We start from the raw sequence: 250,037 nt of genomic DNA on the forward strand, positions 1-250,037 counted from the left end.
AGATATGTATCAGTAACTTCCCTTTTTCCTCTTGAAATATTTTTCAATTTTATTGGTGACAATATTGATATATAAAATTATAAGATAACAAGAGTATAATTCCACATTGTTCCCTGAGTCCTGTGTCTCAATCTCTCCATTGGAATCAACAGCAGTTCTCACAAGGTTAAGGTTGAGGATATGATTAATTATTATTCTTAAACTAACTACTGTCTATATTTGTCCTTATTTTTTCCCCCTCATGGTCCAATTTTATTTTCCATTCCACAAAAAAAATTTTTTTTCTTTATTTTTTTATTCATGAGAAGATAGGAGGAGAAAGAACCAGACATCACTCTGGTACATGTGTTCCCGGGGATTGAACTCAGGATCTCACACTTGAGAGTCCAATGCTTTATATCCACCATACCACCTCATGGACCACTCTTATTTTTTTCTTTCCCCTCCAGTGCACTGCTTAGCTATGGCTTATTGTTTGGCCAGGGATTGAACCTGGGACCTCTAGTGCCTCAGGCGGGAAGGTCTTTTCCATAACCATTATGCTATCTCCCCAGCCCTTCTCTTCCTCTCCAAGCAACACCTACGACTATATCCAAATGCTCTTCCTTTCTTGCTTTTCTCTCTGTGGGTCCTGATGGAGTTGGACTCCAGAGCCCTCTGGTCATCTTCCCTCTATCATGGGCCTCTAGGAGAATGGGCCAAAGTTCTTTTTGGGATGCAGAAGCTGGGATCAATAACTTCTCTCTCTCTCTTTTTAAATATTTATTTATTCTCCTTTGTTGCCCTTGCTGTTTTATTGTTGTAGTTATTATTGATATTGTTGCTGTTGGATAGGACAGAGAGAAATGGAAAGAGGAGGGGAAGACAGAGAGAGGGAGAGAAAGAGACACCTGCAGACCTGCTTCACTGCTAGGGAAGCGACTCCTCTGCAGGTGGGGAGTCAGGGGCTCAAACCAGGATCTTTATGCCAATCCTTCTCTTGTACCACCTGTGCTTAACCTGCTGCACTACCACTGGACTCCCTCTCTTTTTTTTTTTCTTTCCCTCCAGGGTTATTGCTGGGCTCGGTGCCTACACCATGAATCCACCACTCCTGGAGGCCACTTTTTCCCCCTTTTGTTGCCCTTGTTGTTGTAGCCTCGTTGTGGTTATTATTATTGCCCTTGTTGACGCTATTCGTTGTTGGATAGGACAGAGAGAAATGGAGAGAGGAGGGGAAGACAGAGTGGGGGAGAGAAAGATAGACACCTGCAGACCTGCTTCACCGCCTGTGAAGCGACCCCCCTGCAGGTGGGGAGCCGGGGGCTCGAACTGGGATCCCTACGCCGGTCCTTGCGCTTTGCGCCACATGCGCTTAACCCACTGCGCCACTGCCCGACCCCCTCCCTCTCTTTTTTAATGGTTAGGTGCTAGGATACAAAACAGTGTGGTCAAACATATCCTGAGCAGTGCAAAAGACTTTTAAGTTCTCATCAAAAACAGGATGTGGGGCCAGGCTGTGGCACACCTGGTTAAGCACTCAAATTACAGTGCTCAAGGATCTGGGTTCAAGACCCTCCTCCCCACCAGCAGGGTGAATTGTGAATCTGGGCTTCAGGTTTCTCTTTGTCTCTCTTCCTCTCTATCTCCTCCTCTCCCAATTTCTATATATATCAAAAAATAAGGAAAAATATTTTAAAAAACAGAATGCTAATATGAGCCCTAGTCAGGGGGATGGGGTTTACAGTTAGTGGTATTTATATACTTTCCCAAATTTGAGAGCTAATCTCTGCTCTAATCCAGCTTTCTAGTTCTTTTCTCAACTCTGACACCATCGTCCCTGACTATGTTTTTAGTCCAGTTGCATGTTAGCAGTCTGGCTTTTCAGGTAAAAATTACTCAAGTCATAGGCCCCTCAGAACATACTAAAATAGACTCCCTAGCTTCTTCCCACATGAAGACCCCTAATTTCATCTGCACCATTTTTTTTTCCCCTCCAGGGTTATTGCTGGGCTCGGTGCCAGCACCATGAATCCACCACTCCTGGAGGCCATTTCCCCCCCCCCCTTTTGTTGCTCTTGTTGTAGCCTCCTTGTGGTTATTATTATTTCCATTGTTGATGTTGTTCGTTGTTGGATGGGACAGAGAGAAATGAGAAAGGAGGGGAAGACAGAGAGGGGGACCTGCTTCACCACCTGTGAAGCGACTCCCCTGCAGGTGGGGAGCCGGGGGGCTCGAACCGGGATCCTTACACAGGTCCCTACGCTTTGCGTCACATGCGCTTAACCCACTGCGCCACCGCCTGACCCCCTCATCTGCTCTATTTCTACTTTTGGATCCTGTTTATTAAACAAATTGTACTGCTTTATATGTTAGCACCTTTCAGTCACCATGTTGCTATGCAGATGCTACCATGATGCTCTCCCGACTTCCCTGGGCAGACGACCTCACCAATGTGTCCCAAAGTCTAGCTCCCCAGAGCCCTACCCCACTTCAGAAAGACAGAAACAGGCTGGGGGTGTGGAGCCACCTGCCAACACCCATGTCCAGTGGAGAAGCAATTACAGGAGACAAATTTTCCACCTTCTGCACTCCATAAAGATCTTTGGTCCATACTCTCAGAGGGATAAAGAATAGGGAAGCTTCCAACGAAGAACTTTGGTGATGGGAACTGTGTTTGCACATTACAGTGCACAAAGACCTGGGCTCAAGCCCCCAGTCCCCACCTGCAGGGAGAAAGCTTCAGGAGTGGTGAAGCAGGGCTGCAGGTGACTCTGTCGCTCCCTTGCTATGTCCCCATTCTCTCTCGATCTCTGGCTGTCTCTATCCAATAAATAAATAAAAATAATAAAAAAAAATTTGAGGGAATGTAGAAATAACCACTGTGGTTTTTGCTCCATACCGCCCACTAGAGCTTCTCTGTAAGCATTGTTTACAGGCACTGAGCATATACAGGGTGTCTGTCACCCAGCTTGTCAATCAGGCACATCATTTCCACCTCCAGCAGAGATGCAGACTGTTTCCCTCTCTATATATTGATTTAAAAAGTTGAAATACTTTCTAACTCGAGAGCCACTCTACAGAAATCCCCCAGAGTGTATGTCTGCTTTCTAATACTGTATGAAAATTTCTTTGCTTCAAACTCCTGTGCTTCACTCTTCAGTTCTTTGCTGATTGTCCCAAGAACCAAAGAAACTGGGGCTCTTCAATTGTTCTATCCCTTGACAGGGCCAGGGCTGGCCAGAAGCTGGCTGCACACGTTGCAAGGCATTTCACTCAGTGAACCAACTCCAGATCTGGCTACAACATTCCTTTTTGAATTTTTTAATATTTATTTATTCACTTTTTGTTGGCCTTCTTGATTGTTGTAGTTATTATTGTTGTTATTGATATTGTCGATGTTGGATAGGACAGAGAGAAATGGAGAGGAGGGGAAGATGGACAGGAGGAAAGATAGACACCTGCAGACCTGCTTCATTGCTTGTGAAGAAACCCCCCTGCAGGTGAGGAGCCGGGGACTCCAACCATTATCCTTATGGAGGTCCCTGGGCTTTATGCCACCTGCACTAAACCCACTGTGCTACAGCCCGACTCCTAACAATCCTATTCTTTTTCATTTTTCTTTATCTTTTTGTTTTCTGATCTTGTTTAGATGATGCAAAACCTTACCCTGTATTAAAAAATGTTTTCATTAGGGGCTGGGTGGTGGGGCTTTAGTGCAGTGCACATGCTACCATGCAAATGGAACCAGGTTCAACCCCTGTTCCCCACCTGCAAGAGGGAAAACTTCATGAGTGATGAAGCAAGGCTGAAGGTTTTTCTCTCTCTATCTCTCACCTCATTAGTTTTTTATTTATTTGTTGAGTTTATTTATTATTTATTTCCCCTTTTGTTGCCCTTATTTTCCATTTTTGTTAATAGGTAATGCCATTATTGTTAGAGAGGACAGAGAGAAATGGAGAGAGGAAGAAAGAGAGGGGGAGAGAAAGACAGACACCTGCAGACATGTTTCATAAGTGAAGCGCCTCCACTGCAGGTTAGGAGCCATGAGCTCAACCTGGGATCCTAATGCTGTCCTTGCACTTTGCACCACCTGCGCTGATCCTGCTTTACTACCACCTGATTCAATTCCTCTCGCTTTATTTAAAAATACTCTTTTTTCAACCCACAACGACCCTGGATCCATACTCCCAGAGAAACAGAGAATGGGAAGGCTATCAGGGGAGAGGGTGAGATGTGGAGATCAGGATATGGGAATTCTGTGGAATCGTACCCCTCTTATTCTATGGTATTGTTAATGTCTTCTTTCTTAAATAAATAAAAAAATACTCTTTTATCTTTATTAGTGGACACAGACAGGGAGAAATTGAAGGTAGAGGAGCTAGAGAGTGAGAGAGACAGAGATACCTGCAGCTCTGCTTTACCCCTTATGAATCTTTACCCCTGCAGGGCTTGAACCTAGATCCTTGTACACTGTTGACGGGATAGCCTGAGGGTGCTTCTTCCCGAGCAAGTGCTCTCTGGGTTGGAGAGAACTCAACTGGAGCCAACCTAGGCTGCTGCTTGGGAGAGGGATCAGGAACTTGGCTAGTATTACAGGAGAGACTCTAGGACTATTGGAGCCGGATGGTATTCCAATGTATTTAATCTGAACAGAAGATCCTTTTATACATCCCAAGAAGGAAGTGCTAGGTTGTGACTAGGAGAGTGGGCGAAGCAAAAAGAGAGTGCAAACCAGTGGGGATTAAATGGTGGAAAACAGGGTGTGACTAGGACAGGGGGCGGAGAAAAAGAGTGTTAACCAGTGGGATTAAACCTGTGCCCTGCAGGCATGGCAGGTCTCAGGTAAAACAGTGATTATGTAAATAGACCACAGCATTAAGCATTAAGGGGGGAACTGGCATACTGCCCAACACACTGTAATGTGTATACTTAATAAGGCATGCCACTAACTACCTGGTCCCCGGCTCCTTCTGCCCTCTCAATTTCTGTCTGTCGTATTAAATGAAATAGAAAAAAAAATGGAAAAAATGGCCACCAGGAGCAGTGGATTCACAGTGCTGGAATTGAGCCCAGCCACAACCTTGGTGACAATAAAATAGACACTCCAGGTGGCCCAATGCGCAAGGACTGGCTTAAGGATCGGGGCTCAAGCCCCCAGCCCCTCACCTATGGGGCAGCGCTTCACAAGCAGTGACGCAGGTCTAGAAATTTCTATCTTTCTCTCCCCCTCTCTCCATCCTATAGAACAACTATGACAACAATAATAAAACAAGGGGAATGAAAGAGAATAAATACATATAAAAATCTTTTTAAAAATTAGACCATAAAAATACACACTCCCAGAGGATAAACAATATGGAAGCTTCCAGTGGAGGGTACTCTGGTGGACATGGAACTCTGGTGGTGGGAATCAACGATCTTGTTCATCATTATTAAACCACTAATTTAAAATGAGTAAATAAGTAAATGAATGACAAAACAAAAAATCATTTAATCAAGGGAGTGTTGATATACAAAACTGTTGTATGCCGAGGGTAGGTAGCACAGGGGCAGGCAGTGGCACACCTGGTTAAGTGCACATACCTCAATGTAAGGGCCCAGGTTCTAGTCCCTGGTCCCCTCCTGCAGGGGGAAGCTTCACTAGTGGTGAAGTAGGGCTGCAGGTGTCTCTGTTTCTCTCCCTCTACTCTCAATTTCTCTCTGTCTCTAATAATAAATAAAATTAGAAAAAGAAAAAAAGGGTAGGTAGCATAATGGTTCTGCAGAGTTTCTGTGGCTCCGGAGCCACAGGTTAGTGTCAGCACCCCTTAGTCTCCAGCCACACTGTGTCCTCACTTTCCGACCATCCAAACTGCCCCCTTTGAGTCCCTGGAGCAGCTGTGATAGACCACAGCAAATTAAAGTCTCACCTGTGTTCCATTTATCGCTCCTTTTCCTTTTTTCAATCCCCCCATTTTTTTGTTGTTGTTCTTTTGTTATGCACAGAGATCGGATCCCATTCTCACAGAGTGGAGGCCAGAATCACATGTAAAAGCAAAGACTCTTTATTGAAGCAAGCTTAAGCCTGGGCTACATGCATTTCCCAATAGTGGCATGTGAGCCCCGAAAAGAGGCAGGTTAGTTTTATGCACATCAGGAGGGGGGAAATTGGGGGGGGTCACCTAAAGTTCAGAATTGCTTGTAAGGAGTTCTTTGACCACAGTCCTTGACTACAGTCCAGCAGTCTTGTCTGTTAAGCAAACTTTGGGTTTTGGGGTTGCAATGACCTTTGTTTACAGAACTACTGCTGAACTGTAAGTAAGCACATCGAGACTGGTTTCTCAAGGATAAGGTGCAGCTGCTCTGCAGCTGTAACTTGTTGGGTTATAGTATGGAGGAACTTCAAGGACTATCTAAAGTAACAGTGGCCCTCACATTTGTTGTCATTATTATGGTTGTTGCCATTGCTCTCGTTAAATAGGACAGAGAAGGAAAGGAAAGAAATACAGATACCAGCTTCACTACCTGTGAAGCAACCCCCTGCAGGTGGGGAGCCTGGGACACGAACCTTGATCCTTGCTCTTCCTGCCACGTGCGCTGAAACTGCTGCGCTACTGCCTGACCCCCTTTTTAACATTTATTATTAGGATAGAGTAACATAAATTGTAGGGAAAGACATACCTGCAGCCTGCTCCACCACTACTAAACTTTCACTCCTGCATGTGGGGGCTGGATGCTGGAACCTGTGTCCTCTCACTAAGGAACTTGTGACCTTTATGGTTGTTCCTACACATGACCACAGAATGTGAGCTCAGGTCACATAGGCTCCTCAGCTGAAAAGCGTATGTACCTTTACCAGGCCACAGACCCGACCAGATCTCCAGGTGGTACAGAAAGAGGAGAGTAGAGGTGAGAGGAGGGACGACCTCCCACATGCAAAGTTTGAGCCCTCTCCAAAGCACCAGAATCTGCCTTAGGGCTTAGAACCCTAGTGAGGTCCAGGGGCCTTAACCTTAGAAGCTTCCTGGTGAGCTCCCAGGGGCTGCAGGCAGCACCACCTTCATTTCCCTTCAAGCATGTGCAATCTTTATAATCTCAGATGGGTCACTTTGTTTGTAATTAAAAAAATATATAGATATCTATTTATTTATTGGATAGACAGCCAGAAATTGAGAGGGAAGAGGAAGGACGAGAGGGAGCGAGACAGAGAGACACCTGCAGCCAGGTTTCACCACTCACAGCATTTTTCTCTTGCAGGTGGAGACCAGGAAATTGAACCTGGGTCCTTGTGCATTTTAACATGTGCCCTCAAGCAGGTGTGCCACCAGCTGATGGCAAATTGGTTATTTTATACCATTTCACATTCCAGTGGTTTCCCGGCTCCCCCTCAACTCTCTTCATTCCCAGCTTCTCAGTTCACACAGACTAGTGACTCATGAGGCAGGTAGTCCAAAACCAAATAGTGTTATTAGGATGAATGATGACAGTTCCTGGTGACACAAACTTTTGCTCTTCTTTATTTTTGAGACAGATGCAGAGAGACAGACACAGAAACACCAGTGCACTGCACGGCTCTGGCTTATTGTAGTGTAGGGGATTGAACCTGGGACTTTAGAGCCTCAGGTATGAGACTCTCTTTGCATAACCATTATGCTATCTACCCCCCTAACATTTGCTCTTCTAAAGCTCTCAGATGTGCCCACCTGATTTTTCCAGTCCTTTCCTTGGGAGGTACAGTGACAATCACACTGTCTTTCCTCCTCCCCAATGGCTTGGTGTGCTATGACACGCTCCTTCAAGCCTTAACCTTAGTGGCTGAGACTTAGACTCTTCTTTCATTTTCTCCTTGCTGTGGGACTTTATAGCTTCAGGACATTTTCTAAGAGAGAGAAACAGAAATATCTATTCCGCTCAGAGGATAGATTCCAAGTTCCATCCCCTGGTCCCTACCTGCAGGAGTAAAGCTTCACAAGTGGTGAAGCGGGTTTGTATGTGTCTCTTGTCATTGAGTTTGGCAAGCTCTTTATGTATTTTGATTACTAAACTCTTGTCTGATATATGGCATGTAAATATCTTCAGCCATTCTGTGAGGGGTCTCTTGGTTTGGGTAGTGGTATCTTTTGCAGTGCAAAAGTTTCTTTTATAATGCAGAGCATTGCAATGTGAGCACTTAACCAGGTGTCCCACCACCTAGCCCAGGAGATATAATTTAAAAAAAAATCAAGTAAGTAGAGGTCTAGTCATTCCTCTTCCCACAATTCAACCAGTTTGAAGCCAGGATCCATCATCACCTCCTTTATCCAGCCCATGGACACCTGGTGACTCTGAGGCCTGGTAGCCATACAGGTCACCAATAATCCAGAGGCCACCTCCTGGACGAAAAATCTAAGTCCTTTTATATGGCAATGTGAACATCCTATCAGTTGTACTCCCACACAGCCCTAAGGTTTTATCATTTGCTAATTACAAAACTACAGAAGGGTGATAGTGAGAATAGGTATATCTCACTGTCACATGAGATGCCAGGGATTGTACTCAGAGCCTCGTGAAAGAATATCCAGTATTCTAACCAATGTACCAACTTCTAGACAATGATTCAGAGGTATTTGATTCTCAAGTCACCAAAGACATGTTTGCAGATGAGAGAATCATTCACAAAGTACAGGCTTCCTAAAGTAGAGGCTGAATGGCTAATCTGCTGTCACTCACATTTTCTCACATGAACACATTGCACATATTTTAGGGCTCAGTGACCTATGAAGCTGTAGCTGTGATATTCACTCAAGAGGAGTGGGCACTATTGAATCCTTCAGAGAAGAAACTCTACAGAGATGTGATGTGTGAAAGCTTCACAAACTTTGTTTCACTAGCTAACTATAATCGCCTTAATTTTTGAACCAGAAGACAAATCACTTTTTGTTCAGCAATGTAAAAATGGAGACACTGATAAGCGAGCAAGGATTGACCATGAGTCATGATGGATCAAAAAGTAATCTATGTGTATAACTTCTAATGCTTTTATATTTTGTAATTTTAGAAAAGATAAGAGATACATTTACAATGAAGCATGATGTACCACCTAAAAAGCTGTTTTCTAAAATTTTGTTTCTGTGTAATTTACTGATATCTGGTGCCTGCATGGTTTCCTGTATAAGTAGACGCATGGGTTCTTAATTGTGTGCTCTCACTGAATAACTGCATAGAACACCTTTTAATGCAACTTATTAAGAAAATGAAATGTATCATCACTACAATAAATAGATTTTTAAATAAGCTCATCAAAAATACTTCATGAATAGGTTATAGGAATAGTTGGACAAGTGACTCAAATAAGATGTATGTGATCTGTGACTAAACTTTTCATTTGGGTCACTGGCAACAAAAATACCATGATGTTTTACCCTTTGTCTTTTATCCACTTCATAGGAAAATCTTTCTCACATGTAACAAGTAAATTGAAATTTTAAAAAGGAGGCAAAGATGCTTAGTATTTATAAAACAGTACACTTGGAAAAAATAAGAGTATCTTGAAGGTATGCATATATGTACTTTTATGATACTTAGAGGTAGTCCATGTAGAAAATATCAGTATTTTCAGTAAAAATCTCAACACATACCGAAACCTTACTATTAAAAATAGTAACTCAAGTCACACATACAAAATACCTGTAAAGATATCATTAGTTTTAGCATAATATATTTATTTTTTTTAATATTTATTTTATTTATTTATTCCCTTTTGTTGCCCTTGTTGTTTTATTGTTGTAGCTATTATTGTTGTTGTCACTGTTGGATAGGACAGAGAGAAATGGAGAGAGGAGGGGAAGACAGAGAGGAGAGAAAGATAGACACCTGCAGACCTGCTTCACCGCCTGTGAAGCGACTCCCCTGCAGTTGGGGAGCCGGGGTTCGAACCGGGATCCTTATGCCGGTCCTTGTGCTTTGCGCCTCCTGCGCTTAACCCGCTGCGCTACAGCCCGACTCCCAGCATAATATATTTATATGAAAGTATTTAGATTTCACCAATTAAAATTTTTTCCCTTTTGTTTTTCTTGTTGATTTCACCAATTTATCTTATTTATTTATTGGATAGAGATATCCAGAAATCAAGAGGAAGGGGGAGATAGGGAAAAACACAGACTCCAGCATTCCTACTTCACCTCTTGCAGGTGAGGACCAGGGTCTCAAACTCGGGTCCTTGCGAATTCTAGCATGTGCCCCAGCCAGTTGTGCCACTGCCCAGCCCTTTTTACCAATTTTTAATAAATTTGTATTAAGAAAGAAGACATTGACAAAACCGTAGGCTAGGAGGGGTATAACTCCACACAATACCCACCACCCTATCTCCACAGCCCATCCTCTCCCCTGATAGCTTTCCCATTCTATACCTCTCTGGGAGTATGGTCACAGGGTTGTTGTGGGTTACAGATGGCGGAAGATCTGGCTTTTGTAATTGCTTCCCCACTGAATATGGGTGTTAACTGGTCGATCCATACTCCCAGTCTGCCTCTCTCTATCCCTAGTAGGGTGGGTCTATGGGGAAGCAGAGCTCCAGGACACACTAGTGGGGACGTTAGTCCAGGGAAGCCTGGTCAGCATCATGCTGGCATCTGGAACCTCGTGGCTGAAGAGAGTTAACATACAAAGCCAAATAAATTGAACAATTATGGACCTAAAGGATGGAATAGTGCAGATGAAGTGTTGGGAGGTACTCACTGCAGACTATCTTTCTGAAAATGGGTATTACTGGACTCTTGTGAACTTCTGCTTTACACAATATCTGTAAAGCTATTTTGCCTTAAATATGCTTGCTTTCTCAAATTCCTATGGAAAAAAATGAGAAACTGGAGCTTCTTGGTCCTACTTTTACTCTCTTTCCTTCTTTTTTTGTCATTGGTGGTCTGCTCAGCTCTAGCATATGTTCATGCTGGGAATCTAACCTGGGACTTCAGGGTCTCAAGTATGAAAATCTAGTTCACAAATCACCCTATCTTCGAAAACCCTGTTATCTTTCTAGCATGACTTCAACTACACCTGTTTTAATGCAATCTCTTTTAGGTGAGAGAACACACAATATCCCTGGATAATGCCTCACCACAGCAGCCTGAACGCTTTGCCCCACCAGGATTTTCTCTTAGAATCTCCTGTACACACACCTGCTTCCCAAACCAGGGCAAGTGGAATCAGAGTTCATAATGATAAGTCATATCTGCTCAGAGAGATTTTACATGACCACATTCTCCATAAAAACAGCCTTTTCGTGAAGGGTAGATAGCATAATGGGTATGCAAACAGATTCTCATGCCTGAGGCTTCAAAGTCCCAGGATCCATCCCCCGCACCACCACAAGTCAGAGCTGAACAGTGCTCTGGTTTAAGACATCCTTTCAGGGGCTGGGTGGTAGCACAACTGGTCCAATGTACATACTACAATGCAGGAGGAGCTCGATTCAAGTCCCTGGTTCCCTACAGCAGGGTGAAACCTTCAGGTGATAAAGCAGTGCTGCAGGTGTCTCTCCCTCTCTATGGTCCCCTTCTCTCTCAATTTTTCTGTCTGTATTAAATAAAATGTATATTTTTAAAACAGCCTTTTCATCATCATCCAAGTGGCTTAGGTTTGCCTGACACAAATGAAGATACTCAGGTTCAATAGTTCACTCATGAGGTACTTCATGATGGCCTTTAACACACAGGGGTTGGGGAGGGCACCATAATCTTAATTTCTCTATTTCAAAAGTGAAAGATTGAAAAGCACACGCAGGGTCAAGCTGGGAAGCAGGTTCCCCAAGGCAGACATACAACCTCAGAGTCCAGACTGGTGTTCAGGCCTGGCTCCGCACCTCAGCAGATTCCACATGCTGAGAAGGACCAGGCCAGTGTGAGCAGACATTTATCAATTTCAATTATTTATTTAATATTTATATACACATATTGTAGCATCCACTATTATTCCACTGTTTTACATTCACTTGTCACTCCAGGACAAGTTCTTTTCTAGGTCTGTAAACTCACTCCACAATGTCTACACTGATAATTGTTTTCCTAATGACAGTCATTTTATATGTGCAAAAACTGTTATCGATTTGAATACATCTAAGCATTGTTGATATCTAAGTTCCCAGTTTTTCACTGTTTATTTTCACTAAGTTTCTCTCTACTGTGAGATCATTCATGTATCCAAAGAAAACTGGCTTAAATGTTTGACTACATTGTTTACATTCAAGGTTTCTTTCCACTGTGAGTTCTATCATGTAACTAAATAGAACTACATCCCAGGAATGCTTGGTTTACATTCATAAGGTTTCTCTGCACTGAGTTCTTTCATGTGTCCGAAGATTTGCACATTGCCTGAATGTCTACTACATAGGTTACATTCATAACGTTTCTCTCCACTGTGAATTCCTTCATGTGTCCAAAGAGTTGTGTATTGACTGTATGTTTTACTTTACATTTATATGGTTTCTCTCCACTGTGAGTTCATTCATGTTGCCATAGAATACAGGATTGTCGAAATGTTTTACTACATTGTTTACATTTAAAGGGTTTCCCTCCTGTGTGAATTCTTTCATGTGAGCGAAGACTACTGGAACAAATGAATGTTTTACTACATTGTTTACATTCATAGGGTTTCTCTCCGCTGTGAGTTCTTTCATGTTTCTTAAGACTACTGTAACAACTGAATGTTTTACTATATTGTTTACATTCATAGGATTTCTCTCCACTGTGAGTTCTTTCATGTGTCCGAAGACTACTGGAACAAATGAATGTTTTACTACACTGTTTCCATTTATAGAGTTTCTCGCCACTGTGAATTCTTTCATGTGCCCGAAGATGACTGGAACTGAATGTTTTACTACATGGTTTACATTCATAGACTTTCTCTCCACTGTGAGTTTTCATGTTTCTTAAGACTACTGGAACAACTGAATGTTTTACTACGTTGTTTACATTCATAGGGTTACTCTCCACTGTGAGTTCTTTCATGTGTTCGAAGACTACTGGAAAAACTAAATGTTTTACTACATTGTTCACATTCATAGGGCTTCTCTCCACTGTGAGTTCTTTCATGTATCTTAAGACTACTGGAATAACTGAATGTTTTACTACATTGTTTACATTCATAGGGTTTCTCTCCACTGTGAGTTCTTTCATGTTTCTTAAGACTACTGGAACAGCTGAATGTTTTACAACATTGTTTACATTCATAGGGTTTCTCTCCACTGTGAGTTCTTTCATGTGAGCGAAGACTACTGGAACAACTGAATGCTTTACTACATTGTTTACATTCATAGGGTTTCTCTCCAGTGTGAATTCTTTCATGTAGCTTAAGACTACTGGAAAAACTGAATGTTTTACTACATTGTTTACATTCATAGGGTTTCTCTCCACTGTGAATTCTTTCATGTTTCTGAAGACTACTGGAACAACTGAATGTTTTACTACATTGTGTACATTCATAGGGTTTCTCTCCACTGTGAGTTCTTTCATGGTTCTTAAGTATACTGGAACAACTGAATGTTTTACTACATTGTGTACATTCATAGGGTTTCTCTCCACTGTGAGTTCTTTCATGGTTCTTAAGTATACTGGAACAACTGAATGTTTTACTACATTGTGTACATTCATAGGGTTTCTCTCCACTGTGACTTCTTTCATGTTTCTTTAGACTACTGGAATAACTGAATGTTTTACAACATTGTTTACATTCATAGGGTTTCTCTCCACTGTGAGTTCTTTCATGTAGCTTAACATTACTGGAAGAACTGAATGTTTTACTACATTGTTTACATTCATAGGGTTTCTCTCCACTGTGAGTTCTTTCATGTATCTTAAGTTTACTGGAACAATGGAATGTTTTACTACATTGTTTACATTCATAGGGTTTCTCTCCACTGTGAGTTCTTTCATGTAGCTTAAGACTACTGGAACAACTGAATGTTTTACTACATTGTTTACATTCATAGGGTTTCTCTCCAGTGTGAGTTCTTTCATGTACCCGAAGATAACTGGGACATCTGAATGTTTTACTACACTGTTTACATCCAGAGGGTTTCTTTCCACTGTGAATTCTTTCATATTTTTGAAGATGAATAGAACCAGTGAGTAATTTGTTGTATACTTCACATTCTTGAGATTTTCTACCACTCTGACTTTTTGTGCCCTCAGAGACTTTCACTGCTGTATTACTGTAAAATAATGAACAATTAATTAATTAATGACATTTCAATGAATATAACTGATTCTATTATCAAGATGCAGAACATAATTTTATATAATAACATCAGATATTAACAATAGGTTTTACTAGAACCATATACTGAAAAAAATCACAAATATTCAAAATTAGAAAAAGATCTTCAGGGAGTTGGGTGGTACCACAGTGGGTTTAGCAGGTGCAGTGCAAATAGCTAGAACCAGTTAGGATCCCAGTTCAAGTCCCCGGGTCTCCACCTGCTGGGGAGTTACTTCACAGGTAGTGACGCTCATCAGAAGGTGTCTCTATTCCTCCCTATCTCCCCGTTTTCTCTTTATGTCTCTATCCAATAAAAATAATTTTTTAAAACTCTCGTATTAAAAGTAAAGTTAAAAAATTGGTTAAAAAGGGCTGAATCGGGAGTCAGGAGGTAGCACAGCATTCTAAACACACATGGTGTGAAAGGTAAAGAGAGTTTGAGGAATTCCAGTTTGATCCCATGGCTTCCCACCTGCAGGGGAGTCACTTCACAGGTGGTAAAGCAGGTGTTTAGGTGTCTATCTTTCTCTGCCCTTCTCTCCAATTTTCTCTCCTGTCCAGAATCAATGACAGCAACAACAATAAAACAAGAGCAACAAAAGGGAATATTTCAAAAAACACTAAAAAAGGAGGGGGATGGGCAGTGGTGTAGCTGACTGAGCACACATGCTACAATGAACAAGACCTGGGTTGAGCCCCAGTACCCACCTGCAGGGGGAAAGCTTTGCAAGTGCTGAAGGACTGTAGGTCCCCTTTCTCTCTCCCTATCTCTCCCTTCATTTAGATTTCTGGCTGTCTCTATCCAATAAATAAATAAGATAAAAACTGGTAAAAACTACATACTTTCATTTAAGTATATTATGCCACAACTAATGATATCTTTACAGGCATTTTGTATATATTAATTGAACCACTATTTGTTAACAGCCAGGTTTGGCATTGTGTTGAAATTTTTCACTGAAAATATTGATCTTTTCTAGGACTACATCTACGTATCATAAAAATATAGGTATTCATACATTATAGATACTCGTACTGTTTCCAAGTGTACTATTTTATAAAATACTAAGCATCTTTGACCCCTTTTTAAGACTTCCATTTCCTTGTTACATGTGAGAAAGATTTTCCTATGACGTGAAGAATAGACAGATAATGTAGAACATCATTATGGTCGTTTTGTTGCCAGTGAGTCAGATGGGAACTTCAGTCATGTATGTCACATACATTGTATTTGAGTCACTTGTCCAAATGTTCTATAACCTAGTCATGAAGTATCTTTGATGAGATTATATAAAAATTAATCTATTTGTGGCAGTCAAGTGGTAGCATAGCAGGTTAACTGTATGTTCCCAATAGAACAAGGACAAGTCTTAAGAATCTGGGTTCGAGAACCCGGCCTATTACAGGTAAATTATGCAGGCACCAGAACTAGGTAAATAACACAGAGACAAAATATTTGAAAACACAATAGCTTTCTGGGTGGTACATCACATATTATTGTAAGTTTAACTCTCACCTTTGTTGACTCCTGTGCAAGTAATGCTGCTCTTTGGTGGAAAGTTCTTGTATTTTTTCTAAAATTACAAAATATATAAAGGATTAGAACTTATACAAACAGTGGTCTGGGAGGTGGCACAGTGGGTAAGGCACTAAACTCTCAATCATGAGGTCCCGAGTTCAATCCATGGCAGCACATGTACCAGAGTTATGGCTGATTGTTTTTCTCCTATCTTTTGCATGAATAAATAAATAATTAAAAAGAAAGAAATTATACAAATAGATTGAATTTATTTTTATTCATTTATTTTTACCAGAGCACTGCTCAGCTCTGGTTTATGATGTTGCAGGGGATTGAACCTGGGACTGGACAGAGTCTCAGGCCTGAGAGTCTGTATAACCATGGTGCTACCTACCCCCACCCTGAAAACTTTTTAAAGAATTTATTTTTGGGGGAGTCGTGTGGTTGCATAGCCAGTTAAGCACACATGGCGCAAAGCACAAGGAAAGGCCTCAGCATCCTGGTTTGAGATCCCGGCTTCCCACCTGCAGGGTAGTCGCATCACAATGGTGAAATGGTCTGCAGGTGAAATGGTCTTTGTCTACCACACTCTAACTTCCCATTCTCTCTCCATTTCTTTCTGTCTTATCCAACAATAACAACATCAATAACAACAATAAAACAAGGGCAACAATAGGGAATAAATAAATAATTATTTCTTAATTCATAAGAAAGGTAGTCTGAGAGAAAGAATCAGACATCAATCTAGTATGTGTGTAGCCAAAGACCAACCTCAAGACCTCATGGTCAAGAATCCAGTATTTTATCCACTGCACCATCTGTCGGACAAGACTGAATTTGTGATCCATTATGAGTCACAGTCAAACTCTGCTCACATAACACTGTCTCCATTTCTACATTGGTGAAGAAAAAGTGACTTGAATTCTAGTTGAAAAATTAAGGCGATTAGAGTTACCTATGGAAAGAAAGTTCCTCAAGTTTTCACACATGACATCTCTGTAGAGTTTCTTCTCTGAAGGATTCAATAGTGCCCACTCCTCTTGAGTGAATATCACGGCTACATCTTCATAGGCCACTGAGCCCTAAAATATGTGCAATGTGTTCATGTGAGAAAATGTGAGCGGCAGCAGGTTAGCATATTAACTACTCAGTCTCTTTCTCATAAATAAAATCTTAAAAAAAAATATGAAACATCTCTAGCCACACATAGTTCTTTATAAAATCAACAACATTGGGAGTCGGGTGGTAGCGCAGCGGGTTAAGCGCAGGTGGCGCAAAGCAAAAGGACTGGCGGAAGGATCCCGTTTCGAGCCCCCGGCTCCCCACCTGCAGGGGAGTCACTTCACAGGCAGTGAAGAAGGTCTGAAGGTGTCTCTCTCTCCCCCTTTCTTCCCCTCCTCTCTCCATTTCTCTCTGTCCTATCCAACAATGATGACATCAATGACAACAACAATAAAAAACAAGGGCAACAAAAGGGAATAAATTAATTAAAATTTTAAAAAAATCAACAACATTATGGAAGCATGGAAATTATACTATTTAGAGTCATCATAACACATTAGGCATCTCTGCAGTGTCAGTGTGCAATAAAGGGTTAAAATGCAAGAATGTTATACAAATAAAATAAGTATTATCAGGTTCAGGGCAATGGTGCACCTGGTTAAGTGTACATTTCACCATGACACAGGACCTAGGTTTGAGGCCTGCTTCTGTCCTGAATAGGGCCACTTCATGAGCAGTGAGACAGGCCTTCAGGTGTCTCCTATCAAATAAAATGGAAATAAAAACGGGCTTTCTGCAGCAGTGGATTCAAACTTTGCACAATGAGCTCAAGAAATAACCCTGGTAGCAGAAGAAAGATCAGAGGACAAGAAGAATTGCTCCACAGTAAGCTACATCCTCCTCAATTTCTCTCTCTATCATAGGAAGTAAAACATAATTTATAAATACAAAAAGATTCTATGAGGAGGGAGCCATTGTGGAAAGTATGGCAGTGAAAGGTCTTATGTTCCTTAAGATGAACTTGGATGTTACAACAGTAACCAAAAAAGCCTATAGAAGTCATCCTCAGTACAGTACATAATATCCAATTTGGAAATGTCTTCAGAAACCTGAGCTCAACATTAAAGAAAAATAAATGGAGAAATGAACCACTGAGAATACACGAAAATGAATATATTTGGCATAATGACAAGACCAAAGATAATATCACCAAGACAAAGAGATGAAGTAAAAAAAAAAATTAAAGAAACATATTTACATGCTCTACATCAAAGCACTAATGAGCAATATATGTACTCACACAACTCAGTACAGTAACATAAACAACCACAGTAAATGCACAGAAAGACATTTATAATCTCTTTAACCAAGATGTTTAGTCACAGTGCAATTAAAAATCGCTCACAATCCCTGAGTGTCAGATACCTGTATGTTCTAACAATAAAGTTTCATTTTTTAAAAAAAGAGTAATTCTGGTTTATTACCCTTTTGTAGAGTCACTGAATCTTATACTATCTTAGAGGTTGTGAAAAGCACACATGGAAACTAAGCAGAATTGTGTTAGGTCTGTGATATCCCAGGAGAGATATTTCAGTAGGAATACTGAATTAATGTCATTACCTTTATCTGCAAAAATTAAGACATTTACAACGGTTCTGCAGATATCAGTCTTTCTCTCCCTTGTCTTCCCCTCCTCTCTTCATTTGTCCTATCCAACAATAAAGACATCAACATCAATTAACAACAACAATAAAATGTACAACAATAAAACAAGAAGGCCAACAAAAAGGAATAAATAAATATTAAAAAACTCTTTGAAAAGAATGTTGGGTAGAGAGAAAAAGAAGGTGGGAGTCAGGCAGTAGCACAGCAGGTAAAGCGCATGTAGCGAAAAGCACAAGGATCGGAATAAGGATCCCAGTTTGAACCCCTGGCTCCTCACCTGCAGGAAAGTCGCTTCACAAGTAGTGAAGTAGGTCTGCAGGTGTCTCTCTCTCCCCCTCTGTCTTGCCCTCCTCTCTCCACTTCTCTGTCCTAACACTGATGACATCAATAAGACCAATAATAATAATAAAAAAAAGGCCAGGGGGTCAAGTGGTGGCACACTTCATTAAGTGTTCACTTTATAGTGTTCAAAGAACCAGTTCAAGCCCCTTGGCCCCACCTACAGCAGGTAAGCTTCATGAAATGTGAAGCAGGGCTGCAGGTTTCTATGTCTCTCCCTTTCTCTCTCCCCTGCTCCATCCATTTCTCTTGGGCTCAATCCTTTATTAAATAAATAAACAAATATTGTTTTAAAAATCTACTTTAAAAGAGAGAAAATTCCTTTTAGCTCCATCCAAGATAGGCTCACTGTTCTTAATAGCTGTGTAGTATTCAATTGTGTATATATAACCACAGCTTTCTCAGCCAATCATATGTTGTTGGGCACCTGGGTTGCTTCCAGGTTTTCGCTATTACGAATTGTGCTGCTATGAACATAGGTGTACACATATCTCTTTAGTTGGGTGTTATGGTGTCCTTGGGATATATCCCTAGGAGAGGAATTACTAGGTCATACGTAAGGTACATGTCTAGCCTTGTGAGAGTTCTCCAGACAGATTTCCACAGAGGCTGGACCAATTTACATTCCCACCAGCAGTGCAGAAGGGTTCCTCTGTCCCTTCAGCCTCTCCAGCACTTGTTGCTGCTGTCCTTTTTGATGTTTGACATTCTCACAGGGGAGAGGTGTTATCTCAATGCTGTCTTTATTTGCATTTCTTTGGCAATCAGTGACCTGGAACAATTTTTCATGTGTTTATTAGCCTTTTGGATCTTCTATTGTGAATATTCTGTTCCTATCCTCTGCCCATTTTTGGATGGGGAAAGCTATTAGGGGAGGGGATGGGATAGGGAGTTCTAGTGGTGGGAATTGTGTGTAGTTGAACCCCTCTTAACCTATGGCTTTTTTTTCAGTGTTTCCTTTTCAGAAGTAAAAAATAAAATTAAAAAGAGACAGAAAATGAAGACCCTGAATATTAGGATGTATTCTAATGAACCTCATTTGTGCCTGATTCCATTATTCTTGGTGGATTTTATTTATTTATTTTCTCTAGATAGAAGATTAGACCAAAAAAAGGGAAGACTCCACAGTAATACCTATGAAGTTCCCCTTTTCATGTCTATCTGTGTTGTCAGGGCTTGAAACTCAATATCTGGGTATGACAAAGTAGCACTTTACAACATGAGTTATGTCTTGGTATTCAAAAATTATTTCACAGGTGCTTTCTGGTGGCATACCAAGTGATACCACAAATCATTGTGGCATACCACAAATGAACACCTATGAGAACTCAGATGGGTTCAAGAATCATCTCTCCAACAGCTATAGAGGGAAGTCTCATAACTGTACTTCTTCACAGCACCCCCTATTTCTTAAATCTATTCATGTCTGTATATATGTAACATGACACTAAAGAATGGTAACACTGAGTCCCAGTGATAATACTAATTGGAAAATTAGTTTTAAGAGAAAATGGCTGCGGAGATACCAGTGTTTATGAAAAATATTTCCATATTTGAGGCTTTCAATCCCCAGCATCAACATAAGCCAGAGTTGAGCAGTACTCTGATCCATCTCTATCTCTCTCATTGAAATAAATAACAAAAAAAATAAACTAGGGGAGTCCTGCTTCCCCACAACTCTGCCCCACTAGGAAAAGCTTGAGACAAGCTGGGAGTATGGATTGACCTGTCAGTGCCCATGTTCAGTGGAGAAGCAATTACAGAAGCCAGACCTTCCATGATCTGGACCCCATAATGACCCTGGGTCCATAGTTCCAGAGGATACAGAATAGGAAAGCTATCAGGGGAGGGGAGGGTAGATATGGCATTCTGCTGGTGGGAACTGCATGGAATTGTGACTCTATTCTCCTATGGGTTTGTGTTTCCATTTTATAAATAAATAATTAAATAATAAAAAAAGAGTAAGTGAAAAGAGAAATACAAGGGTGGGGGAGGTGACATAAAGTTTCTGCCTGCGGCTCTCATGTTCCAGGTTGTATTCCTTGACCCAAAGTTAGCCAGAGATGAGCAGTGCCTTGGCAGAAAGAGAGAGAAAGAGACAGAAACAGTAAATTAAACATGTATCAATTAAAATACAACTTATTCAAGAGGAAAAAGATACAGAATCTGATGTGGGGCAATTCAATTTACCCAAGAATCTGCCATCTCTTCCTCTTTCCCTGAATGTCTTTCAGGCCAGAAAATGGAAGATCAATCACATCAATAGCTTCAGACTCTGTTTAAATCTAGCAGCACAAACTCTTCAATGGACAGTATGGGCCCTAGATGGAAGATACTGTAGTGAATAAAAGGTACAATACCCTAGCTGTGCAATGTGAAGAGGTTATGGAAACATTTAGCGAGTTATCCTGCCTATGAAGACTACAAAGCCCACAAATTCTACTGACATCTCTTTCAACCTCTTAATTTTTCTTCAACAAAAGCATTCACAATAATCTAGTAAAACGGGAGTCAGGAAGTAGCATAGTAGTGTGTTAAGCGCATGTGGCCCACAGCTCAGGGACCAGCCTAAGGATCAGGTTTGAGCCCTTGGCTCCCCACCTGCAGGGGAGTCGCTTCACAGGTGGTGAAGCAGGTCTACAGGTGGCTATCTTTCTCTCCCCCACTGTCTTCCACTCCTCTCTCCATTCTAACAACAATGACATCAAAAACTACAACTACAATTTTAAAAAGGACAACAAACAGGGAAAAGAAATAAAACTAAAAAAGGTAAAAAAAATCTAGTAAAATGTCTATTACTTTTCTTATTTAATTCAAGCCTCACCTAAATACTGCTCAGACATCTGTATTAAAACAGTGACATGGGGAGGGGGGTGCAGTGGATGGAGCCAAGATGGCAGCTGAAGACACACCTGGCATGAGCTCTGCAAGGAGGCTGCTTTCATCCTGGGAAATGCAGGTGAGGGTACGACTTCCAGGCCAGTGGCAGAGGCAGAATGTAGAAGAGCTCTAAGGAGCCTAGGAAGAGTCCTATAACCCACCCTTAAGCTGGCAAACCGAGGCTGAAAGAGACAAAGCAAACATGGGGTTGGCCCACTGGCTCTAAGTCTGACTCTTTCATACTGTACCCTAAGAACAACCCTCACACCAGAGTAAAGGAACCAGCTACAGACAGATCACTAAAAATAATTTATCTACTTCACAAGCGGTGAAGCAGGTCTGTAGGTGTCTGTCTTTCCCTCTCTATTTTCCCATCCTCTCTCCATTTCTCTCTGTCCTATACAACAAACACATCAATAATAACTACAACAAAAATACAACATGGGCAACATAAGGGAATAAATAAAAAAAATTTTTTAATGGTAACTTCATTATCAAGATACCTAGAGCCATCCAGAAGAGGGGGGTTCTTTTCCCAAGCAAATGTTTTTTATTTTATTTTATTTTATTTATTTATTTACTTTTACTCAATCTGAGTGGCTGAATACCTGACCAACCTCTGTCTCTGCTGGGGCCTGTAAGATTAATGTCCTTTGGTATTGCTTAGGTTAATTTATCTATTTTTCTTTCTCCATTATACCTATTGAGTATAATGATAGTAATATCGAATAATTGATAGTTGCTTCTTGTGATTGTGTATTTTTGCTTTGTTTAGGAAGTGGGGGGGTTGTGTAGCCAATCTGGAATAGTTTAATCTAAAAATTGATTGTTAGGGTTTCATTAATCTGGATTTTTATTTTTGCAGGTTTTCTTCCTTGTATTTTTTTTATTAACTTTATAGAACACAGGACCTCATGGTTGAGAATCCAATGCTTGCTCCACTGCACCACCTCCCAGACCACTGTTTTTTTCCCTTTGTTTTACTTTTGTCTGTTTTTCCTTTTCTCTAGGTTGACCAAAAATAGTTATTTTGCTTTTTCTATTGATTGGTGATTGGGTGTACTTTCCATTGAGGAGTTTGCTTTTCTTTTCTTTTCTCTTTCATTCCTCCTTTCTTATTGGAAATATCTTTTTCTTTTTGCTCCTGTTTTTCTGTAATCACTTATGCATCTTTGTGAATTATCCTGTGAAAGAAGTTAGACTCAGAGTGGATTCTCTCTTTTGTGTTTTATAGCTGATTACTGTAATTGTTTATTTTTGCTGTGTCTATATAGTTTGGATTTGTTTTTGTTCTTGTTTTGTTTTTGGAGTGGAGGTGTTGCTTGGCTAATTGGTTTGAGTGGAACTGCATTAATCTTTGCTTCTGTGGATAGTATTGTCTTTTCTGAGGCTTGTGATTTCATCTGTGAAAGGACTTTGATTTGGTGTGCCTTGTACTCACAAAACACAACAACTGAATGACAACAGACAAGATAGAAAAACATAAACCCCACCACGTTAAAAACATGGTCAAATCTACAACAATTAAAGCAGCTACTGAATGAATTATGCATATCCCTTTGAATCAGTGTTGTTCTATCATTTGGGTCTATGCCTAGTAGTGGTATTGCTGGATAATATGTATTTGTTTTTCCATTTGTATTTGTTTAAGGATTCACCATAATGGCTGACAGTACTTAGCTTTCAGTATTTTAAAAAATATTTTTAATATTCATTTATTAATTTTCCCTTTTGTTGCCATTTTTTAATGTTGTAGTTATTGTTGTTATTGATGTTGTCGTTAGATAGGACAGAGAGACATGGAGAGAGGAGGGAAAGACGAAGGAGAGAAAGACAGACACCTGTAGACATGCTACACCACCAGTGAATTGACTCTGCTGCACTGGGAGCTGGAACAGGGGTGCTTAAGTTGGTCCTTGTGCTTTGCGCCCCATGCACTTAACCCCCTGCACTACTGTCTGACTCACCCCCCCCTTTTTTTTTTAGCAGAGTACTGTCCAGCTTGGCTTCTGGTGGGAGGATTGAACCTGGGGCTTTGGAGCTTCCGGCATGAGAGTCTCTGCATTACCATTATGCTATCTATCCTCTGCCCTATCCTTTTTATATATATTTTTTTTCCTCCAGGGTTATTGCTGGGCTCAGTGCCTGCACCGTGAATCCACCGCTCCTGGAGGCCATTTTTCCCCTTTTGTTGCCCTAGTTGTTGCAGCCTCGTTGCGATTATTATTGCCATTGTTGACGTTGCTTTGTTGTTGGATAGGACAGAGAGAAATGGAGAGAGGAGGAGAAGACAGAGAGAGGGGGAGAGAAAGATAGACACCTGCATACCTGCTTCACCATCTGTGAAGCGATTCCCCTGCAGGTGGGGAGCCGGGGGCTCGAACCGGGATCCTTACGCTGGCCCCTGCACATTGCGCCACGTGTGCTTAACCCACTGCGCCACCGCCTGACCCCCCCTTTTAATATTTTAAGTATGATTTCAACTTTTGAGTATGCTTCTCAATACTGGGGAAGACTCTGGGAGAGAAATGTGTGACAAGAATGGCAATAGAGGGGTTTTAGCTTCATAGGTTTTATCACCAAGTGTTACAAATGAGACACTAAGTGGTGCATGTAGAGTCAGGAATGTAGACAAAGGGAAGTCTAGTAGTAGCCAGGGGAGAGCTTGAGAAGCCCAGATAAAGTAGCCAACAGAGCTTAGGAGGCCCATCCAGGATTGAAGAAGACCCAAAACGACTCTGAGGTTCCAAAGTCCAGGTTCAACCCTCCACATCACCATAAGCACAACCATTAGCCACAGCCGAACAGTGCTCAGGTTAAAAAGGAAAGAATAAAAATGAACCAAACAGCAGCAAAACCAAAAGCCTCCTGCAAATTGATGAAATCACCACTAAGGTGCAGGCTTGACCCATCGATGAGCTGAGTTCCAAGGATGTAAGCCAGGCCCAAAGGCTTCTGGAACATTTTTGGGTTTTATTTCAGTCTCTCCCTCTCCCTTTACATATATATTTCCAGAGATAGAAACAGACACAGACCTGCTTCACTGCTTGCAAAACTTTTCTACTGCAGGTGGGGACAGGGGGCTAAAACTTGGGTTCTTGTGCACTGTAACATGTGGACCACACCCAGCCCCACAAATGTGCATTTGCACACACCCCCTACCTCCAACTCCCAAGATATGTATCAGTAACTTCCCTCTCTTTTTCCTCTTGAAGTATTTTTTCAATTTTTTTGGTGACTTAATATTGATTTATAAAATTATAAGATAACAAGACTATAATTCCACACTGTTCCCTGAGTCCTGTGTCTCAATCTCTCCACTGGAATCAACAGCAGATCTCACAAGGTTGAGGATATGGTTAATTATTATACCTAACTGCCTATATTTGTCCTTTTTTTCCCTGCCTCATGGTCCAATTTTATTTTCCATTCCACCAAACAGAACTCTGCTGTCTCTTTGCGGCGGCACAAGCACTCCCTCTTACTCTCGAACTCAAGAACTCTCCAACTCTGGAACTCTGGAACTCTCTTACTGGGGAACCCTCTGAAACTCTCTTTCTAACTCTGGAACTCTTGAACTCTCGTACTCGGGAACCCTCTGAAACTCTGGCACTCTCGAACTCAGGAACCCTCTCTCAGGGTTCCTTGGGGCAGGGCCAAGCGGGCCCGCAAAATTAACTGGACTGATCCAATTCTCTTGGCGGGGGAGGGCTAGAACAAACCAATGTAGCCGCAAAGAGACAGCAGAGTTCTGTTTGGTGATTAGTTTGTCTTAGTTTATGAATCGTTGTTCGTGAATAAAGAAATACAGCTTCCCTGCCCAGCCGTTGTCTCCGCGTCTCTGTTACCCGCCGTGAAGCTAGCCAGGCCAGCTGGAGCCATCCGGAATTTTAACAACAAATATCTAGGAGTAAATCTAACCAAGGAAGTGAAAGACTTGTATACTGAAAATTATGAGTCACTACTCAAAGAAATTGAAAAAGACACAAAGAAATGGAAAGATATTCCATGTTCATGGGTTGGAAGAATTAACATCATCAAAATGAATATATTACCCAGAGCCATCTACAAATTTAATGCTATCCCCATCAAGATCCCAACCACATTTTTTAGGAGAATAGAACAAATGCTACAAATGTTTATGTGGAACCAGAAAAGACCTAGAATTGCCAAATCAATCTTGAGAAAAAAGAACAGAACTGGAGGCATCACACTCCCAGATTTCAAACTGTATTATAGGGCCATTGTCAATCAAAACTGCTTGGTACTAGAACATGAATAGACACACTGACCAGTGGAATAGAATTGAGAGCCCAGAAATGAGGCCCTAAACCTATGGATATCTAATCTTTGACAAAGGGGCCCAGACTATTACATGGGGAAAGCAGAGTCTCTTCAACAAATGGTGTTGGAAACAATGGGTTGAAACATGCAGAAGAATGAAACTGAATCACTGTATTTCACCAAATACAAAAGTGAATTTCAAGTGGATCAAGGACTTGGATATTAGACCACAAACTATCGAATACTTAGAGGAAAATATTGGCAGAACTCTTTTCCCCATAAATTTTAAAGACATTTTCAATGAAACAAATCCAATTACAAAGAAGACTAAGGCAAGTATAAACCTATGGGACTGTATCAAATTAAAAAGCTTCTTCAATGCAAAAGAAACCACTACCCAAACCAAGAGACCCCTCACAGAATGGGAGAAGATCTTTACATGCCATACATCAGATATGAGTTTAATAACCAACATATATAAAGAGCTTGCCAAACTCAACAACAAGACAACACATAACCCCATCCAAAAATGGGGGGAGGACTTGGACAGAATATTCACCACAGAAGAGATCCAAAAGGCCAAGAAACACATGAAAAAATGCTCCAAGTCTCTAATTGTCAGAGAAATGCAAATCAAGACAACAATGAGATATCACTTCACTCCTGTGAGAATGTCATACATCAACAAAGGTAACAGCAGAAAATGCTGGAGAGGGTGTGGGGTCAAAGAACCCTCGTGTACTGCTGGTGGGAATGTAAATTGGTCCAAGCTCTGTGGAGAACAGTCTGGAGAACTCTCAGAAGGCTAGAAATGGACCTACCCTATGACCCTGCAATTCCCCTCCTGGGGATATATCCTAAGGAACCCAACACATCCATCCAAAAAGATCTGTGTACACATATGTTCTTGGCAGCACAATTTGTAATAGCCAAAACCTGGAAGCAACCCAGGTGTCCAACAATAGATGAGTGGCTGAGCAAGTTGTGGTCTATATACACAATGGAATACTACTCAGCTGTAAAAAATGGTGACTTCACCGTTTTCAGCTGATCTGGGATGGATCTTGAAAAAATCATGTTGAGTGAAATAAGTCAGAAACAGAAGGATGAATATGGGATGATCTCACTCTCAGGCAGAAGTTGAAAAACAAGATCAGAAAAGAAAACACAAGTAGAACCTGAAATGGAATTGGCATATTGCACCCAAGTAAAAGACTCTGGGGTGGGTGGGTGGGGAGAAAGAAGTCCATGAAGAATGATAAATGACATAGTGGAAGTTGTATTGTTAAATGGGAAACTGGAGAGTGTTATGCATGTACAAACTATTGTATTTACTGTTGAATGTAAAACAATTCCCTGATAAATAAAAAAATAAAAAAAAACAAGGACAACAAAAGTGAATAAATAAATATTTAAAAACAAATTAACATCATTATGGAAGCAAGGAAATTATACTATTTAGAATGATCATATCACATTAGGCTTCTCTGTAGTGTCATTGTCCAAAAAAACAAAAAAAAACAGTTAAAAATGCAATAATGTTACACAAATTGAGTATTATCAAGTGAAGGGCAGTGGTGCACCTGGTTAAGTGTACACATCACCATGACACAGGACCTAGGTTTGAGCTTTGATACTCTCCTGAGAGTGGGGAATACTTCATGAGCAGTGAACAGGCCTGCAGGTGTCTCTCTACCTCTATCAACTCTCCATTTCTTTCTGTCCTACCAAATAGAATGGAAAGAACGTATGGCTTTCTGGAGCAGTGGATTCAAATTCTGACACTGAGCTCAGGAAATAACCCTGGTGGCAGAAAAAAGAAGAGGAGGATGAAAAGAAAAACTGTTATTCAGTAATGTACACCCTCCTCCGTTTCTCTCTGTAATAGGAAGTAAAATATTATTTACCTGCAGGGGAGTCACTTCACAGGCCGTGAAGCAGGTCTGCAGGTGTCTGTCTCTCCCCGTCTTACCCTCCTCTATCCATTTCTCTCTGTCCTATCTAACAATGACGACATCACTAACAATAATAACTACAACAATGAAAAATCAAGGGCAACAAATGTGAGAAAATACATAAGTAAAAAATGTTTACTAAAAGACAGTTTAGAGAGAATATGTACTTTTATCTAGACAGATACAACTTATGCAAGAAAATATAGATTCACATATTGTAGCATCCATTGTGATCCCACTGTTTTACATTCACTGGGCTCTCCAGTACAAGTTACTTAGTAGGTCTGCAATGTCATTCTACAGTATCTATACTGATAAGAATTGTTTATCTTTTTCTGTTTTTTTTTTAAGATTTTATTTTTTAATAAGAAAGGCAGGAGGAGAAAGAGCCAGACATCACTCTGGTACATGTGCTGCTGGGGCTTAAACTCAGGACCTCATGCTTGAGAGTCCAGTTCCTTAGCCACTACACCACCTCCCGGACTTTTATTTTTTTTATAAAGGTTTGTCTTTATAAAAATTTTTTATTGGGGGCCGGACAGAGCACAGTGGGTTAACGCACGTGGTGCAAAGCACAAGGACGACCTTAAGATCCATGTTCGAGTCCCGGCTCCCAACCTGCAGGGGAGTCACTTCACACGTGGTGAAGTAGGTCTGCAGGTGTCTGTATTTCTCTCCCCTTCTCTGTCTTCCCCTCCTACTGCATTTCTCTCTGTCATATCAACAATGACATCAGTAACAATAACAATAATAACTACAACAATTTCCAGCTGTCTCTATTCAAATAAAGACAATTAAAAAATTTTAAAATCAAGTTAAAAGAATAATAAAATAAATTTCAAAAGTGCAAAATAAATGAATCCTGCTTCCTAAAAGCTCTGCCCCACTAGGGAAAGATAGAGACTGGTTGGGAGTGTGGACTGACATGTCAACGTCCATGTTCAGTGGGGAAGCAATTACAGACGCAAGACCTTCCACCTTCTGAACCCCATAAATGACACTGGGTCGATACTCCGAGAGGGATAAAGAAGAAGAGAGCTATCAGGATAGAGGATTAAATATGGAGTTTTAGTGGTGGGAAGTGTGTGGAATAGTAGCCCTCTTATCCTATAGTTTTGTGTTTCAATTATATAAATGATAAATAATAGGGAGTCGGGTTAAGCACACGTGGCACCAAGCACAAGTACGTACATAAGGATGCCGGTTCATGCCTCCGGCTCCCCACCTGCAGGGGAGTCGCAGCACAGGCTGTGAAGCAGGTCTGCAGGTGTCTTTCTTTCCCCCTATGTCTTCCCCCCCCCCATTTCTCTCTGACCTATCTAACAATGATGACAACAAAAACAACAACAACAATAAAAAACAACAAGGGCAACAAAAGGGAAAATAAATAGTTTTAAAAAATCAAGAGATTTTTAAAAAATTAAATAAAAGAAAAAAGGACTAAGTGAAAAGAGCACTACAAGGGAGGATAAGATAACAAAGTTTCTGCCTGAGGCTCTCAGGTTCTATGTTGTATTCTATGACCATAAGCCAGGCATATACGCCAGGGATGAGTAGTACCCTGGCAGAAAAACAGAGATATGATGGGCAAAACAGAAACAGTAAATTAAATATGTATCAATTAAAATACAACTTATTCAAGAGGAAAAAGAAACAGAATCTGATGTGGGGCAAGTGACTTACCCAAGAAAATGCCATCTCTTCTGCTTTCCCTGAATGTCTTTCAGGCCAGAAAATGGAAGATCAATCACAGCAATAGCTTGAGACTCTTTAAATCTAGCAGCACAGCCTCTTCACTGGACAGTATGGCCCCTAGATGGAAGATACTGTAGTGAATACAAGGTACAATTCCCTAGCTGTGCAATGGAAACGGAAGAGGTTCTGGAAACATGTAGTGAGTTATCCTGCCTATTAAGACCATGCAAAGCCCAAAAATTCTACTGACATCTCTTTCAACTTCATAATTTTTCTTCAGCAAAAGTATCCACAAAAATTGAGTAAAACGGGAGTCAGGCAGTAGTATAGCATGTTAAGCTCACATGGCGCAAAGCTCAGCACCAGCTCAAGGAGAGATTAAGGCACCCATAGTATATTTAGTAGTTAAGAGTCATAGAAGCAATTTAGAGTTAGCATGTTGTAATGCACCAGAAAATATTTTAAGTATAGGAGAAATATCTAAGATATTCCCTAAGTTTTTATATATGAAGAGAATTGCTAAAGCAATTCCATGTGGCCTAAACACTGTAAATATACTTGATATTAAGTGACCCGCACAGAACCTAGCTTCACCAATCAGTACACAGTTAAGGAATAAATGGAAGAGATTAGTGAAACAATTCAGATCATGCTAAAGGAAGGAATCATAGAACCTACTCAGAGTTTTAACTGTAACAGCCCAATATGGCCAGTTCAGAAGCCCAATGGTAAATGGAGGATGACAGTGGACTATAGAAGAGTTCATGAAAGAACAGGAAAGATGCCAGGACAATTACCAGATGTAGAAGATGTATTTCTTTTTTTTTTATTTTTTTTAAATTTTATTTATTTAATTTAATTTTATTTATTTTCCCTTTTGTTGCCCTTGTATCTTTTTATTGTTGTTGTAGTTATTATTGTTGTTGTTGTTGATGTCATCCTTGTTGGACAGGAGAAATGGAGAGAGGAAGGGAAGACAGAGAGGAGGAGAAAAAGACAGACACCTGCAGACCTGCTTCACGGCCTGTGAAGTGACTCCCCTGCAGGTGGGGAGTCGGGGGCTCGAACCGGGATCCTAACGCCGGTCCTTGTGCTTTATGCCGGTCCTTGTGCTTTACGCCACCTGCACCCAAGCTGCTGTGCCACCGCTCCCATAAGATGTAATTTTAAGAATTAGGAAGGCTTCACCTAAATGGCTAGCCACCATAGACTTAACTGACATGTTCTATGCCATATCTTTAGCACCAGAATCTAGAGAGATTACAACTTTCTCATGGCAGGGAAAGCAGTATCAGTTTACTCGAGTCCCACAAGGGTACAGAAATAGTCCTATCATTGCACATAATACCCTCAGATGGAGCTTAGAAGCATTACAGCTACAAAAGGGATGTGAAAGTTTTTCTTATGTAGATCATCTTTTAATTATAGGGTAGAATAAGGACACCACGACACAGGCTCTTAATGTCTCTGTTAAACAATTGAGACATCAGGGATGGACTATCAATCAGGATAAGGTCCAAGGCCCTGCTGAAAGTGTAAAGTTCTTCTTTCTTACTTTCTTTTTTATTTTCCCTTTTGTTGCCCTTGTTGTTCTTTATTGCTATAGTTATTATTGTTGTTAGATAAGACAGAGAGAAATGTAGAGAGGAGGGGAAGGCAGAGAGGAGGGGAGAAACACAGACACCTACAGACCTGCTTCACTGCTTGTGATGCAACTCCCCTGCAGGTGGGGAGCCAGGAGCTCGAACCCGGATACTTATGCTGGTCCTTGCACTTCGCACCATGTGCGCTACCCACTGTGCCACCGACCGACTCCCAAATGTGTAAAGTTCTTAGGTGTACATTAGTCAACCATGGGTACCTAAAATTCCTGAGGCTACAAAAGACATAATTAAGGCCCTACCAACACCACAGAATAAGTCTCAAACCCAGCAAGCTATCGTAGGTACATTCATGTATTTGAGGAATCATATACCATACTTACACATGGCGCTTAAACCTTTATATGACAGGGAGTCGGGCTGTAGCGCAGCGGGTTAAGCGCAGGTGGCGCAAAGCACAAGGACCGGCATAAGGATCCCGGTTCGAACCCCGGCTCCCCAACTGCAGGGGAGTCGCTTCACAGGCGGTGAAGCAGGTCTGCAGGTGTCTATCTTTCTCTCCTCCTCTCTGTCTTCCCCTCCTCTCTCCATTTCTCTCTGTCCTATCCAACAACGACAACAACAATAATAACTACAACAATAAAACAACAAGGGCAACAAAAGGGAATAAATATAATAAATAAATAAATAACAAATTTAAAAAAACCTTTATATGACAAAACTAAGAATGCTGAAGATTCTGAATGGGGAAAACCACAAGAAGAGGCCTTCGGTATAGTGAAGAAGTGGATTATAGAATATAAGGAGCTCACTTACATTAAGGAAGGTCAAACAGTAGTCATTGATGTACTCTATAAACCCAGCTGGGGAAACTGGAATATATTTGTGAGGGAACAGAGCAGACTAACTCCTGTAGGATTTTACTGTAAAAGATTCCCATGGTCAGAGAACAAATTTTCCTTGTTTGAAAAATATGTATGGACAGTCTGAAGCTTTGAGAACGTGCCACTCTATTTTGAGGAATAATCCAGTAGTCCTCTGAACTACCGTGCCCATATTAGATTGGGTAAAGGCACCGGGAGAGGCATGGGCTGGCCTACCCATGGAAGCAAAGGTACTTCAATGGAAATAGTATCTCTCGGAGTTTCTTCGTGGGGTACGCCTGCTAGCAAAGGGGATGGTACCAATGGTGTCGGAGCAATTGTTACAAGCTCCGGGGGACGGGTATATTCCCCCCCCCCACCTCCCCTTCACAGAAACAGGTACCCACTGGACAATGGGGACCAGCACAATACTCCCCCTCTCTGGTTAATGCCTGGTTCACTAATGGTTCCTCTACCACCCAAAATAACATGGTAAGATGGAAAGCTGAGTCGTTGTGGCCATCCGATAACATAATCATGACAGCAACCTGGGCAGCAGGATTGTGAGCCTGTTACATGGATAAAGGATCATATACTCAGTATTCCTGTTTTTATTACATGTTAATTGGGCAACCAGAGGGCACATTCACATCCCTGGAAGGAGACTGTTTCTCTAGATACCCCCCAGCAGACAAGGCCTATCAGCCCAAAAGCTTAGAACTGTATGCAGCCCGTGTTATCTAAAAACCTCTTTTCGAGGAATGTAATCACCAATACATAGCTCAGAGTTATTGGAGGGAATTTAAAACACTGCACCTCAGGCAAGTGCAGGCACTGTGAGCTGGTATATGGGATGGCTCAGTTTTCTCTCAAACTCCTTCTAGACCATTGGACCTATTGGGCCTTCTAGGCCCTTGGGACCAAGGGGATGGAATGTGACAAACAATAATATTCAAGCATTCAGTTAAGTGTCCCTTACATATATCAGATGAAGAAAACACGACCCCTTCAACACAAGGGTGGAGACCTCAGATTCCTGAACAAATATGTCAAAGGAACTCTCTTACACTGCTGGTGGGAATGTCAATTTGTCCAACCTCTGTGGAGAACAGTCTGGAGAACTCTCAGAAGGCTAGAAATGGACCTACCCTATGATCCTGTAACTCCTCTCCTGGGGATATATCCTAAGGAACCCAACACATCCATCCAAAAAGATCTGTGTACACATATATTCTTAGCAGCACAATTTTTCATAGCCAAAACCTGGAAGTAACCAAGGTGTCCAACAACAGATGAGTGGCTGAGCAAGTTGTGGTATATAAACACAATGGAATACTACTCAGCAGTAAAAAATGGTGACTTCACCGTTTTTAGTCGATCTGGGATGGACCTTGAAAAAATCATGTTGAGTGAAATAAGTCAGAAACAAAAGGATGAATATGGGATGATCTCACTCTCAGGCCGAAGTTGAAAAACAAGATCAGAAAAGAAAACACAAGTAGAACCTGAAATGGAATTGGCCTATCGCAACAAAGTAAGACTCTCGAAAAATACAGGTCCAAGAAGGATTCAGAGGACCTAGTGGGGGTTGTATTGTTATATGGGAAACTGGGGAATGTTATGCACGTATAAACCAATGTACTTACTGTTGAATGTAAAACATTAATTCCCCAATAAAAATAAAAAAAAAGAAAAAATATTTCCCGAACCAGACCCAGGAAAGAACTCGCACCAGTTAACTGGACCAGCACAGAACAAGATCAGGATAAGAACCAGGACCAGAACCGGAACAGATCTGGACCAGGACCAGAACCAGGGCCCATCCGAACAAGGACTCTGCCTAGACCAGCTTCCTCAATCTGAGGACATCATTTGTCATGACCTTACCAATGCACCTCCCTGTCTTATACTCGGGAGTTATTTGGGATACATAACTGTAATTATAAGAATTTAACATCAGGATATTAAGATTTTTAAATTGCATTTCAATAACTTATTTTAATGTAAGAGTGTGATGTTAAGAGTGCAACGTGGTGTTAAAGCGCCATCTGGTGTCCATAAACGAGTAATACAGCACATATAAAATAACAGCCTAGGTCTCCATTGGCAGATTCTTTACCCTACTCAATTCATTAATATCAGGGTCATTTTTTAGTCTATGCTCACGACAGTTTCCAAAGCTGTGCACACCTCCCACATTTACTACTAGTATTAAACAAGAGTAAAATGTCTTAGAAATATTTCTAATTCTTTCTGCCTGTTTTCAATGCAGCTTGTAAAAATTCATAGAAAGTTGCACAGAAGGGTGGGAGTAGATAGCACAATGGTTAGGCAAAGAGACTCTCATGCCTGAGGTTCTGAAGTCCCAGGTGCAATCCCTACACCACCATAAGCCAGAGCTGAGCAGTGCTCTGCTTAAAAAAAGGGGGTGAGTCGGACAGTAGTGCAGGGGGTTAAGCCGCACCGCAGCACGTGAGGCGGCCGCAGAGTCGCTGCACAGGATCCTGCAGCGGGACCAGCTCCAGCAGGCCAGTCCCGCCCCGCCTCAGACACGCAGCTGGCGGCCACCTGTAGCCGCACAACCGCGCAGGCGCCGCGCGCACTCGGGAACCGCAGCCCCGCGCCTGCGCAGACGCGCCGGTCCGCCCGCGGCCAAGGCCAGAGGCCGCCGCGCTCAGCGCCGCTCCCCGCCGCGGGTCCGCGCCCCCGGTCGCCCGCCGGAGCCCGGCCGGAGCCTGCCCGGGACACCCTGCGCCCGCCCCAGCGGCTCACGCCGCGCCCCCGCGGGCCCCGCACCTCCCCGCAGCTCCGCGGGCCCCAAAGCGGGGCGAGGGGAAGCGGGACCCAGACAAGCAGGGAGGCGGCGCAGAATGGCCAGAGGCGAGGCTGGCGCACCTCCCCGACACACGCAGAGCCCCAGGTCTTTAAGGCCGGTCACGCCGAGGCCTCGCCCGGCTCCCGCAGCCACCCGACACCCAACAGCTGCCACTGACCTGACGCAACCGTGCAACCGACTCTGGATGGCCGACTCACAGCTACCGCAACGCGAACCTGCCGCCCAGCAGCGTGTGCAGGACCCCGCTGGCGCCGCTTGGCCTGAGGGGAGTTGTAGTCCGCCCCTCGCCGTCAGCCGCGGGAGAAGAGCCGTGCGAACTACAAGTCCCAGCAGCCCGTGCGGCTGGCCTAAGCTGACGCTCCCGGAAACAGAGATGTCGCTGACCTGGAGCCCAGTGCTGCCTCTCTAGCCTGGTGGTTCAGGGTTGGCTTCTTGTGGTTTTTAAGGAGCAGGAAGCTCTGGGTAATGAATGAGTGAGCTGCTCTGCCTCAATGGTGATTTAATGAGAACAATCTAAGCTGTTTGCTTTTTTTATTGATTTGTATTCATTTTGGACCAAGAAAGAGAATTGAGAGTAGGGGCCGGGTGATGGTGCACCTGGCTGAGCGAACATTACAGGCATGAGACTGAAATTATCTTCACTTATTTATTGAACAGAGACAGCAGAAACTAAGAGGAGAGGGGACTTAGGAAGTGAAAGAGGCAGAGACACGTGCAGCCCTGCTTCTCCACTTGCAAAGCTTTCTCCCTGCAGGTGGGGCCCAGGAGCTCGAACCTGGGTCCTTGCGCTGTGACCTGTGCGCTCAGCTAGGGGCACCACCACACAGCACCGCTTTTTTTTTTATTCTAACCAGAGCACTGATCATCTCTAATTAAGATGGTGCAAAGGACTAAACCTGAGATTTGGAGACTAAGTCACTAGAGTTTCTTTGCGTAAATAACCATTATGGTCTCTTCCCTGCCCATTGTATATATTTATACATTTCCTTTTTTTATTTAAGAAAGGAGACATTAACAAAATCATAGGATGGTGGGGTACAACTCCACACACTTCCCGGCACCCGATCTCCATATCCCATCCCCTCCCCAATAGCTTTCCATTCTCTATCCCTCTGGGAGCATGGACACAGGGTCATTGTGGGTTGCAGAAGGTGGAAGGTCTGGCTTCAGTAATTGCTTCCCCGCTGAACATGGGCGTTGACAGGTGGATCCATACTCCCAGTCTGCCTCTCTCTTTCCCTAGTAGGGTGGGTCTCTAGGGAAGCAGAGCTCCAGGACATATTGGTGGTGTTGTCAGTCCAGGGAAGCCTGGCCGACATCCTGATGCCATCTGGAACCTGGTGGCTAAAAAGAAAGTTAACATACAAAGCCAAACAAATTGTTGAAGAATCATGGACCCAAAGGATGGAATAGTGGAGAGGAAGTGTTGAGTGGTACTCACTGCAAACTCTAGTGTACTACTGCTTTCAGGTATATATCTGCCCTAGTTTATGGATCCGTGTGAACATATGCTCTATCTCAGGGGACCTGGTCTATATCTAGGTTTTGGGACTTTGTTAGGAAGTGAATCACCTGGGATGGGATTATAGAATACTATGAAAGGAAAGGTCTCACCCATGTAATGAAGCTGAAGGGTTGTTCCACACCTGAAGTCTCTGGACACAGTCTGAGCTGAAGCATGTTGAGGTGGCACTCCTTGTGTTGATTATGTTGCGATCGGTGGATGCAATATTATTTGATAAGAATTTGGAGAAGCATGTGGGAAAGTGGGCCTTACCCTAGGTTCCCAGGACTGGGGGAAGTTTAGGCTCTATAGTGGAAATGTGAGGTTCCTGCTGTCTTAGGGTTCAAGAAGACAATGGATAAGTATTGCTATCATCACATTATTTGGTAATTGGGTTAACTTTCAAAAGTCCATTTGTTAGACATACAATCAATTTTCTCCCTCTCATATTAATTAAATACTGATCTATATCACAACAATTTAATAGTGTACATAAACACTATTCCTACCACCAAAAGATTGTGTCCCATCCCACCCACCCCACCCCCCGCCGGCCCAGGAAGCCGCATGTCCACCCTCCCCCTCACCACAGGGTTTTTACTTTGGTGCCCAATATTTATAAATTTCTTTGTCTAACTAGAACACTGCTCAACTTTGGCTTCTGGTGGTACAGGGGATTGAACCTGGCACTTTGGAACCTCAGCCATGAGAGTCTCTTAGAGTAACCGTTATGCTATCTGTCTACACACACACACACACACACACACACACACACACACACTAATGGCTGTCTTGTTAAATGCAAGGCTGGTGCATGGAAGTAACACATTTGTTAGAGAAAAAAAGGTTTAACCCTGAGACATCACAGTTTGAGGGGCAATTACTGACACCATTGGAAATGAAAGACAATAAGTGCTCAGCCCTGGGGCCTGGATAAGAAGATGCCACTTGTCCTTGGGGAGCTGACTATGCTGGAATGCAGCAGAGGACAGTCTGTGAAATGCATCCACAGAAAAGAGCCTTGTCCAGTTGCTGCAGAGTGAGGGGAACTCCAATCGGGCCCACTGTGACATTTTTCACACAGGGAAGCACTGGAAGAGAGGGTTCAGGGAAGGGGGCAGCAGATTACACAAGACCACTGAGCTCCTGGGCAGACTGTAAACAGAACCACAGGAAAGTCTGTGCAGACTAATGGACCCCTTAAACAGAGACAGAAAACTTTCTCTGCCCAAAGTTAACACAAAAGACTGTTAAAGCAAAGAGCACTGCTCTTCTGTCAGAAGACACCTATCCTAATTAGAGACGTTCCTTCCCTAAAATCCTCCTAATTTTGAGAGCTTTTCACCTGCTTGAAGGACATCAGATTGCATACCTGCCCTTGAGTGGTGTGCCCCTCGTGATTCTTGAGCAGGACAAGGAAGTTGACAGGCTGCTGAACCTGGGTCTCCCTTCCCCCATGAAGATGTTCACCCCACTGTGGGAATCTGATAGGTTCCAGTGTCCTTCAATCATTCTGTCAACCCTGGGTGTTGAATTGCCACCTATTTGCTATGACTGAACTATTGAAACTTGACACTTTGTGGTTTGTGTGTGTCTAACTTTGTATTAATAAAGCAGTTCTTGAGGCAAAAAAAAGAAAAAGAGGGAGCTACAAGCAGCAGATCGCTTTCTCTCCTCTCCTCTCCCGGATCAACTAGGAATACCAAAGGAGACCACCCGGACCGAAACAAGACAGCACTAGAATGACCACAGAAACCCAGTAAATCACCCGTGAGTACAAACACGCGTGGCTGGTGACAGAGAGGAGAGAGGGGCCTAAGGAGAGATTAAGTGACTGCTAACAGTTCGACAGTTTGTCAGTGGAGACACCACCTCCAGTCTGCTCCACCAACAAGGGGACAGCTGAAGGGAGGAAAGGACTCCCCAGAGACTCACCAAGTGCAACTCTGAGTTTCCATTGCTACTACCCTCAGAATCTGGAGCAGCAACAGGGAGGGACACCAGGGTACAGAGATCTAACTGGGAAACTCAGAAGACCTATACCTTGGTGGCATAGCTGAGGGGCTGTGAAAGTCTCTTTGCATAACCACTGGATTATCTCTGCCACACCCTGCTTTATCTCTTGGTCAGGAGTCAGTGATTAAGCTAAGAAGCCTATTGATAGTTTAAAAGCCCTCAGGCTCCCATAGCCTACAGGAGAAAAAAAAAAGGCTTTTACACCACTGGACTCCAACTCAGGGATTGAAAAGACTGTTAACTTATATAAAATGGTTAAAACAACAAGAAAAAATATTGGAGACTCGAACCAGGACAAGAGTCCAGCTGAAAGTTCTCCAGAGGGTGAAGCACAAAACAACGAGTTCAACATCCAAACATTAGCTAAGGAAATAATAACAGGAGTGAGTAAAGAATTTGAAAAAATTGTAATCAGAAATGCAGGAACAACAAATGAAAATATGGAAGAAAATTCTAATTATCTCATGGTTATTAGAGAGCTGAAAGCTGAAATCGCTGAGCGAAGAAGGCAACTAGCTGAACAAGCTAAAAAGTATCAGAGCAGGACAACAAAATAGATGAACTCTAGAAAGCAGTAGAAGGCAGAGAGAATAGAATCAATGAGGCTGAGGACAGAATTAGCAAGATTGAGGATGAATTAGAGACAACTAAAAAAGAAGTAAGAGATCTCAAAAAGAGATTAAGAGATGCTGAAAACAACAATAGAGTCCTATGGGATGACTTCAAAAGAAACAATATACGCATTATTGGCTTACCAGAGGAAGAAAGAGAAGGGGAGGAAGAAAGTGTTCTCCAGGCCATAACAGCTGAAAATTTCTCTAGTCTAGACAACACCAAAGACATAAAGATTCAAGAAGCCCAGAGGGTCCCAAACAGAATTAACCCAGACCTAAAGACACCAATACATGTCATACTTAGATTGGAAAGGAATAAGGATAAAGAAAGGATCCTCAAGGCTGCAAGAGAAAAACGAAGAGTCACCTACAAAGGAAAACCCATAAGATTAGCAGCAGACTTCTCCATACAAACACTACAGGCCAGAAGAGAATGGCAAGATATCTATCGAGTGCTCAATGAGAAAGGCTTTCAGCCAAGAATACTATATCCTGCTAGACTGTCATTCAGACTAGATGGAAGCATCAAAACCTTCTCAGACAAGCAACAGTTGAAGGAAGCAACCATCACCAAGCCTGCCCTGAATTAAGTTCTGAAAGGTCTCCTATGAACAACCAGACCACCACAAATAGGACATATATCAAAACACTCTAAAACTCTACAAGAATGGCGTTAAAATATCTTCAATCTTTGATATCAATAAATATCAATGGCCTGAATTCACCTATTAAAAGACACAGAGTAGGAAGATGGATCAGAAAACACAACCCAACAATATGTTGTCTACAGGAAACTCACCTAACGCAACAAGACAAACACAGACTTAAAGTGAAAGGATGGAAAACTATCATTCAAGCCAATGGCCCACAAAAAAAGGGCAGGAACAGCTATTCTCATATCTGACATGATAGACTTTAAAATAGATAAGATTAAAAAAGATAGGAATGGACACTACTTAATGCTCAGAGGATCAGTCAATCAAGAGGACTTAACAATTATTAATATCTATGCACCCAATGAGAAGCCATCTAAATACGTCAAACTTCTACTGAAAGAGCTACAGCAATATATTAACAGTAACACAATCATAGTAGGGGACTTCAACACCCCACTATCTCAACTTGACAGATCATCCAGGCAGAAAATCAATAAAGACATAAGGAAGCTAAATGAAGGGATAGATAAACTAGAACTATTGGACATTTTCAGAGTCATTCATCCCAAGAAACTGGAATACACATTTTACTCAAATCCACATGGATCATTCTCAAGGATAGACCATATGTTAGGCCACAAAGACAGCATCAGCCTATTCAAGAGCACTGAAATCATCCCAAGCATCTTCTCAGACCACAGTGGAATTAAACTAACACTTAACAATCAACAAAAGATTAGTAACAGTGCCAAATAGTGGAAGCTCAACAGTACACTTCTTAACAACTTCTGGGTCAAAGAGGAAATCAAGGAAGAAATCAAAATGTTTCGAGAGATCAGTGAAAATGAAGACACAAGCTATCAAAATATTTGGGACACAGCTAAAGCAGTCCTAAGAGGGAAGTTCATAGCTATACAAGCACACATTAGGAAACAAGAAAAGGCACAAATAAACAGCCTGATTGCACATCTTAAAGACCTAGAAGAAGAACAACAAAGGAACCCTAAAGCAACCAGAAGGACAGAAATTACTAAAGTTAGGGCAGAAATAAATAACATTGAGAATAGGAAAACCATACAAAAGATCAATGAAAGTAAATGTTGGTTCTTCGAAAGAGTAAACAAAATCGACAAACCTTTAGCCAGACTCACAAAACAAAAAAGGGAGAAGACCCAAATAAATCGGATAGTAAATGAAAGAGGAGAAATCACAACAGACACTGCAGAAATTCAACATATCATGCGAGGCTTCTATGAACAACTATATGCCACCAAGCTAGAGAACCTGGAAGAAATGAATGATTTCCTAGATACCTACCAACTTCCAAAACTAAGTAAAGAGGAAGTGGATAACATGAACAGGCCCATCACAGCTAATGAAATTGAAACAGTTATCAAAAATCTTCCCAAAAATAAAAGTCCTGGACCAGATGGTTTTACAAATGAATTCTACAAAACTTTCAAAGAAGAACTAATACCTCTACTTTTAAAAGTCTTCCAGAAGATTGAAGACACTGGAATACTCCCTGCCAGCTTCTGTGAAGCCAACATCACCCTGATACCAAAAGCAGACAGGGACACAACCAAAAAAGAAAACTACAGACCAATATCTCTGATGAACATAGATGCGAAAATATTGAACAAAATTCTAGCCAACCGGATACAGCAGTATATCAAAAAAATTGTTCATCATGACCAAGTGGGGTTTATCCAAGGCATGCAAGGTTGGTTTAATATACGTAAATCAATCAATGTGATCCACCACATCAACAAAAGCAAGACCAAAAACCACATGGTCATATCAATAGATGCAGAGAAAGCCTTTGACAAAATACAACATCCCTTTATGATCAAAACACTACAAAAAATAGGAATAGATGGAAAATTCCTGAAGATAGTGGAGTCTATATATAGCAAACCTACAGCCAACATCATACTCAATGGTGAAAAACTGGAAGCATTTCCACTCAGATCAGGTACTAGACAGGGCTGCCCACTATCACCATTACTATTCAACATAGTGTTGGAAGTTCTTGCCATAGCAATCAGGCAGGATCAAGGAATTAAAGGCATACAGATTGGAAGAGAAGAAGTCAAACTCTCCTTATTTGCAGATAACATGATAGTATACATGGAAAAACCTAAGGAATCCAGCAAGAAGCTTTTGGAAATCATCAGGCAATACAGTAATGTGTCAGGATATAAAATTAACATTCAAAAGTCAGTGGCATTCCTCTATGCAAACACTAAGTTAGAAGAAATTGAAATCCAGAAATCAGTTCCTTTTTCTATAGCAACAAAAACAATAAAATATCTAGGAATAAACCTAACCAAAGAAGTGAAAGACTTGTATACTGAAAATTATGAATCACTACTCAAAGAAATTGAAAAAGACACAAAGAAGTGGAAAGATATTCCATGTTCATGGGTTGGAAGAATTAACATCATCAAAATGAATCTATTACCCAGAGCCATCTACAAATTTAATGCTATCCCCATCAAGATCCCAAGCACATTTTTTAGGAGAATAGAAAAAATGCTACAAATGTTTATCTGGAACCAGAAAAGACCTAGAATGGCCCAAAAAATCTTGAGAAAAAAGAACAGAACTGGAGGCATCACACTGCCAGATCTCAAACTGTATTATAGGGCCATTGTCATCAAAACTGCTTGGTACTGGAACATGAATAGACACACTGACCAGTGGAATAGAATTGAGAGCCCAGAAATGAGGCCCCACATGTATGGAAATCTAATCTTTGACAAAGGTGCCCAGACTATTATATGGGGGAAGCAGTGTCTCTTCAACAAATGGTGTTGGAAACAATGGGTTGAAACATGCAGAAGAATGAAACTGAATCACTGTATTTCACCAAATACAAAAGTAAATTCCAAGTGGATCAAGGACTTGGATGTTAGACCAGAAACTATCAGATACTTAGAGGAAAATATTGGCAGAACTTTTTTCCGCATAAATTTTAAAGACATTTTCAATGAAACTAATCCAATTACAAGGAAGACTAAGGCAAGTATAAACCTATGGGACTACATCAAATTAAAAAGCTTCTTCACTGCAAAAGAAACCCCTACCCAAATCAAGAGACCCCTCACAGAATGGGAGAAGATCTTTACATGCCATACATCAGATAAGAGTTTAATAACCAACATATATAAAGAGCTTGCCAGACTCAACAAGACAACAAATAACCCCATCCAAAAATGGGGGGAGGACTTGGACAGAATATTCACCACAGAAGAGATACAAAAGGCCGAGAAACACATGAAAAAATGCTCCAAGTCTCTGATTGTCAGAGAAATGCAAATCAAGACAACAATGAGATATCACTTCACTCCTGTGAGAATGTCACACATCAGAAAAGGTAACAGCAACAAATGCTGGAGAGGGTGTGGGGTCAAAGGAACCCTCCTGCACTGCTGGTGGGAATGTCAATTGGTCCAAGCTCTGTGGAGAACAGTCTGGAGAACTCTCAGAAGGCTAGAAATGGACCTACCCTATGACCCTGCAATTCCCCTCCTGGGGATATATCCTAAGGAACCCAACACATCCATCCAAAAAGATCTGTGTACACATATGTTCTTGGCAGCACAATTTGTAATAGCCAAAACCTGGAAGCAACCCAGGTGTCCAACAACAGATGAGTGGCTGAGCAAGTTGTGGTATATATACACAATGGAACACTATTCAGCTGTCAAAAATGGTGACGGGATGATCTCACTCTCAGGCAGAAGTTGAAAAACAAGATTAGAAAAGAAAACACAAGTCGAACCTGAAATGGAATTGGAGTATTACACCAAAGTAAAAGACTCTGGGGTGGGTGGGTGGGTGGGTGGGGAGAATATAGGTCCATGAAAAATGATGAATGAAATAGTGGGGGTTGTATTGTTAAATGGGAATCTGGGGAATGTTATGCATGTAAAAAAAAAAAAAGAAGTAGAAATGCAAAGCAGAAATTGACTGAGTTTGGAGTATGGCACCAAAGTGAGAAAGCAGAAGTACAATAGAGTTTGCAGTGAGTACCTCCCTAATACTTCATCTCCACTTTTCCAAGCTTTGGGTCCATGATTGCTCAACAATTTGTTTGGCTTTGTATGTTAACTCTCTTTTCAGTCACCAGGTTCCAGGTGTCATCAGGATGCCGGCCAGACTTACCTGGATTGAAGACCCCACCAATGTGTCCTGGAGCTCAGCTTCCCCAGAGACCCACCCTACTAGGGAAAAAGAGAGGCAGACTGGGAGTATGGACCAACCAGTCAACGCCCATGTTCAGCGGGGAAGCGATGACAGAAGCCAGACCTTCCACCTTCTGCAACCCACAATGACCCTGTGTCCATGCTCCCAGAGGGATAGAGAATGGGAAAGCTATCGGGGGAGGGGGTGGGATATGGAGATTGGGTGGTGGGAATTGTGTGGAGTTGTACCCCTCCTACCCTATGGTTTTGTTAATTAATCCTTTCTTAAATAAAAAATAATTTTTAAAAAAAGCAGTTCTTTAACAGAAAGAAGAAAAAGAGAGAGAGACAGGCTGGGAATATGGATCGACCTGTCAATGCCCATGTTGAGCAGGGAATCAATTACAGAGCCAAACCTTAAACCTTCAGCTCCACATAATGGCCATGGGTCTATACTCCCAGAGGGATAAGTAGGAAAGCTATCAGGGGAGGGGATGAGACCTGGAATTCTGGTGGTGGGAATTGTGTGGAGTCATCTTATACTATGGTTTTTTCAGTGTCTCCTTTTTAAAAAAAAATACTTATTCCTTTTTGTTGCCCTTGTTGTTATATTTTACTTCCTATGACAGAGAGAAATTGAGAAGGATGTAGATTACTGAATAACAGTTCTTTTTGGCCCTCACTTTTTTTCTGTCACCGGGTTATTTCTCCCCCCCTTTTGTTGCAGCCTTGTTGTGGTTATTGTTATTGTTGATGTCGCCTGTTGCTTGATAGGACAGAGAGAAATGGAGAGAGAAGGGGAAGTTAGAAAGGGGTAGAGAATGATAGACAACTGTAGACCTACGTCACCACCTGTGAAGTGACTCCCCTGCAGGTGGGGAGCCAGGGGCTAAAACTGGGATGCTTATGCCAGTCCTTGTCCTTTACGCCACCTGGGCTTAACACGCTGCACTATCGCCCGACTCCCTAGTGTTTCCTTTATATAAAAATTTTTAAATTCAGGGCACAGGAGGTTGAATAGTCGGTAGGGTTTGGATAAAACCACTTCCTGGACCTCTCAGTAGCTTCTTCTGTTTCTGTCTCATCTAAAGCATGACAATCTCACATTGTTGGTTTTATTTACCTTCCCTGATAAACAGTGGTTTTGAGAATATTTTCAGATGTCTATTGTCCCTGTGGATCTCTTGAGAATATTCCGGCTATATATTCCTATTTTCAAAGAGATTTTTTATCTTTTTTTTTTTTTAAATATTTTGTTTATTTTTGAGAGATGCAGAGAGAGAAACACCATAGCAATGCCCAGCTCCAGCTGATGATGGTTTGCGGGGTTGAACCTTGGACTTTAGAGCCTCAAGCATGACAGTCTCTTTGCATAACCATTGTGCTATCTACCCCCCCTGCACAATGGATTAATTTTTTAATTGATGGAATTCTTTATGTATTTTGCCTATCAATACTCTCTGATGTTGGACAAAACTTTTTCTCACAGTCTGTGTGAAGTACCTGTTATGGTAGACTCCCTTTGCTGCATATAACTGTTTCAATTTGATGTCACAGTTTTCATTTATTTTTGCTTTTGGTTTCTGTGGAATTAAGTTTGTAGTGATGAACATGTTGACAAACTCATATAGAGGAGACTTCTGCATATGTTTTTATCTAAATATTTGATGATTTTTAGCCTATCAAATCATTTATCAGTCTGGAGCAAAATTTTAAGTCTTTATTTTCTTTAATAGGATACAGAAAAATCAACAGAGAAGTGAGTAGAGAGGGTAAGACATCTGCAGCACTTTTTCACAACTTGCAGCTTGATAATCAAAATTAGATCCCATGAACTAGGACATGGGTGAAAGCCCCCAGTGTCCACATGCAGGGCACAAGCTTTCACAGGCTGGGAGGCAGTGCTGAAGGTGGCTCTCTTTCCCTTACTACCGTCTCCCAGTCAATTTCTCTCGGGCTTACCAAATAAAATAAAAGTATTTTAAGTAAAAAGTATAAAAAGAGAAATTTAGAGAGAATATGTATTTTTGAACTAGACAGATACAATATATGCAGAAAGAAAATAAAGATTCACATATTATAGAATTCACATATTATAGCATCCATTGTTATTCCACTGTTTTACATTCACTGGTCTCTCCAGTACAAGTTCCTTACTAGGTTTGTAAATTCAGTCTAGTGTGTCTACACTGATAAGAACTGTTTTTATTTATTTCTTTAAAAAAGATTTTATGGGAGTCGGGCGGTAGGTAGCACAGCGGGTTAAGCGCAGGTGGCACTAAGCACAAGGACCAGCGGAAGGATCCCGGTTCGAGCCCCTGGCTCCCCACCTGCAGGGGTGTCACTTCACAGGCGGTGAAGCAGGTCTGCAGGTGTCTGTCTTTCTCTCCCCCTCTCAGTCTTCCCCTCCTCTCTCCATTTCTCTCTGTCCTATCCAACAACAATGACATCAGTAATAACTACAACAACAAAACAACAAGGGCAACAAAATGAATAAATAAATAAATTTTTTAAAAAATTAAAAATATATATTTTATATATTTATTAATGAGAAACATAGGAGGAGAAAGAGCCAGACATCACTCTGGTACATGTGCTGCCGGGGATTGAACTCAGGACCTCATGCTTGAGAGTCTGATGCTTTATCCACTGCACCACCTCCCAGACCACAAGAACTGTTTTTCTAATGCCAGTGATTTCATATGTAAAAATGTGTTAGCGATCTGAATACATCTAAGCATTGTTGCCATCAGAAAGTTCTCAGTACCAAGTGGATTTTTTCATATATTAGAATTTATGATAAAGAATCAAAGTATTTACTCATATTCCTTACATTTATAGAATATTCAGAGGTATGTGTTCACTTGTATCATGAACTGTGATCCCTACAATTATCTACCTATATTTACTTACATATATCCATTGCAAATATTTTCTTTCTTTATTTATTTTTATTTATTGGGGAATTAATGTTTTACATTCAACAGTATGCAAATATTTTCATGTGCTTGAAAATTAGTGGAACATCTGAAAGGTTTATGACTTTCTTGGGGTTTTGATTCACTGTGAATCCTTTCATGTCCACAGAAAGGAACAGAATAACAGAATGGTTTCAGCACTGCTTACATTTTATCAAATGTCTCTCTAATGTGAGTTATTTCATTTTGACAAAGATGAATGGCTTCAATCAATGTTTTGCTGTTTACTTTCACTGGGTTTCTCTCCACTGTGAGATCTTTTATGTATCCAAAGAACATTGACTTAAATGGATGTTTGACTACATTGTTTACATTCATGAGGTTTCTTTCTCTCCACTGTGAGTCCTATCATGTAACTGAAGAGAAAGACTCCATGAATGCTTTCCTTCATAGTTTACATTCAGAGGGTTTCCCTCAACTGTGAATTCTTTCATGTCTCTAAAGACTACAGGATGTCCTTAATGTTTTATCATACTTTACATTCAGAGTGTCTCTCCACTGTGAATTCTTTCATGTGTCTGAAGATTAGAGTATTTCCTGAATGTTTTACTACATTGTTTAAATTCATAGGGTCTCCACTGTGAATTCTTTCATGTGCCTGAAGATGACTGGAACAACTGAGTATTTTACCACATTGTTTACATTCATAGGGCTTCTCTCCACTGTGAGTTCATTTTTTTTTTTTTTTAGTTATTCAATTCACTCACAAAACACAACTGGGCAGTCATAGCATAAGATATTCAGAGAAGGGGGAAGAGGGCTCTGTGAATGACTTTTCAGATTCCGTCATGTCATATCATGTGTCCTGCAGCCAGTCCTTTGCAGTGTTTCTTGTTCCTCAGGGATAGCAGTGCCATCATGCAGGTATTGGTGGACAGGAAACCAGACAGGTTTTGAGTAATTCTGTGGAAATACGTATGCAAAACGCCTCCCAGTTCAAGCCCCCGGCTTCACACCTGTAGGGTAGTCGCTTGACAGGTGGTTAAGCAGGTCTGCAGGTGTCTCTTTTTCTCTCCCCCTCTGTGTTTCTCTCTGATATCTCCTTTTCTGTCTGTCCTATCCAACAACACAAAGTCAACATTAATTAATAACAAGAATAATAAGTATAACAATAAAACAGTGGCCAAAAGAAAAGAATAAATATCTTTTAAAAACTCTTTAAAAGAATGCTGGGTAGAAAGAAAAAGAAGGCTAGGGAGTCAAGTGGTGTCACACATCTTTAAGTGTTCAGTTTGTAGTGTTCAAAGAACCAGTTCAAGTCCCTTGACCCCACCTAGAGGAGGCAATCTTCATGTAATGTGAAGCAGTGCTGCAGGTTTCTCTGTCTCTCCCTATCTCCCCTGCCCCATCCATTGTTGTCTCAATCCTTTATTAAATAAATAAATAATATTTTTAAAAAATATTAATTTTATTTATTCCCTTTTGTTGCCCTTGTTGTTTTATTGTTGTAGTTATTATTGTTGTTGTCATTGTTGGATAGGACAGAGAGAAATGGAGAGAGGAGGGGAAGACAGAGAGGAGGAGAGAAAGATAGACACCTGCAGACCTGCTTCACTGCCTCTGAAGCGACTCCCCAGCAGGTGGGGAGCCGGGGTTTGAACCGGGATCCTTATGCCGGTCCTTGTGCTTTGCGCCACCTGCGCTTAACCCACTGTGCTACAGCCCGACTCCCAATAAATAATATTTTTTAAATCTGCTTTAAAAAAAAAGAAAATTCCTTTTAGCTCCATCCAAGTTGGGTCAGAGAAGGTGGGTTCACTGTTCTTAATAGCTGTATAGTATTCAATTGTGTATATATACCACACCTTTCTCAGCCACTCATCTGTTGTTGGGCCCCTGGGTTGCTTCCAGGTTTATGCTATTATGAATTGTGCTGCTATGAACATCGGTGCACACATATCTTTTTAATTGGGTCTTATGGTGTTCTTGGGGTATATCTCCAAGACAGGAATTACTGGGTCCATGTCTAGCCTTGTGAGAGTTCTCCAGACTGCTCTCCAGAGAGGTTGGACCAATTTGCATTCCCACCAGCAGTGCAGAAGGGTTCCTCTGTCCCCAGAGCCTCTCCAGCATTTGTTGCTGCTGTCCTTTTTGATGTTTGTCATTCTCACAGGGGTGAGGTGCTATCTCAGAATTGTCTTTATTTGCATTTCTTTGACAATCAGTGACCTGGAGCAATTTTTCTTTTTTTTTATTTAAATATTTATTTATTCCCTTTTGTTGCCCTTGCTGTTTTATTGTTGTAGTTATTATTGTTGTTGTTGTTGGATAGGACAGAGAGAAATGGAGAGAGGAGGGGAAGACAGAGAGGAGGAGAGAAAGATAGACACCTGCAGACCTGCTTCACCGCCTGTGAAGCGACTCCCCTGCAGGTGGGGAGCCAGGGTTCGAATCGGAATCCTTATGCCGGTCCTTGTGCTTTGCGCCACCTGCGCTTAACCCGCTGTGCTACAGCCCAACTCCCCTGGAGCAATTTTTCATGTACTTGTTAGCTTTTTGGATTTCTTCTGTTGTGAATATTCTGTTCCTATCCTCTGCCCATTTTTGATGGGGAAAGCTATCAGGGGAGTGGATGGATATGGATTTCTATTGGTGGGAATTGTGTGGAGTTGAACCCCTCTTATCCTATGGTTTTTTTTTTTTAGTGTTTCCTTTTCATAACTAAAAAATAAAATTAAAAAGAGACAGAAAACGAAGACTGAATATTAGAAAGTATGTATTCCAATGAACCTCATTTGTGCATGATTCCATTATTCCTGGTGGAACGATTTTATTTACTTATTTTCTGAAGAGAGGTTAGACCAAACACAAATGGAAAGACTCCAGAGTAACACCCATAAAGTTCTATATGTGTTGTCAGGACTTGAAACTCAGAATCTGGGTATGACAAAGTTGCGCTTTACAACACAAGTTATGTCTATGTATTCAAAGATTATTTCACAGGGTCTTTCTGGTGCCATACCAAGTGGAAACCACAAATGATCACCTGTGTGAACTCAGATAGATTCAAGAATCATCTTTCCGATAGCTGTAGAGGAAAGTCTCACAATTATATGTGCTTCACCACCACCACCCCCATTTCTTGTATCTGTTTGTATCTGTAACTATATATATATGTGTGTGTGTGTGTGTGTATATATATATATATATATATATATATATATATATATATATATATATACAACATGTCATTTGAGAATGTTGACACTGAGTCCCAGTGATAATACTAATTGGAAAATTAGTTTTAAGTATAAGTGGCTGTGGAGATAGCATAGTGGTTATGCAAAATACTTCCATACTTGAGGCTTTCAATCCCCAGCATCAAGATAAGCCACAATTGAGCAGTACTCGGATCAGTCTCTATCTCTCATTAAAATAAATAATAAAAAAATTAACGGGAGTCGGACGGTAGCACAGTAGGTGGCATGAAGGTCAAGGACCAGAGTAAGGAACCCAGTTGAGCCCCGGGCTCCCCACCTGGAGGGGAGTCGCTTCACAGATGGTGAAGCAGGTCTGCAGGTGTCTATCTTCTCTCCCCCCCCTTCTGTCTTCCCCGCCTCTCTCCATTTCTCTCTGTCCTATTCAACAATGACAACAACAACAACTACAACAAGAAAACAAGGGCAACAAACGGGAATAAGTAAACATAAAACATTAAAAAAATTAACTAAGAGAGTCCTGCTTCCCCAGAGCTCTGCCCCACTAGCAAAAGAGTGAGACAGGCTGGGAGTATGGATTGAACTGTCAATGTCCATGTTCAGTGGGGAAGTAGTTACTGAAGCCAGACCTTCCAGCTTCTGGACCCCATAATGACCGTGGGTCCATACTCCCAGAGGATATATAATATAGGAAAGCTATCAGGGGAGGGGAGGGATATGGCATTCTGGTGGTGGGAACTGTATGGAATTGTTACCCTCTTCTCCTATGGTTTTGTCAGTGTTTCCATTTTATAAATAAAAATTAAATAATAAAAAAGAGTAAGTGAAAAGAGAAATACAAGAGTGAGGTAGATAACATAAACTTTCTTCCTGAGGCTCTCTGGTTCCAGGTTCTATTCCCAGATCCAACATTAGCCAGGGATGAGCAGTGCCCTGACAGAAAGAAAGAGATAGAGATAAGGAAAGAAATATGATGGGCAAAACAGAAACAGTAAATTAAACATGTATTAATTAAAATACAACTTATTCAAGAGGAATAAAAACCACAATTTGATGTGGGGCAAGTCAACTTACCCAAGAAACTGCCATCTTTCCCTGAATGTGTTTCAGGCCAGAAAATGAAAGATAAATCACAGCAATAGCTTGAGAGTCTGTTTAAATCTAGCAGCACAGCCTCTTCATTGGACCCCTAGAAGGAAGATACTGTAGTGAATACAAGGTACAATACCCTAGCTGTGCAATGGAAACAGAAGAGGTTCTGGAAACAGTAGTGAGTTGTCCTGCCTATTAGGACCATGACAAAGCCCACAAATTTTACTGACATCTCTTTCCAACATTTTGATTTTTCCTCATCAAAAGCATTCACAATCATCTAGGAAAACGGGAGTCGTTAAGCACATGTGGCAAGAAGCTCAGGGACCAGCCTAAGGATCCAGGTTTGAGCCCTTGCCTTCCCACCTGCAGGGGGGTCTCTGCACAGGTGGTTAAGCAGGTCTGCAGGTGTCTATCTTTCTCTTCCCCACAGGCTTCCCCTCCTCTCTCCATTTCTCTCTGTTCTATCTAACAATGATGACAGCAATAACTACAATTACAATTTAAAAAACAAGGACAACAAAAAAGGAAAACAAAATATATTTAAAATAGGTTAAGCAAATCTAGTAGAACATCTATTATTTTTCTTATTTAATTCAAACCTCACCTAAGTACTGCTCAGAGATCTGTATTAAAACAGTGGCATGGGGTGAGGAAGGGGTGTATGGAGCCAAGTTGGCAGCTTGAAGACTAACCTGGAGTAATTTCTCCAAGGAGGCTGCTTTAAACCTGGGAATTTCAAGTGGGGGTAGATTTTCCAGGCCAGTGGCAGAGGAAGAATGTAGGACAGCTCTAAGGAGCCAAGGAAGTGTCCTGAGACTGGAAAGGACAAAGGAAACAAGGGGTTGGTGCATGGGCTGTAAGTCTGACTCTCCCAGTTCACCCCAAGACCAACCAGAGGAGTAAGGGAATCAGCTACAGACAAGAAATCACTAAAGATAATTTCTTTATCTACTTCTACCTATATATTATAACAATAAATTTTCATTAAAAAAAAGAGTAATTTGGGTTTAATACCCATTTCTAGATTTACTGAATTTTATAATATCTTAGCTTAGAAAAAGCACACTAGTAAACTAAGCAGAATTTTATTAGGTCTCTGATATCCTGGGACAGACATCTTTCTCAGTAGGACTACTGGATTAATGCCATTACTATTATCTGCAAAAACTAAAACATTTTCAACAGTTCTATGCTACTAATCAACATAAGAATTGTTTATCCCCTATAAAATGCTGGGAGAAGGTTAGGGGGTCAAGTAGTGGCACACTTGGTTAAGTGTTCACTTTATAGTGTTCAGAGAACCAGTTCAAGCCTCCTGTCCACACCTACAGAAGGAAAGCTTCATGAATTGTGAAGCAGGGCTGCAGGTTTCTCTGTCTCTCCCTTTCTATCTCCCCTGACCCATCCACTTCTCTCTGTCTCAATCCTTTATTAAACAAACAAACATTTAAAAAATCTACTTTAAAAAAAAGAAAGAAAATTCCTTTGAGCTCCATCCAAGATGAGTCAAGAAGGTGGGTTCGCATTTCTTAATAGCTGCGTAGTACTCCATTGTGCATATATACCATAGCTTTCTCAGCCACTCATCTGTTGTTGGGCCCTTGGGTTGCTCCCAGGTTTTCATAATCAGGAATTGTGCTGCTATGAACAAATTGTGATGCTATGCACATAGGTGCACACATATCTTTTTAGTTGGGTCTTATGGTGTCCCTGGGGTATATCTCCAAGAGAGGAATTACTGGGTCAGATGGAAGGTCCATGTCTAGCCTTGTGAGAGTTCTCTAGACTGCTCTCCAGAGAGGCTGAACCAATTTACATTCCCACCAGCAGTGCAGAAGGGTTCCTCTGTCCCCACAGCCTCTCCAGCATTTGTTGCTGCTGTCCTTTTTGATGTTTGCCATTCTCACAGGGGTGAGGTGCTATCTCAAAATTGTCTTTATTTGCATTTCTTTGACAATCAGTGACCTGGAGCAATTTTTCATGTGCTTGTTAGCCTTTTGGATTTCTTCTCTTCTAAATATTCTGTTCCTATTCTCTGCCCAGTTTTGGATGGGGACATTTGCTTTTTTGTTGCTAAGTTTGCTGAGCTCTTTGTATATTTTGGTTATTAGTCTCTTGTGTGATGGATGGCATGTAAAGATCCTCTCCCATTCTGTGAGGGTTCTGTTTGTTTGTGTGATAGTTTCTTTGGCTGTGCAGCTTTTCAATTTGATGTAGTCCCACTGATTTGTTATTATTATCTCTTTTTTTATAAAAATATTTATTTATTTATTTATTTATTGTCAAGGGACAGCCAGCAATTGAGAGGGGGGGTATAGAGGAAGAGAAACAGGGAGGTGCCTGCAGCTCTGCTTCCCCACTTGTGAAGCTTTCCCCCTGCAGGTGGGGAATGGGGACTCAAACCTGGTTCCTTGCACACTGTAACATGTGCACTCAACCAGGTGTGCCACCAACCAGCCCCTATCACCTTCTATTTCTTTGAATACTGACTCAGTTTCCAGTTTCAGTTTCCAGGTCTTTCACCTCTTTATTCCTAGGTTTAGTCAGGTTTATTGCTAGGTATTTTATTAATATTGCTGCAACATGGAATAGGTGTGAATTCTGGATATCCTCTTCTTTAGGTTGATAGAGATGGAGAGAGACAGAGAGACACCGAAAGCTCTGTATCGCCACTTGTGAAGCTCTCCCCTTGCAGGTGGGGACCGGGGGCTTGAACCTGGATCCTTGCACATTGTAACATTTGCACTCAACCAGGTGTGCCACCACCCGGCTCCTTTTTATGTTTTTCTATGCAGACAATCATATCAACTACAAATAGTGAGAGCTTGACTTCTTTCCTTCCAATCTGTATTCCTTTGATTCCTTTCTCTCATCTTATTGCTATGGTGAGAACTTCCGATACCCCTCATCTTTCTCAGAAACAAAATAGACCCCTTTGTGAGCCCCCATAGTACCTTGCCCTCAACTTGGTTCATCAATGGTAGAGAATGCTCCATCTTCCAAAGGGAGGCTGGACAACATACTCTATCTACCACCTGAGGAATATGGGTCCCGATATTAAGCTAGATTGGAACCTTGCTATTCATGACCACAGAATGTTAGCTCAGATCTACAGGGATGTAGAGGTCACATAGGCTCCTAAGCTGAATATGGGCCCCAGATCACGTCAAATTGATGGGGTTTACAGTCAACAAAACTTATACACCTTTCCCAAGTTTGGGAGCCACTGTCTGTCCTTTCTCCAGCCATGACGTCTTTTCCCTAGAGAATAACTTGGATCCAGCTGCATACCAGATTTCAGGCTCAGGGGGACAAAAAGTATAGCCACAGACCCTATGAAATATAACTAAAATAAACAACTTCACCAATGTGTCCTATAGCACTAATTCCACAGAATCCCAACCCATTAGGGAAAGAGAGAGGCAGGGTGGGAGTATGGATCAACCTGTCAACACCCATGTTCAGTGGGTATTTCAAAAGGCAGACCTTCCACCTTCTGCATCTCACAATGACCTTGCATGGGAATTGTGTGGAGTTCTATCCGTTTTATCCTATGGTTTTGTCACTGTTTCCTTTTTGTAAATAAAATAACATTTTAAATTTCAAAAAGAGAGAAAAACGAAGCCTCTCAACATTAGGAAGTATGTATTCTATTGAAGCTTATTTGTGCATGATTCCACTATTCCTGGTGGAACAATGTTATTTATTTATTTTATCTAGTGAGAAGACTAGACAAAAAAAAAGGAAAGACACCAGAGTAACACCCAGGAAGTTTCCCTTTTCATGTCTATCTGTGTTGTCAGGGCTTGAAACGCAACATCCCGGTATGGCAAAGTTTCACTTTACAAAATGAGTTATGTTATGTCTTGGTATTTAAAAATTATTTCACAGGGTCTTTCTGGTGGCATACCAAGTTGAGACCATAAATGACCACCTTTGAGAACTCAGATGGGTTCAAGACCCATCTCTCCAACAGTTGTACAGGGAAGTCTCACAATTATATGTGCTTTACCCACCATTTCTTTTCTCTATTTATCTGTACCTATATATAATGTGACATTCAAGAATGATGATGCTAAGTCCCAGTGGTAATACTAAATAGAAATTCAATAGTTTTAAGAGTAAGTGGCTGGGGAGATAGCATAGTGGTTATGCAAAATACTTCCATACTTGAGGCTTTCAATCACAAGCATCAAGATAAGCCAGAGCTGAGCATTATGCTGGTCTCTCTCATTAAAATAATTTTAAAAATTAAAATAAGAGAGTCCTGCTTCCCCAGAGCTCTGACCAAATACAAAAAGAGGTAGACAGGTTGGGAGTATGGCCTGGCCTGTTAGTACCCATGTTCACTGGGGAAGCCAGACCTTCCACCTTTTGGACCTCATAATGACCCTGGGTCCATACTCCTAGAGGCATAAAGAATATAGGAAAGCTATCAGGGGAGGGTATGGGATATGGCATTCTGGTGTTGGAAACTGTATGGAATTGTACCCTTCATATCCTATGGTCTGGTCAGTATTTCCATTTTTTTTTAAAGATTTTTGTTTATTTTATTAATGAGAAAGTTAGGAGAGATAGAGCCAGACATCACTCTGGTACATGTGCTGCCAGGGATTGAACCCAGGACTTCATGCTTGATAGTCTAGTTCCTTAACCACTGTGCCACCTCCCAGACCACAGCAACATTATTTCATAAATAAAAATTAAATAATAAAGAAATGTGAAAATAAATACAAGGGTGGGGAGATAATGTAAAGTTTCTGCCTAATCTCTCAGGTTCCAGGTTCTATTCCCTGACCCAACATTAGCCAGAGATGAGCAGTGCCCTGGCAGAAAGAGAGAGACAGACAGAAACAGTAAATTAAACATGTATCAATTAAAATACAAACCCACTGTCCTTTTGTCTTCCTTTTTTCTCAGACACTCTCTGCCCCAGTGACCTATCTCTTTGCAATATGCACATTGATCTTTAAGGAGCTTCTTTTCTCCCTCCCCAAATGGGCCTCTGCTCTTTTCAAATCCTCAGGGAGGATGGCCCTCTTGGCCTTTCTATTGAGGGAGTGCTGTGGTAGCTGTCAACAATACCTTAGTGATGTTGTGAGTCTGTTGCTTGCTAGCTGCTGTCATTGTTCATAACTGGAGTTCTTTAGGGGTCTCTTGGTTGTTAAAGACTTTCTCCACTGCTGCCAGTAGTTCCTGTAAAGACTTATCTGCTAATCTATCTATTTTTTGGAGTTTTTTTCTGGTTATCAGGGTCAGCCTGGTTTACAAAGGACATAATTACTGCTGACTTATTCTCTGGAGCTTCTAGATATAGGGGAGTGAACATTTGATATGCCTCCATAATTCTTTTTAAGAAGGCATCTGGGGTTTCTGTCTTTTCCCGTTGCACACTACTAACCTTGGCCAAATTGGTGGGTTGGCATGCAGCCACCCAGAGACCTCCCATTAGAGTCTGGCAATAGACTTAGAACTTCTCCTTACCTTCAGGTGAGTTAAAATACCAGGTGATTTTTTTAATATTTATTTTTATTTATTTATTCCCTTTTGTTGCCCTTGTTTTATTGTTGTAGTTATTATTGTTGTTGTCATTGTTGGATAGGACAGAGAGAAATGGAGAGAGGAGGGGAAGACAGAGAGGAGGAGAGAAAGATAGACACCTGCAGACCTGCTTCACCGCCTCTGAAGGGATGCCCCTGCAGGTGGGGAGCCGGGATTCAAACCGGGATCCTTATGCTGGTCCTTGTGCTTTGCGCCACCTGCGCTTAACCCACTGTGCTATAGCCCGACTCCCACCAGGTGATTCTTATCAGAGGGAAACTGGCATCTATCAGGGCTGATTTACGGTGGGGTTCTCATCTAACCTGGGCATGAGTTTTCGGGCTTACAAGATGATCCTTTCTCTTTCTTCCATGGTAAAAAGAATCTGTAAAAGCTGCTGGCAGTCGTCCCAGGTTGGCTGATGGGTAAACACAACAGAATCTAACAGGTCAATGAGTGCTGCTGGTTTTTCTGAAAACTTACAGTTCTGCATTTTCCAATTATAAAGGTCACTAGTGAAAAATGGCCAGTACTGCATCAATTGTTCGCCATTCTCATTCAGGGGTTCTATGGCTTGGAGGGGCAGGGCCACTGAATTGGGGGGTTCTCTGGGATGTACGGGCTCTCAAATGAGTAGGGCTCTATAAGTCCTGGCCTGCTGCCGGGGTTTCCTGTGGGACTGGGGGAGGTTGAGGTTGGTAGGGAGGAGAGTACTCTAGGAGGTTTTCTTCTATTTCTGTACTCTTGTGGGACTCAACTAAACTGATATTGCTTCCCCTGCCATGAGAAAGTTGTAATCTCTCTAGAGTCTGGTGCTAAAGGTATGGCAAATAACATGTCAGGTAAGTCTATGGTGGCTAGTCATTTAGGTGAAGCCTTCCTAATTCTTAGAAATATAACTTCTACATCTGGTGATTGTCCTGGCATCTTTCCTGTTCTTTCACGAACTCTTCTATAGTCCACTGTCATCCTCCATTGCCGCAGACCACTCAGTGGACAAGCAGCAGGAGGGTCAGGGGTCTTGAAGGCAACTTCCCAGGTGGGTCAGGAGTCGGTTTGGGAGAACAGATAGACACCACACTCTATTGGAGGGTGAATCTGGACTCGTTTTAATAGTGAAACTGCATTAGCTTTTATACTTTTTTCAGGTTATATTCAGGTTGTCTAAGCAACCAGCTCATAAAGAAGTAACAATAGTCTTGTGGCTTTGGCAGGCTACATGTTATTCCCCCATAACTGTAAAGAATGGGTACAATACTTTGTATCGTTCTGTTCTCAGGGGAGGTCATACCCAGAATTGTTTTAGACTTTTGCTGAGGGCTATCTCTACCATTAATCTTCTATGGGGGCGTACAGATCTTTGCCTAGTCGTGGACCACTGGTCATCTAGGTCTGGTACAGTTTAACTATTAATCTTTCTTTGTTTCAATATGTCAACTTGTACCTGGGAGGCTTCAATCTCTGTATTGTTTCTATGAGGGGCAAGTCATAACATGACTTGTTTTGTCCGTCTATGCTGACCCACCTTCTCCACTTTCATAATGTAACTTTCAAATTTGCTCCTGTGTAAGGGAGAGGGGGTGCTTCTGACTCTCCATTCCCACCAGGCACTGCCAAAGCATTATTAATCAATTGTGACAGTATAATTGTTTGTAGCAATAATGGGGGGAGAATGCGTCGACCCATTCCCGTCCTTCTGCCCAGCTTCTTTGAAGTCTGAATGCAAGTCCAGAGGAGATGACTTTGTCAGTCCCTCTGGTGGTCGTGACGGGGCGGCGCACTCCATTTCCCATTGGGCTTCTGAACTGGCCATATTGGGCTGTTATAGTTAAAGCTCTGAGTAGGTTCTGTAACTCCTTCCTTTAGCATGATCTGAATCGTTTCACTAATCTCTTCCACTCCTCCCTTAATTGGGTACTGATTTCTGAAGCTAGGTTCTGTGCGTGGTCACTTAATATCAAGTATATTTACAGTGGCTAGGCCACATGGAATTGCTTTAGCAATTCTCTTCATACATAAAAACTCCAGGAATATCTTACGTATTTCTCCTATACCTAAAATAGTTTCTGGTGCATTACAACATGCAAATCTAACTCTAAATTGCTTCTCATAACTCTCAACTACTGAATATACTGTGGGTGCCTTAATCTCTCCTTAGGCTGGTCTATGAGCTTTGTGCCATGTGTGCTTAACATGCTGCACTACCACCCAACTCCTGTTATAGTAGATTTTTGTGAATGCTTTTGTTGAAGAAAAATTAAAATGTTGGAAAGAGATGTCAGTCGTGTTTGTGGGCTTTGTCATGGTCCTAATAGGCAGGATAACTCACTAAATGTTCCCATAACCTCTTCTGTTTACATTGCACAGCTAGTATATTCTATCTTGTATTCACTACTGTGTCTCCCATCTAGGTCCCATACTGTCCAGTGAAGAGGCTGTGCTGATAGATTTAAACAGAGTCTCAAGCTATTGCTGTGATTGATCTTCCATTTTCTGGCCTGAAAGACATTCAGGGAAAGCAGAAGAGATGGCAGTTTCTTGGGTAAGTGACTTGCCCCACATCAGTCTTTCTTTTTCCTCTTGAAAAATTTGTCCTTTAATTGATACATGTTTAATTTACTGTTTCTGTTTTTCCCATCATATTTCTTTTTTTTTAATAATTTTTTTAGATTTTATTTATTTATGAGAAAGATAGGGGGAGAGAGAAAGAACCAGACATCATTCTGGTACATGGGATTGAACTGCCAGGGATTGAACTCAGGACCTCATGCTTGAGAGTCTAGTGCCTTAGCCACTGCTCATGCCCATCATATTTCTGTATCTCTGTTTCTTTCTCTCTTTTTCTGCCAGGGCACTGCTCATCCCTGGCTTATGGTCAGTGATTAGAACCTAGAACCTGAGAGCCTCTGGCAGACACTTTATGTTATCTTCCCCTCCCTTGTATTGCTCTTTTCACTTAATCTTTTCTTCTTTTATTCTTTAAAAATCTTTTATTCTTTAAAAATCTCTTTAGATTTCTATAAATATTTATTTTCCCTTTTATTGCCTTTGTTTTTTATTATTGTTGTAGTTATTATTGTTGTTGTTGTCATTGTTAGATAGGTCAGAGAGAAGTGGAGAGAGGAGGGGAAGACAGAGAAGGGGAGAGAAAGACAGTCACCTGCAAACCTGCTTCACTGCATGTGAAGTGACTACCTTGCAGGTTGGGAGCCGGAGGCTTGAACCAGGATCCTTATGCCTGTCGTTGCTCTTTGCACCATGTGCACTTAATGCACTGTGCTACCGCCCAACTCCCTATTATTTCATTATTATTTATATAACGGAAGCACAAATCTATAGGATAACAGGGGAACAACTCCCCACACTTCCAACCACCAGATCTCCATATTCCATCCCCTACCCTTATGTCGTTCCTTGTGCTTGCACCACGTGCACTTAACCTACTGTGCTACCACCTGACTCCCTTCATCCCCTACCCTGATAGCTCTCCTATTTTTTATCCCTCTGGGAGTATGGACCCAGTATCATTTGTGGGGTCTTGAAGGTGGAAGTTCTGGCTTCTGTAATTGCTTCCACACTGAACATGGGTGTTGACAGGTAAGTCCATACTCCCAACCTGTCTCAATATTTACCTAATTGGACTGTGCTTTGGGGAAGTAGGACTCATTTATTTTACATTTTTTAATGTATTTTATTTTATTTTTACTTTTTTAAACTTGATTTTAAAATTTTTTAATTGTATTTATCTATTTATTTGGATAGAGACAGCTAGAAATGGAGAGTGAAGGGTGGGATAGAGAGTAAGAGACACAGACAGACACCTGAAGCACTGCTTCACCACTCGTGAAGTTTTCCCCTGCAGGTGGGGACCGGGGACTTGAACCTAGGTCCATGAGCACTGTAATATGTGCGCTAAACCAGGTGCACCACAACCCAGCACCTTTACATTTATTTATTTATTTATTTATTTATTTTTCAATATTTATGTATTTATTCGCTCTTGTTGCCCTTGTTTTTTCTTTAAATTTATTTTAATGAAGGAGTGAGAGGAAGAGAGATTGACCAGAGTACTGCTCAACTCTGGCTTATAGTGATGCTGGGGAATGAAAGCCTCAAGTATGGAAGTACTGTGCTTGATCACTATGCTCTCTGCCCAGCCACTTACTCTTCAAACTCTTACTTTCCAATTAGGATTATCACTGGGACTCTGTGTCAACATTCTTGAATGTCATGTTAGATATAGATACAGAGATAACTAGATACAAGAAATGGGGGCGGGGTGAAGCACATTCAATTGAGACTTCCCTCTACAGCTGTTGGAGAGATGGGTCTTGAACCCATCTGGGATCTCTCAGGTGATCATTTGTGGTCTCTACTTGGTATGCCCCCAGAAAGCGCCTGTGAAATAATATTTGAATACCAAAATATAACTCGTGTTGTAAAGTGCAACTTTGTCATACCGAGATATTGAGTTTCAAGCCCTGACAACACAGATAAACATGAAAGGGGGGGGGAAACTTCATGAGTCTTCCTCTGATGTCTTTTTTCTCTCTAATCTTCTAAGAAAGACAAGACACCTGCAGACCTTTTTCACCACTTGTGAAGCAACTCTCCTACAGCTGGGGAGTCAGAGGGGGGATCAGACTCGGTTCCTTACACTGGACCTTCTGCTTTGCACCACCTGCACTTAACCCACTGCACTACCGCCCAACTCCCAAGAGCTATTTTTAATTGCCCTGTGACTAAACATCTTCTTGGTTAAAGAGACTATAAATTTCTTTCTGCACATTTGCTGTGGTTACTTATGTTACCCTACTGAGTTGTGTGAGAACATATATTGTTCTTTAGGCCTTTGACATATAGCATGTAAATATGTTTTCTTAATTTTTTTTACTGTATCCCTTTTGTTGTCCTTGTTTTATTGTTGTTGTAGTTGTTGCTGTCATTGATTTTGGACAGGAGAGAAAAATGGAGAGAAGGGGAGAGAAAGATAGACACCTAAACACCTGCTTTACCACCTATGATGTGACTCCCCTGCAGGTAGAAAGCCAGGGGCTCAAACTGGAATCATTCAACCTGTCCTTACACTTTGCGCCATGTGTGCTTAACCTGCTGTGCTACTTCCCGACTCCCAAACCCAGCCCCTTATTACCAACTTTTAAACTTTACTTTTGATTCAAGATTTAAGTAAAAAAAAAATTGTTATTGGATAGAGACAGAGATAAATAGAGAGAAAGGGGCAGATAGGGAGGAAGAGAGACACCTTCAGACCTATTTCACTGCCTGTGAAGCGACTTCCCTACAGGTGGAGAGCTGGCGTCTTGAACTGGGATCCTAACCAGTTCTTGCACTTTGCAATGTGAGCTTAACCCACTGCACTACGGTCTGACTCCCTGGAGATCATTTATAATTTTGAATATTTGTGATTTTTTTCAGTCTGCATTTTTAGTGAATCTATTGATAATATCTGATTTTGTGGCTTATTAAGTAAAATAATCTCCTGCATCTTGATCATAGAATCAATTACAGTTTTATGCATTAAAATGTCATTAATTAATTGTTCATTATTTTACAGTAATACAGCAGTGAAAATCTCTGAGGGCAAAAAAATCAGAATGGTAGAAAATCTCAAGAATGTGAAGCATACAACAAATTATTCACTTATTATAGTAATCTTCAAAAACATGAAAGAATTTACAGTGGAGAGAAACCCTATGAATGTAAACTATGTAGTAAAACATTCAGTTGTTCCAGTAGTCTTTGGGCACATAAAAGAATTCACAGTGGAGAGAAACCCTATGAATGTAAAAATGTAGTAAAACATTCAGGCAATACAGTAGTCTTAAGGAACATGAAAGAACTCACAGTGGAGAGAAACCCTATAAATGTAAACAATGTAGTAAAACATTCAGTTGTTCATGTCATTTTCGGGCAATGAAAGAATTCCTAGTGGAGAGAAACCCTATGAGTGTAGTAAAACATAAAGTTCTTCCAATAATCTTCAGACACATGAAAGAATTTACTGTGGAGGGAAACCCTATGAATGTAAATTTGTAGTAAAACATTCAGGCAATCCAGTAATCTTTGGTCACATGAAAGAACTCACAGTGCATAGAAACTCTGTGAATGTAAACTGTGTAGTAAAACATTCACTTTCTCCAGTAATCTTCGGACACATGAAATAATTCATAATAAAAACCCTATGAATGTAAACAATGTAGTAAAACATTTGGGCATTTCAGTAGTCTTCAGGAACATGAACAAACTCACAGTGGAAAGAAACTTTATGGATGTATACAGTGTAGTAAAACAGTCAGGATATACAGAAGTCTTCAGACACATGAAAGAACTCACAGTGGAGAGAAACCCTATGAATGTAAACTGTAGAAAAACATTCAGTTATTCCAGTAGTCTTCAGACACATGAAAGAATTCACAGTGGAGAGAAACTTTTTTTTCTCTTTTTTATTTAAGAAAGGATTAATTAACAAAACCATAGGGTAGGAGGGGTACAACCCCACACAATTCCCACCGCCCAATCTCCATATCCCACCCCCTCCCCCGATATCTTTCCCATTCTCTATCCCTCTGGGAGTATGGACCCAGCGTCATTGTGGGTTGCAGAAGGTAGAAGGTCTGGCTTCTGTAATTGCTTCCCCGCTGAACATGGGCGTTGACTGGTCGGTCCATACTCCCAGTCTGCCTCTCTCTTTCCCTAGTAGGGTGGGTCTCTGGGGAAGCTGAGCTAGTGGAGAGAAACTTGATGAATGTAAACAGTGTCGTAAAACATTCAGTTGTTCCAGTAGTCTTCAGACACATGAAAGAATTCATAGTACAGAGAAACCTTATGAATGTAAACAATGAAGTAAAGCATTCATGGGATCTAGTTCTCTTCAGTTAAATGATAGAACTCACAGTGGAGAGGAGGAAACCTCATGAATGTAAACAATGTAGTCAAACATTCATTTAAGTGAGTGTTCTTTGGAGACATAAAAGATCTCACAGAGGAGAGAAACCCAGTGAAAGTAAATAGCAAAACATGGATTCAAGCCAGTCATCTTTGTCAAAATGAAATAACTCACAATGGAGAGAAATTTGGTCAATGCAAGCAGTGTTGAAAACATTCTGTCATTCTGGTCCTCTCTTTGGACATGAAAGGATTCACAGTGAAACCAAACCACAAGAAAGTCATAAAGCTTTCAGATTTCCACTAATTTTCAAGCACATGAAAATATTCACAATGGAAATCAATCTTTTGAGTATAAACTCTACTAAAGATTAGAGAGAGAGATGCAACCTGAGACATGATGCAGAGAATTGTGCTTCAATATAATAGTGTAAGCCTCTGCACTACATGGGCTAGAGATATGTTCTGTTTTTATTGTCTCTCTATCTCTTCTTCTTGTGTTAATATATAAGTAAATATATCTAAATAATTGTAGGGAGTCAGAGGGCCATGTGAACCTATACCTCTGAATATTCTATAAATATACAGAATATGAGTAAGTACTTTGATTCTTTATCATAAATTCTAATATATGAAAAAATCTACTTGGTACTGAGAACTTCCTGATGTCAACAATGCTTAGATGTATTCAAATCAATAACACATTTTTGCACATATAAAATCCCTGGCATTATAAAAACAATTCTTATTGTGTAGACATTGTAGAATTACTTTACAGACCTAGTAAGGTACTTGTACTAGTGAGACCAGTGAATGTAAAACAGTGGAATAACAATGGATGCTACAATATGTGAATCTTTATTTTCTTTTTGCATAAATTGTAACTGTCTAGTTCAAAAGTATATATTTGTTGTAAATTAACTTAAAAAGCGAGTATGGGAGTTGGGCTGCTTGTGGCGCGTATAGAAGAATTCACAGCGGGAGCTGGGAACTGGTTTAATCAATACACGGTTTACTAGGGTGAAACAGGTAAAAGTCAAAATAAGCAATTATCATCAAGGGTATGTGTACACTAGGTCTATAAAGTCTGAATATGGTTATCAAATTTTAGTCCCATAAGATAAACAATTATAAACTCTGGTAAAGGTTGCTCATGGCTGTAGAGGGGTCTAAAAGTTTGCCGGCTTGCAGAGTCACACGTGCTCAGTTCCCTGGAGAAGTAGATATGGTGGATGGATGCTTGGAGCACCTCCACTGAGAGGCATCTGACCAGGAGAAGAAGCCGCAGGCAAAGAGACCCCAGAGTTCCGGCTGCTGACCTTTTAAGTCTATTCAGCCTACCCACAATGCTTTGCACACCACCAGTCTGGATTCACCTACAGTCCACCAGGTGCCTGTGTAGATCACTGCACACTCTGTCAGGCTTCTGTCGCCAAAGCTGATGTCACCACTGTGTCAGGGCATATAGTGTCACCACACATATTCTCTCTAAATTTCTCTTTGTATACTTTGTATTTAAAATACTTTTATTTTATTTGGTAAGCCAGAGGGACAATATTTTTAATTCACCTTCATATTAGCTATTGGGATCAAGCAAAAACTACTAAAGTCATGGACCTCTAGGAACCTGAAATAGACTCCTAGCTTCTTCGCCCCCCCCCCCCCCCGAAAGACCCCAGTTTCATCTGAGGGCAGTTCCTGGGTTCAGGTTCCCTCTAGGCTTGAATGTTATGTCTGATTCTTTAATAAATTCTCCTAAATTCCTAGCTTGTCCGTCTATAAACACCTGAGTCATTTTTTTCAATCCTCAGTTCACCAAAATCACTGACAAAATACCACAGCGCATACCACAGAAAAGTGTATGTGCCTTTCCCGGGCCACAGACCCGACCAGACCTCCAGGTGGTACAGAAAGAGGAGAGTGGAGGTGAGAGGAGGCACGGCCTCCCACATGCAAAGTTTGAGCCCTCTCCAAAGCTCCGGAATCTCCCTTAGGGCTTAGACCCCTCCTGAGGTCCAGGGGCCTTAACCTTAGAAGCTTCCCGGTGAGCTCCCAGGGGCTGCAGGCAGCATCACCTTCATTTCCCTTCAAGCAAGTACAATCTTTATAATCTCAGATTGGTCACTTTGTTTGTAATTAAAAATATATTTATATAGATCTCTATTTATTTATTGGATAGAGACAGCCAGAAAATGAGAGAGAAGGGGAAGGTAGAGAGGAGAGAGACAGAGAGACACCTGCAGCCAGGTTTCACCACTCAGAGCATTTTTCTCCTGCAGGTGGTGACCAGGAAATTGAACCTGGGTCCTTGTGCATTTTAACATGTGCCCTCAACCAGGTGTGCCACCAGCCGACCACAAATTGGTCACTTTATACCATTTCACATTCCAGTGGTTTCCCAGATCCCCCTCAACTCTCTTCCTTCCCAAATTCTCAGTTCACACAGACTAATGACTCATTGAGGCAGGTAGTCCAAAAAATGGTGTTATTAGGATGAATGATGACAGTTCCTGGTGACACAAACATTTGCTCTTCTTTATTTTTGAGACAGATGCAGAGAGAGACAGACACAGAAACACCAGAGCACTGCACAGCTCTGGCTTATTGTGGTGTAGGGGATTGAACCTGGGACTTTGGAGCCTCAGGCATGAGACTCTCTCTGCATAACCATTATGCTATCTTGTTGTTGCGGCGATCTGGTGTCGGGCTGCACCGCGGAGAAGAGAGCGGACATCCAGAGCAAAGGGGTACACAAATCTTTATAATATGATGGGGGGGAGGTTTGGTTCAGACCACGTGGAGCCAGCCGGCAATGGCCGACCACGGGGGGAGAGCAGGGAGCGAGACCTCAGAGAGGGAGAGCCGAGAGCCCAGAGAGAGAGAGGGGAGGGGTGAGGGGGCTTTTTATTGGGCGACAACCAGGGGTGACGTGTAGGGCCAGGATTGGTTGAAAGGGGGCACTCTAGGATTTAGCGGGGCATAGAAAAACCTGGGGGCGGAGCCAGCATCAGAATAAGTCCTCAGCAACACTATCTAACCCGGATGCTGAGGACTTATTCTGATGCAGTCTCTGCCCCAGGTTTTACCATGCCCCACGAAATCCTAGCAGTACCCCCTTCAACCAATCCTGTCCCCACGTCACCCCTGGTTGTTGCCCAATAAAAGCTCTCCCACTTCCCCCCCATCTGGGCTCTCTCTCTCGGCACCCCCCCCTCCCTCTTGCTCTTGACCAGTGGTGAGGTCATGGGGATGGCCATTGTCAGCTGACTCCATGTGGCCTGAGCCACCCCCTCCTGATCCAAAAATAAAGATTTGTGTACCCCACTTGCTCTGGACCGCCTCTCTTCTCTGCAGCGAAGCCCAACACCTGGTGCCCAACGTGTCCCGCACTCAGTCCCCACTGGGTGGCATTGCCTGAGGTCCCCAGAATTCGCTCAGGAACAGGTAAGTGGACCCGCATTTCCCCCTCAATGGGACTTTTTCCATTTTATGAGGAGGTGTCCCAGACATTATATCCTTCTCTCCTCAGACAGGTTGTCAATCTCAGAGACGCTTTAATTTTTGCTACACCGTGGGTTCTCATGGCTATATTTGCTACTTACAAGATATGTACAAGGTGTTCTGCCACGAGGTTAAGCGACCTTGAGGCTGAGATACAAGAGTTAAAGCATATGTGCACAAAACTTAAATGCCCTAAATGATCAGCAGTTAGCCCCGAAACTTCTGTCCCCACAGACACGTACATGTGTTCAGCCGCTCCTCCTTTGACCCTGCCCCCAGCTGACCCCATTGCCATGGTTTCGGCTTCCCCTGAGGCTTCCGCTTCTATGACTCCTCCCCCAGTTTCGGCTTCCCCTGAGGTTTCTGCTTCTTCGACTCCTCCCCCTGCTGATACCTCATCATTAAGAGACCTTGTGGCTGAGATACAGCAGTTAAAGGATATGTTTTCAGCGTTTAGAGACCTTAAACCTTTTGCAGTCTGTCCCAAGAGCTCCGTCCCTGTAGATACGCGCTCAGTTTCCCCTGTAGCCACTACAGCAGCTTCCACTTCTGTAACTAATTCCCCTGCGTCATCAGACCAAGCCCACACCTTCCCAGTAAATGTGGCCCCAATAGACAAAACCCTCAGGTGTGGCACCCATACTCCTCCAAAGAGGAGGAATTAACGCTCCATGGACCAAGTCCATTTTAAGGAGTTTTTACCAGCACCTAAACACCCCCAGGACTGAAAAGACCTGGCTTGTTCTGCACTACCAGACCCCCTCTATCTACAATGGAAGGCATGCTTCCATGACGAATGCTCTAGACAATCGCAGGAAAATAGTCACAAACAGCTAGAATGGAATTTTGATGCATTGTTTGGAACAGGAGAGTTTGAAACTGGAACTCAGCAGGCATAAGCTAAGTTTCCAACTGGTTATTTTGAACAGGTATGCATCTGTGCAACACAAGCTTGGGAAAGGGTAACCCCAACCACAGTGGAGTCATCAGTCCCCATTAACTCTCTTCACCAAGTCACTGATGAATCCTTAGCAAATTTCATCTCACGGGGGGGGGGGCAACCTTAGAGAGAAAGATTTATAATCCTGAAGTCCGCTTTCTCCTCCTGCATTCTATTGTTTGGGATAGCATAGTTCCACAATTCCATCAGGCATGCCTTAGTCTTAAACACCTACACCCAGATAATTGGATTTTAGTGACACAGGAACTTACATCAGGCTCTTAGGGGGCACCCACTACAACACAGGTTTATGCAGTTACCCCATGTAATCAAAATGGGGCCTGCTTTCAGTGTGGTCACCAAGGGCATTGGCGTAACCAATGTCCAGATAAGCTGCGACCACGCCTCCAGTCAGGACAACCCCGCCTCCAGTCAGGGAGCCAGAAGCCACGGACAATTTGTCCCAGATGTCATAGAGGGTTTTATTGGAAGAGAGATTGTTGGTCCAAATTTCATAAAGATGGCACGCCCCTGAATGGTACAAATTCGGGGCCTGAGATTTTGTAGACCACTCCTGTTTTAGAATGCAGTCATCCTACTATGACAGTAAGGATTGGCAATATTCCTTTTAAATTTTTGATAGACATGGGGACAGAAAAGATGATTTTAAGGCAAGAAGAGGTTCCCCAAGATTGGGAACTCCTCCCTGGACCCAATATACATGGAGTAGGAGGGGTGACCCAATCATTTCTCACACGAGATTCACTCATGTGGGAAGACCCAGAAGGTTCTACCGGACACTTCCACCCTTTGGTAGCTGATATTAGCACCAACCTACTGGGCAGGGATCTTCTGGAATGTCTTGATGTTAGGATATCCACAGATGCTTCTGCAGAGCGTAATACTCGTTCCCGAGAGACCAAGTCTAATCAGCACCCCCAATACTAAATGTCACTGTTCGTAGCTAAACACCCCGCTTAAGCTGGCTTTCTAATGAGCCTAATAATCTGGGTGGAACAGTGGCCTTTGCCTAGGGATAAGCTAGAAATTTTAAAAGAGCTCGTCCGAGAGCAGTTGTCCTTGGGACACATTCTTCATTCTCGAAGCCCATGGAATACTCCTGTCTTTGTGATTAAAAAGCGCTCGGGAAAATGGCACCTCCTCCAAGATCTCCGTGTGGTTAATAAAACCATGCAGGTCTGGGGCTCCCTCCAAAGGGGTTTGCCTCTTGCTTCTGCAATTCCCACGGGGATTCCAATCATAGCTATTGATATACAAGATTGTTTTTTCTCTATTCCCTTGCATCCACAAGATTGTAAATGTTTTGCCTTCTCTGTTCCTTCTGTTAATAACGCCAGCCCTGCTGACAGATTTGAATGGGCAGTGCTGCCCCAGGGTATGGCCAATAGTCCTACAATTTGTCAGGAGGCTGTTAAATCTGCTCTTATCCCATATATCAATAAGGGCATTAATGTTTTTCATTATACAGATGATATTTTAATATGGGGAAAATCAGATACAGATCTCTGTGCCTTACATGATTTTCTCATTCCTGCATTAAAGAAAAGTGGCCTTAATGTAGCTCCTGAGAAGATACAGCTAATTCCTCCAATATCTTTCTTAGGTTCAGAGATTTCTTTAACGCAAATTCGCCCCTTGAAATCTAATGTCACCTTTCCTTCTAGCCTTACTCTTGCTTCTTTACAAAGTTTTCTAGGAAATTTAAATTGGCTTAGGCAGTATCTCTATCTGCCTACAAGCTGCCTCCAACCACTGTTTGACCTGTTAAAAGAAAACAAACAGCCCTCCTCAAAATGTAAGTTAACTCCCAAGGCCTCCTCGGCACTGGAAAGGGTTAACCAGGCCCTCCAGCACATGCAGCTTGTTCGATTCTCTCTCTCCTCTCTGGTAAACCTTCTAATCTTCAACTCCACCCCCACAGTAGTAGGGGCATTGTGGCAGATCCATGGGGTTCTTCAGTGGCTTCACATGCCAGTAGGAGGAACTCCAAGACTCCTCACTGAGATAGACACGTTAGCATTCATGGTTCGCCAAGGGAGAAATAGGTCTGTGCAGGTCTTAGGGAAAGAACTGGATTTAATTATTCTGCCCTTTTCTCTCACAGATACAGAGTGGCTCATACGCCATCATTCCCGCTTTGCCATAAACTTCATGGGGTTTCCAGGACAAATAGATAACCATTTTCCTTCCAATAAATTGATAGCTTCTTTACCTCTTTTGCCTCTACTAGCACCTAAACTTTTCTCTCGAGATTCCATTCCTTCTGCTCCTACAGTCTTCACTGATGGTGGAAAAAAGGGAGATGCTGCCCTTATATATTACCCAGACAAACAATCTCCTAAACCTCTCTTTACTGAGCTTCCTGAGAATTCCCCTCAGTACAAAGAACTTTATGCTGTTTTCCTTGCATTAAAAGCTGTACCAGAATCCTTCAACCTTTTTTCTGACAGTGTGTATACTGTTAACTTACTTCCATGACTTGCTCGTTCCTATGTGAAAATTGATGACAACCCACTTTCCCCTCTTTTGATTCAAATCGCCTCTATGCTCTCTTCTCGAACCTAACCACTATATATTCAGCACCTTCGTTCCCACAGCCCTCTTCCTGGTGCCCTGTCCGAAGGGAATGCTGCAGCTGACCGCCTTGCCTCCACAGGAGCTCTTCTAGTCTTTGTCTCTGATCCTGCTGACTTTCATTCCCTAACCCATGTTAATCTTAAAGGCCTTTGAGCTCGATTTCCTGATGTTCCATTACCACAATTAAAACATATCCTAGCTACATGCTCTTCCTGTGCAAGTCTCATAAAAACACCTGCTATTCAGACTCTTGGTGTTAACCCCCTAGGCTTAAAAGCTAATGCTATTTGGCAAATTGATGTCACCCACATACCAAACTTTGGCAAACAAAAATATGTGTTTGTCTCAATTGATACCTCTTCTAAATTTATGTGGGCAACAGCTCAGACAGGAGAAAGCTCTAAAAAGTTTATAAGCCATATGCTCTCCTGTTTTGCTGTGATGGGCTTACCTCTTCAAGTGAAAAGTGACCGTGGACCAGTGTTTACCAGCAAACAATTTAAAGATTTTTGTTCCCTCTGGAATATTTCTCATACCACAGGCATTCCCTATAATCCACAGGGACAAGCCATTGTTGAGAGGGCCCATCAAACCCTTAAGGCTCAATTAAATAAAGATAAAAGGAGGAATGTACCCCCCCAATATCCAGCTAGCAAAAGCCTTAACTATGTTAAATCTCTTTAATATTTACAATAACTCGGACTTACCTCCTATTATTCTTCACTGGCAAACACCATCTACTCTCCCATCTATTAAGGTCAAATGGAAAGTCCCACTTGATAAAATTTGGACAGGGCCTGACCCTCTATTGACCATGGGAAGAGGTTTTACATGCATTTTCCCACATAATTACTCAAACCTGTCTGGGTTCCTGCCCGCCATGTCCGACAATACCCTCATGATGGCACTGTTATCCCTGAAGAACTAGAAATAATACAAGAGGACTAGATGCAGGCTACATCCCAGGATCCATAATATGACATGGCAGAACCTACAAAAGTTGACTCACAGAGCCCTCTCTCCTACACCTTCTCTGAATGTCTTATGTTTTGACTGGCCAGTTGTGTTTTGTGAGTGAGTGTGTTGAATGACCAAAAATTTTTGTATGACCCATCTGCTCAGAGTACTCTAAATGTTAAAACCATTGTCACTAACATGCGTTAACTCTCTAAGTAACCTGAGTCTGCTTATAGTCCAAAGTCAATTATAGTAAACCTCTAACTTGTTACAAGTTTTATTGTTTTTCACAAGTAAGTAATTACAACTATCAAGCCTTCATATGAGGAATCATCTGTTCATATGGTAAGGTATTAAACTGTAAGAAGTTCCTCTATATCCAACTTATGTGAATTAACAACATTCACATATTCTTGTACACTTAACTGTTGTATCTTGTCTTGCCACCATAAGCCATGCCTTTGTCAGCCAACAATTTAAAGATGTTTCCCTTTATAACATCACCCATGCCACAGACATCCTTTACTACCCCCAAAGACAAATGGCTGTTCCCCTGGACATCACATCCACTGACTGCTTCCCTTAGACTTAAGATATGATCCTACCTCTTCATACCAATGGATACATTCCCCCTTCCTTACCTGTCTACCCTTAGTTGTGGGACCCTAGTTTGTTTTACTTCTTCTGCTCACAATAGGTTCTATAATTCTTTTTTTCAACATTTTAATTTATTTATAAATGAGAAAGAGAGGAGGAAAGAGAAAGAACCAGATATCTTTCTGGTACATGTGCTGCCAGGGATCGAACTTGGGACCTCACACTTGAGAGTCTAACGCCTTATCCACTGCGACACCTCCCAGACCATGGTCCTATAATTCTTAACAAGCTCATGGCCTTTTGCGGCAACATATTGATGCCATAAAGATGCAACCTATACAAACTCACTATCATAGGCTGGACATGGCAGAATATTGAGTTGCTGTGGAGGATTTGCCCCCCTCCATCAGAACGTCCACCATGTAGAGAGCTGGCTAGCCAATGACGGGTAAGAGGAAACTAGCGCTATCCAGTCAACCTAAGACAGGGCACCTGGTACTACTGGGCAAAAATGACCAGGTGTTCAAATGACGGGTAAGACGGAAGGTTGATCCCCAGCCTAAGACAGGCACAGTCCACCCTGCCACAAAACAAAGTCTGACAAACATCAAAACATGATATAAGACAGGGGACATGTGGGGAGCCACATGTGCCCTCAAGGTTGCTATTGGCATGGCCATAGAGTTTATGCTAAAAGATAGTTCCTGGGAATCAGGCGGTGGCACAGCGCGTTTAGCGCAGGTGGCGCTAAGTGCAAGAACTGGCTTGAGGATCCCAGTTTGAGCCCCCGGCTCCTCACCTGCAGGGGAATCACTTCACGGGCGGTGAAGTAGGTCTACAGGTGTCTTTCTCTCCCCCTGTTTTCCCCTCCTTTCTCCATTTCTCTCTGTTCTATCCAACGACCACAATATCAGTAATAACAACAATATAATTACAACAATAAAACAACTAGTGCAACAAAAGGCAAGATACAAAGAAAAGGGATAAGATAGTTCCGACTTCCCTACACCTTAGAGTCTTTGTTAAAAGATAAGTTCTTTTTCCCCATGAATCACCCAGGACCTTCCAGATAACAGCTGACTACCATGACAAATAATATAAAATATAATCATAAATGAATAGGAAAGATACATCCCCCAATACTCAGTTGGTCAAGGCACCAAACCTCTTTTTCTATAAAGCATTCAAATCAGATGCCCTGCTAACCACGAGAAGCAGATTGCTTGTGTTTCTTCGACAGGAATCCCAGAAAAAAACATCTGGACCCCTGCACACCCTGACATCACCCACTAGATGGCACGACTACAGTGGCACCCCCCCCCCAAAACCCTAGATGTCACCTGACGCGATCTGAAGAACCTGATTCACAGACTCCAAGGACAGAACCTTTTTACTGCCTGTATGCCTTTCCTGCTTTTGCTTTGACCTGTCACGTTTTGGCAGTTTGAGCTCACTTTCTACAGAAAAGCAGAATTCCAGAGGCTGACCTTCCTCATGCAGCATTTCATCCCCTGCCATTTCTCCCCCTAGTCACCTACTTTGGACTGAGACTTTTATCGGACTTGCTGGTATACCCTTTGGACACTTTAGACAATTTTACAGCAGCTTTCTTCCCTTCATGATGCTGGTTTTTCATAGACTTTATACACTGACTAGTTCACAGTAGTTCACAGACTTTATACACTGTTGCCCTGGGCATTAGATAAAAGGAAAGGGGGAGATGCTGGGGAATTGTGCAGATGCATTCACATCTGCCATGTTTTCCCCTCAGGCTACTAGTTCCCATGAGAGTTGGGACATTCTGGGAGTGCCTGTTCCACCATGTTATGCACTCAGGGCATTGTCTATATCCCCGCGATATTTGGAGTGCTTTGGTTACTCCTCCCTCCTCCCATTCTCACGAGAGTTATCATCCCATCCTGGAGTGCTATGGTTACTCCTCCCCCTTCCCATTCTTGTGAAAGCTACTCCTATATAAGCCCTTCGTTTTCTGCATCTCTCTCTCTTGCCAGCGCTCCACTCCGGTGTTCAGACGCAGGAAAGGTTACTATGTGAGGTGGCCATTTTCGCTGTCTCCATGTGGCCCAACCTGCTTCTCTAGCACCCAACTCTGAGGTGCCAGTGCAAATAAAGATTTGTGTTTCCTCTTTGCTCCGGAACCCTCCTCTCTCTCTTCTCCATGGCCTGCGCTCAACAACAACCCAGGTTTTCATAGATGGACAAGCTAGAAATTTAGGTGAATTTATTAAAGAATCAGACACAATATTCAAGCCTAGAAGGAACCTGAACCTAGGAACTGCCCTCAGATGAAACTGGGGTCTTTGGAGTTGGGGGGAAGTAGCCAGGAGTCTATTTCAGGTTTCTAGAGGTCCATGACTTTAGTAGTTTTTGCTTGATCCCAATAGCTAATATGAAGGTGAATTAAAAATATTGTCTGGGAAGATGGTGTCAGATCTGAGAATAGGAATAGAAAGCTAGATTAGGGCAGACAGTAGCTTCCAAATATGAGGAAAATATATAAATACCATTAACTGGAAACCCTATTGATCTGACCCATGTCTTTTCATATTTAGCACAGGAGCCTGTGTGACCTCTGTTTCCTAATTTCATCTGCTCTACTTCTACCTTTGGGTTCCTGTTTATTAATCATTTCTGTCCTGCTTTATATCTTATCACCTTTAGCACCAAGTTACAGATGCGACCATGAGGCCATCCTGACTTCCCTGGGCAGGTGACCTCACCAAATGTGTCCCAGAACCTCACTTTCCAAGATCCCTGCCCCACCACAGAAAGACAGAAAGAGGCTAGGGGTGTGGCTCCACCTGTTAACACCCATGTCCAGTGGAGAAGCAATTGCATAAGCGAGAACACCCACCTTCTGAACCCATAAAGATCTTTGGTCCATACTCCCAAAGGGATAAAAAAAAAATAGGAAAGCGGGAGTCAGGGTGCCAGCACAGTGGGTTAAGTGCACGTGGCGCAAAGTGCAATGACAGGCAAAAGGATCCCAGTTCGAGCCCCCGGCTCCCCCCTTGCCGGGGAATTGCTTCATAGGCAGTGAAGCAGGTCTGCATGTGTCTATCTTTCTCTCCCTCTCTCTGTCTTCCCCTCCTCCCTCCATCTCTGTCTGTCCTATCCAACAATGATGACATCAATAACAACAACAATAACTACAATGGCAATAAAAAGACAACAAAGGCAACAAAAGGGAAAAATAAATAAATACAAATAGGAAAGATTCCAATGGAGGGGATGCGACAGGGAACTCTAGTGGTGGGAACTGTCTGGAATTGTACCCCTATGATTTTACAATCTTTTTCATCATTATTTAATTATTAGAAACAAACAACAGTCCTCATAATGTTCTGAGAGAACTGCTCGAGTCCTGGGTCCTGGTGGAGAGATTTTATACACTGTATGTGGGAGGGGGATCTACAGTGAATATTTTAAACAGTCTACAAAGTGAAGTAAGACAAACATAACATGCCACCTAACTAGCTGTTATCTATAATTGAGGAAACCCAACATCTCTCTTCTCTCTCATCCTTTTTTCCTTCCCCCTTCTTTTTTTCTTTCCTTCCTTTTCTTCCTCCCCCTCTCTTTATCTTTCTATCATTTCTTCCTTCCCTCCCCTCCCTATATTTATCCCTTCCTTTCTTTTTTCCCCTACTTTCTTTGCTCCCTCACTCCTTTCCTTCCTTCCTTGCCACCAGGGTCATTTCTGAGGCTTGGTACCTACATGATTAATCCCCACTCCTGGTAATCATTTTTTCATTTTCCTTTTTTATTATTTTTCTGAGACCCCTCCGCCATGGGCAATCTTTATCTACCCTGCCAGCTATTAAGGTCAAATGGAAAGACCCGCTCTATAAAATTTGGAAAGGGCCTGACCCCCTATTGACCATGGGGAGGGGTTTTGCATGTGTGTTTCCACAGAATTACTCAAAACCTGTCTGGCTTCCTGTCCACCAATACCTGCATGATGGCACTGCTATCCCTGAGGAACAAGAAACACTGCAAAAGGACTGGCTGCAGGACGCACCTCAGGACCCATAATACGACATGGCGGAATCTGAAAAGTCTGGTTCACAGAGCCCTCTCCCCCCTTCTCTGAATATCTTATGCTATGACTGCCCAGTTGTGTTTTGTGAGTGAGTTGAATAACTAAAAAAAAATTTTTGAGTGACTTGAAGGACCAAAAATTTTTGTATGACCCATTTTGCTCAGAGTACTCTGAAACTTAAATGAATTTATATAAAAATGCTGGATGCAATGCTCCCAGAGGGAGAGAGAATGGAAAAGCTATTGGGAAAGGGGGTGGGATATGGAGATTGGGTGGTGGGAATTGTGTGGAGTTGTACCCCTCCTACCCTATGGTTTTGTTAATTAATCCTTTCTTAAATAAAAAAAATTTTTTTAAAAAATGCTGGATGCAGACATGGTTTCTGGAGCCATCCAGAAATAGTCCAAAAAATTGTTTTTTCCTCTTTTGATTTTTTGGCTACTTAAAACAATTATAATTGAGTTATCAATTATAGTTAACTTCTAACTCATTAAAAGTTTTTTTGTCTTCACAAGTAATTGACTACAACTTTGTCAAAGCCTTCACATGAAGAAGCATCTGCTCATATGGTAAGATATTAAACTATATAAGAAGTTCCCCCATATACAACTTATGTAAATTAACAACATTCACATATTTTTCTACACTTAACTGGTGTATCCCATTTTGCCACTATGGCCTGCCTTTGTCAGCCAACAATTTAAAGACTTTTTCCATTTATAACATCACCCATACCACAGACATACCTTACAACCCCCAAAGACAAACGGTTGTTGAAAAGGCCCGCCAAATGCCTAGTCCGAATTAAGTAAAGAAAACAGGGGGATATATTCCCCCAATATTCATTTGGGTAAGGGACAAACTACATTAAACCTCCTTTAATATTTATAAAAATTAGAACCAGATGGCCTGCTATCCATGGGAAGCAAAATTGTGTGTGTTTCCTTCACAGAAATCCCCAGAAAACCATCTGAACCCCTGAACACTCTGACGTCACCCACTAGATGGCACAACTACAGTGGCACCCCCCTGAAACCCATGATGTGACCTGACACAATTTGAAGAACCTGATTCACAGAGGCCAAGGACAGAACTTTCTTACTGCCTTTCTCTCGCCCATCACTATCTGCCCTTCCTGCCTCTGCTTCAACTGTCACATTTTGGCCATTTCAGCTCACTCACTACAGAGAAGCAAAGTTCCAGTGGCTGTCCTCCCCCATTGAGATAGACGTGCAGCATTTCTTCCCGTGGTCATTGGCATTGGACTGACACTTCTATCAGACTTGCTGGTACACCTTTGGACACTCCCTTTACACTGCTGACATTGTCAAGGACTGACTGTAAAAGTCCTGAGACTCTGCAATGCCAGATCATCCCTCTCGCCCCTCAGCCTATCAGGCCTGCATTCCTCCACCTAACAGGCAGCGCCCACTTTCTGCGCATCAGGCAGCCCCTCTCTACCTACTGGGCCTCTCTTCAGTCTCATGTTGTCCCTTGCTACTCTTATTTATTTCTCTTTGTCTTATTCCAGTTCTTTTAAAAACGCCTTCACAATATCACAATATCATACTATACCCATTAGATAAAAAGAAAGGGGGTGATGTTGGGCCTTAAAGCCAGCACCCTTGCTCTGCTTACATAATCATTGTTTTGCCTGAAAGAGCCCCACCACGTTATCCCCTCAGGATATTGCAAATTCAGTTAAAACCATCGCACAGTTGCTAAGGATGCTTCCACCTAGACAGCATGCCTTTTGCCTCTCTCCACCCCCTTTCCTAGCCAATCCTGTCTGGACTTGCCACTTGTGGCTATAAACCCTATACATCCAGCTGCTGTTCCGGTTTTGTCCCCTTTTCTCTTCCATGTCCCGACCCGAGAAGACCTGGAGAAGGGCTGGTGGGCATAGTGGGAGGCAGCCATTTTGCTAGCTCCATGTGGCCTAAGCCTCTGTGCTCACACACAACTCTGGGGCACCTGTGTGAATAAAGATTTGTGTTTCCACTCCGCCACGAGTTCCTGGTCTCCTCTCTCCCCCACCACACAACCCAACAGAGGTGGAAGAGAGGAATATCCTTTTTTAAAATAATTATTTATTTATTTATTCCCTTTTGTTGCCCTTGTTGCTTTATTGTTGTAGTTATTATTGTTGATGTTATTGATGTCATCATTGCTGGATAGGACATAGAGAAATAGAGAGAGGAGGGCAGACAGAGAGGAAAGAGAAAGACTCCTGCTGACCTGCTTCACTGCCTGAGAAGAGACTCCCCTGCAGGTAGGGATCCAGGTGCTCAAACTGGGATCCTTATGCTTTCCTTGCGCTTTGCACCACGTGCTTTAACCTGCTGTGCTGCTGCCCATCTCCCCCAGGAATGTCCTTCTTGACCAGAGGTGGGATCCTCAGCAGATGGTCAAAGTCCCTCCAGGGAAGAGGGGCTTCAGTCCTGTGCAAGGACAGAGCCAAGTTCCTGCCCCAGATCCTGTCCTGGTTATCTGCCTGGGATCAATTCTCATTCCACAGCCACTCACCAGAAGAGCTCCCATCCTCAAGTTCCTCCAAAGATTCACTAGTCAGAGGTGGAGATGTCTGTGTGTCCTTCCTCCTTGAGCTCAGGAGACTCCTCTCTAAGTAATAGGGACACTGACCCCCCTCAGCTCCTGAAGTGCTGCACACCCACCCACACACACACATACACACTGACTGTATCCTAGAGATTGAAGGTTGGTCTTATGGAGGGGAAGACAGAGAGGGGGAGAGAAAGACAGACACCTGCAGACCTGCTTCACTGCCTGTGAAGCGACTCCCCTGCAGGTGGGGAGCTGGGGGCTCGAACTGGGATCCTTCCACTGGTACTTGAGCTTTGTGCCATGTGCACTTAACCCGCTGCACTACCGCCCGACTCCCCCAGTTTAATTTTTTAATTGATGAATTCTTTATGTATTTGGATTATCAATACTCTCTGATGTAGTACAAAAATTCTGCTCAGACTCTGTAGGAAGTATCTGTTATGGTAGCCTACCTTTGTTGAATATAACCTTTTCAATTTGATGTAACTGTATTCATTTATTTTTGCTTTTGGTTTCCTTGCAACTAATGTTTTTATCTAAACATTTGATGTTTTTAGCCTATCAAATCATTTATAAGTTTGGAGTAAAATTTTAAAGGTCTTTATTTGCTTTAGTAGCATAGAGAAAAATCAACAGAGAAAGGGGTAGAGGGCACAAGACATCTGCAGCACTGTTTCACAACTTGCAACTTGATAATCAAAATGAGATACCATGAACTAGGACATGGGTAAAAGTCCCCAGTTTCCACATGAAGGGCACAAGCTTTCAGACTGGGAGGCAGTGCTGAAGGTGGCTCTCTTTCCCTTACTACCACCTCCCAGTCAATTTCTCTCTGGCTTACCAAATAAAATAAAAGTATGTTAAATACAAAGTATACAAAGAGAAATTTAGAGAGAATATGTGTGATGACGCTATATGCCAGGACACAATGGTGACATCACCTTTGGCAACAGAAGCCTGACAGAGTGTGCAGTGATCTGCACATGTGTATGGTGGACTGTAGGTGAATCCAGACTGCTGGTGTGCAAAGCATTGTGGGTAGGCTGAATAGACTTAAAAGGACAGCAGTCAGAACTCTGAGGTCTCTTTGGCTGAGATTTTTCCTGGTCAGACACCTCTAAGCTGAGGTGCCCCAGGCATCCACTGCCAAGTCTACTGGGAACTGAGCACGTGTGACTCTGCTAGCCGGTAAACTTTTAGTCCCCTCTACATCCATGAGCAACCTTTAAGAGCTTATAATTGTTTATCTTATGGGGCTAAACTTTGATAACCATGTTTAGACTTTACAGACCTAGCATATGGAAAACCCTTGATGATAATTGCTTATTTTGCCTTTTACCTGTTTCATCCTAATAAACCATGTATTGATTAAACCAGTTCCCAGCTCCCGCTGTGAATTCTTCTATATGGTCACAAGCAGCCCCAACCCCCATACCTCTTTTTAAGTTAATTTACAACAAATATATACTTTTGAACTAGACAGTTACAATTTATGCAAAAAGATAATAAAGATTCACATATTGTAGCATCCATTATTATTCCACTGTTTTACATTCACTGGTCTCAGCAGTACAAGTACCTTACTAGGTCTGTAAAGTCATTCTACAATGTCTACACAATAAGAATAGTTTTTATAATGCCAGGGGTTTTATATTTTCAAAAATGTGTTATTGATTTGAATACATCTAAGCATTGTTGACATCAGGAATTTCTCAGTACCAAGTAGATTTTTTTAAATATTAGAGTTTATGATAAAGAATCAAAGTACTTACTCACATTCCGTATATTTATACTGTATTCAGAGGTATGGCTTCACATGGCCTTGTGATTCCCTACAATTACCTAGATATATTTACTTATATATTAACACAAGAAGGAGAGATAGAGAGACAATAAAAACAGAACAAGAAGGAGCGATAGAGAGACAATAAAAACAGAACATATCTCTTGCCCATGTAGTGCAGAGGCTCACCTGAGAGCTATTATATTAAACCACAAGCCTCTGCATCATGTCTTAGGTTGCATCTCTCTCTCTAATCTTTAGTAGAGTTTATACTCAAAATATTGATTTCCATTGTGAATATTTTCATGTGCTTGAAAATTAGTGGAACATCTGAAAGCTTTATGACTTTCTTGGGGTTTGTTTTCACTGTGAATTCTTTCATGTCCATGGAGAGGACCAGAATAACAGAATGTTTTCAACACTGCTTGCATTGATCAAATTTCTCTCCATTGTGAGTTATTTCATTTTGACAAAGATGACTGGCTTGAATCAATGTTTTGCTATTTAGTTTCACTGGGTTTCTCACCACTGTGAGATTTTTCATGTCTCCAAAGAACACTGACTTAAATGAATGTTTGACTACATTGTTTACATTCATGAGGTTTCCTCCTCTCCACTGTGAGTTCTATCATTTAACTGAAGAGAACTAGATCCCATGAATGCTTTACTTCATTGTTTACATTCATAAGGTTTCTCTGCACTGTGAATTCTTTCATGTGTCTGAAGACTACTGGAACAACTGAATGTTTTACTACATTGTTTACATTCATGGGGTTTCTCTCCACTGTGAGTTTTTTCATGTGTCTGAAGATTACTGGATTGCCAGACTGTTTCACTACATATTTTATAGTCATAAGGCTTCTCTCCACTGTGAATTCTTTCATGTTCCCAACGACTAATGGAATCACTGAATATTTTACTACACTGTTTTCATTCTTAGGGTTTCTCTCCACAGTAAATTCTTTCATGTGTCTCAAGGCTACTTGAACAACTGAATGTTTTACTACATAGTTTACATTTATAGGGTTTCTCTCCACTGTGAGTCCTTTCATGTGTCCAAAGATTACTGGATTGCCTGAACGTTTTACTACACAATTTACAATCATAGGGTTTCTGTCCATAGTAAATTCTTTCATGTGTCTGAAGACTATTGGAAGAACATTATGTTTTACTACACAATTTACATTTATGGGGTTTCTCTCCACTGTGAATTCTTTTATGTGCCCAAAGACTACTGGAACAACTGAATGTTTTACTACATTGTTTACATTCATAGGGTTTCTCTTCACTGTAAATTCTTTCATGTCTTTGAAGATTACTATAATAAGTGAATAATTTGTTGTATACTTCACATTCTTGAGACTTTCTACCATTCTGACTTTTTTGCCCTCAGAGATTTTCACTGCTGTATTACTGTAAAATAATGAACAATTAATTAATGACATTTTAATGCATAAAACTGTAATTGATTCTATGATCAAGATGCAGATTATTTTACTTAATAAGTCACAAAATAAGATATTAACAATAGATTTCACTAAAAATGCAGACTGAAAGAAATCACAAATACTCAAAATTATAAAATAATCTCCAGGGAGTCAGACCGTAGTGCAGTGGGTTAAGCTCACATTGCAAAGTGCAAGAACTGGTTAGGATCCAGTTCAAGGCGCCAGCTCTCCACCTGTAGGGGAGTCGCTTCACAGGTAGTGAAATAGGTCTAAAGGTGTCCCTCTTCCTCCCTATCTTCCCCTTTCTCTCTATTTCTCTTTGTCTCTATCCAATAACAAATAAAACTTTTTTATTTAAATCTTGAATTAAAAGTAAAGTTTAAAATCTGGTAAAAAGGGGCTGGGCTTGGGAGTCGGGAAGTAGCACAGCAGGTTAAGCACACAGGGCATGAAGTGTAATGACAGGTTGAATGATTCCAGTTTGAGCCCCTGGCTTCCCGCCTGCAGAGGAGTCACTTCATAAGTGGTAAAGCAGGTGTTTAGGTGTCTATCTTTCTCTCCCCTTCTCTCCATTTTTCTCTCCTGTCCAAAATCAATGACAGCAACAACTACAACAATAACACAAGGGCAACAAAAGGGATACAGTAAAAAAAATTAAGAAAACATATTTGCATGCTTTATGTCAAAGGGCTAATCAGCAATATATGTTCTCACACAACTCAGTAGGGTAACATAAGTAACCACAGAAAATGTGCAGAAAGAAATTTATAGTCTCTTTAACCAAGAAGATGTTTAGTCACAGGGCAATTAAAAATAGCTCTTGGGAGTTGGGCGGTAGCGCAGTGGGTTAAGTGCAGGTGGCGCAAAGCAAAAGGACCGGCGTAAGGAACTGGGTCTGATCCCCCCTCCGGCTCCTCACCTGTAGGAGAGTTGCTTCACAAATGGTGAAGAAGGTCTGCAAGTGTCTTGTCTTTCTTAGAAGATTAGAGAGAAAAAAGACCTCATGAAGTTTCCCCTCCCTTTCATATCTGTGTTGTCAGGGCTCGAAACTCAATATCCAGGTATGACAAAGTTGCACTTTCAAACACGAGTTATATCTTAGTACTCAAAAATTATTTCACAGGCGCTTTCTGGGGGCATACCAAGTAGAGACCACAAATGATCACCTGAGAGATCCCAGATGGGTTCAAGACCCATCTCTCCAACAGCTGTAGAGGGAAGTCTCACAATTGAATGTGCTTCACCATGCCCCCATTTCTCATATCTAGTTATCTCTGTATCTATATCTAACATGACATTCAAGAATGTTGACACAGAGTCCCAGTGATAACCCTAATTGGAAAGTAAGAGTTTGAAGAATAAGTGGCTGGGCAGAGAGCATAGTGATCATGCACAATACTTCCATACTTGAGGCTTTCATTCCCCAGCATCACTATAAGCCTGATTTGAGCAGTACTCTGGTCAGTGTCTCTTCCTCTCATTCCTCCATTAAAACAAATTTAAAGAAACAAGGGCAACAAGAGGGAATAAATAAATATTGAAAAATAAATAAATAAATGTAAAGGTGCTGGGTCATGGCGCACCTGGTTGAGCGCACATGGTACAGTGCTCAAGGACCCATTCGAGTCTCCGATCCCCACCTGCAGGGGGAAAGCTTCACGAGTGGTGAAGCAGTGCTGCAGGTGTCTGTCTGTGTCTCTTTCTCTCTATCCCACCTTTCACTCTCCATTTCTAGCTGTCTCTATCCAAATAAATAGATAAAGACAATTAAAAAATTTAAAAATAAAGTTTAAAAAATTAAAAAGTAAATAAAATACATTTAAAAAATGTAAAATAAATGAGTCCTATTTCCCCAAAGCTCAGCCCCACTAGGTAAATATTGAGACAGGTTGGGAGTATGGATTGACCTGTCAACACCCATGTTCAGTGCAGAAGCAATTACAGAAGCCAGACCTTCCACCTTCTAGACCCCACAAATGATACTGGGTCCATACTCCCAGAGGGATAAAAAATAAGAGAGCTATCAGGGTAGGGGATGAAGGGAGTCAGGGAGTAGCACAGAGGGTTAAGTGCACGTGGTGGAAGCACAAGGAACAACGTAAGGGTAGGGGATGGAATATGGAGATCTGGTGGTGGGAAGTGTGGGGAGTTGTTCCCCTCTTATCCTATGGTTGTGCTTCCATTATATAAATAATAATGAAACAACAGGGCATTGGGCGGTAGCACAGTGGACTAAGTGCACATGGTGCAAAGAGCAAGGACAGGCATAAGGATCCTGGTTCAAGCCCCCGGCTCCCCACCTACAGGGGATTTGCTTCACATGCGGTGAAGCAAGTGTGCAGGTGACTGTCTTACTGTCTTTCTCTCCTCTTTTTATTCCCCTCCTACTCCACTTCTCTCTGACTTATCTAACAATGACAACAACAACAATAATAATTATACCAACAATAAAATAACAACAAGGGCAATAAAAGGGAAAATAAATATTTTTTAAAAATCAAAAGAGACTTAATAAAATTAAATAATAAAAGAAGAAAAGAGTAAGTGAAAAGAGCAATACAAGGGAGGGCAAGATAACATAAAGTGTCTGCCAGAGGCCCTCAGGTTCTAGGTTCTAATCACCAACCATAAGCCAGGGATGAGCAGTGCCCTGGCAGAAAAAGAGAGAAAGAAACAGAGATACAGAAATATGATGGGCAAAGAAAGAAACAGTAAATTAAACATGTATCACTTAAAGGAAAAATTATTCAAGAGGAAGAAGAAAGACTCTGATGTGGGGCAAGTCACTTACCCAAGAAACTGCCATCTCTTCTTCATTCCCTGAATGTCTTTCAGGCCAGAAAATGGAAGATCAATCACAGCAATAGCTTGAGACTCTGTTTAAATCTAGCAGCACAGCCTCTTCACTGGACAGTATGGCCCTAGATGGAAGACACAGTAGTAAATACAAGATACAATATACTAGCTGTCCAATGTAAACGGAAGAGGTTATGGAAACATTTAGTGAGATATCCTGCCTATTAGGACCATGACAAAGGCCACAATCTCGACTGACATCTCTTTCCAACATTTTAATTTTTCTTCAACAAAAGCATTCACAAAAATCTACTATAATGGAAGCTGGGTGGTAGTGCAGCATGTAAGCACACATGGCGCATAGCTCATAGACCAGCCTAAGGAGAGATTAAGGCACCCACAGTATATTCAGTAGTTAAGAGTTATGAGAAGTATTTTAGAGTGAGATGTGCATGTTGTAATGCACCAGAAAATATTTTAGGTATAGGAGAAATACATAAGACATACCTGGAGGTTTTATGTATGAAGAGAATTGCTAAAGCAATTCCATGTGGCCTAGGCACTGTAAATATACTTGATATTAAGTTACCATGCACAGAACCTAGCTTCAGAAATCAGTACCCAATTAAGGAAGGAGTGGAAGAGATTAGTGAAACAATTCAGATCATGCTAAAGGAAGGAATTATAGAACCTACTCAGAGCTTTAACTATAACAGCCCAATATGGCCAGTTCAGAAGCCCAACGTTAAATGCAGGATGACAGTGGACTATAGAAGAGTTCGTGAAAGAACAGGAAAGATGCCAGGACAATTACCAGATGTAGAAGTTATATTTCTAAGAATTAGGAAGGCTTCAATAAATGGCTAGCCACCATAGACTTAACTGACATGTTCTTTGCCATACCTTTAGCACCAGACTCTAGAGAGATTACAACTTTCTCATGGCAGGGGAAGCAATATCAGTTTAGTTGAGTCTCAAAAGAGTACAGAAATAGAAGAAGACCTCCTAGAGTACTCTCCTCCCTACCAACCTCAACCTCCCCCAGTCCCACAGGAACCCCCAGCAGCAGGCCAGGACTTATGGAGCCCTCCTCATATGAGAGCCTGTACAGCCCAGAGAACCCCCCGATTCAGTGGCCCTGCCCCTCCAAGCCCTAGAACCCCTGAATGAGAATGGTGAACAATTGATGCAGTATTGGCCATTTTTCACTAGTGTCCTTTATAATTGGAAAATGCAGAACTGTAAGTTTTCAGAAAAACCAGCAGCACTCATTGACCTGTTAGATTTTGTTGTGTTTACCCATCAGCCAACCTGGGATGACTGGCAGCAGCTTTTACAGATTCTTTTTACCAGGGAAGAAAGAGAAAAGATCATCTTGGAAACCTGAAAACTCGTGCCCGGGGTGTATGAGAACCCCAACGTAAATCAGCCCTGATAGATGCCAGTTTCCCTCTGATAAGAATCACCTGGTATTTTAACTCACCTGAAGGTAAGGAGAAGCTCAAGTCCATCACCAGACTTCTTCTTCTAGCGTTTGCCATCACCAGACTAATGAGAGGTCTCTGGGTGGCTGCATGCTGACCCACCAATTTGGCCAAGGTTAGTAGTGTGCAATGGGAAAATACAGAAACCCCAGCTGCCTTCTTAGAAAGAATTATGTAGGCTTATCGAATGTTCACTCCCCTAGATCCAGAAGCTCCAGAGAATACGTCAGCAGTAATTATGTCCTTTGTAAACCAGGCTGCCCCTGATATCCGGAAAAAACTCCAAAAAATAGATAGATTAGCAGATAAGTCTTTACAGGAACTACTGGCAGCAGTGGAGAAAGTCTTTAACAACCAAGAGACCCCTAAAGAACTCCAGTTACGACTAATGACAGCAGCTAGCAAGCAACAGACTCACAACATCACTAAGGTATTGTTGACAGCTACCGAAGCATGCCCTCAATGGAAGGCCGAGAGGCCCATCCTCCCTGAGGATTTGAAAAGAGCAGAGGTCCATTCGGGGACGGAGAAAAGAAGCTCCTTAAAGATCAATGTGCATATTGCAAAGAGATAGGACACTGGGGCAGAGAGTGTCTGAGAAAAAAAGGGAGACAAAAGGACACTGGGTTTGTATTTTAATTGATACATGTTTAATTTACTGTTTCTGTCTCTGTCTTTCTGCCAGGGCACTGCTCATCTCTGGCTAATGTTGGGTCAGGGAATAGAACCTGTAACCTGAGAGCTTAGGCAGAAACTTTACATTATCTCCCCACCCTTGTATTTATTTTCACATTCCTTTATTATTTAATTTTTATTTATAAAATGATGTTGCTGTGGTCTGGAAGGTGGCACAGTGGTTAAGGAACTAGACTCTCAAGCATGAGGTCCTGGGTTCAATCCCGGGCAGCACAGGTACCAGAGTGATGTCTGGCTCTTTCTATCTCTCCTAACTTTCTCAGGAATAAAATAAAATCTTTAAAAAAAAAAGGAAATGCTGACCAGACCATAGGATATGAAGGGTAAAATTCCATACAGTTTCCAACACCAGAATGCCATATCCCATCCCCTCCCCTGATAGATTTCCTATATTCTTTATGCCTCTGGGAGTACGGACCCAGGGTCATTATGGGGTCCAAAAGGTAGAAGGGCTGACTTCCCCAGTGAACATGGGTATTAACAGGCCTGGCCAAACTCCCAACCTGACTACCTCTTTTTGTAGTGGGTCAGAGCTCTGGGGTAGCAGGACTCTCTTATTTTAATTTTTAAAAATTATTTTAATGAGGGAGTCAGGCTGTAGCGCAGCGGATTAAGCGCACTTGGCACAAAGCACAAGGACCGGCATAAGGATCCCGGTTCGAGCCCCGGCTCCCCACCTGCAGGGGAGTCGTTTCACAGGTGGTGAAGCAGGTCTGCAGGTGTCTGTCTTTCTCTCCCCCTCTCTGTCTTACCCTCCTCTCTCCATTTCTCTATCCAACAATGACGACAACAACAATAATAACTACAACAATAAAACAACAAAAAAGGGAATAAATAAATAAAATAAAATATTTTTAAAAATTATTTTAATGAGAGAGACCAGCATAGTGCTCAGCTCTGGCTTATCTTGATGATTGTGATTGAAAGCCTCAAGTATGGAAGTATTTTGCATAACCACTATGCTATCTCCCTAGCCACTAACTCTTAAAACTATTAACTTTCTATATAGTATTATCACTGGGACTTAGCATCATCATTCTTGAATGTCACATTATATATAGGTACAGATATAAATAGAGAAAAGAAATGGGGGGGTGAAGCACATATAATTGTGAGACTTCCCTCTACAGCTGTTGGAGAGATGGGTCTTGAACCCATCTGAGTTCTCAAAGGTGGTCGTTTATGGTCTCAACTTGGTATGCCACCAGAAAGACCCTGTGAAATAATTTTTAAATACCAAGACATAACATAACTCATTTTGTAAAGTGAAACTTTGCCATACCGGGATGTTGCGTTTCAAGCCCTGACAACACAGATAGACATGAAAAGGGAAACTTCCTGGGTGTTACTCTGGTGTCTTTCCTTTTTTTGTCTAGTCTTCTCACTAGATAAAATAAATAAATAACATTGTTCCACCAGGAATAGTGGAATCATGCACAAATAAACTTCAATAGAATGCATACTTCCTAAAGTTGAGAGGCTTTGTTTTTCTCTCTTTTTTAAATTTAAAATGTTATTTTATTTACAAAAAGGAAACAGTGACAAAACCATAGGATAAAAGGGATACAACTCCACACAATTCCCATGCAAGGTCATTGTGAGATGCAGAAGGTGGAAGGTCTGCCTTCTGGAATCCCCACTTAACATGGGTGTTGACAAGTTGATCCATACTCCCACCCTGCCTCTCTCTTTCCCTAATTGGTTGGGGTTCTGTGGAATTACTGCTATAGGACACATTGGTGAAGTTGTTTATTTTAGTTATATTTCATAGGGTCTGTGGCTATACTTTTTTCCCCTGAGGCTGAAATCTGATATGCAGCTGGATCCAAGTTATTCTCTAGGGAGATGATGTCATGGCTGGAGAAAGGACAGAGAATAGCTCCCAAACTTGGGAAAGGTATATAAATATTGTTGACTGTAAACCCCATCAGTTTGACATGATCTGGGGCCTGTATTCATCTTAGGAGCCTATGTGACCTCTACATCCCTGTAGATCTGAGCTCAAATTCTGGGTCATGAGTAGCAAGGTTCCAAGCTAGCCTAATATCAGGACACATCTTCCTCAGGTGGTAGAGAGAATATGTTTTCCAGCCTCCCTTTGGAAGATGGAACATTCTCTACTGTTGATGAACCAAGTTGAGGGCAAGGTCCTATGGGGGCTCACAAAGGGGTCTATTTTGTTTCTGAGAAAGATGAGGGGTATCGGAAGTTCTCACCATAGCAATCAGATGAGAGAAAGGAATCACAGGAATACAGACTGGAAGGGAAGAAGTCAAGCTCTCACTATTTGTAGTTGATATGATTGTCTGCATAGAAAAACATAAAAAGGAGCAAGGGTGATGGCGCACCTGGTTGAGCGCAAATGTTACAATGTGCAAGGATCCAGGTTCAAGCCCCCTGGTCCTCACCTGCAAGGGGAGAGCTTCACAAGTGGTGAAGCAGAGCTTCACGTGTCTTTCTGTCTCTCTCTGTCTCTATCAACCCAAAGAAGAGGATATACAGAATTCACTCCCATTCCCTGTTGCAGCAATATTAATAAAATACCTAGGAATAAACCTGACCAAAGAAGTGTAAGACCTGTACACTGGAAACTGAGTCAGTATTCAAAGAAATAGAAAGTGATAAGAGCTGGGTGGTTGCACACCTGGTTGAGTGCACATGTTCCAGTGTGCAGGGAACCAGGTTTGAGTCCCCATTCCCCACCTGCAGGGGGAAAGCTTCACAAGTGGGGAAGCAGAGCTGCAGGTGCCTCCCTGTCTCTCTTCCTCTATACCCTCCTCTCTCTCAATTTCTGGCTGTCCCTAGACAATAAATAAATAAATATATATATTTTTATAAAAAAAGAAATAGATAATGATAATAACAAATCAGTGGGACTACATCAAATTGAAAAGCTGCACAGCCAAAGAAACTATCACACAAACAAACAGAACCCTCACAGAATGGGAGAGGATCTTTACATGCCATACATCACACAAGAGACTAATAACCAAAATATACAAAGAGCTCAGCAAACTTAGCAACAAAAAAGCAAATGTCCCCATCCAAAAATGGACAGAGAATAGGAACAGAATATTCACAACAGAAGAAATCCAAAAGGCTAACAAGCACATGAAAAATTGCTCCAGGTCACTGACTGTCAAAGAAATGCAAATAAAGACAACTTTGAGATAGCACCTCACCCCTGTGAGAATGGCAAACATCAAAAAGGACAGCAGCAACAAATGCTGGAGAGGCTGTGGGAACAGAGGAACCCTTCTGCACTGCTGGTGGGAATGTAAATTGGTCCAGCCTCTCTGGAGAGCAGTCTGGAGAACTCTCACAAGGCTAAACATGGACCTTCTATCTGACCCAGTAATTCCTCTCTTGGAGATATACCCCAGGGACACCATAAGACCCAACTAAAAGGATACATGTACACCTATGTTCAGAGCAGCACAATTCATAATAGCGTAAACCTGGAAGCAACCCAGGGGCCCAACAACAGATGAGTGGCTGAGAAAGCTGTGTATACAGCTGTGTATACAATTGTGTATACAATTGAATACTACAGAGCTATTAAGAACAGTGAGCCCACCTTCTCTGACCCATCTTGGATGGAGCTAAAAGGAATTTTCTTTTTTTTAAAGTAGATTTTTAAAATAATATTTATTTATTTAATAAATGATTGAGACAGAGAGAAATGGATGAGGCAGGGGATATAGAGAGAGAGAAAGAGAGAAAACTGCAGCCCTGCTTCACATTACATGAAGATTGCCTCTTCTAGGTGGGGTCAAGGAGCTTGAACTGGTTCTTTGAACACTACAAACTGAACACTTAAAGACGTGTGCCACCACTTGACTCCCTGCCTTCTTTTTCTTTCTTTTTTTAAATTTTTTTAAAATATTAATTTTATTTATTTATTCCCTTTGTTGCCCTTGTTTTATTGTTGTAGTTATTGTTGTTGTCATTGTTGGATAGGACAGAGAGAAATGGAGAGAGGAGGGGAAGACAGAGAGGAGCAGAGAAAGATAGACACCTGCAGACCTGCTTCACCGCCTGTGAAGTGACTCCCCTGCAGATGGGGAGCCGGGTTCGAACCGGGATCCTTATGCTGGTCCTTGTGCTTTGCACCACCTGCGCTTAACCCGCTGCCCTACAGCCCGACTCCTGCCTTGTTTTTCTTTCTACCCAGCATTCTTTTAAAGATTTTTTAGAAAAAATTTATTCTTTTTTTTTGCCATTGTTTTATCGTTGTACTTATGATTGTTGTTGTTAATTGTTGTTGACTTTTTGTTGTTGGATAGGACAGAGAGAAATGGAAGGGGAGTTGAAGACAGAGACCTGCAGACCTGCTTCACCACCTGTCAAGTGATTCCCCTGCAAGTGCGGAGCCGGGGGCTTGAACTGGCATCCTTACTCCAGTCCTTGACTCTGCACCACGTGCACTTAAACCGCTGTGCTACAACCCAACTCTCTCGACCCAGCATTATATGTGGGGTCAACAATTCTTTGTTATTCTTTTAGTATTTGTTTACTTATTTCCTTTTTATTTTCCTTGTTTTTATTGTTTTTGTAGTTATTGTTGTTGATGTAGCGTAGTTTTTGGATAGTACAGAGAGAAATGGAGAGAGGAGGGGAAGACACAGATGGGGAGAAAAGGATAGTCTCCTGTAGACCTGCTTCACAGCCTGTGAAGTGACTCCCCTGCAAGTGGGGAGCCGGGGGCTCGAATGGGGATCCTTATGTTGGTCCTTGCGCTTTGCGCCACGTGCGTTTAACCACTGCGCTACCGCCCAACTCTCGGGATCAGCAATTCTTATGTTGACTAGTGGCACAGAACTGTTGAAAATGTCTTAATTTTTGCAGATAAAAGTAATGACATTAATCCAGCATTCCTACTGTGTTGTTAAAATTCGGTGGCCCCAGCTGGCCGGGCTAGCTTCACGGGCGGGTAAAAGAGACGACCAGAGACATACGGCTGGGCAGGGAAGCTGTATTTCTTTATTCAGGAACAACGATCATAAACTAAACCAAACTAATCACCAAACAGAACTCTGCTGCCTCTTTCCCCCATGGCGGCACCAAGCACTCTCTAACTCTGCAACTCTGGAACTCTCAAACTCTGGAACTCTGGCACTCTCTCGGGGTTCCTAGGGGCGGGGCCAAGCAGGCCCGTGAAACTAGCAGGACTAATCTAATTTTCTTGGCGGGGGAGAACTAGAACAACCCAATGTAAAGCATACAACACTACTGAGAATGATGTCTCTCCTGGGATATCACACACCTAACACAATTCTGCTTAGTTCCCATGTGTGCTCTTCACAACTTCTGTCTAAGATATAAGATTCAGTAACTCTACAAAAGGGTAATAAACCAGAATTACTCTTTTTTTTTTAACAAATATGAAACTTTATTGTTATATCATACAGGTATCTGACATTCAGGGATTGCAAGCAATTTTATTACGTACTGTACTGAGGATTGTTTTTTTTTTTTTTTTTAAAGAATTTATTTATTTATTCACGAGAAAGATAGGAGAAGAGAAAGAACTAGCCATCACTCTGGTACATGTGCTGCGGGGGATTGAACTCAGGACCTCATGCTTGTGCCACCTCCCGGACCACAAAATTTTTAAATATTTTTTTTTTTTCCTTTTGTTGTCCTTGTTTTTCATTGTTGTTGTGGTTATTGTTGTTATTGATGTCTTCATCGTTGTTGGATAGGACAGAGAGAAATGGAGAGGAGAGGAAGACGGGGGGGGGAGGGGAGAGAAAGATAGACACCTGCAGACCTGCTTCACCACCTGTGAAGTGACTCCCCTGCAGGTGGGGAGCCGGGGCCTCCTTATGACAGTCCTTGCGCTTTGTGCCATGTGCGCTTAACCCACTGCGCTACTGCCTGACTCCCTTAATTGTAATTTTTTTTTTTTTCATCATTTTTCATGGACCTGTATTCTCCCCACCCACCCACCCACCCCACAGTCTTTTACTTTGGTGTAATACTCCAATTCCATTTCAGGTTCGACTTGTGTTTTCTTTTCTAATCTTGTTTTTCAACTTCGGCCTGAGAGTGAGATCATCCCATATTCATCCTTCTGTTTCTGACTTATTTCACTCAACATGATTTTTTCAAGGTCCATCCAAGATGGGCTGAAAACGGTGAAGTCACCATTTTTTACAGCTGAGTAGTATTCCATTGTGTATATATACCACAACTTGCTCTGAATGACTCTGAAAATGTCCAATAGTTCTAGGTTATCTATCTCTTCATTTAGCTCCCTTATGTCTTTACTGATTTTCTTCCTGGATGATCTGTCAAGTTGAGATAGTGGGGTGTTGAAGTCCCCTACTATGATTGTGTTACTGTTAATATATTGCTGTAGCTCTTTCAGTAGAAGTTTGATGTATTTAGATGGCTTCTCATTGGGTGCATAGATATTAATAATTGTTAAGTCCTCTTGATTGACTGATCCTCTGAGCATTAAGTAGTGTCCATTCCTATCTTTTTTAATCTTATCTATTTTAAAGTCTATCATGTCAGATATGAGAATAGCTGTTCCTGCCCTTTTTTGTGGGCCATTGGCTTGAATGATAGTTTTCCATCCTTTCACTTTAAGTCTGTGTTTGTCTTGTTGCGTTAGGTGAGTTTCCTGTAGACAACATATTGTTGGGTTGTGTTTTCTGATCCATCTTCCTACTCTGTGTCTTTTAATAGGTGAATTCAGGCCATTCACATTTATTGATATCAAAGATTGAAGATATTTTAACGCCATTCTTGTAGAGTTTTAGAGTGTTTTGATATATGTTCTATTTGTGGTGGTCTGGTTGTTTATAGGAAACCTTTCAGAACTTCTTTCAAGGCAGGCTTGGTGATGGTTGCTTCCTTCAACTGTTGCTTGTCTGAGAAGGTTTTGATGCTTCCATCTAGTCTGAATGACAGTCTAGCAGGATATAGTATTCTTGGCTGAAAGCCTTTCTCATTGAGCACTCGATAGATATCTTGCCATTCTCTTCTGGCCTGTAGTGTTTGTATGGAGAAGTCTGCTGCTAATCTTATGGGTTTTCCTTTGTAGGTGACTCTTTGTTTTTCTCTTGCAGCCTTGAGGATCCTTTCTTTATCCTTATTCCTTTCCAATCTAAGTATGACATGTCTTGGTGTCTTTAGGTCTGGGTTAATTCTGTTTGGGACCCTCTGGGCTTCTTGAATCTTTATGTCTTTGGTGTTGTCTAGACTAGAGAAATTTTCAGCTATTATGGCCTGGAGAACGCTTTCTTCCTCCCCTTCTCTTTCTTCCTCTGGTAAGCCAATAATGCGTATATTGTTTCTTTTGAAGTCATCCCATAGGACTCTGTTGTTGTTTTCAGCATCTCTTAATCTCTTTTTGAGATCTCTTACTTCTTCTTTAGTTGTCTCTAATTCATCCTCAATCTTGCTAATTCTGTCTTCAGCCTCATTGATTCTATTCTCTCTGCCCTCTACTGCTTTCTGGAGTTCATCTATTTTGTTGCCCTGCTCTGATACTGTTTTAGCTTGTTCAGCTAGTTGCCTTCTTAGCTCAGCAATTTCAGCTTTCAGCTCTCTAATAACCATGAGATAATTAGAATTTTCTTCCATATTCTCATTTGTTGTTCCTGCAGTTCTGATTACAATTTTTTCAAATTCTTTACTCACTCCTGTTATTATTTCCTTAGCTAATGTTTGGATGTTGAACTCGTTGTTTTGTGCTTCGCCCTCTGGAGGACTTTTAGTTGGACTCTTGTCCTGGTTCGAGTCTCCATTATTTTTTCTTGTTGTTTTAACCATTTTATATAAGTTAAGAGGTTTTTCAATCCCTGAGTTGGAGTTCAGTGGTGTAAAAGCCTTTTTTTTCCCCCTGTAGGCTATGGTAGCCTGAGGGCTTTTAAACTATCAATAGGCTTCTTGGCTTAATCAATGACTCCTGACCAAGAAATAAAGCAGGGTGTGGCAGAGATAATCCAGTGGTTATGCAAAGAGACTTTCACAGCCCTTCAGCTATGCCACCGAGGTATAGGTCTTCTCCTGAGTTTCCCGGTTAGATCTCTGTGCCCTGGTGTCCCTCCCTGTTGCTGCTCCAGATTCTGAGGGTAGTAGCAATGGAGACTCAGAGTTGTACTTGGTGAGTCTCTGGGGAGTCCTTTCCTCCCTTCAGCTGTCCCCTTGTTGGTGGAGCAGACTGGAGGTGGTGTCTCCACTGACAAACTGTCGAACTGTTAGCAGTCACTTAATCTCTCCTTAGGCCCCTCTCTCCTCTCTGTCACCAGCCACGCGTGTTTGTACTCACGGGTGATTTACTGGGTTTCTGTGGTCATTCTAGTCCTGTCTTGTTTCGGTCCGGGTGGTCTCCTTTGGTATTCCTAGTTGATCCGGGAGAGGAGAGGAGAGGAGAGAAAGCGATCTGCTGCTCGTAGCTCCGCCTCCGGAAGTCTTCTTGGATTGTTTTTTGGTTACTGTTGTAACACCCAAGTGCATCTTAAGGTACATAAGACCTTTCACTGCCAGACTTTCCACAATGGCTCCCTCCTCCTCAGAGTATCTTTTTGTATTTATAAATTATATTTTACTTCCTATGATAGAGAGAAATTGAGGAGGATGTAGATCACTGGAGAACAGTTCTTCTTGTCCTCCTCTTCTTTTGTTTGCCACCAGCGTTATTTCTGAGCTCATTATGAGAAGTTTGAATCCACTGCTGCAGAAATCCATTTATTCTTTCCATTTTATTTGACACCTGCAGGTCTGTTTCACTGATCATGAAGTGTCCCCACTCAGGAGGGAAGCAGGCCTCAAACCTAGGTCCTGTGTCATGGTGATATGTACATTTAACCAGGTGCACCACTGCCCTGAATATGATAATACTTATTTTATTTGTATAACATTCTTGCATTTTTAGCTTTTTGTTGGACACTGACACTGCAGAGATGCCTAATGTGGTATGATCACTCTAAATAGTATAATTCCCATGCTTCCATAATGATGTTGATTTTATAAAGAGCTATGTGTGGCTAGAGATGTTTCATTTCATTTTTTGTTTTTAAGATTTTATTTATTTATGAGAAAGATAGGAGGAGAAAGAAAGAACTAGACATCACTCTGGCACATGTGCTGCTGGGGGATCGAACTCGGCACCTCATGCTTGAGAGTCCAAAGCTTTACTACTGTGCCACTTCTTGGACCATGAGATGTTTCATTTCTAAGAAATGTATCATAATTACAAAAGTATAGAGGGGAAGACTGATAAGGGGGATATCTCTCTGTCACATGAGATGCCAGCGATTGTATTCAGGGCCTCGTGAAACAAAGGCCAGTGTTCTAATCAATGTACCAACTTCTAGAGCATGATTAAGAGGTATTTGATTTTCAAGTCACCAAAGACATGTTTGCAGATGAGACAATCCTTCACAGGCTTCCTAAAGTAGAGACTGAATGGCTAATCTGCTGTCGTTCACATTTTCTCCCATGAACACATTGCACATATTTTAGGGCTCCATGACCTATGAAGATGTAGCCGTGATATTCACTCCAGAGGAGTGGGCACTATTAAATCCTTCAGAGAAGAAACTCTACAGAGATGTGATATGTGAAAACTGGAGGAACTTACTTTCACTAGGTAACTTTAATAGCCTTAACTTTTCAACTAGAAGACAAATCACTTTTTGTTCACCAATGTAGAGATGGAGACAGTGTTAAGTGAGCAGGGTTTGATTGTGACTCATAATGGATCACAAATTCACCTCATGCTTGAGAGTCTTGTGCCTTAGCCACTGTGCCACCTCCCAGACCACTATATGTATAATTTCTAATACTTTATATATTTTGTAATTTTAGAAAAAAAGTAGAACATTCCAGCAAAGAGCAGCATAACTTGCATGGGAGTCAACAAAGGTGAGAGTTAAATTTACAATAAAATGTGACATACCACCCAGAAAGCTACTGTTTTCAAATATTTTGCTGTTTTAATTAATTTATTTATTTATTCTTTCCCTGTTGTTGCCTCTGTTTTGTGGTTGTAGTTATTGACGTTGTCATTGTTGAATAGAACAGAGAGAAATGGAGAGAGAACAGGGAGAGAAATACAGACACCTACAGACCTGCTTCACCACTTGTGAAGCGACTTCCCTGCAGGTGGGGAATTGGGGGCTCGACCCGGATCCCTAGGCTTGTCCTTGTGCTTTGTGGAATGTACCCTTAACCTGCTATGCTACTACTTGAATTCCTACTTATGGGTTCTTAATTGTGTGTTCTGTACTGACTTAATAATTTCATAGCAGCTCTGTTAATACAATTTATGAAGAAAGTACTATTTATAATGAAAACATAAAATTTACTATCACTGCCACAAATAGATTAATTTTTTAAAAATTTGTTATATTTATTTTATTTATTCCCTTTTGTTGCCCTTGTTGTTTTATTGTTGTAGTTATTATTGTTGTTGTCGTTGTTGGATAGGACAGAGAGAAATAGAGAGGAGGGGAAGACAGAGAGGAGGAGAGAAAGATAGACACCTACAGACCTGCTTCACCGCCTGTAAAGTGACTCCCCTGCAGGTGGGGAGCCGGGGTTCGAACTGGGATATTTATGCTGGTCCTAGTGCTTTGCGCCACCTGCGCTTAACCCGCTGCGCTACAGCCCGACTCCCAAATAGATTAATTTTTAAATAATCTCATCAAAATACTTCATGACTAGGTTATGGAATAGTTGGGCAAGTGACTCAAATATGTATGTGATGTACCTGACTGAACTTCCCATCTAACTCACTGGCAACAAAAGGACTATAATGATGTTCTACATTATCTGTCTTTCGCCAATTTATAGGAAAATCTTTCTCACATGTAACAAGGAAATGGAAGTCTTAAAAAGGGGGCAAAGGTGATTAGTATTTTATAAAATAGTACACTTGGAAACAATAAGAGTATCTATAATGTATGAATATCTATATTTTTATGATACGTAGATGTAGTCCTTCTAGAAAAGATCAATACTTTCAGGGAAAATTTTCAACACAAAGCCAAAAATTGCTGTTAACAAATAGTGGTTCAATTAATACATACAAAATACCTGTAAAGGTATCATTAGTTGTGGCATAGTAAACTTAAATGAAATTATGTATTTTTTACCAATTTTTATTTATTTATTGGTTAGCAACAGCCAGAAATCTAAAGGAAGGGAAAGAGAAAGAGAGACACCTGCAGTCATTCTTCAGCACTTGCAAAGCTTTCCCCCTGCAGGTGGGGACTGGGGGCTCGAACCAGGTCCTTATTCATTGTAGCTTGTGCTCTCTGCTGCACCACTACCCATTCCCACCTTTTTTTAAAATTATTTTTAAAAATATTTATTCCCAGGGAGTCAGGCGGTAGCACAGCGGGTTAAGCGCATGTGGCGCAAAGCGCAAGGACCAGCATAAATATCCCAGTTCGAGCCCCCGGCTCCCCACCTGCAGGGAGTCACTTCACAGGCGGTGAAGTAGGTCTGCAGGTGTCTATCTTTCTCTCCTCCTCTGTCTTCCCCTCCTCTCTCCATTTCTCTCTGTCCTATCCAACAACAATGACAGCAATAATAACAACAATAATAGCTACAACAATAAAACAACAAGGGCAACAAAAGGAAATAAATAATAAATATTAAAAAAATATTTATTCGGGGCCAGATGGTCGCACACCTGGTTGAGTCCACACGTTACAATGTGCAAAGACCTTGGTTTGAGCCCCCGGTCCCCACCTGCAGAGGGAAAGGTTCACAAGTGGTGAAGCAGTACTGCAGGTGTCTCTCTGTCTCTCACCCTCTCTTCTCTCATTTCTCTCTCAATTTCTGACTGTCTCTATTCAATAAATAAATAAAGATAATAAAAAAGAAGTTGGATTCCCTTCTGGGGTTCAACTCAGTTTAAAAAAAATTATTCCCGGGGGTCGGGCGGTGGCGCAGTGGTTTAAGCGCATGTGGCGCAAAGCACAGGGACCGGCGTAAGGATCCCGGTTCGAGCCCCCGGCTCCCCACCTTCAGGGGAGTCACTTCACAGGTGGTGAAGCAGGTCTGCAGGTGTCTATCTTTCTCTCCCCTTCTGTCTTCCCTTCCTCTGTCCATTTCTCTCTGTCCTATCCAACAACGAATTGTGTCAACAAGGGCAATAATAATAACCACAACGAAGCTACAACAAGGGCAACAAAAGGGGGGAACAAAATGGCCTCCAGGAGCGGTGGATTCATGGTGCAGGCACCGAGCCCAGCAATAACCCTGGAGGAGGAAAAAAAAAATTATTCCCATTTGTGCCCTTGTTGTTTTATTGTTGTTGTTATTGCTATCATTGATTTTGGATAGGACAGAGAAAAATGGAGAGAAGGGGAGAAAAAGATAGACACCTGAAGACCTGCTTTACCACCATTGAAGTGCAGGTGGGAAGCCATTGGCTCAAACTGGGAATCTGAAACCTGTCCTTACACTTTGCGCCATGTGTGCTTAACCTGCTGTGCTACCTCCTGACTCCCAAGCCCAGCCCCTTTTAACCAATTTTTAAACTTTACTTTTAATTCTCGATTTAAAAAAATTTATTTGTTATTGGATAGAGAGAGAAATTGAGAGAGAAGGGGGAGATAGAGAGGAAGAGAGACACCTTCAGACCTGCTTCACTGTCTGTGAAGGGACTCCCCTGCAGGTAGAGAGCCAGGGATTGAACTGGGATCCTAACCAGTTCTTGCTCTTTGCGCTGTGTGTGCTTAACCCACTGTGCTACCACCCAACTCTCTGGAGATCTTTTTCTAATTTTGAATATTTGTGATTTTTTTCAGTATACATTTTTTGTGAGATCTATTGTTAATGTCTGAGTTTGTGGTTTATTAAGTAAAATTATGTTCTGCGTCCTGATAATAGAATCAATTGTATTCATTGAAATGTCATTAATTAATTGTTCATTATTTTACAGTAATACAGCAGTGAAAGTCTCTGAGGGCAAAAAAATTCAGAATGGTAGAAAATCTCAAGAATGTGAAGTATACAGCAAACCATTCACTTATTCTATTCATCTTCAAAAACATGAAAGAATTTATAGTGGAAGGAAACCCTATGAATGTAAACACTGTAGTAAAACATTCAGTCAAGCTGGTCATCTTCATATACATGAAAGAATTCACAGTGGAGAGAAACCCTATGAATGTAAACTATGTAGTAAATCATTCAGTCATTCCAGTAATATTCAGAGACATAAAAGAATTCACAGTGGAGAGAAACCCTATGAATGTAAACTATGCAATAAAACATTCATATTTCCAGTAGTCTTCATACACATGAAAGAATTCACAGTGGAGAGAAACCCTATGAATGTAAAGCATGTAATAAAACACTCAGTTGTTCCAGTAGTCTTTGGACACATGAAGGAACTCACAGTGGAGAGAAACCATATGAATGTAATCTATGTAACAAAACATTCAGATTTTCAGTAATCTTCGGACACATGAAAGAATTCACAGTGGAGAGAAACCCTATGAATGTAAACAATGTAGTAAAACATTTGGGCATTTCAGTAGTCTTCAGGAACACGAGCAAACTCACAGTGGAAAGAAACATTATGGATGTACACAGTGTAGTAAAACATTCAGGCTATATGGTAGTCTTCAGACACATGAAAGAACTCACAGTGGAGAGAAACCCTATGATGTAAACTGTAGAAAAACATTCAGTTATTCTAGTAGTCTTCGGACAAATGAAAGAAATCACAGTGGAGAGAAACCCTATGAATGTAAACAGTGTCGAAAAACATTCAGTTGTTCCAGTAGTCTTCAGACCCATGAAAGAATTCACAGGTGAGAGAAAATCTATGAATGTAAGCAGTGTAGTAAAACATTCAGTTGTTTCAGCAGTCTTCGGATGTATGAAAGAATTCACAGTGGAGAGAAACCTTATGGGTGTACACAGTGTAGTAAAACATTCATGGTATTCGTTAATCTTCAGACACATGAACGAACTCACAGTGGAGAGAATCCCTATGAATGTAAACAATGTGGTAAAATACTCAGTTGTTCCAGTCATCTTCAGGCACATGAAAGAATTCACAGTGGAGACCCTATGAATGTCAACAATGTAGTAAAACATTCAAGAAATACTCTAATCTTCAGACACATGAAAGAATTCACAGTGGGGAGACACTCTGAATGTAAAGTGTGGTAAAACATTCAGGACATCCTGTAGTCTTTAGAGACATGAAAGAATTCACAGTTGAGAGAAACCCTATGAATTTAAACTAGTGAAACATGCAGTTATTCCAGTAGTCTTTGGTCACATGAAAGAATTCACAGTGGAGAGAAGCCCTATGAATATAAACTATGAAGGAAAGCATTCATGGAGTCTTTCTCTTCAGTTACATGATATGATTCACAGTGGAGAGAAAGAAACCTCATGAATGTAAACAATGTAGTCAAACAATCATTTAAGTCAATGTTCTTTGGATACATGAAAGATCTCACAGTGGAGAGAAACCCAGCGAAAGTAAACAGCAAAACATTGATTGAAGCCATTCATCTTTGTCAAAATGAAATAACTCACAATAGAGAGACATTTGATGAAATGTAAGCAGTGTTGAAACCATTCTGTTATTCTGGTCCTTTCTGTGGACATGAAAAGATTCACAGTGAATCAAAACCCCAAGAAAGTCATAAACCTTTCAGATGTTCCACTAACTTTCAAGCACATGAAAATATTTGCAATGGAGATATGTAAGTAAATATAGCTAGATAATTGTAGGGGTCACAGTTCATGATACAAGTGAACACAGACCTCTGAATATTCTATAAATGTAAGGAATATGAGTAAATACTTTGATTCTTTATCATAAATTCTAATATATGAAAAAAATCCACTTGGTACTGAGAACTTCCTGATGGCAACAATGCTTAGATGTATTCAGATCACTAACACATATTTACATATGAAATCATTGGCATTAGAAAAACAGTTCTTGTGGTCCGGGAGGTGGCGCAGTGGATAAAGCATCAGACACTCAAGCATGAGGTCCTGAGTTCAATCCCCGGCAGCACATGTACCAGAGTGATGTCTGGCTCTTTCTCCTCCTATGTTTCTCATTAATAAATAAATATATAAGACATTTTTTACAAAATAAATACACTTGTGTGGAGTTGTACCCCTCCTACCCTATGGTTTTGTTAATTAATCCTTTCTTAAATAAAAAAAAATAAAATAAAAAACAAATAAATAAATAAATAAATAAACCATAAAAAAAAAACAAAATAAATACACTAGAGTGTAGACACTCTAGACTGAATTTACAAACCTAGTAAGGAACTTGTACTGGAGAGACCAGTGAATGTAAAACAGTGGAATAACAATGGATGCTATAATATGTGGATCTTTATTTTCTTTCTGCATAAATTGTATCTGTCTAGTTCAAAAATACATATTCTCTCTAAATTTCTCTTTTTATACTTTTTTTTTTTTCCTCCAGGGTTATTGCTGGGCTTGGTGCCTGCACCATGAATCCACCGCTCCTGGAGGCCATTTTTTCCCCTTTTTGTTGCCCTAGTTGTTGCAGCCTCGTTGCAGTTATTATTGCCATTGTTGACGTTGCTTTGTTGTTGGATAGGACAGAGAGAAATGGAGAGAGGAGGGGAAGACAGAGAGAGAGGGGAGAGAAAGATAGACACCTGCAGACCTGCTTCACCGCCCGTGAAGCTACTCCCCTGCAGGTAGGGAGCCGGGGGCTCGAACCGGGATCCTTATGCCGGTCCCTGCGCTTTGCGCCACGTGCGCTTAACCCACTGCGCCACCGCCGGACTCCCATTTTTTTATACTTTTTATTTAATATACTTTTATTTTATTTGGTAAGCCAGAGAGAAATTGACTGGGAGGTGGTAGTAAGGGAAAGAGAGCCACCTTCAGCACTGCCTCCCAGTCTGTGAAAGCTTGTGCCCTGCATGTGGACACTGGGGGCTTTCACCCATGTCCTAGTTCATGGGATCTAATTTTGATTATCAAGCTGCAAGTTGTGAAAAAGTGCTGCAGATGTCTTACCCTCTCTACTCACTTCTCTGTTGATTTTTCTGTATCCTATTAAAGAAAATAAAGACTTAAAGTTTTGCTCCAGACTGATAAATGATTTGATAGGCTAAAAATCATCAAATATTTAGGTAAAAACATATGCAGAAGTCTCCTCTATATGAGTTTGTCAACATGTTCATCACTACAAACTTAATTCCACAGAAGTCAAAAGCAAAAATAAATGAAAACAGTGACATCAAGTTGAAACAGTTATATGCAGCAAAGGGAGTCTACCATAACAGGTACTTCACACAGACTGTGAGAAAAAGTTTTGTCCAACATCAGAGAGTACTGATAGGCAAAATACATAAAGAATTCCATCAATTAAAAAATTAATCCATTGTGCAGGGGGGTAGATAGCACAACGGTTATGGAAAGAGACTGTCATGCTTGAGGCTCTAAAGTCCAAGGTTCAACCCCACAAACCATCATCAGCTGGAGCTGGGCATTGCTATGGTGTTTGTCTCTCTGCATCTCTAAAAAATAAACAATATTTTTTTAAAAAATAGATAAAAAATATCTTTGAAAATAGGAATATATAGCTGTAATATTCTCAAGAGATCCACAGTGACAATAGACATCTGAAAATATTCTCAAAACCACTGTTTATCAGGGAAGGTAAATAAAACCAACAATGTGAGATTGTCACGCTTTAGATGAGACAGAAACAGAAGAAACTACTGAGAGGTCCAGGAAGTGGTTTTATCCAAGCCCTACCTACTATTCAACCTCCTGTGCCCTGAATTTATAAATTTTTATATAAAGGAAACACTAGGGAGTTGGGCGATAGTGCAGCGTGTTAAGCCCAGGTGGCGCAAAGCACAAGGACCGGCATAAGCATCCCAGTTCAAGGCCCTGGCTCCCCACCTGCAGGGGAGTCACTTCACAGGTGGTGAAGTAGGTCTGCAGTTGTGTATCATTCTCTATCCCTTTCTGTCTTCCCCTTCTCTCTCCATTTCTCTCTGTCCTATCCAACAACAGGCGACATCCACAATAACAATTATAACCACAACAAGGCTGCAACAAAAGGCGGGGGGAAATAACCCTGATGATAGAAAAAAAAAAAATGGAGGCCAAAAAGAAGAACTGTTATCCAATAATCTACATCCTCCTCAATTTCTCTCTGTCCTAGGAAGTAAAATATAACAACAAGGGCAACAAAAAGAATAAATATCTTTTTAAAAGGAGACACTGAAAAAACCATAGTATAAGATAACTTCACACAATTCCCACCACCAGAATTCCAGGTCTTATCCCCTCCCCTGATAGCTTTCCTATTTATCCCTCTGGGAGTATAGACCCATGGCCATTATGGGGAGCTGAAGGTTTAAGGTTTGGCTCTGTAATTGCTTCCCTGCTCAACATGGGCATTGACAGGTCAATCCATATTCCCAGCCTGTCTCTCTCTCGTTTTCTTCTTTCTGTTAAAGAACTGCTTCATTAATACAAAGTTAGACACACACAAACCACAAAGTGTCAAGTTTCAATAGTTCAGTCATAGCAAATAGGTGGCAATTCAACATCCAGGGTTGACAGAATGATTGAAGGACACTGGAACCTATCAGATTCCCACAGTGGGGTGAACATTTTCATGGGGGAAGGGAGACCCAGGTTCAGCAGCCTGTCAACTTCCTTGTCCTGCTCGATAATCATGAGGGGCACTCCACTCAAGGGCAGGTATGCAATCTGATGTTCTTCAAGCAGGTGAAAATCTCTCAAAATCAGGAGGATTTTAGGGAAGGAACGTCTCTAATTAGGATAGGTGTCTTCTGACACAAGAGCAGTGCTCTTTGCTTTAACAGTCTTTTGTGTTAACTTTGGGCAGAGAAAGTTTTCTGTCTCTGTTTAAGTGGTCCATTAGTCTGCACAGACTTTCCTGTGGTTCTGTTTACAGTCTGCCCAGGAGCTCAGTGGTCTTGTGTAATCTGCTGCCCCCTTCCCTGAACCCTCTCTTCCAGTGCTTCCCTGTGTGAAAAATGTCACAGTGGGCCCGATTGGAGTTCCCCTCACTCTGCAGCAACTGGACAAGGCTCTTTTCTGTGGATGCATTTCACAGACTGTCCTCTGCTGCATTCCAGCATAGTCAGCTCCCCAAGGACAAGTGGCATCTTCTTATCCAGGCCCCAGGGCTGAGCACTTAATTGGCTTTCATTTCCAATGGTGTCAGTAATTGCCCCTCAAACTGTGATGTCTCAGGGTTAAACCTTTTTCTCTCTAACAAATGTGTTACTTCCATGCACCAGCCTTGCATTTAACAAGACAGCCATTACTGTGTGTGTGTGTGTGTGTGTGTGTGTGTGTGTGTGTGTAGACAGATAGTATAATGGTTACTCTAAGAGACTCTCATGCCTGAGGCTCCAAAGTGCCAGGTTCAATCCCCTGTACCACCAGAAGCCAAAGTTGAGCAGTGTTCTAGTTAGACAAAGAAATTTATAAATATTGGGCACCAAAGTAAAAACCCTGTGGTGAGGTGGAGGGTGGACATACGGCTTCCTGAGCCAGGGGTGGGTGGGGTGGGGTGGGGTGGGTGGGATGGGACACAATCTTTTGGTGGTAAGAATGGTGTTTATGTACACTCCTATTAAATTGTAGTCATATAAATCAGTATTTAATTAATATGAGAGGGGGAAAATAGATTGTATGTCTAACAAAGGGACTTTTCAATGTTAACCCAATTACCAAATAATGTGATGATCCATTGACTTCTTGAACCCTAAGACAGCAGGAACCTCACATTTCCACTATAGAGCCTAAACTTCCCCCAGTCCTGGGACCCTAGGGTAAGGCCCACTTTCCTACATGCTTCTCCAAATTCTTATCAAATAATATTGCATCCACCGATCTCAACATAATCAACACGAGTGCCACCTCAACATGCTTCAGTTCAGATTGTGTCCAGAGACTTCAGGTGTGGAACGACAACCCTTCAGCTTCATTACACAGGTGAGACCTTTCCTTTCATAGTATTCTATAATCCCATCCCAGGTGGTTCACTTCCTAACAAAGTCGTAAAACCTAGAGATAGACCAGGTCCCCTGAGATAGAGCATATGTTCACACATATCCATAAACTACGGCAAATATATACCTGAAAGCAGTAGTACACTAGAGTTTGCAGTGAATACCCCTCAACACTTCCTCTCCACTTATTCCATCCCTTGGGTCCATGATTCTTCAACAATTTGTTTGGCTTTGTATGTTAACTTTCTTTTTAGCCACCAGGTATCAGATGCCATCAAGATGGCGGCCAGGCTTCCCTGGACAGACAACACCACCAATGTGTCCAGGAGTTCTGCTTCCCCAGAGACCCACCCTACTAGGGAAAGAGAGAGGCAGACTGGGAATATGGATCCACCTGTCAACGCCCATGTTCAGCGGGGAAGCGATTACTGAAGCCAGACCTCCCACCTTCTGCAACCCACAACGACCCTGTGTCCATGCTCCCAGAGGGATAGAGAATGGGAAAGCTATTGGGGAGGGGATGGGATATGGAGATCGGGTGTCGGGAATTGTGTGGAGTTGTACCCCCCATCGTATGATTTTTGTTAATGTCTTCTATCTTAAATTAAAAAAAGAAAAGAAAGAAAGAAATGTATAAATAAATACAATGGGCAGGGAAGAGACCATAATGGTTATTTATGCAGAGAAACTCTAGTAACTTAGTCTCCAAATATCAGTTTTAATCCTTTGCACCAGCTTAATTGGAGATGATCAGTGCTCTGGTAAGAAAAAAAAGAAAAGCGGTGCTGTGTGGTGGTGCCCCTAGCTGAGCGCACACGTCACAGCGCAAGGACCCAGGTTCGAGCTCCCGGGCCCCACCTGCAGGGAGAAAGCTTTGCAAGTGGAGAAGCAGGGCTGCAGGTGTCTCTGCCTCTTTCACAATGTATGTCCCCTCCTCTCTTGATTTCTGGCTGTCTCTGTTCAATAAATAAGTGAAGATAATTTCAGTCTCATGCCTGTAACGTGCGCTCAGCCAGGTGCACCATCACCCGGCCCCTACTCTCAATTCTCTTTCCTGGTCCAAAATGAATACAAATCAATGAAAATAGCAAACAGCTTAGATTGTTCTCATTAAATCACCATCGGGGCAGAGCAGCTCACATTATCTAGAGCTTCAGGCTCCTTAAAATCCACAAGAAGCCGACCCTGAACCACCAGGCTAGAGAGGCAGCACTGGGCTCCAGGACAGAGACATCTCTGTTTCCGGGAGTGTCAGCTTAGGCCAGCCGCACGGGCTGCTGGGACTTGTAGTTCGCACGGCTCTTCTCCCGCTGCTGACGGCGAGGAGGCGGACTACAACTCCCGTCAGGCCAAGCGGCGCCAGCGGGGTCCTACACACGCGCGGCTGGGCGGCAGGTTCGAGTTGTTGTAGCTGCGAGTCCGGCCATGCAGAGTTGGTTGCACGTCGGGGTCAGGTCAGTCGCCGCTGGTGGGTGGCGGCGGGACTCGGTGTGACCGGCCTTAAAGACCGGGGGCTCTGCGTGTGTCGGGGAGGTGCGCCAGCCTCGCCTCTGGCCAGTCTGCGCCGCCTCCCTGCTGGCCTGGGTCCCGTTTCCCCTCGCCCCGCTTTGGGGCCCGCGGAGCTGCGGGGAGGTGGGGACCCGCGGGGGCGCGGCGTGAGCCGCTGGGGCGGGCGCAGGGTGTCCCGAGCAGGCTCCGGCCGGGCTCTGGCGGGCGGACCGGCGCGTCTGCGCAGGCGCGGGGCTGCGGTTCCCGAGTGCGCGCGGCGCCTGCGCGGTTGTGCGGCTGCAGGTGGCCGCCAGCTGCGTGTCTGCGTCCGGGCAGGACTGGCCTGCTGGAGCTGGTCCCGCTGCAGGATCCTGTGCAGCGACTCTGCCGCCGCTTCACGTGCTGCGGTGCGGCTTAACCCCCTGCACTACTGTCCGACTCCCCCCCCCCTTTTTTTTTTAAGCAGAGCACTGCTCAGCTCTGGCTTATGGTGGTGTAGGGATTGCACCTGGGACTTCAGAACCTCAGGCATGAAACTCTCTATGCATAACCATTGTGCTATTTACTCCCACCCTTCTGTGCAAATTTCTATGGATTTTTACAAGTTGCATTAAAAACAGGCAGAATTAGAAATATTTCTAAGACATTTTACTCTTGTTTAATACTAGTACTACATGTGGGAGGTATGCACAGCTTTGGAAACTGTCGTGAGCATAGACTAAAAAATGACCCTGATATTAATGAATTGAGTAGGGTAAAGAATCTGCCAATGGAGACCTAGGCTGTTATTTTATATGTGCTGTAGTACTCGTTTATGGACACCAGATGGCGCTTTAACACCACGTTGCACTCTAACATCACACTCTTAACATTAAAATAAGTTACTGAAATGCAATTTAAAAATCTTAATATCCTGACGTCAGATTCTTATAATTACAATTTTGTATCCCAAATACTCCTCAGTATAAGACAGGGAGGTGCGTTGGTAAGGTCATGACAAATGATGTCCTTAGCTTGAGGAAGCTGGTCCGGGCAGAGTCCTTGTTTGGATGGGCCCTGGTTCTGGTCCTGGTCCAGATCTGTTCCTGTTCTGGTTCTTGTCTTGGTCTTGTCCTGTGCTGGTCCAGGTAGCTGGTCCGAGTCCTTTCCTGGGTCTGGTCTGGGAATCTGCAGACACCTCTGTGACTGTCGGTGTGGTGATTGCCATGGGATATGCCGGGTGGGGGCTTCGGAACTTACAGAGTAGCAGGCAGTTCAAAAGTTGTCATTCATGTCCTTATGTCCGGGGCTTTTGTCCCTGAGCTAGGCTGGGGTGTGGATTAGGTCATTTCCAGCCACTGAGAATTGGGGTCTTCCTGACATGTATGTCTAACTTTATCAGGTGATACAGATGTAGGGCTTGCCCTGCACAGGACTTTATCTTATGGTGGTGTAAGGGGCATGTTAGAGAACTCAGGGGCTGCATTGAGCTTGCCCTGCACAAGACTTTATCTTATACCGGCCTGCAGGGGCATTTTAAAGAACTAAGGGGGCTGCATAAGCCTTGCTCTGCAAGGAACTTTATCTTAGACCCGTGCAGGGGCATTTCTGGGCCTTTATCCTGCATAGGACTTATCTTTGCAGGCCTGCAGGACTTGGGGGCTAAGTTCTAAGTTTTATCTTTCACGTTCCTTTGTCACTTAAAACTCAAGAGCATTTTAGCACTTTAATTTTAACAATGTTTCATCACTCAAATAAGCATTTTAACATTTCAAACTCAAAATAATATTCTCACACTTGAATATTCACTTTAACACTCTAAACTTAAACAACTTATCCTAATATTTCCAGTCTATTTAACAATTTCACACTCAAATGAATACTTTCACAATATTCTCACACTTATTATATATGTCTTAAGTACACACTTATCATTTCATGTACATATTATTGTTTCAAGTACACTCTTTAGTATTATTCTAAATTCACACTCCTTATACATTAATATTATTCTAGTCTAAGTTTGGGCATAAGTCACAACACTCAGTTCACACTCCTTGTACATTAATATTATTCTATTCTAAGTTTATTATTATTATTATTATTATTCTATTATAAGTTACATACAACATATTTGTTCAGGAATCCAGGGTCTCAGCCCTTGTGTTGAAGGGGTCGTGTTTTCTTCATCTGATATATGTAAGGGACACTTAACTGAATGCTTGAATATTCTTGTTTGTGACATTCCATCCCCTTGGTCCCAAGGGCCTAGAAGGCCCAATGGTCTAGGGGGAGCTTGAGAGAAAACTAAGCCGTCCCATATACCAGCTCACGGTGCCTGCACTTGCCTGAGGTGCAGTGTTTTCAATTCCCTCCAATAACTCTGAGCTATGTATTGGTGAATACATTCCTCAATAAGAGGTTTTAAGATCATATGGGCTGTGTTGATTCTAAGGTTTTGGGCTGATAGGCCTTGTCTGTTGGGGGGTATCTAGAAAACCAGTCTCCTTCCAGGGATGTGAATGTGCCCCCTGGTTGCCTAATTAACATGGAATAAAAACAGGAAAACTGTGTATATGATCCTTTATCTGTGTAACATGCTCACAATCCTGCTGCCCAGGTTGCTGTCTGTAGTAGAGGGTCCCTATGTACACGTTTCTTAGGTATTAATGGGTCATGCCCTATCAGATGGTGTGCTAGAGTGACCAACTGGTCTTCATCTTCTGGCCCTGGCTTTGAGTAAGGTTTCCAAGACATAATATTGTATTTATATGTACAAAATTTGCAACAAATTTCCTTAGGAAAAATGTTTCTACAGAGTCTAGATTTGACATTGTATATATGAAACAAAACAGCAAGCCTTCAAAATGCATTTTGTAGCAATTAGAGAAAAACCAAAATTGATGACTCCATATTTCCAGGTCACACTTCCTCCTGAAGTCCCAGGGATTTTCATTCCTGCTGTGTCTTCAGAGACCTGATAGACAAGGTCACAGCAACAGTGGTACACTGGAATGCAAACTCCTGACTGTCAGTGCTAGAATAAAAATTACACAGGTGATCCAAAACATCTCTTTCACCCAATACCACCAATCACAGATATGTATACACACAAAATCAAGTTGTACAGCTCGGGCCAGATTATCCCCAAATGAGCATTTCTTAATAGCTGTACTAGTGGATCTGTGTACAAAGGTGTTGGATTGTAATACTCCCACAATTTCATGTGCATCATGGATCTTTGCCTTGAGCAGCTGTCCCTGTTTCTCTATTTTTTATATTTATGTATTTATTTTCCCTTTTGTTGCTCGTGTCTATATTGTTGTAGTTACTGTTGTTGTTATTGATGTCGTCGTTAGGACAGAGAAAAATGGAGAGAGGAGGGGAAGACAGAGGAGGAGAGACAAAGAGACACCTGCAGACCAGACCTGTGTCATCGCTTGTGAAGTGACTCCCCTGCAGGTGGGGAGCTGGGGGCTTGAACCAGGATCCTTTCTCCGGTCATTGCGCTTTGCGCCACCTGCGCTTAACCCACTGTGCTACCATCTCTATTTTCTTGTGTATACTTTTTAACTTTCTCTTTCCTTGTGGAAATACCCCATATTTCATTAGCAATTTTAATAAAATGGTTGTAATTTTCCCATTCTAATTTAAAGTCAAATAGTTTGGTGGTATCAAAATAATGCTTCTCTTCATAGTGTACAGGGGTGACCAGGGTGGTATTATGCAGTGTAGCTTCTGAACAATTGGTCGGTATATAACACCCCTTTGTCAAATTATAAATAATGCTTACTTCTTACAAATAGGTTTTATTCAAATAAGTGCACACTAATTGAGTGGGCACATCTGTACTTATTTAAAAAGGTGTAATCACTCGATCCTTAAGCATTTTTGGCACTAGTGCCTTTGCTAAATTTGTGATTGCCAATTTTACCTCGGGGAGGCCTATATGTATAAATAAGTTTGGTCTTAATTGCAGTCACTCCTCCACAGGTATATACGTGTTAGTAGTATTGAGATCTGTCCACCAAGAAATGGTCCACAGGTATAATCCTCTCAATACTCCAAAGTTGTGGAACAACCTGGGTGTGATAGGCTAGATAAGTATTATCCAAGAATATTTGCAGCAAACACAGTTTACATATTCCATCTTCACACCAAGGTTCATCCTTGGGGTTCAGTCTAGTTTGACCTTCTCTAGTCCTTCTCCCAATTTCAGTGGTGAAGAAAGTATTTAATTCTCTTTCTAGCTCCTGGAGTGTAGAAGTGTACATCTGACACATTACTAGATTGTGATTCTCCACTGTCAATGACAATGTCCTGTTGTATTCTTCTTGGTAACTGTCCTCCACTGCTTTCATCTCAGTCTGCATGGTATTGCTAATTTTATGCATAGATTCAATGCTTTAGATAATGCATGGGTACCTCTGACTGAGTCCTTATTCAGTCTCCAAATTATCTATGTCTGCTCTAAGGTGCTGCATTAGGGTGGCTGCAATACCGCCTTTCAATATGCCTCCAACTATTGTTCCAGCCATAAATGCTTCTGCTGCTAGGAACAGTAAAGGTTTCCTTCCAGTCCATTGCAGGGAGGTGTATTGTAAGCTCCTCCTAGGAATATTTTTGCCATACTTCCCAGGGGGAGTTAAGGCTGTAAGAGGAAAGGAAATCTGTATTGGCCTGACACGTGGTGTTAGTATCATAGTTACAGGTAATTTCAGGTTGGGTACTGCCATGGGGGCTCTGGTTATCTTTGGGTTTCCCTTTGATGGAATTAACCATTCCCTAGGGTAATGAGCAGTCTTGAAATGAATCTATTCTGTATCATTTCCTTTCTTACGGGTAAGAGTTCCTCTATCCACTATGCATGCTCTATGGGTTGTTACAAGTCTGGAAATTCATTGGTATATAGTACCCTACATCCCATGATTGAGTGAATAAATTGGTCATATTCTGTTTGGGTTTCTGTGCTGTCCAGTCAGACATATGCCGTATTTGAGGTCCAAACTCTGCCTCTTTAAGAGGTATTACATGTGACATGTGGTATCCAAAGTCCGTCTTAATGAGAGGTAGTATATAATAAAAATAATATGGTAGTCCTGTATGGTGTACCTCATAGACTCATTTCATGGTAAGGTTCCATGATTTCCACCACTGTAGTGGTTTATTATCTGCCTCCTTAATGTGATATCTAGGTCTGACTGAGCTATGATCTATATCTAGGTCTCACTGAGCTATCATCTAGATCACATCCTGCTAGTGTGAATTTAGAAATGGATAACACCAGTTTCTCGTATTGTTTACTTTTCCATCCTGTGAAATTAAATGCTTACCTTATGTGGATGGAGTTATCCAGGAGAGTGAGATGTCTTTCCTTGAATTCTATGATCCCTTCTGTGGCATTAATATCCCACAGTATTGTGAATTCTAACCTGTCAGCATTAATTCCAAAATCACAACCATCAATCATATAGGAGGGTATACACCTTCTGGTAAAGGTATGGGTGTCATTAACCTGAAGACGATATAAAGGAACATATCAAATTGTATGCTGTACTTTTGCTATCTTATACAGGTCCTACCAGAAATTACTTATATTTATGAATTGTGTTGGCATCCCAGGTGATGTTACATTAATATAATATATTGGGTGTTCAAAAACTAATGTACTAGGTTTACCTATCATAGGCCAGAGGTTATCAGATACATAGTATAGGTGTAGTGTGCTGGAGGTGTTACGTCAGTGTGCTAACTTGTTAGTTTTCTTAAAGTTACTTTATAGAGATCCTGTGGTGATACTCATATCTCCAGTATGATTATAATAATTAATTGCCTTTCTCTTACAGTTAATGTGGCCCGCAATTTAAGAGCCATAAAGGTTTCTCTCTCTTGCCATTATGGTACCTTGGTACAACATAACAAATGTGGGTAGCTCCCTGTGGTGAACAATACAAATCAGTTTTCTTATGGACATTGGATTGCCATGGTTGTGGCACAGTAGCTGTTAAGACTAATGGCATCTGATAAGTATGTACACCTAGAGTCATGATTTTCATCCAGTGTTCCCATGAGGGCCAGTTCTCCAGGGAGGTATTCATGTAAGGCGATACCTCATCATTCTAATACCCTAAGTGTCCAAAAAATGGTAGGTTGGGAAATTTTGCTACACACAGCCATATAGTACTATCACTTGAATTCCTTAAGAACTCATCCTCATACTGTATGTTGTCCTTCAAAGTCTTGGGGCATAAATTTCCCCATGGAATTGGTAGGGCTGGAACTCCTCTTTTAACCAGTTCAGGCTTTACATATTCCCCTTTATTACATGCAGTCCAATTCATTGGATTGCATGGATCTACAGATTCAGTGGTGGTGACTGATTCACTAAATTCATAATCCTTCCTTTGCATTGCTTCTGCAGACCCATTATAAGTTATCCTGTTGTCATCATCCCACGTTATTTTTAACAACCATGGAGAAGAATGCTTTTTTTTTTCAATTTTTTTTTATTTAAGAAAGGATTAATTAACAAAACCATAGGGTAGGAGGCGTACAACTCCACACAATTCCCACCACCCAATCTCCATAACCCACCCCCTCCCCTGATAGCTTTCCCATTCTCTATCCCTCTAGGAGCATGGACCCAGGGTCATTGAGGGTTGCAGAAGGTAGAAGGTCTGGCTTCTGTAATTGCTTCCCCGCTGAACATGGGCGTTGACTGGTCGGTCCATACTCCCAGTCTGCCTCTCTCTTTCCCTAGTAGGGTGTGTCTCTGGGGAAGCTGAGCTCAGGACATATTGGTGGGGTCTTCAATCCAGGGAAGCCTGGCCAGCATCCTGGTGGCATCTGGAACCTGGTGATTGAAAAGAGAGTTAACATACGAAGCCAAACAAATTGTTGAGCAGTCATGGACCCAAAGCTTGGAATAGTGGAGAGGAAGTGTTAGGGAGGTACTCACTGCAAACTCTAGTGTACTTCTGTTTTCAGGTATATATTTTGCAGTAGTTTATGGATTCGTGTGAACATAAGCTCTCTCTCACAGAAACTGGTGTATATCTAGGTTATGGGACTTTGTTAGAAAGTGAACCACCTGAGATGAAATTAGGGTGTACTATATAAGGAAAGGTCTCACCCCAGTAATGAAGCTGAAGGGTTGTCATTCCACACGTGAAGTCTCTGAACACAGTCTGAGGTGAAGCATGTTGAGGTGGCAATCGTTGCGTTGGTTAGGTTGTGATCAGCGGATGCAATATTATTTGGTATGGATTGGGAGAGGCATACGGGAAAGTGGGCCCTATCCAAGGGTTCCAGGACTGGGGGAAGTAGGGGCTCTATAGTGGAGATGTGAGGTTCCTGCTGTCTTAGGGTTCAAAAAGACAATCGATAGTTAATGTTATCATCACATTATTTGGTAATTGGGTTAACTTTGAAAAGTCCTTTTGTTATGGTTTGCTGTACAGTGTCCAGTTTCTTGTATATAGCTGTGCTAGAAGAATGCTGTTAATAGCATCATGTTCATAGACATATTGCCATCAAAAGGCTCTAACATAAAAACTCCTTGAAAGACATCCCCTGTTAGCTTAAATGCCATCTGATGTATGTAGCTATGTGGCCTCCAGTGTGTGCAGTATATTGCCATGGTATCTGTCTTATTGGTCCAAACTTCTGAGAAATGACATTTCAGTGGATTTTTCTCAAACCTGTTAGTATTAACTGAGTCATTAGTTACCAGCATATATATCTTATTGGGATAAGGGGCTACCCTAGCTCTGTACTGATCACATCCTGGATTACAGTTGTATGTGAGACAATATGAATATTTCTGCTAAAACGATTGTATGTTAGAAAGAACATTACTATATAGGGTCTCATCAGTCCAATAGAGAGGGAGATTTCTCTCAGGGTCCACTTCCTTTGGTGTCCATGTCTTCAGTGGCTCTATAGTTGGCAGTTCTGGTATAGTGGTTTTGGGTTTTGCAGGAGTGCTGGTTGTACTGGAGACAGTACTGTTGGCACTGATAGTAGTACCATCTGCCTGAGTGCTAGTGATGATGCCAATAATGTAGTCACTAACAATGCACCGAGTGTCATATTTGGGGTGTATGGAACACTAGGTGTAGTAAGCTCAGGTGTCGTGAGGGTTAGAGTCTGCGTGGGGGGTTTAAGGAATCTCACTGGCCCACTAGAAATGACTTTCGTTTTCCCAGCAGAATGAGAAGAGTCAATAATACCCACATCAGTCCCTTCAGGCACTGACTTTGCTTCTTGCAAAAGTGTGCCTCAGTCCAGCAGATGGTGTAGTTAACTAGCAGGACTGCTAGTCTCCTGTTTCCTGTGATAATGCTCTGGTTGCAGCTATAAATACTCTGACAAATAGTTGCTGTCTCATGCACAATAGGGCCTCCTAGGTAAATAACATACAGAATAACAACTAACACTAGGATGTACCTTGTGCACATCCTCTTATGCTATTTGGTCTAGTTTGGCCAACCTTAAGTCACTCTTGTCCTTAGTAATCCAAGCGGTGTTCCCTTGACCTGTCACAATCTTAGCCTTTCTCAGTGATTGTGTTTTCTTGTCCCTGTAGAGACAAGTGTATGGTCTCATTAGTTGCTGGTCTGGGAGGTTTGCATATTCTAAAATAGGTACTTGGTCTGATTGCCTCTCGAATAGGGTTGTTCCTGTTGAGTCTAGGCCTGTTGGTTAACTTGTAAGATCCCTTTACTCTTGCTTCCTCAAGGTTTTTATATTCACTGTTCACTAATTTAGCTTTAATGAGCCCATTCCTTCTCTCTACATATCCTGCTGCTGTTGGATTGTAAGCCATATGGAATTCCCATATGATACCTAAATTCTGTGCCCGTTGTTGGATTATGTTTTCAGTAATGTGGGTTCCTTGAGATCAAGGAACTAACTGTATGACTATTGGAATACCATATGCTGATATCCAATTCCATAAAGTAAAAATAGTTAGATTTTGGGAGGGGCTATTCCCACTTCTTGCTAATCCTAGACCTGTACATGCATCCACTAGTGTACAAGCATATCTGTCCCTGTACTGTTTTAGGGGTCCTCTAAAATCTATTTGTAGGGTATGGTTAAAATGTATTTTTATTGCAGTCTGTCCTGGGTATTTATGAGAAAATCTACTTTGTTCATTTGGACAATTCTTACAGGACCTGACAGCTTACCATATGCCAAGTGACTTTAGCATTCCTTTCTTTAAACAACTTGTGTGTTCCATGAGTCCCAGGATGCCCTAAAAACTTATGAACTTCTCAGACTTCCTCTAGTGTGATGGGTCTAATCTGGGAGTTCCTTTTTAACTTTAATTTTGTTCCTGTGTTTTCTGTCACTCTCCATCCTGTCTGGTTTTCCTATAGGAGCTGCTAATTTATCAACCTCATTATTATATTTAGTCTGTAAAGACTCATCTTTCTTATGAGCATCTACATGATATACCTGAATTTTGATCTGTCTCCCCATCTGGTGTAGCTCCTTCCGTGCTTCCTTACTCCAAATAGCCTTTCCATTGATTTTCCAATCTGTATGTTCCGTTCCCATTTTCCTGACCATGAGGCTATCCCATTTACTACACACCGTTCGTCAGAGAACAAATGTAAATCCTTTCTCTTTACGGAATGTCTGGCAGCTAAAAGAGCTGCTGTTACTTCTGCATGCTGTGCAGAGTGGGACATGCCTTGATCAAACATGATCATGTTATGTGATGGCCGAAACGCCTCGGCTTTCCATCTTACTATGTTATTTTGGGTGGTAGAGGAACCATTAGTGAACCAGGCCTTAACCAGAGAGGGGGAGTATTTCCCTGGTCCCCATTGTCCAATGGGTACCTGTTTCTGTGAAGGGGAGGTGTCAGGGGGTGGAATATACCCGTCCCCCGGAGCTTGTTGTAACAATTGCTCCGACACCATTGGTACCATCCCCTTGGCTAGCAGGCGTACCCCACAAAGAAACTCCAAGAGATACCATTTTCATTGAAGTACCTTTGCTTCCATGGGTAGGCCAGCCCGTGCCTCTGCCAGTGCCTTTATTCAATCTAATATGGGCACAGTAGTTCGGGGGACTACCGGATTATTCCTCAAAATATAGTGGCACGTTCTCAAAGCTTCAGACTGTCCATACATATTTTTCAAACAAGGAAAATTTGTTCTCTGACCATGGGAATCTTTTACAGTAAAATCCTACGGGAGTTAGACTGCTCTGTTCCTTAACAAATATATCACAGTTTCCCCAGCTGGGTTTATAGATTACATCAATGACTACTGTTTGACCTTCCTTAATGTAAGTGAGCTCCTTTTTTTCTATAATCCACTTCTTCACTATACCAAAGGCCTCTTCTTGTGATTTTCCCCATTCAGAATCTTCAGCTTTCTTAGTTATGTCATATAAAGGTTTAAGTACAATTTGTAAGTATGGTGTATGGTTCCTCCAATAAATGAATGTACCTACAACAGCTTGCTGGGTTTGAGACTTATTTTGTGGTGTTGGTAGGGCCTTAATTATGTCTTTTGTAGCCTCAGGAATTTTAGGTACCCATGGTTGACCAATGTACTCCTAAGAACTTTACACTTTTGAGAGTCGGTCGGTGGTACAGTGGATAGCGCACATGGAGCAAAGTGCAAGAAGCAGTGTAAATATCCGGGTTTGAGCCTCTGGCTTCTCACCCGCAGGGTAATTACATCACAAGCAGTGAAGCAGGTCTGTAGGTGTCTGTTTCTCCCCTCCTCTCTGCCTTCCCCTCCTCTCTACATTTGTCTCTGTCTTATCTAACAACAATAATAACTATAGCAATAAAGAACAACAAAGGCAACAAAAGGGAAAATTAAAAAAAAGAAAAAAAGAAAGAAGAACTTTACACTTTTAGCAGGGCCTTGGACTTTATCCTGATTGATAGTCCATCCTTGACATCAGTTGAGAGCCTGTGTGCGGTGTCCTTATTCTGCCCTATAATTAAAAGATGATCTACATAAGAAAAACTTTCACATCCCTTTTGTAGCCTCTGTAATGCCTCTAAGCTCCATCTGAGGGTATTATGTGCAATGATAGGACAGTTTCTGTACCCTTGTGGGACTTGAGTAAACTGATATTGCTTTCCCTGCCATGAGAAAGTTGTAATCTCTCTAGATTCTGATGCTAAAGGTATGGCAAAGAACATGTCAGTTAAGTCTATGGTGACTAGCCATTTAGGTGAAGCCTTCCTAATTCTTAGAAATATATCTTCTACATCTGGTAATTGTCCTGGCATCTTTCCTGTTCTTTCACGAACTCTTCTATAGTCCACTGTCATCCTCCATTTACCATTGGGTTTCTGAACTGGCCATATTGGGCTGTTATAGTTAAAGCTCTGAGTAGGTTCTTTTTTTTTTTTTATTTCTTTATTGGGGAATTAATGTTTTACATTCAACAGTAAATACAATAGTTTGTACATAACATTCCCCAGATTCCCATTTAACAGTACAACCCCCACTATGTCATTTATCATCCTTCATGGATCTGTATTCCATGAAGGATGATAGCCCAATTCCATTTCAGGTTCTACTTGTGTTTTCTTTTCTGATCTTGTTTTTCAACTTCTGCCTGAGAGTGAGATCATCCCATATTCATCCTTCTGTTTCTGACTTATTTCACTCAACATGATTTTTTCAAGGTCCACCCTTTTGGATCTCTTCTGTGGTGAGTATTCTGTCCATGTCCTCCCCTCATTTTTGGATGGGGTTATGTGTTGTCTTGTTGTTGAGTCTGTCAAGCTCTTTATATATGTTGGTTATTAAACTCTTATCTGATGTATGGCATGTAAAGATCTCCCATTCTTTGACAGGTCTCTTGGTTTGGGTAGTGGTTTATTTTGCTATGAAGAAGCTTTTTAATTTGATACAGTCTCATAGGTTTATACTTGCCTTAGTCTGCTTTGTAATTGGATTTGTTTCATTGAAAATGTCTTTAAAAGTTATGCGGAAAAAAGTTCTGCCAATATTTTCCTCTAAGTATTTAATAGTTTGTGGTCTAACATCCAAGTCCTTGATCCCCTTGGAATTTAGTTTTGTATTTGGTGAAATACAGTGATTCAGTTTCATTCTTCTGCATGTTTCAACCCATTGTTTCCAACACCATTTGTTGAAGATACTCTGCTTTCCCCATGTAATAGTCAGGGACCCTTTGTGAAAGATTAGATGTCCATAGGTGTGGGGCCTCATTTCTGGGCTCTCAATTCTGTTGCACTGGTCAGTGTGTCTGTTCATGTTCCAGTACCAAGCAGTTTTGATGACAATGGCCCTATAATACAATTTGAGATCAGGGAGTGTGATGCCTCCAGTTCTATTATATTTTTTTCAAGATTGTTTGGGCAATTCTAGGTCTTTTCTGGTTCCAGATAAACATTTGTAGCATTTTTTTAAAATAATTTATTTCTTTATTGGGGAATTAATGTTTTACATTCAACAGTAAATACAATAGTTTGTACATGCATAACATTCCCGAGATTCCCATTTAACAATACAATCCCCACTATGTCATTCATCATCTTTCATGGACCTCTATTCTCCCCACCCACCCACCCACCCCAGAGTCTTTTACTTTGGTGTAATACTCCAATTCCATTTCAGGTTCTACTTGTGTTTTCTTTTCTAATCTTGTTTTTCAACTTCGGCCTGAGAGTGAGATCATCCCATATTCATCCTTCTGTTTCTGACTTATTTCATTCAACATGATTTTTTCAAGGTCCATCCAAGATCGACTAAAAACGGTGAAGTCACCATTTTTTACAGCTGAGTAGTATTCCATTGTGTATATAGACCACAACTTGCTCAGCCACTCATCTATTGTTGGACACCTGGGTTGCTTCCAGGTTTTGGCTATTACAAATTGTGCTGCCAAGAACATATGTGTACACAGATCTTTTTGGATGGATGTGTTGGGTTCCTTAGGATATATCCCCAGGAGGGGAATTGCAGGGTCATAGGGTAGGTCCATTTCTAGCCTTCTGAGAGTTCTCCAGACTGTTCTCCACAGAGCTTGGACCAATTTACATTCCCACCAGCAGTACACGAGGGTTCTTTGACCCCACACCCTCTCCAGCATTTTCTGCTGTTACTTTTGTTGATGTATGACATTCTCACAGGAGTGAAGTGATATCTCATTGTTGTCTTTATTTGCATTTCTCTGACAATTAGAGACTTGGAGCATTTTTTCATGTGTTTCTCGGCCTTTTGGATCTCTTCTGTGGTGAATATTTTGTCCAAGTCCTCCCCCCATTTTTGGATGGGGTTATTTGTTGTCTTGTTGTTGAGTTTGGCAAGCTCTTTATATATGTTGTTTATTAAACTCTTATCTGATGTATGGCATGTAAAGATCTTCTTCCATTCTGTGAGGGGTCTCTTGGTTTGGGTAGTGGTTTCTTTTGATGTGAAGAAGCTTTTTAATTTGATGTAGTCCCATAGGTTTATACTTGCCTTAGTCTTCCTTGTAATTGGATTTGTTTCATTGAAAATGTCTTTAAAATTTATGTGGAAAAAAGTTCTGCCAATATTTTCCTCTAAGTATTTGATATTTGTGGTCTAACATCCAAGTCCTTGATCCACTTGGAATTTACTTTTGTATTTGGTGAAATACAGTGATTCAGTTTCATTCTTCTACATGTTTCAACCCATTGTTTCCAACACCATTTGTTGAAGAGACTCTGCTTTCCCCATGTAATAGTCTGGGCCCCTTTGTCAAAGATTAGATGTCCATAGGTGTGGGGCCTCATTTCTGAGCTCTCAATTCTGTTGCACTGGTCAGTGTGTCTGTTCATGTTCCAGTACCAAGCAGTTTTGATGACAATGGCCCTATAATACAGTTTGAGATCTGGGAGTGTGATGCCTCCGGTTCTGTTCTTTTTTCTCAAGATTGTTTTGGCAATTCTAGGTCTTTTCTGGTTCCAGATAAACATTTGTAGCATTTTTTCTATTCTCCTAAAAAATGTGCTTGGGATCTTGATGGGGATAGCATTAAATTTGTAAATGGCTCTGGGTAATAGATTCATTTTGATGATGTTAATTCTTCCAACCCATGAACATGGAATATCTTTCCACTTCTTTGTGTCTTTTTTAATTTCTTTGAGTAGTGACTCATAATTTTCAGTATACAAGTCTTTCACTTCTTTGGTTAGGTTTACTCCTAGATATTTTATTGTTTTTGTTGCTATAGAAAAAGGAACTAATTTCTGGATTTCAATTTCTTCTAACTTAGTGTTTGCATAGAGGAATGCCACTGACTTTTGAATGTTAATTTTATATCCTGACACATTACTGTATTGCCTGATGATTTCCAAAAGCTTCTTGCTGGATTCCTTAGGTTTTTCCATGTATACTATCATGTCATCTGCAAATAAGGAGAGTTTGACTTCTTCTCTTCCAATCTGTATGCCTTTAATTTCTTGCTCCTGCCTGATTGCTATGGCAAGAACTTCCAACACTATGTTGAATAGTAATGGTGATAGTGGGCAGCCCTGTCTAGTACCTGATGTGAGTGGAAATGCTTCCAGTTTTTCACCATTGAGTATGATGTTGGCTGTAGGTTTGCTATATATAGACTCCACTATCTTCAGGAATTTCCATCTATTCCCATTTTTTGTACTGTTTGGTTCATAGATGGGATGTTGTATTTTGTCAAAGGCTTTCTCTGCATCTATTGATATGACCATGTGGATTTTGGTCTTGCTTTTGTTGATGTGGTGGATCACGCTGATTGAATTACGTATATGAAACCAACCTTGTATGCCTGGGATGAACCCCACTTGGTCATGATGAACAATCTTTTTGATATACTGCTGTATCCGGTTGGCTAGAATTTTGTTCAATATTTTCGCATCTATGTTCATCAGAGATATTGGTCTGTAGTTTTCTTTTTTGGTTGTGTCCCTGTCTGCTTTTGGTATCAGGGTGATGTTGCCTTCATAGAAGCTGGCAGGTAGTATTCCAGTGTCTTCAATCTTCTGGAAGACTTTTAAAAGTAGAGGTATTAGTTCTTCTTTGAAAATTTTGTAGAATTCATTTGTAAAACCATCTGGTCCAGGACTTTTATTTTTGGGGAGATTTTTGATAACTGTTTCAATTTCATTAGCTGTGATGGGCCTGTTCATGTTATACACTTCCTCTTGACTTAGTTTTGGAAGTTGGTAGGTATCTAGGAAATCGTCCATTTCTTCCAGGTTCTCTAGCTTGGTGGCATATAGTTGTTCATAGAAACCTCGCATAATATGTTGAATTTCTGCGGTGTCTGTTGTGATATCTCCTCTTTCATTTACTATCCGATTTATTTGGGTCTTCTCCCTTTTTTGTTTTGTGAGTCTGGCTAAATGTTTGTCAGTTTTGTTTACTCTTTCGAAGAACCAACATTTACTTTCATTGATCTTTTGTATGGTTTTCCTATTCTCAATGTTATTTATTTCTGACCTAACTTTAGTGATTTCTGACCTTCTGGTTGCTTTAGGGTTCCTTTGTTGTTTTTCTTCTAGGTCTTTAAGATGTGCAGTCAGGCTGTTTATTTGTGCTTTTTCTTATTTCCTAATGTGTGCTTGTATAGTTATGAACTTCCCTCTTAGGACTGCTTTAGCTGTGTCCCAAATATTTTGATAGCTTGTGTCTTCATTTTCATGGAACTCTTGAAACATTTTGATTTCTTCCTTGGTTTCCTCTTTGACCCAGAAGTTGTTAAGAAGTATACTGTTGAGCTTCCACATTTTGGGACTGTTACTAATCTTTTGTTGATTGTTAAGTGTTAGTTTAATCCCACTGTGGTCTGAGAAGATGCTTGGGATGATTTCAATGCTCTTGAATTGGCTGATGCTGTCTTTGTGGCCTAACATATGGTCTATCCTTGAGAATGACCCATGTGGATTTGAGTAAAATGTGTATTCCAGTTTCTTGGGATGAATGACTCTGAAAATGTCCAATAGTTCTAGTTTATCTATCTCTTCATTTAGCTCCCTTATGTCTTTATTGATTTTCTGCCTGGATGATCTGTCAAGTTGAGAGAGTGGGGTGTTGAAGTCCCCTACTATGATTGTGTTACTCTTAATATATTGCTGTAGCTCTTTCAGGAGATGTTTAATGTATTTAGATGGCTTCTCATTGGATGCATAGATGTTCATAATTGTTAAGTTCTCTTGATTGACTGATTCTCTGAGCATTAAGTAGTGTCCATTCCTATCTTTTTTAATCTTATCTATTTTAAAGTGTATCATGTCAGATATGAGAATAGCTGTTCCTGCCCTTCTTTGTGGGACATTGGCTTGTATGATAGGTTTCCATCCTTTCACTTTAAGTCTGTGTTTGTGTTGTTGAGTTAGGCGGGTTTCCTGTAGACAGCATATTGTTGGGTTGTGTTTTCTGATCCATCTTCCTACTCTGTGTCTTTTAGTAGGTGAATTCCGGCCATTGACATTTATTGATATCAAAGATTGAAGATATGTTAGCGCCATTCTTGTAGAGTTTTAGAGTGTGTTGATATATGTCCTATTTGTGGTGGTCTGATTGTTTATAGGAGACCTTTCAGAACTTCTTTAAGGGCAGGCTTGGTGATGGTTGCTTCCTTCAACTGTTGTTTTTCTGAGAAGGTTTTGGTGCCTCCATCTAGTCTGAATGACAGTCTAGCAGGATATAGTATTCTTGGCTTAAAGCCTTTTTCATTGAGCACTCGATAGATATCTTGCCATTCTCTTCTGGCCTGTAGTGTTTGTATGGAGAAGTCTGCTGCTAATCTTAAGGGTTTTCCTTTGTAGGTGACTCTTTGTTTATCTCTTGCAGCCTTGAGCATCCTTTCTTTATCCTTATTCCTTTCCATTCTAAGTATATGTCTTGGTGTCTTTAGGTCTGGGTTAATTCTGTTTGGGACCCTCTGGGCTTCTTGAATCTTTATGTCTTTGATGTTGTTTAGACTGGGGAAATTTTCAGCTATTATGGCCTGGAAAATGCTGTCTTCCTCTCCTTCTCTTTCTTCCTCTGGTATGCCAATTATGTGTATATTGTTTCTTTTGAAGTCATCCCATAGGACTCTGTTGTTGTTTTCAGCATCTCTTAATCTCTTTTTGAGATCTCTTACTTCTTTTTTATTTGTCTCTAATTCATCCTCAATCTTGCTAATTCTGTCTTAAGCCTCTTAGATTTTATTCTCTCTGCCATCTACTGCTTTCTGGAGTTCATCTATTTTGTTGCCCTGCTCTGATACTGTTTTAGCTTGTTCGGCTAGTTGCCTTCTTAGCTCAGCGATTTCAGCTTTCAGCTCTCTAATAACCATGAGATAATTAGAATTTTCTTCCATATTCTCATTTGTTGTTTCTGCATTTCTGATTACAATTTTTTAAAATTCTTTACTCAACTCCTGTTATTATTTCCTTAGCTAATGTTTGGATGTTGAACTCGTTGTTTTGTGCTTCACCCTCTGGAGGACTTTTAGCTGGACTCTTGTCCTGGTCTGAGTCTCCAATATTTTTTCTTGTTGTTTTAACCATTTTATACATTGTTATGAGTTCCCTTTATCAGTACTTTTCAAATTATTGATCACTATTGCCTGGATTGACTTGTGTCTAAGTAAGTTAATTAAAGGGTTCACAGTGGTGGATGTTAACAGTTTTTTCAATCCCTGAGTTGGAGCTCAGTGGTTTAAAAGCCTTTTTTTTTTCTTCCCTGTAGGGTATGGGAGCCTGAGGCCTTTTAAACTATCAATAGGCTTTTTAGCTTAATCACTGACTTCTGACTATGAGATAAAGCAGGGTGTGGCGGAGATAATCCAGTGGTTATGCAAAGAGACTTTCACAGCCCTTCAGCTATGCCACCAAGGTATAGGTCTTCTCCTGATTTTCCTGGTTAAATCTCTGCCCCCTGGTGTCCCTCCCTGCCACTGCTCCAGATTCTGAGGGTACTAGCAATGGAGACTCAGAGTTGCACTTGGTGAGTCTCTTGGGAGTCCTCTCCTCCCTTCAGCTGTCCCCTTGTTGGTGGAGCAGACTGGAGGTGGTGTCTCAACTGATAAACTACTAAACTGTTAGCAGTCACTTAATCTCTCCTTAGGCTCCTCTCTCCTCTCTGTCACCAGCCACATGTGTTTGTACTCACCGTTGATTTACTGGGTTCCTGCAGTCATTCTAGTCCTGTCTTGTTTCAGTCCCGGGTGGTCTCCTTTGGTATTCCTAGTTGATCCGGGAGAGGAGAGGAGAGGAGAGGAGAGGAGAGGAGAGGAGAGGAGAGGAGAGAGCGATCTGCTGCTCTTAGCTTTGCCTCCCGAGTAGGTTCTATAATTCCTTCCTTTAGCATGATCTGAATTGTTTCACTAATCTCTTCCATTCCTTCCTTAACTGGGTACTGATTGGTCAAGCTAGGTTCTGTGCTGGTCACTTAATATCAAGAATATTTACAGTGGTTAGGCCACATGCAATTGCTTTAGCAATTCTCTTCATACATAAAAACTTACGGAATATCTTACATATTTCTCCTATACTTGAAATATTTTCTGGTGCATTACAACATGCAAATCTAACTCTAAATTTCTTCTCATGACTCTTAACTACTAAATATATATGGGTGTCTTAGTCTCTCCTTAAGCTGGTCTCTGAGCTTTGCGCCATGTGAGCTTAACATGCTGTACTACTGCCCGGCTCCGGTTTTACTCAATTTTGGTGGATGCTTTTGCTGAAGAAAAATTAAGAGGTTGAAAGAGATGTCAGTAGAATTTGTGGGCTTTGTCATGGTCCTAATAGGCAGGATAACTCACTACATGTTTCCAGAACCTCTTCTGTTTCCATTGCACAGCTAGGGTATTGTACCTTGTATTCACTACAGTATCTTCCATCTAGAGGCCATACTGTCCAGTGAAAAGACTGTGCTGCTAGATTTAAACAGAGTCTCAAGCTTTTGCTATGATTGATCTTTTATTTTCTGGCCTGAAAGACATTCAGGGAAAGCAGAAGAGATGGCAGTTGCTTGGGGAAGTCACTTGCCTCACATCAGATTCTGTTTCTTTTTCCTCTTGAATAAGTTGTATTTTAATTTATACATATTTAGTTTACTGTTTCTGCTTTGTCCATCATATTTCTGTATCTCTGTCTTTTTCTCTCCCTTCCTGCCAGGGAACTGCTTGCTCATCCCTGGCTTATATGCCTGGCTTATGGTCATAGAATACAGCCTCGAACCTGATAGCCTCAGGCAGAAACTTTGTTATCTTACCCTCCCTTGTATTTCTCTTTTCACTCAGTCTTTTTTTTCTTTTATTATTTAATTTTTTAAGGTCTCTTTTGATTTTTTTAAAAATACTTATTTTCCCTTTTGTTGCCCTTGTTTTTTATTGTTGTTTTTGTTATTGTTGTCATCATTGTTAAGATAGGTCAGATAGAAATGGAGAGAGAAAAGTGCAGGTGGCGCAAAGCACAAGGACCGGCATAAGGATCCCGGTTCGAACCCCGGCTCCCCACCTGCAGGGGAGTCGCTTCACAGGCGGTGAAGCAGGTCTGCAGGTGACTATCTTTCTCTCCTCCTCTCGGTCTTCCCCTCCTCTCTCCATTTCTCTCTGTTCTATCCAACAACAACAACGACAATAAAACAATAAGGGCAACAAAAGGGAATAAATAAATAAAATAAATATTTAAAAAAAAAGAAATGGAGAGAGAAGGGGAAGACGGGGAGAGAAAGACACCTGCAGACCTGCTTCACCACCTGTGAAGTGACTCCCCTGTAGGTGGGGAGCCGGGACTCGAACCTGGATCTTAAGCTGGTCCATGTGCTTTGCGCCACATGCATTTAACCCACTACACTACTGCCTAGCCCCCAATCAAAAATTTTCTGTAAAGACAAACCTACATAAAAGAAAAAAGTGGTCCAGGAGGTGGTGCAGTGGCTAAGGAACTGGACTCTCAAGCATGAGGTCCTCAGTTTAAGCCCCAGCAGCACATATACCAGAGTGATGTCTGGCTCTTTCTCTCCTGCCTTTCTCATAAATAAATAAATAAATAAAATCTTTTAAAAGAAAAAAAATGAAAAAAGATAAACAATTCTTATCAGTATAGATATTGTAGAATGACATTGCAGACCTACTAAGTAACTTGTGCTGGTGAGCCCACTGAGTGTAAAACAGTGGAATCACAATGGATGCTACAGTATGTGACTCTTAATTTTTTCTTGCATAAATTGTATCTGTCTAGTTAAAAGTACATATTCTCTCTAAATTGTCTTTTTTTTTACCTTTTTTTACATATTTTCCCTTTTTTGTTGCCCTTGTTTTTTTATTGTTGTAGTTATTATTGTTAGTGATGTTGTCATTGTTAGGTAGGACAGAGAAATGCATAGAGGAGGGTAAGACGGGGAGAGACAGACACCTGCAGAACTGCTTCACCACCTGTGAAGTGATTCCCCTGCAGATAAATAATATTTTACTTCCTATTATAGAGAGAAGCAGAGGAGGGTGTACATTACTGAATAACAGTTTTTCTTTTCATCTTTTTTTTTTTCTGCCACCAGGGTTATTTCTTGAGCTCAGTGTCAGAATTTTAATCCACTGCTCCAGAAAGCCATACGTTCTTTCCATTCTATTTGGTAGGACAGAAAGAAATGGAGAGTGAACAGAGGTAGAGAGACACCTGCAGGCCTGTTCACTGCTCATGAAGTGTTGCCCTCTCAGGAGAGAAGCAGGGCTCAAACCTAGGTCCTGTGTCATGGCGATGTGTACACTTAACCAGGTGCACCACTGCCCTTCACTTGATAATACTCAATTTGTGTAACATTCTTGCATTTTTAACTGTTTTTTTTTTTTTTTGGACAATAGCACTACAGAGAAGCCTAATGTGGTATGATCACTCTAAATAGTATAATTTCCATAATGATGAATTTTTTAAAAAATATTTATTCCCTTTTGTTGTCCTTGTTTTTTATTGTTGTAGTCATCATTATTGTTGTTGTCTTTTGTTGGGCAGTATGCCAGCTACCCTCTGCTCCATTGCTTAACTGTTGTGGTCTATTTACACAATCATTTTTACCTGAGACCCGCCCTGCCTGCAGGGTACTGTTTAATCCCACTGGTTCACACTCTCTTTGTGCTCTGCCTCCTCTCCTAGTCACATCCTGTTTTCCACCATGTAATCCCCTCTGGTTCCAGCTCTTTTTCCACTCTGCCCCCTTATGCTACTTTCTTCCTTTTACACCCTACCACTTCCTTCCTGGAGAGTATAAATGCAGATGAATAAAGGCAGCATGGCATTGGGTTCCTGCTCAGCCACCAGAGTTCCTGATTCCTCTCCCACATCTGTGACTAGGCAGCAGCCTAGGTTGGCTCTGGCAGAGTTCTCTCCAACCCAGAGAGCACATGCCCAGGAAGAAACACCCTCAGGCTAGCCTGGTAGTCATTGTTGGATAGGACAGAGAGAAATGGAGAGAGGAGGGGAAGACTTGAGGAGCTGGGATCCTTACGCCAATCCTAGCACTTTGTGCCACATGCACTTAACCCGCTGTGCTATCCACCAACTTCCCCTGATGATGTTAATTTTATAAAGAGCTATGTGTGGCTAGACATGTTTCCTTTCTAACAAACTGTCATAATCTTCATTATTTGTTGTTTTTTTAATCCCTTTTAAAATATTTATTTCTGAGAAGATAGGAGAGAAAGAACCAGCCATCACTATGGTACATGAGCTGCTGGGGACTGATCTCATGACCTCATGTTTGAGAGTCCAGTTCCTTAGCCACTGTGCCACCTCCCAGACCACCCCATCTTTTTCTTTTACCACTGTGGCTTCATTATAAATTCATTAATCCACTGTCCATTTTCTTTATATCTTTGAATTTTATATAGGTGAAGAGAATTTAATAAGGAAAGTGAGGTAGAAAGTAGAGATATCTCTGTGTGTGTCATATGAAATTGTTAGTCATATATGATAAGTGAAATTAATGTTTATTTTCTTTTTCTTCTGCTTATTATATTATTACAGAAATATTTTTTATTTTAATTTTTACTTTTTATCTATTTATAAAAAGGAAACATTGACAAAACCATAGGATAAGAGGTGTGCAGCTCCACACAGTTCCCACCACCAGAACTCTGTATCCCATCCCCTCCCCAATAGCTTTCCCATTCTCTATCCCTCTGGGAGTATGGACCCAGGGTCATTGTGGATTGCAGAAGGTGGGAGGTCTGGCTTCTGTAATTGCTTCCCCGATGAACATGGGCATTGACTGCTCGATCCATACTCCCAGTCTGCCTCTCTCTTCCCCTAGTAGCGTGGGTCTCTGGGAAAGCGGTGCTCCAGGACTCATTGGAGGGGTGGTCTGTCCAGGGAAGCCTGGTTGGCATCATGCTGGCATCTGGAACCTGGTTGCTGAATAGAGAGTGAACATACAGAGCCAAACAAGTTGTTGACTACTCATGAACCTAAAGGCTCTCATGCCGGAGGTTCCAAAGCCCCACGTTCTATCCTCCCACCTCAAGCCAGAGCTGGACAGTGCTCTGCTTTAAAAAAAAAAGGGGGGTGAGACAGTAGTGCAGGGGGTTAAGTGCATGTGGTACAAATCACAAGGACCAACTTAAGCACCCCTGTTTTAGCTCCAAGCTCCCCACATGCAGCAGTCAATTCACTGGTGGTGTAGCAGGTCTGCAGGTGTCTGTCTTTCTCTCTCCTTCGTCTTCCCCTCCTCTCTCCATGTCTCTCTATCCTATCTAACGACAACATCTATAACAACAATAACTATAACAGTAAAAAAATGGCAAAAGGTAAAATAAATAAATATTAAAAGTATTTTTTAAAATACTGAAAGATAAGTACTGTCAGCCATTATGGTGAACCCTTAAACAAATACAAATGGAAAAACAAATACATATTATCCAGCAATACCACTACTAGGCATAGACCCAAATGATAGAACAACTCTGATTCAGAGGGATATGCATAATTTATTCAGTAGCTGCTTTAATTGTTGTAGATTAGACCATGTTTTTAACGTGGTGGGGTTTATATTTTTCTATCTTGCCTGTTGTCATTCAGTTGTTGTGTTTTGTGAGTACAAGGCACACCAAATCAAAGTCCTTTCACAGATGAAATCACAAGCCTCAGAAAAGACAATACTATCCACAGAAGCAAAGATTAATGCAGTTCCACTCAAACCAGTTAGCCAAGCAACACCTCCACTCCAAAAACAAAACAAGAACAAAAACAAATCCAAACCATACAGACAAGGCAAAAATAAACTGTGGGGAGCCACATGTGCCCTCAAGGTTGCTATTGGCATGGCCATAGAGTTTATGTTAAAAGATAGTTCCTGGGAATCGGGCGGTGGCGCAGCAGGTTTAGCGCAGGTGGCACTAAGTGCAAGAACCGGCTTAAGGATCCCAGATTGAGCCCCTGGCTCCTCACCTGCAGGGGAATCGCTTCACAGGTGGTGAAGCAGGTCTGCAGGTGTCTCTTTCTCTCCTCTTCTCTGTCTTCCCCTCCTCTCTCCATTTCTCTCTGTACTATCCAACAACCACAATTCAGTAATAACAATATAATTACAACAATAAAAAAAAACTAGGGCAACAAAAGGCAAAATACAAAAAAAAAAAAATCCCGCTTAACTACACCTTAGAGTCCTTGTTAAAAGATAAGTTCTTTTTCCCCATGAATCACCCAGGACCTTCCAGATAACGGCTGACTACCATAACTAATAATATAAAATACTAATAACTAATAAATAGGAAAGATACATCCTCCAATACTCAGTTGGCTAAGGCACCAAACCTCTTTTTCTATAAAGCATTCAAATCAGATGCCCTGCTAACCACGAGAAGCAGATTGTTTTTGTTTCTTCCACAGGAATCCCTGAAAAAAACCATCTGGACCCCTGCACACCCTGACATCACCCACTAGATGGCACGACTACAGTGGCACACCCCCCCCCGAAACCCTAGATGTCACCTGATGCAATCTGAAGAACCTGATTCACAGACTCCAAGGACAGAACCTATTTACTGCCTGTCTGCCTTTCCTGCTTCTGCTTTGACCTGTCACGTTTTGGCGGTTCCAGCTCACTCTACAGAAAGGCAGAATTCCAGAGGCTGACCTTCCTCATGCAGCATTTCATCCCCTGCCATTTCTCCCCCTAGTCGCCTGCTTTGGACTGAGACTTCTATCAGACTTGCAGGTATACCTTTTGGACACTTTAGACAATTTTACAGCAGCTTCCTTCCCTTCACGTTGCTGGTTTTTCATAGACTGACCCTGAGTAGTTCATAGACTTTACACACTGTTGCCCTGGGCGTTAGATAAAAGGAAAGGGGGAGATGCTGGGGAACTATGCAGATGCACTCACATCTGCCATGTTGTCCCCTCAGGCTACTGGTAGTTCCCGCCAGAGTTGGGACATTCTCGGAGTGCCTGTTTTGCCATGTTGTTCCCTCAGGGCATTGTCTATTTCCCCGCAATATTTGGAGTGCTTTGGTCACTCCTTCCCCTTCCCATTCTCATAAGAGTTATTATCCTATCCTGGAGTGCTATGGTTATTCCTCCCCCTTCCCATTCTCGCGAAAGCTGCTCCTATAAAAGCCCTTCTTCCTCCGCACCTCGCTCTCTTGCCAGCGCTCCACTTCGGTGTTCAGACGCAGGAAAGGTTACTGCATGAGGCGGCCATTTTCGCTACCTCCATGTGACCCAACCTGATTCTCTAGCACCCAACTCTGAGGTGCCAGCGCAAATAAATATTTGTGTTCCCTCTTCGCTCCGACCTCTCTCTCTTCTCCGCGGCCAGCACAACAACAATAAACAATTACAGTAAACTAAATTCTAGAGATACTGGAAAAAGAGAAAAGAGAGAATCCACTCTGAGTCTAACTTCTTTCACAAGATAATTCACAAACATGCATAAGTGATTAGAGAAAAAGCAGCAGCAAAAGAAAAAAGATTTTTCCAATCAGAAAGGAGAAATGAAAGAGAAAAGGAAAGAAAAGCAAACTCCTCCCACAACAGAAACTACACCCAATCACCAATCAATAGAAAAAGCAAAGTAATTAATTTTGGTCAATCTAGAGAGAAGGAAAAACAGACAAAAGTAAAACTAACAAAGGGAAAAAAAACAGTGGTCTGGGAGGTGGTGCAGTGGACCAAGCATTGGATTCTCAACCATGAGGTCTGAGTTCTATAAAGTTAACAAAGAAAAATACAAGGAAGAAAACCTGCCAAAAAAAAAAAAAAATCCAGGTTAATAAAACCCTAACAATCAGTTTTTAGATTAAACTATTCCAGATTGGCTACACAGTCCCCCCCCACTTCCTAAACAAAGCAAAAACACACAGTCACAAGAAGCAAGTATCAACTACTCAATATTACTATAATTATACTCAATAGGTATAATGGAGAAATAAAAGTAGATAAATTAACCTAATCAAGACCAAAGGACATTAATCTCACAGCCCCCAGCAGAGACAGAGATTGGTCAGGTATTCAGCCACTCAGATTGTGCCAGGAGCCATTTCTCTGCTTTATAGATGATAAGCTTTGAGACAACGGAACCCCTCAAGACAAGTGTTAATTCCCCCCTGGGCAGGCCATTTCCCCTTAGGTAAACCATTTATCAGTTTCTTCACCTCCGAAAAGCCTTTCTGCTGCCTCAATTAAGCGGCTGATAAAATCACTATAGGGCTCTTCTGGGCCTTGTCTAATTTTTGCCAGAGAAGTGGTGGTCGATACCTTAGGGGGAAGGCGTTTCCATGCTTTTAGGCCAGCCTGCTGTATCTGGGTGAGCAAGCTGGGTGGGAAATGGGCTTGAGCCTCATTGGAATTATAAGGGCTCTCACCAACAAGTTTTTTAAGGGTCCATGTTTTTGAGGAGTCTTTTTTCTCATTGCGCTGGGCCATGTCTCTACAATTTTCTATGAATTCAATTCTCCAGGAGACATAGCCTCCTCCACTAAGAGCAGCACGAGCCAACCGATTCCAGTCATTGGGAGTAAGCCATTTATCACTAAATCCTTCTAACAAGGTTATGGTAAAGGGAGCGGTCGGACCATAATTAGCAACTGCCGCTTTTAGTTTTTCTAAGTATTTAAGATTTAGACTTTTATATTTTTGAGAATCATTATAATTATTTAGATTTTTATGCTTTTGAGAGCAATTATCATCATTATCATCGTCTGAACTTGATTGGGCTTTGTCATCTTCAGTTTTAGAGGGGGCGGGAGGTTCTGGGAGATTGTCATTATTATCAACATCTGAGTCTGGGGGGTCTTCAGGATTTTCTATTTGTGTAGAGTCCTCATCTGCAGGATCAGTTTGAGCCTGGCTCCGAGTAACAGGGAAAGCTAAAACCGGTTTTGATTGGGATGGTTTAGTTTTAGCTTTAGTTTTAGGGATTGGGTTTAGGTTTTTTGGGCTTAGGTTTTTTGGTGAGGCTAAAAATGTAAGCTCTTCTGTAACTGCAGCTATTTCTTTCATTAATTGAAGCTGCTCTCTCCGGTCAGCAAGGACCTTGCGGAGGGTGGAAATTCCTGTAAGGGCTCCTGATCGTGCCCACCTGACAGAAGGATTGTCAAGGAGAGGGTCAGGCTGGAGAGCAGGGGCATGGATATAGGGAGGGGAATTAAAGGGAGGAGGACACCAATCGGGATTGTAGTATCTGGCAGCCTCTTTTTCTAGCAAAGCCTCATTCTCCACGGGAAGTGCTTCAGGAGAGGGGCATTTTGTAAAACTGGATAGAGGCAGGGGAAAGAATGCTGGGTTTCATTCTCATGTGAATTAGCAATAGGAGGGTCAATGGAGGGAACTTTAGTGAGTGAGGTGGGACCTGTAGGGAGGGGAACAGAGCTTTTACTTTCAATGGGTGCTGGGAGGCTTTTATTTTGACTGGGTACTGGGGGATCAAGATCAATAATCACAGAAGGGCATGGGGATGGGGACTTTGTCCTGAACGGCAGACTAGAAAGTTGCCGGAGGACCTGTAATAAGGTTTTTAATATCAGGGTGATTATTATAGATTTTTAAGATATCATTAAATTCCAGTAACAAAAGGCAGAAACAGGTACACGTTCAGGACCAAAAGACTGATAGTGATCATTAAGACAGTCACCAATTCTCCAAAGTTTCTCATCTATAGTGCCTTCCTGGGGGAACCAGGCAAATATTTCCAATATAATCTAAAAACTTCTTTAATTCTTTCTTTTTAACCCTATTTCTTCGTGTCTTGAGTGACTCCTTGAGTCCTTTAATGAATAAATAGTTTGCTGAATTCATGTCCCATGGTATTGCTTACCTCAGCCACTGTGACACTCTCCTCCAGATGCGACTCACGGTCGGGTATCTCCGTGGCGATCTATGCGAGTCTTTGCGTTACCCCCCTCAGGCCGCGGTGACTCAGTGAATTCGGGTAGGCCTACCCTCTCGATCAGCGGAGTTTCTAGGTCCAGAAGGCTTCTTCGCCCCACGTTCCGGGCGCCAGAATGCCCCGACCAGCAGGGCGGTGAACAGGGGTAGGAACCCAATGAAACTGAAATGAAGAAACATGAGACACGAAGAATGACAGCAAGACAAGTTTCTGATCAAGCTGCAAAATTTTATTGTGAATACAGGCATTATAAGGCTTTGGGGAAGGAGAGGGAATGCTGGAGGAGGGGGGAGGGGGAGCAAACTTCAAAGCGGAATGTTCCTTGCAACAAATGGCAGGAACCAAACTGTGTGTTGACTCACTTGTGTTGACTCACTTGATTACTGATAAATGGTTTACCTAAGGGGAAATGGCCTGCCCAGGGGGGAATTAACACTTGTCTTGAGGGGTTCCGTTGTCTCAAAGCTTATCATCTATCAAGCAGAGAAATGGCTCCTGGCATATCCTCCCTTTGTTATAATTTTAAATTGAGGCAGGCAATGGGGGTGAGGAGCAGAGACCCTAACAGCAGGTTTGGTGGGCATAACCAGAGGAGGGAAGTATTGACCTGATTCCTCCTGCGGGGTGGGTGCAAAACCAACCTTCCTGCATCTTATAAGGCTCTCGGTGTCTTTTTGGGGAGGGGAGGCAGAGCCACAGTTTCTAGGGAAACAATTTTTGTTGCTGACACCAACCTCCATGCAAATCAGGTTTGCTTCACGGGGGACTCAGAGGTGGACAATAGGGTCCTCCCCCTGCAGTGCTTTGCCTTGCACCCCTTACTGGTGTCCTTGCCCTGCCACGGTTGGATGTCTCGATGCATAATTCTGAGTTTTATGCCATCCGAAAAGTGGGTCTGTCATCCTCAGGTTCAACCATGCCTCTGTCAGCCAAATCAAGTCTGTGATCATGTATTTGCAAAAGTTTTAATGCCAAGGAGTCAATCTGCCGTTTTATAAAATCAGTAATCTTATTAAAAATACAGGGTCCTAAGGTAACCATTAACAAAAGACTAATCAAGGGTCCTACTATTGAGGGCAGCCAAGTAAAAAAGGGGGATTTCATCCATGATTGTGCAAAGGAAGGGTCATATCTATTTCTCATATCTTGACTAAGTGTTTGTAGGTTTTTGACATTTTCTTCTGTAACTCCCGATTCATTAATGTAAAAACAACATTCTTCTTGTAAAGCTAGGCAGGTTCCTCCCTTTTCTGCCGTCAAAAGGTCAAGAGCTCTTCTGTTCTGTAAAGTGACCTTTGCCAGTGACATGATCTGTCTCTGTAATGACTCTAGGCTATTTGTGGTGGAATCTATGACTTGCTGTAATTTGTTAGAAAAATCATGGGAGGAGTAGATAGAATGTCCTAGTGCCCCACCAGCTATGCCGGTAGAGGTAGCTAGGCCTATGCCAATCATCAATGGAAGGAAAACAGCTCTTTTGTGAGTGGAGTGTAAGAGCCATGCAAACTCATCAGGTTCATATAAAGTGAATTGGGGGACTATAGCCACTATAAGGCAGGGTCCACGGGTAGTGGTATTTATGCTAGTCAGAAGTGTCCCACAGCACCAGAAGTAAGCTAATGGGGGGGGGCTGTATGGACAGCACTTACAGAGACATTATGGGTGCAAGTGAAATTAACAGAGCCAGAGTTGCTGGTATAAAGGCACACCAGTATGAATGAACTGCCTATGTGTTCTAGAAAAAGTGGGACTTAGGGGACGGAGGGCTGGGGCCCCATAGGGGGGTTTTCTGTGGTGGCCTCCAGGGAAACTAGAGGTGTGTTGTTTAAAGGTGCTGCTGCAAGAATGGGTCGTGAAAGGGATGCACACAGCAAGCAACGGGAAGTGTTGAGCGCAATCTGAGAAAGATTTAAAAGATCAATTGCATATTGGAGATAAAGGGGCCAGTTAGCCCATTTTTTAGTGACTTCCATGGCCAAATTTGTTTGGAAAGTCGAATGGAGCTTATTTTCTGTTTCTATAATGACTTGATTTACTTGCTCTCTGTGCTCGGCCAACGCCAATTGTCGGGAGATATGTATAGTTCCAGTAGGATATCTGGAATATCCATCATTATATAATTTACCTATAACTCCCTCTTGCCAGCGGGTATCCCAAGGATCAGAAATCTGAATAGTAAACTGGGACCCTTGTAATCTGAGAATACTGGGCTTTCCAGTGCGGGTTTTTGGCGAGTGGGCATCATGAATAATGCAGGACCAATAGCAGCAGCCTCCATAAGTGGAAACATCAGTGAGGCATCCGCTCCTGTCTTTATTATCAAAGGGAAAGCAGGCATAAGGCCGATAGGTGCTTGGGAGAAATCTTAATAACAACAGTCTCCCGGCAACCTTTAGGAGAACAGCGTGCCGTGCCAATGTTTTGGACTATGGTGTGTGAGTCCTTAGTTTGTGTCTCTCTAACCTGGAATTCCCATTGAAAAACAAGAGCTGCACAGGTGGGAACAGCCAATAATAGGGGCAGGTAGAGAAGACAAGGAAGCATCACGCGGCTGGACTTCTTTGGAGCCATCTTCATATTGATGAGCTGTTTTCCTGAAAAAACAAGAGGAAAAGAAAGGCCTCAGGAACTTGCGTTCTTGGGCACGGAATGCATTAGTAACTCTTGGGGCTTTAGGGAAGTATATCAACACTGTTCTTAGGAAGATCAGGGCAATCTCCCCTTGAGGGTGAGATTCCATTGACTTGTTTAACAAATCTTTCAGGAAGCCACCTAGGAGCTCCTTCATTTTGATCATATATGCAGGCTGAACCACGTCCCCATATGAGGACAGGGTCAGGACCCTTCCATTGTGAGGTCAGGGGATCACACCACCTGACCATTGCTTGTCTATCATGGGTCTCTGGGTGCCAAAGACGGTCAGCAGCAGATTTTCCTTGTGCATCAAGATTGAGAAAATTAAGAACAAAAAGAGCATGGTTAAGGATATTACGTGGCGCTCCACGAGTTTCATACAGGGAAGTCTTTTTGAGTTTATGCAAGGTTGCCTTAAGCGTTTGGTGAGCTTGCTCTACAATGCCTTGGCCCTGAGGGTTATAGGGGATGCCAGTGATATGTTTAATACAGAGTTTCTGGCAGAAGGCCTGAAAATTTTTCCCCACGTATCCCATACCATTGTCTGTCTTGACCACCTTGGGTTTACCAATGACTGAAAGGCATTGAAGGACATGAGCAATAACATTTTTTGATGCCTCTCCAGTATGGATGGAGGCAAAGATAAAGCCACTAAAAGTATCAACAGTAACATGAATGTATTTAAGTTTTCCAAATTCATTAAAATGAGTAACATCCATTTGCCAAATTTCGCTCGGGACCAGTCCACGTGGATTAACTCCAGTATGAGGGACTGGTAGTGGGATAGAACAGTCAGGGCAATTTTTAACAATTTCACGAGCTTGGTCACGGATAACCTTGTTTGCAAGGCGAAGGGTCTGAGAGTTAAGGTGGTGGAGGGAATGGGCCTGTTGTGCTAGGGAAACAGGATCTATAAGTACAGGGAAAGTTAACTGAGTGGCAGCATCTGCCAGTGCATTTCCTTCAGAGAGGGGACCAGGTAACGGTGTGTGAGCACATAAATGGCCTATGAAAAAAGGGCAGGTTCGAGCAAAAATTAAGGAGCGCAATGTCAGAAATAAGGGAGAAGCATTGGTGGAAGATTTGATAAAAGGAACAGTCTCTAACAAGGGCACCGAATGAGCAGCATAGGCACTGTCTGTATATAGGTTAAAGGGCTGGGAATGCAATTCCTGAAACACTTTGATGATAGCATAAAGTTCAACAAGCTGGGCTGAAGTGTAAGGGGAGAGGCAAGAGGCGGGGTTCCCATCAATCACGTAGGCTGCAATTCCATTAGAGCCGTCAGTAAATACCAAGGAGGCCTTATCAAGAGGCTGGGTGGCTCTTACTTTGGGGAACACAAAGGGATGTACAGCAGCAAATTGTAGCAGGGGATTGTTGGGATAATGATTATCAATGGTGCCTGAGAAGGAGGCACATGCAATAGGCCAGTCATCAGAGGCTTGGAGCAACCAGTCAAGCTGATCTTTAGTGTAGGGTAAGATAAGAGAATCAGGATCTTTCCCAAAATATTGACGGCTCAATTTACGTGCTTTTATAATCAGCTGTGCAATCAGGAATGGATATGTAGCAAGCACCTTCTGAGGGGAAGCGGGCAGATGAACCCATAGTAGGGGGTGCCCCTTATCTTTGGCCATAAGTGAGTTTTGCCAGAAAACACCGGTGGGCATATGAGAAGTGGAACAGATAACAAACAACAGGGGTGTATTATAGTCAATTTGAAAAACAGTCTGTTCTTGTATGGAGCGGTTTATAAGGGTTAAGGAAGCTTGGGCTTCAGGGGAAAGTTTTCTGGGAGATGATGGGTTTGGGTCACCGTTAAGGATTTCATTTAGGGGGAGCAGGGCATGAGTGGGCAATTTTAAATATGGTCTAAGCCATTGAATGTCACCTAGAAGTTTTTGGAAGTCATTTAAGGTCTGTAAATGGGAGGTGCGTAGTTGAATCCGTGGGGTTAGCACACGGTGGTGAAGCAATTCATATCCTAAGTAAGTATAAGGGTCAGCTATTTGTACTTTTTCGGGGGCAACTTGAAGTCCTTTATTTGAAAGGCTGACTGTCAGGTCTTCTAGGCATAGGAACAGGCTGTCTTTTTGGGGGGCAGCCAAGAGTATGTCGTCTGTATAATGTAGGATGTATATGGAAGGCCATTTTTGTCTAATTGGAGCAACAGCTTGATCGACAAATTTTTGACAAAGGGTGGGGCTATTGGCCATGCCTTGTGGTAGTACTCTCCATTGATAACGGGGCATAGGGCCCTGAAAATTTATTTGGGGTATGCTGAAGGCAAAATGAGGCCTATCATCAAGATGTAAGGGAATAGTGAAGAAACAATCTTTGAGATCAATAACTATTTTAAAATAGCCAGAGGGAATTGCTACAGGGGAGGGTAGACCCGGTTGAAGGGCCCCCATAGGGGACATTACTTTGTTAATAGCTCTTAAATCTTGTAATAATTGCCATTTTCCTGATTTCTTTTTGATGACAAAAATTGGGGTATTCCATGGAGAGGAGGTTGGCTCTATGTGACCTGCAGCAAGCTGCTCCTGCACTAGCATCAGTGCTGCTTTGGCTTTTTCTTGTGTTAAAGGCCATTGATCAACCCATACGGGGACATTTGTTTTCCAGGCAATTTTTTCTGCATGGGGTGCAGGTATGTCAACGGCCATGTCAACGGAAAAAGGTGGAGGGGGAGGGATACCCAGCCCCGACCAATCTGTTCTTTGGGTGACTGTAAGGGGATCTCTAATTCCTTGAGAGTTTTTTCCTAGTCCTCTTCCCAGGAGAAAACCTTGATTTAACATCTGCCGGGTCACTTTTTCATTGGGACTGCACATAATAACATTCATTTGAGAGAGAATATCACGGCCCCAGAGATTAACTGGCAGCCCAGGGATAACAAATGGAGTAACAGAGCCAGTATTGCCTTCTTCATCTGACCAAGTAAGAGCCTGGGAGCTGACTTTGGGGTCAGTGGACTGGCCTATGCCTTTTAAATGGGTGTGAGAGGCCGTTAAGGGCCAAGTGTGTGGCCAGTCTTTTTCAGAAATGACTGTGGCATCAGCCCCTGTGTCTATAATACCAGTAAAAGGTTTGCCATTTAAAAATAATTTTAAGGAGGGGCGGTCGAGGGAAACCTGTTGGACCCAATATGCGTCTAAAGACCCAGGAGGGTCATTGAGACGGGACTGTTTATGGAAATTATTATTAAGATGTTGTAAGGGAAATAATATTAACTGTGCTAAACACTCACCGGGTGGAAAAACCTGCGTGCCTCGAGTGGAGGCAATAACTTTAATTTCTCCAGTGAAGTCATTATCAACAACTCCAGGGACCACATGCAGACCTAGGAGGGTGGAACTAGCTCTTCCTAGTATAAGGCCAAATAAATTTGGAGGGAGAGGCCCGAAAACTCCAGTATTTATGGTCTGAGGGCCTGTATCGGGGGTTAATATTGCGCGGAGGTGGCAGAGGTCCAGTCCTGCGCTGCGAGCGGTGGCTCTCCAGAGACTAGAGACCGATCTGCGGAGGCATTGGGAATTGGCTGGGGAGGGGGAAGCAGCTGGGATGGCTGCTGAAGTGGTTGGGCTGGAGCCCGAGAGGCAAACCTGATAGCCCCAGGGTTTGTCCCTTGTGTGGGGGCCAGGGGCCGGCCCCGCAGGAAGTTTCCCGACGGTGGGGGGGGGGGTTTAAGAATTGGCCCTGGATGTTAGTTTTCGATTTGCATTCAGAGGCCCAGTGTCTGCCCTTTTGGCAGCGTGGACAAACTGTTGCCGGTAGGGGCCGCTCTGACACAGGAGATTGAATTTGGGCAGTAGCCGTGCATTCTCTCATAAAATGGCCAGGCTGTTTGCAGTTAAAACAAGTCCTATTATGTTGGCCGGCGCCTGCAGCAAAATTATTATTACGGAGGGCGACCCCGATGGCGAGCCCAAGAGCATGTGTAGTGCCGATGCCAGAGCAAAGTTTAATATAATCAGCAAGAGTGCCACGCCTGTGAGGACGGATGGCATCTTGACAAGCGGGGTTAGCATTTTCAAAAGCCAGACGTTTAACAAAAGGATTAAATAAGTAAAATAAAATAAAAAATGTTTACTTGGGAAAAGAGCCCCCCTCCTCTGGATGGCTCTAGGTATCTTGGTAATCAAGTTACCATTTAAAAAAATATTTTTATTTATTTCCTTATGTTGCCCATGTTGTATTTTTGTTGTAGTTATTATTGATGTGTTTGTTGAATAGGACAGAGAGAAATGGAGAGAGAATGGGAAAACAGAAAGGGAGAGAAAGACAGACACCTACAGAACTGCTTCACTGCTTGTGAAGTAAATAAATTATCTTAGTGATCTCCTGTCTGTAGCGCTGGTTCTCTTACTCCTCTGGTGTGAGGGTTGTTGTTAGGGTACAGTATGAAAGAATCAGAGAGGTGTCAGTAGAATTTGTGGGCTTTGTAGTGGTCTTAATAGGCAGGATAACTCGCTAAATGTTTCCATAACCTCTTCTGTTCACATTGCACAGCTAGGGTATTGTACCTTTTATTCACTACAGTATCTTCCATCTAGGGGTCATACTGTCCACTGAAGAGGCTGTGCCGCTAGATTTAAACAGAGTCTGAAGCTATTGCTGTGATTGATCTTCCATTTTCTGGCCTGGAAAATATTCAGGGAAAGAGGAAGAGATGGCAGATTCTTGGGTAAGTTGACTCACCCCAATCAGATTCTGTATCTTTTTCCTCTTGAATAAGTTGTATTTTAATTGATACATATTTAATTTACTGTTTCTGTTTCTTTCTCTCTCTTTTTGCCAAGGTACTGCTCATCTCTGGCTAATGTTGGGTCAGGGAGTAGAACCTGGAACCTGAGAGCCACAGGCTTAAACTTTGTTATTTCTCCCACCCTTGTATTTCTCTTTTCACTTACTCTTTTTTTATTATATAATTATTCATTATAAAATGGACACACTGACAAAACCATAGAAGAAGGTCACAATTCCATACAATTCCCACCAGCAGAATGCCATATCCCATCCCCTCCCCTGATAGCTTTCCTATTCTTTATATCTGGAACTTTGGACCCAGTATCATTATGGGGTCCAGATCGTGGAAGGTCTGGCTTCTGTAATTGTTTCCCCACTGAACATGGGCACTGACAGGTCAATCCATACTCCCAGCCTGTCTCATGCTTTTCCTAGAGGGGCAGAGTTCTGGGGAAGCAAGACTCCCCTAGTTTGTTTTTTTTTGTTATTTATTTCAATGAGAGAGATAGATGTGGATCAACTCTGCTCAACTCTGGCTTATCTTGATGCTGGGGATTGAAAGCCTCAAATATGGAAATATTTTGTATAAACACTATGCTATCTCCGCAGCCATGTACTCTTAAAACTATTTTTCCAATTAGTATTATTACTGGGACTCAGTGTCACCATTCTTTAGTGTCATGTTACATATATACAGACATGAATAGATATAAGAAATGGGGAGTGCTGTGAAGCACGTATAATTGTGAGACTTCCCTCTACAGCTATTGGAGAGATGTTTCTTGAACCCATCTGAGTTCACACAGGTGATCATTTGTGGTCTCCACTTGGTATGGCACCAGAAAGCACCTGTGAAACAATTTTTGAATACCAAGACATAATTTGTGTTGTAAAGTGCTACTTTGTCATACCCAGATACTGAGTTTCAAGCCCTGAAAACACAGACATGAAAAGGGGAATTTCATGGGTATTACTTGTAGTGTCTTCCCTTTTTTTGTGTGTAATCTTCTGTCTAGAGAAAATAAATAAAATCATTCCACCAAGAATAATGGAATCAGGTGCAAATGAGGTTCACTAGAATACATACTTCCTAATATTCAGTCTTCATTTTCTGTCTCTTTTTAATTTTATTTTTTAGTTATGAAAAGGAAACACTGAAAAAAAAGCCATAGGATAAGAGGGGTTAAGCTCCACACAATTCCCACCACTAGAACTCCCTATCCCATCCCCTCCCCAGAGAGCTTTCCCCATCCAAAAATGGGCAGAGGATAGGAACAGAATATTTATAACAGAAGATCCAAATGACTAACAAACACATGAAAAATTGCTCCAGGTCACTGATTGTCAAAGAAATGCAAATAAAAACAACATTGAGATAGCACATCTCCCCCTGTGTGAATGTCAAACATCAAAAATGACAGCAGCAACAAGTGCTGGAGAGGCTGAGGAACAGCGAACCCTTCTGCACTGCTGGTGGGAATGTAAATTGATCCAGCCTTTGTGGAGATCTCTCAGGAGAACTCTCACAAGGCTAGACATGAACCTTACATATGACCCAGTAGTTCCTCTCCTAGGGATATATCCCAATGACACCATAACACCCAACTAAAGAGATATGTGTACATCATAGCAGCACAGTTCGTAATAGTGAAAACCTGGAAGCAACCCAGGTGCCCAACAACAGATGAGTGGCTGAGAAAGCTGTGGTATATATACACAATTGAATACTACACAGCTATTAAGAACAGTGAGCTCATCTTGGATGGAGCTAAAAGGAATTTTCTCTTTTAAAGTAGATTTTTAAAACAATATTTGTTTATTTAATAAAGGATTGAGACCAAGAGAAATGGATGGGGAGGGGAGATAGGAAGGGAGAGACATAGATAGAAACCTGCAGCCCTGCTTCACATTTCATGAAGCTTTCCTGCTCTAGGTGGTGCCAAGGGGCTTTAACTGGTTCTTTGAACACTATAAAATGAACACTTAATGAAGTGTGCCACCACTTGACCCCCTGGCCTTTTTTGTTGTTGTTGTTATTCTTGTAGATGTCATCATTGTTAGGACAGAGAGAAATGGAGAGAAGAGTGCAAGACAGGGGAAGAGAGAGACACCTGCAGACCTACTTCACTACTTGTGAAGCGACTTTCCTGCAGGTGAGGAGCCAGGGGCTCGAACTGGGATCCTTATTCTGATCCTTGTGCTTTTCGCCACATTCGCATTACCTGATGTGCTACCACAACTCCTACCTTTTTCTCTCTACCCAACATTCTTTTCAAAGAGTTTTTTTTTTAATATTTATTCCCTTTTGTTGCCCTTGTTGTTTTATTGTTGTACTTTTTTATGTTGTTAATTGATGTTGATGTTTTTATTGTTGGACAGGACAGAGAGAAATGGAGAGAGGAGGGGATGACAGGGGAGAGAAAGACTGACACCTGCCGACCTGTGAGGTGACTCCCCTGCAGGTGGGGAGCCTGGGGCTCAAACTGGCATTGTTACTACAGTCCTTCAGCTCTGCACCACATGCACTTTAACCCACTGCGCTACAACTGGACTCTATCCTGCATTCATGTGGGATAAATAGTTCTTTTTTATTATTATTGTTATTATTTTACTCTGTATTTATTTATTTCCTTTTTGTTTCCCTTTGTTGTTGCTATTGTTTTAGTTATTGTTGTTGATGTAGTTGTTGGATAGGACAGAGAAATGGAGAGAGGAGTGGAAGACAGAGGGGGAGAAAAAGATAGATACCTGTAGACCTGCTTCACCACCTTTGAAGTGACTCCCCTGCTGTTAGGGAGCCGGGGGCTCAAACCAGGATTTTTACTGAGGTCCTTGTGCTTTGCACCACGTGCGCTTAACCCATGTGCTACCGCCCAACTCCTAGGGTCAACAATTCTTATTTTGATTAGTGGCATAGAACTGTTGAAAATGTCTTAATTTTTGCAGATAAAATTAATGACGTTAATCCAGTATTCCTACTGAGACGATGTCTCTCCTGGGATATCATAGACCTAACACAATTCTGCTTAGTTTCCATGTATGCTTTTCACAACCTCTAAGATAGTATAAGATTCAGTGACTCTACAGAAGCGTAATAAACCAGAATTACTCTTTTTCTAAAAAATGAAACTTTGTTAGAACATACCGGTATCTGACACTCAGGGATTGTGAGCGATTTTTAATTGCACTGTGACTAAACATCTTGGTTAAAGAGATTATAAATGTCTTTCTGTGGATGTACTGTGGTTGCTTATGTTACTCTGAGTTGTGTGAGTACATATATTGCTCATTAGTGCTTTGATGTATAGCATGTAAGTATGTTTCCTTATTTTTTTTTAAATTTCATCTCTCTCGGTGATAGGTCTTGTCATTATATCAAATGTTTTCATTTTCATGTATTCTCAGTGGTTCATTTCTTCATTTATTTATTTATCTTTAATGTTGAGCTCAGGTTTCTGAAAACATTTCCAAATCAGATATTATGTACTGTACTGAGGATGACTACTGTAGGTTTTTTTGGTTACTGTTGTAACATCCAAGTGCATCTTAAGGAACATAAGACCTTTCACTGCCAGACTTTCCACAATGGCTCCCTCCTCCTCATAGAATCTTTTTGTATTTATAAATTATATTTTATTTCTATGAAATTGAGGAGGATGTAACTTACTGTGGAACAATTCTTCTTGTCCTCCAATCTTTTTCAGCCACCAGGGTTAATTCTTGTGCTCATTGTGAGAAGTTTGAATCCACTGCTGCAGAAAGCCCGTTTTTCTTTCCATTTTATTTGATAGGAGACACCTGCAGGCCTGTCTCACTGCTCATGAAGTGGCCCCATTCAGGAGGTAAGCAGGCCTCAAACCTAGGTCCTGTGTCATGGTGAAATGTACACTTAACCAGGTGCACCATTGCCCTGATCCTGATAATACTTATTTCATTTGTATGACATTCTTGCATTTTTAATTTTTTTTTAATTTTATTTTATATATTTCCTTTTGTTGTCCTTGTTTTTATAGTTGTAGATATTTTTATGTTGTTGTTGTTGGATAGGACAGAGAGAAATGGAGAGAGGAGGGGAAGATAGAGAAGGGGAGAGAAAGATAGATACCTGCAGACCTGCTTCACCGCCTTTGAAGCAACTCCCCTGCAGGTGGGGAGCTGGGGACTCGAACCGGGTTCTTTACGCTGATCCTTCCGCTTTGTACCACCTGCACTTAACCCGCTGCACTACCGCTGCACTCCCAACATTCTTGCATTTTTAACCCTTTATTGGACACTGACACTGCAAAGATGCCTAATGTGGTATGATGACTCTAAATAGTATAATTTCCATGTTTCCATAATGATGTCGATTTATAAAGAGCTATGTGTGGCTAGACATGTTTCATTTCATTTTTTTAAAGATTTTATTTAATTATGAGAAAGAGACTGAGTAGTTAATATGCTAATCTGCTGCCGCTCACATTTTCTCACATGAACACATTGCACATATTTTAGGGCTCAGTGACCTATGAAGACGTAGCCGTGATATTCACTCAAGAGGAGTGGGCACTATTGAATCCTTCAGAGAAGAAACTCTACAGAGATGTGATGTGTGAAAACTTGAGGAACTTTCTTTCAGTAGGTAACTCTAATCGCCTTAATTTTTCAACTAGAAGGCAAGTCAGTTTTTGTTCACCAATGTAGAAATGGAGACAGTGTTAAGTGAGCAGGGTTTGATTGTGACTCATAATGGATCACAAATTCAGTCTTGTGGTCCGGCAGATGGCGCAGTGGATAAAATATTGGATTCTCGACCATGAGGTCTTGAGGTTGGTCTTTGGCTATACACATACTCGATTGATGTCTGATTCTTTCTCTCAGACTACCTTTCTTATGAATTAAGAAATAATTATTTATGTATTCCCTTTTGTTACCCTTGTTTTATTGTTATTCACGTAGTTATTGTTGGATAAGACAAAGAAATGGAGAGAGAATGGAAGTTAGAGTGGGGTAGACAAAGATAGACACCTGCAGACTGTTTCACCGCTTGTGAAGTGACTACCCTGCAGGTGGGAAGCCGGGATCTCAAACCAGGATGCTGCGGTCGGTCCTTGCGCTTTGTGCCATGTATGCTTAACTGGCTATGCTACCACACGACTCCCCCGAAAATAAATTTTTAAAAAATTTTTCAGGGTGGGGGTAGGTAGCACCATGGTTATACAGACTCTCAGGCCTGAGACTCTGTCAAGTCCCAGGTTCAGTCCCCTAGTACATCATAAACCAGAGCTGAGCAGTGCTCTGGTAAAAATAAATTCCGTCTATTTGTATAATTTCTTTCTTTTTAATTATTTATTCATGCAAAAGATAGGAGGAGAAAAACAATCAGCCATAACTCTGGTACTTGTGCTGCCATGGATTGAACTCGGGACCTCATGATTGAGAGTTTAGTGCCTTACCCACTGTGCCACCTCCCTGACCACTGTTTGTATAAGTTCTAATCCTTTATATATTTTGTAATTTTAGAAAAAATACAAGAACTTTCCACCAAAGAGCATCATTACTTGCACAGGAGTCAACAAAGGTGAGAATTAAACTTACAATAAAATGTGATGTACACCCGGAGAGCTGTTGTGTTTTCAAATATTTTGTCTGTGTGTAATTTACCTAGATCTGGTGCCTGCATAGTTTCCCCGTATTAGGCTGGGGGCTCAAACCCAGATCCTTAAGACTTGTCCTTGTTCTTTCTGGAACCTATGCTTAACCTGCTACGCTACCACTTGGCTCCCTACTTATGCGTTCTTAATTGTGTGTTCTGTACTGACTTAATAATTTCATAGCATCTCAGTTAATACAATTTATTAAGAAAATGATATAATAAAAACAGAATTTATAATGACTTCCACAAATAGATTAATTTTATAAATTCTCATCAAAGATACTTCATCACTAGGTTATAGAATAGTTGGACAAGTGACTCAAATACAATGTATGTGACATACATGACTGAAGTTCCCATCTGACTCACTGGCAACAAAACAACCATAATGATGTTCTACATTATCTGTCTATTCTTCACGTCATAGGAAAATCTATCTCATATGTAACAAGGAAATGATAGTCTTAAAAAGGGGGCAAAGATGCTTAGTCTTTATAAAATAGTACACTTGGAACCAATAAGCGTATCTATAATGTTTGAATATCTTTTTTATGATACGTAGATGTAGTCCTTCTAGAAAAGATCAATATTTTCAGTGAAAAATTTCAACACAGTGCCAAAACTGGCTGTTAACAAATAGTGGTTCAATTACTATATACAAAAAACCTGTAAAGATATCATTAGTTGTGGCATAATATACTTAAATGAATGTATGTAGTTTTTTCCAGTTTTTCTTTTATTTATTTATTGGATAGAGACAGCCAGAAATCTAAAGGAAGGGAGAGATAGAAAGGGAGAGAGAAAGAGGACCTGCAGTCCTTCTTAAGCACTTGCAAAGCTTTCCCCATGCAGGTGGGTACTGGGGGCTCAAACCAGGTCCTTGCTCATTGTAGCATGTGTGCACAGACAGGTGCACCACAGCCCATCCCCCTCTTTTTTTTTAGTATTTTTTGAAATATTTATTTATTCCCTTTTGTTGCCCTTGTTTTATTGTTGTTGCTTTCATTGATTTGGGACAGGAGAGAAAATTGGAGAGAAGGGCAGAGAAAAATAAACACCTAAACACTTGCTTTAGGGGATCAAACCAGGGGATCAAGCCAGGGGATCAAACTGGAATCCTTCAACCTCTCTTTACCTTTCGCACCATGTGTGTTTAGACTGCTGTACTACCTCCTGACTCCCAATTCAGCCCCTTTTAACCAATTTTTTAACTGTACTTTTAATACGAGATTTGAGAAAAATTATTTCTCAAATAATATAGAGACATAGAAACGGGGGAGATATAGGGAAGAAGAGAGACACCTTCTGTAGAGGTTCACTACCTGTGAAGTGACTCCCCTGCAGGTGGAGAGCTGGGGACTTGAACTGGGATCCTTCCATTCTTGCTCTTTGCACTGCACGTGCTAAACCCACTGTGGTACCGCCCAACTCCCTGGAGATCTTTTTCTAATTTTGAATATTTGTGATTTTTTTTTAGTATACGTTCTAGTAAAATCTATTATTAATATCTGATGTTATTATGTAAAATTATGTTCTGCATCCTGATAATAGAATCAGTTATATTCATTGAAATGTCATTAATTAATTGTTCATTATTTTACAGTAATACAGCAGTGAAAGTCTCTGAGGGCAAAAAAAGTCAGAATGGTAGAAAATCTCAAGAATGTGAAGTATACAACATTACTCACTGATTCTATTCATCTTCAAAAACATGAAAGAATTCACAGTGGAGAGAAACCCTATGGATGTAAACAGTGTAGTAAAACATTCAGTTGTTCCAGTCATCTTTGGATACATGAAAGAACTCACAGTGGAGAGAAACCCTATGAATGTAAACAATGTACCAAAACATTCAGTTGTTCCAATAGTCTTAAGAAACATGAAAGAACTCACAGTGGAGAGAAACCCTATGAATGTAAACAATGTACTAAAATATTCAGTTGTTCCAATAGTCTTAAGCTACATGAAAGAACTCACAGTGGAAAGAAACCCTATGAATGTAAACAATGTAGTAAAGCATTCCGTTCTTCCACTCATCTTCGGGTACATGAAAGAATTCACAGTGGAGAGAAACCCTATGAATGTAAGCAATGTACTAAAGCATTCATTTGTTCCAGTAGTCTTCACTCACATGAAAGAACTCACAGTGGAGAGAAACCCTATGAATGTAAACAATGTACTAAACCATTCAGTTGTTCCAGTAGTCTTAAGCTACATGAAAGAACTCACAGTGGAGAGAAACCCTATGAATGTAAGCAATGTACTAAAACATTCCGTTTTTCCAGTGGTCTTAAACTACATGGAAGAACTCACAGTGGAGAGAAACCCTATGAATGTAAGCAATGTACTAAAACACTCCATTTTTCCGATAGTGTTAAGCTACATGAAATAACTCACACTGGAGAGAAACCCTATGAATGTAAACAATGTAGTAAAACATTCCGTTCTTCCAGTCATCTTCGGGTACATGAAAGAACTCACAGTGGAGAGAAACCCTATGAATGTAAACAATGTACTAAAACATTCAGTTGTTTCAGTAGTCTTAAACATGAAAGAATTCACACTGAAACCCTATGAATGTAAATAATGTAGTAACAGATTTCGACAATGCTGTATTCTACGGCAACATGAACGAACTCAAAGTGGAGAGAAACCATATAAATGTACAGTGTAGTAAAACATTCAGGCAATCCAAAACTCTTCGGACACATGAAAGAATTCACAGTGGAGAGAAACCCTATATGAATGTAACCTATATAGTAAGACATTCAGGCAATCCGGAAATCTTCGGACACATAAAAGAATTCACAGCGGAATCACAGCTTCAAACCTCCCAGCTCTCTATCCTCTACCTGTACCCTCCCAGCTGTGATGACATGGAATTAATCACTGGACACCTGCTGCTGCTGCTGGCTAGTCTTCCTGCCCTGGAAGCCAGTGAGTCCATAGATGAGAGCAGTCCCTTCTACTATGACTGAGAGACCCTGCAGCTGGCAGGAGTCATCTGCTTGGTCAGCATAGCCTTCGCCCTGAGCAACAAATGTAAATGCAAAACTAAAAAGGAGTAGAGCCTGATACCTGAGAGAGCTGTCCCATTCATTATGCCAGGGTCTGTCAGGAACTGAGCCAGGAAGCTACCCCTTCGGGGTCTGCCCCAGGCAAAGGATGTTCTCTCGGGGAGCCCCAGGGTCCCTCTTGATGGAAGACAGCACGAGCTTTCTTTATGAATAAAAACCGTTCTCCTAAAAAAAAAAGAATTCACTATGGAGAGAAACCCTATGAGAATATAACTAGGTAGTAAAACAGTCAGTTGTTCTAGTCATCTTCAGACACATGAAAGAACTCACAGTGCAGAGAAACCTTATGAATGTAAATAAAGCATTCTTGGGATCTAGTTCTTTTCAGTTACATGATAGAACTCACAATGGAGAGAAAGAAATCTCATGAATCTAAACAATGTAGTCAAACATTTAAGCCAGTTTTCTTTGGATACATGAAAGATCTCACAGTGGAGAGAAACCTAGTGAAAATAAACAGCAGAACATTGATTCAAGCCAGTCATCTTTGTCAACATGAAATAACTCAGAATGGAGAGAAATTTGATCAATGTAAGCAGTGTTGAAAGCATTCTGTTATTCTGGTCCTCTTTGTAGACATGAAAGAATTCACAGTGAAACCAAACCCCAAGTAAGTTAACGTTTTCAGATGTTCCACTAATTTTCAATCACATGAAAATATTCACAAAGAAAGCTAATCTTTTGAGCATAAACTCTACTAAAGATCAGAGAGAGAGATGCAACCTGAGACATGATGCAGAGGCTTGTGGTTCAATATAATAGCTCTCAGGTGTGAGCCTCTGCAATACATGGGCAAGAGATGTTCTGTTTTATTGACTCCATCTTGCCATCTTGTGTTAATATATAAGTAACTATGTATAAATAATTGTAGGGAATCACAGGGCCATGTGAACCCATACCTCTGAATATTGTATAAATATAAATAGAATATGAGTAAGTACTTTGATTCTTTATCATAAATTCTAATATATGAAAAAATCCACTTGGTACTGGGAACTTAGATGTCAACAATGCTTAGATGTATTCAAATTGGTAACAGTTTTTGCACATATAAAATGACTGGCATTAGAAAAACAATTCTTATCAGTGTAGACATTGTAGGATGACTTTATAGACCTAGAAAGGAACTTGTTCTGAAGTGACCAGTGAATGTAAAACAGTGGAATAATAGTGGATGCTACAATATGTGTATATGGTGCAAAGCGCAAAGACTGACATACAGATCCTTGTTTGAGCCCCCAGCTCCCCACCTGCAGGGGAGTCACTTCACTGTTGGTGATGCAGGTTTCCCGGTGTCATCTTTCCTCTCTGTCTTCCCCTCCTCTCTCCATTTGTCTCTGTCCTATCCATCAGTAACGTCAATAACAACAAAAATGACAACAACAGTAAAAGGCAAGAAAAAGGGAGTATATAAATAATAAAAATAAAACATTTAAATTGACAAATGTCTACTCACACTGACCTGGTTCTTCTCAGCATATGAAATATACTGAGGTGCTGAGCCAAGCCTGAATACCAGTCTGGACTCCGGGGTTGTATGTCTGCGTTGGGCCACCTGCTTCCCAGCTTAACCCTGCTTGTGCTTTGCAGGCTTTCACTTTGAAATAGAGAAAATAAGATCATGTTGCCTTCCCTAGCCTCTGTGTGTTAAAGGCCATCATGAATACTTCGTGAATGAACTAGGTTGGAACTGAGTATCGTCATTTGTGTCAGGCAAAACTGAGCCACTTGTATGATGATGAACAGGCTGTTTTAAAAATATACATTTTATTTATTTAATACAGACAGAAAAATTGAGAGGGAAGGGGACCATAGAGAGGGAGAGATACCTGCAGCACTGCTTCACCACCTGAAGGTTTCACCCTGCAGATGGGAACCAGGGACTTGAACCGAGCTCCTCCTGCATTGTAGTATGTTCATTCGACCAGGTTTGCTACCACCCAGCCCCTGAAAGGATTTTTTTGTTGTTGTTTGTTTTACCAGAGCAGTGTTGAGCTCTGGCTTCTGGTGGTGTGGGGAATGGAACTTGGTACTTTGGAGCCTCAGGCATGAGAATCTGTTTGCATACCTATTATACTATCTAACCTCCACAGAAAGGCTGTTTTTATGGAGAATGTGGTCATGTAAAATCTCTCTGAACAGATATGACTTGTCATTATGAATTCTGATTCCACTTGCCCTGGTTTGGGAAGCAGGTGTGTGTACAGGAGATTCTAAGAGAAAATCCTGGTGGGGCAAAGCGTTCAGGCTGCTGTGGTGAGGCATTATCCAGGGATATTGTGTGTTCTCTCACCTAAAAGAGATTGCATTAAAACAGGTGTAGTTGAAGTCATGCTAGAAAGATAACAGGGTTTAGGAAGATATAATGATTTGTGAACTAGATTTTCATTCTTGAGACCCTGAAGTCCCAGGTTAAATTTCCCACATGACCATATGCTAGAGCTGAGCAGACCACCAATGACAAAGAAGGAAAGACAGAGTAAAAGTAGGACCAAGAAGCTCCAGTTCCTCATTTTTTTCATAGGAATTTGAGAAAGCAATCATACTTAAGGCAAAATAGCTTTACAGATATTGTGTAAAGCAGTTCACAAGAGTCCATTAATACCCATTTTCAGAAAATTAGTCTGCAGTGAGTACCTCCCAACACTTCATCTGCACTATTCCATCCTTTAGGTCCATAATTGTTCAACAATTTGTTTGGCTTTGTATGTTAAGTCTCTTCAGCCACCAGGTTCCAGATGCCAGCATGATGCCAACCAGGCTTCCCTGGACTAAAGACCTCACCAGTGTGTCCTGGAGCTGTGCTTCCCCAGTGACCCACCCTACTAGGGATAGAGAGAGGCAGACTGGGAGTATTGACAGACCAGTTAACGCCCATGTTCAGTGAGGAAGCAATTACAAAAGCCACACCTTCCACCTTCTGCAACCCACAACGAGCCTGGGACCATACTGCCAGAGAGGTAGAGAATGGGAAAGCTATCAGGGGAGAGGATGGGATGTGGAGATCGGGTGGTGGGTATTGTGTGGAGTTGTACCCCTCCTAGCCTACGGTTTTGTCAATGTCTTCTTTCTTAAAAAATAAATACAAATTTATTAAAAATTGGTAAAAAGGGCTGGGCAGTGGCACAATTGCCTGAGGGCACATGCTGAAATTCTCAAGGTCCTGGGTTTGAGACCCTGGTCCCCACCTGCAGGAGGAAAGCTTTGCAAGTGGTGCAGTAGGAATGCTGAAGTCTCTGTGTTTTTTCCCTCTATCTCCTTCCTCTTGATTTCTGACAGTCTCTATCCAATAAATAAGATAAATTGGTGAAATCAACAAGGGCAACAAAAGGGAAAAAATATTTTTTTAAATTGGTGAAATCTAAATATTTTTTATAAATACATTATGCTAAAACTAGTGATATCTTTACAGGTATTTTATATGTATGAATTGAACTACTAGTTGTTAATAGCAAGGTTTAGGTATGTGTTGAAATTTTTTACTGAAAATATTGATATTTTCTACATGGACTACCTCTAAGTATAAAAGTACAGATTTGCATACATTGAAGATATTCTTATTTCCAAGTGTACTGTTTTATAGATACTAAACATCTTTGCCCCCTTTTTAAAATTTCAATTTACTTGTTACATGTGAGAAAGATTTTCCTATGAAGTGGATAAAAGAAAGTGTAAAATATCATTATGGTATTTTTGTTGCCAGTGACCCAAATGAAAAGTTTAGTTACAGATCACATCTTCTTTGGGTCACTTGTCCAACTATTCTATAACCTATTCATGAAGTATTTTTGATGAGCTTATTTAAAAATCTATTTGTTGTAGTGATGATAAATTTCATTTTCTTAATAAATTACTGTTGTAGAGCCAGATGTTGTAGTGCACGGGCCACAGAGAAGAGAGAGAGAGAGGGTCCGGAGCGAAGAGGAAACACAAATCTTTATTCGCGCTGGCACCTCAGAGTTGGGTGTTAGAGAAGCAGGTTGGGCCACGTGGAGGTAGAGAAAATGGCCGCCTCACGCAGTAACCTTTCCTGTGTCTGAACACCAGAGTGGAGCGCCGGCAAGAGAGCGAGGTGCGGAAAACGAAGGGTTTTTATAGGAGTAGCTTTCGCAAGAATGGGAAGAGGGAGGAGTAACCATATCACTCCAGGATAGGATGATAACTCTCGTGAGAATGGGAGGGGGGAGAAGTAACCAGAGCACTCCAGATATCGTGGGGATATAGACAATGTCCTGAGGGCACAACATGGCTGAACAGGCACTCCGAGAATGTCCCAACTCTCGCAGGAACTAGCAATAGCCTGAGGGGACAACATGGCAGATGTGACTGCATTGGCACAATTTCCCAGCAAATTACATTAAAAGGTATGCTATGCAATTATTCAGTGAGAGCACAGAATAAAGAATCCATGAGTCTACTTATACAGGGAAACCATGCAAGCACCAGATATCAATAAATTACAGAGACAAAATTTTTGAAAACAACTTTTTAGGTGGTACATAATGCTTCATTGTAAATGTATCTCTTTTGTCTTTTCTAAAATTACAAAATATAAAAGCATTAGAAGTTATACACATAGATTACTTTTTGATCCATCATGACTCATGGTCAAACCTTGCTCGCTTAACATTTTTTTTAATAATTTATTTCTTTATTGGGGAATTAATGTTTTACATTCAACAGTAAATACAATAGTTTGTACATGCATAACATTCCCGAGATTCCCATTTAACAATACAACCCCCACTATGTCATTCATCATCTTTCATGGACCTATATTCTACCCACCCACCCACCCACCCCAGAGTCTTTTACTTTGGTGCAATATGCCAATTCCATTTCAGGTTCTACTTGTGTTTTCTTTTCTAATCTTGTTTTTCAACTTCGGCCTGAGAGTGAGATCATCCCATATTCATCCTTCTGTTTCTGACTTATTTCACTCAACATGATTTTCTCAAGGTCCATCCAAGATCGGCTGAAAATGGTGACGTCACCATTTTTTACAGCTGAGTAGTATTCCATTGTGTATATAGACCACAACTTGCTCAGCCACTCATCTGTTGTTGGACACCTGGGTTGCTTCCAGGTTTTGGCTATTACAAATTGTGCTGCCAAGAACATATGTGTACACAGATCTTTTTGGATGGATGTGTTGGGTTCCTTAGGATATATCCCCAGGAGGGGAATTGCAGGGTCATAGGGTAGGTCCATTTCTAGCCTTCTGAGAGTTCTCCAGACTGTTCTCCACAGAGGTTGGACCAATTGACATTCCCACCAGCAGTGCAGGAGGGTTCCTTTGACCCCACACCCTCTCCAGCATTTGTTGCTGTTACCTTTTCTGATGTGTGACATTCTCACAGGAGTGAAGTGATATCTCATTGTTGTCTTGATTTGCATTTCTCTGACAATCAGAGACTTGGAGCATTTTTTCATGTGTTTCTCGGCCTTTTGGATCTCTTCTGTGGTGAATATTTTGTCCAAGTCCTCCCCCCATTTTTGGATGGGGTTATTTGTTGTCTTGTTGTTGAGTCTGGAAAGCTCTTTATATATGTTGGTTATTAAACTCTTATCTGATGTATGGCATGTAAAGATCTTCTCCCATTCTATAAGGGGTCTCTTGGTTTGGGTAGTGGTTTCTTTTGCAGTGAAGAAGCTTTTTAATTTGATGTAGTCCCATAGGTTTATACTTGCCTTAGTCTTCCTTGTAATTGGATTTGTTTCATTGAAAATGTCTTTAAAATTTATGTGGAAAAAAGTTCTGCCAATATTTTCCTCTAAGTATTTGATAGTTTGTGGTCTAACATCCAAGTCCTTGATCCACTTGGAATTTACTTTTGTATTTGGTGAAATACAGTGATTCAGTTTCATTCTTCTGCATGTTTCAACCCATTGTTTCCAACACCATTTGTTGAAGAGACTCTGCTTTCCCCATGGAATAGTCTGGGCCCCTTTGTCAAAGATTAGATGTTCATAGGTGTGGGGCCTCATTTCTGGGCTCTCAATTCTATTCCACTGGTCAGTGTGTCTGTTCATGTTCCAGTACCAAGCAGTTTTGATGACAATGGCCCTATAATACAGTTTGAGATCTGGGAGTGTGATGCCTCCGGTTCTGTTCTTTTTTCTCAAGATTGTTTTGGCAATTCTAGGTCTTTTCTGGTTCCAGATAAACATTTGTAGCATTTTTTCTATTCTCCTAAAAAATGTGCTTGGGATCTTGATGGGGATAGCATTAAATTTGTAGATGGCTCTCGGTAATATATTCATTTTGATAATGTTAATTCTTCCAACCCATGAACATGGAATATCTTTCCACTTCTTTGTGTCTTTTTTAATTTCTTTGAGTAGTGACTCATAATTTTCAGTATACAAGTCTTTCACTTCTTTGGCTAGGTTTGCTCCTAGATATTTTATTGTTTTTGTTGCTATAGAAAAAGGAACTGATTTCTGGATTTCAATTTCTTCTAACTTAGTGTTTGCATAGAGGAATGCCACTGACTTTTGAATGTTAATTTTATATTCTGACACATTACTGTATTGCCTGATGATTTCCAAAAGCTTCTTGCTGGATTCCTTAGGTTTTTCCATGTATACTATCATGTCATCTGCAAATAAGGAGAGTTTGACTTCTTCTCTTCCAATCTGTATGCCTTTAATTCCTTGCTCCTGCCTGATTGCTATGGCAAGAACTTCCAACACTATGTTGAATAGTAATGGTGATAGTGGGCAGCCCTATCTAGTACCTGATCTGAGTGGAAATGCTTCCAGTTTTTCACCATTGAGTATGATGTTGGCTGTAGGTTTGCTATATATAGACTCCACTATTTTCAGGAATTTTCCATCTATTCCCATTTTTTGTAGTGTTTTGATCATAAAGGGATGTTGTATTTTGTCAAAGGCTTTTCTGCGTATACTGATATGACCATGTGGTTTTTGGTCTTGCTTTTGTTGATGTGGTGGATCACATTGATTGATTAAACCAACCTTGCATGCCTGGGATAAACCCCACTTGGGTCATGATGAACAATCTTTTTGATATACTGCTGTATTTGGTTGGCTAGAATTTTGTTCAATATTTTTGCATCTATGTTCATCAGAGATGAACTGTCTGTAGTTTTCTTTTTTGGTTGTGTCCCTGTCTGCTTTTGGTATCAGGGTGATGTTGGCTTCATAGAAGCTGGCAGGGAGTATTCCAGTGTCTTCAATCTTCTGGAAGACTTTTAAAAGTAGAGGTATTAGTTCTTTGAAGGTTTTGTAGAATTCATTTGTTAAACCATCTGGTCCAGGACTTTTATTTTTGGGAAAATTTTTGATAACTTTCAATTTCATTAGCTGTGATGGGCCTGTTCATGTTATCCACTTCCTCTTTACTTAGTTTTGGAAGTTGGTAGGTATCTAGGAAATCATTCATTTCTTCCAGGTTCTATAGGTTGGTGGCATATAGTTGTTCATAGAAGCCTCACATGATATGTTGAATTTCTTCAGTGTCTGTTGTGATATTTCCTCTTTCATTTACTACCCGATTTATTTGAGTCTTCTTTTTTTGTTTTGTGAGTCTGGCTAAAGGTTTGTCGATTTTGTTTACTCTTTCGAAGAACCAACATTTACTTTCATTGATCTTTTGTATGGTTTTCCTATTCTCAATGTTATTTATTTCTGACCTAACTTTAGTGATTTCTGTCCTTCTGGTTGCTTTAGGGTTCCTTTGTTTTTCTTATTCTAGGTCTTTAAGATGTGCAATCAGGCTGTGCTTTTTCTTGTTTCCTAATGTGTGCTTGTATAGCTATGAACTTCCCTCTTAGGACTGCTTTACCTGTGTCCCAAATATTTTGATAGCTTGTGTCTTCATTTTCATTGAACTCTTGAAACATTTTGATTTCTTCCTTGGTTTCCTCTTTGACCCAGAAGTTTTTAAGAAGTATACTGTTGAGCTTCCACATTTTGGGACTGTTACTAATCTTTTGTTGATTGTTAAGTGTTAGTTTAAATCCACTGTGGTCTGAGAAGATGCTTGGGATGATTTCAATGCTCTTGAATTGGCTGATGCTGTCTTTGTGGCCTAACATATGGTCTATCCTTGAGAATGACCCATGTGGATTTGAGTAAAATGTGTATTCCAGTTTCTTGGGATGAATGACTCTGAAAATGTCCAATAGTTCTAGTTTATCTATCTCTTCATTTAGCTCCCTTATGTCTTTACTGATTTTCTTCCTGGATGATCTGTCAAGTTGACATAGTGGGGTGTTGAAGTCCCCTACTATGATTGTGTTACTGTTAATATATTGCTGTAGCTTTTTCAGTAGAAGTTTTATGTATTTAGATGGCTTCTCATTGGGTGCATAGATATTAATAATTGTTAAGTCCTCTTGATTGACTGATCCTCTGAGCATTAAGTAGTGTCCATTCCTATCTTTTTTAATCTTACCTATTTTTTTTTCCTCCAGGGTTATTGCTGGATCGGTGCCTGCACCATGAATCCACCGTTCCTGGAGGTCATTTTTCCATTTTTGTTGCCCTAGTTGTTGCAGCCTTTTTGTGATTATTATTGCCATTGTTGACGTTGCTTTGTTGGTGGAAATGGAGAGAAATGGAGAGAGGAGGGGAAGACAGAGAGAGAGGGGGAGAGAAAGATAGACACCTGCAGACCCGCTTCACTGCCTGTGAAGCGACTCCCCTGCAGGTGGGGAGCCGGGGGCTTGAACCGGGATCCTTACGCGGATCCCTGCGCTTTGCGCCACATGCGCTTAATCCACTGCGCATCCGCCCGACCCCCATAATCTTATCTATTTTTAAGTCTATCATATCAGATATGAGAATAGCTGTTCCTGCCCTTTTTTGTGGGACATTGGCTTGTATGATAGGTTTCCATCCTTTCACTTTAAGTCTGTGTCTTATTGAGTCAGGTGAGTTTCCTGTAGACAACATATTGTTGTGTTGTGTTTTCTGATCCATCTTCCTACTCTGTGTCTTTTAGTAGGTGAATTCAGGCCATTGACATTTATTGATATCAAAGATTGAAGATATTTTAATGCCATTCTTGTAGAGTTTTAGAGTGTTCTGATATATGTCCTGTTTGTGGTGGTCTGGTTGTTTATAGGAGACCTTTCAGAACTTCTTTCAGGGCAGGCTTGGTGATAGTTGCTTCCTTCAACTGTTACTTGTCTAAGAAGGTTTTGATGCTTCCATCTAGACAGTCTAGCAGGATATAGTGTTCTTGGCTGAAAGCCTTTTTCATTGAGCACTCAATAGATATCTTGCCATTCTCTTCTGGCCTGTAGTGTTTGTATGGAGAAGTCTGCTGCTAATCTTATGGGTTTTCCTTTGTAGGTGACTCTGTTTTTCTTTTGTAGCCTTGAGGATCCTTTCTTTATCCTTAGTCCTTTCCATTCTAAGTATGACATGTCTTGGTGTCTTTAGGTCTTGGTTAATTCTGTTTGGGACCCTCTGGGCTTCTTGAATCTTTATGTCTTTGATGTTGTCTAGACTAGAGAAATTTTCAGCTATTGTGGCCTGGAGAATGCTTTCTTCCTCTCCTCTTTCTTCCTCTGGTATGCCAATAATGCGTATATTGTTTCTTTTGAAGTCATCCCATAGGACTCTGTTGTTGTTTTCAGCATCTGTTTTAGTTATCTCTAATTCATCCTCAATTTTGCTAATTCTGTCTTCAGCCTCATAGATTCTATTCTCTCTGCCATCTACTGCTTTCTGGAGTTCATCTATTTTGTTGTCCTGCTCTGATACTGTTTTAGCTTGTTCAGCTAGTTGCCTTCTTAGCTCAGTGATTTCAGCTTTCAGCTCTCTAATAACCATGAGATAATTAGAATTTTCTTCCATATTCTCATTTGTTGTTCCTGCATTTCTGATTACAATTTTTTCAAATTCTTTACTCCTGTTATTATTTCCTTAGCTAATGTTTGGATGTTGAACTCGTTGTTTTGTGCTTCACCCTCTGGAGGACTTTTAGCTGGACTCTTGTCCTGGTTCAAGTCTCCAATATTTTTTCTTGTTGTTTTAACCATTTTATATATTATGTTATGAGTTCCCTTTATCAGTACTTTTCAAATTATTGATCACTATTGCCTGGATTGACTTGTGTCTAAGTAATTTAATTAAAGGGTTTACCGTGGTGGAAGTTAACAGTTTTTTCAATCCCTGAGTTGGAGCTCAGTGGTGTAAAAGCCTCTTTTTTTTCTTCCCTGTAGTCTATGGGAGCCTGAGGGCTTTTCAAGTATCAATAGGCTTCTTAGCTTAATCACTGACTCCTGACCAAGAGATAAAGCAGGGTGTGGCAGAGATAATCCAGTGGTTATGCAAAGAGACTTTCACATTCCCTCAGCCCCACTGGTGTCCCTCCCTGTTGCTGCTCCAGATTCTGATGGTAGTAGCAATGGAGACTCAGAGTTGCACTTGGTGAGTCTCTGGGGAGTCCTCTCCTCCCTTCAGCTGTCCCCTTGTTGTGGAGCAGAATGGAGGTGGTGTCTCCACTAATAAACTTTTGAACTGTTAGCAGTCACTTAATCTCTCCTTAGGTCCCTCTCTCCTCTCTGTCACCAGCCACACGTGTTTGTCCTCATGGGTGACTTACTGGGTTCCTGTGGTCATTCTAGTCCTGTCTTGTTTCGGTCCCGGGTGGTCTCCTTTGGTATTCCTAGTTGATCCGGGAGAGGAGAGGAGAGGAGAGAAAGCGATCTGCTGCTCGTAGCTCCGCCTCCGGAAGTCGAATCTCTCGCTTAACATTTTTACATTGCTGAACAAAAAGTGATTTGGCTTCTGGTTCAAAAATTAAGGCAATTATAGTTAGCTACTGAAACAAAGTTTGTGAAGTTTTCACACATCACTTCTCTGTAGTTTCTTCTCGGAAGGATTCAATAGTGACCACTCTTCTTGAGTGAATATCACAGCTACATCTTCATAGGTCACTGAGCCCTAAAATATGTGCAGTGTGTTCATGTGAGAAAATGCGAGTGACAGCAGATTAGCCATTCAGTCTCTAGGAAGCCTGTGAATCAGATATCTCTGAATCATTGTCTAGAAGTTGGTACATTGGCTAGAATACTGGATATTCTTTCATGAGGCCCTGAGTACAATCCCTGGCATCTCATGTGACAGTGAGATATACCTATTCTCACTATCACCCTTCTGTAGTTTTGTAATTAGCAAATGATAAAACCTTAGGACTATGTGGGAGTACAACTGATAGGATGTTCACATTGCCATATAAAAGGACTTAGATCTTTGGTCCAGAAGGCGGCCTCTATGGATTATTGGTCACCTGTATGGCTGCCAGGCCTCAGAGTCACCAGGTAGAGACACATTTGTCCCATACAGTAACAGCTCTCTCTTATTCTCTCTTTCCATATCTATATATGGATAAAGGCCTGGTGTGTCAATGGGCTGGATAAAGGAGGTAATGATGGTTCCTGGCCTCAAATTGGTTGAATTGTGGGAAGAGGAATGACTAGACCTCCACTACTTGATTTTTTTTTTAATTATGTCTTCAGGGCTAGGTGGTGGGACACCTGGTTAAGTGCTCACATTACAATGCTCTGCATTATAAAAGAAAGTTCTGCACTGCAAAAGATACCACTACCCAAACCAAGAGACCCTTCACAGAATGGCTGATATTTACATGCCATACATCAGACAAGAGTTTAATCATCAAAATACATAAAGAGCTTACCAACTCAACAAAGAGAGACAGCTACAAACCTGCTTCACCACTTGTGAAGCTTTACTCCTGCAGGTAGGGACCAGGGAATGGCACTTGGAATCTACCCTCTGAGCGAATAGATATTTCTCTCAGAAAAAGTCCTGAAGCAGCACGGAGTCCCACAGCACGGAGAAAATGAAAGAAGAGTCTTTATAAGTCTCAGCCCCTAAGGTGAAGGCTTGAAAGAGCATGTCATAGCACACACGCCAGTGGGGAGAAGGAAAGACAGTGTGATTGTCACTGTACCTCCCAAGGAAAGGACTGGAAAAATCAGGTGGGCACATCTGTGCACATTAGAAGAGCAAATGTTAGGGGGGGTATGTTGGGCTGCGACGCAGAGAAGAGAGGAGGTCCAGAGCCAGTGGGGTACACAAATCTTTATTATTGGATCAGGAGGGGGTGGCTCAGGCTACATGGAGTCAGCCAACAATGGCCGTCCCCACTACCTCTCCACTGGTCAAGAGAGAGAGCCCAGAGAGGGGGTGGAAGTGGGAGAGCTTTTATTGGGCAACAACCAGGGGTGACTTGTGGGGACAGATTTGGTTGATGGTATCCACTGCTAGGATTTCGTGGGGCGTGGTAAAACCTGGAGGTAGAGACTGCATCAGAATAATTCCTTAGCATCATCTCCTTTTCCTTTATATCTAAATGGACACAGTAAGGAAATATGGAATGGAGCAGGCTTAAATGTTTTTAAGGGATGCCGTGCTCAGGTGGGAAGATGTAGGACTCTGGAGGAGGGAAGGCTTAAATAGCCGCCAACCTTGTGAGATTTATGTGTCCCCCCTGTGCTCAACCCCTCTTTAGAGAGAGAGTTACCTGGAGGGAGTCATTTCATAGGTTAAGCATAGCCTGCTCAACCATCTCACAATATACATCTTTTTCTATTTTTCTATCTAGTCATTGCATAAGGTGGTTCAAAGTCTGTAAAAGACTATGACAGAGGAATAGTAGTGTAGGGGTGAGCAGAAACCTTTAGGGCATAAACCTAAATGATATAACAAAACAGGAAGGGACAAGAAGGGGAGTAGTAAAAGCCAGTGTGATGTCAAGGGAAGGATTGGTGTGTAAAGGAATGTTCCCTCTTTGGGGGAGGGCAAGGGTACATAATGAGGGGGATGCGGGAGGGCATGACCCACCAAGCAGAAGGGTATTTGGCATTGTATAGTCTTCAAGGCAACAGTCTGTAAGGTCTATGAACTACTCAGGATCAGTCTATGAAAAACCAGCAGCATGAAGGTAAATAAGCTGCTTTAAAATTGTGTAAAGTGTCCATAGGGTATGCCAACAAGTCCAATAGAAGTCTCAGTCCAATGGGAGTCGGGCGGTAGCGCAGCCGTTAAGCACAGGTGGTGCAAAGCACAAGGACCGGCATAAGGGTTCAAGCCCCCGGTTCCCGACCTGCAGGGGAGTCGCTTCACAAGCTGTGAAGCAGGTCTGCGGGTGTCTATCTTTCTCTCTCCCTGTCTCCCCCTCCTCTCTCCATTTCTCTCTGTCCTATCCAACAACGAAGGCATCAATAACAACAACAATAATGACTACAACAATAAAACAAGGGCAAAAACAAAGGGAAAATAAATATTTAAAAAAAAAACTCTCAATCCAAAGTAGATGGCTAGGAGAAGAAATGGCAGGGGATGAAACACTGCATGAGGAAGGTCAGCCGCTGGAATTCTGCTTTTCTGTAGGGAGCTAGCTGGAACTGCCAAAACATGACAAGCAAATAAGCAGGAACGGCAAGCAGGCATTAAGAAAGTTCTGTCCTTGGAGTCTGTATCAGGATCTTTAGATCGTGTCAAGTGACATCTAGGGTTTCGGGAGGTGTGCCACTGTAGTCGTGCCATCTAGTGGGTGATGTGAGGGTATGCAGGGGTTCAGATGGTTTTTCCCAGGATTCCTGTGAAAGAAACACAAACAATCTGCTTCTCGTGGTTAGTAGGGCATCTGATTTTTTTTAATATATAGATATAGAAAAGAGGTTTAGTGCCTTAGCCAACTGAGTATTGGGGGATGAGATACATCAGTTAAGTGTAAAAGAATATGAATGTTGTTAATTCACATAAGTTGCATATGGAAGAACTTTTATAGTGTAATACCTTACCATATGAACAGATGATTCTTCATATGAAGGCTTGATAGCTGTAGTCACTTGTGAAAAGAAAATAAACGTAACAAGTTGAGGTTTGCATAGTTGATGCCTCGATTATAATTGGTTTAAATATCTTAATGATTTTGTTTAAAGGTCATCTAATGTAACCTGTAGCAGTTTCTACAGCAGGATCTTTACACCAATTATAGTTAAAATATATATATTGATTTTTAACCATGTTTACTTTGGAGTATAAACAGACTCAGGTTACTTAGAGAGTTAATATATGTTAGTGACAATGGTTTTAACATTTAGTGCCAGATTGATGCCAGATCTTTTGTGGACTAATATCCACAAGATAGTTTACAGGGCATTTTGGGGGGCCCTCCAAAAGCATCCTGTAAACAGAATTTGCATTTTAGCTTTGGGGGTCTATTGTACATTAAACATTTAGCCTTAACCTTAAATAGTTACTTTAGAAATTTAGCTTTACCTTGCCTGGTAGTAATATAGGTTCAAGGTTACACTTTTAACCATTAAGTTAATGTTTTACCAAACTTGAAACATACATCTAAACATTCAGTTATAACACACAGGAGGAAAAAAAACTTTTGTTATAAAAACATATCATTTTAAAAAGAGAAACAAATTTATATCTGTCATTACTCACACAGTTTAAGACTAAATACATATACAAAACAGATAAAAATCAAAAAAAGGGAAAGAAAAAAAATGGGATGTCTCCAGAAACTTTAGCTGTGTCCAGCATTTTTATATAAAGTCAATTACCTTTTAGAGTACTCTGAGCAGATGGATCATGCAAAAAAAATTTTTTGGTCATTTAACACAAAAAACACAACTGGCCAGTCATAACATAAGACATTCAGGGAAGGAGGGAAGGGGTAGGAGAGAGGGCTCTGTGAGCCAGATTTTGTAGGTTCTACCATGTCATGTATCCTGGGATGTATCCTGAGTCTAGTCATCTTGTATTTCTTGTTCTTCAGGGATAACAGTGCCATCATACGGGCATTGTCGGAAATGGCGGGCAGGAACCCAGACAGGTTTAGAGTAATTATATGGGAAAATGCATGCACAACCTCTACCCATGGTCAGTAGAGGGTCAGGCCCTTCCAAATTTTATCGAGTGGGTCTTTCCACTTGACCTTAATAGCTGGAAGAGTATATGGTGTTTGCCAGTGAAAAATAATAGGAGGTAAGTCTGAATTATTGTAAATATTAAAGATATTAATGTAGTTAAGGCTTTTGCTAGCTGGATATTGGGGGGATATGTTCCTCCTTTATCTTTATTTATTGAGCCTTAAGTATTTGATGGGCCCTCTCGATAATGCCTTGTCCCTGTGGATTATAGGGAATGCCTGTGGTATGAGAAATATTCCAGAGGGAACAAAAATCTTTAAATTGTTTGCTGGTAAACATCGTCGTGTTGTCTGTTTTCAAATTAAATGGCAAACCCATCACAGCAAAACAGGAGAGCATATGGCTTTTAACCTTTTTAGCACTTTCTCCCATCTGAGCTGTTGCCCACATAAATTTAGAAAAGGTATCAATTGAGACAAACACATATTTTTGTTTGCCAAAGTTTGGTATGTGGGTGACATCAATTTGCCAAATAGCATTAGCTTTTAAGCCTCGGGGGTTAACACCAAGAGTCTGAATAGCAGGTGTTCTTATGAGATTTGCACATGAAGAGCATGTAGCAAGGATATGTTTTAGCTGTGGTAAAGGAACATCAGGAAATCGAGCTTGAAGGCCTTTAAGATTAACATGGGTTAGAGAATGGAAATCAGCAGGATCAGAGACAGACTAGGAAGGTTCCTGTGGAGGCAAGGCGGTCAGCTTGCAGCATTCCCTTCAGAAAGGGAGCCAGGAAGAGGACTGTGGGAACGAAGGTGTTGAATATACAGTGGTTGGGTTCGAGAATAGAGCATAGAGGCAATTTGAATCAAAAGGGGAAAGTGGGTTGTCATCAATTTTCACATAGGAACGAGCAAGCCATGGAAGTAAGTTAACAGTGTACACACTGTCGGATAAAAGGTTGAAGGATTCTGGTACAACTTTTAATGCAAGGAAAACAGCATAAAGTTCTTTGTACTGAGGGGAATTATCAGGAAGCTCAGTAAAGAGAGGTTTAGGGGGTTGTTTGTCTGGGTAATATATAAGGGCAGCAGCTCCCCTTATTCCACCATCAGTGAAGACTGTAGGAGCAGAAGGAATGGGATCTCGAGAGAAAAGTTTAGGTGCTAGTAGAGGCAAAAAGAGGTAAAGAAGCTATCAATTTATTGGAAGGAAAATGGTTATCTATTTGTCCTGGAAACCACACGAAGCTTATGGCAAAGCGGGAATGATGGCGTATGAGCCACTCTGTATCTGTGAGAGAAAAGGGCAGAATAATTAAATCCGGTTCTTTCCCTAAGACCTGCACAGACCTATTTCTTCCTTGGCGAACCATGAATGCTAACGCATCTATCTCAGTGAGAAGTCTTGGAGCTCCATCTACTGGCATGTGAAGCCACTCGAGAACCCCATGGTTCTGCCACAATGCCCCTATACTACTGTGGGGGTGGAGTTAAAGATTAGAAGGTTTACCGGAGAAGAGGGGGAGAATCGAACAAGGTGCATGTCCTGGAGGGCCTGGTTAACCCTTTCCAGTGCTGAGGAGGCCTCAGGAGTTAACTTATGTTTTGAGGAGGGCTGTTTGTTTCCTTTTAACAGGTCAAACAGTGGTTGGAGGCAGCTTGTAAGCAGATAAAGATACTGCCTAAGCCAATTTAAATTTCTAAGAAAACTTTGTAAAGAAGCAAGAGTAAGGTTAGAAGGAAAGGTGACACTAGGTCTTAAGGGATATATTTGTGTTAGAGAAATCTCTGAACCTAAGAAAGATATTGGAGGAATTAGCTGTATCTTCTCAGGAGCTACATTAAGGCCAATTTTCTTTAATGCAGGAATGAGAAAAATCACGTAAGGCACAGAGATCTGTATCTGATTTTCCCCATATTAACATGTCATCTGTGTAATGAAAAACATTAAGGCCCTTATGAATATATGGGAAAAGGGCAGATTTAACAGCCTCCTGACAAATTGTAGGACTATTGGCCATGCCCTGGGGCAGCACCACCCATTCAAATCTATTGGCAGGGCTGGCATTACTAATAGAAGGAACAGAGAAAGCAAAACATTTACAATCTTGCGGATGCAAGGGAATAGAGAAAAAACAATCTTGTATATCAATAGCTATGATTGGAATTCCCGTAGGAATTGCAGAAGCAAGAGGCAAACCCCTTTGGGGGGAGCCCCAGACCTGCATGGTTTTAATAACTGCACAGAGATCTTGGAGGAGGCGCCATTTTCCTGAGCGCTTTTTAATCACAAAGACAGGAGTATTCCATGAGCTTCGAGTATGACGAATGTGTCCCAAGGATAACTGCTCTTGGACAAGCTCTTTTAAAATTTCTAGCTTATCCCTAGGTAAAGGCCACTGTTCCACCCAGACAGGCTCATTAGAAAGCCAGTCTAAGCAGGGAGTTTGTATATGAATAGTGGCAGTTAGTATTGGGGGTGCTGATTAGATCTGATCTCGCAGGAGCAGGTGTTACACTCTGCAGAGGCATCTTTGGATATCCTAACATCAAGACATTCCAGAAGATCCCTGCCCAATAGGTTGGTGCTAATATCAGCTACCAAAGGGCAGAAGTGTGCGATAGAACCTTCCAGGTCTTCCCACATGAGCGAATCTCGTGTGAGAAATGATTGGGTCACCCCTCCTACTCCATGTATAGTGGGTCCAGGAAGGAGTTACCAATTTTGGGGAACCTCTGCTTGCCTTAAAATTGTCTTTTCTGCCCCCATGTCAATCAAACATTTAAAAGGAATACTGCCAATCCTTACTGTCATAGTAGTATGACCGCATTCTAAAACAGGAGTGGTCCACAAAATCTCAGGCCCCGAATTTGTACCATTCAGGGGCATGCCATCTTTATGAAATTTGGACCAACAATCTTCCAATGAAACCCTCTATGACATCTGGGACAAATTGTCCATGGCTTCTGGTTCCCGGACTGAAGGCGGGGTTGCCCTGACTGGAGGCGGGGTTTCTCTAACTGGAGGCGGAGTTGCCCTGACTGGAGGCATGGTCGTAGCTTATCTGGACATTGGTTACGCCAATGCCCTTGGCGACCGCACTGAAAGCAGGCCCCGTTTTGATTATGTGGGGTAACTGCATAAACCTGAGTTTGTGGTTTATTGAGTAAAATTATGTTTTGCGTCCTGATAATAGAATCAGTTGTATTCATTGAAATGTCATTAATTAACTGTTCATTATTTTACAGTAATACAGCAGTGAAAGTCTCTGAGGGCAAAAAAATTCAGAATGGTAGAAAATCTCAAGAATGTGAAGTATACAGCAAACCATTCACTTATTCTGTTCATCTTCAAAAACATGAAAGAATTTAGAGTGGAAGGAAAACCTATGAATGTAAACATTTCAGTAAAACATTCAGTCAAGCTGGTCATCGTCAGGTACATGAAAGAATTCACAGTGGAGAGAAACCCTATGAGTGTAAACTATGTAGTAAATCATTCAGTCATTCTAGTAATATTCAGAGACATAAAAATTCACAGTGGAGAGAAACCCTATGAATGTAAACTATGCAGTAAAACATTCAGTTATTCCAGGAGTCTTCATACACATGAAAGAATTCACAGTGGAGAGAAACCCTATGAATGTAAACTACTTAGTAAAACATTCAGTTATTTCAGTCATCTTCAGGAATATGAAAGAACTCACAGTGGAGAGAAACCCTATGAATGTAAAGCATGTAATAAAACACTCAGTTGGCGCAGTGGGTTAAACGCACGTGGCACAAAGCGCAGGGACCGGCGTAAGGATCCCGGCTCGAGCCCCCGGCTCCCCACCTGCAGGGGAGTCGCTTCACGAGCAGTGAAGCAGGTCTGCAGGTGTCTATCTTTCTCTCCCCTCGCTCTCTGTCTTCCCCTCCTCTCTCCATTTCTCTGTCCTATCCAACAACAAAGCAATGTCAACAATGGCAATAATAACCGCAACGAGGCTGCAACAACTAGGGCAACAAAAGGGAAAAAATGGCCTCCAGGAGCGGTGGATTCATGGTGCAGGCACCGAGCCCAGCAATAACCCTGGAGGAAAAAAATAATAATAATAAGTTGTTCCAGTAGCCTTTGGACACATGAAAGAACTTACAGTGGAGAGAAACCATATGAATGTAATCTATGTAACAAAACACTCAGATTTTCAGTAATCTTCAGACACATGAAAGAATTCACAGTGGAGAGAAACCCTATGAATGTAAACAATGTAAAACATTTGGGCATTTCAGTAGTCTTCAGGAACATGAACAAACTCACAGTGGAAAGAAACATGGATGTACACAGTGTAGTAAAACATTCAGGCTACTACATACGGTAGTCTTCAGACACATGAACTCACAGTAGGAGAAACCCTATGAATGTAAACTGTAGGAAAACATTCGGCTATTCCAGTAGTCTTCGGACACATGAAAGAAATCACAGTGGAGAGAAACCCTCTGAATGTAAACAGTGTCGAAAAACATTCAGTTGTTCCAGTAGTCTTCAGACCCATGAAAGAATTCACAGGCGAGAGAAACTATGAATGTAAGCAGTGCAGTAAAACATTCAGTTGTTTCAGCAGTTTTCGGATGTATGAAAGAATTCACAGTGGAGAGAAACCTTATGGGTGTACACAGTGTAGTAAAACATTCATGGTATTCGTTAGTCTTCAGAGACATGAACGAACTCACACTGGAGAGAAGCCCTATGAATGTAAACAATGTGGTAAAACACTGAGTTGTTCCAGTCATCTTCAGGCACATGAAAGAATTCACAGTGGAGACCCTATGAATGTAAACAATATAGTAGAACATTCAGGAAATACTCTAATCTTCAGACACATGAAAAAATTCACAGTGGAGAGACTCTGAATGTAAAGTGTGGTAAAACATTCAGGACATCCTGTAGTTTTTAGAGACATGAAAGAATTCACAGTTGAGAGAAACCCTATGAATGTAAACTAGTGAAACATGCAGTTGTTCCAGTAGTCTTTGGTCACATGAAAGAATTCACAGTGGAGAGAAACCCTATGAATGTAAACTATGAAGGAAAGCATTCATGGAGTTCTTTCTCTTCAGTTACATGATAGGACTCACAGTGGAGAGAAAGAAACCTCATGAATGTAAACAATGTAGTCAAACATTCATTTAAGTCAATGTTCTTTGGATACATAAAAGATCTCACAGTGGAGAGAAACCCAGTGAAAGTAAACATCAAAACATTGAAGCCATTCAACTTTGTCAAAATGAAATAACTCACAATAGATATTTGATAAAATGTAAGCAATGTTGAAATCATTCTGTTATTCTGATCCTTTCTGTGGACATGAAAGGATTCACAGTGAATCAAAACCCCAAAAAAGTCATAAACCTTTCAGATGTTCCACTAACTTCCAAGCACATGAAAATATTTGCAATGGAGATATGTAAGTAAATATAGCTAGATAATTGTAGGGATCACAGTTCATGACAAAAGTGAATGCATGCCTCTGAATAGTCTATAAATGTAAGGAATATGAGTAAATACTTTGATTCTTTATCATAAATTCTAATATATGAAAAAATCCACTTGGTACTAAGAGCTTCCTGATGGCAATAATGCTTAGATGTATTCAGATCGCTAACACATATTTACATATGAAATCACTGGCATTAGAAAAACAGTTCTTGTGGTCCAGGAGGTGGCACAGTGGATAAAGCATCAGACTCTCAAGCATGAGGTCCTGAGTTCAATCCCCAGCAGCACATGTACCAGAGTGATGTCTGGCTCTTTCTCCTCCTATGTTTCTCATTAATAAATAAATATATAAAATATTTTTTAAAAAAATAAATAGGTGGATTCAGGCCATTGACATTTATTGATATCAAAGATTGAAGATATGTTAACGCCATTCTTATAGAGTTTTAGAGTGTTTTGATATATGTCCTATTTGTGGTGGTCTTGTTGTTTATAGGAGACCTTTCAGAACTTCTTTCAGGGCACGCTTGGTGATGGTTGCTTCCTTCAACTGTTGCTTGTCTGAGAAGGTTTTGATGCCTCCATTTAGTCTGAATGACAATCTAGCAGGATATAGTATTCTTGGCTGAAAGCCTTTCTCATTGAGCACTCGATAGATATCTTGCCATTCTCTTCTGGCCTGTAGTGTTTGTATGGAGAAGTCTGCTGCTAATCTTATGGGTTTTCCTTTGTAGGTGACTCTGTTTTTCTTTTGCAGCCTTGAGGATCCTTTCTTTATCCTTATTCCTTTCCATTCTAAGTATGACATGTCTTGGTGTCTTTAGGTCTGGGTTAATTCTGTTTGGGACCCTCTGGGCTTCTTGAATCTTTATGTCTTTGATGTTGTCTAGACTAGAGAAATTTTCAGCTATTGTGGCCTGGAGAATGCTTTCTTCCTCTCCTTCTCTTTCTTGGTCATGTTCATCATGACCAAGTGGGGTTTATCCCAGGCATGCAAGGTTGGTTTAATATACGTAAATCAATCAATGTGATCCACCACATCAACAAAAGCAAGACCAAAAACCACATGGTCATATCAATAGATGCAGAGAAAGCCTCTGACAAAATACAACATCCCTTTATGATCAAAACACTACAAAAAATGGGAATAGATGGAAAATTCCTGAAAACAGTGGAGTCTATATATAGCAAACCTACAGCCAACATCATATTCAATGGTGAAAAACTGGAAGCATTTCCACTCAGATCAGGTACTAGACAGGGCTGCCCACTATCACCGTTACTATTCAACATAGTGTTGGAAGTTCTTGCCATAGCAATCAGGCAGGAGCAAGGAACTAAAGGCATACAGATTGGAAGAGAAGAAGTCAAACTCTCCTTATTTGCAGATGACATGATAGTATACGTGGAAAAACCTAAGGAATCCAGCAAGAAGCTTTTGGAAATCATCAGGCAATACAGTAAGGTGTCAGGCTATAAAATTAACATTCAAAAGTCAGTGGTATTCCTCTATGCAAACGCTAAGAAGAAATTGAAATCCAGAAATGAGTTCCTTTTACTATAGCAACAAAAACAATAAAATATCTAGGAGTAAACCTAGCCAAAGAAGTGAAAGACTTGTATACTGAAAATTATGAGTCACTACTCCCAAGAAATTGAAAAAGACACAAAGAAGTGGAAAGATATTCCATGTTCATGGGTTGGAAGAATTAACATCATCAAAATGAATATACTACCCAGAGCCATCTACAAATTTAATGCTATCCCCATCAAGATCCCAAGCACCTTCTTTAGGAGAATAGAAAAAATGCTACAAATGTTTATCTGGAACCAGAAAAGACCTAGAATTGTCAAAACAATCTTGAGAAAAAAAGAACAGAACCGGAGACATCACACTCCCAGATCTCAAACTGTATTATAGGGCCATTGTCATCAAAACTGCTTGGTACTGGAACATGAACAGACACACTGACCAGTGGAATAGAATTGAGAGCCCAGAAATGAGGCCCCACACCTATGAACATCTAATCTTTGACAAAGGGGCCCAGACTATTATATGGGGGAAGCAGAGTCTCTTAATTGCACGGAAACCAAAAGTAAAAATAAATGAAAACAGTGACATCAAATTGAAACGGTTATATGTAGCAAACGGAGTAGGTCTCCACCCCCTCTTGATTTCTGCCTGTCTCTTTCAATAAACAAGTGAAGATAATTTCAGTCTCATGCCTGTAACGTGCGCTCAGCCAAGTGCACCATCACCCGGTCCCTACTCAATTCTCTTTCTTGGTCCAAAATGAATACAAATCAATAAAAAAAAAAGCAAACAGCTTAGATTGTTCTCATTAAATCACCATGGCGCAGAGCAGCTCACTCATTCATTATCCAGAGCTTCAGGCTCCTTAAAATCCACAAGAAGCCCACCCTGAACCACCAGGCTAGAGAGGCAGCACTGGGCTCCAGGGCAGAGGCATCTCTGTTTCCCTGAGCGTCAGCTTAGGCCAGTCGCACGGGCTGCTGGGACTTGTAGTTCGCACGGCTCTTCTCCCGCGGCTGACGGCGAGGAGGCGGACTACAGCTCCCGTCAGGCCAAGCGACGCCAGCGGGGTTCTGCACACGCGCAGCTGGGTGGCAGGTTAGCTTTGCTGTAGCTGAGAGTCCAGGAGTGCGGAGTCGGTTGTACGTTGGGGGTCAGGTCAGTGGCCGCTGGTGGGTGTCGGGTGGCGGCGGGAGCCGGGCGAGGCCTCGGCGTGACCGGCCTTAAAGACCTGGGGCTCTGCGTGTGTCGGGGAGGTGCGCCAGCCTCGCCTCTGGCCATTCTGCGCCGCCTCCCTGCTGGTCTGGGTCCCGCTTCCCCTCGCCCCGCTACGGGGCCCGCGGAGCTGCGGGGAGGTGCGGGGCCCGCGGGGGCGCGGCGTGAGCCGCTGGGGTGGGCGCAGGGTGTCCCGGGCAGGCTCCGGCCGGCTCCGGCGGGCGACCGGAGGCGCGGACCCGCGGCGGGGAGCGGGGCTGAGCACGGCGGCCTCTGGCCTTGGCCGCGCGCTGACCGGCGCGTCTGCGCAGGCGCGGGGCTGCAGTTCCGAGTGCGCGCGGGGCCTGCGCGGTTGTGCGGCTGCAGGTGGCCGCCAGCTGTGTGTCTGCGGCCGGGCGGGACTGGCCTGCTGGAGCTGGTCCCGCTGCAGGATCCTGTGCAGCGACTCTGCGGCCGCCTCACGTGCTGCGGTGCGGCTTAACCCCCTGAACTACTGTCCGACTCCCCCCCCCCTTTTTTTTTTAAGCAGAGCACTGCTCAGCTCTGGCTTATGGTGGTGTAGGGATTGAACCTGGGACTTCAGAACCTCAGGCATGAGTCTCTTTGCATAACCATTGTGCTCTACTCCCACCCTTCTGTGCAACTTTCTATGAATTTTTACAAGCTGCATTGAAAACAGGCAGAAAGAATTAGAAATATTTCTAAGACATTTTACTCTTGTTTAATACTAGTAGTACATGTGGGAGGTCTCCACAGCTTTGGAAACTGTCGTGAGCATAGACTAAAAAATGACCCTGATATTAATGAATTGAGTAGGGTAAAGAATCTGCCAATGGAGACCTAGGCTGTTATTTTATGTACCGTAGTACTGTTTTTTATTATTTTTTATGTTTATTTATGTATTCCCTTTTGTTGCCCTTGTTTTATTGTTGTAGTTATTATCAATGTCATTGTTGTTGGATAGGACAGAGAAATGGAGAGAGGAGGGGAAGACAGAGAAGAGGAGAGAAAGATAGACACCTGCAGACCTGCTTCACGGCCTGTGAAGCGACTCCCGTGCAGGTGGGGAGCCGGGGGCTCAAACCAGGATCCTTTCCCTGGTCCCTGGCGCTTAACCCGCTGCGCTACCGCCTGACTCCCTGTAGTACTGTTTATGGACACCAGATGGCGCTTTTACCACGTTGCACTCTAGTATCACACTCTTACATTAAAATAAGTTATTGAAATGCAATTTTAAAATCTTAATATCCTGACGTCAAATTCTTATAATTACTATTATGTATCCCAAATACCTCCTCAGTTTAAGACAGGGAGGTGCATTGGTAAGGTCATGACAAATGATGTCCTCAGATTGAGGAAGCTGGTCTAGGCAGAGGCCTTGTTCGGATGGGCCCTGGTACTGGTCCTGGTCCAGATCTGTTCAGGTTCTGGTCCTGGTTCTTATCCTGATCTTGTCCTGTGCTGGTCCAGTTAGCTGGTGCGAGTCCTTTCCTAGGTCTGGTTCAGGAATTTTTTTTTCTTATTTTTTTTTTATTGGGGAATTAATGTTTTACATTCAACAATAAGTACATTGGTTTGTACATGCATAACATTCCCCAGTTTCCCATTTAACAATACAACCCCTACTAGGTCCTCTTGGAATCCTTCTTGGACCTGTATTTTCCCCACTCACCTACCCCAGAGTCTTTTACTTTGGTGCGATAGGCCAATTCCATTTCAGGTTCTACTTGTGTTTTCTTTTCTGATCTTGTTTTTCAACTTCGGCCTGAGAGTGAGAGCATTCCCTATTCATCCTTCTGTTTCTGACTTATTTCACTCATCATGATTTTTTCAAGGTCCATCCCAGATCGACTAAAAACGGTGAAGTCACCATTTTTTACTGCTGAGTAGTATTCCATTGTGTTTATATACCACAACTTGCTCAGCCACTCATCTGTTGTTGGACACCTTGGTTACTTCCAGGTTTTGGCTATTACAAATTGTGCTGCTAAGAACATATGTGTACACAGATCTTTTTGGATGGGTGTGTTGGGTTCCTTAGGGTGTGTTGGGTTCCTTAGGCTATATCCCCAGGAGAGGCATTGCAGGATCATAGGGTAGGTCCATTTCTAGCCTCTGAGGGTTCTCCAGACTGTTCTCCACAGAGGTTGGACCAATTAACATTCCCACCAGCAGTGTAAGAGAGTTCCTTTGACATATTTGTTCAGGAATCCAAGGTCTCCACCCTTGTGTTGAAGTGGTCGTGTTTTCTTCATCTGATATATGTAAGAGACACTTAACTGAATGCTTGAATATTCTTGTTTGTGACATTCCATCCCCTTGGTCCCAAGGGCCTAGAAGGAGCCAATGGTCTATGGGGAGCTTGAGAGAAAGCTAAGCCGTCCCATATACCAGCTCACAGTGCCTTTACTTGCCTGAGGTGCAGTGTTTTCAATTCCCTCCAATAACTCTGAGCTACCCCACGAAGAATCGCCGAGAGATACCATTTCCATTGAAGTACCTTTGCTTCCATGGGTAGGCCAGCCCATGCTTCTGCCAGTGCCATTACCCAGTCTAATATGGGCACGGTAGTTCAGAGGACTACCGGATTATTCCTCAAAATAGAGTGGCACGTTCTCAAAGCGTCAGACTGTCCATACATATTTTTCAAACAAGGAAAATTTGTTCTCTGACCATGGGAATCTTTTACAGTAAAATCCTACGGGAGTTAGCCTGCTCTGTTCCCTCACAAATATATTCCAGTTTCCCCAGCTGGGTTTATAGAGTACATCAATGACTACTGTTTGACCTTCCTTAATGTAAGTGAGCTCCTTATATTCTATAATCTACTTCTTCACGATACTGAAGGCCTCTTCTTGTGGTTTTCCCCATTCAGAATCTTCAGCTTTCTTAGTTATGTCATATAAAGGTTTAAGTGCCATGTATAAGTATGGTATATGATTCCTCAAATACATGAATGTACCTACTATTGCTTGCTAGGTTTGAGACTTATTCTGTGGTGTTGGTAGGGCCTTAATTATGTCTTTTGTAGCCTCTGGAATTTTAGGTACCCATGGTTGACTAATGTACTCCTAAGAACTTTACACATTTGGGAGTCGGTCGGTTGCACAGTGGGTAGCGCACATGGTGCGAAGTGCAAGGACCAGCGTAAGTATCTGGGTTCGAGGCTCTGGCTCCCCACCTGCAGGGGAGTTGCATCACAAGCAGTGAAGCAGGTCTGTAGGTGTCTGTGCTTCTCCTCTCCTCTCCGCCTTCCCCTCCTCTCTACATTTGTCTCTGTCTTATCTAACAACAATAATAACTATAGCAATAAAGAACAACAAGAGCAACAAAAGGGAAAATAAAAAAAAAGAAAGGAAGAAGAACTTTACACTTTCAGCAGGGCCTTGGACCTTATTCTTATTGATAGTCCATCCCTGATGTCTCAGTTGTTTAACACAGTCATCAAGAGTCTGTGTCACGGTGTCCTTATTCTGCCCTATAATTAAAAGATGATCTACATAAGAAAAACTTTCACATCCCTTTTGTAGCTGTAATGCTTCTAAGCTCCATCTGAGGGTATTATGTGCAATGATAGGAATAGTTCTGTACCCTTGTGGGACTGGAATAAACTGATATTGCTTTCCCTGCCATGAGAAACTTATAATCTCTCTAGATTCTGGTGCTAAAGGTATGGCATAGAATATGTCAGTTAAGTCTATGGTGGCTAGCCATTTAGGTGAAGCCTTCCTAATTGTTAGAAATACATCCTCTAGGAGCCGGCGGTGGCGCAGCGGGTTGGGCGCAGGTGGCGCAAAGCACAAGGACCGGCGTGAGGATCCCGGTTCGAGCCCCCGGCTCCCACCTGCCGGGAGTCGCTTCACAGGCGGTGAAGCAGGTCTGCAGGTGTCTGTCTTTTTCTCCTCCTCTCTGTCTTCCCCTCCTCTCTCCATTTCTCTCTGTCCTATCCAACAATGATGACATCAACAACAACAACAATAATAACTACAACAAGAATAAAAAGACAACAAGGGCAACAAAAGGGAAAATAAATAAAATTACAAAAACAATTTAAAAAAAAATACAACTTCTAAATCTGGTAATTGTCCTGGCATCTTTCCTGTTCTTTCACGTGCTCTTCTATAGTCCACTGTCATCCTCCATTTACCATTGGGCTTCTAAACTGGCCATATTGGGCTGTTATAGTTAAAATTCTGAGTAGGTTCTATGATTCCTTCCTTTAGCATGATCTGAATTGTTTTACTAATCTCTTCCATTCCTTCCTTAACTGGGTACTGATTGGTGAAGCTAGGTTCTGTGCGTGGTCACTTAATATCAAGTATATTTACAGTGATTAGGCCACATGGAATTGCTTTAGCAATTCTCTGCATACATAAAAATTTAGGGAATATCTTATATATTTCTCCTATACTTAAAATATTTTCTGGTGCATTGCAACATGCAAATCTAACTCTAAATTGCTTCTCATGACTCTTAACTACTAAATATACTATGGGTGCTTTAATGTCTCCTTGAGCTGGTCTCTGAGCTTTGCGCCATGTGAGCTTAACATGCTGTACAACTGCCCGACTCCCGTTTTACTCAATTTTGATGGATGCTTTTGCTGAAGAAAAATTAAGAAGTTGAAACTGATGTCAGTAGAATTTGTGGGCTTTGTCATGGTCTTAATAGGCAGAATAACTCACTACATGTTTCCAGAACCTCTTCTGTTTCCATTGCACAGTTAGGGAATTGTACCTTGTATTCACTACAGTATCTTCCCTCTTGGGCTCATACTGTCCAGTGAAGAGGCTGTGCTGCTAGATTTAAACAGAGTCTCAAGCTATTGCTGTGATTGATCTTCCATTTTCTGGCCTGAAAGACATTCAGGGAAAGAGGAAGAGATGGCAGTTTCTTGGGTAAGTCACTTGCCCCACATCAGATTCTGTTTCTTTTTCCTCTTGAATAATTTGTATTTTAATTTATACATATTTAATGTACTGTTTCTGTTTTGCCCATCATATTTTTGTATCTTTCCCAGGGTACTACTCATCCCTGGCTTATATGCCTGGCTTATGGTCATAGAATACAACCTAGAACGTGAGAGCCTCAGGCAGAAACTGTGTTATCTTATCCTCCCTTGTATTGCTCTTTTCACTTAGTCTTTTTACTTTTATTATTTAATTTTTTTAAAGTCTCTTTTGATTTTTTAAAACTATTTTCCCTTTTGTTGCCCTTGTTGTTTTTTATTGTTGTTGTTGTTGTTATTTTTGTCATCATTGTTAGATAGGTCAGGGAGAAAAGGAGAGAGAAGGGGAAGACATAGGGGGATTGAAAGACACCTGCAGACCTGCTTCACTCCTGTGACGCGACTCCCCTGCAGGTGGGGAGCCGGGGGCTTGAACCGACATCCTTATGTACGTACTTGTGCTTGGTGCCACGTGTACTTAACCCGACTCCCTATTATTTAATTATCATTTATATAATGGAAACACAAAACTATAGGATAAGAGAGCCATTGTTCCACACACTTCCCACCGCCAGAACTCCATATTCAATCCTCTATCCTGATAGTTCTCTTCTTTATCCCTCTTGGATTATCGACCCAGTGTCATTTATGGGGTTCAGAAGGTGGAAGCTCTTGCATCTGTAATTGCTTCTCCACTGAACATGGACGTTGACAGGTCAGTCCATACTCCCAACCAGTCTCTATCTTTCCCTAGTGGGACAGACCGTTGAGGAAGCAGAATTCATTTATTTTGCATTTTTGAAATTTATTTTATTATTATTCTTTTAACTTGATTTTTAAATTTTTTAATTGTCTTTGATTAGAGACAGCTGGAAATTGTTGTAGTTATTACTGTTTTTGTTACTGATGTCATTGTTGATATGATAGAGAGAAATGCAGAGAGGAGGGGAAGACAGAGGGGGAGAGAAAGAAAGACACCTGCAGACCTGCTTCACATGTGAAGCGACTCCCCTGCAGGTTGGGAGCCAGGACTTAAATCTAGATCTTAAGCTGGTCCTTGTGCTTTGTGCCACGTGTGTTTAACCCACTGCGCTCCTCCCGGCCCCCAATAAAAATTTTTTATAAAGACAAATCTTTATTAAAAAAAAAAAAGTGGTACGGGAGGTGGCGCAGTGTCTAAGGAACTGGACTCTCAAGCATGAGGTTCTGAGTTTAAGCCCCAGCAGCACATGTACCAGAGTGATGTCCAGCTCTTTCTCTCTCCCCTTCTGCCTTTCTCATTAATAAATAAATAAAATCTTTTTTTAAAAAAAAGATAAACTATTCTTATCAGTATAGATATTGTAGAATGACATTGCAGACCTACTAAGTAACTTGTACTGGAGAGCCCAGTGATTGTAAAACAGTGGGATCACAATGGATGCTACAATATGTGAATCTATATTTTTTCGTGCATAAATTGTATCTGTCTAGTTAAAAATACATATTCTCTCTAAATTGTCTTTTAGTAAACTTTTTACTTATTTATTTTCCCACTTTTGTTGCCCTTGATTTTTTATTGTTGTAGTTATTTTTGTTAGTGATGTCGTCATTGTTAGATAGGACAGAGAGAAATGGGTAGAGGAGGGTAAGACAGGGGGGAGAGACAGATACCTGCAGACCTGCTTCACAGCCTGTGAAGTGACTCCCCTGCAGGTAAATAATATTTTACTTCCTATTATAGAGAGAAGCAGAGGAGGGTGTACATTATTGAATAACAGTTTTTCTTTTCATCCTCTTCTTTTGTCTGCCACCAGGGTTATTTCTTAAGTTCAGTGTCAGAATTTGAATCCACTGCTCCAGAAAGCAATACTTTCTTTCCATTCTATTTGGTAGGACAGAAAGAAATGGAGAGTTGACAGAGGTAGAGAGACAGCTGCAGGCCTGTCCACTGCTCATGAAGTATTCCCCACTCTCAAGAGAGAAGCAGGGCTCAAACCTAGGTCCTGTGTCATGGTGATGTGTACAGTTAACCAGGTGCACCACTGCCCTTCACTTGATAATACTCAGTTTGTGTAACAATCTTGCATTTTTACCTGATTTTTTTTTTTTTTTGGACAATGACACTACAGAGAAGCCTAATGTGGTATGATCACTCTAAATAGTATAATTTCCATGCTTCCATAATGATCTTAATTTGTTTTTAAATATTTATTTGTTCCCTTTTGTTGTCCTTGTTTTTTTTTAATTTTTTTTTGATTGAGGAGTTAATGTTTTACATTCAACAGTAAATACAATAGTTTGTACATGCATAACATTCCCCAGTTTCCCATTTAACAATACAACCCCCACTATGTCATTTATCATCCTTCATGGACCTGTATTCTCCCAACCCATCCACCCACCCCAGAGTCTTTTACTTTGGTGTGATATGCCAATTCCATTTCAGGTTCTACTTGTGTTTTTTTTTTCTGATCTTGTTTTTCAACTTCTGCCTGAAAGTGAGATCATTCCCTATTCATCCTTCTGTTTCTGACTTACTTCACTCAACATGATTTTTTCAAGGTCCATCCCAGATCGACTGAAAACGGTGAAGTCACCATTTTTTTACAGCTGAGTAGTATTCCATTGTGTATATAGACCACAATTTGCTCAGCCACTCATCTGTTGTTGGACACCTGGGTTGCTTCCAGGTTTTGGCTATTACAAATTGTGCTGCTAAGAACATATGTGTACACAGATCTTTTTGGATGGATGTGTTGGGTTCCTTAGGATATATCCCCAGGAGGGGAATTGCAGGGTCATAGGGTAGGTCCATTTCTAGCCTTCTGAGAGTTCTCCAGACTGTTTTCCACAGAGGTTGGACCAATTGACATTCCCACCAGCAGTGTAGGAGGGTTACTTTGACCCCACACCCTCTCTAGCATTTTCTGCTGTTACCTTTTCTGATGTATGACATTCTCACAGGAGTGAAGTGATATCTTATTGTTGTCTTTATTTGCATTTCTCTGACAATTAGAGACTTGGAGCATTTTTTTCATGTGTTTCTCGGCCTTTTGGATCTCTTCTGTGGTGAATATTCTGTCCATGTCCTCCCCCCATTTTTGGATGGGGTTATTTGTTGTCTTGTTGTTGAGTTTGGCAATCTCTTTATATATGTTGGTTATTAAACTCTTGTCTGATGTATGGCATGTAAAGATCTCCCATTCTGTGAGGAGTCTCTTGGTTTGGGTAGTGGTTTCTTTTGCAGTGAAGAAGCTTTTTAATTTGATGTAGTCCCATAGGTTTATACTTGCCTTAGTCTTCTTTGTAATTGGATTTGTTTCATTGAAAATGTCTTTAAAATTTATGCGGAAAAGAGTTCTGCCAATATTTTCCTCTAAGTATCTGATAGTTTCTGGTCTAACATCCAAGTCCTTGATCCACTTGGAATTTACTTTTGTATTTGGTGAAATATAGTGACTCAGTTTCATTCTTCTGCATGTTTCAACCCATTGTTTCCAACACCATTTGTTGAAGAGACTCTGCTTTCCCCATGTAATAGTCTGGGCCCCTTTGTCAAAGATTAGATGTCCATAGGTGTAGGGCCTTGCCGCCGACCACCCAACTGGGGGCTCAGCAGGCCGATCTAGGGAGAATGAGACTTATAGGTGGGAGGTGGATTCGGCGGGACAGACAACACTGAGACACATGAGTTTCAATGCTGTTGCAATCTTTTATTGACATAGAGATTTTTTTTATAATAGCATAACAAAGAAGCATAAATCAAAAGCTGGCCAAGTCAGTTGACCACAAAGTACGCAGGGTACATTTTTATAAGTAACACAGACAGGAGGAACTGAAGGCATACAACTACCATCAAAACGAAAGCACAGCCATACTGTTTTTTTATGGGTTATTAACCACATCTCTTTGGTTTTAGACAAAAGTCAATTTATCAGTAAGAACTAAATGTTTTTACTGCTCTCATTTATCCAAAGGGCTATTTTTTTTCTTTTTAAGCACTGGACCTTAATACCCAGAATAGGGGAGGCACTAGTGGGAACACGGCGTCTTGCTCTGATCTTTATGTCAAGCTCTCTTTTTTGTAATCTACCTAAGACAATATGTAGGTGCATTTCAGGGTTGTTATGTAACATGTTTTCTGGGAAAGCTAAAGGACCATTGTCTGTATGATTGAATGTAATATTTTTGAGAATAGTGTTCAGTCTTTGTTCAACCTGGATAGCCAAGTCATTGGGGCTTGAAGTGTTGGGATTTATTGTTGTAAGGGGCTTTTCATCTAGTGGGGTCTCATCTGGAATGTCTCGACTAGACTTGGGGGGTTGTACTGTAAGCGTCTCCGGAGTCTCCTGGACATTTTCTGGGTGGCCTGCATAAAGCATGATAAACAACAACAGTAAGCTTTCAGAAGCGAAACCAAGTCCACCTAGCCATCTAAGGCCTTTCTGCCAACCGGGAGACCCAGGGATCTGTCTATACAAATATCCAGGCTTCTAAGACTATACTTTCAGGGATCATTTCTATAGTTCTTTACAAATATCCAGGCTTCTGTCCACCACCTATCTTGGGTACGGTCTTTTGTACAGGAGCTTGTAAGGCCCCTGTCCGGTTCCCTAACCAGGTCACCCGCACTGTTTTGTCACACCGCGGTCGTGGCCTGCCTATCTGGCCAGACAGGTGTGGCAGTTCTCGGTTTTTTGTTTTTAAGACGGAATTTTTCTAGGTCTCTCCGGGTGGTTTTGATGGCCAATAGGAGAGCTCTGAAAAGACAAGGAAACACCATGAAAACCACTATGATTATTATTAGGGCAACAGCTGCCACTATTGCATAATGTCACCAAGTGAAAGGATTGAGAGCAGAGACATTCTCATAGAGCTGTTGAGCTAGGGATTTGAATCTAAAATTATTTAAATGAGCAGTGTTGGTAGCAGTGATATAATCTTGCACCTCTTGAAAATCATGAGTTAAATCATTATCTTTTTAGATTTTTAGTAAATGTGTTTTTGTCTTATTTTAATTTTTTGTATCATATTTAGCTGGGGTGACACAAATGTATTTAAAGGAGACGTGACACTTTGTTGTCATTTTAGCTTTTATGTTAGCTACATCTTGTCCCAGGGCTATAACCACTTTTTTAAGAGCGTTGAGTTTTGTTTTTAACTTTTTATCTATAATATGTTGTTTAGCAAGTATTAAGGAAATGTTTCTATGTATGTCATTCACAAAATGGGCTGTCTGGATGTTTTTTACTAAAGCTGTCGTCGAAACGGCAAAAGAGGTAAGGATAGCTATTAAGGCTGAAATTTCTAGGATAAGTGCTGCCACAAATCTTTTTGGCCGCAATAATTTATTTAGTCTTTGTACAACCATGAGTCTTGTATCTTCAAACCATGTTTCCTGTTTAAGGTCTACAGGCATCATAACATAAGCAGGTCTTTTTACTAACAGCATAACATCAAACTCTTTTTTAAAATCATTTTTCATGCAATTTGTTAGAACACATTGTAGACATTTAATATGGTATGAGTTGCTTGAAATGGGGCAGACTGAGAAGAAAGAGCGTTTTGTCATCAAAATGCCAAAGGGATACCCAACACATGCCCTAGCTCTTATTGGCTCAGGGTGTGTAGCTTTTGGTTTGGTCTATAAAATCATATCTGCTGCAGCAGCCAATCTGAACAGATCTATTTGCATTAAGGAGGAACCGTCGGTGTTTTTAGTTATCTAAACAGGTTCTACAAAGCCTGCTGTAAAAAATCTATGAATAACTTTGTCTTTGGAGTTATAATTATTAAACTTTTCACTATTATTTTTAAAATAACCAGCTTGATTATAATTAGGAGATGAGACCGAAAAGTCTCATACTGTAGTGTTAGTTCTTGTAACCACATAGGGGATTCCCTTTTTCTGGAATCCACACGAGAGCCAATTAGGGGTCTGATCATCATATATCTACTGAGAGTCTTGATTTTTATATTTATGTAGACAGTCAGTGATGGGTAATGTCTCTGTGGTACTCGCAGTCTCATTTTTTGTATACCATCTCAAAGTTTTAATCTGTAATTCTCAAACCAACCTTTTTTTAGGTGTTGGTTTTTTCACAGACTCTGGGGCGTCAGTCACAAAGGTCTTATATGTCACTGGTAAGCAACCAGAGATTGAGAAGCCTAAGAGGCTGAAGCATATAGGGGCGGAGTCTGCTCTGCCCTCGTAAGTTAATGTGGAAGACTTTATTGGGCCCACAGAGAATATTGGAGTTTTCCCTAGAATATCAGACACATTAGTCATAACCTTTATATGTTCTCTTTCTTGTCACGTAACGGGATGAATTAATGGAGGTTTTGGAACATATGTCCAATATGAATCACCTTGTGTTGGAACTGCTGAAAGTAAAAGCATGCAAGCTAGGAAAATATTAGCCATAGAAGGGGGTTTCCCCTCCTCATGCACTGCCCGCGTGGCCACTTGGATCAACCGCTGTATCTGGCTCATGGTTGGGAGCGATCTCGCCATCGGCTGCGGCGTCAGTGTGCACTTTTGCAGTTTTTTCTGTAGCTGCTTCATCTTCTTTTGGTTTCGGTTGCGGCGTCGCGACGTGTCTGATGAGTCGATCTGGGATCCAGATGGGAGATTCTCTATCTTGTGGAAAGACACAAGCATACCCTCGCCCTGAAGTTATAAGAGGGTCTGGCCCTTTTTACAGTCCTGTAAGTTGATCTTTCTATTTTACCAAGGGTTTGGGATTATCTTGGGAAGGATTTCAATGTCTCTCTATTCTTGACTGGCCTGTGTCATTGAGATTCAAATGGTTAAGAGTAAACAAGGCATGAGACAAAACATGGTGGGGGGTTAAATAAGGGCTGGCTTCTCGTAATTTCTTTATCTGTGCTTTTACATCTTGATGAGTTCTTTCAATTATAGCCTGTCCCTGAGGATTATATGGTATCTCTGTCACATGTCGAATTTTTCAGGTATTGCAGAATTTGGCAAACGGTTTGGAAATGTAGGCCGGACCATTATCTGTTTTTACCCTCAGAGGCTGTCCAAGGACGGCCATGGCCGCAACCATGTGTTGAATAACATCTTTTACAGCTTCTCCAGTCCTAGCGGTGGCTAGCACAGCATGTGAGAAGGTATCAACACATATGTGCACATAGCACAGCCTCTCAAATTCTGGAACATGAGTAACATCCATTTGCCATAAGTGATTTGGCTTTAGCCCTCTGGGATTTACTCTCATTTTATGTACTTGCCTAGCGGGCGGACAAGCCCCACAGGTCTGCACAATGTGCCTGGCTTGTTCTCTAGTAATTTTAAATTGATATCTTAAGGCATTAGCATTTTGATGATGTAAAGCATGACTGTCCTCAGCCTCTTGTATAGTGAGGCAAAGGTTGGCCCTTGTGAAGTGGTCAGCCATGGCATTGCCAAAAGCCAAGGCCCCTGGCAAATTTGTATGCCTTCTAATGTGCCCTATAAAAAACTTATGTTTTCTTCGCAGGATTAAATCTTGGATTACTTTTAACTGCTCTTTGATAGTTGACTTACCCGTGATGAGGGCAGTTTCAATAGTGGGAAAGAGGCTCACTATATATTTAGAATCGGTGTAAAGGTTAAATGTCTGGGGGAAGTGTCGAAAGGCTAGCGTGACAGCCGCCAGTTTCGTCTGCTGAGCAGATGTCTTTTCTGTGTGGGATATTATAGGGGGTTCCCCTTCAGTCCAGACAACCGCTACTCCATTACTAGAACCATCAGTAAAAATAGTTTGTGCTTCTGTAAGCGGTTCTATGGAACACTGCTGGGGAAAAATCAATGCTGTTTTTTTTACAAATTCTATTATAGGGTGCTTGGGCAGATGATACTTAATCTGTCTTGTATATCTCATCAAGGCCAAACCCCAATCATCACTTTCTTGTAACAATTGTTCAAATTGTAACCTAGAGTAAGGAATTACTATTTTTTGCATATCTCTTCTAAATATTTTTTTTGATCTTGTCTTTCTCTTGACTATCAATTGGGCTACCAGGCTCGGATATGAGATGAGACCTTTTGATGGAGAGTGGGGCAGATGGACCCATTCTAGCAGAGCATCTTGCCACAGGCATCTTGTGGGTGTATAAGCAGTTTTCATTATGAGCAATGCCCAAGGTATGGCGTAATTTACTTGATGCAGTCTAGCCTGTTCTAGCCTTTTCTCTACCAATTGTAATGCAGCTGTGGCCTCAGGGGTCAGCTGTCTTTTTGACTTAGGATGTGAATCTCCATGTAATATATCAAATAGGGGGCTTAATTTTCCGGTTGTGATTTTCAAATATGGTCTAACCCAATTAATGTTTTCCAGCAATTTTTGGAAGTCATTTAAAGTATTTAATTTGTCCCTACGAATGTGGGCATGTTGAGATGTTAAATATCCTTCATGTATCTTGTGTCCCAAATACTGAATTGGTCTATTTTCTTGTATCTTGTCTGGGACTAGACTTAGCCCAAACTTTTCTAGAGACACAGTCATTTCTCTTAATATTTGTCTAGCCTGATTAATGTCTTCATGCCCAATCAAAATATCGTCCATAAAATGTATGATATATGTCTCTGGATATCCATGCCTAAGGGGGGACACAGCCATATCTACAAATTTCTGGCACAACGTAGGACTGTTTTTCATGCCTTGAGGCAACACCTGCCATTCATATCTTTTACAAGGCTCTTTATGATTAACTGAGGGAACAGAGAATGCAAACCTTTTACAATCTATGGGATTTAATTTGATAGTAAAGAAACAATCTTGCAAGTCTATAACTATAATATGATAATTTCTAGGAATAGCCACAGGAGAAGGAAGCCCCGGCTGCAGGGCTCCCATGTCTTCTATAGTGGCATTAACTGTTCTTAAGTCTTGCAGCAATCTCCATTTGTCTGATTTTTTTTTAATTACAAAAACCGGTGTATTCTAAGGACTATTGCTTTCTTTCAAATGTCCCTTATCTACTTGTTTTTTCACAATTTGTTGTATGGCTTCTATTTTTTCCATGGTGAGGGGCCATTGATTTTGCCATACAGGTTCAGATGACTTCCATGGAATGCTATCTGTATATAAATTATCAATGGCCCCTATGAAAAATATTGGTCTTCTACATTGTCAGTGGTCAGGGCGAGATTTAAGTCCTGCATAATGTCTCGCCCCCACAAAGAAAAAGGCAATGAGGGAATTACATAGGGCTGTATATGCCCTGTCTTTTTTTCATGTCTCTAGGGAATGATCCCAGAGCTTTTGGCCACATTAGCTGCCATCTCTAGACCCATTAAGGTTGAATCTGTTCTGATGACTGGCCATGCCTGAGGCCAGTCTTTTCCTGCTATACAGGTTTTATCTGCTCTTGTATCTAACAACCCTTTTATAGGTTTTCTCTGAATGTGTATTTCAAGAAACGGCCTTGCTGCAGTAATTTCCTGAGTCCATGCCACAACGTCAGAGGAGCCAAACTGCCCCTCTCTGGACTGCATCAAAATTGGATTGGGCAAATTTACATAGGGGAGCAATATGATCTGTGCAATCTTTTGTCTTTTTCTGATGATTACAGCCTCTCTCAGGGCTCTACACAAAATTTTTATATCATCCCGGGTATCTGCGTCTATCACTCCTGGTATGACTTTTACACCTTTGTCCTTTCCAGAGCTTCTGCCTAAAATCAACCCAAACAGCCCTGGTGGTAAGGAGCCCTTAACCCAAGTCCCTATTACCACTATTCCATCCAGGGGTGACAACACATAGTCCTTCTGTGCTGCGAGATCAAGCCCTGCACTACCCGGGGTGGCTCGAGGAAGGTCATGAATAGTTTTAGAGGGGGGCTCAATCTGTGTCCCTGTGTCTGGACATTCTGTCTCTTTTGGATCCTCTCTTGGCGTGGGGCTGAGAGGCAGCCCCTCAATTAGTTTTTTGTCTCTGTTTCCTTTAAAGTGGTCCCATCTTTGTGGAACTTTGACCTGCATTTATTTTTCCAATGTCTCCCTTTATTACATCGGGGACATATTCCTGGTGCCACACCCTTACTGGCCGACTCTCTGTTCTGGCCTTTATTGGGACATGCTGCTCTTTTATGACCAGGCTTACTGCAACCAAAGCAGTTCAGGTCTTTGTCTGACCGCCCACCCCCATAAGTAGTCTTGATAAATTTGGTAATGGGGGTACGATGCATTGCAGCTGCATATGCCATTCCCTGTACCACCGCAGGTGAGGCATCAGCACAGGCTCGTATGTAATCCTGTAGGGACCCTGTCCTACGTATGGGACGAATTAGGTCCCGACACAGCTGATTGGCATTTTCTCAAGCCAATTGTTTTAATAATATGGCTGTCCCTTCACTTTGGGGCATCATCCTATTTATGGCTTCTTCTAACCTAGCAATAAAACTCTGATAAGGTTCCTCAAGTGACTGCTGGATACCTGCTAAGGCAGTACCTGTTGTTCCCGCAGGTGGAATGGCTCTCCATGCCAAAACAGCATTTGTAGTGATTTCCTTCAATACCTGTTTTGGTATTTTTACTTGTGCCTGCTGTTTTATGAAGTCTCCTGTACCCAACATCATGTCCATTGTGGGAGATTTACCTCTCCTGCCTGATATGCTCTTTTTTACTGAGTCTTTACATCTTTCCTCATAATCAGTGCGCCACAAAACATAATCTCCTGGGCTAAGCACCGATCTGGCTGTTTGATGCCAGTCACTCGGGGTTAGCCATTGGCTAGCCACCAAATCTACCAGTTGCAATGTAAACGGCGCGGACGGCCCTGAGGCTTTGACGGCCGCTTGCAACTCCTTTAAGGTTTTCAATGCCAATGGTTCCCATTCAGCTTCCCCTCCGTCCTCATTAAAATCAGGGGCAACAACAGGGAAACTGAAAGTAAGATCACCTGTCCTGCGAGCCTCCTGAACAGCAGCCTGAAACCCGACAGGAGGAAGTAGCTTCCTTCGTGGTTTAGGTACGGGTGGCTCTTTACTTTTTCTGGGTAATGGGACCATCGCCACCACCTCATGATCCCTCTCATCAGGATAATGCTGGTCATTATATTCCTGTTCTTCCTCAGCTAGATCATCCCAATCATCAAACACCTCAGTGTAAAGTGGCGCGGTGGGGTGCTTGCCCTTTTCTTCCTTTCCCAGAACCGTCCCGTACCTGTTTTCACCTTCTGAGTCAATTAGTGGCTGACCCTCTTCGAGGGACATTACTTCCTCTGCAAGGAGTTCCAAGTCTGACTTTTCTGTCAATGCGTCCCTGATTTGTAACCATATAGGAAACATCTGTTTGGGCACAGGAGTATCCTCATGCACAGTGGCATACCTTTTTAAGTCTTTCCCAAGTCTTTTCCAATCTGGGAGAGTCAATGTTCCCTCCTGTGGAAACCAGGGGGCCGCCTTCATCATATATTCATAAAATTCTGCGGCAGTGTCTTCTGACACTCGGAGCCCACGCTCTAACAGCATGTGCCGCAATACTGAGAGGAACATACGTTTTCCCTTTGATCCTGACAATCCCATACTGATAATGATTACCTGCCCTTAACCAAATACTTCTGGCGGGTCTGCAGCACCCTCCGGCAGGAACCGATCCCCTCCTGACAATATACTCACCTGTCTTCAAGTCCCTGTTCGGGCGCCAGGTGCCGCCGACCACCCAACTGGGGGCTCAGCAGGCCGATCTAGGGAGAATGAGACTTATAGGTGGGAGGTGGATTCGGCGGGACAGACAACACTGAGACACATGAGTTTCAATGCTGTTGCAATCTTTTATTGATATAGAGATTTTTTTTATAATAGCATAACAAAGAAGCATAAATCAAAAGCTGGCCAAGTCAGTTGACCACAAAGTACGCAGGGTACATTTTTTATAAGTAACACAGACAGGAGGAACTGAAGGCATACAACTACCATCAAAACGAAAGCACAGCCATACTGTTCTTTCATGGGTTATTAACCACATCTCTTTGGTTTCAGACAAAAGTCAATTTATCAGTAAGAACTAAATGTTTTCACTGCTCTCATTTATCCAAAGGGCTATTCTTTCTCTTTCTAAGCACTGGACCTTAATACCCAGAATAGGGGAGGCACTAGTGGGAACATGGCGTCTTGCTCTGATCTTTATGCCAAGCTCCCTTTCCTGTAATCTACCTAAGACAATATGCAGGTGCATTTCAGGGTTGCTATGTAACATGTTTCCTGGGAAAGCTAAAGGACCATTGTCTGTATGATTGAATGTAATATTTTTGAGAATAGTGCTCAGTCTTTGCTCAACCTGGATAGCCAAGTCATTGGGGCTTGAAGTGCTGGGATTTACTGTTGTAAGGGGCTTTTCATCCAGTGGGGTCCCATCTGGAATGTCTCGACTAGACTTGGGGGGTTGCACTGTAAGCGTCTCCGGAGTCTCCTGGACATTCCCTGGGTGGCCTGCATAAAGCATGATAAACAACAACAGTAAGCTTTCAGAAGCGAAACCAAGTCCACCTAGCCATCCAAGGCCTTTCCGCCAACCGGGAGACCCAGGGATCTGTCCACACAAATATCCAGGCTTCTGTCCACCACCTATCTTGGGTACGGTCTTCTGTACAGGAGCTTGTAAGGCCCCTGTCCGGTTCCCTAACCAGGTCACCCGCACTGTTTTGGCACACCGCGGTCGTGGCCTGCCTATCTGGCCAGACAGGTGTGACAGGGCCTCATTTCTGGGCTCTCAATTCTATTCCACTGGTCAGTGTGTCTATTCATGTTCCAGTACCAAGCAGTTTTGATGACAGTGGCCCTCTAATACAGTTTGAGATCTGGGAGTGTGATGCCTCCGGTTCTGTTCTTTTTTCTCAAGATTGTTTTGGCAATTCTGGTTCCAGATAAACATTTGTAGCATTTTTTCTATTCTCCTAAAAAATGTGCTTGGGATCTTGATGGGGATAGCATTAAATTTGTAGATGGCTCTGGGTAATATATTCATTTTGATAATGTTAATTCTACCAACCCATGAACATGGAATATCTTTCCACTTCTTTGTATCTTTTTCAATTTCTTTGAGTAGTGACTCAATTTTCAGTATACAAATCTTTCACTTCCTTGGTTAGATTTACTCCTTGATATTTGATAGTTTTTGTTGCTATAGTAAAAGGAATTGATTTCTGGATTTCAATTTCTTCTAACTTAGTGTTTGCATAGAGGAATGCCACTGACTTTTGAATGTTAATTTTATAGCTTGACACCTTACTGTATTGCCTGATGATTTCTAAAAGCTTCTTGCTGGATTCCTTAGGTTTTCTTGTTGATGTGGTGGATCACATTGATTGATTTACGTATATTAACCCAACCTTGCATGCCTGGGATAAACCCCACTTGGTCATGATGAACAATCTTTTTGATATACTGCTGTATCCGGTTGGCTAGAATTTGGTTCAATATTTTCGCATCTATGTTCATCAGAGATATTGGTCTGTAGTTTTCTATTTTGGTTGTGTCCCTGTCTGCTTTTGGTATCACAGTGATGTTGGCTTCATCGAAGCTGGCAGGGAGTATTCTAGTGTCTTCAATATTCTGGAAGAATTTTAAAAGTAGAGGTATTAGTTCTTCTTTGAAAGTTTTGTAGAATTCATTTGTAAAACCATCTGGTCCAGGACTTTTATTTTTGGGAAGATTTTTGATAACTGTTTCAATTTCATTAGCTGTGATGGGTCTGTTCATATTATCCACTTCCTCTTTACTTAGTTTTGGAAGTTGGTAGATATCTAGGAACTCGTCCATTTCTTCCAGGTTCTCTAGCTTGGTGGCATATAGTTGTTCATAGAAGCCTCGCATGATATTTTGAATTTCTGCAGTGTCTGTTGTGATATCTCCTCTTTCATTTACTATCCGATTTATTTGGGTCTTCTCCCTTTTTTGTTTTGTGAGTCTGGCTAAAGGTTTGTCGATTTTGTTTACTCTTTCGAAGAACCAACATTTACTTTCGTTGACCTTTTGTATGGTTTTCCTATTCTCAATGTTATTTATTTCTGACCTAACTTTAGTGATTTCTGACCTTCTTGTTGCTTTAGAGTTCCTTTGTTGTTCTTCTTCTAGGTCTTTAAGATGTGCAATCAGGCTGTATATTTGTGCTTTTTCTTGTTTCCTAATGTGTGCTTGTATAGCTATGAACTTCCCTCTTAGGACTGCTTTAGCTGTGTCACAAATATTTTGATAGATTGTGTCTTCATTTTCATTGAATTCTCGAAACATTTTGATTTCTTCTTTGGTTTCCTCTTTGACCCAGAAATTGTTAAGAAGTGTACTGTTGGGAGTCAGGCGGTAGTGCAGCTGGTTAAGCACAGGTGGCGCTAAGCACAAGACCAGCAGAAGGATCCCGGTTCAAGCCCCCGGCTCCCCACCTGCAGAAGCGGTGAAGCAGGTCTGCAGGTGTCTGTCTTTCTCTCCCCCTCTCTGTCTTCCCCTCCCCTCTCCATTTCTCTCTGTCCTATCCTACAACAATGACTGTTGCTGAGGACTTATTCTGATGCAGTCTCCGCCCCCAGGTTTTTCTATGCCCCGCTAAATCCTAGAGTGCCCCCTTTCAACCAATCCTGGCTCCGCCCCCAGGTTTTTCTATGCCCCGCTAAATCCTAGAGTGACCCCTTTCAACCAATCCTGGCCCTACACGTCACCCCTGGTTGTCGCCCAATAAAAAGCCCCCTCACCCCTCCCCTCGCTCTCTCTGGGCTCTCGGCTCTCCCTCTCTGAGGTCTCGCTCCCTCCTCTCCCCCCGTGGTCGGCCATTGCCGGCTGGCTCCACGTGGTCTGAACCAAACCTCCCCCCCATCATATTATAAAGATTTGTGTACCTCTTTGCTCTGGACGTCCACTCTCTTCTCCATGGTGCAGCCCGACACCAGATCGCCGCAACAACATCTGACGCCCATCGTGTTCCGTACCCACACCACGCCTGGCCTGAGGTCTCCGAAACCACCCAGACACAGGTAAGTGGCATCTGCCCACTTCTGTGGCCCCACGTTCCCCTCCACCATGGGATTTTTTCCGTTTTATGAGGAGGTGTCCCAGACATTCTATCCTTCTCTCCTGGGACAGGCTTTCGATCTCAGAGACGCTTTAATTTTTGCTACACCATGGGTTCTCATGGCTATATTTACTATTTTCAGGATATGTACAAGGCCTCCTGCCAAAAGGTTAAGTGACCTTGAGGCTGAGATACAGGAGTTAAAGGATATTTGCTTAGGACTTAAACACCCTAAGCAATCTGCAGTCAGCCCCAAAACCGCTGCCTCCTGCGGCAGCTTCCGCTTCCACGACCCCTCCCCCCACTGCCCCTGAAGACACGTGCTTGGCCGCTCCTTTGACCCCTCCCCCAGCTGTCCCCACAGACACGTGTTCAGTTCCTTCTGCTTCTCTGGCCCCGCCCCCTGCTTCCCCTGAGGCTTCCGGTTCTCTAGCCCTTCCCCCTGCCGTTCCGGTTTCAGCTCCGCCTGAGGCTTCTGCGTTCCTGAACCCCGCCCCTGCCCCTGCCGCCCCGGTTTCAGCTACGCCCCCGGCCCCTGCTGCCACGGTTTCAGCTCTGCCTGAGGCTTCCTCGTCCCTGACTCCGCCCCCTGCTGATACGTCACCATTAAGGGACCTAGTGGCTGAGATACGAGAGCTAAAGGATATTTTTCCAGCATTTAAGGATTTTAAACCATGTGCAGTCCACCCCGGGAGCTCTGTCCCCGTAGATATGCGTTTAGTCTTCCCTGCAGCCACTACAGCAGTTTCTACTGAACTTTCCACTTCTGTAGCTCCCTCTCCCGCGCCATCGGACCAAATCCACACATTCCCGGTAAACTTTACCCCTTCTAAACAAAACCCTCAGCCGTGGCAGCCATATTCCTATAAAGAATTGTAACGTTCAGACAAGCAGTCAGGGAGGACGGGATGCACTCTCCATGGACCAAGTCCGTCTTGAGAAGCTTTTACCAGCATTTAAATACACCACAAGACTGGAAAGAACTGTCTCGTGCTGCACTCCCAGACCCACTCTATCTTCAGTGGCAGGCATGTTTCCGCGATGAGTGCTCTAGGCAATCGCAGCAAAATAGTAATAAACAGGTAGAATGGAATTTTGATGCTTTGTTTGGAGCAGGAGCTTATGAATCTGGAGCTCAGCAGGCAGAAGCCAGGTTTCCAACCGGTTATTTTGAACAGATACGCATCTGTGCAACACAAGCATGGGAAAGGGTGACCACACCTGATGTAGATCCATCAGCTCCCATTAACTCTTTTCACCAAGGCTCTGATGAGTCATTGGCGAGCTTCATCTCAAGGGTGAAGAGAAGCTTAGAGAGAAAGGTTTATAATCCTGACGTCCACAAACTACTCCTGCACTCTATTGTCTGTGAAGGCATGACACCACAATTCCGTCAGGTATGCCTTAATCTTAAACACCTACACCCAGATAATTGGATTCTAGCAACACAGGAACTTACATCAGGCAATTATGGGACACCCGCTACGACGCAGGTCTATGCAGTTGCCCCACGTAAGCAAAACGGGGCCTGCTTTCAGTGCGGTCGCCAAGAACATTGGCGTAACCAATGTCCTGATAAGTTGCGACCACGCCTCCAGTCAGGGAAACCACGCCTCCAGCCAGAGCAACCCCGCTTTCAGTCAGGGAGCCAGAGACCACGTACTGTTTGTCCAAAATGTCGTAAGGGGTTTCATTGGAAGAGAGATTGTCGGTCCCAATTTCATAAAGATGGTTCGCCCCTGAATGGTACAAATTCGGGGCCTGAGATTTTGTGGACCACTCCTGTTTTAGAACAAGGTCACCCTTCTGTGACAGTAAAGATTGGCAATATTCCTTTTAAATTTTTGATTGACACGGGGGCAGCAAAGACGATTTTAAGGCAAGAAGAGGTTCCCCAAGATTGGGAACTCATCCCTGGACCCAGTTTACATGGAATAGGAGGGATGACGAGAGCATTTTACACACGAGACTCGCTTATGTGGGAAGACCCAGAAGGTTCTACCGGACACTTCCGCCCGTTGGTAGCTAATATTAGCACCAACTTACTGGGCAGGGATCTTCTGGAATGTCTTAATGTTAGGATATCCACAGACGCCTCTGCAGAGCGTAAAACTCATTCCCGCGATACCAGGTCTATTCAGCACCCCCAATACTAAATGCCACTGTTCGTAGCCAAACACCCCGCTTAAGCTGGCTTTCTAATGAGCCTGTCTGGGTGGAACAGTGGCCTTTACCTAGGGATAAGCTAAAAATTTTAAAAGAGCTCGTCCGAGAGCAGTTGTCCTTGGGACACATTCGTCATTCTCGAAGCCCATGGAATACTCCTGTCTTTGTGATTAAAAAGCGGTCGGGAAAATGGCGCCTCCTTCAAGATCTCCATGCAGTAAATAAAACCATGCAGGTCTGGGCCTCCCCCCAAAGGGGTTTGCCTCTTGCTTCTGCAATTCCCACGGGAATTCCAATCATAGCTATTGATATACAAGATTTTTTTTTCTATCCCCTTGCATCCGCGAGATTGTAAACGTTTTGCCTTCTCTGTTCCGTCTATTAATAATGCCAGCCCCGCTGATAGATTTGAATGGGTGGTGCTGCCCCAGGGTATGGCCAATAGTCCTACAATTTGTCAGGAGGCTGTTAAATCTGCCCTTGTCCCATATATTCATAAGGGCCTTAATATTTTTCATTATACAGATGATATTTTAATATGGGGAAAATCAGATACAGATCTCTATGCCTTACGTGATTTTCTCATTCCTGCATTAAAGAAAAGCGGCCTTAATGTAGCCCCTGAGAAGATACAGCTAATCCCTCCAATATCCTTCCTAGGTTCAGAGATTTCTCTAACACAAATTCGTCCCTTAAAACCTAATGTTACCTTCCCTTCTAACCTTACTCTTGCTTCTTTACAAAGTTTTCTAGGAAATTTAAATTGGCTTAGGCAGTATCTCTATCTGCCCACAAGCTGCCTCCAACCACTGTTTGACCTGTTGAAAGGAAACAAACAGCCCTCCAAAACGTAAGCTAACTCCTGAGGCCTCCTTGGCACTGGAAAGGGTTAACCAGGCCCTCCAGGACATGCACCTTGTTCGATTCTCCCCCTCCTCTCCGGTAAACCTTCTAATCTTCAACTCCACCCCCACAGTAGTAGGGGCACTGTGGCAAACCATGGGGTTCTCAAATGGCTTCACATGCCAGTAGGAGGAGCTCCAAGACTCCTCACTGAGATAGATGCGTTAGCATTCATGGTTCGCCAAGGGAGAAATAGGTCTGTGCAGGTCTTAGGGAAAGAACCGGATTTAATCATTCTGCCCTTTTCTCTCACAGATACAGAGTGGCTTATACGCCATCATTCCCGCTTTGCCATAAGCTTCATGGGGTTTCCAGGACAAATAGATAACCATTTTCCTTCTAATAAATTGATAGCTTCTTTACCTCTTCTGCCTCTACTAGCACCTAAACTTTTCTCTCGGGATCCCATTCCCTCTGCTCCTACAATCTTTACTGATGGCGGAAAAAGGGGAGCTGCTGCCCTTATATATTACCCAGACAAACAATCTCCTAAACCTCTCTTTACTGAGCTTCCTGATAATTCCCTTCAGTACAAAGAACTTTATGCTGTTTTTCTTGCACTAAAAGCTGTACCAGAATCCTTCAACCTTTTTTCTGACAGTGTGTATACTGTTAACTTACTTCCATGGCTTGCTCGTTCCTATGTGAAAATTGATGACAACCCACTTTCCCCTCTCTTGATTCAAGTCGCCTCTATGCTCTGTTCTCGAACCCAACCACTGTATATTCAACACTTTCGTTCCCACAGCCCTCTTCCTGGTTCCCTGTCCGAAGGGAATGTCCGAAGGGAATCCCTGCACACCCTGACGTCACTCACTAGATGGCATGACTACCGTGGCACACCCCCCGAAACCCTAGATGTCACTCAACGCGATCTGAAGAACCTTATACACAAACTCCAAGGACAGAACTTTCTTCATGCCTGCTTACCATTCCTGCTTCTGACCTGCTTGTTACGTGTTGGCAGTTCCAGCTAGCTATCTACAAAAGAACAACATTCCAGCGGCTGACCTCCCTCATGCAGCGTTGCATCCCCTGCCAATTCTCCCCCTAGCCATCTACTTCGGACTGAGACTTGTATCGGACTTTCTGACATACCCTATATACGTTTTACACAATTTTGAAGCAGCTTATTTCCCTTCACGCTGCTGGTTTTTCATAGACTGATCCTGAGTAATTCATAGACTTTACAGACTGTTGCCTTGAGGACTATACAATGCCAAATAGCCCCTCTGTTTGGTGGGTCATGCCTCCCGCCTCCCCCTCATTATGTACCCTTGCCCCTTTCCCCACCCAAACGGAATGCTCCTTTACACACCAATCCTTCCCTTCACACCACACTGGCTTTTACTTCTCCCCTACTTGTCCCTTCCTATTTTGTTATGCCCAAAAGGTTTCTGCCCCATGATAGTTTTTTATAGACTTTGTACATCTTATGCAATTACTAGATAGAAAGATAGAAAAGATGTAGAGATATTGTGAAGAGATGGTTGAGCAGGCTGCGCTTAAATCTATGAGATGAGTCTCTCCAGGTAAGTCTCTCTCTCTAAAGAGGGGTTGAGCACAGGAGGACGCATAAATCTTATAAGGTTGGCAGCCATTTAAGCCTTCCCTCCTCCACAGAAAGTCCTACATCTTCCCACCTGAGCATGGCATTCCTCTAAAACATTTAAGCCTGCTCCATTCCATTTTTCTTTACTGTGTCCAATTAGATATAAAGGGATAGGAGGAGATGTTGCTGAGGACTTATTCTGATGCAGTCTCCGCCCCCAGGTTTTTCTATGCCCCGCTAAATCCTAGAGTGCCCCCTTTCAACCAATCCTGGCTCCGCCCCCAGGTTTTTCTATGCCCCGCTAAATCCTAGAGTGCCCCCTTTCAACCAATCCTGGCCCTACACGTCACCCCTGGTTGTCGCCCAATAAAAAGCCCCCTCACCCCTCCCCTCGCTCTCTCTGGGCTCTCGGCTCTCCCTCTCTGAGGTCTCGCTCCCTGCTCTCCCCCCGTGGTCGGCCATTGCCGGCTGGCTCCACGTGGTCTGAACCAAACCTCCCCCCCATCATATTATAAAGATTTGTGTACCCCTTTGCTCTGGACGTCCGCTCTCTTCTCTGCCGTGCAGCCCGACACCAGATCGCCTCAACAACAAATGACATCAATAATAACTACAACAATAAAACAAGGGCAACAAAAGGAATAAATAAATAAAAATTAAATAAAAATTTTAAAAAAGTGTACTGTTGAGCTTCCACATTTTGGGACTGTTACTAATCTTTTGTTGATTGTTAAGTGTTAGTTTAATTCCACTGTGCTCTGAGATGTTTGGGATGATTTCAATGCTCTTGAATTGGCTGAAGCTGTTTTTGTGGCCTAACATATGGTCTATCCTTGAGAATGATCCATGTGGATTTGAGTAAAATGTGTATTCCAGTTTCTTGGGATGAATGACTCTAAAAATGTCCAATAGTTCTAGTTTATCTCTTCATTAGCTCCCTTATGTCTTTATTGATTTTCTGCCTGGATGATCTGTGAAGTTGAGAGAATGGGGTGTTGAAGTCTCCTAATATGATTCTGTTACTGTTAATATATTGCTGTAGTTCATTCAGTAGAAGTTTTATGTATTTAGATGGCTTCTCATTGGGTCCATAGATGTTAATAATTGTTAAGTCCTCTTGATTGACTGATCCTCTGAGCATTAAGTAGTGTCCATTCCTATCTTTTTTAATCTTATCTATTTTAAAGTCTTATCATATCAGATATGAGAATAGCTGTTCCTGCCCTTTTTTGTGGGCCATGGGCTTATATGATAGTTTTCCAGCCTTTCACTTTAAGTCTGTGTTTGTCTTATTGAGTTAGGTGGGTTTCCTGTAGACAGCATATTGTTGGGTTGTGTTTTCTGATCCATCTTCCTACTCTGTGTCTTTTAATAGGTGAATTCAGGCCATTGACATTTATTGATATCAAAGATTGAAGATATTTTAACGCCATTCTTGTAGAGTTTTAGAGTGTTTTGATATATGTCCTATTTGTGGTGGTCTGGTTGTTTATAGGAGACCTTTCAGAACTTCTTTTAGGGCAGGCTTGGTGATAGTTGCTTCCTTCAACTGTTGCTTTTCTGAGAAGTTTTTGATGCCTCCATCTAGTCTGAATGACAGTCTAGCAGGATATAGTATTCTTGGCTGAAAGCCTTTCTCATTGAGCACTCGATAGATATCTTGCCATTCTCTTCTGGCCTGTAGTGTTTGTATGGAGAAGTCTGCTGTTAATCTTATGGGTTTTCCTTTGTGGTGACTCTTTGTTTATCTCTTGCAGCCTTGAGCAGGATTTCTTTATTCTTTTCCATTCTAAGTATGACATGTCTTGGTGTCTTTAGGTCTGGGTTAATTCTGTTTGGGACCCTCTGGGATTCTTGAATCTTTATGTCTTTGATGTTGTCTAGACTAGAAAAGTTTTCAGCTATTATGGCCTAGAAAATGCTTTCTTCCTCCTCTTTCTTCCTCTGGTATTCCAATAATGTGTATATTGTTTGTTTTGAAGTCATCCCAAAGGACTCTGTTGTTGTTTTCAGCATCTCTTAATCTCTTTTTGAGATCTCTTCTTTTTTAGTTGTCTCTAATTCATCCTCAATCTTGCTAATTCTGTCTTCAGCCTCAGGTGAAGAAAATTTAATAAGGAAAGTGAGGTAGAAAGTAGAGATATCTCTCTGTGTGTGTCATATGAAATTGTTAGTCATATATGATAAGTGAAATTAATGTTTATTTTCTTTTTCTTCTGCTTATTATATCCTTCCATTAATATTTTTTATTTTAATTTTTACTTTTTATCTATTTAAAAAGGAAACATTGACAAAACCATAGGATAAGAGGTGTGCAACTCCACACAGTTCCCACCACCAGAACTCTGTATCCCATCCCCTCCCCAATAGCTTTCCCATTCTCTATCCATCTGGGAGTATGGACCCAGGGTCGTTGTGGGTTTCAGAAGGTGGAAGGTCTGGCTTTTGTAATTGCTTCCCCGAACATGGGTGTTGACTGGTCAATCCATACTCCCAGTCTGCCTCTCTCTTCCCCTAGTAGGTGGGTCTCTGGGGAAGCGGTGCTCCAGGACTCATTGGAGGGGTGGCTTGTCCAGGGAAGCCTGGTCGGCATCATGCTGGCATCTGGAACCTGATTGCTAAAAAGAGAATGAACATACAGAGCCAAACAAGTTGTTGACTAATCATGAACCTAAAGGCTAGAGTAGTGCAGAGGAAGAGTTGGGGAAGCGGGGTGTCTCCATTTTGCATATAGCTAGTAGGCATAATTTATATATTCCAAAGGGCCTGTAGCTATACTAGTTTCTTTTTTCCTTTCCCCCGAGCCTGACATCTGATATGCAGGTGGATCCAGGTTACTGTCAGGGGAGATGATGTCATGACTGGAGAAGAACAGAAAGCTGGATCAGGGAAGAAAGTAGCTCCCTAATATGGGAAAGGGGTATAAATATTGTTGACTGTAGACCCCATCGATTTGATGTCGTCTGGGGCCCAGATTCAGCTGAGGAGCCTATGTGACCTGAGCTCACATTCTGTGATCATGTGTAGGAACAACCATAAAGGTCACAAGTTCCTTAGTGAGAGGACACAGGTTCCAGCGTCCAGCCCCCACATGCAGGAGTGAAAGTTTAGTAGTGGTAGAGCAGGCTGCATGTATATCTTTCCCTGCATTTTATGTTACTCTATCCTAATAATAAATGTTAGTAAGGGGGTCAGGCAGTAGCACATCAGTTTCAGCGCACATGGCGGGAAGAGCAAGGATCAAGGTTCGAGTCCAGGGCTCCTCACCTGCAGGGGGTTGCTTCACAGGTAGTGAAGCTGGTATCTGTATTTCTTTCCTTTCCTTCTCTGTCCTATTTAACGAGAGCAATGGCAACAACCATAATAATGACAACAAATGTGAGGGCCACTGTTACTTTAGATAGTCCTTGAAGTTCCTCCATACTATAACCCAACAAGTTGCAGCTGCACCTTATCCTTGAGAAACCAGTCTCAATGTTCTTACTTACAGTCCAGCAGTAGTTCTGTAAATGAAGGTCATTACAACCCCAAAACCCAAAATTTGCTTAACAGACAAGACTGCTGGACTGTAGTCAAGGACTGTGGTCAAAGAACCCCTTGACAAGCAAGTCTGAACTTTAGGTGACCCCTTCAAGTCCCCCCTTCTGAAGTGCATAAAACTAATTGCCTCTCTTCGTAGCACCTAACCATTAAAAAAAGAGAGGGAGTCCAGTGGTAGTTCAGCAGGTTAAGCACAGGTGGTGCAAGAGAAGGATTGGCATAAAGATCCTGGTTTGAGCCCAAGACTCTCCACCTGCAGGGGAGTCGCTTCCCTAGCGGTGAAGCAGGTCTGCAGGTGTTTCTTTCTCTCCCCCTCAATGTCTTCCCCTCCTCTCTCCATTTCTCTCTGTCCTATCCAACAGCAACTATATAAATAATAATTACTATAATAAAACAGCAAGGGCAACAAAGGAGAATAAATAAATATTTAAGAGAGAGAGAAGTTATTGATCCCAGTTTCTGCATCCCAAAAAGAACTTTGGCCCATTCTCCTAGAGGCCCATGATAGAGGGAAGATGACCAGAGGGCTCTGGAGTCCAACTCCATCAGGACCCACAGAGAGAAAAGCAAGAAAGGAAGAGCATTTGGATATAGTCGTAGGTGTGGCTTGGAGAGGAAGAGAAGTGCTGGGGAGATAGCATAATGGTTATGGAAAAGACCTTCCCTCCTGAGGCACCAGAGGTCCCAGGTTCAATCCCTGGCCAAACGATAAACCAGAGCTAAGCAGTGCTCTGGAGGGGAAAGAAAAAAATGAGTGGTCCATGAGGTGGTATGGTGGATATAAAGCATTGGACTCTCAAGTGTGAAATCCTGAATTCAATCCCCGGGAGCACATGTACCAGAGTGATGTCTGGTTCTTTTTCCTCCTATTTTCTTCATGAATAAAAAAATAAAAGAGAAAATATCTTTTTGTGGAATGGAAAATAAAATTGGACCATGAGGGGGGGGAAAAAAGGACAAATATAGACAGTTAGTTTAGGAATAATAATTAACCATATCCTCAACCTTGTGAGAACTGCTGTTGATTCCAATGGAGAGATTGAGACACAGGACTCAGGGAACAATGTGGAATTATACTCTTGTATAATACCCCCACGTGCAGCAGAGTCAATTCACTGGTGGTGTAGGAGGTCTGCAGGTGTCTGTCTTTCTCCTTCGTCTTCCCCTCCTCTCTCCATGTCTCTCTGTCCTATCTAAGAACGAAAACATCAATAACAACAATAACTGCAACAACATTAAGAAATGGTAACAAAAGGGAAAATAAATAAATAAATATTTAAAATATTTTTTAAAATACTGAAAGCTAAGTACTATCAGCCATTATGGTGAATCCTTAAATCAAATGGAAAAACAAATCATATTATCCAGCAATACCACTACTAGGCATAGACCCAAATGATAGAACAACACTCATTCAAAGGGATATGCATAATTCATTCAGTAGCTGCTTTAATTGTTGTAGATTTGACCATGTTTTTAACGTGGTGGGGTTTATATTTTTCTATCCTATCTGTTGTCATTCAGTTGTTGTGTTTTGTGAGTACAAGGCACACCAAATCAAAGTCCTTTCACAGATGAAATCACAAGCCTCAGAAAAGACTATACTACCCACAGAAGCAAAGATTAATGCAGTTCCACTCAAACCAGTTAGCCAAGCAACACCTCCACTCCAAAAACAAAACAAGAACAAAAACAAATCCAAACCATACAGACAAGGCAAAAATAAACTATTACAGTAATCAACTATAAAATACAAAAGAGAGAATCCACTCTGAGTCTAACTTCTTTCACAGGATAATTCACAAACATGCATAAGTGATTACAGAAAAAGCAGCAGCAAAAGGAAAAAGATCTTTCTAATCAGAAATGAGGAATGAAAGAGAAATGGAAAGAAAAGCAAACTCCTCCCACAATAGAAAGTACACCCAATCACCAATCAATAGAAAAAGCAAGATAACTAATTTTGGTCAACCTAGAGAAAAGGAAAAACAGACAAAAGTAAAACAAACAAAGGGAAAAAAACAGTGGTCTGGGAGGTGGTGCAGTGGAGCAAGCATTGGATTCTCAACCATGAGGTCCTGAGTTCTATAAAGTTAATTAAAAAAAAATACAAGGAAGAAAACCTGCAAAAAAAAATCCAGATTAATAAAACCCTAACAATCGGTTTTTAGATTAAACTATTCCAGATTGGCTACACAACCCCACCCACTTCCTAAACAAAGCAAAAACACACAATCACAAGAAGCAACTATCAATTATTCGATATTACTATCATTATACTCAATAGGTATAATGGAGAAAGAAAAATAGATAAACTAACCTAAGCAAGACCAAAGGACATTAATCTCACAGCCCCCAGCAGAGACAGAGGTTGGTCAGGTATTCAGCCACTCAGATTGAGCTCCAGCCTTTGTAAAAATAAATAAATAAAATAAAAAACTGTTTGTGAAAAGTACCCCCCCTCCTCTGGATGGCTCTAGGTATCTTGATAATGAAGTTACCATTAAAAAATATATTTTTTTAACCCTTATGTTTCCCATTTTGTATTTTTGTTGTACTTATTATTGATGTGTTTATTGAATAGGACAGAGAGAAATGGACTGAGGATGGGAAAACAGGGAGAGAAAGACACCTACAGACCTGCTTCACCGCTTGTGAAGTAAATTATCTTTAGTGATCTCCTGTCTGAAGCTGGTTCCTTTACTCTGGTGTGAGGGTTGCTCTTAGGGTACAGTATGAGTCAGACTGACAGCCAGTGGGCCAACCCCACGTTTCCTTTGTCCTTTTTGCCTCGGTTTGCCAGCCTAAGAGTGGGTTATAGGACTCTTCCTAGGCTCCTTAGAGCTCTTCTACATTCTGCCTCTGCCACTGGCCTGGAAATCCTACCCTCACCTGCAATTCCCAGGATTAAAGAAGCCTCCTTGCAGAGCTCATGCCAGGTGTGTCTTCAGCTGCCATCTTGGATCCATCCGCTGCACCCCCTCCACATGTCACTGTTTTAATACAGATCTTTGAGCAGTATTTAGGTGAGGCTTGAATTAAATAAGAAAAGTAATAGACATTTTACTAGATTTTTTTAACCTTTTTTCATTTTATTTCTTTTCCCTGTTGTCCTTTTTTAAATTGTAGTTGTAGTTATTGATGTCGTTGTTAGATAGAATGGAGAGAGGCGTGGAAGACAGTTGGGGAGAGAAAGATAGCCACCTGCAGACCTGCTTCACTACCTGTGAAGCGACTCCCCTGCAGGTGACAAGGGCTCAAACCAGATCCTTAGGCTGGTCCCTGAGCTTTGGGCCACATGCGCTTAACACGCTACTCCGCTACTTCCTGACTCCCTTTTCACTAGATTATTGTGAATGCTTTTGTTGAAGAAAAATTAAAAGGTTGAAAGAGATGTCAGTAGAATTTGTGGGCTTTGTAGTGGTCCTAATAGGCAAGATAACTCGCTAAATGTTTCCATAACCTCTTCTGTTCACATTGCACAGCTAGGGTATTGTACCTTTTATTCACTACAGTATCTTCCATCTAGGTGTCATACTGTCCAGTGAAGAGGCTGTGCTGCTAGATTTAAACAGAGTCTCAAGCTATTGCTGTGATTGATCTTCCATTTTCTGGCCTGAAAGACATTCAGGAAAAGTGGAAGAGATGGCATTTTCTTGGGTAAGTGACTTGCCCACATCAGATTCTGTTTCTTTTTCTTGAATAAGTTGTATTTTAATTGATACATGTTTAATTTACTGTTTCTGTCTCTTTTTCTCTCTTTCTGCCAAGGTACTGCTCATCTCTGGCTAACGTTGGGTCAGGGAGTAGAACCTGGTACCTGAGAGCCGCAGGCAGAAACTTTGTTACCTCCCCCACCCTTGTATTTCTTTTTTCACTTACTCTTTTTTTAAATTATTTAATTATTTATTTATTTATAAAAGGAAACACTGACAAACCATAGGAGAACAGAGTCACAATTCCATACAGTTACCACCAGGAGAATGCCATATCCTAACCCCTCCCCTGATAGCTTTCCTATTCTTTATCCTCAGGAACTATGGACCCAGGATCATTATGGGGTCCAGATCATGGAAGATCTGGCTTCTGTAATTGCTTCCCCACTGAACATGGGCACTGACAGGTCAATCCATACTCCCAGCCTGTCTCAAGCTTTTCCTAGTGGGGCAGAGTTCTGGGGAAGCAGGACTGCCGTAGTTTATTTTTTTGTTATTTATTTCAATGAGAGAGATAGAGACGAATCAGAGTACTGCTCAACTCTGGCTTATGTTGATACTGGGGATTGAAAGCCTCAAATATGGAAATATTTTGCATAAACACTATGCTATCTCCGCAGCCATTTACTCTTAAAACTAATTTTCCAATTAGTATTATTACTGGGACTCAGTGTCACCATTCTTTAGTGTCATGTTACATATATACAGACATGAATAGATATAAGAAATGGGGGGTGCTGTGAAGCCATACAATTGTGATACGTCCCTCTACAGCTGTTGGAGAGATGATTCTCTCTTTTTTTTTTAACTGCTGTTTTTTGTTTTTTTTTTAAAAATATTTATTTTATTTATTTATTCCCTTTTGTTACCCTTGTTGTTTTATTGTTGTAGTTATTATTGTTGTTGTCATTGTATAGGACAGAGAGAAATGGAGAGAGGAAGGGAAGACAGAGAGGAGGAGAGAAAGACACCTGCAGACCTGCTTCACCGCCTGTAAAGTGACTCCCCTGCAGGTGGGGAGCCGGGGTTCGAACCGGGATCCTTATGCCGGTCCTTGTACTTTGCGCCACCTGCGCTTAACCCGCTGCGCTACAGCCCGACTCCCGGAGAGATGATTCTTAAACCCATCTGACTTCTCACAGGTGATCATTTGTGGTCTCCACTTTGTATGTCACCAGAAAGCACCTATGAAATAATTTTTGAATACCAAGACATAACTCGTGTTGTAAAGTGCTACTTTGTCATACCCAGATATTGAGTTTCAAGCCCTGACAACACAGATATGAAAAGGGGAACTTCATGGGTATTACAGTGGAGTCTTCCCTTTTTTTTTGTCTAATCTTCTATCTAGAGAAAATAAATTAAGTCATTCCACCAAGAATAATGGAATCAGGCATAAATGAGGTTCATTATTATTCATACTTCCTAATATTCAGAGTCTTCATTTTCTGTCTCTTTTTAATTTTATTTTTTAGTTATGAAAAGGAAACACTGAAAAAAAGCCATAGGATAAGAGGGTTCAGCTCCACACAATTCCCACCACTAGAACTCCCTATCCCATCCCCTCCCCTGATAGCTTTCCCCATCCAAAAATGGGCAGAGGATGGGAACAGAATATTCACAATAGAAGATCTAAAAGGCTAATGAATACATGAAAAATTGCTCCAGGTCACTGATTGTCAAAGAAATGCAAATAAAGACAGCATTGAGATAGCACCTCACCCCAGTGAGATTGATAAACATCAAAAAGGACAGCAGCAACAAGTGTTGGAGAGTTTGTAGGGACAGAGGACCCCTTCTGCACTGCTGGTGGGAATTCAAATTGGTCCAGCCTCTTGGAAATCCTGCTGGAGAACTCTCACAAGGGTAGACATGAACCTTACGTATGACCTAGTAATTCCTCTTCTAGGGATATATCCCAAGGACACCATAACACCCAACTAAAAAGATATGTGTACACCTATGTTCATAGCAGCACAATTTGTAATAGCGAAAACCTGGAAGCAACCCAGGTGCCCGACAACAGATGATTGGCTGAGAAAGCTGTGGTATATATACACAATTGAATACTACACAGCTATTAAGAACAGTGAGCCCATCTTGGATGGAGCTAAAAGGAATTTTCTCTTTTTTAAAGTAGATTTTTAAAACAGTATTTGTTTATTTAATAAAGGATTGAGACCAGGAGAAATGGATGGAGCAGGGGAGATAGGAAGGGAGAGACATAGATAGAAACCTGCAGCCCTGCTTCACATTTCATGAAGCTTTCCTGCTGTACATGGGGTCAAGGGGCTTGAACTGGTTCTTTGAACACTATAGTGAACACTTAATGAAGTGTGCCACCACTTGACCCCCTGGCCTTTTTATTATTATTATTGTTGTTCTTATTGACATCATCAGTGTTAGGACAGAGAAATGGAGAGAGGAGGGTAAGACAGAGGGGGAGAGACACCTGCAGACCTACTTCACTACTTGTGAAGCGACTTTCCTGCAGGTGAGGAGCCAGGAGCTCAAACTGGGATCCTTATTCCAATCCTTCTGCTTTTCGCCACATGCATTTTACCTGCTGCGCTACTGCCTGACTCCCATCTTCTTTTTCTCTCTACCCAACATTCTTTTCAAAGAGTTTTTTTAATATTTATTCCCTTTTTTTGGCCTTCTTGTTTTATTGTTGTACTTTTTATTGTTGTTTTAATTGATGTTGATGTTTTTATTGTTGGATACGACAGAGAGAAATGGAGAGAGGAGGGGAAGACAGGAAAGAAAGACTGACACCTGCAAACCTGTGAAGGTGACTACCCAGCAGGTGGGGAGCCGGGGGCTCAAGCTGACATCATTACTCCAGTCCTTGAGCTCTTCACCACATGCGCTTTAACCCGCTGATTACAACCCAACTATCCTGCATTCATGTGGGATGAACAATACTTTTTTATTATCATTATTATTTTACTCTGTATTTATTTCCTCTTTGTTTCCCTTTGTTGTTTTTATTGTTTTAGTTGTTGTTGTTGATGTAGTTGTTGGATAGGACAGACAGAAATGGAGAGAGGAGTGGAAGTCAGAGAGGGGGAGAAAAATACAGTCACCTGTAGACCTGCTACATCGCCTGTGAAGCAACCCCCCTGCAGTTGGGGAGCCGGGAGCTCAAACTGGGATTTTTACTTAGGTCCTTGGGCTTTGCGCCACATGCACTTACTTACCCCGTGTGCTACCGCCCGACTCCTAGGTTCAACAGTTGTTATGTTGATTAGTGGCATAGAACCATTTGAAATGTCTTAATTTTTGCAGATAAAAATAATGACATTAATCCAGTATTCCTACTGAGAAGATGTCTCTCCTGGGATATCACAGACGTAACACATCTGCTTAGCTTCCATGTGTGCTTTTCACAACCTCTGTCTAAGATATTATAAGATTCAGTGACTCTACAAAAGGGTAATAAACCAGAATTACTCTTTTTTTAAAAAATGAAACTTTTTTGTTAGAACATACAGGTATCTGTCACTGAGGGATTGTGAGCGATTTTTAATTGCACTGTGACTAAACATCTTGGTTAAAGAGATTATAAATGTCTTTCTCTGCATTTACTGTGGTTGTTTATGTTACTCTTCTGAGTTTTGTGAGTACATATATTGCTCATTAGCGCTTTGATGTATAGCATGTAAATATGTTTTGTTTTTTTTTTACTTCATCTCTTTGTCTTGGTGATATTATCTTTGGTCTTGTCATTATGCCAAATATATTCATTTTCGTGTATTCTCAGTGGTTCATGTCTCCATTTATTTATCTTTAATGTTGAGCTCAGGTTTCTGAAGACATTTCCAAATCAGATATTATGTACTGTACTGAGGATGACTTCTATATGTTTTTTTGGTTAATGTTGTAACATCCAAGTGCATCTTAAGGAACATAAGACCTTTCACTGCCAGACTTTCACAATGGCTCCCTCCTCCTCATAGAATCTTTTTGTATTTATAAATTATATTTTACTTCCTATGATAGAGAGAAATTGAGGAGGATGTAGCTTAGTGTTGAACAATTCTTGTCCTCCAATCATTTTTCTTTCACCAGGATTATTTCTTGAGCTCATTGTGCAAAGTTTGAATCCACTGCTGCAGAAAGCCCATTTTTCTTTCCATTTTATTTGATAGGAGACACCTGCAGGCTTGTCTCACCATTCATGAAGTGGCCCCATTCAGAAGGGAAGCAGGCCTCAAACCTAGGTCCTGTGTCATGGTGAAATGTACACTTAACCAGGTGCACCATTGCCCTGAACCTGATAATACTTATTTTATTTGTATAACATTCTTGCATTTTTAACCCTTTATTGGACACTGACACTGCAGAGATGCCTAATGTGGTATGATGACTATAAATAGTATAATTTCCATGCTTCCATAATGATGTTGATTTTATAAAGAGCTATGTGTGGCTAGACATGTTTCATTTCATTTTTTTTAAGATTTTATTTATTTATGAGAAAGAGACTGAGTAGTTAATATGCTAATCTGCCGCTCACATTTTTTCACATGAACACATTGCACATATTTTAGGGCTCAGTGACCTATGAAGATGTAGCCGTGATATTCACTCAAGAGGAATGGGCACTATTGAATCCTTCAGAGAAAAAACTCTACAGAGATGTGATGTGTGAAAACTTGAGGAACTTACTTTCCATAGGTAACTCTAATCGCCTTAATATTTCAACTAGAAGGCAAGTCACTTTTTGTTCACCAGTGTAGAAATGGGGACAGTTATGTGAGCAGAGTTTGACTGTGACTCATAATGGATCACAAATTCAGTCTTGTGGTCCGGCAGATGGCGCAGTGGATAAAATATTGGATTCTCAACCATGATGTCTTGAGGTTGGGCTTTGGCTACACACGTACTAGAGTGATGTCTGATTCTTTCTCTCACACTATCTTTCTCATGAATTAAGAAATAATTATTTATTCCCTATTGTTGCTCTTGTTTTATTGTTATTGATGTTGTTATTGTCGGATAAGACAGAAAGAAATTAAGAGTGAATGGGAAGTTAGAGTGTGGTAGACAAAGATAGACACCTGCAGACCATTTCACCGCTTGTGAAGCGACTACCCTTCAGGTGGAAAGCCGGGATATCAAACCAGGATGCTGAGGCCGGTAAAAAGTTTTCAGTGTGGGGGTAGGTAGCACCATGGTTATACAGACTCTCAGGCCTGAGGCTCTGACAAGTCCCAGGTTCAATGCCCTGCAGCATTATAAACCAGAGCTGAGCAGTGCTCTGGTAAAAATAAATGAATAAAAATAAATTCAATCTATTTGTATAATTTCTGTCTTTTTAATTACTTACTTATTTATTCATGCAAAAGATAGAAAAAAATAATCACTCACAACTCTGGTATATGTGCTGCCTGTATTGAACTTGGGACCTCATGATTGAGTTTAGTGCCTTACACACTGTTCCACCTCCCTGACCACGGTTTGTATAAGTTCTAATCCTTTATATATTTTTGTAATTTTAGAAAAAATACAAGAACTTTCCACCAAAGAGCAGCATAACTTGCACAGGAGTCAACAAAGGTGAGAGTTAAATTTACAATAATATGTGATGTGCCACCCAGAAAGCTATTGTATTTTCAAATATTTTGTCTCTGTTTTATTTACCTAGTTCTGGTGCCTGCATAATTTCCCCATATTAGGCCGGGGGCTCAAGCCCAGATCCTTAAAACTTGTCCTTGTTCTTTCTGGAACAAGCTATGCTACCACTTGACTCCCTACTTACACGATCTTAATTGTGTGCTCTCTACTGACTTAATAATTTCATAGTAGCTCTTTTAATACAACTTATTAAGAAAATGATATTTACAATAAAAACAGAATTTATAATCACTGCCACAAATAGATTAATTTTTACATAATCTCATCAAAGATACTTCATGACTAGGTTATAGAATAGTTGGACAAGTGACTCAAATACAATGTATGTGACATACATGACTGAAGTTCCCATCTGACTTACTGGCAACCAAAGGACTGTAATGATGTTCTACATTATCTGTCTATTCTTCACATCATAGGAAAATCTTTCACATGTAACAAGGAAATGGAAGTCTTAAAAAGGGGGCAAAGATGCTTAGTGTTTATAAAATAGTACACTTGGAAACAATAAGAGTATCTATAATGTATGAATACCTATATTTTTATGATACGTAGATATAGTCCTTCTAGAAAAGATCAATATTTTCAATGAAAAATTTCAACACAATGCCAAAACTGGCTGTTAACAAATAGTAGTTCTATTAATATATACAAAATACCTGTAAAGATATCATTAGTTGTGGCATAATATACTTAAAAGAAAGTATGTAGTTTTTACCAGTTTTTATATTATTTATTTATTGGATAGAGACAGCCAGAAATCTAAAGGAAGAGAGAGAGAAAGAGGACCTGCAGTCCTTCTTCAGCACTTGCAAAGCTTTCCCCCTGCAGGTGGGGACTGGGGGCTCCAACCAGGTCCTTGCTCATTGTAGCATGTGTGCTCAGGTGTACCACTGGCCATTTCCCTCTTTTTTTTTTAGTATTTTTTCAAATATTCCCTTTTGTTGCCCTTGTTTTGTTGTTGTTGCTGTCATTGATTTTGGACAGGAGAGAAAATTGGAGAGAATCAGAAAGATAGATACCTAAACACCTGCTTTAACACCTGTGAAGTGACTTCCCTGAAGGTGTCAAGCCAGGGGATCAAACTGGAATTCTTCAACCTCTGTTTACCTTTCACACCATGTGTGTTTAGACTGCTGTGCTACCTCCTGACTCCCAATTCAGCCCCTTTTAACCAATTTTTTAACTTTTAATATGAGATTTTTAAAAATATATTTGTTATTATATAGAGACATACAGTGAAAAGGGGGAGATAGGGAGGAAGAGAGACACCTTCTGACGAGCTTCCCTACCTGTGAAGTGACTCCACTGCAGGTGGAGAGCCAGGGTCTTGAATTGGAATCCTAACCGGTTCTTGCTCTTTGCACTGCACCTGCTAAACCCACTGTGGTACAGCCCAACTCCCTGGAGATCTTTTTCTAATTTTGAATATTTGTGATTTTTTTCGGTATACGTTGTAGTAAAATCTATTGTTAATATCTGATGTTATTATGTAAAATTATGTTCTGCATCCTGATAATAGAATCAGTTATATTCATTGAAATGTCATTAATTAATTGTTCATTATTTTACAGTAATACAGCAGTGAAAGTCTCTGAGGGCAAAAAAAGTCAGAATGGTAGAAAATCTCAAGAATGTGAAGTATACAACAAATTACTCACTGATTCTATTCATCTTCAAAAATATGAAAGAATTCACAGTGGAAAGAAGCCCTATGGATGTAAACAGTGTAATAAAACATTCAGTTGTCCCAGCCATCTTCAGGTACATGAAAGAACTCACAGTGGAGAGAAACCCTATGAATGTAAACAATGTAGTAAAACATTCAGTTGTTCCAGTAAACTTAAGAAACATGAAAGAACTCACAGTGGAGAGAAACCCTATGAATGTAAACAATGTAGTAAAACATTCAGTTGGTCCTGTAGTCTTAAGCTACATGAAAGAATTCACAGTGGAGAGAAACCCTATGAATGTAAACAATGTAGTAAAACATTCAGTTGTTCCAGTAAACTTAAGAAACATGAAAGAACTCACAGTGGAGAGAAACCCTATGAATGTAAACAATGTAGTAAAACATTCAGTTGTTCCAGTAAACTTAAGAAACATGAAAGAACTCACAGTGGAGAGAAACCCTATGAATGTAAACAATGTAGTAAAACTTTCAGTTGGTCCTGTAGTCTTAAGCTACATGAAAGAATTCACAGTGGAGAGAAACCCTATGAATGTAAACAATGTAGTAAAACATTCAGTTGGTCCTGGAATCATAAGCTACATGAAAGAACTCACAGTGGAGAGAAACCCTATGAATGTAAACAATGTAGTAAAACATTCAGTTGGTCCTGGAGTCTTAAGCTACATGAAAGAACTCACAGTGGAGAGAAATCCTATGAATGTAAACAATGTAGTAAAACATTCAGTTGTTCCAAGACTCTTCGCTCACATGAAAGAACTCACAGTGGAGAGAAACCCTATGAATGTAAACAATGTTGTAAAACATTCAGTTTTTCCAGTAATCTTCGGACACATGAAAGAAATCACAGTGGTGAGAAATCCTATGAATGTAAACAATGTAGTAAAACATTCATGTTTTCCAGTAAACTTAAGAAACATGAAAGAACTCACAGTGGAGATAAACCCTATGAATGTAAACAATGTAGTAAAACATTCAATTGTTCCAGTCATCTTCGGGTACATGAAAGAACTCACAGTGGAGAGAAACCCTATGAATGTAAACTATGTTGTAAAACATTCAGTGTTTCCAGTAGTCTTAAACTACATGAAAGAAGTCACAGTGGAGAGAAACCCTATGAATGTAAACAATGTAGTAAAGCATTCAGTTGTTCCAGTAGTCTTAAGAAACATGAAAGAACTCACAGTGGAGAGAAACCCTATAAATGTAAACAGTGTTGTAAAACATTCAGTGTTTCCTGTAGTCTTCGAATACATGAAAGAACTCACAGTGGAGAGAAACCCTATGAATGTAAACAATGTTGTAAAACATTCAGTTGTTCCAGTAGTCTTAAGAAACATGAAAGAACTCACAGTGGAGAAAACCCTATGAATGTGAACAATGTAGTAAAACATTCAGTTGTTCCAATAGTCTTAAGAAACATGAAAGAACCCACAGTGGAGACAAACTGAATGTAAACAATGTAGTAAAACATTCAGTTGTTCAAGTAGTCTTAAGTAACATGAAAACTCACAGTGGAGTGAAACCCTATGAGTGTAAACAATGTATAAAAACATTCAGTTGTTCCAGTCATCTTCGGGTACATGAAAGAATTCACAGTGGAGAGAAACCCTATAAATGTAAATAGTATAGTAAAACATTCATTTGTTCCGGTAGTCTTCACTCACATGAAAGTATTCACAGTGGAGAGAAACCCTATGAATGTAAACAATGTAATAAAACATTAAGTTGTTCCAGTAGTCTTCGGACACATGAAAGAATTCACAGTGGAGAGAAACCCTATGAATGTAACCTATGCAGTAAGACATTCAGGCAATCTGGAAATCTTTGGACACATGAAAGAACTCACAGGTCAGAGAAACCTTATGAATGTAAACAATGAAAGCATTCATGGGATGTAGTTCTCTTCAGTTACATGATAGAACTCACAGTGGAGAGAAAGAAACCTTGAATGTAAACAATGTAGTCAAACATTTAAGCCAGTTTTCTTTGGATACATGAATGATCTCACAGTGGAGAGACACCTAGTGAAAATAAACTGAAAAACTGGGAACTTGGATGTCAACAATGCTTAGATGTATTCAAATCGATAACCGTTTTTGCACATATAAAATGACTGCCATTAGAAAAACAATTATCAGTGTAGACCTTGTGGAGGGAGTTTACAGACCTATAAAAGAACTTGTCTTAGAGTGACGAGTGAATGTAAAACAGTGGAGGAACAGTGGATGCTACAATATGTGTATATAAATATTTAAAAAATAAAAAATTGAAATTGACAAATGTCTGCTCACAGTGGCCTGGTCCTTCTCAGTATATGGAATCTGCTGAGGTGATGAGCCAGGCCTTAACACCAGTCTGGACTCTGAGGTTGTATGTCTGCCTTGGGCCACCTGCTTCGCAGCTTGACCCTGCGTGTGCTTTTTTAGTCTTTCACTTTTGAAATAGAGAAAATAAGATGATGGTGCCCTCCCCAACCCCTGTGTGTTAAAGGGCATCATAAAGTACCTCGTGAGTGAACTATCTTGAAACTGAGTATCTTCATTTGTGTCAGGCAAACCTAAGCCACTTGGATGATCATGAAAAGGCTGTTTTTAAAATATACACTTTATTTAATACAGTCAGAAAAATTGAGAGGGAAGGGGACCATAGAGAGGGAGAGACACCTGCAGCACTGCTTTACCACCTGAAGGTTTCGCCCTGCAGGAGGGAACCAGGGACTTGAACCAAGCTCCTCCTGCATTGTAGTATGTGCATTGGAGCAGGTGTGCCACCACCCAGCCCCTGAAAGGATTTTTTTTAACCAGAGCAATGTTCAGCTCTGACTTGTGGTGGTGCAGAGGATTGAGCCTGGGACTTCGGAGCCTCAGGCATGAGCATCTGTTTGCATACCCATTATGCTATCAACCCTCCATGAAAAGGCTGTTTTTATGGAGAATGTGGTCATGTAAAATCTCTCTGAGCAGATATGACTTATCATTATGAACTCTGATTCCACTTGCCCTGGTTTGGGAAGCAGGTGTGTGTACAGGAGAATCTAAGAGAAAATCCTGATGGGGCAAAGCATTCACGCTGCTGTGGTGAGACGTTATCCATGGATATTGTGTGTTCTCTCACCTAGAAGAGATTGCATTAAAACAGGTGTAGTTGAAGTCATGCTAGAAAGATAACAGGGTTTAGGAAGATAGAGTGATTTGTGAACTAGATTTTCATTCTTGAGACCCTGAAGTCCCAGGTTAAATTCCCAGCATGACCATATGATAGAGCTGAGCAGACCACCAATGACAAAAGAAGGAAAGAGAGTAAAAGTAGGACCAAGAAGCTCCAGTTCCTCATTTTTTCAATAGGAATTTGAGAAAGCAATCATATTTAAGGCAAAATAGCTTTACAGATATTGTGTATAGAGTCTTTAATACCCATTTTCAGAAAATTAGTCTGCAGTGAGTACCTCCCAACACTTCATCTGCACTATTCCATCCTTTAGGTCCCTAATTGTTCAACAATTTGTTTGGCTTTGTATGTTAACTCTCTTCAGTCACCAGGTTCCAGATGCCAGCATGATGCCGACCAGGCTTCCCTGGTCTAAAGTCCACACCAGTGTGTCCCTGGACTAAAGTCCACACCTGGAGCTCTGCTTCCCCAGAGACCCACCCTACTAGGGACAGAGGCAGACTGGGAGTATGGATCGACCAGTTAATGCCCATATTCAGTGGGGAAACAATTACAAAACCAAGACCTTCTACCATCCGCAACCCTCAACGACCCTGTGACCATATTCCCAGAGAGGTATAGAATGGGAAAGCTATCGGGAGAGGATGGGATGGGGAGATCGGGTGGTGGGTATTGTGTGGAGTTGTACCCCTCCTAGCCTACAGTTATGTCAATGTCTTAATAAATACAGATTTATTAAAAATTGGTAAAAAGGGATGGGCAGTGGCAAAACTGGCTGGGGGCACCTGCTACAATTCTCAAGGACCCGAGTTTGAGACCCTGGTCCTCACCTGCAGGAGGAAATCTTTACAAGAGGTGAATTAGGAATGCTGGAGTCTCTGTCTTTTTCCCTCTCTATCTCCCCCTTCCTCTTGAATTCTGGCTATTTCTCTCCAATAAATAAATAAGATATATTGGTGAAATCAACAAGGGCAACAAAAGGGAAAATTTTTTTTAATTGGTGAAATCTAAATACTTTCATATAAATACATTATGCTAAAACTAATGATATCTTTACAGATATTTTGTATGTATGAATTGGACTACTATTTTTAATAGCAAGGTTTAGGTATGTGTTGAAATTTTTTACTGAAAATATTGATATTTTCTACATGGACTACCTCTTAAGTATAAAATACAGATTTGCATACATTGAAGATATTCTTATTGTTTCCAAGTGTACTGTTTTATAAATACTAAGCATCTTTGCCCACTTTTTAAAATTTTAATTTACTTGTTACATGTGAGAAAGATTTTCCTATGAAGTGGATAAAAGAAAGTGTAAGACATCATTATGGTATTTTTGTTGCCAGTGACCCAAATGAAAAGTTTAGTCACAGATCACATATATCTTATTTGAGTCACTTGCCCAACTATTCTATAACCTATTCATGAAGTATTTTTGATGAACTTATTTAAAAGTTAATCTATTTGTTGTAGTGATGATACATTTCATTTTCTTAATAAATTGCATTAAAAGGTGTGCTATGAAATTATTCAGTGAGAGCACACAATAAAGAACCCATGAGTTGGGAGTCGGGCTGTAGCACAGCGGGTTAAGCGCAGGTGGCGCAAAGCACAAGGACTGGCATAAGGATCCCGGTTCGAGCCCCGGCTCCCCACCTGCAGGGGAGTAGCTTCACAGGCGGTGAAGCAGGTCTGCAGGTGTCTATCTTTCTCTCCTCCTCTCTGTCTTCCCCTCCTCTCTCCATTTCTCTCTGTCCTATCCAACAATGACAACAACAACAATAACTACAACAATAAAACAACAAGGACAACAAAGGGAATAAATAAATAAAATAAATATTTTTAAAAAAATAAAAATTAAAAAATAAAAAAAAAACCCATGAGTCTACTTATACAGGAAACCATGCAGGCACCAGATATCATTAAATTACACAGAGACAAAATTTTTGAAAACAGCTTTTTAGGTGGTAAATGATATCATGCTTCATTGTAAATGTATCTATTTTATCTTTTCTAAAATTACAAAATATAAAAGCATTAGAAGCTATACACATAGATTACTTTTTGATCCATCATGACTCATGGTCAAACCTTGCTCGTTTAACAGTGTCTCCATGTTTACATTGCTGAACAAAAAGTTATTTGTCTTCTGGATCAAAAATTAAGGCGATTATAGTTAGCTACTGAAACAAAGTTTGTGAAGCTTTCACACATCACATCTCTGTAGAGTTTCTTCTCTGAAGGATTCAATAGTGCCCACTCCTCTTGAGTGAATATCACAGCTACAGCTTCATAGGTCACTGAGCCCTAAAATATGTGCAATGTGTTCATGTGAAAAAATGTGAGTGACAGCAGATTAGCCATTCAGTCTCTACTTTAGGAAGCCTGTGAATGATTCTCTCATCTTCAAACATCTCTTTGGTGACTTGAGAATCGAATACCTCTGAATCATTGTCTATAAGTTGGTACATTGGTTAGAATACTGGATATTCTTTCACGAGGCCCTGAGTACAATCCCTGGCATCTCATGTGACAGTGAGATATACCTATTCTCACTATCACCCTTCTGTAGTTTTGTAATTAGCAAATGATAAAACCTTAGGACTCTGTGGGAGTACAACTGATAGGATGCCATATAAAAGGACTTAGATCTTTGGTCCAGGAGGCGGCCTCTATGGATTATTGGTCACCTGTATGGCTGTCAGGCCTCAGAGTCACCAGGTAGAGACACATTTGTCCCATACAGTAACAGCTCTCTCTTATTCTCTCTTTCCATATCTATATATGGAAAAAGGCCTGGTGTGTCCATGGGCTGGATAAAGGAGGTGATGATGCATCCTGTCTTCAAATTGATTCAACTGTGGGAAGAGGAATGACTAGACCTCTACTTACTTGATTTTTTTTTATTATATCTTTGGGGCTAGGTGGTGGGACACCTGGTTAAGTGCTCACATTACAATGCTCTGCATTATAAAAGAAACTTCTGCACTGCAAAAGATACCACTACCCAAACCAAGAGACCCCTCATACAATGGCTGAAGATATTTACATGCCATACATCAGACAAGAGTTTAATAATCAAAATACATAAAGAGTTTGCCAAACTCAAAAACAAGAGACACCTACAAACCTGCTTCACCACTTGTGAAGCTTTACTCCTGCAGGTAGGTACCAGGGGCTGGAACTTGGAATTTACCCTCTGAGCAGAATAGATATTTCTGTTTCTCTCTCTTAGAAAAAGTCCTGAAGCAGTAAAGTCCCACAGCAAGGAGAAAATGAAAGAAGAGTCTAAGTCTCAGCCACTAAGGTTAAGGCTTGAAGGAACATGTCAGCACACCAAGCCAGTGGGGAGGAGGAAAGACAGTGTGATTGTCACTGTACCTCCCAAGGAAAGTACTGAAAAAATCAGGAGGGCACATGTGAGAGCTTTAGAAGAGCAAATGTTAGGGGGGTAGATAGCATAATGGTTATGCAAAGAGAGTCTCATGCCTGAGGCTCCAAAGTCCCAGGCTCAATCCCCTATACCACAATAAGCCAGAGCTGTGCAGTGCGGTGGTGTTTCTCTCTGTGTCTGTCTCTGCATCTGTCTCAAAAATAAGAGCAAATGTTTGTGTCACCAGGAACTGTCATCATTCATCCTAATAACACCATTTGTTTTTGGACTACCTGCCTCAGTGAGTCACTAGTCTTGTGAACTGAGAAGTTGGGAATGAAGAAAGTTGAGGGGGAGCCAGGAAACCACTGGAATGTGAAATGGTATAAAATAACCAATTTGCCATCAGCTGGTGGCACACCTGCTTGAGGGCACGTGTTAAAATGCACAAGGACCCAGGTTCAATTTCCTGGTCTCCACCTGCAGGAGAAAAATGCTGTGAGTGGTGAAACCTGGCTGCAGGTGTCTCTCTGTCTCTCTCCCTCTCTTCCTTCCCTCTCAATTTCTGGCTGTCTCTATCCAATAAATAAATAGAGATCTATATGTATTTTTAGTTACAAAGTGACCAATCTGAGATTATAAAGATTGTACTTGCTTGAAGCGAAATGAAGGTGATACTGCCTGCAGCCCCTGGGAGCTCACCAGGAAGCTTCTAAGGTTAAGGCCCCCGGACCTCAGGAGGGGTCTAAGCCCTAAGGCAGATTCCTATGCTTTGGAGAGGGCTCAAACTTTGCATGTGGGAGGTCGTGCCTCCTCTCACCTCCACTCTACTCTTTCTGTACCACCTGGAGATCTGGTCGGGTCTGTGGCCTGGGAAAGGTACATATGGTTTTCTGTAAATGCACTGTGGTATTTTGTCAGTGATTTTGGTGAACTGAGGATGGAAATAAAAACGACCCAGGTGTTCATAGGCGGACAAGCTAGAAATTTAGGTGAATTTATTACAGAATCAGACACAATATTCAAGCCTAGAAGGAACCTGAACCCAGGAACTGCCCTCAGATGAAACTGGGGTCTTTGGGGATGGGGGGAAGAAGCTAGGAGTCTATTTCAGGTTTCTAGAGGTCCATGACTTTAGTAGTTTTTGCTTGATACCAATAGCTTATATGAAGGTGAATTAAAAATATTGTCTGGGAAGATGGTGTCAGATCTGAGAATAGGAATAGAAAGCTGGATTAGGGCAGACAGTAGCTTCCGAATATGAGGAAAATATATAAATACCATTAACTGGAAACCCTATTGATCTGACCCATGTCTATTCATATTTAGCACAGAAGCCTGTGTGACCTCTGTTTCCTAATTTCATCTGCTCTACTTCTACCTTTGGGTTCCTGTTTATTAATCATTTTTGTCCTGCTTTATATCTTATCACCTTTAGCACCAAGTTACAGATGCTACCATGAGGCCATCCTGACTTCCCTGGGCAGGTGACCTCACCAAATGTGTCCCAGAACCTCACTTTCCCAGATCCCTGCCCCACAACGGAAAGACAGAGGCTAGGGGTGTGGATCCACCTGTTAGCACCCATGTCCAGTGGAGAAACAATTGCAAATCGAGAACACCCACATTCTGCACCCATAAAGATCTTTGGTCCATACTCCCAGAGGGATAAAAAAAAATAGGAAAGCGGGAGTCAGGGTGCCAGCGCAGTGTGTTAAGTGCATGTGGCGCAAAGTGCAATGACCGGCAAAAGGATCCCAGTTCGAGCCTCTGGCTCCCCCCTTGCTGGGGAATTGCTTCATAGGCAGTGAAGCAGGTCTGCAGGTGTCTGTCTCTCCCTCTCTCTATCTTCCCCTCCTCTCTCCATCTCTCTCTGTCCTATCCAACAATGATGACAGCAATAACAACAATAACTACAACAGCAATAAAAAGACAAAAAGGGCAACAAAAGGGAAAAATAAATAAATAAGCAAATAAATACAAATAGGAAAGATTCCAATGGAGGGGATGGGACAGGGGACTCTAGTGGTGGGAACTGTCTGGAATTGTACCCCTATGATTTTACAATCTTTTTCATCATTATTTAATTACTAGAAACAAACAACAGTCCTCATAATGTTCTGAGAGAGAACTGCTCAAGTCCTGGGTCCCGGTGGAGAGATTTTATACACTGTATGTGGGAGGGGAAGCTACAGTGTATATGTTAAACAGTCTACAAAGTGAAGTAAGACAAACATAACATGCCACCTAACTAGCTGTTATCTACACATTGAGGAAACCCAACATCTCTCTGTCTCTCTCATCCTTTTTTCCTTCCCCTTTTTTCTTTCCTTCCTTTTCTTCCTCCCCCTCTCTTTATCTTTCTGTTATTTCTTCTTTCTCTCCCCTCCCTATATTTCTCCCTTCCTTTCTTTTTTTCCCCTTCTTTTTTTTCTCCCTCACTGCCTTCCTTCCTTGCCACCAGGATCATTTCTGAGGCTTGGTACCTACATGATTAATCCCCACTCCTAGTAACCATTTTTTCATTTTCCTTTTTTATTTTTTATTATTTTTCTGAGACCCCTCAGCCATGGGCAATTTTTATCTACCCTGCCAGCTATTAAGGTCAAATGGAAAGGCCCACTCTATAAAATTTGGAAAGGGCCTGACTACCTTTTGACCATGGGGAGGGGTTTTGCATGCGTGTTTCCACAGAATTACTCAAAACCTGTCTGGCTTCCTGTCCACCAGTACCTGCATGATGGCACTGCTATCCCTGAGGAACAAGAAACACTGCAAGAGGACTGGCTGCAGGATGCACCTCAGGGCCCATAATACGACATGGTGGAATCTGAAAAGTCTGGTTCATAGAGCCCTCTCCCCCCTTCTCTGAATATCTTATGCTATGACTGCCCAGTTGTGTTTTGTGAGTGAGTTGAATAACTAAAAAAATTTTTTTGAGTGACTTGAATGACCAAAATTTTTTGTATGACCCATTTTGCTCAGAGTACTCTGAAACTTATTGACTTTATATAAAAATGCTGGATGCAGACATGGTTTCTGGAGCCGTCCAGAAATAGTCCAAAAAAATTGTTTTTTCCACTTTTGATTTTTTAGCTACTTAAACCAATTATAACATCAAGTTATCAATTATAGTTAACTTCTAACTCATTAAAAGTTTTTTTGTCTTCACAAGTAATTGACTACAACTTTGTCAAAGCCTTCACATGAAGAAACATCTGCTCTTATGGTAAGATATTAAACTATATAAGAAGTTCCCCCATATACAACTTATATAATTTACAACATTCACATATTTTTCTACACTTAACTGGTGTATCTCGTTTTGCCACTATAGGCCTGCCTTTGTCAGCCAACAATTTAAAGACTTTTTCCATTTATAACATCACCCATACCACAGACATCCCTTACAACCCCCAAAGACAAACGATTGTTGAAAAGGCCCACCAAATGCCTAGTCCCTGTTAAGTAAAGAAAAAGGGGGGTACATGCTCCCAATATTCATTTGGGTAAGGGACAAACTACAATAAACCTCCTTTAATATTTATAACAATTAGAACCAGATGGCCTGCTATCCATGGGAAGCAAAATTGTGTGTGTTTCCTTCACAGGAATCCTCAGAAAACCATCTGGACCCCAGCACACTCTGACATCACCCATTAGATGGCACAGCTACAGCAGCACCCCCCTGAAACCCATGATGTGACCTGACACAATTTGAAGAACCTGATTCACAGAGGCCAAGGACACAACTTTCTTACTGCCTTTCTCTCGCCCATCACTGTCTGCCCTGCCAGGGATGAGCAGTGCCCTGGCAGAAAAAGAGAGAAAGAAACAGATATACAGAAATATGATGGGAAAAACAGAAACAGTAAATTAAACATGTATCACTTAAAGGACAAATTATTCAAGAGGAAAAAGAAAGACTCTGATGTGGGGCAAGTCACTTACCCAAGAAACTGCCATCTCTTCTTCATTCCCTGAATGTCTTTCAGGCCAGAAAATGGAAGATCAATCACAGCAATAGCTTGAGACTCTGTTTAAATCTAGCAGCACAGCCTCTTCACTGGACAGTATGGCCCTAGATGGAAGACACAGTAGTAAATACAAGATACAATATACTAGCTGTCCAATGTAAACAGAAGAGGTTATGGAAACATTTAGTGAGTTATCCTGCCTATTAGGACCATGACAAAGGCCACAAACTCGACTGACATCTCTTTCCAACATTTTAATTTTTCTTCAACAAAAGCATTCACAAAAATCTACTATAATAGAAGTTGGGTGGTAGTGCAGCATGTAAGCAAACATGGCGCATAGCTCATAGACCCGCCTAAGGAGAGATTAAGGCACCCACATTATATTCAGTAGTTAAGAGTTATGAGAAGGGAGTCGGGCTGTAGCGCAGCGGGTTAAGTGCAGGTGGCGCAAAGCACAAGGATCGGCATAAGGATCCTGGTTCGAACCCCAACTCCCCACCTACAGGGGAGTCCCTTCACAGGCGGTGAAGCAGGTCTGCAGGTGTCTATCTTTCTCTCCCCCTCTCTGTCTTCCCCTCCTCTCTCCGTTTCTCTCTGTCCTATCTAACAACAACGACAACAACAATAATAACTACAACAATAAAACAACAAGGGCAACAAAAGGGAATAAATAAATAAAATAAAATATTAAAAAAATAATAATAAAAGAGTTATGAGAAGTAATTTAGAGTGAGATTTGCATGTTGTAATGCACCAGAAAATATTTTAGGTACAGGAGAAGTACGTAAGATATTCCTGGAGTTTTTATGTATGAAGAGAATTGCTAAAGCAATTCCATGTGGCCTAGGCACTGTAAATATACTTGATATTAAGTTACCATGCACAGAAACTAGCTTCAGAAATCAGTACCCAATTAAGGAAGGAGTGGAAGAGATTAGTGAAACAATTCATGCTAAAGGAAGGAGTTACAGAACCTACTCACAGCTTTAACTATAACAGCCCAATATGGCCAGTTCAGAAGCCCAACGTTAAATGCAGGATGACAGTGGACTATAGAAGAGTTCGTGAAAGAACAGGAAAGATGCTAGGACAATTACCAGATGTAGAAGTTATATTTCTAAGAATTAGGAAGGCTTCACTAAATGGCTAGCCACCATAGACTTAACTGACATGTTCTTTGCCATACCTTTAGCATCAGACTCTAGAGAGATTACAACTTTCTCATGGCAGGGGAAGCAATATCAGTTTACTTGAGTCCCACAAGAGTACAGAAATAGAAGAAGACCTCCTAGAGTACTCTCCTCCCTACCAAACTCAACCTCCCCCAGTCCCACAGGAACCCCCAGCAGCAGGCCAGGACTTATGGAGCCCTCCTCATATGAGAGCCCGTACAGCCCAGAGAACCCCCCAATTCAGTGGCCCTGCCCCTCTGAGCCCTAGAACCCCTGAAAGAGAATGGCAAACAATTGATGCAGCATTGGCCATTTTTCACTAGTGTCCTTTATAATTGGAAAATGCAGAACCCTGAGTTTTCAGAAAAACCAGCAGCACTCATTGACCTGTTAGATTCTGTTGTGTTTACCCATCAGCCAACCTGGGACGACTACCAGCAGCTTTTACAGATTCTTTTTATCAAGGAAGAAAGAGAAAGGATCATCTTGGAAGCCCAAAAACTTGTCCCCAGGGTAGATGAGAACCCCACCGTAAATCAGCCCTGATAGATGCCAGTTTCCCTCTGATAAGAATCACCTGGTATTTTAACTCACCTGAAGGTAAGGAGAAACTCCAAGTCTATCTCCAGACTCTAATGAGAAGTCTCTGGGTGGCTGCACACCAACCCACCAATTTGGCCAAGGTTAGTAGTGTGCAACGGGAAAAGACAGAAACCCCAGATGCCTTCTTAAAAAGAATTATGGAGGCATATCGAATGTTCACTCCCCTAGATCCAGAAGCTCCAGAGAATAAGTCAGCAGTAATTATGCCCTTTGTAAACAGGCTGCCCCTGATTTCTGCAAAAAAACTCCAAAAAATAGATAGGTTGGCAGATAAATCTTTACAGGAACTACTGGCAGCAGTGGAGAAAGTCTTTAACAACCAAGAGACCCCTAAAGAACACCAATTACGAACAATGACAGCAGCTAGCAAGCAACAGACTCACAACATCACTAAGGTATTGTTGACAGCTACCGCAGCACGCCCTCAATGGAAAGGCTGAGAGGCCCATCCTCCCTGAGGATTTGAAAAGAGCAGAGGTCCATTCGGGGACAGAGAAAAGAAGCTCCTTAAAGATCAATGTGCATATTGCAAAGAGATAGGACACTGGGGCAGAGAGTGTCTGAGAAAAAAAGGGAGACAAAAGGACACTGGGTTTTTATTTTAATTGATACATGTTTAATTTACTGTTACTGTCTGTCTCTCTCTGCCAGGGCACTGCTCATCTCTGGCTAATGTTGGGTCAGGGAATAGAACCCGGAACCTGAGAGCTTAGGCAGAAACTTTACATTATCTCCTCCACCCTTGTATTTATTTTCAAATTTCTTTATTATCTAATTTTTATTTATAAAATGATGATGCTGTGGTCTGGGAGGTGGCACAGTGGTTAAGGCTCTAGACTCTCAAGCATGAGGTCCTGGGTTCAATCCCTGGTAGCACATGTACCAGAGTTATGTCTGGCTCTTTCTTTTTTTTTTTTTTCCCCTCCTCCAGGGTTATTGCTGGGCTTGGTGCCTGCACCATGAATCCACCGCTCCTGGAGGCCATTTTTTCCCCCTTTTGTTGCCCTTGTTGTAGCTTCGTTGTGGCTATTATTATTGCCCTTGTTGATGCAATTCGTTGTTGGATAGGACAGAGAGAAATGGAGAGAGGAGGGGAAGACAGAGAAGGGGAGAGAAAGATAGACACCTGCAGACCTGCTTCACCGCCTGTGAAGCGACTCCCCTGCAGGTGGGGAGCCAGAGGCTCGAACCGGGATCCTTACGCGGTCCCTACGCTTTGCGCCACATGCGCTTAACCCACTGCGCTACCGCCCGACCCCCGTCTGGCTCTTTCTATCTCTCCTAACTTTCTCATAAATAAAATAAACAAAATCTTTTTTAAAAATGGAAATGCTAGGGAGTCAGGCTGTAGCGCAGCAGGTTAAGCGAAGGTGGCGCAAAGCACAAAGACCAGCATAAGGATCCTGGTTCAAACCCCGGCTCCCCACCTACAGGGGAGTCGTTTCACAGGCGGTGAACCAGGTCTGCAGGCGACTATCTTTCTCTCCTCCTCTCTCCATTTCTCTCTGTCCTATCCAACAACGACAACAACAATAAGAACTACAACAATAAATAAATAAAATTTTAAAAAATGGAAATGCTGACCAGACCATAGGATATGAAGGGTACAATTCCATACAGTATCCACCACCAGAACGCCATATCCCATCCCCTCCCCTGATAGCTTTCCTATATTCTTTTTTTTTACTTTTTTTTAAATTTACTTTATTTATTCCCTTTTGTTGCCCTTGCTGTTTTATTGTTGTAGTTATTATTGTTGTTGTTGTTGTTGGATAGGACAGAGAGAAATGGAGAGAGGAGGGGAAGACAGAGAGGAGGAGAGAAAGACACCTGCAGACCTGCTTCACCGCCTGTGAAGCGACTTCCCTGCAGGTGGGGAGCCGTGGCTTGAACCGGGATCCTTATGCCGATCCTTGTGCTTTGCGCCACCTGCGCTTAACCCGCTGCACTACAGCCCGACTCCCGCTTTCCTATATTCTTTATCCCTCTGGGAGTATGGACCCAGGGTCATTATGGGGTCCAAAAGGTGGAACGTCTGGCTTCCCCAGTGAACATGGGCATTAACAGGCCAGGCCATATTCCCAACCTGTTTACCTCTTTTTGTAGTGGGGCAGCGCTCTGGGGAAGCAGGACTCTCTTATTTTAATTTTTTAATTATTTTAATGAGAGAGACCAGCAAAGTGCTCAGCTCTGGCTTATCTTGATGCTTGGGGTTGAAAGCCTCAAGTATGGAAGTATTTTGCATAACCACTATGTGATCTCCCCAGCCACTTATTCTTAAAACTACTAACTTTCCATTTAGTATTATCACTGGGACTCAGTGTCATCATTCTTGAATGTCACGTTATATATAGGTACAGATATAAATAGATAAAAGAAATGGGGGGTGAAGCACATTCAATTGTGAGACTTCCCTCTACAGCTGTTGGAGAGATGGGTCCTGAACCCATCTGGGATCTCTCAGGTGATCACTTGTGGTCTCCACTTAGTATGCCCCCAGAAAGTGCCTGTGAAATAATTTTTAAATACCAAGACATAACTCATGTTGTAAAGTGAAATTTGTCATACATGGATATTGAGTTTCAAGCCCTGACAACACAGATAGACATGAAAAGGGAAACTTCCTGGGTGTTACTCTGGTGTCTTTCCTTTTTTTTTGTCTAGTCTTCTCACTAGAGAAAATAAATAAATAACATTGTTCCACCAGGAATAGTGGAATCATGCACAAATAAGCTTCAATAGAATACATACTTCCTAAAGTTGAGAGGCTTCACTTTTCTCTCTTTTTTTAAATTTAAAATGTTATTTTATTTACAAAAAGGAAACAGTGACAAAACCATAGGATAAAAGGGATACAACTCCACACAATTCCCATGCAAGGTCATTGTGAGATGCAGAAGGTGGAAGGTCTGAACATGGGTGTTGACAGGTCAATCCATACTCCCACCCTGCCTCTCTCTTTTCCCTAATGGGTTGGGGTTCTGTGGAATTACTGCTATAGGACACATTGGTGAAGTTGTTTATTTTAGTTATATTTCATAGGGTCTGTGGCTATACTTTTTTTTCCTGAGCCTAAAATCTGATATGCAGGTGGATCCAAGTTATTCTCTAGGGAGATGATGTCATGGCTGGAGAAAGGACAGAGTAGCTCCCAAATTTGGGAAAGGTATATAAGTATTGTTGACTATAAACCCCATCAATTTGACGTGATCTGAGGCCTGTATTCAGCTTAGGAGCCTATGTGACCTCTACATCCCTGTAGATCTGAGCTCACATTCTGTGGTTCCAAGGTTCCAAGCTAGCCTAATATCAGGACCCATCTTCCTCAGGTGGTAGATAGAGTATGTTGTCCAGCCTCCCTTTGGAGGATGGAACATTCTCTACCGTTGATGAACCAAGTTGGGGGCAAGGTCCTATGGGGGCCCACAATGGGGTCTATTTTGTTGTTTCTGATAGAGATGAGTGGTACTGGTAGTTCTCACCATAGCAATCAGATGAGAGAAAGGAATCAAAGGAATTCAGATTGGAAGGGAAGAAGTCAAGCTCTCACTATTTGTAGTTGATATGATTGTCTGCGTAGAAAAACATAAAGAGGAGCCAGGTGGTGGCACACCTAGTTGAGCGCAAATGTAACAATGTGCAAGGATCCAGGTTCGAGCCCCGCGGTCCCCACCTGCAAGGGGAGAGTTTCACAAGTGGTGAATCAGAGCTTCAGGTGTCTGTCTCTCTCCATCTCTATCAACCCAAAGAAGAGGATATCCAGAAATCACTCCCATTCCATGTTGCAGCAATATTAATAAAATACCTAGGAATAAACCTGACCAAAGATGTGAAAGACCTGTACACTGAAAACTGAGTCAGTATTCAAAGAAATAGAAAGTGATAGGGGCTGGGTGGTAGCACACCTGATTGAATGCACATGTTACAGTGTACAAGGAACCAGGTTTGAGTCCCCGGTCCCCACCTGCAGGGGGAAAGCTTCACAAGTGGGTAAGCAGAGCTGCAGGTGCCTCCCTGTCTCTCTTCCTCTATACCCCCTTCTCTCTAAATTTCTGGCTGTCCCTAGACAGTAAATAAATAAATAAAAATATATTTGTAAAAAAAAGAAATAGATGATAATAAATCAGTGGGACTACATCAAACTGAAAAGCTGCACAACCAAATAAACTGTCACACAAACAAACAGAACCCTCACAGAATGGGAGAGGATCTTTACATGCCATACATCACACAAGAGACTAATAACCAAAATATACAAAGAGCTCAGCAAACTTAGCAACAAAAAAGCAAATGTCCCCATCCAAAAACGGGCAGAGGATAGGAACAGAATATTCACTACAGAAGAAATCCAAATGTCTAACAAACACAGGAGAAATTGCTCCAGGTCACTGATTGTCAAAGAAATGCAAATAAAGACAACTTTGAGATAGCACCTCACCCCTGTGAGATTGGCAAACATCAAAAAGGACAACAAATGCTGGAGAGGCTGTGGGGACAGAGGAACTGCACTGCTGGTGGGAATGTAAATTGGTCCAGCCTCTCTGGAGAGCAGTCTGGAGAACTCTTACAAGGCTAGGCATGGACCTTCCGCATGACCCAGTAATTCCTCTCCTAAGGATATACCCCAAGGACACCATAACACCTACCCTAAAAGATATGTATACACCTATGTTCATAGCAGCAGAATTTGTGTTAGCTATAACCTGGAAGCAACCCAGGTGCCCAACAACAGATGAGTGGCTGAGAAAGCTGTGGTATATATACACAATTGAATACTATACAGCTGTTAAGAACAGTGATCCTACCTTCTCTGAGGCATCTTGGATGGCGCTAAAAGGAATTTTCTCTTTTTTAAAGTGCATTTTTAAAACAATATTTATTTATTTAATGAAGGATTGAGACATAAATGGATGAGGCAGGGGGAAATAGAAAGGGAGAGACATAGAGAAACCTGCAGCCCTGCTTCACATTTTATGAAGCTTTCCTCCTGTAGGTGGGGTCAAGGGGCTTGAACTGGTACTTTTAACACTATATATTGAAGACTTAACAAAGTGTGCCACCACTTGACTCCCTAGCCTTCTTTTTCTCTCTACCCAGCATTCTATATCATCTGAACAATTCTTATGTTGATTAGTGGCATAGAACTGTTGAAAACATTTTTGAAAAACAAGATCAGAAAAGAAAACACAAGTAGAACCTGAAATGGAATTAGCATATCGCACCAAAGTAAAAGACTCTGGGGTGGGTGGGTGGGGAGAATACAGGTCCATGAAGGATGATAGAGGACCTAGTGGGGGTTGTATTGTTATACAGGAAACTGAGGAGTGTTATACATGTAAAAACTATTGTATTTACTGTTGAATGTAAAAAATTAATTCCTCAATAAAGAAATTAAAAAAAAGAAAATGTTTTAATTTTTGCAGCTATAACTAATTGTTGGTATGCATGAGACCCCTTCTGTTTTATTTGGTTTAAATCCCCCCTGCTTAACACTATTCTATTTACATAACCACTTCATTCTATTTACATAACCACTGTTAACAAGTTCCACCCTCCCTCCAGGGCATTTGTGGTTCAGTGATAGGATTCTCGCCTAATCTGCCCCCTCTTTGTCACACTCTGATTTTCACCAGTCACTTTTCTCTCCACCCTCTCTATGTCACATCCTGTTTCCACCTTACTTGGCAAGTATATATAAAGACAACATTGTGAGTTTTACAGTACTTTAGTTTAGCTTAGCTCGGCTTAGATTGTGCTGTGTCCTGCATGAATAAAGAGATACTGCCTACAGCTCAACCATGAATCCCTGGTCGTCTGTTACCCGCCCGTGAAGCTAGCCCGGTGAAAACAAGCTAACCCGTCGAAAACAACAACTAATGACATTAGGCCTCTATTCCTATTGAGAAAGATTTCTTCATAGTATTCTATAATTTCATCCCAGGTGGTTCACTTCCTAATAAAGTCCCAAAACTTAGATATAGACCAGGTTCCATGAGACAGAGCATATGTTCACATGTATCCATAAACTAGGGCAAATATATACCTGAAAGCAGTACACCAGAGTTTGCAGTGAGTACCCCCCCCAACACTTCCTCTCCACTATTCCAACCTTTAGGTCCATGATTGCTCTACAACTTGTTTGGCTTTGTATGTTAACTCTTTTCAGCCATCAGGATGCCAACTAGGCTTCCATGGACTGAAGACCCCACCGATGTGTCCTGGAACTCCAATTCCCCAGATACCCACCCTACTAGGGAAAGTAAGAGACAGGCTGGGAGTATGGACCAACCAGTCACGTCCATGTTCAGTGTGGAAGCAATTACAGAAGCCAGACTTTCCACCTTCTGCAACCCACAATGACCCTGGGTCCATACTCCCAGAGGGATAGAGAATGGGGAAAGCTATTGGGGAGGGGATGGGATATGGAGATTGGGTGGTAGGAATTGTGTGGAGTTGTACCCCTCCTATCCTATGGTTTTGTTAATGTCTTCTTTCTTAAATAAAAAATAAAAATAAAAAAGATGTGTCCCAGAATATCAAAGACCTAAAAAAATTCTGCTTAGTTTCCATGTGTGCTTTTCCAAACCTATGTCAAAGATATAAAATTCACTAAATCTACAAGAGTATTAAACCAGAATTACTCTTCTCTAAAAAAATGAAACTTTATTGTTATAACATATAGATAATATATAGGTATCTGGCAGTCAGGGATTGTGAGCAATTTTTAATTGCCCTGTGACTAAACATCTTCTTGGTTAAAGAGACTATAAATGTCTTTCTGCACATTTGCTGTGGTTGTTGATGTTACTCTACTGAGTTGTGTGAGTACATATATTGCTGATTAGCACTTTGATGTATAGCATGTAAATGTTTTTTTTTTTTTACTGCATCTTTGTCTTGGTGATAGGTCTTATCATTATACCAAATATTTTCTGTTTGATGTAGTCTCAGTAGTTCATTTTTCTATTTATTTATCTTTGATGTTGACCTCAGATCTCTGAAGACATTTCCAAATCAGCTATTATGTACTACTGTACTGAGGATGACATCTATAGATTTTTTGGTTACTGGTTTAACATGCTTATGTATTTTGAGTTAACCCATGGTGTATTGTGATGTTGTTTGGTTTTTATATGCATGTAGTGACTGACTCATTTTTCCAAACATCATTTTTTTTCCTCCAGGGTTATTGTTGGGCTCAGTGCCTGCACCATGAATCCAGCGCTCCTGGAGGCCATCCACCCCCCTTTTGATGCCCTTGTTATTGTAGCCTCATTGTGGTTATTATTACCATTGTTGATGTTGTTCGTTGTTGGATAGGACAGAGAGAAATGGAGAGAGGAGGGGAAGACAGAAACAGGGATAGAGACACCTGCAGACCTGCTTCACCCCTGTGAAGTGACTCCCCTGCAGGTGGGGAGCTGGGGCTCAAATCGGGATCCTTCCGCTGGTCCTTGTGCTTTGTGCCACCTGTGCTTAACCCACTGTGCCACCACCCGACCCCCTATCACTTTTTATAAAGACTTCACCTGTTTCATCATTCATTTTTTAAATATTTTTATTTATCACTGTATAAAGAGAAATGGAGAGAGGAGTATGAGATAGACGGAGACAGACACTTGCAGCCCTGTTTCACCATTTGTGAAGCTCTTCCCTTACAGGTGGGTACTGGGGACTTGAACTTGGGTCCTTGCACACTGTAAGAAGAGCGCTTAACCAGATGTGCACCATCTGGCCCATCAGCATCATTTTTTTTACTTTAATCATGTTCTTAGGATTTTTTATGGAGATTGCATAGCATGTATATTCCACTTTTAAATTGGTCATTTAGTTTTGATAATTATTACTAACCCACCAGTAACCAACATTTTGTTTGCCTTATGTCTTTCATTTATTTTCATGGCAATTTATAGTTACTGAAGATTATTTTTTGAAAAATTTTTGTTGCATTCTTAAGATTCATACATACCAGAGAGATGTTAGGTTCTCTCCTATCATTCTCATGAATTAAAAAAAAAAAAAAAAGTAAACGTGTTCACTGGTGAATCTCCCAGACTTCAATCCTTTGAATCCTCATGGTTTACATGCCATAAATACCAGGGTTCCCAGGTTCAATTCCCACCCCCAGCTGCCCACACACAGGGGATGTCTGGTGTGGGGGTGGGGCCCCAGTCATCAAGGAGAGCTAGATAACTTACCTGCTAGATGAGGTTTGCTGGCTCCTCTCAACCAGAGGGGCTGGAGCAGCAGGCAGACTTCCCAGAGCTAGGAGATTCTGTCTCTGGAGACAGAAGTCTGAGTCTTTATACCTGTCTCCAACCACCTCCACACTCTTTGAATTCTGACTGCTGATAGGAGAGCAGGACATCTGAGTGGATTAAGGAGGGCCAATGGGTTTATCTGGATCAGACTTTTCCCTGGATGACTTGACTTGATCCACTCAGACCAGAGGAGGGATGAGAGTGGGGCCAATTCAGACTCACAGCTTCATTCTCAGGCAGTGTGGAGTTTCCCAGAGGCAGGCAGACAGGCAATCCTGGCCCTGGAGGTCACCCATGCAAGAGGCTGAGCTGTCACACTGCCACAGAAAATACCCAGAATGAGCACATGTGGGCACTGCTTTGACCACATAACGTGCTTACTTAAGTAGATTTAGGATGGGTGTTGGACTGAGAGTCCAGTGTTGGACTCTCAGAAGGGGGTCCCAAGTTCCATCCTAAGCATCTCATATGCTGGAGATAGGAGGTGGTTCATCTCTATTAACAAGTAAAAACTAATAAACTAGACCCTGAGTACAGAGATGTCATTACCACAGGAATTAACAAGGCATCTGTTAATGGCTCTCATATCAGGAAACGGTCAAGAAGCCATTCAGGAAGCCAGGAAGAGCTAGGCAGCCAGGCATGGTGGGTCTCCCAGACTCAAGTCAGGGATTATGTGAAAGTGGGCAGGGAAAATTGCAGTCAGTTGAGCGATGTGGTTTGAGTAGCAGGGATTAGAGTTCTGTGTGTGTTCCAGGAAACTTCAGTAGAATGAGGAAACTCATTTTTTTATTTATAAAGTAGAAATACTGACAAGACCATAGGATAAGAGGGATACAATTCCACACAATGCCCACCCCCAGAACTCTGTATCCCATCCCCTCCCTTGATAGCTCTCCTATTCTTCATCCCTCTGGGGTTATGGACCCAGGGTCATTATGGGATGCAGAAGGTGGAAGGTCTGGCTTCTGTAACTGCTTCCCCGCTGAACATGGGCACTGACAGGTGGACCCATACTTCCAGCCTGTCTCTCTTTCCCTAGTGGGGCAGAGTTCTGGGAAAGCAGGGCTCCAGGACACATTGGGGTCATCTGTCCAGGGAAGTCAGGTTGGCATCATGATAGCATCTGGAACCCAGTGGCTTTAATATATGAAGAGATTCTAACAGGGCATCGGTGGTGGCACACCTGCTTAAGCACAAGTTACAATGTAGTGAGGACCCAGGTTTTAAACCCTAGTCCGCACCTGTGGGGGAAAAGCTCTGCGAGTGGTGATGCAGTGTGGTAGGGGTCTTTCTTACTCCTTATCTCTCCCTTCTGTCTTGAACAGCTAGCCTCTGCACCATGTCTTAGCTTGCATATCTCTATTGCTTAGTACACAACTTATGCTCAAAAGTTTGATTTCCATTGCAAATATTTTCATGTGTTTGAAAATTAGTGGAATATCTGAAAGATTACTTTCACAGGGTTTTGCTTCATTGTGAATGCTTTCATGTCTACAAAGAGGACCAGAATAACAGTGTTTTCAACACTGTTTACATTCATCTAATTTCTCTCCACTGTGAGTTCTTTCATGTCTCCGGAGTTGACTGGAATAACTGAATGTTTTACTGCATATTTTACATTTATAGGGTTTCTCTCCACTGTGAGTTCTTTCATGTATCCGGAGACTACTGGAATAACTGAATGTTTTACTACATAGTTTACAGTCATAGGGTTTCTCTCCACTGTGAATTCTTTCATGTGTCCGAAGATAACTGGAGGAACTGAAGGTTTTACTACATAGTTTACATTCATAGGGTTTCTCTCCACTGTGAGTTCTTTCATGTCTCTGAAGTTGACTGGAATAACTGAATGCTTTACTACATAGTTTACATGAATATGGCTTCTCTCCACTGTGAAGTCTTTCATGTGTCCGAAGATTACCGAATTGCCCGAATGTTTTACCACACTGTTTACATTCATAGGGTTTTTCTCCACTGTGAATTCTTTCATGTCTCTGAAGACTACTGGAATAAGGGAATATTTTACTACATAGTTTACATTCAAAGGGTTTCTCTCCACTGTGAATTCTTTCATGTATTCGAAGATTACGGGATTCTCTGAATGTTTTACTACATACTTTACATGCATACGTTTTCTCTACACTGTGAAGTCTTTCATGTTGTTGAAGATGATTAGAATAAGTGAATAATTTGTTGTATACTTCACATTCTTGATATCTTCTACCATACTGAATTTCTTTGCCCTCAGAGATTTTCACTCTTGTATTACTGTCAAATAATGAATAATTAATTAATGACATTTTAATGAACAAAATTGTAATTGATTCTATTATCAAAATGCAGGACATTATTTTACTTAATAAGCCACAAAATCAAACATTAACAATAGATTGGACTAAACATATATTGAAAAATATCACAAATATTCAAAATTATAAAATGATGTCAAGTTAAAAGTAAAGTTAAAAAAGTAAAAAGGGCTGGGCAGTGGCACAACAGGCTGAGGGCACATGCTACAATGCTCAAGGACTCGGGTTTGAGACCCTGGTACCCACCTGCAGGAAGAAAGCTTTGCAAGTGGTGAAGTAGGAAGGCTGGAGTCTGTCTTTCTCCCTCTCTATCTCTACCTTCCTCTTGATTTCTGGCTGTCTCTATCCAATAAATAAATAAATAAATAAGATAAAAATTGGTGAAATCCAGGGGAGGGAATGGGATATAGAGATCGGTGGTGGGAATTGTGTGGAGTTGTACCCCTCCTATCCTACTGTTTTGTTAATGTCTCCTTTCTTAAATAAATAAAAAAAAATTAGTGAAATCAACAAGGGCAACAAAAGGGAAAGCAAATAAATATTCTTAACAAATTTGGTGAAATCTAAATACTTTCATATAAATATATTATGCCAAAACTAATCATATCTTTACAGGTATTTTGTATGTATTAATTGAACTACTATTTGTTAATAGCAAGTTTTAGGTTTGTGTTGAAATTTTTTACTGAAAATATCTTTTCTACAAGGACTACCTCTAAGTATCTAAAAAAAATATATAGATATTCATATTGAAAATATTCTTATTGTTTCCAAGTGTACTATTTTATAAATACTAAGTAACTTTGCCCCCTTTTTAAAATTTTAGTTTACTTCTTACATGTGAGAAAGATTTTCCTATGAAGTGGATAAAAGATAATGTAGAACATCATTATGGTACTTTTGTTGCCAGTGACCCAAATGAAAGCTTTAGTCATATAGATCACATACATCTTATTTGAGTCACTTGTCCAACTATTCTATAACCTATTCATGAAGTATTTTTGATGAGCTTATTTAAAAAATTAATCTATTTGTTGTAGTGATGATAAATTTAATTTTCTTCATAAATTGCAATTATTCAGTCAGAGCTGAATAATTAAGAACTCATGAGTCTACTTATACAGGGAAACCAGGCAGGCACCAGATATCAGTAAATTACAGACACAAAATTTTTAGGTGGTACATCATGCTTCATTGTAAATGTATCTCTCACCTTTGTTTACTCTCATGCAAGTTATGCTGCTCTTTGGTGGTATGTTCTTGTATCTTTTCTAAAACTAAAAAATACAAAAGTATTAGAAATTATACAAATAGATTGGCTTTTTGATCCATCATGACTCACGATCAAATCTTGCTCACTTAACAGTGTCTCCATTTCTACATTGCTGAAAAGTGATTTGTCTTTTGATTGGAAAAACTAAGGCAATTATAATTACCTATTGAAAGAAAGTTTGTGAAGTTTTCACACATCACATCTCTGTAGAGTTTCTTCTCTGAAGGATTCAAAAGTGCCCACTCCTCTTGAGTGAATATCACAGTTACATCTTCATAGGTCACTGAGCCCTAAAATATGTGCAATGTGTTCATGTGAGAAAATGCAATTATCCATTCAGTCTCTATTTTATGAAGCCTGTGAATGACTGTCTCATCTGCAAACATGTCTTCGGTGACTTGAGCATCAAATACCTCTTTAATCATTGTCTAGAAGTGGGTACATTGATTAGAATACTGGAAATTCTTTGACAAGGTCCTGAGTACAATCCCTGGCATCTCATATGACAAGAGAGATATACCTATTCTCACCATCCCCCCTCTGCAGATTTGTAATTAGCAAATTATAAAACCTTAGGGCTATGTTGGAGGACAACTGATAGGGTGCTCACGTTGCCATGTAAAAGGACTTAGATTCTTGTCTGGGAGGTGGCACAGTGATAAAGCTTTGAACTCTCAAGCATGAGGTCCTGAGTTTGGTCCCCAGCAGCACATGTGTCAGAGTGATGTCTGGTTCTTTCTCTCTCCTCCTATCTTTCTCATAAATAAATAAAATCTTGGAAAAAAAAAAAAAAAAGGACCTAGGCCTAGGTTCAATATCCTTGTTCTCACATGCACAGAGGTGGTGATGAGGGATCTCTTCATAAGTGTTGGAGCAGTTTCTGACATTTTCTTACTTAAAGGGAGAGTTTATATAGGTACAGAGAATTTGATAGGGAGAGTGAAGAAGTTAACTAGAATTGAACCTATAGTCTCTGGGAACTTAGAACTCAAAGTCTGGTGTGTCTTCTTACTATCTTCAGTTCTTTTCATTAAAAGAAAATAAACATTAATTTTATTTATTAAATATTAAAGACAACTTCATATGACACACACAGAGATAGAAATATCTCTACTTCACTTTCTACCTCACTTTCCTTATTAAATTTTCTTTACCTACATAATACTCAATAATATAAATAAGAAAGAAAATGGCCACTGGGTGTAAAGCCACAGTGATAAAAAAAAGAAAGATGGGATAAACAAACATCACATAAGGAGTCAGGGGTAGTGCAGCAGGTTAAGCACAGGTGGTACAAAGCAAGGACTGGCTTAAGGATCCTGGCTCAAGACCCCGGCTCCCCACCTGCAGGGGAGTCACTTCACAGGGGGTGAAGCAGATCTGCAGGTGTCTACTTTCTGTCCACCTCTATCTTCCCTGCCTCTCTCCATTTCTCTCTGTTCTAGCCAACAACATTAATAATAGCTAGAACAATAAAACAACAAGAGTGACAAAAGGTGTGGGACTATGTGAAGGCTTGGTAGAGCTTAGGGAAAACTCCCCCCATCCTTGAATGGAGGTCTGGGAAAGACACCCCCTTGTTAGCCTCTCTCACAGAGATGAACAAAGGGGAAAATGTCTCCCAGACTCAGTTTCCCCTTATTAGAGTCTCAAGCCCACAGAGATCTCACAGTTTCTCCCCGCTAGCAGCAGGCCACATGGCTGCCTGCTTTAAGGTTCATTCAAAGTTCACATAGTCACCCAGAGTTCACATAACCACCTCACTTTTGATCACTAAGGAGAACTTACTCCATCAAACACCTCCTTGACATCAGACAGTGAAGCCCCCAAAACACTATTTCCTTATGGCCTTTGATATGATGATTTACATCAAGCTTTCTTTATCTTCTCTCTATCTCACCCTGCTGGTTTAACCCCTATGCTTCTCTCAAATGCCTTTAGATAATTAACCTGTTTGCATCATGGAGAATAATTGTCTTGACCCTTTATGTATCACATCAATTCTTGTTATACCAGCCCCCTACCATAGGGGCAAGCTGACCTTTAAGAAACCTGTAATTTCTGACGTATTTGAACAATGTTCTTTGTTTGAATCTCTATTTAAACTCAAGCCCACTTTCCAATAAATGAGAGTGTTCGAATTCTCCCTGGTGTCTGTCCAAAACGTTGAGCCCTCGAGCTAGGGAGGGAGAACATTTAGCAAACCTTCTTGGCTGAGTCACCCCGCGTGAGCCCCAGCAAAAAGGGAATAAATATTTTTTAAAATTAACATATAACGATGATTATGATAAGGTTTGAAATTTCTCTAGCCACACATAGCTCTTTATAAAATTAACATCATTATGGAAGCATGGAAATTATACTACTTAGAGTGATCATACCACACTAGGCTTCTCTGTATAGAGTCAGTGTCTAAAAAAAAAAAGTTAAAAATGCAAGAATGTTATACAAATAAAATAAGTATTATCAGGTGCAGGGCAGTGGTGCACCTGGTTAAGTGTACATATCTCCATGAAACAGGACCTAGGTTTTTGGCCTGCTTCCCTCCTGAGTGGAGGACACTTCATGAGCAGTGAAACAAACTTGTAGGTGTCTCCTATCAAATAAAAAGGAAAGAAGAAATGGCTTTCTGGAGCAGTGGATTCAAATGTCTCACATAACCATTATGCATATTATGTACCCCTGCATAACCATCAGGGGAGGGGATGGGATATGGCATTCTGGTGGTCGCAACTGGTGGTATGTAATTGTACCTTATATTATCCTACGGTCTTGTCAGTGTTTCCGTGTTATCAATAAAAATTAAATAATAAAAAAAGAGTAAGTGGGAAAAAAAAGGAGGGTGGGGAGATAACAAAGTTTCTGCATGAGGATTGCAGGTTCTAGGTTCTATTCCCTGACCGTCCATAATCCAGGGATGAGCAGTGCCCTGACAAAAGGAGAGAGAAAGCGACAAGAGATACATAAACAAATATAATGGGCAAAACAGAAACAGTAACTTAAACGTATCAATTAAAATACAACTTGTTCAAGAGGAAAAAGAAACAGAATCTGATGTGGGGCAAGTCACTTACCCAAGAATCTGCCATCTCTTCTTCATTCCCTGAATGTCTTTCAGGCCAGATAATGGAAGATCAATCACAGCAATAGCTTGAGACTCTGTTTAAATCTAGCAGCACAGCCTCTTCACTGGACAGTATGGCCCCTAGATGGAAGATACTGTAGTGAATACAAGGTACAATACCCTAGCTGTGCAATGGAAACAGAAGAGGTTATGGAAACATTTAGCAAGTGATCCTGCCTATTAGGACCATGGCAAAGCCCACAAATTCTACTGACATCTCTTTCAACCTCTTAATTTTTCTTCAACAAAAACATTCACAAAAATCTAGTACAACGGGAGTTGGGAGGTAGCTTAGCAGGTTAAGTGCATGTGGTGCGAAGCTCAGAGACCAGCCTATGGATCCCGGTTTGAGCCCTCAACTCCCCACCTGCAGGGAATTGCTTCACAGGTGGTGAAACAGGTCTGCAGGTGTCTGTCTTTCTCTCCCCCTCTTTGTCTTCCCCTCCTCTCTCCATTTCTCTCTGTCCTATGCAACAATGAATAGTGTCAACAATGGCAATAATAATAGCCACAACGAGGCTACAACAACAAGGGCAACAAAAGGGGGAAAAATGCCCTCCAGGAGCGGTGGATTCATGGTGCAGGCACCGAGCCCAGCAATAACCCTGGAGGGAAAAAAAAAATCTAGTAAAACGTCTATTAGTTTTCTTATTTAATTCAAACCTCACCTAACTACTGCTCAGAGATCTGTATTAAAGCAGTGACATGGGGAAGGGGGTGGGGTGAGTGGAGCCAAGATGGCAGCTTGAAGACACACCTGGCATGAGCTCTGCAAGGAGGCTGCTTTAAACCTGGGAATTTCAGGTGAGGGTAAGATTTCCAGGCCAGTGGCAGAGGAAGAATGTAGGAGAGCTCTAAGGAACCAAGGAAGAGTCCTATAACCCACCCTTAGGCTGGCAAACCGAGGCTGAAAAGGACAAAGGAAACAGGGGGTTGGCCCACGAACTGTGAGTTTGACTCTTTCCCACTGCACCGCAAGACCAACCCCTACACCAGAGGAGTAAGAGAACAAGCTACAGGCAAGAGATCACTAACGATAATTTCTTTATCAAGATACCAAGCTCAATGTGAGCCATCCAGAAGAGGGGGTTCTTTTCCCAAGCAAAGGTGTTTTTTTTTTTCTTTTCTTTTTTTTTTGACACAGACTAGAGCTCAATTATTTATCTGGAAACAGAAACACCTAAAATTGCCGAAACAATCTTGATGAAAGGAAACAGAAATGGTGACATCACACCCCCAGATCTCACACTATACTATAAGTCCATCATAATGAAAACAGACTGGTACAGGAATAAAAATAGGTACACAGACCAGTGGAAAAGAACTGAAAGCCCAGAAACAAACCCGCTAACCTATGGACACCTAATTTTTGATAAGGGGACTCAAAGTATTACATGGAGAAAGAAGGCTCTCTTCAATAAATGGTGCTGAGAAAACTGGGTTGAAACATGTAGAAGAATAAAACTGAACCACTTTTTTTAAAGTAGTTTTTTGTTGTTGTTGTTGTTTAAATTTATTATTTATTTATTCCCTTTTGTTGCCCTTGTTGTTTTATTGTTGTAGTTATTGTTGTTGTTGTTGTTGGATAGGACAGAGAGAAATGGAGAGAGGAGGGGGAAGACAGAGAGAGGGAGAGAAAGATAGACACCTGCAGACCTGCTTCACCGCCTGTGAAGCGACTCCCCTGCAGGTAAAACTGAACCACTTTATCTCACCAGAAACAAAATTCAACTCCAAACAGATCAGGGACCTGGATGTTAGACCAGAAACTATCAAACACTTAAAGGAAACCATTAGTGGAACACTTTCTCACCTAAACCTCAAGCACATCTTTGATGATACAAATCCAATTGCAAAAAAAGACTAAAACAAAAAGAAGTCAATGGGACTACATCAAATTGAAGAGCTTCCGTACAACAAAAGAAACCATCACCCAAATAAAGAGACCCCCTCAAAGACTAGAAGAACTTTATATGTAATATATCAGACAAGAAGCTAGTAACAAAAATATATCAAGAGCTCACCAGACTTAACAACAAAAAAAATGATCCATCTAAAAATGGGTAGAGAATCTGAAAAGAATATTCACTACAGAAGAGATCCATATGGCCAACAGACATGAAAAATTTCTCCACATCACTGCCAGTAATTCCTCTCTTAGGGCTTGACACCTTGTCAAGCACACCCATCCAAAAAGCTATGTGTACATCTACATTCATAGCAGCACAATTCATAATAGCCAAAACCTGGAAACAAACCAGTTGCCCAACAACTTTTTCAGATGAATAGCTGAGAAAGTTGTGTTATACATACATAACGGAACACTCAGCCATTAAGAATAATGAATTCTTCACCTTCCCAATACATCCTGGATGGAGCTAGAAGGAAATCTATAAGTGAGATAAGTCAGAAAGAGAAAGATCCGTATCGGATGATCCCACTCATAAACAAAAGTTGAAAAATACAACAGGGCTGGGGATACAAAGCAGAAATTTCAGTATTGTACCAAAGTAAAAACTCTGGGGGAATGTTCAAGTAGATTATTAGCTTCATTATATTGGCATGGGGGTAGGGACAGAGACTTTTGGTGGCAGGAATGGTGTTCATATACACTCCCATTAACTTAAAGTCTTATACATTGCTATTAATGACTTGCTCTTTGAAATACTAAATTGAACCCCAGCTCCCCACCTGCAGGGGCATCGCTTCACAGGCAGCAAAACAGGTCTGCAGGTGTCTATCTTTCTCTCCCCCTCTGTCTTCCCCTTCTTTCTCCATTTCTCTCTGTCCTACCTTACAAAGATGACATCAACAATAACAACAATAACTATAATAAAAAACAAGGGCAACAAAATGGAAAATAAATTTTAAAAAAAGAAATACTACATCACCTATAATCTTAGACCAGGGTGGCCAGAAACAACTGGTCTTGTCAGTATTTAAGATAGTTATTTGTAAATAGCATTAAATGACATAAATCATAGTAAGGTCTTATATGGTACAGGAAATCTTTTTTTTTTTTTTTTAACCAGAGCACTGCTCAGCTCTGGCTTATGGTGGTGCTGGGGATTGAACCCAGGACCTTTGGTGCTTTGGGCACAAGAATCTCTTTGAGGAACCATTGTGTTGTCTCCCCAAGCCTGATACAATAAATCCTAACCATGGGGTCACCAGATAACCCCATCATCTGGGACTCGAGTCAAGGAATCCTAAGAACCCCACATAGGCATGATAGTCCCAGACCTCTAACGGATCACTACTCTCTCCACCATCACTGGTCATCTCCATCAGGAAGAGCATCATGGAACCTCTTGTGGGTCTCTATAGGACCTTGCCTTCAAAGTGGAACAACAATGGTAGGGACTGCCCCAATTTCCAAAGGGAGACTGGGTTAACATACTCTGTCACTCATGGAAAACTTGACTTGAAATGAGTGCAGCCTAGAATGTTCCTACCTATGACTATGAAATCAAGCTTAGACCTACAGGAATGCAGAGGATACACAGCCTCCTGTGCTGAATATGGGCCCCAGATCAGATTAATGGGGTTTATTGTTAGTGAGGTATTTATATTAGTTATTGCTAGAGGGTAGATAGCATAATGGTTATGCAAAGACACTCTCATGCCTGAGACTCCAAAGTCTCAGATTCAATCCTCTGTGCCACCATAAACCAGAGCTGAACAGAACAGATCCTTATTTGTGGAAATAGACTCCCCTTTGAAAGCTCATCATTTACATGCCATAAATCCCAGGGTTCCCAGGTTCAATCCCCACCCCTAGCTGCCCACACACAGGGGATGTCTGGTGTGGGGGTGGGGTCTCAGTCATCAAGGAGAGCTGGGTAACTAACTGCTGTGATGAGGTTTACTGGTCCCTCTCAACCAGAGGGGCTGGAGCAGCAGGCAGGAGACTTTCCAGAGCTGGGAGATTCTGTCTCTCTGGAGACAGAAGTCTGAGACTTTATATCTGTCTCCAACAACCTCCCACCCTTTGAATTCTGACTGCTGATAGGAGAGCAGGACAGCTGAATGGATTAAGGAGGGTCAATGGGTTTATCTGGATCAGACTTTTCCCTGGATGACTTGAAGACTTGATCCACTCAGACTCAACAGCTTCATTCTCAGGCAGATGCAGGCAGGCAATCCTGGCTCTGGAGGTCATCCATGCAAGAGGCTGAGCTGTCACACTGCCACAGAAAACACTTGAGGTGTATATTATATAGCACCACTTTGGCTACATAATATACACATTTTCACATTTAAAAAGGTCCTGGTGAGGTATTCTGAGGGTCAGTGAGTGGGCTGTTGGACTCTCAGCAAGGGACCCCAAATTTTTACAAGCATCTCATATGCTAGAGTGATTACCTCATTTATCTGTCTCTCTCCCAAGACCCTGAGCACTGTGTCATGTCTGCTCAGCTTGGTGAGTAGTTTGTACATATGTAACATGCTCAGTTTTACACATAAAAGTTTGACCCCCACTGAGTGCTCCTCTGCTGTCATGTTCCAGGACCGGAGGCCTGCCCTCCACCACCAGTCTTTTACTTTGGTGCAAGAAACCAATAAATTTTAACTACTGATTTAGCCCACTGTGTCTAAATACTTATCATCTCAACATGTCGTCAATTTGAAACCACGTTGCTGATTTTATAGCTTTAAACACTGAGAAAAAAAAAACCTGGTACAATTGTTCCAAGTCTGGCATTTGGTTTACACTTAAGGCAGAAGTCATTTGAGTTTCCGAGAACTCGGCAGGCACTGCAGTTAGTGACTGTTGTGTCAGACAGCACAGAGAGGCGGCAAACAAGCATCTAGCGGTTTCACATTGTCAGAGATGTGGTCGTTTCCATGACCCATCTCGCAGACTGTCGCATTCTTAGAAAACTCAGGTGTGTGCTCTGTCCTCTCAACTTGTTCTTTAGTCATTTCATAGCTTTGGACACTTTGAACTGTCTCTGGACGGTTTATTCAGATTAATTTTTCCAGAATAACTCCCCCCCATCAGCTATGGTCATATTCCCAGACTTACTGTTCATGTAAACATGGCCCTTTTCTGTGCAACTTTCTTTGTTTCCTTCTTTCTGTCTTCCTTTTTTTCATTCTTTTTTATCACCAGAGCACTGCTCAGCTCTGGCTTATAGTGGTGTAGGGATTGAACCTGGGACTCCAGAGCCTCAGGCATGAGTCTCTTTGCATAACCGTTATGGTATCTATCCCTCCCATTCTGTGCAACATTCTATGAACTTTTCCAAGTTGCTTTGAAAACAGGCACAAAGAATTAGAAATATTTCAAAGACATTTTACTCTCATTTAATACTATTACTTAATGTGGGAGGTCTGCACAGCTCTAGAAATATTCCTATAAGAAGCGTTAGCTGGGGGGAGTTGGGCAGTAGTGCAGCGGGTTAAGCGCAGGTGACGCAAAGTGCAAAGATTGGCATAAGGATCCTGGTTCAAGCCTCCAACTCCCCACCTACAGGGGAGTCGCTTCACAGGAGGTGAAGTAGGTCTGTAGGTGTCTGTCTTTCCCCGTCTTCCCCTCCTATCTCCATTTCTCTCTGTCCTATCCAACAACAACAACATCAATCATAACTACAACAATAAAACAAGGGCAACAAAAGGGAATAAATTTAAATATATATTAAGTATATATTAATATTAATTATTATGTTATATAATTATATATTATACAATATATATTAAATATAAATATATTAATATATATTTTTTAAAAGAAGTGTTAGCTGGGGAGGGGTAGGCACCTGGGTTAAAATTTTCCTATAAGAAGTGTTAGCTGGTGAGGGTGGGGCCCTGGTTAAAATATTCCTATTGAAGTGTGGGGGGGCATGAACCCCTGGTTAAAATATGCCAATATATATATATAATATGCCGAAATATATAAAGTGTTAGGTTTTATCTGGTAGGATTAATAACACTCTGAAGACAGGGAGGGTCTTGAGGGTAGAAAGAAGATAGATCAAAGGAACTGAATGGGTGGGGATCTTTTAGGCAAAACAGTGATTGTGTAGATAGGCCACAGTATCAGGAATGCAGGGTGGAGCAGGGGGAGCTGGCTTAATGTTTTAAGGAATGCCAGGCTCCTGGAGGCAGAAAAGTGCAGGTTGCTTTGTGAGGCTCCTCACAACTTCCCGACATGCTCCAACTCTTTCATCCACTCAGCCACCCTGTCATGCAAATGTCTTTGTGACTCTGGACCTGCTGGGCTCAAGCTCCTTCACCTCATCACATCAACAAATGGCTTGTTGAGTACAAACTCATAGATTCATTGGCTTCGAGTGGATGAAGGCATGGACTTTCAGGAACAGGATTCAGACAAAGCCAGATATGAGGCAGGTGTTCTGAGTCCAGAATTCTTCCCCAGGTTCACATCTTGTCCTTTTGAAGCAGTGAGGGTGGAAGTGGGACAGGACAGAGCTCACATTAGCCCTCCCTGGCCTTCCTGGTGACATTCTCACTGGAACAGGGAATACTTGAGCTCAATTATCAGGTGCAGAAAAGTCAAACTGAAACATTCTGAACAGCTCAACAGGCTGGGCTGCACAAGGAGTGGCAGTTCCTCTCCCCCCGCCACCCCACCCCTGCCCCATGGGATCAACACAAAGGCAGGGAGGTTTTTTTTTATATTTTTTAACAAAATTATATTATTTTATTATACTATATATTTCCATTTGTTTAAATTTCTTTATTGGGGAATTAATGTTTTACATTTAACAGTAAATACTATAGTTTGTACATGCATAATACTTCCCAGTTTTCCATATAACAATACACCCCCCATTAGGTCCTCTGTCATCCGCTTTGGACCTATATTCTCCCACACACACACACCCCAGAGTCTTTTATTTTGGTGCAGTACACCAATTCCAGTTCAGGTTCTACTTGTGTTCGTGGGAGGGTCTTTATCACACACCCATTCAACTCAATTCTCAAACACTCCCACCAGGGGATTGGTGTGAGGGAAAAAGCCTGGGAGGTAGTGCAGTGCATAAAGTCCTGGGCTCAGACAGGCAGTGGTGCACCTGGGTAGTGGCACACAGTACAGTGCACAGGGACCCAGGTTCAAGCCCCTGGTCCCCACCTGCAGGGGAAAAGCCTTGTGAGTGGTGAAGCAGGGCTACAGGTGTCTCTCTGTCTCTCTCCCTCCCTATCTCTGCCTCCACTCTGTTTCTCTCTGTCTCTATCCAATAATAAACAAATAAAAAAATATTTTTATTTCTTTAAATTATGATCTATACATCAAAACGTTGAGACATCTGGTCCATTTTTCCCTCTCATATTAGTCAAATAGTGATTTGTGAGACTATAAGTTAATAGGAGCGTATATTAACACCATTCCCACTGCCAAAGGTCTGTGTAACTCCCCCCTCCCCCAGCCCTGAACAGGGAAGCTGAACATCCACCCTCACCCTCCACCCAGAGATTTTTACTTTGGTGCCATTCTCCGGACTCAGTCAGAGTCCGCTTGGAGCTCCTCTTTCTGTTCTTCTTTCTCAACTTCTGTTTATGAGTGGGATCATCCCATACTCGTCTTTGTCTTTCTGACTTATCTCATTTCACATGATTCTCACATTTAACATAACAGAATTTTGTTCAGTGAGATAAAAATATTTAAAAGGTGGTCTAGGAGGTGGCAAAGTGATAAAACTTTGGACTCTCAAGCATGAGGTCCCAGAGTTCAATCCCCGGCAGCACATGTGCCAGAGTGATGTCTGGTTCTTTCTCTCTCCTCCTATATTTCTCATAAATAAATAAATAAAATCTTTAAAAAATATATTTAAAAGAAAAAGTGCTGGGCTCTCAGCATGAAGTCCTGAGTTCAGTCCCTGAAGCTGCACCTGTACTTGAAATAAGTGTGGACTTAGGGTATATATAAAAAGTGTGAGAATATCAAGTTTGAAAGTATTCCTTTGAGTGTGAACTGTTTAAATAGGTTAGAAATATTAGGATAGGGAGTCGGGCGGTAACACAGCGTGTTGAGCTCAGGTGGTGCACAACACAAGGACCTGTGTGGGGATCCCAGTTTGAGACCCCATTCCCCACCTGTAGGGGAGTCACTTCACAGGCAGTGAAGCAGATCTGCAGGTGTCTTTCTCTCCTCTTGTGGTCCCCTCCTCTCTCCATTTCTCTCTCCTGTCCAACAACGATGACATCAATAACAATAATAACTACAATAAAACAAGGGCAACAAAAAGGAATAAAAAAATTTTTAATTAAAAAAAAATAAATATTAGGATAAGTTGTTTTAAGTTTAGAGTGTATGTTAGAGTTAAAGTGAATATTCAAGAGTGAGAATATTATTTTGAGTTTGAAATGTTAAAATACTTAGAGTGATGAAACATTGTTAAAATTAAAGTGCTAAAATGCTCTTGAGTTTTAAGTGACAAAGGAAAGTGAAAGATAAAACTTAGAACCTTGGCCCCCAAGTCCTGCAGGCCTGCATAGATAAGTCCTACGCAGGATAAACGCCCTGAAATGCCCCTGCACAGGCGTAAGATAAAGTCCCGTGCAGAGTAAGCCTTGTGCGGCCCCCTTAGTTCTTTGAAATGCCCCTGCAGGCCAGCATAAGATGAAGTCTTGTGCAGGGAAAGCTCAATGTGGCCCCTGAGTTCTCTGACATGACCCTTACACCAGCATAAGATAAAGTCCTGTGCAGGGCAGGCCCTACATCTGCAGCACCTGATAAAGTTAGACATACATGTCAGGAAGACCTCAATTGGAACTGGCTGATTAGGTTATTTCCAAACTGGCTGGAAATAACCTAATTCACACCCCAGCCCAGCTCAGGGACAAAAGCCCCAGACATCTGGACATGGATGGCAACTTTTGAACTGCCTGCTACTCTGTAAGTTTAGAAGCCCCCATCCCGCATATCCCATGGCAATCAACGGTCACAGAGGTGTCTGCAGATTCCCAGACCAGACCCAGGAGAGGAACCAGCTACTTGGACCAGAACTGGACCAGATCAGGACCAGGACCCGGAACAACTAGGACCAGGACAGGACCAGATCAGGACCAGACCCAGGACCCATCTGGACCAGCTTCTTCAACCTGAAGACATCTTTTGTCCTGACCTTACCTGTGCACCTCCCTGTCTTATACTGAGGAGGTATTTGGGATACATAATTAAAATTATAAGAATCTGACGTCAGGATATTAAGAATTTTTTTTTTTAAAGTTGAAAAATATTTTCCACATCATTAGAGTTCACAGTATTTAAAGTAAATCAAGCTTTCCCCACCCCCTTAGATTTCAAACTGCATTGTCTCAGCAGAGAGAGCTCCCGCCTAGCCAGGAGCCAAACCATCAGAATTTTTAAAGAATGTGTTGTTAGAGTGTAATGTGGCGTTAGAGCGCCATCTACTGTCAACAGAAGAGTACAGCAGTACTTATAAAATAACATCCTCGGTCTCCATTGGCAGAATTCTTTACCCTATTTAATTCATTAATATCAGGGTCATTTTTTGGTCTATGCTCATGACAGAAAGAACTATGATGGGCAAAAAAGAAACAGTGATTAATATATATCAATTAAAATACAACTAACTCAAGAGGAAAAAGAAACAGAATCTATATGGGCAAGTCACTTGCCCAAGAAACTGCCATCTCTTCCTCTTTCCCTGAATGTCTTTCAGGCCAGAAAATGGAAGATCAATCACAGCAATA

The 250,037-nt window shown here is 41.5% G+C and overlaps 4 protein-coding genes across 13 annotated transcripts; 2 read left to right on the forward strand and 2 right to left on the reverse strand.

Moving 5' to 3' along the window:
- Positions 1–12,281: 12,281 nt before the first annotated feature.
- On the reverse strand, positions 12,282–84,864 carry LOC132542404 (zinc finger protein 14-like). Its single transcript, XM_060204975.1, has 5 exons — positions 84,734–84,864; positions 16,668–16,794; positions 15,710–15,767; positions 12,962–14,146; positions 12,282–12,429 (listed from the first exon to the last, which is right to left on the reverse strand). The coding sequence occupies exons 1-5, from the start codon at positions 84,746–84,748 to the stop codon at positions 12,282–12,284; spliced, it is 1,533 nt and encodes a 510-aa protein (XP_060060958.1). The 5' UTR covers positions 84,749–84,864.
- Positions 58,872–218,153, forward strand: LOC132542430 (zinc finger protein 709-like). 5 transcript variants are annotated; one of them, XR_009553446.1, is made up of 5 exons: positions 141,916–142,036; positions 146,593–146,719; positions 147,601–147,658; positions 149,337–151,341; positions 217,825–218,153. XR_009553446.1 is itself a non-coding variant. In XM_060205045.1 (5 exons), exon 5 carries the CDS (start codon positions 149,378–149,380, stop codon positions 150,308–150,310), a length of 933 nt encoding a protein of 310 aa, XP_060061028.1. In that variant the 5' UTR covers positions 141,935–142,036; positions 144,144–144,251; positions 146,593–146,719; positions 147,601–147,658; positions 149,337–149,377; the 3' UTR covers positions 150,311–152,067. The 5 variants fall into 5 exon arrangements, 4 of the variants coding, with proteins under 4 accessions (XP_060061027.1, XP_060061026.1, XP_060061028.1 ...); XM_060205045.1 differs by lacking the exon at positions 217,825–218,153 and adding an exon at positions 144,144–144,251 and having other exon boundaries at positions 141,935–142,036; positions 149,337–152,067; XM_060205044.1 differs by lacking the exons at positions 141,916–142,036; positions 217,825–218,153 and adding an exon at positions 58,872–59,126 and having other exon boundaries at positions 149,337–152,207.
- On the forward strand, positions 141,907–216,445 carry LOC132542416 (zinc finger protein 14-like). Of its 6 annotated transcripts, XM_060204998.1 has the most exons (5): positions 193,698–193,833; positions 205,562–205,692; positions 210,302–210,428; positions 211,253–211,310; positions 212,963–216,445. In XM_060204998.1, exons 2-5 carry the CDS (start codon positions 205,678–205,680, stop codon positions 214,527–214,529), a joined length of 1,767 nt encoding a protein of 588 aa, XP_060060981.1. In that variant the 5' UTR covers positions 193,698–193,833; positions 205,562–205,677; the 3' UTR covers positions 214,530–216,445. The 6 variants fall into 6 exon arrangements, with proteins under 6 accessions (XP_060060983.1, XP_060060982.1, XP_060060981.1 ...); XM_060205000.1 differs by lacking the exons at positions 193,698–193,833; positions 205,562–205,692 and adding an exon at positions 141,907–142,036 and having other exon boundaries at positions 212,963–215,299; XM_060204999.1 differs by lacking the exons at positions 193,698–193,833; positions 205,562–205,692 and adding an exon at positions 178,698–178,829.
- A 16,123-nt stretch (positions 218,154–234,276) lies between the features above and the next one.
- LOC103125294 (zinc finger protein 14-like) lies at positions 234,277–240,542 on the reverse strand. The gene is made up of 4 exons (XM_060205042.1): positions 240,304–240,542; positions 237,393–237,519; positions 237,170–237,233; positions 234,277–235,915 (listed from the first exon to the last, which is right to left on the reverse strand). The coding sequence occupies exons 1-4, from the start codon at positions 240,316–240,318 to the stop codon at positions 235,168–235,170; spliced, it is 954 nt and encodes a 317-aa protein (XP_060061025.1). The 5' UTR covers positions 240,319–240,542; the 3' UTR covers positions 234,277–235,167.
- Between the last annotated feature and the right edge of the window lie 9,495 nt (positions 240,543–250,037).

The sequence above is a fragment of the Erinaceus europaeus genome, chromosome 13 (assembly GCF_950295315.1).
Source record: "Erinaceus europaeus chromosome 13, mEriEur2.1, whole genome shotgun sequence".
NCBI lineage: Eukaryota > Metazoa > Chordata > Mammalia > Eulipotyphla > Erinaceidae > Erinaceus > Erinaceus europaeus.

Excerpts from the sequence above, each read along its gene's own strand:
- LOC132542404 (XM_060204975.1), bottom strand. Across the intron at positions 15,768-16,667 it reads GAGGAACTTTCTTTCCATAG|AAAAAATACAAGAACTTTCC; the intron begins GTAACTCTAATC and ends TTGTAATTTTAG. Across the intron at positions 12,430-12,961 it reads AGTAAAACATTTAGTTTTTC|TGGAGAGAAACCATATAAAT; the intron begins CAGTAGTCTTCG and ends ATGAACTCACAG.
- LOC132542430 (XM_060205044.1), top strand. The coding sequence starts at position 149,378 with ATGGTAGAAAATCTCAAGAATGTGAAGTATACAACATTACTCACTGAT.
- LOC132542416 (XM_060204997.1), top strand. The coding sequence starts at position 209,982 with ATGGTGAAATGTACACTTAACCAG. Across the intron at positions 210,006-210,301 it reads TGAAATGTACACTTAACCAG|GGCTCAGTGACCTATGAAGA; the intron begins GTGCACCATTGC and ends CACATATTTTAG. Across the intron at positions 210,429-211,252 it reads GAGGAACTTACTTTCCATAG|AAAAAATACAAGAACTTTCC; the intron begins GTAACTCTAATC and ends TTGTAATTTTAG.
- LOC103125294 (XM_060205042.1), bottom strand. Across the intron at positions 237,234-237,392 it reads CACAAACTTTCTTTCAATAG|TTTTAGAAAAGATACAAGAA; the intron begins GTAATTATAATT and ends TGTATTTTTTAG. Across the intron at positions 235,916-237,169 it reads TTGCATGAGAGTAAACAAAG|TAATACAAGAGTGAAAATCT; the intron begins GTGAGAGATACA and ends ATTATTTGACAG.